This window comes from Natator depressus, chromosome 15 (genome assembly GCF_965152275.1).
Source record: "Natator depressus isolate rNatDep1 chromosome 15, rNatDep2.hap1, whole genome shotgun sequence".
NCBI classification, from domain to species: Eukaryota; Metazoa; Chordata; order Testudines; family Cheloniidae; genus Natator; species Natator depressus.
The window spans coordinates 13,066,917-13,308,789 of record NC_134248.1 but is presented as its reverse complement, the minus strand read 5'-3'; the positions used below and the strand labels follow the sequence as shown (position 1 = coordinate 13,308,789).

Genomic DNA, 241,873 nt, shown 5'->3' with positions numbered 1-241,873 from the left:
GTCGCTTGAAGGAGACAGTGTGTGGTCCCCATAAAATTCACCCATTACTATCTCTCACAGGGCTTCCTCGTCGCAGTCCTCTTAAATATCCTCCTGCTGACTGTCAGCTTCTCTGCTCCTTGACAATTTTGAAAAACTCAAAAAGAATGCAGACTTCTAGCAAAGAGTCTTCAACCCCCTTCCACACACATGCTCTGGATTTCTCTCTGTGAAAGCTTACTAATCTCTGGGACATTTTAGCTTCTTCGGGCAGCACACGTTCTTATTTTCCTCTCCTCATCCTGTAATTGCCAGTGCCACTCTTCACAGAGGAGTGACTCATTCCTTGGGGAATTTTCTGTTCTAACCTCCTGTGCCCCATCTATCCAGGATTTTGTGCTCTTAAAATATTGCTAGAAATAATGATGCCATTGGACACCCAAAGCAGTGCACTTTCTGTGCAGTTGCATGCCCAGAATACCAGCCATCAGGTGTCTTCTATCACGGGAAGTGCCAAATCTTTTGTGCAAGTCTTGGAAATGCACTGCCTGATATGCTGTTACTGCTATAAAATAGAAATTAAAAATAGAAACAAGCATTTACTGTAGCTTATTCACACGGATATAACAGTCTTTCAGCCAGACAGGTAACTCTGGCATTCACAGTAATGTCACTGCTTGTGCTTCCTAGACAGCTCAACGCAGGAGTTGTGTATTTTATGTGCCGATATTTTCTGAATGTGTTTAGACTATATCAGACATTTACCTCTCAGATTCATCAGCTGCCAGTGTGCCTCTTCAGAATATTGCAAAGTATATGTTCAAAATAAAAATGCAGCAGTCTTCTGTCTTTGGGTGTTTCATTATCTTTGCTTTTAGAGGATCTGGGTTTGAAACGCAGTCAACTTAAAGCAGAGCTTTGTTCCCTTCTCCTACATACACACTTTCCTTCCTTAAGAAGCTCCAGTTAGGGTTAGTGGGTTTTGTTTTGTTGTTAAATGCCCTAATCTTCTGGAAGTGTCCATTTTTACTGAGGTTTTTCCACTCAAAAGCTGTACATCATTAACTCCCCATCACAAAATTCAAACCATGGGCCAGTCTCAGATTTTGTAGCTGAACTTTTTTTATAATGATAGTGTTACCCATTATCACAATTACCACTTCAGCATAAAGAGTCGGGTATGATCATATATATTATAAATAGCCACATCAGTTGGACAGTAATGTGGGAGACGTAACCTCTAAAACAGGCTTCTTGGATTTTAGCAACCACACATGGAGCAGCTGTTAGTGAAAAGGAGAATATTTTCTTCACCCCATTTCTCCATGTGGAATATCTAAATAAGACAAGATATTGAAGTGAGAAGAAACAATGAACACATGGAAGGCAGAGAGCCCCAATCAGCTGTAGGCACATCAACCCCTCTCTCCATCTTCCAACAAAGAGTAGAAATAATTTCCCAGTCTTTAGGGAAGGAAAAGCAATATGAAAAAGGCTGCCAAAACAAGAGAAATTAAGTATCACAATAAGTTGCATTCACGCAGTCACATACATATTATTACAAGCACTCTGTTACCTGGTAGGGTGTGATAAATCAGTCGTGCCATGGTGATCATGCTGCCCATCAAGACTTACTGTTACATTTCAGTGTTCAGGTTATTAGTGTGTGTATGTGTTTTATGCCTTTCCATCCCCTCACCTCTATTGTCCTTCTCAGGGCATTCAGGGTGCGAAAAATAAACATTTGTTTCCAGCAGACAAATGAAAGCCAGGGTAAACTCCACTGGCATGTTTCCATTTGTGGCTTTGTTAAGGACACCCTTGATCAGGGAATTGCATGAAGCAGGTGAACTGCCTTCCTGATAAGCAATCCATATAGCCTGTTTGTATACCTTGCCTGCCAGTGTGCCAGGAAATGAAAAGAACTGAGGATTTCCTTTTGTCTTACTCCTTTCCCTGGGGGGCATGGATCAGCGTTCACGTCATGCTCCGGGTCAGTACCTAGCCCAGGCTGGGAAAACTAATGATCCAACCAGTGGACCAAATTCAGTGATGAATCCTGGTCATATGCCACTAGAGGCACATTGCACCTATGCTAAGGCAGACTCCAAAATTCCCCTAGCAGAATCAGATTTCTCTGCCACGTGGAAATAAATCTCACAAAAACCAGGGCACCAAATCCGTTGTACTACGTTTTATTGTACGATCTGGTAAACAGGACACTCAGCTTTGGAGGATCCAGGTGACTGAGGCCTGGGGAACTGCTTTTCCTGTCCTGTCTGGGCAGGGCCAGCCCTGCATACTAGGCAGCATCGCCGTGACAGCGGGCACATCCGTGGCTGTGGCAAGGTGTTCATAAAAGGCCAAAGCAAATCTTCGCCCCCACCCCCAGTCACCGGAAGAGGAGCGAGGGTGGGCCAGGCTGCCCCTGCTCCGCTCAGGGATGGTCCCCAGGGACCAAGGGGTCACGGCGGAGAGAGAGACAGGAGGGTGTCTCCAGACGCAGCCAATCGCGAGCCCCGGCGCTCGCTCCCACCCCCTGCTCTGCAGCCCGCGCCGGCCGCGCAGCGAGCGACCCAGCAGCCCGCGCTAGCCTCGGCCATGCCGTTCCTGGAGCTGGAGACCAGCCTCCCGGCCGCTCAGCTGCCCCAGGGCTTAGCCGGCAAGCTGTGCGCGGCCGCTGCGGCTATCCTGAGCAAGCCCGAGGAGGTGAGTCTCCTGCCTCCGCGTGCGCAACGCTGCGGCCTCTGGGCCGGCAGTGCTGGCTGCGTGCGCCCTTGCTGCCGGCTGCCCTGGAGGAGCAGCGGGGCCTGCGGCAGATGCGCGGAGCTTGTCCCTGGCCCCGCACCCCCTGTGGGGTGTGGGCTAGATGGGAGGGGGTCCTGATCTAAGAAAGACAGAACCACTGGTCTGGGGTCCCCCTGTGGGGGCCGTGAGCAGGTTGCAGGGGGGCCACCAAGTAGGGCCAGCCTTAGGCTCACTGGGGCCCAGGGCAGAAAGCCAAAGTCCCGCTGCATGGGGCTGAAGGCTGGGACCCTGCGCCCCGCCACCTGGGGCTGAAGTTGAAGCCTGAGCAATGTAGCTTTGCGGCGGGCCCTGCAGCATGGGGTCCCGGACAGCTGCCCTGCTTGCTACCCCCTAGTGCCGGCCCTGGCTTTTCTATGCAGAAAACTAGTTATTGTGGCACAGGTGGGCTGTGGAGTTTTTATAGCATGTTGTGGGGGAGGTGTCTCAGAAAGAAAAAGGTTGAGAACCCCTGGACTAGGGCAAGGCAGGGTTCCCCTGGGGTGCATGGGGTGAGTGGCCCAGGGCACCGGCGCCTCCTCATGACACACACTGCTCATATCTGTGAGGCTTGTGTCCTGTGTTTCCTTCCCTCCCATGGCTGTTTCCCTGGGTGTGCCCGGCATGGCAGAGGATAAACGTAACGGTGAAGAGCGACTTGTCCATGGTGGTTGGAGGCTCCCCAGCGCCCTGTGCTCAGCTGTTCGTCTCATCCATTGCAGTGGTGGGAACTGCGGAGCAGAACAGAGGGCACAGTGCCAAGTTCTTTGAGTTCCTTACCAAGGAGCTGGGGCTCGGTGCAGACAGGTGAGTGCAGTGCAGGGAGCAAAGAGAGCAGGGGGAAGGTGTATTCAACAGGTAGAGGGGAGTTTCATACAGCGTCCCAGTGAGACCCAGCCCAGTGCTGTGGAGCTTCACTAATCAAGGTTTGTGTTTAAGTACAAATAGGGGATGCTTACAAGAGGCCTTGGCAGGGAGAGTCTCTCTCCTCCAGTCCTCCTGATTTCCCCCCTGCCCTGTCAGTAATTTCCTGCAGTTGTTAGACTGGGCATCTTCCTTCTTGCTCCTCTCCTGGCTTTCTAAGCCTGAGCCTAATTGTGAGAATGAGGGGTAAAGTCCCAGGTGTAGTCAAAGCAGAGTTACCCCCAAATGCCCTGAGAGCCTGGTGGCTCATGAGCAAGGATTTCAGGGTAGAGGATTTACAAGCAGAGCTGCATTGGAGTGAAACCAGAGAAAGAAGGGAGATGGCAATTGAATGTCATCATTGTTAGGGCTGGATGAATTGGGTTCCCCTATTCTGGTACTTAGCAGCTCTGACTCCACATCCCCACCATGTCACAAAGCCTGCTATACTATTAGTCATCCTTGATCCAAATAACTCCTCAGTAGGGCTAATTACTGTCTTGGATGTCAGAATTTATTCAGTACAGGAAAAATAAAATTTATTTTTTTATTTAAAGGCCAGACATGTCCACCATCACCCATCAGTGCCAGGTGGTAGCAAAGGGGTTAGTTTGTCTTTCAGGTGGATTTGTCAATCTTTTTTCTCTGCCCCTTTCTCTCTTGTTCTCCTATTACTCCAACAGTAGCAGAGAGAGAAAAACTCGCTCCATGTGTATTTCATAGCTCTGGGGAGAGGTGAAGTCTTATCTTTCCCTTTATGTTTATATGGAGGAGAAATTGTCTGAATTGAATTATTTATGACTAGCAGAAATTTTTTTAAAAAGTCATACGACAGAATAAGAGAGAAATATTAACTAGGTTCTAGGCCAGTTGCCTAACTGGCTGCCCCTGGAATCCTGCTGCTAGTAGGTCTTGCCTCCTAGGCAGTAAGGCTGGTAAACAAAAGCTTGGTGGACATGGATGGTGGTTATACACTGGTTATTTTCAAACAGCTAAGGGGAATACAGAAAACATAAATAGGGCAGATGCCTGAAATGAAAAGGCAGTGAATTCCTATGGTTTCCATGTGACTAAGGTATTTTCTACTTCTAAGAATAGCTCTAAATTCAGCATTCTGTGTAGCTGCACCAGTGCTGACACTGCTTGAGCTGCAAGGATAGCCAAGGACATCCAGGACTTTGCACTGACTGAACTGGGTGGGGCTTACTCTATTCTGAACAGGAGTAACCCCATTTAACATAATCAGCGCAAGCCCCAGTGCAGCTTGCTCTTCTCTGTGTTGGGGGTCAGCAGGCACTCAGATACAGCAATGAGAATTTACATATAAGTACCTTGGATAAATAGATAGTTAACAGTTTAACTTTTTGCGGGTCTGGACAGGACTTTAGAACCCACTCACACACTGTCCCATATAAAAAAGCCTGCTCCTACTACAGTCAGAGCGTTTAAGTCCCGACCACTGAGAGCTATGTTTAATGGTGTGTTTCTGGGTTGTTGAGAGAACTTACTGGAGATAATGTTCCATTATAAAATAATAAGCTTTCCTTTCCTCCTCTGTTCTCTCCTCTTCCACACGCAAAGGATTGTTATCCGTTTTTATCCACTGGAACCTTGGCAGATTGGCAAGAAAGGAACTGTCATGACTTTCTTATGATCTCTTCAAGAAACCCATTAAAAAGAAACCCTTGTGGAGGGCACAACCCAAGGATGGCCAGCTCTACCTGTTTGTTTCTATGCAAGATCTGATATGTATCCTTCTGCACCTCCACTCATATAGTTCCTTTCTGTTTCTGCTTTCTGTGTGCACACATCTCCAAAGCGGGGCTTACCAGCCAAACTCTTTGACAGTAACAGTTGGAGGTTTTTGTCTCACACCTGTCTTGTGGCCCAGAGACAATGCAGTTACCTATGATCTCAAACAAAACTTGAATTGTGAGCTTTGTTTAGCTGGAAGTTTGTTTTGTCATCAGCAGCGTCATGATGGCCTTCCTTATTTGGATCCAGTTAATCCAAGTTCTGTAGTCTTTTCCTTTAGCAATGAACAGTTCTTTCTGTTGTGTGACTGGCATTATTGATAACTGACAGGGGAGGTTCTTCAGTTTTGTTCAGCCTGAGGGCCGCTTTGCAAGAGAAAGATCCTGTCATGTGCCAACCTTCCCTCTTTTTTCTTTTCTCCTCTCCCCCCCTCCCCCATTGGACCCAGGGCCTTGCTACATCTGCTGTAATGCCCATTCTCTTAGTAGGAGAGTTTTCCCCTTGGCGCCCTTCTAGTTGGTCACTTTATAACTGGATTATACACAATATTTTATTACAAAAAAACCCTCAACCCCCCTAGTTATCGTCTATGGGATTTCCTTACTTTTGCATTTCACTCAGCAGAGATAATGAAGATAGAGTTGTCAGTTTCATTTTCATTTATAGTCACTTTCTAAGGTCCAAATCCTGCAAACATTTAGGCATATCAATAGTTGCACTGAATTCATTGGGATTACTCATGTGAATAAGTGTTTTGAGGGTCACGATTAAATCTTTCATTTTCTGGTTCTGATGTACTACTACAGTGTTTAATTGTCAGGTATTTACAGCATTGCAAGGGAATAATTACATTTAAAAATGAACTAATTTCCTCTTTCATTGCTCACAGAATACTTTTTATTCCAGTTAGGTTTTGTAATTTTTTTTTAAACACAATAAAAAATGTGGGTGTCAAGTTGGAAGTGTCTTTCATTTATTCAAAAATAACAAACCAATTAGTTATTCAAAAATAATTAAAACCAAATGATTTATTAATATCTGAAGCTAGTTACTACACATGCAGCATAACTTTCTTCCATTGTTGCAATATCACTGTCCTCTAAATAAAATCTGCACTAAGTGCAGATTTATGTGTTAGTGTCATGAGTTGGGTGTTTATCTGGTCAATAAAAGTTGTATCAAAATACTTTTAGTGTGTGTCAATTCACTAGATTATCATAATACTTTCACTCTGTTTCCCTTTCTCCTTCTATCTCACTCACTCTAAGCACAGTTGTAGATAACACAACTATCCACGCTGCCTATGTTTATTTTTCTCATGAGATCTTTTCAATTAAATGCTTTTAAAACTAGGATAGTAAATGAAACAATTGTGTATCACTGACCATATGACCAGTGACCTTAGAAATCCGTTTGTCATGGAAAAAAAGCTGAACTTGCATTTTTACAAAGAATCTTTAGTTTTTACTTTTTGTGAAAAAATAAAATTTTACTGAAAGTACTTGTGTCACTTATTCAGTGTGTGCAACCTCCTCCTCTTGTGGTTAATTTTTGAACACGCTTTAAATTTACATAGCTAAACATATTCCAATAAACTGCTTCCAGCGTTTCGAGGTTATTCAATGGCGTGTGTGTGTGTGGGGGGGGGGTTCATTTTTTAATGTATCTCAGATTTCACTTCAGCCTCCAGATGTGAGTGATTAAAGTTATGAAAAGATGCCAAAAACTTTAAAAATCACCCTAAAGACTGTCTCTCCATTTGGCAAGGACAAATTTCATGTTGATGGTAATGTTCTGTCTGTACTGTACGCAGCAAGGCTGTAGAATACATTCGAAGGCAGACAATTGTAGAACACATGGAAAACGATAAACATAAACTGAATGAAAACGAGACTGAAACAGCAGGTCCATCGACAACAGTAAAGAAACAATGCACTGTGACTAGATCATACCAGCGTTTTTGTGCATTTAAAAAAAACTAATTTTCTGAAAATATACCATACAGACAGAACTATTTGGTATGTGTATGAAATACAAATTGCAATGCTATTAATTTTATTATATTGATTGATGGCACTGGTAGGCTTCAAACTCGCTTAAAAATTGTAAATATGTCAATAAAATATTGTGTTCAATTGTGGCTCAGAAAACTAAAGTTCAGCATTTCACTTTAATCATGGAAAATGTGGATTTTTATGTTTTTTATCAGAGAACTTGGGGAAGTTTACTAGGGAAAACTAGGAACCCTTCATAACTTAAAGCTTAGCTGATCCTATTACTACCCTCTCTCCAGGTAGGGGGACAGTACTGCCCATGTCCCTATGAGTGGCTCAAAAAAAGTGGAGGTGAACCCTTTGTGACAATCTGAGAAAACCCAGTAACCTCAATGTTAGCATTACAGAAATGTAGCTTTAATTTTGGTTTGTAAAGTACTTCCCTTCTCGGAGATGGCAAGTTTTGACTTCCCTTAGGACAATCCTGTTTTTTGCCCTATGTCCCAGCTCGCCTTCTGGCTTCCTACCACTAGTTGCTTTTAGAGGCTGTTTCTCCTTCGTTGCTTCTCCCGTTAGCTGCTTCCTGGCTTTGCGTGTCTCATTGCTATAAAAGAGCAGGCACAAGAAGAAGAGGCAGCCTCCACACACCCTCCAGCTCTCAGCAGCAGTTTCACTCCATTGCCCTGGGGTGTAGAGATACACAAAGGAGTGGAAAGGGGATAGATACTGTCTGGAGGAATTAAAAGTGGGGAAAGCTTGGGAAGGAGGTTGCCATGCGAAGATAGCACAAGAGAATGACTTCTGAGCTTGTTCCAACTGCTGGAGGGGATTGTGGGAGAGAGGGCTTCCTGCCCCTAGAAGACAACGGATAAAGGGGGAGCAGGGCATATTTAGAGGAGTGGTAGGTTTGTGGGAAGAAAGTCTTGGGTGTTGGCGGGAGTCTCAATAAGTTCAGACAAGCACCTGAACTACCATTACTTTGGTTTCTCCAGTCACAGACTTTCTGTGCAATGTTGACCATCTCTTTCACACTCCCAGTATGTCTGTGACATTATATTAGTGACAAAACATCTGTACTAATGCAAAATCATAAAGTAAGTTGGGGCAGGGAACTTTCTGAGGGCTTCGTTGCTCATGGACTTTGCATCTTTTGTAAGATAGCAGTTAAAATATTAAACCAAAGTGAGTGAAGGGCAGGGACAGATTGGTTTTTCTCAGCCAGGGCCCTCTTACCATTTATTTGGCTCTGGCAAATGCAGGGGGTGGAGTGGGATCAAAGCAACTGTTATGAGTTGGTACTATAAATCACTGTAGGCTCTCCTACTCCACAAACTGCTAGTGCTGAATGTTCTCTATGATCATGTTGGCTAGGGAAACAGCCATTTAGCTCCGTTTCAGAGTAGTAGCTGTGTTAGTCTGTATCCGCAAAAAGAAAAGGAGTACCTGTGGCACCTTAAGAGACTAACAAATTTATTTGAGCATAAGCTTTCGTGAGATACAGCTCAATGTTTTTGGGCTTGAGGAGGAAACTGGCATAGGGAGGTTATGCAGGCCCCTTAAATCCACAAACTGAAATAAGTATACAACCCTGCATAGTACAGTAAAGAGAAACCAAAGGAAGCTGTAAGCATTTGTTTACAATGTAACAGCCCAGTTGCTTAGATCTGTTACTCTAGGTCTAAGAAAAGCAAATGTATCAACTGCATAGTTCTCAATAGGAATTATTTAAACTTCTGTTCCTCCAAATTGTCCAGCTTTTCTTGTACACTGCCTGCCAGACATCTGATCCCCAACATCACCCAGCAAGAGATCTTTTTACAGTTTCTAAATATTTCAAGCCTTGAACGTCAAATAATTTGGCTGCTGTTTCTAAGGGTTAGTGATCTTTATTGGACGGCTCAAAATCTCTGTACTGACATGTTTGCATGTCCAAAATCTTAAACAGACTGATTTAAGGGCTCCAAGATAAATTCTGAGATTCTCAAGTCTTTGGGACAAGGACTGTGTATGTATTTAACCAGCACAAGGGGCCTGATCCTGTCGAAGACCTTTGGACAATATTAGGATATAAATATTAAATAATAACTTTTGAGTTAAAAGAACAACCATGTGGGGAGATTGCTTTAAGGTGTATGAATATCCCATCCCCAATTATCAGTTTATACAATAGCTGGTGGGGGGGGACAGTCTGCTTTCTTAAGCCTGGAGTCAAAGATTTTGAGATAAATATGTGTACATTCTACACAAGGGGAACTATTCTTCATATCACTTAGGGTTGGAGATTTCCTTGTAGTACAAGGTGGTATGGCTGCAGACTGATATGATTCCCTTAGATTTCAACAATATAAACTAGAAAACAATATAAGTCATCTACAAAAGCTTCCTCCATACAAGCTCTCTGAATGCAGCTGAAACTTGACTTAAAACACCCCGCTATTCCAGATCTGTCAGAGAAAAGGCAGTAGTTGAATGCATGAGCAGTAAAATCCCAGAGATGGGATATAAAAATGAAACAGGTCTCAAGTACAGGAAGCTGATGGGCACTGGCAGAAAACAGAAGGCAGCAGGAAGAAAAGCTAGGAAAGGAGACAGTGAAGGAGGGCCAGCCACATACCGCAAGCAGCACCAGGGCCCTGGTTCACGAAAGCACTCAACCGTGCCTGATGTAAAGCAGTGGCGATGTCCAACCCCTCGGGCAGTGCCCTCAAGCTGACGTGTGGATGCTCCAGGCCGGGGGGTGAGGACGGTGCAGGGGGACGTGGCGCGCTCTGGAGAGAGCCAGTGACACAGCACCTGGACCGATTCGGTGATTAGGCGCGCGGTGACAGGAGCTCCAGCCGCGCCGGCTCTGGTCAGTCACTGGTCGAGCCCCGAGGCCGGGCGGCGGCGGCGGCGGCGCTGGGCTGCGTGACGGCCCCGTGCACGCGCGGGACGGGCTGACAGGGACACGGTGAGAGAGGGAGGGACGCACCCCGACGTCACGAGAGAGCGGGCAGGACGAGTCACGGGACGTTGGCTCCCGAGGGCCAATGGAGGGAAAACACGGGGCAAGGGGTCGGCGCGCGCTAAGGCCGTGACGGCAACGACGTGCCGCGGTGACGGCATCATGGCAGTCTCCGACAACGGGGTCCCGTGACGGCACCCGGGGGTCCCGGAAGGGGCGGGGCGGATGTGGGAGGCACAGCCCCCGGAGTGGGGGCGTCACTGTGGGAAGCTGCTCCGCAGCCCCCCTCAGCCCCGCCCACTCCGAAGGCAGCCGGGCACGCTGTATCCAGCATCTCTATTGGCTGGCTAGGGAGCCGCAGTTCAGCCAATGAGCGGCCGTTGTATTGGCCTGCTGGGCTCCAGGGGCCTGGGAGGAGGTTGCCGTGGAGACTGCAGGTGAGGCTCCCCCCTTCCCTGTAGAACGGACTCCCCTCAGCGGCGCGTCAACCCCCTCTCCCCGTCTTAGGCGGGCCGCTCTGCCCGCCGCTTACCCAGCCGGCCCGGGCTGCACACCGGGCTGGGGCGTGGGGAGCTCTCTCGGGGAAGCGGCGGGGCCGGTGCCCGTGTGGGGGAGTGCGGGCTGGTACCTGGCGCCTCTGCTGAGGGAGCGGAGGGCCCAGTGCTGCCGGGCACCTGTATGGAGAGCGGGGGTGCAGTCCTGTCCCCGCCCGGATGGGGGATCGGCATTGTGCGGGGAGGAGGTGCCTTGGGGGAGCGATCTCCGTGGGACAAGCCTTGCTTACGTTAAAGTTCCCCGGATAATTGGGGAGCCCTCTAGTTCCAGAACCCACCGACGTCCCAGTTTCCACGGGGGGGCCCCGTTCCGCCCCTCTGTCTGCAGTTGCCTCTCACAGGCCTATGGCTGGATGGAGCCTCCTGTGGCGATTCTGCCGGGTTCTTGCACCGTTTACAACAGGGTTTCTCAAACACTTGGACGCTGAGCTCTTTTCAGGAACTGTAGCAGATCTTCCCCCTCCCCTTGATAAAGACCTACCCATCTTCATTTATGCATCTACCTCTTCCTCTCCAGTCATTCCCTCACACCCGTGCTCTGGGAAGCGGCACTGTGTACACGATAGACCGTGAAAACGATCCCTTTAGCATGTGGTCAAAAACTAGTTTTGGAAGAATGAACTTTTCTAAATCTAGTAGAAACACTTTTACAACTTTTTTTAAAAAGTCACTGAAAACTGCTGATTTTAAACAAATATTCCCTTATAGCATTTGACACCTAAACATAACTGCAATGAGAACCTACCGTGAAACTCACAAGAACAATGCAAAATGAAAATGGAGCATAAAAATAGTTAAGTAAATTAGAATTAGAAAATTATTTTGGTTTTAATAATCTAAGGAGCTGTGTGAAACAAGTAAATTTATTTTTGCAGTACCTGTATATGATTTTTAAGTTGGAAGGCTTAAAGTAGCACTATTCTATTGAGTGTCTCTGTCTAGACATAAAGTTTGCAGGTGCCTAAGACTTTGTCTTGCACATAAAATTTGCTTTAATTGTACTGGTATATTAGGTATACTGGTATAGCTAAAGTGGTACAAGCCACTTTCTATGGATACAGTTATACTAGCGTTAAAATGCTTATACTGGTATAGTTTATTCCCGTAGAGTATTATTCTGCTATAAAATAACTGTGTCCGTATTAGGAATTGTACCAGTAAAAAATCACACCCCTAACTGACATAGTTATGCCAGTACAAAAACTCTGCTTTCTATTTTACTGTATTTCTCTCCTTCTGTCACCATTTGACTGTACTAGAGCTAAAAGTAACTTGACTCTTCTTTAAAAGTTTCTATTTGAGCAAAATGTAGAATTAAAATTGTTGCCATCCACATATTTTTCTTTCGCTTTGGTTGGTCTAGTCCAGGGGTCACCAACGCGGTGCCCGTGGGTGCAATGGCGCCCGCCGGGGCAGTTGTGTGCGCCCGCAGGACACTCTACCACCGAAATGTCGCTGCTGAGCACAGCCGCCAGAGAACCGCCTGCCGAAATGCCACCGAGAAGCGTTGCCGTGTTTCGGCGGCGATGCTTCTTGCCACTGCCGCTTTTCCCACAGAAAGGTTGGGGACTCCTGGTCTAGTCTCTAGTGCAATATCAGCCAAGCTACTGAGTTCTAATCCTGTGTCTACCAATAGGGTGACCATATTTCCCAAAGGGAAACTAGGATACCACGTGAGGCTGGCCTGAGGGTCCCTGCCCCGCGCATGGGGCTGGCCCAAGCCCTGTTGTCGCTTGCCCACCAAACATTCCCTCGGGGGCATGCTCCACTTTTTTGTTAAAACTGGGCATTTGTCCTGTTTGTTTGCTCATGCCCTCTGATGAGCAGTTGACAAGAGCAGATGGGACAAATGCCTAGTTTTGCCAAAAAAGTCAGGACATCTGGGATAGGAGTTAAAAAGGGAACTGTCCCATCCAAAATGGGATGTGTGGTCAACCTATCTATCAATGACTTGCTGTGTGACCTTGAGCAAGTCACCATGACCCTGATTTAGCCAGATTCTTAAGTATGTATTTAAACTTAAGCTCAAGTAAACTTAAATACTTACCTAACTTTAAGTATCTCACTGAAATAGGGCCATGGAGCCCAATGTTTTTTAGAGCTGGTGATAATTTAATTTGGAGTCATGGATGTTCAGTATAGATCTAGGTAAAAATTGGACTTTTGGTTTCATTGGCAATTTAAAAAAATTTAAAAAAAAATTGTTTAGGGTCAGACCAAAAATGAACATTTAATTTATTTTTTAACAAATTTTTAAAAAACAACTTTTTTGGGTAAAACAAAATATTTTGTTTTGACATAATCAAAACATTTTGTTTTGAGCATTTTAAAATGTTTTTGAATTTTTAAAAGTAAAAATAAAGGAAATTTAGAGACAAAAAGTTTCAGACTGAAAATTTTGCCCAGCTCTAGTTCTGTAACTTCTGAAAATCAGGCCTCTGTTTCCTCCATTTATAAAATGGGGAAAATACGTGCATGTCTTGCAGGGATTTTGAAGCTTTGTTAACTAATGTTTATGAAATGCTTTGAAGACGTAAAATACTTTATATTATTGTGCAATTTTCTGTGTAATTTGGATGCAAGTGATAGAAGTTTTAATTGAGGAGGGAAAATCAGTGTGTGTGAACCAACAAAATGTGATCACTTCTGAATGAGTTAAATTAAAGTAAAAACATAGAATCATAGAATATCAGGGTTGGAAGGGACCCCAGAAGGTCATCTAGTCCAACCCCCTGCTCGAAGCAGGACCAATTCCCAGTTAAATCATCCCAGCCAGGGCTTTGTCAAGCCTGACCTTAAAAACCTCTAAGGAAGGAGGTTTCTTTACACGTGAAAGCGCTCATCAGTGATATTGAATTCATTCAGCTCATAGTTCAGCACTCCCACTGCTTCCTGCTGTGGTTAATTCTGGAGTTACCTTGCTATTAATATGGTCTACAATATAAAAGACTGTTTTTAGCCTGCTGTGCACATGTCATTTTTTTGTATGTCTGCTGATGTGAGGGATTTGTCTCATGGCAGTGAACATTTAAAATAAAACATGTACAAATTCCTTTCACGTTCTTTTGCCATTACTTGCATCATACTTCAAGAAATTAATAGAATGAAAATTATAGGTTTAATTTAAATGAAAAATAACTGGTTTTAAATGTGAATACCAGTTTTCAAATTTTCTATCAATGTTAAAATTGCTAGGGATATTAACCTCCCTCCTTTCAAAATGGAGAAGTTTTTATCATGGAAGTTTAGCTTCTTTTTGTTGCCAGATATTTACTTCATGGACCTCTATGGGTATGCAGCTCTAAAGTCCTGCCTTTGCAAGAGAGATGACAGAGACACTGTGTTGTCATTGACCCACCTACACTCTGTATAGGGAACGTTTTAAAAAAAAAAAAAGTGCTCCACTGATACTTGCACTAGTTCAGCTTCATAAAAGTTAGCAACAGTAGCTGGGAGCGCTAGTGTAGAGGGCTTGCCAGCTTGCTTTGAATAGTAGGTCAATTGGATGTGCTCTGAAACAAGCCATGATGGCTGCCTCCTCTGACACTCAGCACCAGGACAACTTTTTCCTTGATTTCTGTCTTGTTCCACAGACTCTCGTTGTGGGAAGGGCATTGGGTTCTAGCCCCAGAAATGCATCTGTGAACAGGGATTCTGGCCTTGTGCTGCTGATACAGGGGCAGGAAGTCAGCCCTGCTCTGAGAAGAGGGCTTTTTCCATAATTTTAAAAAATGATGCGATGGTGCAGGTAGACTATAGCAATGCACCGCAAGGAGGCAGAATTGAGGCTACACAGGCAACTTTATCTTCGTCATTGTCTGACATTTAAAGGAGGACTTGTGGCACCTTAGAGACTAACCAATTTATTTGAGCATAAGCTTTCGTGAGCTACAGCTCACTTCATCAGTATGCATCCGATGAAGTGAGCTGTAGCTCACGAAAGCTTATGCTCAAATAAATTGGTTAGTCGCTAAGGTGCCACAAGTACTCCTTTTCTTTTTGCGAATACAGACTAACACGGCTGCTACTCTGAAATCTGATGTTTAAGTGATTAATGTGGCAGCCTTAACATTCATTTAATGTAATGTTTTTGGATGTTCTCAAGAATATCATATCTAACGTAGGGATTATATTTAATACTACTGTTACAGTACACATAAATCTCCAGCTGACTAATGTACCATAGTTATAAGTGCATTGCAAATATTCATTTTTTTTCTAGTGTTTAAAGTCTTAAAAGCAAAAAGAAAATAAGGAACAATTGAATTTCCTTTCATCTTAATTATTTTAGAACTTTATTTACAATTGTGTTTAAGATTGTTATTGTCAATTCTTGTTTATATTGTAAGGTGCTATGATGCTTGTAAAAATTTCCAATTAAATTGTTAAATAATGATTATATGTTTTTAATAATAAATGTTTTCCATTTATAGTAAATATAATTGCAATCCCTGTTTGCTCTTCAGACCTATGTGACTGGCCCTCCACCTGACTCTAGTGGGAGAATCTTTCTGAAAATGGTAAGGTAGCAGTCCAGCACAAGCTGCTTATCAGACATCTTGGTGGTATGGTTCTCTGAGAGAGCAGCGAATTCTCGGTGCCACATGTTGCTTGAATCCTTTCATGTGTTTGATGTGAGAAACCAAAAATAATTTTCCATATTTCCTTATCCCAAGACTTAGCCGCTCTCTGTGGAGTGTTAATTGGCACAACTAGAACATTGCATTTTCAGTAATTATGCTTGTAGTGATTGGTAAATTAAGGAGCGTCACTGTAATCCATATGTCCATATGTCTACTGGCTCCATGATTCCTAGGGATGGTTTAAATGTCCTCCCCTGCCATTAAAGGAGCTTCCTTTGTCTTGCTTGTCATATTCTGCAGTTAGTGGTTGATAAAGTAACCATTATATACTGAAGTAGTAATAATTTCTTACATTTGCAGTGCTAACCTGGGTTTTATTGTGAGATTTTCAACTAGAGAGAGAAATGATAAAAATTCTGGTGGCAAGAGTGAGATGAGGAACTGAGCCAGATATGAATTTCATGTACGTAACTGTTTCTTGATTCTCATTCTTAGATCCGAATTGCAGCATTGAATGCCAGCTCCACAATTGAGGATGAGCACGAAGGTACCTTCAAAAGTCACAAAACACAGACAAAGGAGGCTCAAGTAAGTAAAACAATTTTAATAATGTGGAAAATTGGCATTGAATCTCTTCTGATATGTTCTAATCTCCCAACATTGGGTCTGTTCTCTCGTAATTTTTGGTTCTAGGGGGAAGAGCTACATTAATATTCTCATCTCCTAAACTCAGCCCTTAGCATACCATGACTCTACTGAAATGGGGTACAGTGCATCTGTGTGGCTTATTTGTGAGTAGGCTGCATTAGTTTAGGAGCTGAGTTTCCTGTCTGCTTACTGAAGAGATGAAGAAATATTAGCTGTTGAAAGAGATAAGTTGCCTGACTCTACTTTACGATACAAACTGAAGACATTTTGATAGGAATGATCTCAGTGTCTCAGCTTTGTGAATCATTCCAGTCATGTTAATTAGGTAAACTAAGCAAAGATAATCTACGGAGGCCAAGTTCAAGGTGCTGATTTATCTGGCTGATTATATCTCATTCAGAAATATAATTATAATTCATTTAATTATAGACAACTAGTCTGAGCACAGTTTGTTTCTGTATAATACTCTCCTGATTTACTAAGAATGTCTCATGGGTACAGATTATTGCAAGAGAAAACATAAAGAGTGTGTATTTTTAATTGATCTTGCAAGGCCATACACTCAACTTGGTGGCTTTTTTCTGTTTGGATGTAATGTGATAACTTTTCAATACTGCAGCTGATCAATTCCAATGTTTCAAGAATGATCTAGGCTTCAGTAGACAGAACCTTATTGACCTTGGTGAAAATCAAAAGGAGAAAACTGGGGACAGCGGGAACCACAGGCATCTTGGTTAGCAGAACTAGCAGCTTAAACCACTTCTCTAATTGTTTATAGACCAAAGATCTTGTTGATGGCAGCTGTCAATCTTCCTTCCTCTCCAGACATCTAGAAAGACTTATATGCAGTGTTGGAGAGGAGTCGAGGGTTGTGATACATGTAGGTACCAATGACATGGGGAAAGGTAGGAGAGAGATCCAGTCTAAATTTGGCCTCCAGGTAGGTTAGAGATTAAAATAGAGGACCTCCAGGGTGGCATGTCTCTGATATGCTATCAGAATTGAGAGCAATGGAACTGCTCATGTAGCTCTCTCAATATAAATGAGATGGTACTGCTGGCAGGGCATTCTCTTTGAGAGATCCTTGATTTTGGAACTCCCTTTCCTTGGTCTACCAGAGTCCAGGTTTGTTAACCACCTGAGCATGCTGCGCACCCCATCCTTTTCCGCTCCTCTTTGTTTTGCCTGTTGAGGAGGGTGTCAGCTGAGGGGGACATATTTATGGGCATTGTTTGCAGTGGTGGTGTAGCTATGAAGAAGAGCTCTGTGTAAGCTTCAAAGCTTCTCTCTTTCACCAACAGATGTTAGTCCAGTAAAAAAATATTACCTCACCCACCTTGTCTCTCTAATGTTTATGGGCAGCCCTTTTTTATGTTGTGATTTTTAATTATGAGATAGGCACCTAGAGCACTGGATGGACATCTCTAGTTGCATTTTAATAAACTGAAGAAATACATTTATTTTTCTGTAGCTGAGAGATGGCCTTTGCTTCCCCTTCTCCTCCAAAGTTACTTTAATGACTAACTCCTCATGGCGATTGGAGTGCCTGTCTCAGTTCTTAGGCTCCTGTCATATAATAAATACTGTGCAGATGCAGGAGGCTTCCCACATGGAACTCATTGTAGGATCAATGAATTATTTAGCTAACATTATTGATAAATCATCATATTTATCAGATAGAAATATTTAAAAGAAAAGAACATGTATTTATTGTTGAAACCTTAGATTTTACAGCTTCACTTAGGCCTTGTTCATACTGTTTATGAAACCATTCTAGCAGCTGCCATATTTAAGTAGAGTCGTTACTAGCAACAACTCAATTAACTTTCCTGACCAGTGTAGACTGGGTTTTTTCTATTGTAAAACTATGCTGAATACTAACCACTTTGACAGGTAGCTTTTAGTATGGTTTTATAACTAGATTCACAAAAAATATTTTACAAACTGCAAAGGTGATAGAATCCTAATAATAATAACTGCGCTTAGCCTGGTTACAACTATTGGACCCAATTCAGGAAAGCCTACCTATTCAGAGAGGGTGCTTTATTGTTCATATTAATGAAGAAATATACTTATTCCATTGAAGCCCAAAGGGACTTAAGTATGTGCTTAAAGTTAAGTATGTGCATGAGTGCTTTCCTGAATAGGGATTGACAGAAATGCTTTCCTGAATAATGGCCATGGTATGCACATTGTTTTAAGGCTGTATTAAACACCCTCCCCGGCAAATTGCTTTTGACTTCCACATATTTTCTTAAAATCTCTAATTTTATTGCAAGGATTCTCTTGGTTGTTCTAGTATTTTATTCTTTTATTTCTGAAGACTGTTAAATAAAAAGTTAACAGAAAAATCAGTAGAGAAAATCCATTATATAAATCTTCTCTTATTTAAGTGTTACTTCTGCATAAGAGTTGTGATGATTATGTTGTTAATTTTGTTACTTTGACCCACAGGAGGCAGAAGCTTTTGCTCTGTATCACAAAGCTTTGGACCTTCAGAAACATGACCGATTTGAAGAGTCTGCCAAAGCTTACCATGAGCTGCTTGAGATTCGTCTTCTGCGAGAGGTCAGTGAAATTTAGCCACATTTTTACTGCATTTTGTGCCATTCCATTGTGTCTTGGCCATGGATGACTCAAAAATGTAATGTTGGTTGTCAGTTGGCTGGTTATTTGCTGCTGTTTATCACTAGTCTAATTCCTGATGTCAAGGGTACATTTGTTTTGTTTACCATTTTCAGGCAGTTCTCTCTGGTGATGAGAAAGAAGGCTTAAAACATCCAGGCTTGATGTTAAAATATTCCACCTATAAAAATCTAGCGCAATTGGCAGCACAGCGAGATGACCTGGAGACAGCCATGGAGTTCTACTTAGAGGTACAGTACAGTCTGAGTACAATATGAGAGTCTCAATATTTACTAGTCTTGCTGAAGTAGATGTGAAAGACCCTCACCATATTTGGTATAAATGATTTGCATTAGGGCTGTCAAGCGATTAAAAAGATTAAGCGTGCGATTAAACAATAATAGAATATCATTTATTTAAATATTTTTGGATGTTTTCTACATTTTCAAATATATAGATTTCAGTTACAATACAAAATACAAAGTGTAGAGTGCTAAATTTATATTTATTTCTGATTACAAATATTTGCACTGTAAAAAACAAAAAAATAGTATTTTTCAATTCACCTAATACAAGTACTGTAGTGCAATCTCTTTGTCATGAAAGTTGAACTTACAAATATAGAATTAAGTACAAAAAAATAACTGCATTCAAAAATAAAGCAATGGAAAACTGCAGAGCCTACAAGTCCACTCAGTCCTATTTCTTGTTTGGCCAATTATCAGACAAACAAGTTTGTTTACATTTGCAGGAGATAATGCTGTCCGCTTCTTGTTCATAATGTCACCTGAAAGTGAGAACGGACGTTCTCATGGCACTGTTGTAGTCGGTGTCACAAGATATTTACATTGCAGATGTGCTAAAGATTCATATGTCCCTTCATGCTTCAACCACCATTCCAGAGGACATGTGTCCATGCTGATGACAGGTTCTGCTCGATAACAATCCAAAGCAGTGCAGACAGATGCATGTTCATTTTCATCTTCTGAGTCAGATGCCACCAGCAGAAGATTTATTTTCTTTTTTGGTGGTTTGGGTTCTGTAGTTTTCGCATCCGAGTGTTGCTCTTTTAAGACTTCTGAAAGCAGGCTCCATACCTCTTCCCTGTCAAATTTTGGAAGGCACTGTAGATTCTTAAACCTGGAGAAGAGTGCTGTAGCTATCTTTAGAAATTTCACATTGGTACCTTCTTTGAGTTTTGTCAAATCTGCAGTGAAAGTATTCTTAAAATGAACATGTGATGATGGGTTATCATCTAAGACTACTATAACATGAATATATAAGGCAGAACGCAGGTAAAACAGCAGGGGACATAAAATTCTCCCCCAGTGAGTTCAGTCACAAATTTAATTAACGCATTATTTTTTTTAATGAGCGTCGTCAGCATGGAAGCATGTCCTCTGGAATGGTGGTCGAAGCATGAAGGGGCATACGAATGTTCAGCATATCTGACACGTAAATACCTTGCAGTGCTGGCTACAAAAGTGCCATGCAAATGCCTGTTTTCATTTTCAGGTGACATTACAAATAAGAAGCGGGCAGCATTATCTCCCATAAATGCAAGCAAACTTGTTTGTCTTAGCGACTGACTGTACAAGAAGTAGAACTGAATGGACTTGTAGGCTCTAAAGTTTTGCATTGTTTTGTTCTTGAGTGCAGTTATGTAACAAAATATTTGACATTTTTAAGTTGCACTTTCACAGTAAAGAGAGTGCACTACAGTACTTGTATGAGGTGAATTGAAAAAGCCTGTTTCTTTTATCATTTTTACAGTGCAAATACTTGTAATAAGAATAATATAAATTGAGCAGTGTATACTTTTTATTCTGTGTTGTAATAGAAATCAATATATTTGAAAATGTAGAAAAACATCCAAAAATATTTAAGCAATTTCAATTGGTATTCTGTTGTTTAACAGCACAATTAAAACTTCGACTAATCACAAATAATTTTTGAGCTAAATGCATGAGTTAATTTTGATTAATCGACAGCCCAAATTTGCATGTATTGTGTGTATGTTTAGATAATAAATATGGTATTACTTGCTCACCATTTCAGTCCCAAAGAACAATAGTGTTCCATCATAAACCTCAACTCTAGCAAATACAAACTATATTAGGCAATGTGTACAGACACACACATGCATGTGTTGACATGTGTATATGGTGTGATATTTTTGTTTTCTAGGCTGTAATGTTAGACTCTACTGATGTCAACCTGTGGTATAAAATTGGTCGTGTTGCAATAAGGCTAATCCGTATGCCACTGGCACGACATGCTTTCGAAGAAGGACTCAGATGTAATCCTGATCACTGGCCTTGTTTAGATAACCTCATCACAGTCTTGTACACGCTCAGTGACTATACAAGTAGGTAGAGTTAGTTTTTGTATAATTTTTCTTAAAATGTGCAATTCAAGTAAAAATCAATATGATCAGAACAGTACAGTGATGCAGTCTTTCAAACAATATCTTAAACAAGCAATGTATTGAAATTATAAGACTGTAATGTGTAAGTTTTTCAAGGTAAAGTACAGTGATTTGTAACAGTTTTTAATTACAGGAAAAATCCATATCTGCTGTTTTTATTTATTGAAAACCATCATTGTGCTCATTATTTTTATTTAGTTCTTTTCTCTTTTAGAATTCCTATGACTTTTTTAAATAATGGAAATAAAATTAAGTTTATATCATTTTATGTTACAAGGGATCCCAAACAGAACACACAGATGAGGGGCAAGGAAACAAAAGTTCCAACCATGGATATTGAGTTGAAATGTGTTTTGCCCCTGGTCCCCCGAAGGATTTGCTTTTCTGTAGGAAATGTTTGAGGTGGACTATAAGCAAGATCCTTTGGGGGGAGGAATTTTTTGAATTCAGTATCCCTGGTTGGATTCATGAGTCTGGATTCAATTAAAAATTCACAAAAACAGCATTTAAATTGTTTGTTAAATAAAATAATCTTAAATATGTTGTATACATAAAAAAACATTTTTATCAAAAATGTTTTGCATTTAAAACCAGCTGATTTATTAAACAAAGGAAGTATTATCTGCAGTTAGTGACTTGAACTGATTATCTATGGTCTCTAGGTCCTTTAAGATTTTAGAAACAGGAGATCTCATTCTCTCACACCTAAGTTTTATTCATAGAGTGGAAGAGGAAAACAAGCCTTTACTGGTTTTTCAACTCCCAACTGGTTTCTTACCCTTGTATGAGCTAGTCATTGAGCTGAACTAGTTAAACTGAGGAGAAGAAAATATTTGCTCTGCAGCACAGTGTTTTCCCTCCTCTATAAATAGAACTACAGTACAACAGGATACTCTCTAAGCTGGTTCCATTGTAAATATTGATCAGTGTGTGGTAGTAATTTAACTATTAAGGACCAGGTAATGCACTCCATGGAAAAATACATGTAAGGAAGTTCGTGTTGTAGCTTGTGGAGTTTCTGAGATACCTTGTCAGTAGACAGGGTTTCTGTGGCCACAAAGGGAGCAGGGGATGAGGCCCAGCACCTGTGTAAATGTCTGAAGATCTGTGAGGAAATTCCACAGAGGACCAGGGATCCATACTACTTCCTGGGCCACTCCCTTTTTTCCCAGCAGCACAGCTTCCTTAGGAGCTGCACCTTACTGCTCTACCCACCTAATGGGAAGATAAGGTGGAATGGGTTTGTGCAAAAGTTCCAGCTGATAAAGTCACCATTAATTTCTTCTGGAATTTTAGCAAAGGATGATGCCGTGGAGAGCAGCTATCCTTAGACATGCTTCCCTCCAGAAGGTCACACAACTCCAAAAAACCTGTGGAGTACCAACTACATGCTGTTTCTGAGGAAATTTCTCTGTGGTCTCGAAAGTTGGAAGATGTAGCATTAATTCCCCTCTCTTCTGCAATTTTAGTCCATAAGGACAGGATATCCACGTCTTCTATCCCCTCTGCCTCATGCAGCAAGAGAGATATGGCCCTGCACCAGTCTGAAGTTATGAATGGCACTCTTAAACTCTGCTTGATCAGATAAAAGGGTGAAACAGCAAACATTTCAATTAAGTTCTTTTTTAATCCATACTTTTTTTTCTGATGGGAAGATATTTGTCTCTATGCGGAAGGACATTTAATTCTTTGGGTAATAATCTATTCTCCTCTGCCCCACAATACTTAAAAAATATCTGTAGGATTTAGAGTGGAAGTATCATCTGGAGCTGTGATCTATTATACATCAGAGTGCATGCAAGAAGCTTCCCTGTAGACCTCTCTCACTCTCATGCATGTTCTTTGTCTTTGTTGTCATTGCTAGCAAGTTACCTCCAGGATTTGAGTATAAAACTACAATATAGTTCATAGTCATGGTTAATTATGCAGCAGTTGATATAACTGGCTCTCAACTTTCAAATTCAGGTTTTATGTGGTAGATGAACCAATACAAGTTAAGGTTAATAGGTGACTCCAAGGTAAATTAGAGATGTAGGGTCTGATCCCGTAGTCCTTCCTCATGAGAATAGTCTTAATGGAGTTAATGGGATTACTCCGGTGAGTAAAGAATGCAGGATATGGCCTTTCCTGCTGTAATGCAATTTGTAATGCAGTGATCATGATAAATGCTGAGGAATGGTGTAAAAACACTGAAGGATTCCTGTTTTTCAGAGATACGGGGTTTGAAACCGAAACCTGATAAATGACTTTGTTAAGCTGTTTAGCAAAGTTGTAGATTTGTTTTTAGGGGCTAAAACTTGAGAATGTGGGGTTATGATTAGGATGCCCAGGTAAGTTATTTTATTTGTATATCTATGTGTTTAACCATTTGCAGAGAGAATTACAAATCAATAATTGTCGAAATGTTTCATGTCCAGTTGAAGATTTTAACAATCTTGTTAGTAGTTTATATTTATCCCAGAAGTGGGAACTTTTGAATGATCCAAAGTGTCAAATTGCCCATAATTCTTATTTCTGTTTCTTCTATTAGCATGTTTGTATTTTATCTGCAAAGCTCTGGAGAAAGACTGCCAATACAGCAAAGGACTGGTATTGAAGGAGAAGATTTTTGACGAGCAACCTTGCCTCAGGAAAGACTCATTAAGGATGTTCCTCAAATGGTGAATCTCATTCTTAGTCATCCTATAGTTCTTACATTAGAATTTTAGGATAGGAGTAGTTCAGAAAGCCTAGTGAGGTCCAACACTTTAAACTAATATAATTGTACCATGTAGTTTTTGTCTTCTGAATAAACCTTATTGCTGTGTTAGGCACTATTTTCCACGTTAATTACTTGTTGCAAGAAGAAAATTCTAACTTTTCTTTGTAGTGTTCCAAAATTATTTTAATTCCCAGACTTTTTAAAATTCCCATTATTGTGTTTTGCTTTTATATATAACTATAATTGAAACATGTACATCCACCTCCCCGTCTGTTCTTTTCAGGATTTACTTTCCTAATTGAAATCACTTCTTAATTACCACCTTTCCATGGCATTTGACTTGGGACCAGCTCTAGCTGTCCCTGAAGTCAATGTAAAGACTTGCATTGACTTCAGTGAGAATTGTATATGGTTATTAGTTTTGTAAGCTTCTGTCGTATCTGAGATGCAAGAATCCTGTAAGATTATGTGAGCATTTGGATTATTTATTTCTGAAAACTGTTATTGAAACATTATGGTTGAGATTTGTTATTTTTTATTTATTTATTGTTTATATTATGATAATGCCTAGAAGCCCCAACGAAGTTTGGGGTCACGTTGTGCTAGGCATTGTACAAACCTATAGTTGGAGACTTCCCCCTTCCTTGAAGATTTTATAATCTCAAAGGTGGGAGAAACAGTGACACAGAGAATTGAAGTGATTTACCCAAAATCACCAGCAGATCAGTAGCGGAGCCAGGTCTCCTGACTCCCCATCTAACACTCTGTCCATCAACAAAACTCAAGAAATTGAAAATTAGGATTTTAATTCAACTGTAACTCAGTCCCATTGTGCATCTGTAATATTTTATATTCCTGCGCATGTGGATAACATCATTGCCTTAATATGTGTGTGCTATGTAGATGAATTAAAGTGGAATGTGAGTCTTGGTGCACATCTATTGATTCTTTGGTCAGATATGCAAATAGAGTTTTTCACTTTATCAGCACTGTACTCTACATAGCCTGCAAATTTTGAAACATGAAGTGTGGGAGATCATCTGAAGGGACGCAGATGTGTATTACTGGCTTTCTATAGTATCCTGAGAGAGTCATTTTAAAATTTCATTTTTTAGAGCATAGCAAACTCTTGAGTGCTCAGCATCTGAACATGTGAAACTTGATTTGAAAGTTATTTTTTTGTGGACATACCGTTACAGACTCAAATAATCCTAGGTAGTTAAGGTGGAGTGTGTGTACTGGGAAAGAGCAGAAAGGCTGCCAGACCTATTTGGGCTCCTGATGCATCCTAAGGTAGAAGTTTAGTGTAGGGATGGCTTTATAGCTTGCAAGGAAGGAGCTAGCGAATCTTAGAGGAAGGATGATCTTGTTTTTGATTTGGGCTAGATATAGAAAATAAGGGCCTGTGACGTAGACTTCTGTTTGGTTAGTTACTTAGGCCATGATTTAGCAAAGCTTTAAGCACATAAATTCAGCAAAGCATTTAATGATCATTTTTCCCCCACAGTCTGATATCTCAAAAACAATGGAATAGATATTTTTCAAACTCTCAAAAAATTCACTTCTGGACTGAAAACATGCAAGAGAATTTTCAACCCTAGATGTTATTTTTGCTGAAACTTTGAGTTGCTCAAAATGGGACCCTGGAACAAAAGGAGCTTCTCAGCCATAACAATAGCATTGCTGTAATCTATCTCACTGCTTTCCTATTCATTTCCTACTTTTTAGAAAGTGAAAGAGGAGAATCTGCCTTGAACCATCTAATTTTAGAATGAACTGTGAACAAATGTATATGTGCTTTTATATGTGATTACTGTTTTTGTACCCTACATTAGAGGAGAATCTTAAATTAATCTCTTTGATATTAAAAAAATAAAACTACCTATGTTGTCTTCCTTTCTCACCACCTCTCAGTGACATGTCGATCCATGATGTGAATGTGAGTGCAGCTGAAACAAGAGCAATCATAGATGAAGCATTGGAGCTACGTAGAAGGAGGCAGGCTCTAATGGTGCGAGAGAGAGAACCAGATCTTAAGCTTGTCCAGCCAATTCCCTTTTTCACGTAAGTCATCACTGTTTCTGTTTCGGAAAGTCATGGCCATAGTTCATTGGAATCTCTTCAGCATGTATTTTTCGTCATTACATGTATTTATTTTTTTTAAGTTTCAGTAATCTGTAAGGAGTGTGGCTCTGTTCATGTTTCCAGATTAAAGTTGATACATACCAATTAAAACATGCTGAAACAAAATTGTGGTGTGAACTAGGAACAAATAGCTAAATTCAGGATATCTTCACAACAGAAAATTTTGAAATTTTCCTGCATTGATTGGTTTGCATCTGAAATTTAAAGCTTTTTTTAATTTATGTTTTTAATATTTTTACCATTTGGATAATGGGGATTTATAAACTAATTACTATTCTACAAAAATGTTCTATTGTGCATTTGGATAGTCTAGGAATTCTGTTAGAATATATTATGTGTTTTAAATACATGTGTTAGAGACTTCTGTGATCTTATTTAGGGCCTGTTTCTGCCACCCTTATTTGCACTGAATAGTTTTCTCTGCAAGTAGTCCAATTTCAGAGCAAGTTACTACTAATTGTATAAAAGGCTGACAAAATCTTGCCCTTACCCATTGAGTATAATGCTAGACCTGAAAATTCATATTAAACTGGGTTAATGTTTTTGTTTTTGAGGTGCAGCAATTTCCTCTGCAATGAGTGGTTTCTCTTGGGGTGAAGCATATCGTGAGCTCCATTTCCTGTCTATTATACTTAAAGCCATTGTTAGGAACAGGAGAATTAATGACTGTGATAATGTTAATCCTGCTCTTTGGTTCAACAGTATGTTCCAAATAGGAAGCAAGACCCATGAGACATTTGCTGCTGAACTGAAATCTTTAGGGGACAGGGTGCCAAAAATCATATTCTCCAGCTTTTCTAGCTGCATGACAGATTTTGACTCCATGAGGAATCTATTCCTCTTACACTGATAAAATCGCTTTTGGTACCCTCGGTAATTCTAACCTTCTGTAGAAGAACATCTTCATTGTAATTCCTACATCCTGCAGCAAGGGGTTTTTTAACTGTAATATAGAAGGTTATGTGGCAAAAGCTAATGAATAAATGGATAAAATAAGTGTTAATAAGGTTGTGTTGTGATTGTGTTTTTACATGCAGGTGGAAGTGTCTAGGAGAAAGTTTACTTGCTATGTATCATCACCTGACAACATGTGAGCCTCCTCGACCTAGCCTGGGGAAGAGAATTGACCTCTCAGAGTACCAAGACCCAGTCCAGCACTTGATTCTTTCTCCTACCTCTACTCCTGTCAGTGTTATCCAGCCCAATCCTGTCAGCACTAATCCAGTGGTTACAATGAGTGACCCAGTATTAACTTACACTCCAATGACACCCAATTTTTCCGGTCATAGTGAGAATTTACTGGAACCAGTAATGCCTATAGGTGAGCAAGGTACTTTAGTCTACAATTCCAGATGACACTGTTGTCTTTGCAGACATAAACGAGACTGGAAAATGTCTGTTGTCTTTAGAAATGAGTGTTTTCTAAACTGTCTTCTAGCTGATCCAATGCATTTTCAAAGTACGTATATTCCAAGTCAGAAAAAGAAAAGTTCAGTCATATAAAGCTGTGATAATCTGTAAAACAATAACTTTAAAAAAGAGAAAGCTGTCTAAATGATCTAGGAGGTACTGGATAATGATTAGCTCTGAGTTCTATCCATAACTGATTTTCTATAGCACTCATCACTGTAGTATTTAATCCCTTCTATTCTTGACTGTGCTGCTGTCTCATGCCTCAGTTTCCCCATCTGTAATATAAGGATAATAATGCCTGGGTGATATGTGGCTTAATCTCTTAATATTTGTAAAGCGTCTTGAGGCTGTCAGATGGAAGGAGCCATAAAGAAAAAAATATTATTACTATTAAATAAGATCAGCTGCTTGGCCTGTTTAATTCTCTGCCTTCATATGTACTTATTTGTTTGCAAGATGATATTCATATTCTCAGATGTTCTAAGGTATATACTGTGTAGGAAGGTGTGTGTGTGTATATCTATCTATCCTATCTATCTATCGCTATTGTTCACAAGGCTACCAGTCTTTGGTTGATGTGTATAGGAATTTACAGGTGTTAGAGCTCTAGCCAGAGTCCTATGTTTTCCTTAAAAACCACAAAATTGTGCTGAAACTTAGAAGATTAAAAGAAAGTATATTTAAAAAAAAAATCAAGTTTTCAAGCAGTCTGCTTCTTAGTTCTGACCCAGAATTTACATGCATACAAAATGTCATGAGTATCAAACTTAATTTACTTTGTATTCAAATTAAAAGAAGAAAAATTAGAATGTGAGCTATGCATTTCTTAATGAAGAGATGCAGTCATTTTTGCACATTGTAATAGAATGAGTAGATTTGTGTAAAAATAGTAAAATCATAATGCTTGTTGTTGTCAGGGCAGTCCCCAGATTCCCCATCATGTTTGGTCCTGTAGAAATACAGTGTAGGGTTCCCTATCTGCCTTGACTCAAGTTACTACTGTGACTCTTCGTATCTGATATTTGCTATTTTTTTATGGTAACTGTTCTGTGAAACAAAACATGACTTAGGCCTAACTGTAGTTTGATCAGTGATAAATATGGTTCTGTTTAAGGGGCTACAAGGCCAACATCAAATATAAGCTTTGAAACCTGGTCACTAACCAAACTGCTGTTTAAATGATTCTGTTCTCCTTTAAGTTAAAAGGAATTTTGCCATTGTCTTCAGTAGGAACAGAACTGGGTTCTTGATGTTGCCATAGAATAAAGTAAATTTAAAATATATTTCATAAATCACCGTGATACTAAGCAACATTATCCATTGTGTGTTATTTGGCAATTTGAGTTTTTTGAAAACGTTTGATTCTGTTTTCTAGGTGACACAACTGTTAGTGATAAATCCAAGAAAGGGGTGAAGCGGAGGAGAATCACAGAAGATAGTGGTGAAACTGCAAAAAGACGGTCTGCTCGAGTCCGAAACACCAAGTGTAAAAAGGAGGAGAAAGTTGACTTTCAAGAGCTGTTGGTAAAGTTTCTTCCTTCAAGGTACAGCAGACCTTCACTTGCAATGAGAGTTGTTGGCATTATGTGAGGACCACAGGCTTTTCTGTTGACCTGCTGGTTATCCACCCAGATCCTCAGAGGTACTGGACTCATGTTGCTTACTGACAGAAATGTGACTCAGTATCTTTTTATAAATTATATTAAAACTATTAAAAAATAAAACTGTAAAATCAATAAAACAACAAGTTAATCTCAATGGTGCATTGAATTAAATAATCAATTTAGTTAAATCATCAGATTAATACAAAATATAACCAATCCTTATACATTCTAAGGAGGTGGCTATACCATTTGGTTAGAAGTCACAACTAAAGAGTTTGACAAAAGTCCATCAGTTCTCTCATTTGAATGGTTAGGTATCTCAATATTGAAACTGAATTATTGTCTAACATCTGGGGTACAACCTCAGATCCAGTTATCAAACTTTTCCTCCTTAAAATTCAGTCTTGTGTGGTGGCTAACCTTTACCCCCTTCCCCTCCCACTCCCAAAAATGAGACACATTATAAAAATACAGACTGCTACAGAACAAGAGACATTGGACAAGTAGTCAACTTTGACCAGAAATGACGGATGACAATCTCAAATCCCTTAAGACTTCGAGACATAGAATATACTCTAATGGGTAATTTTCATGAGACAATATTTAGGACTGTCTATCTGAGGCACTTTTCTTTCAGATGCCTTCCTTGCTTCGGTGTTATGGGTGCTCTCACACACATGCATGCACACAGCTACACTTTTCATTTCCACATCCTAAAAATAAAAAATCTGAATTGTCTGGGTCATCTGCCAACTAATAAGAATAACAGATAAAAACAGAAAAAGGAAAAATAATGTATTAAGGTAACAGGGAATTTGCAAACTCCTTCAGCTCTCACAGTCTTCTGGACACTCTTAGTAGGAGCTGGAACTGCAGTCAAGGAATTAAACGATGATGTTCTGCTGGCAAAGTGCTTCTCACTAGCGGGCCTCCTTCCGGGTGGGAGTGGCCTGATTATTGATGTCATGAATTGTTCTCCCCAAGTTGTTTAGTCTTGAGGATTCTGGAATGTCAGTCTTTCCTCTGGTGTCTTGGAACCCAGAAGATGAGAATTCTTGGCCTTATCCTTGATTCTTACACTTTGTAAACTTTACTTACTCTGTCTTACAGTGCCTCCCTCAAGGTCTTTGAACAAGTCATGTGCGAGGCCTGCCTTGCAGCCATGCATCTTGGTCCAATCAGGTTCAAATGAGGTCATCCTTAGCCTCAGTTTTAGGAAAAGTCCTGTTTAGATCAGCAATTTTAAAAATATTCAGTGTTTTACATATTACACAGACTAAGTCTGTGACCCGGCCCCCCCCCAAAAAATATAAAAAAAAATCTGGATGAGACCACTTTTGAGGAAGTTGGTATGGTCTTATCCTGGTAAAAGGGCATTGAGATGACATTGTCATTAGTTTACAAAAATTTCAACACTAAATTCCTGTGAAAATAGCTGTTTGGAAGGGATGTTCTTCAACAACCAGTCACTCAACATTCATTCATGTGCAAAATTAAAAATAAGTTCAGATTTATGATCGGTTTCAGCATATCCATTTCTTATTCTTGAAGCAAGGCAATTAGAATATTTTGCAGTTTCAGAACTGGGCTTTTATAGGTCAAACAGCTAGTCTTCTGGAATCTATGCCTTGATAGAGAAAAGTAACTTGAAAGTAAAGAAATGCTTTTTTTTTAAGTTTGTCAGGTATTCTCATATAGGTTATTTCTCTCACTGTTTTTTCTAGAGAAGAAGCAGAAGCAAGTCATAAACTTTTTTGCATAGTTAAGAAGTGGGTATGATTTACACTGTATTGGGTCTGTAAGGACCCCAGTGTCATTGTCAACAAATCAGATCAGCGTTTCTCATTAAATCAGAAGGCATATTTTGTTTTTACATTGATTATTGATTTGAGTGGGATGATTTCAGAAACAAAGATCCTTCTGAAAGGAAAATGTTAAGTTGCATTGCTAAAAGGGTTCGGATCTGCTGATACTTAAAATAATAATGCTGATAACACTGTTTTTTTTTTTAAACAATTCCAAATGTTGTGGAGTAGTCTTGTCAGTTTCTGAAGCTTATTTGCTGGGATTTGCTCTTTTCTGTAGGCTGTTTCTTTCCATTTTTAGGTATAGCATGCTTGAGGCTTTTTACTCTGATGAAGTCTGGGAATAAATTTAAATTTCTGATGATGAACTCCAACTAGGATACTTCCATTGTGAAAATATACATAACACCTACACCCGGCAAGCTATTTGTTATTGAAAATAATATTCAGACTCTCTCAAGTACTGTTCTTTTACTTGTTTTCACCCAGGCTGAGGAAACTGGATCCAGAGGAAGAGGATGATCCTTTCAATAACTATGAGGTGCAATCAGAGATCAAACAAGAGAATTTCCAGCATATTGGACCACATAGAATGTCATTTGACTCTACAACATTCATGGAATCTGGTAGGGACTTCAGCATATCCATTTTTCTACTTGTTTTCTTTTTTCCCTTATGTCTGCTTTTTTACTCCCACTTCTTCTGTTTTCTTTCTTTTTGTGCACAAAAGAATGTTATTTTAAAGGGTTTATTTTAATACATCAGTTGACTGAGCTTCACTGTATTAATAAATTATTTTTGTTTTGTTGGGCTACTTATTTACTGTGTGTGATCTGTGTTATGTGCATGATCTCATTTAACCATTTTAGTGTAGTCACTTTATTCTGCATAAATTCAAGGCTACTCCTGCAAAAGGAGAACCACTGTGTCATAAAGGTGTTATGGGTGTTCTTTATGCGAGATGTATGCTAAATGTCACAAAGCATTAAAAGTAGTATTCTCAGAAGCGAGGCAAGGAATTAAATGTGGTTAGTTTCAACAAACAGGTCTCAGACTTTGTGCTCATCTGCTTTCCAGAGAAGCAGGATGTTCATGAATTCCTATTGGATAACCTGAACAATGGTGGCATCCTAGAACTGATGATGAGATATCTGAAAGTAATCAGCCAGAAGTTTCTGGTGAAGTGGCCACCTGGCTTGTCTGAGGTGGTCCTTAGTATCTACAATAGCTGGAGAAAGCATAGTAGTAATTTGCCCAACCCGTTACTGAGGGACTGTAGCAACCAGCACATCAAGGTAAGGAAACGCTCTATTTTTTGAGCTTCTTAATTTACCCCATCCACCGTATATTGCTCTGTGTGTCTTGAATGTGCTGCAGCCTCAACTCAACCCTTAAAAGCAGAACACAAAGCTGTGTGTGCACACCATTTGAGATGCAGGAGGCAGCTCCAGACACAGAGTGAAAGATCGAATTATGTGTAAGTACTGTAAGACGTAGCAATTTAGTGACAGAAACAACAGTGCCAACTGCAGTGCACTCAAGTTGTGGGGGGGTTTGTTTTTGTTTTTTGTTGTTTTTTTAGCCAATCAACAATGCTGCACAGACCATAAGATTTTTGGGTACAGAGATTTTTGAACCCATGTCAGGAGCTTTCACCCTCTTCAGATGGAGCTGCAGTTACAACCCTGGTTACTGTGGAAAAAATGTAAAAATAATTTTCTCTTTAATCCACACAACCACATCTGTAAGAGCTGTAACAGAACATCCATTGTTACTAGGAACAACTCATATCCAGTTTTGTTTTGTTTTTCCACCCATCTTTATGCAGAAAGCATTAATGAGCTGGCAAAACTAGCATATGTGTTCGTTCTCCTTGATTCCTACAATTTCTTGAGTATTCATCTCAGCCTTTTGATGGGTTTTTTCAGATGTTCTAACATAAAGTATTAATGATGAAGCAATTTAAAATGGTTATATTTTAGGTTGAGGATGTTGCTCTTTTTCAAGACTGGGCCAGCTGTTCCCTTCTTATCTTCTTCCCCACTAGATCGTCTTATCTTTTCATAAACAGACTTTTTTCATTCCTTTTTCCAGTTGTAAAAGGCCAGGGGAGTCTCTCTAATCCTACTGAGCATCATAGAAAGAGGGCAACCTCCTTTCCTTAGACAGAAGAAAGCCACGATGGGTGTAGGTTGGAAATGGAAATCACAAAAGAGGATTAATTAGAAAGCTTCCTTTCAAGTGAATTGTTAACTTCTTTTCACTTTCCAAACAAGGTTCTTTGTATTCTTCCCTGACCTCTTCATACCTTCACTGTAGGATATGATGCTGATGAGTCTGTCTTGCATGGAATTACAACTTGACCAATGGTTGCTGACGAAAGGGAAGAGCTCTACAGGTGAGAATTGGTTTTTCTCTGCTAGCCTGTTCTTATAGTGTAAATTAAACTTGTAAGAAATTTTGTGAATCATTTATTAGAATACTGAGCTGTTACTTCTCCAGATGTAGGTCTGATCAATGGATGTGTACAACAGTTCATCATCTTTTTTTTTATTAGTGTTTGTGTTAGAAGGGTGAACTGAGTGTTTGCAGCTGCTGCACATGGAACTGTTTGCATAGGGAGAATGTGATTTTATGCTAAACTGTAATAAATTAATTTACAGTTTCCCCTCGAAATTGCCCTTCTGCCACTGTGAACGGAAAGTTTGGCCCTGATTTCCCAGGATCCCATTTTCTGGGGGACTTGTTGCAGCTCTCATTTGCATCCTCCCAGCGAGATCTGTTTGAGGAAGGTTGGCTGGAGTTTGTGGCTCGAGTGTATTGGCTGAAGGCTCGCTTTCTAGCACTGCAGGTTTGTTTTCATTTTGAGTTCAACAAACAGAATTTTTCACACTTAGCACAGTTTTTAAACAAATGGACTTAAGAATTATTATAAGCAGTTGAAGTGGTGGGTCTATGTTAAGTCATCAACACATTGGAGTCAAGTAATTCAGGAATAGCTTGACCTCTTTGAAGACAAAGTAGAGGTTACATTTGTCTATTTTATTTAGTTTCATTAACTGTCCCTATGAACATTCAGTAATTAGATAGATGCAAAGGATCGGGCCAAAATCCTTACGCATTGTACCAGGATTCAGTCATTTTGGTACATACATGTGTTTAAAGTAGTTTGTCTTCTGTCCCCAGAAATAAATTTCAACTGGAATTATAATGAGCAGCTGCAAGACACAGATTCACTAACAGACTGAAGCCTGGATTCTAGCTCGTAGAATCTGTAATAGAAGCCCAAATAACATGTCCAAAATGCAACTGTGCATTGAGTCAACATTTATATATTGTGATTAATTCTTTTCTTCCAATGGAGCTTGATCCTTCTTTTGACAACAGTTATTCATTTCATGTACAGATTTTCAAGCAGTTTGTCCTAGACTGATTGCTCAAGTAAACAGTCCAAAGAAAAGTTATTTATTGGATCCCAGACTTCATCATTATTTTATTTCAAGCATCGGTTTCTTAAGGCAGCGAAGAAAATGTTTACAGATTGTCTGTACTTAAGTCTAAACTTTTGAGAAGAAAAAATGTGGGTTTGACTAATCAAACTTTAATCTTCAATTGATAAAGTACTCTCTCAGTTGATTTCATATACACCCACTGAGTAATTCATTTCCTTTTTATTTTCATATCTCAAAATCCTTGTTTAAGAAATCCATCTAATGAAAAACTGGATTGTTCCGTAGAAAAATTAGTGGGGACAGAACCTTCTTCTCATTTATAAACTATGTTTAATCATTTTATACAACTGAAGTAGAGACTCCTTGATAAGTCATTTTATTTTCACTCAAAAATAAAATTTCTTTAAGTTAAAAGGATCTTCTAATTCCTTTTTCAGGTGAAGACCATTCAAAATCAACTGTCACTGCACAGTCCCAGTAACGAAGAAACATATAGACTAGACTGAAAGATAAAAATTTTATGATTATGACACACATGTAACTCCTCTGTTTCACAATAGATCTAGATATTTCAATTAAAAAAAACAAAGATGGAAGTAGAAGGATAATCTGAAACATAAATATACATAAACAGAACCAACTCCGCTTAAACTGAATGCAGGTTGTCCAGTCAAAATGTATTGATCACCTTTATTAAACAAACTGTCTTTATGGCTAGTGCTGTATCTCTTCAGCTTTAATGAGTTATATTTTCTCCCTCTACAGCCTCTCTTCCTGTCCTGATCCCTCCCTTTTAGGAAAACTCAACTCTGTTTAAGATGAACAAAGTGGGTTGTTCACAGTTTTACTTTCTCTTAACTAGTTAGCTGTACATCTCAGTAATGTTACCCAAATTTATGGTTCTGGTCAGCATAAAAGGAAGACTTACTTCTGGATTTAATCTGCCTCCCTTCACTTTCAGAGAAAGGGAATGTTAGTCAATTTATACAAATAAATTTTCCTGTTATGTAACTTGAATACCTAGGTGTCCGGTTTCCTCCCCTTTTCCCCCCAGTGGTGTTGAAGGTAACAGGTAGAATAGACTGGTAAACTGTTGGTGATGACTCTTTTGGTTGATATTTTGATTAGTTAAGTACCCTCCCAAATAACTTGCCTATCTCTCACTGACAGTGTACTCACAGAGTTAGTGATTCAACATTGCCTAGCTGCTTTTGAAGAATCTCAGGTAGCATTGTGTGATTTCCTCAAACTGTTTCCACAGGGTGACATGGAGCAGGCAGTGGAGAATTATGACATCTGCACTGAAATGCTGCAGAGTTCCACTGCACTCCAAGCCAAAGCTGGCAATGAACACAGCATTGTGATCCGATTACCTAACCTCCATGTTGATTCTGTTGTTTCTCTAGAAGAGGTAGGGATCAGTTTGTTTGTTTGTTTGGGTTTTTCTGTTTCTAAGTTCATCCAAAATTGAGGATTCCAGTCTACTTAGTGTGGTTTAGAGACATTTCTAAGGAAGAGCTAAGTCTTGTGAGAAACTAGAGATTTTATATGTGTGCGCCATTTTCTTGTGCACATTCCGTTTTCCTTTGGGCTGTAATGTGATAATTCTGGAGGGAATCTGAGATAAAAATGCTAAGGGACACGTTCCCTTTGGGGATAAAAAACACGTTTTATGATTTAAAAACAAACAAAAAAAACTAGTGCGGCTTCTGTATCAACAGTGCTCAGAAACAATGCCGTAGCTGCAAGATTCATTTCAAAATTACTAGCACTTGCCCTGATGGAAAAGTAGCATGTATAACATCAGTAGCAGCTGTCTTAAAGTGAAGAATATTTTTACAAACCAGTTTAAAACCAATAATGATTGTGTTTTTATAGTTAATTGATTTGAAAACCATCCTTCCCTTTTTCAGTTAAATGCTTTCTTTATCTGTTACTGGTCCCTGCACAATTCAGTCTTGCTTAATAAATAGAATGAAAAATATTGCTTTCAGGGTGCTGCATATACAGCTGTTAGTCATTAGACTAGAGCTTTGTTTCAGAGGGTTTCTTATGCTTTAATTTCACTGTTCAAATGAACTCTTGCCTTCAGCAGTCAGAATTTTCCAGTAAAACATGCAAATGAATTTATAAATAAAAAATTAGACATCGTTGTTGTTTTTCTGTTACTGCTTGTAGGGGAGGGCTTCAAACGCAGGCAATGCCATCTGATGATTGCTCTTTCTCATAGTTCATCAGAAAAAATGTGAGGTTTTGAGATTTATGGCTTAAATACAAAAAACGATAGTACTAATTTTTAAAAAAATTAAATACAAGTTGGGGTAAGTGATAATGGTTGGAAGCTTGTCTACTTTCTTCCTTGTCGTTTCTCTTCCTTACAGTGCTGTAAATTTTACACATCCTACAGCTATAGTTTTGTTGTTCATAAGAAAAGTCAGTCATTTGCACATGAAGGTGAAATGTAGGTTGGATTGCACTATTTGTGACTTTTGCAGATTGACAAGAACCTCAAGTCTCTGGAGAGATGCCAATCTTTGGAGGAGATCCAGCGACTGTATGAGGCAGGGGATTACAAGGCAGTGGTGCATCTGCTTCGCCCAACCTTGTGCTTTAGTGGATATGGTAGGGCTAAACATCTGGAATTTGTTATATCTATACCAGAGAGACCAACACAGTTACTTCTGCTGCAGGTTTGTTATGTTTCTTTAAAAAAATGCTGTTTAGTGAGGTTTTGAAAGCCCTGCATCTGCTTTATTTCCAAGAGCAACATAAAAAAGATTTGGAGGGTTAGTGTTAATGATGAATTGCATTGACTTCATTTAAGAAGCAAAACATGGGGCAAGTGTGTGTGTGTGTGTGAATCCACTCTCTGTATATGTGTAGAGAGAGAGAGTGGATTCACCCAAACCTCTAAAACTGATCCAGGTTCAGTCTAGTTTGAAAACTTTATAAGACTATATAAACTTGAGTGAACTTGGATCAGTTTTAAAGGTTTATTATGGATGAACCCACTTTACCAATGGCCTGCTACTAGGACTTGGAGTTTTTGTTGCCCTTGACTATTTATATGGTGGCTCCCAAGCATCCTATGCACCTGAAAGTTGTTAGCCAACTGGGTGTGAGGCAAGGTGTGATAACTTCTCATTGGTCTGTCCTGCTTCACAGTCAGGCTGCTGCACCAGCTGTAACCTCCAGGGTGGCTTCACAGGATATTACAAGAGTCCAACCTGGAGGTGATAAAAGCTTAGATCACCATGGCAAGATCCTTATCTAACAGAAAAGGGTGCCAGATATTGCCCAGCCATAGATTTTTTTTTTTTTTTAAAAGTTATTGATCGCTGCTGCAATCAGGAAGTACAGGATAGGAGATTAGTCTAGCAAGATCAAAAGATTATGCACTACCATGACAATTAAGGGACAGATGTCCTCTGCTGAGGGAGCAGGATGCAGTCTGTCAGTTCCTTAGTCTTTCTCTATGCTGGCTATTTTTACTGCTAGTTTGACTAGAGTGAGCCTGGGCCAGTTGCTTTTCGTCCACGTTCCTATTTTGTTGTGATTGTGGGACATCAGATCTTGTTTTCCATACTCAACAAGAAAGAATCTTAGAGCTGGGGATCATAAAAATACGTTGGGCATTGTAGCCTTTATCATTGTATGAGCTTGTTTTCTAAACCAGCAATAAAATAGTAGCATGGCTCCACAGTGACTCAAACTCTGATTCTGTTGAACCTCCATACACAGCAGCATATGGCTAGAGAGCAAGAGGCTCATTGCTGCCTCTTCCCTGCAAAATAGGCTCATGTAGAGTCTCTTTGTATTCAGAGAATGGGACTCAGTGTTGCTTCCCTGATGACACTCAGTTGAGGAGCATGGGTTCTGGGGTCTCTTGTATTGTCCATTTTAATGCCACATTTAGAAACTTCATGCTGGATTCTCAGTAGAGTAAACATTAGCTGCAAACTGTGTACCTTCTTCCATTCCCCTTTCCCCTTTATTGTGTTTTTATGCTTTGAAATAAACATTAGATCCATATAAAATTTTTTTTCATGTTAACATTCACTAGGATTCCCTGCTGAAACAGAAGGATTACAGGCAATGTTTTGAATGCTCTGAAGTTGCCTTGAACGAAGCAATTCAGCAGATGATTAACCTGACAGTAGCATCTGCTAAAGAAGAGTGGGTTGCTACAGTAACACAGCTGCTCATGGGGATTGATCGCTCACTGTCGTCAGACAGTAGCATCCTGAAGGAATCTTCTGTAACGCTGAGCCTCATTCGACTAACAAACAACCTCATTCAGGTAACCTGTTCACCTACACTAGCAAGCAGCCACTGTGCACGACAGATCTTTTTTAGGCATGATACAGCTGCTGCCTGAATTGCCACCCACTTGCAGAGTCTCTCTTGGGTTACATTTCTGTGTGGGCTGTTTCCTTTCACACTCCTAGTTTTTGCTGCAAGATGTCAGATGCATTGAGAATCTCTTCTGAAATCAGTAATGGCTGCTAATTCTGAGCACTGTGTCTGCTGAAATGAGCAAGGAGTAGTAATAAGGTGGCTCAGGAAGAAGTACTGCTGGCTATGACTCTGTTTCTAGGCGCAGCACTGCAAGGTTTGGTCCAGCTGGCTGGGCGGGCCCAGTTTGTTTGTGGCACAGATCTTGCTGCATATTCGCTGCATGTGCCATTCGCACGAGGGATGGTAAGAAAGATCCTATGAACCTGAGGAACAGGGTACATACAGTCAGTTGGTATTGTTGGTATGTTACATCATTCAACTGAGATTCTAGTAGCTGTGGCCGCTGGTTAGTTCTTTAGATTCTTATACAGATATAGGACTTAAGTCAGAATTGGGAATCTGATGATTATGAAGGGTATTTTCATCCTCATTCCTCTTTTCCTTCCTCTTAAGGACAGAATTAAGTAAAATGATGGTTATTACTTCTTTCCAGTTTTAAAATTATGGGTAATATTTAGCCTTTTTGTAGAAGAAGTTCTGAGATTTTGAAAACTGTTTACTTTTCTCCTGAACTTCTCATTTAAGTGCCAGAATTGTAAACTACTTTCAATATTATTTCCTCTTTAAAGACCCAAGCTTGATAATTGCTATCTGCAACATTCTGAGTGCCCTCAATTGTCATTAACTTCAGTGGGACCTGAGGTCACTTGGCACCTTGCACAATCTGACCCTAAGGTTTTAGAACAATGTGCACAATGATGCCTGTATATATTTGTTCTTATCTGTGAAAATATTTATGGTATTACAAGAAATTCCTGCAAGAGGTGGCACTAAGGGTAAGGCTATTATAGGGAAATTGCAGGAATTTCTTGTAATACCATAAATATTTTCACAGATAAGAACAAATATATACAATTTAGATGTGTAAAATATATCTCTAAGTGTAATATAATAAAATAAAGAAGGAATTTCCAGAAGTTTTAGAAACACCTGTCATTGTTTCAGTAACTGGGGCTGTTACCTTGGAGTAAGGTTAGGGCTACTGTTTTAATGATGGGGCATTGTACTGCTCGCCAAGAGGCTCTCTCCCCTGAGGTAATTTGGGAGTGATAAATCAATTTCCCATTTTGGGTGGGGGGAAAGGAAAATCAGAGAATTTCAAATTAGCTAGAGGTAAGTTCCTTAGCAAAAAAATGGCTTTGGTTTATAGTAGAGGGTTTTCCAGAAAGTTTCTAATAGTCTCTGAATTTTCTCAATCTTACATAATTTCCAAAAATTGTCAAAATGCTAGCTTCCTATTTATTTTATGCCGAATTGATTACTTCTTTTTTTTTGTTGTTGTTTTTGTTTTTAATTGCTGCTTGATTGTCAGGGGGCTTATTTTTTTAGTTACTGATTCGACAGTTAAAATTGTGTAGGGACACACACTCATTTTGAAATAGATATAGCTGTTGGAATACCTTTCATGTTACAGTGGAGTTCTCCTTCCAAGAGACTTTAATATTAGAAGTCAAGAGTTGGGTTTTATTTCTTACATTAACAAAAAATAGAGATGATGATAATACTCTCTTATATAGATCTTTTCATCTGTAGCTCTATGTCCTTTACAAAGGATTGTAAATATCATTACTCCCACTTTTCAGTTGGTAAAACTGAGGCACAGAGAGTTGATGTGACTTGGGGTATGTCTACACTACAAAATTAGGTCGGATTTATAGAAGTCGGTTTTGTAGAAATCGGTTTTATACAGTTGATTGTGTGTGTCCCCACACAAGTGCTCTAAGTGCATGTAGTCAGCGGAGTGTGTCCACAGTACTGAGGCAACCGTTGACTTCCGGAGCGTTGCACTGTGGGTGGCTATCCCACAGTTCCCGCAGTCTCCACTGCCCATTTGAATTCTGGGTAGAAATCCCAGTGGCTGATGGGGCTAAAACATTGTCGCGGGTGGTTCTGGGTACATATCGTCAGGCACCCCCTTCCCTCCATCCCTCCATGAAAGCAAGGGCAGACAATCGTTTTGCGCCTTTTTTCTTGAGTTACCTGTGCAGACGCCATACCACGGCAAGCATGGAGCCCGCTCAGCTAACCATCAACGTATGTCTCCAGGGTGCTGGTAGACGTGGTACTGCATTGCTACACAGCAGCAAATTGCCTTTTGGCAGCAGACAGTGCAGTGGTAGCCGTCATCGACGTAGTCCTGGGTGCTCTTTTAATCGGGCGCCTGGGCAAACATGGGAGTAACTCAGCCAGGTCATTGCCCTTGTTTCGTCTCGTGGCGATTCAGTCCTACAGGCAGTGCACTGTCTTTTAACCTCCAGCCAGCAGAAGATGATGGCTAGTCGTCATACTGCACCGTCTTCTGCCGAGCACCCAGGAGATGATGATGGCTAGCGGTTGTACTGCACAGTCTGCTGCCAGCAAGATGTATAAAGATAGCTGAAGTGGCTCAAAACAAGAAATAGACCAGATTTGTTTTGTATTCATTTTCTCCTCCCTACCTCCTTCCCTCTGTGAAATCAACGGCCTGCTAAACCCAGTTTTGTGTTCTATCCTTGAGGTTTTGAGTTCTATCCTTGAGGGGGCCATTCAGTTTTTTGCAAAGCCACCCCCTTTGTTGATTTTAATTCCCTATAAGCGAACCCTGTAAGCCATGTCGTCAGTTGCCCCTCCCTCCGTCAGGGCAACGGCAGACAATCGTTCCGCGCCTTTTTTCTGTGCAGATGCCATACCACGGCAAACCTGGAGCCCGCTCAGATCACTTTGGCAGTTAGGAGCACATTAAACACCACGCGCATTATCCAGCAGAATATGCAGCACCAGAACCTGGCAAAACGACACCGGGCGAGTAGGCGACGTCAGCGTGGTGACGTGAGTGATGGGGACATGGACACAGACTTCTCTCAAAGCATGGGCCCCGGCAATGTGGGCATCAAGGTGCTAATGGGGCAGGTTCATGCATGGAACACCGATTCTGGGCTCGGGAAACAAGCACAGACTGGTTGGACCACATAGTGTTGCAGGTCTGGGACGATTCCCACTGGCTGTGAAACTTTCGCATGCGTAAGGGCACTTTCATGGAACTTTGTGACTTGCTTTCCCCTGCCCTGAGGCGCAAGAATACCAAGATGAGAGCAGCCCTCACAGTTGAGAAGCAAGTGGCAATAGCCCTGTGGAAGCTTGCAATGCCAGACAGCTACCGGTCAGTCGGGAATCAATTTGGAGTGGGCAAATCTACTGTGGGAGCTGCTGTGATGCAAGTAGCCAACACAATCAAAGGTCTGCTGATATCAAGGGCAGTGACCCTGGGAAATGTGCAGGTCATAGTGGATGGCTTTGCTGCAATGGGATTCCCTAACTGTGGTGGGGCCATAGACGGAACCCATATCCCTATCTTGGCATCGGAGCACCAAGCTGGCGAGTACATAAACCGCAAGGGGTACTTTTCAATAGTGCTGCAAGCACTGGTGGATCACAAGGGACGTTTCACCAACATCAATGTGGGATGGCCGGGAAAAGTACATGACGCTCGCATCTTCAGGAACTCTGGTCTGTTTCAAAAGCTGCAAGAAGGGACTTTATTCCCAGACCAGAAAATAACCGTTGGGGATGTTGAAATGCCTATATGTATCCTTGGGGACCCAGCCTACCCCTTCATGCCATGGCTCATGAAGCCATACACGGGCAGCCTGGACAGTAGTCAGGAGCTGTTCAACTACAGGCTGAGCAAGTGCAGAATGGTGGTAGAATGTGCATTTGGACATTTAAAAGCGCGCTGGCGCAGTTTACTGACTCGGTTAGGTCTCAGCGAACCCAATATTCCCACTGTTATTACTGCTTGCTGTGCGCTCCACAATATCTGTGAGAGTAAGGGGGAGACATTTATGGCGGGGTGGGAGGTTGAGGCAAATCGCCTGGCTGCTTGTTTTGCACAGCCAGACACCAGGGCGGTTAGAAGAGCACAGGAGGGCGTGGTGCGCATCACAGAAGCTTTGAAAACCAGTTTCATGACTGGCCAGCCTATGGTGTGAAAGTTCTGTTTGTTTCTCCTTGATGAAACCCACCGCCTCTTGGTTCACTCTACTTCCCTGTAAGCTAACCACCCTCCCCTCCTCCCTTCGATCACCGCTTGCAGAGGCAATAAAGTCATTGTTGCTTCCCATTCATGCATTCTTTATTAATTCATCACACAAATAGGTGGATAACTACCAAGGTAGCCCAGGAGGGGTGGTGGAGGAGAGAAGCACCAGGAGGGGTGGTGGAGGAAGGAAGGACAAGCTACACAGCACTTTAAAAGTTTTAAAACTTTAAAACTTATTGAATGCCAGCCTTCTGTTGCTTGGGCAATCCTCTGGGGTGGAGTGGCCGGGTGGCCGGAGGCATTCTTGGGCGTCTGGGTGAGGAGGCTATGGAACTTGGGGAGGAGGGCAGTTGGTTACACAGGGGCTGTAGCGGCGGTCTGTGCTCCTGCTGCTCAACCATACGCTGGAGCATATTGGTTTGATCCTCCAGCAGCCTCAGCATTGAATCCTGCCTCCTCTCATCAAGCTGCCGCCACCTTTCAGCTTCAGCCCTCTCTTCAGCCCGCCACCTCTTGTCCCTGTCATATTGTGCTTTCCTGCACTCTGACATCGTCTCCCTCCACGCATTTGTCTGTGCTCTGTCAGTGTGGGAGGACAGCATGAGCTCAGAGAACATTTCATCACGAGTGTGTTTTTTTCGCCTTCTGATCTTCACTAGCCTCTGGGAAGGAGAAGATCCTGTGATCATTGAAACACATGCAGCTGGTAGAGAAAAAAAAAAGAGGCAGTGGTATTTAAAAAAAACACATTTTTCTAGAACAATGGCTACACTCTTTCACGGTAAACCTTGCTGTTAACATTACATACACAGCACATGTGCTTTCGTTCCAAAGTCGCATTTTGCCTCCCCACACCACGTGGCTAGCCCCTCCCCCCCCCCCGGCTAACAGCGGGGAACAGTTCTGTTCAGCCACAGGCAAACAGCCCAGCAGGAATGGGCACCTCTGAATGTCCCCTTAGGCAGCCTTGGGTGGGTTCGGGGGGTACTGGCTCCAGGTCCAGGGTGAGAAACCGGTTTCTCCGCTTGCTTGCTGTGAGCTATCTACAACTTCATCATCATCATCTTCCTCATCCCCAAAACCTGCTTCTGTGTTGCCTCCATCTCCATTGAAGGAGTCAAATAACCCGGCTGGGGTAGTGGTGGCTGAACACCCTAAAATGACATGCAGCTCATCATTAGAAGCGGCATGGTTTGGGGCTCTGACCTGGAGCGGCCATTTGCCTCTCTGGTTTTCTGGTAGGCTTGCCTCAGCTCCTTAAGTTTCACGCGGCATTGCTTCGGGTCCCTGTTATGGCCTCTGTCCTTCATGCCCTGCGAGATTTTGACAAAAGTTTTTGCATTTCGAAAACTGGAACGGAGTTCTGATAGCACGGATTCCTCTCCCCATACAGCGATCAGATCCCGTACCTCCCGTTCGGTCCATGCTGGAGCTCTTTTGCGATTCTGGGACTCCATCATGGTCACCTCTGCTGATGAGCTCTGGCCAGCATGGTAAGCTGCAGGTGACCATGCAAACAGGAAATTGAAATTCAAAAGTTTGCGGGCCTTTTCCTGTCTATCTGGCCAGTGCATCTGAGTTGAGAGTGCTGTCCAGAGCGGTCACAATAGAGCACTCTGGGATAGCTCCTGGAGGCCAATTGCGTCCACAGTACCCCAAATTCGACCCAGCAAGGCCGATTTAAGCGCTAATCCACTTGTCAGAGGTGGATTAAGGAAATCAATTTTAAGAGCCCTTTAAGTCGGAAAAAAGGGCTTCATCGTTTGGACAGGTGCAGGTTTACATCGATTTAACGCTGCTAAATTCAACCTAAACTCCTAGTGTAGACTAGAGCTTGCACTACTAATTTCTATCAGAATCAAGAGCCTTCCTTTCCTAGGCCTTTGTCTCTCCATTCCTGCTGAGACGTTCAGTAGGACGTAAAAATCAGAATAAAATATAAATGTTCTGAGTTTACGGACATTTGTTCATTTTACTTTTGAGGCCAAAGGAAAAGCATAAGTTCCATAAAAACATACTATCTAAATGATATATGGAATGTGTTGCTAAAGCCTATGCTTCTCTGAATATCACAGTCCATTTCCTGAATAGCAAGTCCACCATGTGAACTAAAAAAGGGCACTATTTTTACTAACAGATTTGTAAAGTTGCTGTGTGGTCCTCAAGGTGTGCTTTTACTAGACACTATAGGGTAGTCAAATATGCTTCAGTAGATGCAGCTTTCAGTAGGGCTCTTCTAGCATATGTTCTGGAGAAGTAATCTCACCCTGTTGGTTAGAGGGAGAGCCATACAAATCCCTTTTCTTTGAGCTGTTGTCTTCTCTGTTTCAAGAATAGGCAATTTTTCATACGTAAATGATACTGGTATTTCTCTACCAGACTGTCACACACCCACCCATCCCTTATTTCTAGTCTGTTTGTTGTTATACATTATTCACTTGTTAACTACTATTTCTGAAATATATCTCTTCCGGAGAATCTCTGTTCATAATTCCTAGTTGGCTCTATCTGGCTACAAGATTTTCATTGTATTTAAATTTGTTGGAACTAACTTTTGTCCAGTTTCATTCTAAGCAAGTATGTCTCACCTTCCAGGGTGTAAATACATCTCTTTATAGTCAGCACTAACAGGAGCCTTGATGCAGCTTCTGCTAGTGCTCAAAAATTCTGCTATTCCCTTAGTCATTTGTGCTTGTTTTAGTGTGATATTAGGACAAACATACCCAGTTAGAAAACTACCTTACAGGTAAGAAAAATGGGCTTTTCCCATATTATCAAATTCTGGAAATTGAGAGTGTCTTCTCTTTTTAGTACTTTCAGGCCCAGCCAGCACAAGAAGCAAAGCTACTTAAATTTAGATTTTTGTTTGTGTATGAATAGGATGCAGTACCTGCTGAGTCATCTGGACTTGTGTAAATTCTTTTTCTAATGTGTATATCTGTGTGTGTATAATGGGTATCGTATATTTCTTTATTAGATTATAGATTGCAGCATGGCAATCCAGGAGGAAGCCAAAGAGCCATATGTCTCGTCAGTGCTTCCCTGGATTATTTTGCACCGGATTATCCAGCATGAAGAAGATGCCTTCCGATCCCTTTGCTGTCAGCAGCAGCAGCTCCAAAGCCAGGGCGAGGAAGGTAATAGTTTAATTTGTCAGTGTTATATGTTGTTAAACCATTGCTCCTTATCCTTTTCTTCTTTGGCATGTGTATGGGAAATGGCTAGTGTTCTTTTGTCCCCCTCACTTAGGGAGTCTCCAATCTTCATTTCCTCGCCACAGCGGACAGTCGTTCTGAGGAAAGGTTTCCTTACCAAAGCATGGAGTAATAAGTAGCTAGGTAGGTTAGCTCAGTTTTGTACTTAGGAGATATAATTACTGGCATCTTTCTTCCAGTGAGTCCTGACACACCTATGCTGCCTCCTTCCCTCATGTTACTGAACACCGCCCATGAGTACCTAGGAAGAAGATCTTGGTGTTGTAACTCAGATGGTGCCCTTCTCAAATTCTATGTGAGTATTGATGCCTAAATATTAAAAAAAAAAATTTTAAATCTGTTTTTTCTCCTGTTCCCTACCCCCATATACATGTATTGGAATGGCCATTTTATCCTAGGTAATGAAGTATTTAAGGATTGTTCTTCCCAGCTGTTGTCTATCATAACTTTTTCAGATTATCTGGCTTTCCTAAACAAACAAAACCATGTCATTTGCCTGGGATAACAGACTGTCTTATGATTACTCAGTCACTATACATTTCTTTGAAACTGTAAAGCACTGTATAAATGTTATTACTGATTTGCCTGAAAAAATTATGCTCTTGTATCAGCCTGTGTTCTTAGTGGTCAACACAAAGTTCAAATTATGCAACTTAAATTTTAATAAAGCAATGGTGGTTTCTGTAATTTATTTTTTTAAGAGAGAAAAAAAAATTAATTGAACTGAGGTTTTCTGAAGTTAGTAGAAACTATGTTAATGAATGGTATCGTCAGCATCCATCAACATTACTTGTAACCTGATGACTGATCATAATTTTTTTTTTTTAAATTGTGCTCTGGTCCAGATATCTGGTTCAAAGGGCACTTGTTGCTCTGCAGCGTGGGAGCAGAACCAGACCTGTCAGTCACTAGCTGCAAGGGAATACCGTGACCCTGAAATTTTTATCTGCCTTTGCAGCAGCTGGTGGTTCATCCAGATCTTCCTGCTGCAGAGCTTTACTGAAACTTTGTTTCAAGTTTCTGAATAATTTTTTGGCTTAGTAGTGTGTCTTATTTCGCTGCCATCTCCTTGGGCTTCTTCCCTCCTTTTGGGGGAAATTGTCCCCCAGCTCTACTTCTCCCTTTGAGGCATTTGTGGCAGCTGGCACCCCTACAGGCTTCAGGGGAGACAGCTAAACCAAGGAAAGGCAAAAGGCGAGGTCTGTATCCTTCCTCTGTTTATTGAGTGTCGCGTTAGGGAACTCAGCCAGCTCTGTGGACAAGATGCAGTTTCTCTAAGCTCAGTCTGAGCAGGTTTGCCTTTGCTGCCATTCCCTGGGCATGAGGGATAGATGAGGCCAGCTCTGCTGGGCAAGACACACGCATTGTCTCAGCAGCTTAGTCTAGGTGGGGTCACTTCGGTTCCCCTCCCCCAGGCAGGAAAGGAGGCAGCTAGGATTAGAAAAACCAGCTCCAAGGGGTAAGCAGCTCCCCCCTCTCTCAAGTCCATGAGGGGAGTAATGCCAGAATGGCATCATGACTTTGTCCCTAGAGCCCTCACCAGCAGCATGCTGCTGACTGCAGAATTCAGCCACTTCCTACTCCTCAGGCTCTCCTCAGTCCATGGATGGAGGACACTGGATACAATAACGATGCTGCTGACACCAGACAGCGTGATAAGGGACCTTCATGCCCAGCTCCCTTCCCCTGCTACTGACTCTACAACAGGCTTCCCAGGGGTTCTATACTGGGCTGGAGCCTCCTAGGGAAATACAGACCTGTCTGGCCCGTGTGGCTCACATGTAATAAACAGGAGTCCAGTCCATCCTGAACTCCAGGCCAGTACTGAAAGGGGGCTCATATGGGCGGGGGAGTGGAGACAATCAACAGGGGGAGTGCTAGTCACTAAATATTTTTGAAACTGTGTTTGAGCCCAAATTTGCATCTTCCTCTAAAGCAGGATCATAGGAAAAATACCCAAAGGGGAAATAAATAAATAAAATTAGTGCTGTTTTTCCTGCTCATGTTCCTGGGGTACAGCAACAGATAATCCTCAGCACCTAATTCCCTTGCTCATATTCACAGAGTTCAGCACAGCAGATCAATGCAGAAAAGACAGGACCACAGAGATGCACTGATTCCTGTGGGCATGCACACATACTCAAACACGCACACACACAAGGAATTCTCCTGTGGGGAGGAAGTCTAACTGTCCACATCAGAATTTGAGGCTCAAAATAAAGTGTATATTAAGACAAAAAAACCCAAAACACTTTCAGGTGGAGTTCTTTGAAACTATGCTAGGACTTCTGCAGCTGCCCTAGACAATTCTTTAATAATTCTAGGTTGATCTGAGGAAGAAATAGGTTTTGTTTACCTTGTCCATGCATCATTGCTTAGTGCCTACTGTCTTACAGGAAGACTTTTCTTCATTGTATTAATGTTACAGCTAGATAGTATTATAGAATCCAGGAGTGGATTTTAAGGCACTAGTACTGCAGTATTAGTAGATGAAGGGAGGGCTGTCAGATCACTGTTGACTTTTATGATGATATATAGTGGTTTAGTTAATGCTGGGGAGAACAAGTCTCCTATAGCCAGCAGTAGAATTTTTGTCAGCAGATGCTTCCTCTTATCTAACTAGAATTTAGAAGGTGCATCGCTTACATTTAGATTAGCACCCCACATGTGTTAGTGTGCTCTGAAACAAACCCTGAATTCCAATACTTGAGTCATCAAGTACTTTTAACAAAAGCCATATTTAATGTTTTGTAGCTTATTACAAGTAGTCAGTAGCAGCTTTCAGAGCCAAAAAGGAGTAGAAAGGCTGAAAATCAGGAAGATATTCCAGTGTGGAAGAAAACATTAGAAGAGAAAATGGGCTTCACAAGCATGCTAGACACAGGTGTGTGTTTTACACAGTATCCCATCATAGTAAATTACCACCATCTGTAGGTGAACCATCTGCTGGCACACATTGCACTGCTGGTGGCTGAAGGATATTGTGTAACAAAAAATGTTAATATGGCATTAATACATCTACTATAGCCACAGTTTGAAGCATTCATTACAAAATCATTCTGGATTGTTGCTAAGAAAGACTATTATTAAAAGCTGAGTAAGGGCACAGGTTGTACTTGTCACTGTTCAAATAATTCTGACAAATGGGTATTTTAGTGTTTATACACTTTGCATTGGGCAGGCATGTCATGCTTTTACTACAGTTTGTGGTAATAATTTACTCCTTCCTTTCATCCTGGTCACTATTTACCTCCATTGCACACTTTTAATTTTCAAAAATTGTTAATCACATTTCCTATGACACACTCTGCCATGATAAAGTGACTACTGTGACTCAAAGCTTCATTGAAATACATTCTAAAAATTCTCATTTCACCCTAATTAATATATGTATTCTCAGCTTCTAAAAAGCGCTGTATGGTTTGTAGCACAGTTCTGCTAATAGGAAAGCCAGGCTGTCAGGAATCGAGGCCTGCAACAGAGCCCGTCTCTGGGCAACCTAACAAGTGCAACTGGCCATAGTAGGCTGCCTGATTGGCTACAGGGCCTTACTTGTCGGAAATGTCAGAAGACCAGCTCTTAAACCCAGCAATAGCTGCAGTTCGGTGACAGCTCAAAGCATTCACCTATGATTGTGATAGTTCCTGTGACTGCTTGTTGCCAGCTTTTGTCCCTTAATTGTTCCAGCCCTGCTCCTGCCTTGGATCCAGCCCTGCTCCAGCCTTGTCTCGCTCCAGGTAACCTGGCTCTGATTCTCTGCTCCTATTTCTGACTGTGTCTCTGCCATCTGGCCTCTGACTCCAGCTCTGACCCTAGGCTCCTATTCTTGGCTACAGACATCTGCTTTAAGTGCTGGGCCTGAGTCCTGCTCTAACCACTAGGCATGGACATCCACATCCCAGCCTTACTGCCCTACTGCTGAGTCATCAGGTCACTCATATTTTCTCTTGTATAGCAAAAGGTTTCCGATATCCCTTTTGGCACCGTTGTTTTTCTACCTTCTTGTACCCAAATGACCATTTCCTCTACAATCCAGTTTCACAGCAAAGAATAATGAAAAGCCTAGAGACACAAACTAAGAAAATCTAGGCCACTACTCAATTCTTTATAAGCAGGTATGAAGTTTGCATTACAAGTACAATTTTGTTCTGTAGCCTTTCACCTCTGCTACTTGCTTTAGAGTCTCTAGGAACACAAAGACCAAGGGTAGTGACCACACATACATTCACACGTATGAGGTCTAGTCTATTTTACAAGTTTTATTAAAGTTACAATTAAAGTTATTACCTAAGTATATAGAAGTTCTATACAGACCTCTGCACAAGTTACAAATATAGTTACACACACATCATTAACAACAGTGTTAAGGTCTGATGGGTCTCTTATGGATTGATCATCAGTAGAGGGATGGTTCCTGCTGGAGTTTCCCATAGGGAGTTCAATTTTCCCACTCTGGGCACCCTCTTTTTATGTGTCTATACCTACATTCTGCACATGTCTGATGGTCCTGAAGAAACTACAGGGACCCCAATTTCTATCGATTGTGTAGGCTCTCTTTATTCTCATTAGCATTGACACACAATCTGTATCATGTGGTTAAGATACATGTTGGAGACAAGATTTGCCTTTACAGTATTTTTATGATTTAAAATTAATCTTCTGGCTAATTTTTTGCAATATTACCACTTGGTACCTCTTTTCCCATAATCTTAGGGCACGGGGTTATTCTTTGGTCACTTATTTATGTCAGCATTTCTTAGCTCCAAGGCCTAAAATAGCTAAGCTAAAATCTTGCAGGCCTCAGCCTATAGGCCTTGCGTTTCAGCCCTACTTGCTTAGATTCCTAATACATGATTATTCCCTCTACATACCAACCAATCTTGTACTTCTATAGTCCTACAACTTAACTCTATTTAGCATACAATTATATATATAACATAACATGTTAGGTTTCAGAGTAACAGCCGTGTTAGTCTGTATTCGTAAAAAGAAAAAAGAAAAGGAGTACTTGTGGCACCTTAGAGACTAACCAGTTTATTTGAGCATGAGCTTTCGTGAGCTACAGCTCACTTCATCGGATGCATATGCATATGTAGCTCACGAAAGCTCATGCTCAAATAAACTGGTTAGTCTCTAAGGTGCCACAAGTACTCCTTTTCTTTTTTCTTATAACATGTTAGTTAATTACGCAATAAATGAACAATAAACTAAAATCATTGGCTGTAGTTCCTGTTGGGGAAAAATAAAGGATCTCATCGCTTCTAGTGCTAATTCTATGGTTACCTTTCTTATTTATAGTATGATGGCATTTTGCCTTGTGTTATTATTACTAGTTTCTATTGCAGTAGTGCCTAGAGCCCCATCCTCATCCCCAGACTACTTGTTGTCACTGAAAGGTCTATTTGCATTTTTTGTGAGAACAGAGGTATTAAAGAAAAGTTACCAATCATTATAAAGGAGGACTACAAATGGTGTGAGACTTATACAAAGTAGAAGCAATTCATAATGGAGAACATAATTCTTCTGTGTCTGTAACCTCCCAAAATGATTTCACTAGCAGCTTTTATTTCTTCTTATCCCAAGTTAGTTTTTACTTAAGCTCATAGAGATGCTTATTTCCCTCATTTTTACTTCTGGTACTACAGTGCCTCTTACAGAGAAGAAATGGAGTAAAGTTTCCAACAAGCATTTGACATATTTTGAATGTAATTTCCATTATCAGTGTGTACTGAAATGTGATTTATAATACTTCAGTTCAGCGGCACCGACTTTCTAATGTGCTGGGGGTGCTCAACCCCCCCAGCTCTGCCCCAACCCTGCCTCTTCCTGCCCCACTCTGCCCCCAAGCGCACTATGCCCTCTCCCCTCCCCTCAGCGGTTTTTGCATGCTGCAGAACAGCTGATCCGTGGTGGGCAGGAGGCACTGGGAGGGAAGGGAAGGTGGTGATCCGCGGGGCTGCCAGCACGTTGGAGATGCTGAGGGAGTGAGGTTGGAGCTGGCGGTGCTCAGCACCTACCATTTTGTCCCTATTGGTGCTCCAGCCCTGGAGCACCCCTGGAGTCGGCACCTATTGCTTCAGTTGGTGGTTAAACCAGTCTTTCATACAGGGGCAGAATCAAAAACAGATTGCTCTTGGTGAAAATGCCTGTAAATGACACTGAAAAAATCAAGACCTTCACAAAAATGTTCCCTTTAGGGATCTTATCAAAGATCTCATAGAGCCACCTTTTTTACTCTTCAGCCTTCTATTGCAGATCTGTCCCCAAAACGTTGTAGAACTAGGTGTTATCCTTTTAAAAAAAGGGGGGGGGAGGGGGAAGGGCAGCTGATGGCTACCCTCTTCTTCTCCCCATACCTGTGGAGTGAGAGCTGATCAGTTGCAGCCAAGATAGGTACATTTGCAACATATATTCACACTGTGCATTTTGGGGATAATATTTGTGTAAATTTTATATGCAAAACTGACATTGCCTTTGGGCTCCTGGTAAACTATTAATACAGCCCTTGGTATCCTAATATGTGAGCATCCTTACCTGGTACATAGTTAAAGTTTTTCTTTAGAAAAGGCTTTCCTGTTTTCCATTATTTGGCCTGCAGAATTACAGAACTTCAGGCTGTAATTGGTATTACATTTTCAGTGAGAATCTATAAATGATTTTTTGTAGGTTCTAATGGAACTTCCAGACCTAAGGGGATTTGTAAATATGTAGCATAAACTTTGAGATCAAGCTTAGAAGCTCTTTGTCCAAATCTCAGACAGATGATATATCCTCTTATCAGTCAAGGTTAGGTTTTCCCATCTCTAAACGTTCACTGGCAAGATGGAGAATTTTCTCTATTAAAGAGAATTATTTCATATAACATGGCTCCTTCCCATCTGTAGTGGAGCTCACTCATCCAGAGCTGTCGATGCCTGTTGGGTTGAGATTTGGAAAGTTCTGTTAACTTATGTTTGTGAGATCTGTCAAACTTTCAGTAGCCATTACAGACTCCTCTGAGGTTCAATCTTCTCAGCAATAATCCAGCTGCCTTCTTTGACCCCTAGTGTATAAATAGGTCATGGTATCCTACATGTGTAGTTAAAATGTTGTGGTAGAAAAGAAGGGATTACTGTGCAAGACAACGCCCTCTTTTCTTGCATGAATTTCATTAATTATCGCAGGTATTCCTCCACGTCCTCTGAATTGGGGCCTCTTCTTTCTCATTTTTCTGTGTCTTTGGTGGTGATATTCTTCCTGAATGTCAGGGCTGGTAAAATGTAATGCATTTGTTAGAGTAAACCACCTAAATGTGCAGAGGGAAAGGTAATGAGAGAGCTTTTCAGTGACTTTTAGAAGTTTGGGAACATCAAGCTGAGACAGTCTTCAGTAAATGAAACTGGAAGAGAACATAAGTATCACAAATACAGAAGGTAAAAGAATGGTATTAGGTTACAGTGTAATGGAAATGGACATATTACAAGAGTGATGAGCATGCAGAGATGTGGAGAACATTTGGATGCGAGTAACAGAGAAACATTAAAGTTGTTTTGTGCATGTTCTGTTCCATATAGGCTTTTATTCTGTGTTCCTTGCCGTAGTATCTGAGTGCCAGGGTTAGGAAAATAAAAATAGGAAGCATTTAATTTAATGTGAAATTCAGTTATCAGACCTTGTTTGGCTTATGATGCTTGTGATGTTCTAGGTGTGGGTACTGCAAAAGGAGCTTGCAGTGTCTACCTCTGAAGATACTCATCCCTACAAAGAGGAACTGGAGACAGCCCTGGAGCAGTGTTTTTACTGTTTGTACAGCTTCCCAAGCAAAAAGAGCAAAGCAAGGTACCTGGAAGAGCATTCTGTGCAGCAGGTAAGATAAGCACAGTTTACCTTTAGTGTAACACCTTAGAATGCTGAAGAACATGGTTTTCTCCTGTGTCAATATGTTGAGCTGAATTAATGGGAAGGAGTCATAATTACTAGGGCCTTTTTTCCGGACCTGAAATTCATTTCCTTTATATATGGTGAAAACTCCCTGGATCCCTAAAATAAGTATGGAACAAGAGGGCTAGATGTTGGAAATAAAGCCAATTGTAGCTTTATCCATGCTATAAAAAACCCCCTAAAACACCAAACACCTGATCTTACAGTTGATGAATATGGAAGATGCAGGGTAAAGTGAAGCTGGTAAAATATTAAAATTTTTATCTTGCCAAAGCTCCGAGGGAAAATATTGGTTAGTACTGATTATTAAAACTTATAAAATTTAGTTTTGGAGAAGCAGAGCTGTGAGGAATCTCCAGAAGACATTTCACTCATTGTTAGACTGTATAGCTTTACAATTTACCAAAAAACAGATGGTCATGAAACTGTCTCCTGTGTCTGGATTTTACCCAAGAAAACACTTAATAGGTTAGTGCCTCTGAAACCATAACATAATGAGCCTGTTAAGAATTTTGTAGTGCAGTCTGCTGAGTGATAGTATTTTCTTGCTCATGGTCTGTCTGTGAATTATTCTTCTCAACCTCACCTCGTCCCATATGTATGATATGCTAGAGGGCCAAAAGAAGTGTCTCAGATAGACGATTTTGTAAGACTAATAAAAAGGAGGAGGAGATGAATGGGAAGGGCAAAGAAAGGAAAAAAATAAAAGGATTGTGGGAGAAGAGAATCCCTCCTGCTGGAAACGGCACTTCTTGTCTAAAGAAGGTGGGAGACTGTGGGTGAAATCCTGGCCCCACTGAGGTAAATAACAAAACTCCCATTGACTTCACTGGGGCTACGATTTCACCCTGTCTTCAGAAGAGCAGATTGGGGAAACATGACTCAATTAGCTTAAGATAGGAAAACTACAAACACCTGAACATTTTTTTAAAAATGAAGAAAAAAGGTGATTGGCTGTTTTACTGTTTGATTTGAAAATGCTTCCAACTCTGTAATTGCTGGGGACACACCTGGAATTTTCCTTCTCCATTACCGGGATTTAAGTTTCAAAATCTACAGCAAATGTAGTTCTTTCCTTCTATCTCCTCTCACATCCTCCATGTCAGTCTCCAAATCTCCTGTTTCCCAGGCAGGTCTAAGCAGACTCTCCAACTCTTCCAAGTAAAGCTATCCTTATTAAAAACATTTGTTAAGTTACAGTTGAGAGCCTTAGCCTGTAATCACTGTGATGAACATTGCATTTTAATAATGCCTTTGGATGTTCCATTCTGGGAAGGTTGCACTGGTTTTCAGCTGATGTAATGTTTTTTTTATCCTATTCTTAAAAAATGTCCCTAGCTTTTTACTTTGAGATAATTTCGCTCTCTTTCTCCCACCCCCTTCCCTTAAGGTGGATCTGATGTGGGAAGATGCGTTATTCATGTTTGAATATTTTAAGCCCAAAACCCTCCCTGAGTTTGATAGCTACAAAACCAGCACTGTATCTGCTGACCTGGCCAACCTTCTGAAGAAGATTGCTACAATTGTTCCTCGAACAGACAAGCCCATGTTAAGCCTAGATGATGTCTCTGGCTATATTGAAGGAACCTTCAGCAAGGTACAGTTAGTTGTGTTTAAAAAACTTCAAGGGAAGGAAATGGCTATATTGTTTCGTTTTCACAGTAAGGGATTGTTGGGTGGTGTCTGATTTGACATTTGATGCTCACAAAAATCACATTTTAATTGGGTTAGAATGGCCTTTCCAAAGCTTGTAGTTTTACAAGGAAGAGGTACAATGTAGATGAATATGGATAGATTTAGGGATGTGGGGAAGTAGTATATACAGAGCTATTTTAAAATATGTTCCTGAGTCATCTAAGGTTTTCTGTTTTCAGGTACCATCTCTCCCAGAGGGTGCAGACTACTCTCCTCCAGTGGTGACTGAGCTGTATTACCTCCTGGCAGACTACCACTTCAAGAATAAAGAGCAATCTAAGGCCATTAAATTCTACATGCATGACATCTGTATTTGTCCAAACAGGTCAGTGTTGTTCATTCCCTTCAGTTTATCAGTGCTGAAATGAGGGACAAATCAGGGGTTTGTTCTGTTTGGAGTGTAAGAAAACTTTCTGGTGTTTATTATTAGAAGTAAGTTGTATCTTAAGGAGCATTTTGGGGAAAAAACCATGTTGTTAATCAATTATTTGACATTTTCTTTTTGGTTTCTGAAATGACCAGAATTCAGAGAAAGTGGAAGAAATTGAATTATAATTAGGAAGAGCAAGAGGTATGATAACTGACTTGACTTTCTTTTCTCTTTTGCTCATTGGTTTCCCTGGGGCAGTGAGAAATGGAAACTATATGTCAGTGGTTAACTGCATAAGACAAACACATACCTCTCTCGATGGATTAGCTGCTTGGGCTGGGTTTTTTAAGTTTATTTAGATTTGCTGGCAGAGAGGTGCTCTAAAATGGGTCAAGATGGACAGAGCTGTATTGTTCTGATGACCACTAGTTAAACTCAAAAATATTTCTCTTGTCTGCCATTTCAGTCTTCGCCATCTCAAAGGGATACTTTCTAAGGTGAATAAGCTTCACAGTCCCTCATTTTAAAAATTGTATTTTCTATTTTAAAATTCCTCCAAAAAATGAGCTGTAATAATCTTAATACCGATCGATAAACCTAGGACATGCAAATTAGGCTTTTTCCTACCAGCTTCCTTCTAATGTGATGGCAAAGGGATTGAAGTTGACTAAAACTTATTCTGAAGAGCAAAAATATTGTTAAATTAAGTCATATAACAAAGCAACAGGGAGATTGTAGGCACAGAGCAAAGTTATGTGTAAATCTGCAGTCAAAACAAACCTAGCATCAATGGTTGGTCATGGTTGAGTCTTCCAGTTTAGGAACTGGGATTTTTCAAGTGTTGAAATCTTGATTTGATGGCTTATGATAAAACTGCAAGAACATTTAATACAAAATGATGATTTTTTTGGAGGGGGAGGAGTAAAGCCTGTCAGCATTTGAGAGTGTCACTTTAAAATTCTGCTCCACAGGCTGCATTAATTTGTTACAATTAATTATCCAGCAAGGAATATCTTATATAGGAACATAGTATTTTCACCCCAGTTACTTGGCACATTATCTTTTCAAAATATCTAGTTTTTAAAACCCCATGGAACATGGGTCTTCAGATCACCTTTTAATCTCGCATGGAGTGAAGTTTTAAGTCAATGTTGGTAAGCAAAAACTTAAAAGTATTATAAATATGATTAACCATCTGATGCTAGAATCACATTAAAAAGTGGAAGCTCTATACCATTGCTAAAATGGTTTAGCAATTTGGGTTCATCCAATGTGGAGAATACCCTTGAATTTACTGTCACTTATAAGTAAGGATATGATTTAGTCAAGGAGGTCATGGATTTCCTGACTTTAATGGACTTCTGTGACTTCTTCAGCTTCAGCCCCCTCCACAGGGGCTGCAGGCCGGGGCTGGAGCTGTCCTCCCCACAGCAGCCGGGGCTGTCAGTCCCACTCTTGGCAGTCGGGGCCGGAGCTTTTCCCCCCACAGCAGCGGGGGCAATCAGTCCCCTCCTGCTGGTGATTTTTAGTAAAAGTCATGGATGGGTTGCAGGCTTTCATTAATTTTTGTTTGTCTGTAACCTGTCAGTGACTTTTACTAAAATAACTGTGACAAAATCTTAACCTTACTTATAAGCATAGTGCTGAATCTTGAGGTAATTCATCGCAAGGTAGCTTTTATCATACCGTAGCATGGCATGCACTCACCGCCGCAGCGCCTCCTGCTGGTTACCTCGGGAATTAGCTCTTCCAGCTCCAGAGCGCCTCCTGCTGGCTGGTGTCTCCCTACTGGTACCTGCTTCCTTTCAATCTCCACCACTGTACTTCAGGCCCCGCATCCCCACCCCGGCCCTCGGTGCCCCTTCTCTGGGGTACTGCACCACAGCACTGCCCCCAGACCCAGGGCTCATCCCCTCCCTGGGGAATCTCAGTCCCCTAAGCCCACCTCACCTCAGTGACCTACTGCCAGTCTTCATCTACCCCTTCCCTCAAGGGCAAACTGCAGTCTGAAATGGCCGTTCATCATCGGCAAGGGGGTTGGACCTGCTGCTGCTTCCTTCCCTGGCTGCTTCCCCACAGCCCTAGTACCTCCTCCGGCCCTGAAAGCAAGGCCTCTGCCTGCGGGTTTGCCAGGCTGGCGCTTCCCTACCTCCTCCTGCCCTTCCCCAGAACAGCACTGTCCAAGGTACCCTTTTCTCTATCCAGGAGCCAGGTCCATCTCTCTCTCTCCAAGGCTGGAGAGAGACTGACTACCCTTTCTGATCTGCCTTCTTTTATACTGGCTTGGCAAGCCCTGATTGGCTGCCTCCCAGCCTTTTCTGATTGGCTCCCAGCCCCCTCCAAGGCCTGGGTTTTAACCCTTTCTGAGCTGAAGCGCGGTGACTGCCCCACTACACATACATCAACATTTTCCTGGAGGGAGATTTTTTGGTTCCTACTAAGTCATGTTTCCATCAAAAAAGTATAATGATAGTAAAGACCGAGTGCCATCCAGTCCTGCCATCCAAAATGTTGTTGTGAATACCGGGCTGTCTGTTAAACAAGATTTGATAATGTTTAGAGGCTAGGATGAAAGGTGATTTGTACAGTGTCTCTCAGAATGTTACCACCGTGGGAGGATGTGCAGCAGGATTATTGTTTTGGAGAAGCCTGTGATGTAAGAAGGAAACATCTGTAGAAATAGTAAAAGGAATAATCACACTCGTGATTCAAGATGCTTTGCAGCGAGTAGTTTATTTGCCGCGTTTGTTCTTTCGTGCATAGGTTTGATTCTTGGGCTGGCATGGCGCTGGCTAGAGCGAGTCGAATTCAGGACAAGTTGAACTCCAATGAACTGAAGAGCGATGGCCCCATTTGGAAACACTCTACTCCTGTCCTCAACTGCTTTAAACGAGCCCTGGAGATCGACAGCTCCAATCTCTCTCTCTGGATAGAATATGGCACCATTTCCTATGCCCTGCACTCTTTTGCATCCCGACAGCTGAAGCAGTGGAAGTTAGAACTTCCCCCTGAAGTTGTGCAGCAGGTGGGGGTCTAAGTTAGAGCTGTGTGAACTTTTTGAAATGCATATTTAAATCTTATAATCTTTCTGATTAAAGCATTCAGTACTATTGGTGTGGAATTGCTACACTGCATGGTGACTTAGCAGCATTGCTAGTCACAGCTTCCACCCAGCCCTAGTAAAAATAAACATGTAACTTGCCAGCGTGAGCACTTTTTGAAATTTTGTTAGTTTCTTCTCAAAATTAGTCTGTCTGAGATCTGAGCCTACTTAGACTCTTCCTCCAAAGATCACTCAAAAATGGCAGAACCAGCAGGAAAAAAGCCAAATACTTATGAATTTGTAATGAACTGCAAGTATCTACAATACATTTGCTTTCCCTGTTACTAAACTTCATACAAATTACTTCAGAATAAGATGAAACACCTCTTCAAATAAATAGGCAAAAGACCAGAAAATTGGGCAGCTCACATTTGTGTCCACACAACATCATTTCTCTTGTGTCATAATGAGGGTTCTCTTTTTGTTACATTTGGGTTATTTACTTAAGCTCATGATCAAAACTGTTCAATGACAAACATCTCAATAGCATTTTCAAGGAAGTAATTTACATGATAATTGACCCCTGACCAACAGCCATGCATAAATTATCTTGATTGTGAAATTTTCTGCTGATCCAAGGCGGAAAAGCAACTTTAATCTTTATAAACTTGGGTCACTAGATATAGACAGTGTTGTATCCCCCTCTTTCTGACTGATACATTTATCTTCCATCCTGACTCTCAAGTATCAGATTACAGTGAAGGAATGGAAATTTGAAGGAAAAAAAAAGAAGGTGAATTGTCTCTGGTCTGTGAGCTGTTAAATACTCAAGAAAATCTAAAGTTCCCCAGTATATGAATGGAAGAGAAGGTGAAATGAGAATACCTTCTCCTCCTGCCTTCTCGAAGGCTCTCGTCCATCCTGCAAAGGTTCTGTGAAAATGTGCTCTGAATCCTATTCCTCAGCATGAAGTTAAACCATATTTACTTTTCCAGCAAAGGTAATTAAAGAATATGCCAGAGAAAATATGGAAGAGGAGACTCAAAGAAACAGTACTGGTGTGAACCACTGTGTGGAATTAAAATGAACTTTCTTACATGAGCTGAGTGGAAAAAAGGTCTTAAAATATCCTGTTGCAGACAAGTAGATAAATCACAATCTCTGGAAACAGAGAGAGACTTTTTTTTAGATAACTTTAAGCATCAGGAATCATGTAGGGATATATGGCTTAGTTGATCTTTCTAACTGAAAGTTAGATGGCTTCTCAGTGAACAAGATGAGCACCTTGAAGTGATTCAGTATAAAGAGTATTTGTCTCGCTCAGGAGCATCGTATGTCGCTGGAGAGATTTGGAAATCATAGAATCACTTGCTGTGTTCAGACTGCAATAAGAGGCATGCAACGCGAGCCAATCAGAGTTTGTTTTGAATCTCTCCCCCATGCTTTTCCATGTAGTTTGTTCAGAGGCATATCTTCTCCTAAATCTTACTGGGGTTTTACTTGCGGAATGAGATATGAATTAATCAACTTAAGAAATGAGGCACTGTCTTAAAGACCATTGTTCCACCCAATATCCTTACAGATGAAGACCAAATGGCCATTACTTGAATTTCTGAAGAGATCCATTAAAGTAATACTGTGAAATGAAAGGTGTTTGTATCCTGAAAGCAGGAAAGAGTTAGGACTGCCTGATAACCTAACTGCACTGAAAGTTAATTGTTTATTTTCTAATCTTTTATATTGTCAGAATTTTAAAAATACCATTTTGTGATCACACAGTGCTAGATGTGTGAAAACCAAACTCTCAGTTAACTCAAGGTAGTGAATCATTTTCTTCAACACTTCTTGAGCTAGGCACAAAAGGAGCTGAAAATCCCATTTGGAAAACATGGGTCTTGGGAGGTTCCCATGTTCAGAGAAAACGTATCTCAAGAGGCATAGTCATTCTTCTTGTTCTTTATTCAAAAGTCTCTAAGAGGCTCTAATCCTGAGTTAGCTGAACTGCAAAGAAAAATAAAAACTTGAGCTGAATTTCTGTGTTGAATGCCCCCATTAAGGAAGTTCTGAGGGATGTTCAACACAGAGTGGTGTTCGGCCCTCTTGGTAGATCTTGGTTCATGGAAGCTATCCCAGATGTCTCAATACAATTCATGGTATTTGTGATGTCATAGAATGATGCATTTTGGCATGTCTTCAGTGAATCAAGAGGTTATAAAAGGGTTCCACTAAGGTGGGGAAAGAACATCTAAAAGGTTTATTATAACGTTGAATGCCTCCCACAACTTGGTTAGTGCGGAGCTTAACGAATAAATCTGGACTTAAATTTTTGCTTTGCAATTTGCCTTTGTATATAAAATGTTTTCTAGAGCAAATTTGCCCCAAGGGTTGGAATTCAGATTTTTGTCTTGCAGTAAAACAATCAGAAGTGTACAAGGGTGTTCCCATGAAGCGAAATGAACATTATATAAGCTGTTGATAATTTGGATTATAAACAAAGTGGTGGCTGTCAGCAGCCGTACTCCATAGCAACAGATGATCTACTGAAATAGCATCTCTAAACAAACATGTTTGTGGAAAATGCGCTGAGTTGATTTGAATTCATGAAGGCTAACTTCAGTGAATCTCTGTGCCTCCCAGAAAAGCAAAATAAACATACAGTCAAATTTACTCATCCAGGTTCTTGCTGCTCTTTAGTGGATGCTATGAAAAGTATCTTAGCGTGTTCAGGATCTCAACTTCTCAATTCCTATTTATTCATGAAATATTAAAACTAATGGTGAAAGGTCAGACACCTAACCAAGGAGATTACACCAAATCAATTTTTCGGATCCTGTTTTTAGATTTCTTGCCTCTTCTAACGATAATTTGGGAAGGTGGTCATTGTAGAAAGGGAAAGAAATCCTGGGCTCTTTCCTAGCAAAATTGTGCCTGATTGGCATGAGTTCTCGGATACAACAGTGCCAGAATTAGTTACTTATTTATTTGCGATTTTGTAGTTAAAAAGATTCATCTTTTTATTTGGCCACATACAAATTGTTTGATGTACTTATTGAGAGGTGAGAACCATAGGACATGGTGATGCTGATATTAGAGTAATTTTAAGAGTATAAACATTTGCTAGCACCTCTACTCCCACCTCTTCCAAAGCTCTCGAGGTGTTAGCATCCCAAATGTTAATGGGAGGAGATTAAATTACATTTTCACCTTTCTCAGTTTTGAGTGTTCCCAGGTTTGAATATTTACCACCTTCCCATTCTGTATTTATATATGTAGTACCACCATAGAAGTGTGCAGAGCTCTACACACATAAGAAAAGAAGGCTCTTGACTATGTTACTGCTCTTAGTTACATTGTAACCATACAAGGTTTACTGTGGACTGCCATGTAACAGTGTGTTATTACATCTCTAAAGATTACTTGGTAATTATACCTAAGAACTCCAGAATTAATTACCTTGAAGCCTCAAGTCATTACAGTCCATGCCATTCTTCACAATAAAGACATGCTCATTACTGTCTTGTAAACCTATCACAGTAAGGTACTTATTAAGGAATTGAATGGACAATACTTTAGTTACCATTTGTAACAGAGTTATAATGTGGGTACAGACCAGCCAACTTAAGTTTCCATGCACCAAACCAGAATTTTTTTTTAAATGGTTTCACTCTTCTTTTTAAAATGAATGTGTTATAAAGGTATAAACCTTTGAAAAGGCTAAGCTTTCGGTGTAACAAAAGGTGAGTTAGAACAGCATGATTCTCCCTTTTAGGGATATATCTGTTTAAAAACAAACACAAAACCACTGTTGTTGTATACCAAACCATAATCAAAGGGATTCTTCTTAAATGAATTATGTAAAAGGGGGCAGATGTGTTTCAAGAATATTTTCTGTTCAAGAATTTCATAATTAATATTTAACATTATATTTAAACTCTGTAAAATAAAGCAACACTTTTCCAGACAGTACTTAAGATGCTGTCATTACTTTATATTCTTAAATATTTTTTTAGTTCATCCTCGGGGAAGGCTAACCTTAATTTATGCTGTTTCGTTTTGTAAAAATCAATACTGCTGCCTTGCTTATGAGGCTCAAAATCAGATTCTCACCAACTACTATAAAATGTATTTTTTTGTGAATTCTAATGGCCTGTGTTCTAGTAGACTATTAGTTGCAGAGTTAGGTAAATATCCCTAATTCTTATTTTTAAATATATGTGTTGAGAGAATTGCTTACAATGATGGAAAAGAAACAGAATCACTGTCTGTTAATTTCTCCACAAGTGTTTTACATTTATACATTTTTTTTCTTACCACTTTGAGTCATTAATGTGAGAAGGCCTTTAACTGAATGAAACACAGATTCATATGCACCACATTTTATGAGTTTTCAGAAGCCATTTGGGTAGTTGGATACATTTTGTATGCTCTGCCATTAAATCCAAAGGATTTTTAAATAACCTATTGCTTTTGTGAACTTTCATATGCAGTAGAATAAATTTCAACATTGTTCATCCCAGCTGAGGGTGAACTCATGTTTTCAGCATCTTGTCCCATTGCAGATGGAAGAGCGTCGAGACAGCATGTTGGAGACAGCCAAACTCTGCTTCACTTCGGCATCTCGCTGTGAGGGAGATGGAGATGAAGAGGAGTGGCTTATTCACTACATGCTGGGAAAGATTGCAGAGAAGCAAAAGCAGTCTCCAGTTGTTTATCTGCTTCATTACAAACAGGCAGGTCACTACCTCCATGAAGAAGCTGCCAGGTATCCAAAGAAGATTCACTACCATAACCCACCAGAACTGGCCATGGAGGCATTAGAGGTAAAATGGAAAAACACACACAAAAGCTTGGTGCCAGGTCTACTAACTAAACTGAATCAGAATTTAACAGCTGTTACCATGTTTTCAGTGTGTTGAAAATGTTGCCACGCATGCATAGTTTAACCAGTAGACACCATTTTCTGTTTTTAAACCTCTGTGTTTTAAAATTTTGTTTTTTCTCCCGTTAGTTGAAATAACGATAATCATTATTATTAGAGTAGTGGCAATAGATGTGCATTGTACTTTAGAGATGGAAATATATTCAAGGCAAAAACCAGGAATCAAATGGAATTCCTAAATGCTTGCATTATAAAGCCAGTTTATAGGTATGGTACTGGTATCAGATAATGCTATTATTTATCACTTATTTAATAAGAGTCAAATTCGCTTTACCCACATAAAACTCATCAGTCAGACTTTGAGGTTGAAATGTAGGTGGTTGGGGTGAAATCCATCCCCTCGCCCAGAGGCAGGGCATGAGCCCATGGGCTGACGTAGTAGTCACAGACCCTCTGCATCCATGGTGCAGCTTAAGGACATTGGCTGTAGTATGTATCCAATGACCTCCTCCCATGTCTGTCCTCATTGCTTCATTCCATTGCCTGGAGGGAGCACATTTTTGTTCTGAGAACCTGTGCCGTTTACTTGACTGGGATGGACAGGAAATGTCCTGATGGGGTACATGTGACAGCAAATAACTTGCTCTGCAAATCTCAGAAATTTTTGCAGAGCAGGGCCTACTTCTTGGAACTAGTTTCAGAATTCTGAGCTCTCTTCTGATTTAATGGACTGTGTTTTGTTTTCCTAGGTTTACTTCCGGCTTCATGCCTCTATTCTGAAACTTGTGGGGAAGCCAGACTCTGGGGTGGATGCGGAGATATTACTTACTTTCATGAAGGAGGCTTCTGAGGGACCATTTGCCAGGGGTGAAGAGAAGAACACTCCAAAAGTTACAGAAAAGTGAGTGCTAACTTCCAGAAAATACTCTGAAAACATGCTTTTTCCACACCAAGTAGGCTTTTAATGTAAAGATTATTATTTGTGTAGACATCTACATAGATTCAAAACAGGTGTGCCACAAACTATTACAGTAACAATGAATGTGCTGTAAACCAACAGAAGCCCCAAAATGTTAAGACTTTAACTCACTCTTATGGCATCTAGTGTTCCACATCACAGAACTTACATTATTGATTTTTCTGAGATCTCTGCAATATATAGGCACAATGTAAGGAGGAAGGTTAACAAGAGATGGGGACAAGCTCATCTTTGGATACACTGGTGAAACCATTATTTTTGATTAATTAGCAGATGCTTTACTTAAAACTCCAGCTTAATTTATTGACATGAGCCCTCTAGCTTTGGTTTGTTAATGGCTATAAAATAAAGATGTCTTGACACAAACTAGTGATGGGGATCCAGTTTGCCCTTTTTCATTTCTTTCCTATGTCTTATGGTGAAAATCCATCTTGTTGATGTTGCTCATAGATTTGATTATATACAGAAGATAATGATGCAAGAGGAGCAGTCTGTTTCCATTTAATTTACATAGACACTGACTATGCTAATACGCTTCCTTTTCATTTTTGTCTTCTTCCCATCTACCCAGGGAAAAGACTTGCATGATTGATGAAGACTCTCACTCTTCTGCTGGAACAGTACCAGGCCCTGGGACTTCCCTCCCCTCATCCTCTGGTCCAGGTCTGACATCCCCACCTTACACAGCCACTCCAGTTGACCACGATTACGTCAAATGTAAAAAACCCCGTCAGCAGGCAACGCCGGATGGTACAGTCCCTGTTCTCAATACTGCCAGCACAGGGAGGTGCTTTAATCATGGGGGGCTTGACCTGGGAAGATCAATCTGCTCATTTCAAGGAGGGTGATGGGTCTGTGGTAACACGGGCAATATTGCTGCTCATTAACTTCATAAATTCACAGTGGTCAGAGCTTTAAATAAAACATTCAAGGTCGTCACCTCCCACCCAAACTAAATGGGAATGGGAGTGGGATGGAGTATGTGGCTATTAAGTGGTCCTTCAGTAATGTGGCATATCTCTAGAGCCAATCATGTACTACTTGAGCTTATGAGGAAAGACTTGGATTTAATTGATACCTGAGGTTGTACCATTTCAGTGCTTCCTTGACTTGGTGAGAATCTGAGCAATTCAGTTAACTTTTTGTGATATTCCATCCAAAAAAATCTCACCAGAGTTTATCCCATTTGGAATGAGGCAGGTGGCGACTGTCTGAATATAATGCTTATCAGCACAAGGTGATTTGCATGGTGGTCTAATAGACTTCATCTTTTAATTTTTTCTTTATTTACAACAACTGGCTAGCAGCACATTTCTGTGGATCATAAAATAACAGCTGATTGGTTTAGAAAGAAAAGTAGTAGGGCAGTATAGTGGTGTCGCTGCAATACAAATTAATAGAAATCTACTATTTAGGAAACCTGACACTATCTTTTGGCAGGCAATTTTGTTTCAACATCACCACACTGGTGACCAGCTTAGCTATCTGTCCCTCTAGATTTGTGGCTACCAACATTCATGAATAAAGTACATATTCTGCAGAGTGCTTCTGCAGCTGAATGTTGATGGATTACAGCATCCTCCTTGAGGAACTGCTGTTCCTGATCTGAACTTATTTCTTTTGGGTGGGCTGCTTCCATGCCTGTCAACATTTCAAAAATATTTAAACCATAAAAATGTGACCCAATTTTGAAACCAGTAGCTAAATGTCCAGTACCCGACAAGGTGTATTTGTTTGCTTTTCTTCCCTACTAATAAATAACTTCTCGATTAAAACCAGCAGAGGGTTTTTGCATTTCCTTCACTAACCTGAATATTTAAAAGTTTGTTTTATCCAAACCTTCATTTCAGTATGCAGTAATTCGTTCACGGTTTTAATAGAGAGACAGACAGTGTGTGTGTGTGTGTGTGTGTGTGTGTGTGTAATATGTATGTACACACACACGCACATTAGTGTGAATGAGTTGTATATAGGCAGGCACTTATACCGCTTTAGCTGCTCCGTGTCCTTTCTCTACCAGTCCGTGTGTGTATAAGTAAAATATAAATGAGAGAGAGAATAGGGATAAAGATTTAGGGCCTGATCCAAAGCCTATTAAAGTCAATGGGAGTCTTTGCATTGACTTCAGTGGGCTTTGGATCAGATCAGACTCATACAGCATGTGCCTGGAAAGCAAGAAGTTTCTTTATGTAGCTAGTATGCTTTGGAAGTCATTGGACAGTCACCTCTATTTGTTGGCAGGTACATTATTTACTTCTCTGTTGTCAGCCACATTCATTAGCAGATAGTTTTTGTCCTGTTAGTCAAAGATTCTTCTCGAATAATTCTGCTGTTACTTGGATGTGGGGCCAGTCATGACCTGCTTTTTTCCCCCCACTCGTTGTGGAGGCTGACATTGCAAACAAAAAATGTAAAAAAAATTAAAAAGTGTCCTAAAATAATATGCACTGTGCGATTCAATTCTCTATCAGACTACATATGCATAGGCCCTACAGCTTGCTGAAATGTTTTGTGGAGACAAATGAGTTGTTGCAGTTCATGTCATGAGTGCATTCACTCACAAGAAGGTATAATGGGTGATGGCATACTAATTTCCTGATGGGAGGAAGGTGGGCTACTTAGCAAAACCAAAAGGTGCAAGCTAAGGAGCTGCTACATCCATCAGGGCTGAAGCAGCAATTATAGGAGCTGCAAGCCTGGCATAGCATAGCTGCTGTCACAGCTATAGAGATTGTCAATTTGTAGAAGAAGCCAAGTTAGGGTGCCCTCTTGGAAGGTAGAGTGTGACTATTACAGGTAGAATTGCAAAGCACTGCACCAATCATAATGCCTTATAAATTGCTGGCAAAGCCAAACTACAGCAGCAGCACACTGAAGAGCCCCAGGAAATTAAAATATTTGCCTAGGGCTGCTGTTGCAGATGGAGGCGTGCTAACAGGTTGGGAAGCTCAGAAGTGACTCACCTTTGTGTGTGTGTGTGTGTGTTTGTGTGTGTTACTAATATTGCATTGCTTTGCATTAATTTGCATAATACTTTTGTTAAAATATGTACTTTTTAAAGTAAAGTGCTACTGACATCTTTAACGCAACCTAATTGCCGCAGAAGTGTGGTGTCTGCATTTCCATTATACTGTTCCTAAAAATAGTCAATTGCTTTCTTTTTTTTTTTTTTTTCTTTAACTTACTACTTTGGGGAAACTTTTTGCTATTCTGACACCAGTTGAAATGGCCCACACTGGCATTGTTCGTGAATGAAATAGTTTGGCCCAAATTCAGTTCAGTTATCTACCCTAATTGTCTTAGTATTTTTATGTACTTATTACCATGGCACCTGACAAAGGACAATAATATAAGTGACTACAATAGATCCCCCACACAAAAATCCCCTCTGCCTGAATTGCCAAAAGCAAACTTAGTAAATAACTCAGCAATGGTCCATAGTCAAACAAATGCTTTACCAAGATATCTTGTACTGTACCCTGAGGTCAGCAAACTGGCTGACTTCAAGAGAGAGTGAGTTCATCCACAGACAGGAGCCCTTCACTGAAAATCACTGGACTCCAATCCTCAAGTGTGCACCTCTACACAGCTAAAATGTAAAGGGCAAGCATTTATTTTCAGGTGATGTAGCTGTAATGTCCATATAGTACTATGTAGTGTAGTTGTATCCATTTTGGTCCCAATATATTGGAGAGATAAGGTGGGTGAAATCATATATTTTAGTGGACCAGCTTCTGTTGGTGAGAGAGACAAGCTTGCCCCTTATCTCTCTCATATTGTACTATAACTGTCCAGCATATTTCTATATCTGTGAAAAGATGGACACGAAATTCGGAAATGACTGCTATAGTGTAGACCGTTTTGAATCCCTGTAGTACTGGTTTAGAATATCATGCTTTAGACAAACTGGAAAATATAGAGCAATAAAAGCTTGTAGAGTAGTACAGTACTTTATTGTACAGTACAGTACACACATTTCTAGCCCTGTCTCCCTATGGCAGCTGCTGACCTGCATCTTTCCTTCAGGAGGCAAGAAATATAGCTGAGCTGCAGCTAGTGTTTGCTGGCAGTTGTGCTTGCACAAAACAGGTGGCTGCTTCTCTCAGTGCTCTTTCTTACTCATTCACCAGGCAACATCCCCTTTTCCCCTTTGTTGTGTTAGCCCAGTCTCTCCTTTTCCCTCCCCTTCACATCACTGGTTTTGTAACCCAACAGAGTAAAAATCTGAATTTAACAGTGGATGAACCAAATGTAGACCTCTGTTATTTACTATTTTAAAATAGCAGTCTGGGCTTAAATAGGACATTTGCCTCACCTAGGATATCACTATGATTAACTTACCCAGCTAGAGGGCCAACTTTCTACTGAATGCACAGTGATTAAGCCGTGGATATGTGCAGCTCTTCACAGAGAGACAGGGAGAAAATACAGACTTTCAACAGTTACAGTCTCAATGTATTCAGCTAATCCCTGTTTTAAATATTGAAGTTAATTCAGAAAGAGAAAAAATAAAAGGTGTATCTAAATAAAAACAGTTATCCAAATAAGAAATCTAGTTCCCAGAGAGAGAACTGAAAAGTTTGTCCTTTTGCTGTGGCATCTGTCTTTTGAATATGTTGATGTTCAGCTATGTATGTATCTATCAATGAAGTGTTGTGAGACAGTGCAGAAAATGCATGGAATGCCCATTGCTACTGTAATGCTGAAACATTATATTGTTGTTGTCTTTACCCTTGTCATTTACTGCCTTCTGTTCAATTATATGTGATTATCCTTTTTTTATGTTTATCTTTGCTTGAGTGCTTTTGCAACCAATATTGCCCGTGCTGCCCCTAACCTTTATACAGTTCTGTTCCCTAGACATTTTCTTCCTGCTTTTACCTGTCACGGCTTGCTTCAATAATTGGCAAAAACTGCATGTTAAGCTCACTGGGAAAGGCTACTTGCTTCGTGCTGTGGGAGGAGTCCCACTTCATAATCCGCTGGTCCTGTGATTCTGCAAATGATGTAGAGGTGTGCAGTTTCTGTGAGAGTGGGATTCTCAAGATGTTGATGAGTCAAAGGTGATCCATGAGGATATTGTGCATCAACTTGTCACTGGTGCCAAGAATTTAGTAAGATTCAAAGAGAGTGGACATTTAGATGGATAACAAGAATATCCAGAGTTATAACAGTTAATACAAACAGAGTTTTGGAAGGGATACAAAATCCTCATGCATCAGAGTTTAAACCAATCTCTCACTATTAGAGATTAGAATGAAACCTTCATGGCGGGAGATAATTGTACATTTGACTACTGTTGTGATTTTGCACCTGCCTCTGTGGCATCTGGAACTGGATGCTCTTGGAGACAGGACATTGGACTAATGGATCCAGGATGGCAATTACTATTATCCTGCTTTTTTATCCTTTCTGTATTTTAATCTATTTAGCTCCCCTATTTTAATGGGGTTGAATGAGAAAAAATCTGAAATTGATATTCAGTATAAAAATTTATAAGAAGAATCTGACCAGATAAATGGAATGTTGATGAGCCTCTGTGCTCTGAGATTGTTGATGGTTGAAGTATAGCAGTTGTTAGAGTTACTAGTTACTAACATGTATCTAATGATTTGATGAAACTAGACCCAATCCAGGATTACATCTTTGACTCATTTTGTAAGGGAAGTCCCTTCTGTACATGGAGAGAGACACTCTGCCTCAAGTGGTGAAGCTGCTCCAGTGCAAAACTCAACTTTTTATCTTTTTCTTTTAAAAAAAAAAATTAATTACATGAAAGTGCATTTTGATTCCAGATTTGTGTAGTGTCATCTATTATGGCTGGGGTCTATTTCAAGAATCACAGTGGTATGAGGCCAAGTAATCCCAAAGGTTTCGACTGCATACCATTGAAGATAAACGTGTGTGTAAGCTAGAGTTCTTTGAGTGATGGTCACTAAGTGTATTCCAGTCGAGGTGCATATGTGTTCCATGCACCTGAGATGGGCAGATTTTTTGCTTGAACTGCGGCTTTCTCCTCCTCCCACTCTGAACCAAGGGCATAAGGGGTGGTGCAGACCTAGCACTTCTCCAGTTCCTTTCTACTGCATGTGGTCTGAGACAGAACTTCTCTAGTGTCCGTAGCTTTAGCTAGTGTTCCTGTTCAAAAAATCAGATACTGTTAAGTTTTAGCAGTTTTAGATAGTGTAGTTAAAGTAGTTCAGAGGTCTGGGGGCACCCCCACCCAAACACCCCTCCCCCCATATGGGGGTGCCCAGTATGCCCAAGATCCCAGGGTGTGCAAGTCCTATCCCTGGGTCTTCCTGGTCACTGACTTCCACACTGCATGCCTCTATTGCCTTGGGGAAGCTCATAATCCTTCTAAGTGTAGTATCTGCCCTTGCTTTCCTTGCTGAACCCATCAGTCTCATGAATTCAGGCTTTCAAGATTCCTGATGGACAATTGTGTGAGACTTCAGTCTTATTCTGGCCCATCACACTCTTCTGCACATCAGACAGAAGCATTGAGAAGCACCCCTTTGATCACGGTGGTCTCCGCCTCCAGGGCTGCTCAGGGCAGAGTTAAAGACTCTTCCAAACAGAGACATGAGGAGGGTAAAAGCAAACACTCTCACAAGACACGTGCGAAATCTCCTGCCAAGTCCTCACCTAAAAAGAGGACCTCCTTGCTGACAACTTCTAGGTCAGTAAGACCCCACGCCTTGATACGGATGTGTCTGGAACTCCTAAGGAGCATGGTACTGGTTCCTTGACAGGGAGAATCAAGAGTCCCCCAAAACAGTTGATAGCCAAAGGAACAGGCCAATCTCTGGTAGTGACAATGGAAAGAGGAACATGGACACATCCTACACTGATGGTACCAGCATGAAGAGATAAGAAATCATTGTTACTGAAAACCACTGTCCTTCTGAAACCAGCACTGCTAAGGGACAGAAACTGGGTCCACTCTCCATCAACAGACTAGATACTCTATCCCGGAGGACCTTACCGTCTTTGCAGATCTGGAATCGCTGATACTGTCAGATCCAGTCCTAACCAGGGACCTCCTGACACCATCACTTCATCACTCTCCTGTACTATCAGCCAACCAATACATAATCAGACCTGGTACTGATGGCGCCGCCCATCAACATAGAGGCCTTATTTTCTTCTACTTAGTCTGGAATTAGCGGGAGAGCTTCACCAGCTTTAACGAGGCAGGAAGTCAGCCCTGACAGAGTCTCCAAAATATCATGGGTGCCTTCATATTCTCATAGGAAGGACTGCCCAACTCAGGACCAATGGTACCCTCCTCTCTGGAATCCACCCCATTACCTCTATTATCCCTCGCACTAGCCTTATTGGTGTCCCTGAGATCCATCTTTGTGACTCCCAAATTTTTGAGATCTCAATGAGAGGCAAGGCAGGATTGCCACCTGGGAAAGAACCTCAACTTAATCAGGAACACTCTGAAGAAGAGGAGAAACCCATATAGCTGGAACCATTCACCCCTGTGGGATGATTATCATTGTCCTCATCAGATGAGGTGATCACACAATCACCATCACCACCTGACTATAGGCAGTTCCAAGACCACCTTGGGAGAATTGCAGACACGCTGCAGATACCTCTGGATAAAATGCAGGACATCACTCATGAGCTGTTAGATATCTTCCAAAGAGCTGGTCCCAGGAAGGAGGCACTGCCTATTAATGAAGCCATTTTAGAATCAACCAGAATGGTCTGGAATACTCCAGCTACTTGTGCTGTCTCTCTGAAAAGAGCAGAGAAGAAATATTTTGTACCATTGAAAGAGATGGAATACTTTTCATACTCCGAACTCTGTAGTGTTGCAGGCTGTCACCAAAAGTGACAAGCAGCATCAAACCAGATTTACACCCACAGGCAAGGAGGCCAAATGTGTAGACCTCTTTTGAAGAAAGAACTTCACTTTGGTGAGTGTACAGTTCCATTTAGTGAAATAGAACCAAGCTTTAAAGTTGAAATATGGTTGTATTAATTAATTAGCCTCCTAGTCAATGGCAGCATCTATAATTATGAGAAGGGATTCATGGCTCCAATCCTCCATATTTACCAAAGAAGTCCAATCCACTGTGGAGGATCTGCCTCTTGAGAGAAATAACCCATTCAGCATGAAAAAAGATAAATTGTTACATACCCTTAAAGACCCATGAGCAATTCTTCACTCTCTGGGTATCTATACCCTGGGGCCACTGAGGAAGTATCCTAAACCTCAGTCTTACAGGCAGCATCCAGCCCCATAACCATTCTACCATCAAAGGATTTATGAGTTCCTAGCAAACACCAAAGATTACAACCCAGTAAGCAGAACTTTTCCTCTTCATTCTCCTTCCAGCCCTGGCCTCCCACCAGGAAATCCTTTTCATGGGGCTTTCAGAAGCCAAGAATCAGGCCTCTGACACATACACAGGACTCCTGCACCCTATTTGGAGGTCATCTAGTTCACTTTTTCTCAGCATGGCACCGAATAACGTCAAACAGATGGGTTCTAGAGGTTATCACTACTGGTGATATGACAGAGTTCCTGTCTGTTCTCCCTTCAGAACCCCCTTCCATGTCCCTCTTCAGTGACCCCTCTCAGAAGAAGATGCTCAGAAAGGAAGTAGAGTCCTGCTCCATCTGTAAGCCATAGAATTGGTACTGCTTCAGCACAAGGGAAAATATTCTACTCAAGATATTTCCTCTTCTCCAAGATGAATATACCAAGATTAAAAACTAGGAACAATATAATCCACAAACTAGCTTGGACCAGTTGGGGAACAGATGCTCACACCTTGTAGACAGCCACCTTGATCTCCATCTTAAGAACATAAGAACGACATACTGGGTCAGACCTATGGTCCATCTAGCCCAGTGTCCTGTCTTCCAGCAGTGGCCGGTGCCGGATGCTTCAGAGGGAATGAACAGAACAGGGCAGTTACCAAGTGATCCATTCCCTGTCATCCAGTCCCAGCTTCTGGTTGTCAGAGGCTTAGGGAAACCCACAGCATGGGGTTGCATCCCTAATCATCTTAGCTAATAGCCACTGATGGACCTATCCTCATGAACTTATCTAATTCTCTTTTGAACAGTTATTCTTTTGACTTTCATAGCATTCCCTGGCAATGAGTTCTCCATGGGTTGAATGTAGATTCAATGAAGAAGTACTTCATTATGTTTATTTTAAACCTGCTGCCTATTAATTTCATTGGGTCAACCCGGTTCTTTTTTACATGAAGAGTTAAATAACACTTCCTTATTCAATTTGTTCATACTATTAATGATTTTATAGACCTCTAATATATTCCCCCTTAGTCGTTGTCTCTCTTCTAAGATGAACAGTTCCAGTGTTTTTAATCTCTCCTCATATGGAAGCTGTTCCATACTCCTGATCATTTTTGTTGCCCTTCTCTGTACTTTTTCCAATTCTAATCTATTTTTTTGAGATGGGGCAGCAAACAGACCTGCAAGCAGTATTCAAGGTGTGGGCATACACTGTGGATTTATATAAGGGAATTATGAACTTTTCCTCGTATTACCTAACTCTTTCCTATGGGATCCTAACATTCTGTTCATTTTGGTGTTGTTTTGTTTTGTTTGTTTGTTTGACTGCTTCTGCACATACAGCAAATGTTTTAGGAGAACTATCCACGATGACCCCAAGATCTCTTTCTTGAGTGGTAATAGCTAATTTAGACCCCATCATTCTGTATGTATAATTGGGATTATGTTTTTCAGTGAGCATTACTTTGCATTTAGCAACATTGAATTTCATCTGCCATTTTGTTGCCCAATCACCCCGTTGTGTGAAATCGCTTAGTTAAATAGAAAGCTGATTGCAAAGAGTTACAATCTTGAGTAATTTTGCTTTCTCGGTAGTTGAATATCTGGCTTCCTGTCTTCACCCATATTTTACTATTACTACTGAAGAGAAGCAGCAGTAATACAAGGGTACAACCATTCAATAACAAGCTCATCTATGGTGATCTCAAAACTCCTCCAAAATGCTGCCTTTGATCCAGGAATCTCTTCTGGTTAGTTGCCAAGCTCTCAAAACCTTGGGACTATCAGCAAAAACCAAGTGGCGCAGAGGCTGTGGGGAAAGTAGTGGAGGTAAAGAAGCAAGGCCCGATCACAGGTCCTATAGACCAGCCATCTAGCTTCACCATGGCACAAAAGCTTTGGATCACAGCAGACCACATCAGAATTTCAAACAGATGTTTGTAATTACCACTACTCAAATGGAAAATGAAGTATAGCCTGATATGTGAATGCGGAGAAGACAGCCAAACCAGGGAACAACTAGTGAACCACTGCCCTCTAAGATCTTTCTCTGAAGGGAAAGCCTTGATTTATTCCAGGTCACCTGAAGCCACAGAGCAGATGACAGACTTGGATGTTGACCTTTTAATGTTGCTTTTCAGGTTGACATACAAAAGAAGAAGAATCCTCAAGAAGAAAGTAGGCTGGAGGCCCATACTAGATTTCAGACAGCTGAATGCCTTCATCTGCCTCCTGTGGTTCAGATGATCACCCTGGCCTCTATAGTTCCCTCTCTAAACAGACGCGACTGGTTCACAGCTCCTGATTTAAAGAATGCTTATTTTCACACAGACATCCACCTAGCACACAGGAAGTTCCTTCAGTGCACCATCTGTTTGGACCATTACCAGTACGGAGTGATCCCCTTCTATCTTTTGATGGTGCTATGAGTGTTCACAAAGGTGACACTGGTAGTGGCAGCACTTTTGAATGATCAGGGCACGCCGCTATTATTCCCGTACCTTGAAGTGCTGGCGACTCCTGGGGAAGCTGTACCGAGACGTTCAGAGGGCAGTCCTATCTTTAGTCCAAGTCCTATGTTCATTAGGACTCCAAGTAAATAAAGAAAAGTCCATTTTAGCTCCTGTGCAGATTATACATTTTATTAGAACAACCCTGGATTCGATCAGAGCCAAAGTATACCTGCCTCTGGACAGATTCCAAGCTATGAAGGAGCTCATCACTCAGCTTCAACCGTGCCCTCAGACAACAGTATGATGCTGTCTTCCTCCTACATCACATGTCCTCTTATATGTATGTGACACTTTTTGAGACTTCATCTCTGATATCTACATGTGTGGTTGTGGACAAAGCAGTCTCATGTCCCCACAGAGTTCTGACTTAGCTTATCTGGTAGGAAAACAGATTAACTGTGTGTGTGTGGTAGTGGGGTCTCTTCGTCCCTTCCCAACCCATGAAAAGATGGGTCACAGACACCTCCGTACTAGGCTGGGGAGGCCATCTGAATGAACATATAGCACAGGGTAGTGGTACCCAACAAGAATCACAGTTACACATCAACCTCCTGGTTCTGTAGTCTGCATGAAGCCTTCAAACGATTTCTACCACTTATTCAGACCCTGCATGTTCAGATCATGTTAGACAACAGGGCAGCAGTTTATTATATCAATAAATAGGCAGGAGCAAGATCCAGCCTTCTTTGCATAGGATCTGTCAGTGCCCTCCTTCCCCTCTGCTGAAAATACTTCCAAAGGTTATTTGTGGTACACAAGGAACTGGACGGGTAGTCAGTTTTCACCGCCCCTTATGCTCTCAGTTTGGAGCATGAGGAGAAGGATGCAGGCCTGGATCAAGGGACATTGCTAGCAAAAATTTTTGGTCTTCAGGCTCATGGAGCGTGCACATACCTCAAATGGAGTACACATAAGGGCCACATATCTCAAAGAACTCCAGTTACTGCCAAGGTAAGTAAAAATACTATATTCCACATGCAGTAAATCTGTGAAACCACAGCCTTTGAACAACTATCCTTATGGAGTGGGAAAGTCTGAGTCTGACACTTTTGATAAATGTCATCAGTTACCACTCCATAAATACGGTTGTTCAAAGGTTTTTCTTTACTTTAAAATGAAATGGAATACATATGTCACATACCAGAAAAGCTTTGTGTACAGCTCACCTGTGTTTAAGGCTCTTTGTTTTAGCACCTTTTTCTACCGCTATCTGAACTTCTACCCCAGTTGAAAGACCTTATAACTACTAGAACCCATGCCCTTCCTCCCGATGTCCAGGATAGTATTCTAAAGAGGAAGTTGTATGTTTTACCCTTTCTTCTCTTTGAACCTGGTATCTTCCCACAGATATAGCTACACCTAGGACCTTCTCCCCATTCTCTCTCATCTCAAAAAAGAGTTTCATGGGGTGGAGTGTGGGGAATCTGTCAATCAAGTTGAATAGCAACTTCATTGATAAAAACTAAATACCTCATTAATACAGCTTTACTTTCTTACTTTTCTCAGTTACTTACTACTTCCTTTGCAAGGACCTTCACAGTTTCATAATGCAAAACAGATTCTGCCAGTCAACATGCTATTCTAAGAGGTTTACTACATTATACTTATGCCTTTGCATGTAGCCTCTTGTCCAGTGCTATTGTATACTTGCTATTTCAGGCCAGTCTCACATTTTTACACACCATTGCCCTCTTCTTTTTTCATTCCTGCCATGCTAGTGAACATCCACAGTTCAGATGACAAGGTATATTCCATATGTATACTGGTATATGTAAAGAGTTCACATCAATGGAATAGAGTGTTGACATAGAATAATGATCTCCTCGTCCTAAAGAAGTGCTGAGACAAAGAGAAACACTGATCCTTTTTCAAAGTTATATTAAAACACCTTTTTCTCCAAATAACTGATAGGCACACACAAGTGTTTGTATTTGGATATTAGTGAAATAGAGTGGCAATGACTTCCTGTGCTATTATAGAATAGCACTATTCTACTTTGGTTTATGGATCAGCCTTGTGAACTTCAGTCAATCAGAAACTAGATTAGCCTTAGCATACTTTTAAGAAGAGAACTGAGATCTGATAGAAATTCTAGTTCTTTAAAAAGTCATAAGTAAATACTTTCTCTTCCGCCACCTGAATGACTAAAAAGGGTCTTCCCAGATACAATGGAATGGAAATTACTGCAGTGTTTGATGAAACCTCCCTTCCCTTCCTTGCAGTCTATGAACAGTGTTAATTTCTAAGTTTGAAACTTGTCTGTAAAGGGTCCATCTGCATTAATTTTTCAAATCCTGAAATTATCTTTCTAGCAAGACCTATATTCAAACATGTTTCTGTAACAATACGTAAACAGGATGAAAGGCACTTTTCCTTTCTGCTTGTCCCTCCTGCACACTGGGGCTCAATGTCCGAAGATATGAGGAGAGAATTCTTTGCTGGAGCAAAGCAGAATTTTCAAATATTTTTTATATGTAAATATACGTCTGACGTCAACTGTAAAAGTTTAACACAACTTTGAGGTCTGCTGAATTCCTCTACTAAACAGCTGTGTTCACTAAGCAATATACGGTGTCCTCTGAGAAAACATAAATTAATTTTAACTGGTGTTGTGTGGAAATAATACACTTGTAAATTTTCACTCAATACTTTTTTTCATTTTGTGACCCAGGTAGTTTTGGAGTTTTTGCAAAAATGTCTAAGAAATGGCCATTTTCATATTGAAAACAGATGAAATTTTAAAAATTGCATATCTTTGATAAAGTTTGAGGTTCCTCTCATTTTAAAATGGTCATATTTTCAAGTAAAAAACAAAGTTTACAACTTTCCTATTTGAGGTTTTTTTACATTTGGGAAAAGGAAAGGGCTTGTTAGTTTTTGTGTTTTGAAACAAAAATTACTTTCTTACTGAGGTAAAATTTTATTTTAACTTCTTTACATCCTTCTAGTCTTAACCAACCAATTATTTTTCTTTTGTTTCTGGAGGATAATAGTAAACAGAAATCTTAACCCTTCTGGTATGTGTGATATCCCAAAATTAGGCACTTTAAGATGTCTCTAGTGTTGCGAGATTAGAGGATTTTCATGGAAGAATAATTGTCCTGGATTCTTCATTTGCAACACGGCGGACATCTCTCTGTTTCCTCTCCGTAGCCTCCTCCTTTGGACTCTGATTCAACAAAGCATCTAATTATGTGATTGGGATTTAGGCAAGTTTAGTGGGACTGTTCACAAGCTTGAAGTTAAATACATGTATGTTTGCAGGATTGGGGCCTGGGTCTTTACCAAACACTGCTTGCTCTCTGATGTTTCTCTGTATAACTGAAATCTTCTCTCTGTCCATCACTTGCTCTTGATTCACATTTTTAATGTTTCCTGCCCAACTGTACGAATTAGACATTTAAAAGAGTTCTTATAATAAAGTTTAGATTTGTGAGCACAATTCTGCAGTACTTACCAGAGCTGCAGAATATATGGCGCATTGGCAATTGTTCTCTTCCTCTGCTGGATTCCAACCACAAGGCTCCCCTCTTTTAACAGAATGTATTAAATTACCACAAGCAGTAGATAACAAAAATTTATCTCAGCTTTTATTATAGAAACATAATATCAATAAAAAGACACAGCCGTTTCAAACTTCAGTCTTCAAGACCTGGGCGTGTGTTTGTCACATATCTTGCCTCAAATAGGCAGAAATTCTGTTCCTTCCAACGTTTCTTCTCATTCACCTCGTCACTCCTGAAATGTCTCAGTGTAGAATTACCCTTTTCCCAGTACGCTTTTCTAATAGGTGGCCTTTTAAATTTGGTGAAGACAAGCAGCTGCAGCCCTGACTTGACCATTTGGCAGTCGGGTGATGCTTGCTGCATATCTCTCCCTTTCAGCTGGTAAGTATTCTGATTATTCTTTCCTTTTCTCATACCACTGAAGAGAGGACACAGCTCACACTCCCCTTTGCTCTCTTCTCTTAACACATCAATTTAAATTCTTAATTCTAATCCTTAAATAACTTATTTTGCCCCTTTCTACATTTCTGCTCTCCTCCTCTGGCACACACTCTCCAAATGTCTTCAAACGCTTTTTTCTAAGGTTGGTACCTTCATTTTGCTACCCCCATGCCAGGAATTGGCTCCCTCTTCTTGTTTACCTAGACTCCCTTTCCTCCTTCAAATCCCTCTCTAAAGTGCAGTTCTACTCCAAAAGGTGAATATGTAAAAAGACACCTTCGTACTCAGCAGATCTGCTCCCTTTGTGTAAGCAGTCATGTCTACTGAGTTTAGTGACAATGGGTAAGATTTTCTAAAGTACCTAAGTGACTTAGGCACCTGAGACCCAGTGATTCCCCCCCGCCCCCGCATTGACTTTTAAAATTTTACCCTATAAATTTTTATGGTCTTGTACTACTGTTAGCACTGCAGAGACACTACAGTTGTTAGGATGTGAGTTGGATTCCATCCCTTCACATGCTCATCAACAAATTGATTCTTTCCTGTCAGTTACACCTGTGCAAACATATTGAAGGCATTTGGTGTGATTCTTTGCTAAGTCTCTTCGAGGCACAGCACAGAACTCACAACCTTGGAAGTGGGAGGGCAAAGGTGACTTTACCCCACCTTTTCATCCTCCAATTCTGGGCTGCTGAGAGGACTGTAATGGTCCCGTAGGATAACAGTGGGATCCCCAGGGGCTGCTTTAAATAAAATCCCCATAATGACCCCATCCTCGGCATACTCCCTTCACCAGGCCTTGCAGCGGGGCCTACACAATTGTGTGTACATTGACTGTAGCAAAGGAGAGAATCTCTCACATTGAGTTTGTGCAGGTGTTGCTGAAAGCATAATTTGGAGTTCTATAGGTGTCAAGAGTGCTTAATTTGGGACCTTCACCGCTGGTGCTGGTGGATGAAATAGAAAGAACACAGCTTGATTCGCAGACTCTAGGCTGAGTTTGCGGAACTGGCAGTCAGACAGCATCTCTTTGCTTGTAAACTGAGCACATTTGATATAGAAGTTATTGGAACAATAAAGAAGTAGCTTTACAATGCCACATATGCTATACATAGTCACTTCTAAAGTTGTTTGAGAAATAGAAAAAATATTCATGAAAAATGTATCCCTTCCTATCAGAAAAATCCTGAAACTTTTCAGTCAGCTCTAGTCATTTCTCAGAATAAAACTGCATTTTAAAGCTCATGTATTGTTATTACAGTTGTGCCAAAAATGTATTAGGTACTGTACAAACATACAGGAATGTACAACTCCTGCTCTGAAGATCTTCTAGTGTAAGCTTTCAGGGGTCTTTCCAACCCTTAATAGTAATCCCCTTTCCTAAACTACTAGGCCATATGTTACCTTTTTTCTTTCTTAGCTCTTAAGACTTTTTTGGCAGGGAATGTTTGTAAATTTCTAGATAAACGTAAAACACTGTATATGTTTTAATTATTTCTTAATAATCAAAGCTAATATAGTCTTGACACCAGTCTCTCTCTCTGGGCTCCTGCTCACACTCACAAACTGAACCATGCAGATGGCTAGTCTGGCAGTCTGACATCACAGTAAACTACCATGGAAGGATCACAGTCCAGAACCTGAAATTGTTGCTGGCATGGGAGAACTGAGAAAGTGATTCGCTCATCTTTTCTGGGGGAGAGAGTTCCTGGTGTTGCTCTCTAGCAGTCATCTCTGCTTGATTAGAGGAGTGACACTGATAGGCTCCAAAGAGAGCCATGTACAGCCCTTCTTGACAGTGGGACAGTTACAGCAATAGGAGGCATTTGAGGGTAGGTAAAGAAGTAAAAGGAAGTGGGGGGAAATGGGGATTCCTGGAAGACTCCCCCTTCCCAAAATGATCCATACAGTCAGTGCTGAGTTGTCTAGTTTCATGGTTTCTCCTATCAGTAATGCATGCCTGTTTCCATAGCACTGTCCTACAGATTTCTAATTACTGCTAAGGTAGTTGACTTACATCCTGATTCACAACACACTGTCCAGAAGAACTCTAAGTCTGGAGTCCTTTTATTCGTAACTAATGTAGTGTCTTTGGAGAGGCCTAATTTTGGAACCCCTTGCTCTTGTTCCCATTGTTATTTGCAGTGCAGGTTCAAAGTGCGTCCAGTTTAGGAACTTCTTCAGATGGAGTCTGAATCTTGATGCACTAACGTATATGTTTTAAAGTATTTTGAGCAGAGAATATCTGTAATGTGTGGATATTAGCACTTCCCAGCCTCTGAATTACTATTAGTTGAATCCTGGCAACAACCTAATAATCTCAAGACTCTCATTTTACAACTTTTATGCTGAATTTCAATAGCAGCTGGGGGTGGAGTGCATTGAATATGTAAGTTTTTTCATTTCTATTCAGACCACCCCTTATCTTATCCTGGCACCTTGGTGTGTACTCCGAAGTAATGCACACCACCATGTAATATATCAATGGTCAAAGCAAGTGAAGGAAAATAGTCATGCTCACATGCCCTCTACACAGCAACCCTCTCTTCTGTGGTTGCTTTGGAGCCCATGAAAAAGAAATGATGACATCACATTTACCCATATCTTCTACTTAGCAGTCTTGATTTATTTAAATATTAAAAAAATCAAGTGCCAATCTTTCTAAACATTTTTGGGAAATGTACACTGAAAATGAGGAAGTTGACTCAGAAGAAATCATTAAAAATGTCTTAGATGCAACAGTAAAAACATCCTCTTTCTCCCCCTCCCCCCCCCCAAAAAAAAGAAGATTGGTCTACACTTGCTTTACTTTTGAAAAAATTTCTAGTGTTGCAGCCCACCAACTCAGCTCCACCAGCAGAAGCAATGTTGGGAGTCATTGGATGGATGTTTGTGTTTTTACCATTATGTTGTGTGCTCAGAGCAGGGTTAGATGATGATGTAGTTGAAATATTGGGTATCTGTCTAGCTAGTGTAGGAATAGCCCAAAGAGAGAGTGGCACATACACTCATGCATACCTACATATGTACACTTCTTTTTAGTAGAAACTTCAAGCTGGGATTGCTAGTTAGGATTTGAAAAGGAAGACTTCACGTTTGCTCCCTTGGGATGAAAAACCTCATTGATATGCGGGTATTTGAAATATAACATGCTGGCTCAGAGCCTCTGAGCATCATTTTTTATGCTGAGAGAGGTTAGTATAATTTCCTAGTAACTGATGTAGCCCTCACAAACTCACTGTATACCAGCCATTCTTGATTCCCATTCCAACATTTCGACTTTTTATCTGTCACAGGCTGAACATCAAAACTAACTTCAGTGCTTATGGGATAATGAAACATTTATAGTCTCGCAACTGCTGTATTTTTGCATCTGCAGTCTTCTAACTCAACCTCTAACCTGCTTCTGAAGCAGATGCCTGAGTTTCTACCATTTAAAAAAAAAATCTGTCAGATGAATTGCTGTAAATGTGGAGTGTGTTGGTTGTCTATATCAGGGTTTTTGTTGTTGGTGTTGTCATTCAACCAGTCTTTCTGGATGTTACAAAACTGCTAGGAATCACTGTGGACAAGAGAAAATATCTTTTATTTTATCCCCCAAAACTTTGCAATCAATTTCCAAACCTTGGAAGTTTAAAACATAACTTTTTCCCCCCTGATACCGACCAGGCGTTCAGCTATATCCACATATATCAAAGAACATTTTTAAAGCTCTACAAATGAGTCATGAAAGTTTGACTGACCTCCATTCAGAATCTTTCCTCTCCCATTCTTTTGTAATGATATCATTTCTATATAAAGTCTGTCATCACTAACAAACTGTAAAACTTTCTATTAGGAAGCCAGGAACCCCCTCCCCCAGTTCCTTTTTCCAGGTGCAGTTTCATAAGACCTATTCACTGGATAGACAGGTTTTCTTCATGTGCCAAATGAAAAACCCGTAGGTTGAATCAAATTGCATTATAATCTTTTTGGAATCAAAACAAGTAATGCCTGTACTATAAGTTGAGGTCTGGGGAGAGGGTTTATCTGGTTAAGACAAATCCATAAGAAGCATCTCAGCGCTCTACTTGTACTGTGTAATTTGTACAGAAAGGGAGGGAGTTATTTATACTATCAGCTCCTCTCTGTTGAAGCTCTCTGTTGCTGAGCATTTTTTCATTTTATTCTTGATCATATCATGAATAAGAATACAGAGGGACTGCATTGGTGTTCAGTATCAGATACGTGTCAGCCTTTTTGCGTGCCATTAGTTGTATACAACTTTTTTATCGGTTGAACCAATCCTGTCCCTGGTAAAGGGACTAAATTCATCCATGGGCTTTAGATATAGAGAGAGATCTGTCTGCTAGGATTTTACATCAGATATTGGATTTTGCTGGTGGAAAATTGTAGAAAAATGTGTTTTTTCCCATCTGAGAAAGAAAATGTGTATCTTTTTCTGTAGTTGTGTTGTAGTTTTAGAGCCTGCACGTGGATGGGCTGTTCCAGTTCCAATCATGAAGATATGCTAGGTTGTCTCTGCCAAACCCTGACATAGTGACTCAGAATATATTAGACTGGTCTCAGAGGTATCTGAGAAGTTTTCACTTGTTCCTTTATTCTAGGGTATGGTTTTTATCCCACTATAATCACCACCTTGTACAACTGTTTCATGTGCTGAAACAACTATGGCTGAAAGGGCTAACAACCCCCTCCAAACTGTAATGCAGTCAACGGGTGCGATACATTACTCTAATCAGCTGTACCCACCAAGACTGAATCACTTCCCTCACCCTTCTATCTGCTAGCCATTGCTTAATTTGTGCAAGGGCTTGCCAGGGCTGAGCCCTGGCACCTCTAGTCTTGGCAGTTCATAGCCCTGGCACCCTTGGGTTTGCCACATCAGTTATGAAAGTAAAAAAATTGCTTGAGCCCCTGCACCTCTTTCATTACTAATTAAGATTTGCTGCTAGCCTGAAGTCCAGGAATCTTGATGTCTATCTCAAACCGAAATCTTAGCAAGATGCTAAGCAGATGACCGTTCCGTGGACTGTATCAAACTCTTGTCAAGTGGATGATGTCAATGATCATTCTGTTTAGGTCTTTTGCATCTCTAATTACATTGATCTTCTGTCCTTTGCAAGAACTGCTTCCAAAAATTCTTAGAAATCTTGATGTTCGAGGTCTTTCCCTAGCAAATGAGTTCTAGTGGACTCAGATTTTTACCTAGTGTACCAAAGTTATCCCACCTGCCTTTTGAGATGCCACAAGTGACACAGTAAAACTGCTGAATGTTATGAGTGTAAAGCGTTGGCTACATTCTGTCCTAAAGGTGACTGCTTATCAGGGTTATGCATCAACGTCCTTGTACAAGGTTTCTAACGTGCTGAGGTATCCCAGGAAATCATTCGAAAAATGAAATCTACATGAATACTTAACAACTGCTTATGAAAGAAAACAATTACATATTCAGTTCTTGGAAAAAACAGGTGAGGAGATGAACATAGCAATAAATTGTAGAAGACAGATTACAAGAAAATAAATTTATCTTTTAGACAATAAGCACATTGGTTGGCATAGGTCCATGTGTAACAATAGAGAAAGTTTACAAAATGGTTGCAGTCATTATGCTACTTAGATTGAGGAGAAAGCACTAACTCGTGGTTTAAGATGGAGGTCTGTTTGGTCCTAATGTCTCCTGTGGTGTGGATGAAGTAGTACATTCATTCTTTACCTCATTCTCCTTTTTTTGCAGAAAGGAGTCAGGACAGCACAGCAGTGGTGCTCTCTGATTCTAGCTCCACACAGGACATCTTTAATGAACCTGCCAGTTCTCAAGACAGTTCGAGGAAGCCTTACTCAGAGAAGAGGATTTCCACTTCCTGTTCAGATGTGATGGCATCCTGCAAAGAAACTCTAGGATCTGAAGAAGAAAGAGGTAATCATTTTATTATGTAACTCACAGCAGCTTGTGTGATGACTATGACTAGGGTTGTCAAGTGATTAAAAAAATTAATCACAATTAAAAATATTTATCGCGATTAATCGCACTGTTAATAATAGAATACCATTTATTTAAATATTTTTGGATGTTTTCTACATTTTCAAATATATTGATTTCAATTACAACACAGAATGCCAAGTGTACAGTGCACACTTTATATTTATTTTTGATTACAAGTATTTGCACTTAAAAATACAAAATAGTATTTTTCAGTTCACCTAATACAGTACTGTAGTGCAATCTCTTTATCATGAAAGTTGAATGTACAAATGCAGCATTATGTACAAAAAACCTACATTCAAAAATAAACAATGTAAAATTTTAGAGCCTGCAAGTCCTCTGTCCTACTTCTTGTTCAGCCAATTGCTCAGACAAACAAGCTTGTTTACATTTGCTGGAGGTAATGCTGCCCGCTTCTTGTTTACAATGTCACCTGAAAGTGAGAACAGGTGTTCTCATGACACTGTTGTAGCTGGCGTCGCATGATATTTATGTGACAGATGCGGTAAAGATTCATATGTCCCTTCATGCTTCAACCACCGTTCCAGGGGACATGCGTCCATGATGATGGGTTCTGCTCAATATCAATCCCAAGCAATGCGGACTGACGCATGTTCATTTTCATTATCTGAGTCAGATGCCACCAGCAGAAGGTTGATTTTCTTTTTTTGTGGTTCAGGTTCTGTAGTTTCCGCATCGGAGTATTGCTCTTTTAAGACTTCTGAAAGCAGGCTCCACACCTCATCCCTCTCAGATTTTGGAAGGCTCTTCAGATTTTTAAACCTTGGGTTGAGTGCTGTAGCTATCTTTAGAAATATCACATTGGTACCTTCTTTGCGTTTTGTCAAATGTGCAGTGAAAGTTTTTCTTAAAATGAACATGTGCTAGGTCATCATCCGAGGCTGCAATAAAATGAAATATAAGGGAGAATATGGGGACATACAATTCTCCCCCAATGAGTTCAGTCACAAATTTAATTAACGCGTTATTTGTTTAAAGAGCGTCATCAGCATGGAAGCATTTCCTCTGAAATTACTCCTGTGGGAATTCTGCACCACTGCGCATGCACAGAATTGATGTCCCATGCAAATTTCTAGGCTTCCCCGCAGAAAAATGACTTTCTGTCAGGGAAGCAAAGGGAAGCTGCAAGAGCAGTCACACACCACTCCCTAGCAGCTCAGGTACATTGTTTCAGGCACCCGGAGCAGCCAATGGAGAGGTAAATCACCACAGGGCTGGAGACACCCTAACCAGTGTCTCCTACCTGAGCTGGGATCAGCTGCTAGTCCTGGCTGGGCTGGAGGCAGGAGGGGATGGGACTTACTCTTCCTTTGCAAGGAGTGGCTGGGGCTGTGTCAGACCCACACCCAGAAACCTCCCCCAACTGCAGGAAGTTCAGCATCCTCCCCTGCTTCCTGCCCCCATCACTCCTCAGCTGTGGAGGGAGAGGTCACTGTATGGGGAGATTCTCCCCCCATCCTCTCAATCCCCATGCAGCCAGACCTTCCATACCCAGACTCTCCTGCCAACCCTCACCCCATACACCCAGAACACCCCTAGCACTCCATACCTGAACTCTGCCCACTGAACCTCAACCCATGCATCTGGAGCCACCCTGCCTCCCAACCCCCACCCCTGCACCCCAGACCGCCGCCACTCTGCTCCCGGCACTCAAACCCCCACCCTGATTAGCCTCACCCCCCCCCCATCCTGAGCCCCCACATCCAGACATCCATGTCACTGATCCTCAACTAACTGCACCCAGACCCCCACCCCACCACACCACACTCCCCTTGCATCTAGACTCCCCTGCTGAGTTCCAACCACCTTCACCTGGAAGCTGCTGTAGAGTCCCATTACCCCTCAATTTGGAACCCCCTAACAAGCCTCTGTGCATCCAGATCCCTCCACAATCTGCCTGCATCCAGACTGTCCCACACAGAACTCTCTCACCCCACACTTGTATCCTCCCACACTGAGCCCCTTCACACTTGGATCCTGCCTGGTTGAGCCTGCCTGCCCCACACCTGGTGCGCCTGGCACAGAGGGGCAAGGCAGGGCCCCAGGATGTTTCTGGGGCAGGCCCAGGTCTTGTGCTGGGGCAAAGTCGGGTGCAGCCTCACCACTTAGTCCGTGTCCCAGGGATGGGGGTGGGGGTGGGGAGGCTGCAGGGTGGTCTCCCACCTTCGTGCAGCCAGTGGCCTGTGCTCCCCACTGCCATGCTGGAGCCCCTGTATTTATTTATTGACAAATAAAACTTGCAGAATTTTAAAATATTGTGCGCAGAATTTTAAATTTTTTGGTGTAGAATGCCCTTAGGAGTATGGAATGGTGGCCGAAGCATGAAGGGACATACGAATGTTTAGCAAATCTGGCACATAAATACTTTGCAATGCCAGCTACAAAAGTGCCATGCAAATGCCTGTTCTTACTTTCTGGTGACATTGTAAATAAGAAGAGGGCAGCATTATCTCCCGTAAATGTAAACAAACTTGTTTGTCTTAGCAATTGGCTGAACAAGAAGTAGGACTGTGTGGACTTGTAGTCTCTGAATTTTACATTGTTTTGATTTTGATTGCAGTTATGTAACAAACAAACAAAAATCTACATTTGTAAATTGCACTTTCACAATAAAGAGATTGCACTACAGTACTTGTATGAGGTGAATTGAAAAATACTATTTCTTATGTTGATCATTTTTACAGTGCAGATATTTGTAATCAAAAATAATATACACTTTGATTTCAATTACAACACAGAATACTATATATATGAAAATGTAAAAAAAATCCAAAATATTTAATACATTTCAATTGGTATTCTATTGTGCGATTAAAACTGGGATTAATCACGATTAATTTTTTTGAGTTAATTGCGAGTTAACTGCAATTAATCGATAGCTCTAGTGATGACATTAAAATGTTTTGTCCAGCATGCAGAAGTATTGGAAAGATGTCGAACTATGCTTTTTAACTTTTGTTGGATGCCAGTGAGGTGTATATGTATAGTTTGTGTTTTTTAAAAATGTGTATATATAAACTTTATATCACCCATGTGGTCATGATGCCACTGACATAAGTGATAGAACCCTCTCATAACCTGCAGAATAATGTGGTAAATCAATTTTTATCATGGTCTTTTGACTGCCTCACCTGTACTCTGGCTTCTAATATTTCAAAGTCCTGAGCAGTTGAAGGAGCTGTTATTGTAAAACAATCTCAAACAAAAATTTTTCTCTCTTTTGCCCATACTTAATCCTGGGCTAGTGGTAGCTTATTATTCAATGTCTTGCAAATCATAAATACTGGAAATGAAAGCTTAATCACAATGGAGAACTTGAAATCACCCTCTGCCATCCTTTTCCCGTGGAATACAGCAGTTATTTGTAGCTCCAATAGATCATTTGATATCAGATGTTATATATGGAAAAGTGATTTTAAATAATTTTAGACCTTCCAAAATCTGTTAGTTAGAATTTCTCTCTCCATCTGAAGCCTGTATAGTTGAATTCGGTGCTGCGGGAGCTGGGCTTTACAAATAGAGGGATATGAAAAACAAAACCAATACATTAGTTTAAAACTCTCTAAAAGTTAACATTTTTTTCTGTAAAATGCGACGGTGTAGCATAAATATTTTTGGCATGTAATTTGTTCACCTTTGTGAGTAATGCTGCCATCCAAACTTAGGCCCATAAAACTTTCCTATCACATCACAGCATTGTTTAGTCCCTCCTTCCATAATATTATATTTTATGGATCCACAAAATTTGATGCTTAGCTGGTCCTGATCCATTCCCTTATTCTCATTGGAGAGAAATGTACAGTAAACGTTTATTTCAACATTGTATGTATCATTGATATTTTGATAACTTGTTTTCTTCTTTTGAATTATGCTTTTTCTTAAGGTTTGTCTAAACTAGGGAAACTTGCGCTAGAGTGACTATACCAGCCGTGGGCAAACTATGGCCTACCCGGCCCATAAGCTCCCGGCCAGGGAGGCTAGCCCCTGGCCCCTCCCCTCCTGTCCCCCTGTCCGTCGCCGCTGTAAATTAATATAAGATTTGATAACATTATTTTGTAATATGTAATATGACCCAGTATTAGAGGCGGGGTGTATGTTTTGTACTTCCACTTCTAACTACACCAATTGCTTACAACACAACACAAACCCACAATTCAAAAATAATTCAAAAATATTTGAATTAGCTTTCCTACAATTAATTTAAAAAAGCCTATTTTGAGGGAAGGGACATAAACATTTGTTTTGGATACTTTAAAAATAATTAAAACAAATTTTAAGTCACCCAGATGCTATGGGGATAAATGCAAAATAACATCAGCTAAGCATGTAAAAGAGGTTTGCTCGTGTTAATTTTGACAGCTTTTTTCCTCTGCTCCTGGGATGATTAAGGCATTGGAATGACTGAAACTTTTTGAATTGAGAATTAAAACATTCTGGTATTACTGAAACATTGTATGAATATGCTCTAGCTTGAAAAATGTATAACACTTTTTAAGTTAAAAATTTTAAAAGGTCTTCCTCAAACTTGGGATGGCTCAGACGTATCAAGTGTGCTAACAATTCTAGGTCAGAAGGCGGTGATTGTAAAATATTTAATGGTTTAAAAAATTAAATAGAAATATTTTCCCCAGCCTTCAGAAGCTTCTGAAAAACATAGTACATCCTGCTGGAATACTGTGTCCATTTCTAGTGTCAACACATTCAAAAGGCTGTTGAAAAATTGGAGAGGGTTCAGACAAGAGCTTCAGGAATGATTCAAAGTGAGGAAAACACACCTGAAAGAGAGACTTAAACTCAGTTTATTTAGCTAATCAAAGAGATGGTTAAGAGGCGATTTGATCATGGACTATAAATAGCTACATCGAGTGATAGTAACTGATATGAGAGGGTTCATTATTCTAGTAGAGGAATGTAACAAGATTCAGTGGTTGAAAGCTGAAGCTGAAAAAATGTTAATTGGCAATAGGTTGCAAATTTTTAACAGTGAAGGTAATTAACTTTTGCAACAGGTGACAAGGGATATTGTAGAGTCAGCATTATCTGATAAATGAAGATTTATCTTGTAAAAATGATGGGCTGGTTGAACCACAAATTATTGGACTCAATGGAGAAATTACTGGGTGGAATTCCCTGGCCTGTGTTATTCAGGAAGTCATATTAGGTGATCATAATAGATCCTTCTGCCCCTAGAGCCTGTGACTCTAAAGTTGCCTTCCTCTTGATAGATAGTTATATATATGTTTCTCTAGGAGCTTGAAGGTGTCTTGTTCATTGAATATGTAGAATAGAACAGTCACACATATATTGGGAAGTTCTGGAATTATTCTGAATGTAGTTTAATGGAGAAAAGGTTTTAAGTTTTTCAGTATACATCGGTTCTAAAACACAAATGCTGAACCTTTGTTCATTTGTAGGAAAGTCAGAAGAACCCTTGGAGAACTCTGAATCTTATCATGCAGCTGAGCATAGTGTCCAGAAAGTTCTTTTAGATGCCCAAGCATCATCTGGCATCCCTATCAAAGCTACAGTTCCCCCACCTTCACAGTGGGACTGTAAGAAGAAAGCTGAATATTGTGGAGACGCATCTGAGTTTCCCCAGTGTCTTCCAGCAGATCTTGAAGAGCAACGCAAATTCCTGACAGAACAATGCATCACCTCCTTCCGTTTGTGTCTGAGCCGTTTCCCCCAGCACTATAAGAGCCTCTACAGATTGGCCTTTCTGTATGCGTACAGCAAAACACACAAGGTAAGACATAGCACTGGCACAATGACTGGCCAGCTGTGTTCAAAACGATTTATTTCTTATAAATATAAAAAGAATTATATCTTACCTGTAACTAAATAAGTGGACTGAGCAAATGGTTAGGAACTCCTCAGCGTTGACATGGACCTGCTGTGTGACCTTGATCAGTTCACTTAGCCTTTGTGGCACCTCAGATTCCTCATCTGTAAAATGAGGATAATAATGCTTACCCACATCCAGGGCATAGGGAAGATCAGTAAATTGGACCTAAATTTTAAAAAGTACATGTGCAGAATTGGACAACTACATTTGTATGCATATGTATGGTATGCACAAACCAGTTGATGCACATACACATGCTGAGAGATCTGAATGCAAAAAGGTATACTTTGCGTGCACACTTTTTAAATTTTAGGACTTTGTGTTTATGCAGCTTTTTGAAAAATAAAAGCAGTAGATTTATTAATAGATACTTACTGATACTAGAGGATTACACATCCTTAATATATTAAAACAAGAGGAGCTGTGTTCCAGAAGGTCCCTTCAGTATGGTGAGAATTAGTTCTCTTCCCAACTCCCTCAGTTTCTGGCTTGTGGCATCTCAGGGGCCAGATGTAAGATCACTATCAGATAGAAGACCAGGTTTGGTCTCTGACTCTTGTGCTGCCTTGTCTTGGGAGTACTGCAGAGGTTGTGTTCTCCTTTGGGGATAGGGAAATCTTGTGTTTCCTCAACAGTGATATTTTCTAATCAGTCAAGAATAGTTTTAACAGAGCTCTGAGAGGAGCACAGTTCCTCCTTACTGAAGCATTGTTATGGAACAATTTGGAAAGGGGAAGGTTATATAAGCTAAATATGAAGACAGAAACATTACCTCTGCCTCCCTTCACACAGCTGAAAAAGTTCAAGATTTTGTAACCGAACACATTCTTCCTATCTTATAGGAATGGATGCTTTCTCTAATGGCATTCACTAGACGGGTAGGGTAGTCAGACAATGGCTATATGGATGTAGGATCCTAGCTATCACTAAGTGAAGGTCAAAATAAGAATTAAGGCTTGACGGAAATTTCTTTTCCCCACTTGATACTAAACCCAAATTGCTGTGCTAGGGTATTGCGTTTCTAAGTTTCCTGCTCCTGTAATCTGTCATTACTTCCCCCTGAGTAGACCAGTTACTGGCTGTTAGAAATCACTGAGTGAAAGTCACTCAAGGATCCTATTGCAATTCCAAAGCAGACTGTGGCACACAGGCCTGTGGTCTTGGTTTAAACGGGGCAGAAAATGTCTTGATCACTATGTTGGAATTAGTGCACATTTGGCCTGAGAGAATCAGAACTTTCCTCCTCCAGCATGACCTAAATATGTTCTTCATGGTAGAATTACTGTGAAAGGACTTTAACTGTCATGAGTTATCTCTTTCTCTGTTTTGAACTGTAAACTTCCTTTATTTTAGATTTAGCATGTTTATTTTGCACCCAAAACAAGTAACCATGTTTCTGCAGAGGACTGTCTCCCACATAATCAAGCAGCATACAAAATATATTGAGCATTGATCTTTGCAACTATGGATGTTTTGGGTAACTCTTGCATGTTGTAGCCTCTTTTTTTAAGAATTTGATGCTCATGAAAATTATAGATGGATAATTCTAGCCTAGACTGAGGCAAAATGCATTACAGTCAGGTTCTGCGAAAGTTTCTTTGTCACAGGTCTGTAGTCCACCTGAGTTTTGGCCTGCAACACCACTGCTATTCTAGCCCTGGGCCTTTCTTGAGCAGCAACCGCCTATCATGCCAGCTTGTAAAGTAAGTTGTAAAGTATCCATGAGTAATAAGTTGAAACTACCAAACTTACTTCTCTGTTGGTAAAAATCAGCATTTGAACCCAAGTCTCTTGATTTGAAAGGCTAGTGCAATGACACACTGTACTACCTTACCCCCCTAGTATTCCTTCCCCACCTACACCGTACCTTCTATTAATTGAATTTCCACTATGCATTCTAATAGCAGAGAGGGTAGGTAATGGAAAAGATAATGGCAAAGAAATGGAAAAGAAAATTATACTGCTTATCATAATTATCGACCTAACTGCACCTCCAATAACTCCTGGCTTCTTGAGCATGCCCCCTCTACCCCTCAAGCTGTCACCTTTTTCTTGTGATGGAAACACACATTTCTCCCAATCTCAGACCAGGTGCAGGGTGGCAATCCCCTGTGTCTCAACTGTGATCACCTTACCAGGTCTGACTTGGGCTCAAACCTGCAGTTTTGTTCCCAGTGACAATGGGGATTAGTGACCAAACAGCATCCTTAAAGCGAAATCTTTATTTAGAACAAAAGCATTTCAGAGGAAACACATCTTAACAACAATAAAGCATACTGTCTGCATAGCTAGTTCTTCTCTAAGGCTTGCCATTCCCTAGATCTGGGAGACCCAGTTCCTTCATACTGCTCCACTTGGAAGCCAACAGCTGGCTCCCTTGTCTTTTTTGTGTGTACCTATGTATTCTCATCTGGGAAGCCACTGTATTGCCTTTATGTATAGTTCCCATTGAATTCAAGTATTATAGGCATATAATAAATGTTCAGCTAATCCCAAGACAAGTTAGATCAATGCATTCACACAGGAAAGTCTTATAACCCAATATAGAATAAGTTTCCCTCATTGCCCCGGTCATATACAGTGTTCATGTCATTATTACATATATGTATTCATAGATTAATATATAGCAATTTCTACTGTGTTCATAATCTTATTACATGTGAGCTCAATTTCTGTCATACTGTAGTATAAAAATATTAACAGCACAAGAGACGCCAAATTGATCTGTAACATGTATTACGAATCAAGTGGAATGTGTCCAGCATTCAGACTGGCTATAAAGTAGTCATTTTCTAGCAAAACATGACCAGTTTTTAAACACAGGCGGTTTTGAAAATATTTTCACACTGTTTGTATATGACAGCCATTAATTTCTTCATAAAAATCCAATCATTAAGAGCAGCAATGGATTTTCACAATCTGTCATTACTGTTGCTGACAAACTGTGGTTGTATCATCTTCCAGTAAGAAAGCCTATCTTCAACGCAGTTGGTCAGAGGGTAGCATATCCTTGCCTGAGGAACTCCTCACAAAACATTTTCTTAATGTTTTTCCCTTCTTTTTCTCTTTCTTTCTTTCTCCCTCTCACAAACTAACTATTTATACGCACTTAGTTATTCATTATGTTTGGCTATTGGCTGGGCAGTAGATAGCATAGAAGAGGATGGGTACAGTGGTCTAAATATTGTGTCAAATACGTGTCTTTCCTGAAAGCCATAGGGTTAAATCTTGTCTTTGCCCGTTCCTCCCTTCCTCATTTCTAGTAGATAGGTTAATTTCTGTGCAGTCTATAGAGGGTTATATATATTTTTTTACATTTGGTGCATAATAAACTGCCACTCAACTTCCCAAAAAACTTCTATTACTTTCTGCTATTATGACAGGTTTCAGAGTAGCAGCCGTGTTAGTCTGTATTCGCAAAAAGAAAAGGAGTACTAGTGGCACCTTAGAGACTAACCAATTTATTTGAGCATAAGCTTTCGTGAGCTACAGATCACTTCATCGGATGCATCCAATGAAGTGATCTGTAGCTCACGAAAGCTTATGCTCAAATAAATTGGTTAGTCTCTAAGGTGCCACTAGTACTCCTTTTCTTTCTGCTATTATGATTGCTTATACCACAGAATTTCCAGAGGACCGAATTTTCTGTCTTGGACCATTGATTCATATTCTTTTAAACAGTTGCTGCCTCTGGTTAGGTAGTGCCAAAGAGCTAGGATATCTGTCTGTCTGTTATGCCCTTTGTGGGAGTTTTACCCATAAATTCAGAAAGTAAAATATATCTGAGCATATGTAGTAACAACTGGATTGAGAAGGATACTTAGATACTTAGAATAAGGAAAAGTTATTTACTTGTTCCCATAATATAAGACCTAGGAGCCACCAAATGAAATTAATGGGCAGCAGGTTTAAAACAAATAAAAGGAAGTTCTTCTTCACTCAGTGCACTGTCAACCTGTGGAACTCCTTGCCTGAGGAGGTTGTGAAGGCTAGGACTATAACAGGGTTTAAAAGAGAACTGGATAAATTCATGGAGATTAAGTCCATTAATGGCTGTTAGCCAGGATGGGTAAGGACTGGTCTCCCTAGCCTCTGTTTGTCAGAGGATGGAGATGGATGGTGGGGGAGAGATCACTTGATCATTACCTGTTAGGTTCACTCCCTCTGGGGCACCCGGCATTGGCTACTGTCAGTAGACAGGCAACTGGGCTGAATGGACCTTGGTCTGACCCAGCATGGCCATTCTTATGTTCTTATACCATGGTGACAAGCGTGGTATGAGAACCTTGATAAATAGATTAGGTAGAGGTGGGTTGCTGTGTGGCTTGAATAGATTTCTGGTGAGGTTTCAGAGAGCTAAGCGTAATTTTAAATTGCACAAAATCTTGTTGTGAAGTTCAGCACTTGTGTCCATTGCCAAAAATTTGCATGAAGAACCAAGGAGGGCCAAAATTCATGGCTGGCCAGAAGAGACGATTGTCTAGCCTCCACAGTTCATAGAAAAGTAAGTTTCTCATGCACTGGTTCTTTTCACCCTTTTCTGTCATGTCTCTGTACTATTGATTTTGCTGAATCAGGATGTTGGTAAAGGGACAAGCTTTTTTACCAAGTCCTTTTCAGGATCTGTTCTACATTTTATTTGGCCAGACACTCCACTTTCCACCTTTCCACCTCAAAATGTTGGTGGTTATTTTCATCTCATGTTGTCATCGAAGCTAATCTGTGTTTAGCTGCTAAATTTTGTTAGATGGGACTTTCATACTGGTGGTGGGGGGAATATAAAAGTGAATTTTCAAAAGCTATTTTTTCTCTACAAACTTGACTGCCAGTTTTATTCCCCCACTAAACCTGCTTCTCTGCCTTGCAGTGAAGTCCTAATCCTTCCTTTGTGACTTCCATCTTTTACCACAAAAATGAAGGCAATGCCACAATTTGATCTTTATAACTTAAATCCAGGGTGAAACAGGAAGGACAAGATAGGCAGAGAAAAAGTTAAGACTTTGTTCACAAATACAGATAGACAGTACTACCTAAAGTAAAGTGAAAGTGAATAGTTCTCTTATGTTGTGGGGGTCAGTCCAGGCAGGGGTATAATATCCTCCTACCCATAGGCAGTCAGGAAGTGTTAAAAAAAAAAAAAAAAAAAAAAAAAAAAAAAAAAGTTGTGTATATATAAAATGTTCCTCCTAATGCAAGTTTTAGGCATAACTTTCTTATAATATCTTTCCCAGGAGATGCTTTTTTTCCTGTCCTTAGGTTTTTTTAATTTATTAATGCTCATACATTATCTATCCTTAACAGAACCCTTAACAATTTTTAACACCTGTTTGCCATTAGGAGAATGTAATATGAGCCATAGTTACATCAGGCCGCCACCGGACATGGTATAAAATGCATGAGTAGTAGTTTAAAGCCAGAATCTTTGATAAAATGATCCACTACTGAGTTGTTCATCATCACCGACTTTGTATTTAACAGTCAAATTAGTTTGTGGAAGTAGGAAGTTTTGACAGTTTTCAGGAACTTTGTAGTACAAATCCAGTAATACACCAATATTACAGCTGCTCTGGGTCTAGCTTTCAATCAGCTTCAGGGACTACTCTTTGCTACATTCCTGCTGCAAGATGACATCACAACTGTGGAATCAAAAAGGCACTTTGAGCTAGTTGCCTTGGAATTCTGTCAAATACTGTCTATAAAGGACATACATCAAACATTAGGAACAAATTCTGACAATGTAAACTTGCATAGTTCAAGGCTGCAGTTGATTCACATTCCACTTTGAAATCTAATAACCTTGGAACACTTTGGAACAGATGTTGCATGGACTGGTCTACATTAGTATCCCAATTGTGATGGCAAAAGTGTGTTTATATGTCATTGTAGCCAATAAGTTGCTAACAGTTTCTCTGATCAGTGCTGTTATTTAAAACTCTTTCCAACACAAACAGTACGGCTCAGAGAAATTGTTAGTACCCCATTAGTAATAATCATGTATATTTGCTGCTTCGTCATATGTTAGGTCAGTGGTACTAATTTGTTTAAAATGTCTCCCTCCAGGATCTTTCACTTCTACTCTAGCCCCCTGCATCTTTTACATATATGCAGCAGCTTTAGTCCTTGATAAGAGAGAAGCTGCTAAATAAAATGGAGCTATACAGAGGTTATTCATAAAGATGACAAACTGGACTGCCACCTGTTTGCAAACAGCAAATTATTCTCTTACCGGTTCAGAGCTTGTATCACCGTTAGCAATGGAAGCTAATTTTAAAATATCTATTGTATGGCGTATGGGTTTAGATCAAACAACGTAACATCACTTTTCCTAATATAATGGCACTTGCCAAGCCTGGCATATTGGCCGATCTCAGCCCATGTCAACAGTACTAGGGATCCAATAAAATCCATCAGATAGGTTATATTGGTGCTTCCCATGGTTTTCTCCCAATTTCTCTTTCCAAAAAAACCCCCAAACAAGCCCACACAACACATCAACCTACTGCATGAAATACATAGTGGAAACCTTCACAAACAAATAATCAATAAGGAGGAAATGTTTATAGACCAAAAAAAGGTAGATTATGTTTTTAAAATAGCAAGGTGCATTGGAGATGAGGTCTTGTAAAATACATAGCTTTGATGCAAAGTAAAATGTTGTTGTTCACTTGGGGAACTAGAATTTTCCTATTAAATATGCCTTCTATTCTGAGTACATTCAAAAGTTCTAAAGAACCTTCAGACTACTCAGCAGTCTGTTACCTGCCACCACATATATACACATTATACCCTTCCATATCAAATAATATCTTGAAGAGCGAAACATAGTTTGTTTTAGGGCTGTCAAGCGATTAAAAAAATTGATCTCGATTAGTCGCACTGGTAAACAATAACAGAATACTGTTTATTTAAATATTTTTGGATGTTTTCTACATTTTCAAATATATTGATTTCAGTTACAACACAGAATACAATATATATGAAAGTGTAGAAAAACATCCAAAATATTTAATAAATTTTAATTGGTATTCTGTTGTTTAACAGTGTGATTAAAACTGCGATTAATCACAATTAATTTTTTTAATCGCGATTAATTTTTTTGAGTTAATAGCGTGAGTTAACTGCGATTAATCAACAGCCCTGGTTTGTTTATATGCCGCTTAAGTTAAAAATATGTAAAAAGGAATAGAATATAATCCTTAGTCTTAATTTGTTGCATTATTTGGATATTAATTTATGGCAAATTTCAAATGTGAAAATTAGCTGTCTGGCGCTCCTAAAAGCCTGGTATTAAAATAAAAAAATATAACTACAGTAAGAATGTTTTCAAATCTGTACGTCATTTGAGGATCAGAACAGTGTATGGCTCTGGGAAACATTGGAATGCACCTGCACAAACACTGCCACTGCTTTAAAATCAACATGGCTGCATGTTCTCCCATAATGGAGGAGGCTCAACTCCAGGCTTCCTTAACAAAATCAAACTTGAAAAAATGTTTTCTACAATGAGGAGCAACATTTGAAAGTGTTGTTAGAGCATCTACATTGATGCTAACCCTGCAGTGTCCTCAATGAGAGCTTTCTAGGTCTTCTCTTGGCTATATGCTGAAGGAGGAGCTGGGGGCTTGGCTTTGAGGAGTATTAGTTCTTGTAACTAGTAAAAGTGATATTTTGGGGTGAGTATCATAATTTTTAACTAATTACAAGCATTGGCAGTGAAACAGATATTTAAAAATCTGGGAGGGGTAGGAAGTAGCAGATCATTTTATGCAACTCACAGCCACACTTCCTGTGGTTCCTTCCCTTGTGGAAAGGTGGCTTTTGACACCTTGGAGTTAAGAGGTATCCACTTCTGAGGTGACTCAGATTTCTAGCAAGATGATCTTTATGGTAGTCTCCTTTTCCATCTTAGTAATATAGGAAAACAGTTCTGCAAGGGACTGTAACCTGTCAGTTAGCCTGCCTTTGAATCTTGGAGTGGCGAGGGAGTGGGAGGTGGTTGTTGAACTGGAAACAGCTCTTTATAATTGGTCTGAGTCACAGTTAAATCCAGTGCTTCAGACTGGTAAGAATAAATCCCTTTTGCTTTGTCCTGAATCCCTTCTTCCGCTCCTAATGACTCCAGTTTAAAAGGTAAGCAGAGCAGAGTCTTTGAAACCAATGAGTTCAGATCCACTCAAGTGTATTTACTGGGAATTACTGATTATCCTGATTTAAGGATAAGGACAGTGTAACATCTCTAGCTTCACCCTTTACTCTCATTACATACAGTTGTGTGAAGATTACAGAAAAATGGCATTATTTGTCTGGATGAACTTTTTTGCTTTTGGCTAGATCATCGTCATCACTTTGCAAAATATGTGGATTTCCCTAGGAATAATATATTCAGTGTACATATATCATACACTACTTGAGCAGCACGAGAGCATGCCACTACAGTTACAGCTCTGTCAAACTATCTGGTGTAAATCCTGGTTTCAGGAATATATCTATAAGACACCTCCTAAGAGTCATTCAGGCCTGGGATTTTATATATAAGGTTACAGCCGTGTGATGGTGGCTTTTCTGTTTTTGTTTGTTAAACATATTAGATTGAGGGGTTGTTTTTACTGTAAGTAAAAATCCACACGGCCGTGTGTGTTGAGATGCCCTGAGATTGCATGTCACTTTCATACACCTCAGATCATCACAGATTGGATTGAAACGGATGCATGCAAGCAAAGCAGAAAGTACAGTATTTAAACACTTGGCTTTTTTTGGCCTTATTTAGCCTTGAACTCTGTGTCTTTCCAGGAGCAATGTGAAGCACTAACCACTGAAACATGGGTTGCCCCATTGTTCTGTTGTTTGATAGACTGGCAATTCTGGTTCACTGCTTTTACAGACTCAGCCATTTGTGAGCGAGTCTTTTTGCTGCCAGAATATTTTTGAAGTGTAAAATAATACAGCAGTCTTCTTACATTCTCTGCTAGGTAGCCAAATGCTGATATCTTGTTCTTTAGAGGAAGCCAGTCTTTTGATGTGCATGTAACCCAGTGTAGTTTCAATGCATAAATCAATAGAGAGCTGACATTGCAAAGTGACAGTTTGGGCTTGGAGGATGTAGACTGGTCTATTAGGGAAAATAAAATCTATGATGGGCATTGCCAGCATTTAGAGTAAGTAGAAGTGGAGTTTAAGATCAGACTTGAAAGCACCTACTTTACTATGGTGGCTGGTGCTGTTAAATACCAGAGATAGAAAAACAGGCTGATATATCTGAAAGGGAGAGCCCAGAGTTGAAATGGACAGGAAACACTAGGTTTGTTGTTTTCCTGCTCCATTCACCGCTTTTTGCATTTGATGTGTGTGAACAGTGTAAGAAGTATTCATGTGCCTGCTTCTTGAGAGATGTGAAGTGCTGATTGTAATAATTGTCACTTGTGCTGTATGCTGACTTCATTCAGAACAGAATGGTCAGACACCACACAAACTAAACCTTGGGTGTAGTTATTGTTCACGTGGCTTATCCTCTGTTTCACTACCAAAAGCAGTAAATGAACTGTTCTTTTTGGAATTTCCATATTGTGAGATAGATCTCAATCTTGTGCGGCTAAGGAGAGGAATAATGCAAGGGGGCCCTCTGTGAGGCCCTCAGCCCCTGATTTTGGGGGCATCTGGGTGCTGGGAAGTCCCTGGCGTAGATCAGAGCCACCTGAGACTACTGCCAGTAGCCCCAGAGGCCGTTGTCACCTGGGGATTGCCCAGGCATAAAGCAACCTTATCCCCAGCTCCTTTTTTCTAGCCATGATTCCTTTATCAGGAAATGTGGGAGAGACATAGAAGGTGACCTAGGAGCCAGTACAGTGGCTCAGTGTCAGCCCAGATCCCCTAAATTGTGGGAATTCTCAAGTGACCAGTTATTTTGACTTTAGTATTGTTTTGCACCACCATAGCAGTGCAAAGCAATCTTAATGCAGGGCAGAATCTGGCCATAAATGTTGTCTTTCACAGTTCATTGGAAAGCCAGGAGTTGTTCTGTAAAGCATATATTGTGAGATATGTTGCCATCAATTATTTTAGGTTCTACAAGAGTAAATTTTAAGACAAGATTCACACGATCGCAACACCTTAAAAATTACTGTGTCCTGAAACATCAGACACCGTGATCAGATAATAGCATTGCTGCATGACTGATATGTTATAGAAACCTTCTGATGAAATTTGCAAGAGAGAGGCTTTAAAAGAAAAGGTACCTCCTCTCTGATCATATTCTAAATGTAATTACGGTATATCCACCTCAATATGACAATCAGCCTAGTCCATAATGATAAATTGCTGCACTTTTATAAATTTTCTGTTAGCAATGCAACTTTAGGACTAATCCTTCACCATGCTGAAATCAATGAGTGTTTTGCCTTTTTTTCAATAAAAGCAGGAGCAGGCCCTTTTTTGCATAGCTTTTTTTATATCTTTGGTTTTCTACTGTCTGTCACTTAAAAGGCTTTACAGATTTAGATCATAAAAGTCAGTGAGTGGTTATGGTATAAATTGCAGAAAACAGTGCTATGGAGAGAGAGCATGGTGAGTCAAAGCATTTTATTTTCCAGTCATAACACCAGTGAACCTTTTATTATTCATATGTCTCTGTGGTAATAAATGTGTGTATTGGTCCTCATAAAAGCCAGAAAATGCCTAATGGTATTTGTAAAGTAACATGCATTTGTCTCATACTCAAGCTAAGCTCATCAAATTCTGTCCAGTGTCAGATGTTGTAATTACAGAGGCCCAATATCTGTTTCTCCCTAGTTTCTAACAATCTTTCTAGTTTATCTGGAAGTGTTTTGACCCCTAGCAGCAGCTGATTGGCATTTCCAACATTATGCTTTGTTACACTTGATTCTAGAAACAGTAAGTAACCTGTCCAGAGGTGAGACTCCAATTCTGAAAAGACACGGAGGGTTTCTGCATGACTACTATAACTGAAGGACTGAAAAAGTTTGCAACTACATAGGGTTTATATATGAGTTATGCATATTTCAACAAACACTCACAGGATGGAAAGTAAAATCAGCAGAGAAATAAGGTAAACATCAGTCTAGAAAAAATCAATAATGTCCACAGAAGGTAAAGCAAGAGGAGAAAGGTTAAGGTGTATCATAACCAGAATACAGTTTCAGGACGTACATGGGTTAATCAGATTTATGGTTTATAGATGCAGCTCCCAGGTCCATAGAAAGAACACCACAGGCAGGTTATAGCATTGTCACTTGCCTCTCAAGAGATATCAGTGCATTCTCTTCCTTGTTCTCTGCCTTTTGTTTGCTCTACAGCTTTAGTGCTCTGGGGAAAAAACAACCCAGTGCTCAATGCTAAAGAGATCATGGAATGATTGAAGGAAAAAGTAGAAGTAAACCAAAGATTTAGCCTGTCAGTGAAACTTTACAATTAATAATTGTCCCTTCTGTTAGTACTCCTGGGTGGCAGGTTTGCTCAGGGCCAACAGCTGCTGTTCTTCTGACCAAAATAAAGCCTTGATAAAAGCTTTCATATTCATATATTCATGTCAGGCATTGAGTTCTCTTGAACCATATTTTTTTCTTCCTTAGGAGACTGATCCTGCAAGATCTTACTCTCAGGAATATTTCTTATTCTCACATGTTAAATGTTTCTGTGTAAATCAGATGTGACTGGTGCTTGCCAGACCAGGCCCTAATTTCTTAATTTATAAAGCCAATTTATGGCTTATCTACACATAAAAGGTGTATTCCTTTAACTGTACTGGTATAGCTAAGGTGTTACAACATACCTAGTGTGGGCACATTCATTTAAGGCACCTTTATACTGATATGAATGTGCCCACACTAGTGGTTGTACTGGTATAATTATTTCAGTTAAAAAAAAAAAAACACAACTAACCGAAATAGTAACAACAGTTAAAAAAAAAAATCTATCCATAGACCAGGCTTTAGTTGACAGAGCAATGGTGAGCTTTCTTGCCATCTGAAAGATGAACATTTCATTCTCTCACTTGGTCTCTCATTTTTAGGGCTGACAGGGTTTGCAAGTGTAGTCACTGAAGTATGGTGATTAGGCACACAAACACACATCCTAGGCAACCAAAAAAAGGGCTGACGGGTAAACTGCTATATATTCAAGGGATCTGGCTAGCTGTTTAGTATTTGTGGACAAGAAATTGGTATTAGAAATCAGTGACTTTTTGTTCTGAGTTTGGTTGCTATCTAATCCTTTTATATTGTTAATGAAATTATGACAATTATTCCATAAAAAAATACATATAGTCATTTTTTTAAAAAACAGGTAGAAAATGTGTGTGCAACTCAGGCTGCTCTAAGTGACAGGAAATGGAAACAGATTTCAGTGGCATTGAGAAAGCACAAAAATGAGTCTAAGTCAGCGTAAAATATGAGGGTTTGAGACTGAATTTGAAGCTTTAGGGGGATTGAGTAATCCTCTGCCTAGTGCCAGGGCCAGTCAGTCTTAGGGCTTGTGCTGTTAAACCACCATGTTTTCTGTGTAAGGGTTTTTTGGGAGAGATGGGATAATCTCACCTCTGAATTTCATTATTGCCCAAAATGCACAAATATTAGCTGACCTGAGTCTGGCTGCCATTAGACAGATTTCTCTGGAGAAATTATAGCTGGTAATGTATAAATAAAAGCAAGAGGATGTTTTGTACTTTTACCTGCATTAACAAACCGTTCCTCTGTCTCCTACTCATTTTCTTTCTTGCTTGCTTCTGTAGAACCTCCAGTGGGCCCGAGATGTGTTGCTAGGCAGCAGTATCCCATGGCAGCAACTGAAGCACATGCCAGCACAGGGTCTCTTCTGTGAGAGGAACAAGACTAATTTCTTCAATGTAAGTTAATACTGTTGACAAACATACCACTACTTGGACATTTTAACACCTGCTTCCCATATGGAAGGTTTGTTGAGAGAGAATGTTGGGGGAATTCAACAAGAGAGGGTTGAAGGGGCGACACAGAGGGCAAAGAAGTTGGATTTGTACTACAGCAAAATTTACCAGTTTTGTCCCATCTAAGAGGATGCATGCGTAGTCCTTATAAGCTTGAGAAGCTATCATCTTACAGTATTAACATGAATGGGGGCGGGAGAATCAATGGCTTACCATCATGTGATGGTCACTAAGTGCTGCTGGGATGAAAACTGTTTAAAATTCTAATTCTGTTCATCTCTGCGTGTGCTCTCTTTCTCGGGTGAGTCCTTTTGCACTTTTTGGAACAACCAAAAATAGTACCATTTGTTCAAAGAATTTTTGAGGTTGGGGGAGAGTACTGAAGTACTGTATCTAAATGTGAGCTACTTTATCAGCAAGAACAGGAGTTCTAGGTAATCTCATGAAGCCCAGTCTCTAGCAGAGTCTCACTGTATGGCAAACTAGCTGTCTATACATATGTAGCCAAGGAGTCTTTCAGGCCATTACAATGCTCAATGTTTGCTATCACTGTTTAATATTATTATTTCCTGTACGAAACAGTTTTCTCATAAGAATTGATTTCTGGTTTGCATCTGTTTAAAACAAACAAAAAGCCCTCTTCTGAAGACCATTTGGTGTTTTGTGCATTCTGTTCTGAGTAGTCCTCCTGCACAAATTTCTTTTGATGTATAGTATACGCTCTTCTCCCACTGTAATCTACTGGAAGAACATTAAATGAAATTTCAGGTGTTTCAAAACTGTATCATGGACCAATCTTAAATTCTATCTCCCTCTCTGCTCCCGAAGAGAGGTTTTTGTTATAAAGACTGCCATGTCTGGGAGGGTGTAGACTTAGTAGTTGTGCTGTAGTTGGTGAGCATGTGCCTGTGTGCCATGCTAGTCTCCTGAGTGCCTGCCTGCTTTTCCTACAAAAATCTTGCTCTGTAAATGCTTAATCCTATAAACTATTGAACACTCTGGCTCTGATCTAGCAAATAGAATCATAGAAATGTAGGGCTGGAAGGGACCTCAAGAGGTCATTTAGTCCATCTGCCTGCACTGAGGCAGGACCAAGTATACCTAGACTATCCCTGACAGGTGTTTGTCTACCTGTTTTTAAAAACCTCCAAAGACTGGGATTCCACAACTTCCCTTGGAAGCCTATTCCAGTGGTTAACTAGCCTTCTGATTAATACCTGATCTAAATCTCCCTTTCTTCAGATGAAGCTGATCATTTCGTGTTCTACCTCCAGTGGACATGGAAAACAGTCCTCTTTATAACAGCCTTAAACCCATTTAAAGACTTTTATCAGGTCCCCCCCTCAGGCTTCCTTTCTCAAGATTAAACATACCCAGTGTTTTAACCTATCCTTATAGGTCAGGTTTTCTAAGCCTTTTATCGTTTTTGTAGTTCTCATCTGGATTCTCTCCAGTTTGTTGGTATCTTTCTTAAAGTGTGGTGCCCAGAACTGGACACAGTACTCCCGCTGAGGCCTTACCAGTGTCGAGTAGAGCAGGACAATTACCTCCCGTGTTTTACATACAACACTCCATTATCTAAGTCATTAATTAAAATATTGAATAGTACCAAACCCAAGATAGACTCCTATGGGACCCCACTAGATACATACTCCCAGTTCGGGAGCGAAACATAGATAACTGGTTGAAAAACTGTACTTAAAAGAATAGGTATGCACCCATCTTACAGTAATTTAAATTAGACCACATTTCCCTACTTTGCTTATCAAAATGTTATTGGGACTATGTCAAAAGCCTTACTAAAATCAAGATATATCATATTTATAGCTTTCCCCCATCCACTAGGCCACTAACCCTGTCAAAGGAAATTAGGTTGGTTTGGCATGATTTGTTCTTGACAAATCCATAGTGGCTATTACTTATTACCTTACTATCCTCTAGGTCCTTAGAAACTGATTGCTTAATAATTTGTTTCAGTATCTTTCCAGTTATCGAAGTTAGGCTAACTTGTCTGTAATTCCCCAGGTCCTCTTTGTTCCCCTTTTTAAAGATATGTACTATGTTTGCCCTTCTCCAGACTTCAGGGACCTTACTCGTGCTCCTTTTGCTCTCAGAGATAATCGCTCACGGTTCTACATTTGCTTCAGCTAGTTCCTTAAATACCCTAAGATTAATTTCATCAGCCTTTCCTGACTTAAATGCATCAAATTTTATTAAATATTTTTTAATTTGTTCTTTCCCTGTTCTGGCTTGTGTTCCTTCCTCCTTTTGTTAATGTTACTTGTGCTAAGTATCTGGTCATAATTAAGCTCTTTAGTGAAGACTGAAGCAAAAGAGGCATTAAATATTTCATTTTTCTTGCTTCATGCTTAGCTTTAATCACATGAGTGTTCCTAAAGAAGTCAATTGGACTGTTCATATGCTTAAAGTTAACCATGTTCACTGGTGGATCAGAAGGAGAGCATTCAGCACCTTGCAGATCAAATCCCAATGGCTGCACTAAACAGACTGGGAGAGCCAGTCAGGAGGGAACTGTGCAATTTGTGTGAGAATTGATTTCTACTCAAAAACAGTGATTTACTGTATAAAGAGGTGAGTGGTCCACCTAATTTAGTATCTAGTTTTTGAATGCCAGTGTGAGATACTTCAAAGGAAGGTATAAACCCCGATAATGTCCCTAATTGTATGGTGCTGTGCCACGTGAGGGAAATTTCTTCCTCACCCCCTGATGAGGATCTGTTTATGCCCTGAAGAATGAGAAATGATAGCCTTATTAATTTTATCCTAGATATTATACATTTACATATTTAGTAAATTTTTAAAATTACAAAAATAAATTCCCACAGTTTAGGATGTTCATACATTATTAACAACTTAAACGTTATAAGAAGAAAAATAAGAATATAGTCTCCAAAAGGAAGCTATGCTCCAACTCAACACAACCCTCAAAAAGTAGCGTTAGAAAAGTGATGATCCTTGTCCAAAGGACAACAGACTCCACTAAGGCTTTGCTTCTGCTGTTGGTGTGCCTATGCCAGTTAAGAGCCCTCATTTAGGATCCTGTCTTCAACCATGAGAGATTTAAATCTAGGGACTCTTAACTCAAGTGCCCCAGCGTCTCTCAAATGCCATGATGGCACGCTAGGGTGGGGTGTGTCTTGGAGAGCTATAATGTAAGCCATTTAGGGGTTTATAGATCAGCGCTAACACCCTAACACCTACATGCAAATAAAAAGTTAATACTATTATTAATATAGGCATAATATAGGTATAATATTAATCTTGGTGCTAACTCCGCATAACAGGCTGACAGTGGCGTTCTGCACCATCTGTATCTTTCTAGTCCTCTTCAGGGGGATTACCATATAGAGCAAATTGCAGTAATCCAGCACAGAAGACACACAATCATGGAACACAGTGGCAAGATCCAGATCCAAGAGAAATGGTTATAGTTACTTTGATACAGATGAAAAAAGACACCAGTGCCACCTGAGATTCCAAGAGTGAATAATGTTCAAAGAACCTCCAAATTGTGAATCATTTGAAAAACTCCCTCCATAATTGAAATAAGAATCACCCTTCCCACCATACCCTAAAAATCAAACCCTCTTCTCACTAGCATGACAACCATCTTGTCTGGGTTAAGCTTCCGCCCTCAGCCAACTTTCTGTCTTGGCCAAGCACTAGGAAAGCAAATGTGCTGCATTCTCTGGGTCTGGCAAAAAGGAGATACAGAGCTGCATGCCATCTACCATGTACTGTTATCTTTACAGCCCACTATCCTCCTTAATAGCAGCACATATATGTTGAATAGGACAAGGTGGTAACAAAATAGAATTTTGCAGAACCCCATAAAAATAGGCAATTTTCCAAAGCTTCTCTCACACTAATCTTATTCATATGTCAAATATTTTTAATCTTACTGAACTCAGTAATATCCTGCAGCAGTGATTTCCACAGGTTAATAGTGTTGCTTACCGTATTTACTTGTATCCACTTAAAGTGTATGCCCTTGACATAGAGTGCTCTTTTGTTCTCATCATAGGAAAGGTTAAAATGAATGCCTGAGTGGATTTCTCCACATGATTCACTGTTTAGATACCATTTCCTTCCAACGTGAATAGTCCTACTGTTTTTAATCTGTTCTCATATGGAAGAGTCAGAGCTGCTGAAATTGTAGCTGATCTAATTTTACATATACAAACAACCATCGTGTGAGAATGAGAGCTAGCAGCTCAGAGATTTTAGTAGGGACCTTGCCAACCTGCTCTTCCAGACATTTTATAAATCATGCATATTCCTGGTGGAATTATTTATGAAATGAGTGAGAGCAGTATATGAAAAGGAATAAACAGGGTAGTGCTGTCTCCTATTCAATTTTACTGCAGGACTACAAGTCTGAATCTCAGGATGTCCTGTTCTGTTACCTAATTCGTTAGCCCTTGAGCAGCTGTGAGTGAGATCTCTTTGTATTATGCTCTGCTGCCTTGAGGAACAGCAAGTAAGCTTTGTTTGCTTAGCCTTGATGTCACCTCACTGACATTAAACTGAGCTTCAAGGTACTTAAAAATCAGTATTCTAAATTTGAAGGAAATATGCTTCTTTGAGTTGATACAGATGTGTATTCCACTTAAGTGTGAGCACACCCCGTGCACTGGCACTGGAAAAATTTGCCTAGCAGTACCTGTAGAGGGGCAGCTCTCATGCTGTAGCGCCTCCCCTGACTATATTCAGCACCGCTGCCACAAACCTCCGTCAGTTCCTTCTTACCATTTGTGGCTGGAATCAGAGCTCTGTGTGCTTTAATCCCACATCTCTCTCAATTAGTGTTTCCTGTTTTATAGTTGTTGTACATAGTTAGTAGTGCCTTTGTGTACTGTTAGCTAAGTTTTCCCAGTGATGCCTGCACCAGGGTTTAAACATTGTCCTTCATGTGGGGAAGCAATCCCCAACAGCGATTCCCCACGTGGTGCTTACTGTGTCTTGGTGAGGCCCATGTTAGAGGGTGCTGTGCAATCTGCAGGTCATTTAAAAAAACAGACTCAAGTGGCTGGAGACCTTCCTTTAAAGCAGCACCTATTTGAGCAGCCCATGTGGCTTACTTTGGTACTGAGGCCCTCATCTGGTCGGAGGTCACCCTCGGGTTCTGAGAGTGCTCTGGCTTCACGTTCTGGAGCACAAGTCTCTCCCATGAAGTGGAGTCATTCCCCATTGAGTACGCCAAGGAAGAGGTTGCATAAGACTAATTGGGAAGGTCCCAGGTCTTGTGGGGACACTCCCACCTCCCCCAGAAGGAGCATGGATCAGCACCGGGTCAATGCCGACATGCAGGATGGCACAGGTACCTGTAACACTGCCCCGCTACTGATTGGGGAGGTTACAAACCCTGTCCCATTGACTCTGGGTGTGCATTGAGTCTGGTACGCATGAAGGACTGTTCCCTCATTGGTGGCAAGTCAGGTGGCTACAGACCGCAGCCTTTCAGTCCCGACCTCTCCTTTGGTCCTGGACTTTGCCAGGACTACATCATTTGTAGACTAGTTGGCTGATTGGGTTGCTGAACCACCGAGTCTGTCAGCACCAGATCGTAATGTTCCCCTCCGGCAAGTCATGGAATTGGGGCTTGTATTGGGATCGGTATGGGACACCTTTGTACCACCACAGTTGGTAATGCAAATGTTGCTATCGCAGTTCTCACTGCCATCGGACATGTCGATACTGTTCCTGACTTCGGGGTTGACTTCATTCCCACCGGTGTGCTCAGCACTGACGGTACCACTTCTACTTTGTTTAGTTAATTTTGTATATTATATTATATTATATATTTTTTTACTTATAGTGTCTACAGTAAGGTTTCTATAGTAACTAAGTCAGAGATTAATCCACAGGGAGGAGAGGAGGAGCATTTTCTTTATATAGCAGGCAGCTTTTTCAATTCAGATTCTATGCCACTATTAATAATAAAAAAAAAATTCAGCTCAGTGCACAGAAGATAGTGTTCACCAATATGTGGGTGGCTGGTAACTACATTTCTTAAGACTGAATGGAAAGGAGCACTATGAGGGGTTGAGCTCCGTGTATCAGCAGCTGCCCATACCACACAGTCTGATGTCCAGGATTTGTGGTTTCATTGTATATCCCTCACAGCATTAGTAAGTTTAGGGACTGAAAAGGCTTGCAAATGTTCAAGGTAAATGCTCATAACATTTTACAAAAATGATTTCATGCTGTTTTTCACAAGTCTGAATTTCACAATAAAATTCATTAGCCTAAAATATCTTTACATATTGGCTTACAAATGTCTAGTTTGAAATATTGTAGGGGGGTTTTATATTCAAAATTTAAGAACCCTGATAGCCATCTTTGACAATTTTTACTTGGGAGGAAAAGACAGGAATAAAGCACTGTATACACACATACAATGTACTATGCATAGGGAGACAGGTATACCAAGTCATGTGGGGATGGAAGCTGCCAAGGACTTCAGCACTCTTTCTACCTCCAAAAGTGACACAAAAATGTTACTGGGTTTTGTGTCCCCAAGGTTTCCCATTCTTCCTTCCATACTCTGGCAAAGCAGAGCCAAGCATAGGCATCAGCCTTCATAGGGCAGCAGCTGTCTGATTATTCCGGCATTCTGAGAGGGAGCAGGTGATGGGTCAGATTAGAGTGATTTTTTTTTTCATTGCTTTGGGACTGTTCACGCTAAGTATGATTGGGCATTGGCACACTGTGAATTGGCCCTGCAGGACTGAGAGTTCTGGCTGCTATGCAGTCAAAGAATGAGGTCCTCTATGTGTTGGTGCTCTATGTGTACAGGATGCTCGTGGGGGCAGAATTAGTCAACATAGGCCCTCCGCTGTTGCTCTGCCAGTCGTGGGGTTTCTCTGGCCCTGCTACTGGTCCTGCCTGCTCTTACAGTTCTGTAAGGAAGCAGTTGGTTCTGAAGAGGGGATCTAGTTAGGAACCATGTGACTTTGTACTGGAATTTTGAGTAACCAGAGCTGGACACATGAATTTGAGGCTGATGGCATTATGATTGTTGTTTTATATGGTTGGGCAGCAGGGAAGCCAGCCCTGTTCCCACCAGGATTCCACAAAGTACCCAAAGCATTATTGACTCACATGGTTCTAGAGACAGGGTGTTGAACATACAGCTGCAGGCTGGCTCCATCCCTCATGATATATTTATTAAAGTCAGATTCTCCAGAATCTAAACTTCCATTAAAAAAAAAAAAGTTAATTTCTAGACCGTATGGCTGCAGAGATAACCTTTTAAATGTGAACTGAGTGAGTGATGTAGATATTTGCCTGAGTCTGCAGACAGCTGAAATGATGACTGTGATGTGAACTCTCCTGTCACCTATTAATCTGAAAGGAATATCAACTTCCAATGACACTTGGGTCAATATTAGCTATTTAGTCACCAGTATAATGGGGAAGAGGCTGATAATGAAGCTTGCAATATATAGTTTATAAAAAGACTTGCTGCAGGAAGCGCACAGTGTGGAAGGGGATGCTGAATGCTCCGAGATCAGACCCAGGAAGGTCGAAGCTGTGTAAGCTTCTTGCCCTGGTGACAGTGAAGGCATGTTACCTCAAAGTCCTGACTGGCTCCATATGGAGTAGTTCCAGAGCATCGCCCAGTGACTCCATGACAATGACACCTGAATCTGGGACAGTTCCTCAGATATATCACCTAAAAAGAATGGCTCAGGTTTGGGAATCTCCCTCACATCCTCAGCCGTGAATACCGATGCAAAGAAGTCATTTAGTTTCTCCGCAATGGCCTTATCGTCCTTGCGTGCTCCTTTAGCATCTCGATCATCCAGTGGCCCCAGTGTTTGTTTAGCAGGCTTCCTGCTTCTGATGTACAGTACTTAAAAAAAAAAATTTTGCTATTACTTTTTAGTCGGTAGTTCTTCAAATTTTTTTTTGACTTCCTAATTTTTTTTACATTTCATTTGCCAGAGTTTTTGCTCCTTTCTATTTTCCTCACTAGGATTTAACTTCCGCTTTTTAAAGGATTCCTTTTTGCCTCTCACTGCTTCTTTTACTGCTTCTTTTACTTTGTTGTTTAGCCACGGTGGCACTTTTTGGTTCTCTTGCTATGTTTTTTAATTTGGGATATAAATTTAAGTTGAGCCTCTATTATGGTGTCTTTAAAAAGTTTCCATGCAGCTTACAGGGATTTCACTTTTGGCATTGTACCTTTTTAATTTCTGTTCAACTAACTTCCTCATTTTTGTGTAGTTCCCCCTTCTGAAATTAAATGCTACAGTGTTGGGCCGCTGTGGTGTTTTCCCCGCCACTGGGATGTTATAATTAAATTATATTATGGTCACTATTACCAAGCGGTCCAGCTATATTCACTTCTTGGACCAGATCCTGTGCTTCACTTAGGACTAAATCAAGAATTGCCTCTTCTCTTGTAGGTTCCAGGACTAGCTGCTCCAAGAAGCAGTCGTTTAAGGTGTCAAGAAACTTTATCTTTGCACTTTATCCGTCCTGCTGTGACATGTACCCAGTCAGTATAGGGATAGTTGAAGTCCCCCATTATTATTGAATTTTTTATTTGTATAGCCTCTCTAATCTCCCTGAGCATTTCACAGTCACTATCACCATCCTGGTTATGTGGTCCTAATATATCCCTACTGCTATATTCTTCTATTAGAGCATGGAATTACTATCCATAGAGATTCAATGGTACAGTTTGGTTCATGTAAGATTTTTACTTCATTTGATTCTATGCTTTCTTTCACATATAATGCCACTCCCCCACCAGCACGACCTGTTCTGTCCATCCAATATCTTTGGTTCTCAGGTATTACAGTGTCCCATTGATTATCCTCATTCCACCAAGTTTCTGTGATATCTATTAGATCAATATCTTCATTTAATACGAGGCACTCTAGTTCACCCATCTTATTATTTAGACTTTTAGCATTTGTATATAAGCATTTTAAAAACATGTCACTTTTTAGCTGTCTGCCATTATCTGATGTAATTGAATGGGACTCTTTTTCATTTGACTGGTTTCAGAGTAACAGCCGTGTTAGTCTGTATTCGCAAAAAGAAAAGGAGTACTTGTGGCACCTTAGAGACTAACCAATTTATTTGAGCATAAGCTGTCGTGAGCTACAGCTCACTTCATCGGATGCATACTGTGGAAAGTGTAGAAGATCTTTTTATACACACAAAGCATGAAAAAATACCTCCTCTCACCCCACTCTCCTGCTGGTAATAGCTTATCTAAAGTGATCACTCTCCTTATAATGTGTATGATGATCAAGTTGGGCCATTTCCAGCACAAATCCAGGTTTTCTCATCCCCCCCCCATTGTAAGGATCGTGTGGTGTGATCAGGGTGAAAGCTGGAGGCATGTAGGTAGGAATAGCGGTCAGTAGGTTTCCGGTATAGGGTGGTGTTTATGTGACCATCGTTTATTAGCACTGTAGTGTCCAGGAAGTGGATCTCTTGTGTGGACTGGACCAGGCTGAGGTTGATGGTGGGATGGAAATTGTTGAAATCATGGTGGAATTCCTCAAGGGCTTCTTTTCCATGGGTCCAGATGATGAAGATGTCATCAATATAGCGCATGATTTCAACAATTTCCATCCCACCATCAACCTCAGCCTGGTCCAGTCCACACAAGAGATCCACTTCCTGGACACTACAGTGCTAATAAACGATGGTCACATAAACACCACGCTATACCGGAAACCTACTGACCGCTATTCCTACCTACATGCCTCCAGCTTTCACCCTGACCACACCACACGATCCATCGTCTACAGCCAAGCTCTGCGATACAACCGCATTTGCTCCAACCCCTCAGACAGAGACAAACACCTACAAGGTCTCTATTAAACATTCTTACAACTTCAGTACCCACCTGCGGAAGTGAAGAAACAGATTGATAGAGCCAGAAGAGTTCCCAGAAGTCACCTACTACAGGACAGGCCTAACAAAGAAAATAACAGAACGCCACTAGCCGTCACCTTCAGCCCCCAACTAAAACCCCTCCAACGCATTATTAAGGATCTACAACCTATCCTGAAGGATGACCCAACACTCTCACAAATCTTGGGAGACAGGCCAGTCCTTGCCTACAGACAGCCCCCCAACCTGAAGCAAATACTCACCAGCAACCACATACCACACAACAGAACCACTAACCCAGGAACCTATCCTTGCAACAAAGCCCGTTGCCAACTGTGCCCACGTATCTATTCGGGGGACACCATCACAGGGCCTAATAACATCAGCCACACTATCAGAGGCTCGTTCACCTGCACATCCACCAATGTGATATATGCCATCATGTGCCAGCAATGCCCCTCTGCCATGTACATTGGTCAAACTGGACAGTCTCTACGTAAAAGAATAAATGGACACAAATCAGATGTCAAGAATTATAACATTCATAAACCAGTCAGAGAACACTTCAATCTCTCTGGTCACTCGATCTCAGACCTAAAGGTCGCAATATTAAAACAAAAAAACTTCAAATCCAGACTCCAGCGAGAAACTGTTGAATTGGAATTCATTTGCAAATTGGATACAATTAACTTAGGCTTGAATAGAGACTGGGAGTGGCTAAGTCATTATGCAAGGTAACCTATTTCCCCTTGTTTTTTCCTACGTGCCCCCCCCCCCCAGACGTTCGTGTTAAACACTGGATTTGTGCTGGAAATGGCCCACCTTGATTATCATACACATTGTAAGGAGAGTGATCACTTTAGATAAGCTATTACCAGCAGGAGAGTGGGGTGGGAGGAGGTATTTTTTCATGCTTTGCGTGTATATAAAAAGATCTTCTACACTTTCCACAGTATGCATCCGATGAAGTGAGCTGTAGCTCACGAAAGCTTATGCTCAGATAAATTGGTTAGTCTCTAAGGTGCCACAAGTACTCCTCTTCTTATTTCAGAGAATGCTACCATGGAGGTCCTGGACTTTAATCTCTTACCTCACGGCCTAAATTTGGCTTCCAGGATCTCTCTCCTATCCTTCCCGATGTCATTGGTACCTACATGTACCACGACCACTGGCTCCTCCCCAGCACTACGCATACATCTATCTAAATGTCTTGAGAGATCCGCAACCTTTTCACCAGACAGGCAAGTCACCATGTGGTTCTCCCAGTCATTGCAAACCCAGCTATCTATGTTTCTAATGATCGAATCCCCCATTACTAATACCTGTAATGATATGTCATTTTCCAAATGTAGAGTGAATAAATTCCATAGTTTGTCTTTGCCAGCTGTGAACAGAGGATATCAGTAGAAGGAAAAGAAATTAAATGGTGTGGCGTCTGTGTCACTTTAAGGAGAAACTGTTGAGCAGTTTACGTTTAAACTACTTCAAATTCCCTCCTTTAAAAATTTAACCTAATGGGACACCTTCAAATTCTGAAAAATGATAGTTTCACTGTGACTAGAATTTTGAAGATAATAATGTGTGATAGGTCTTGGTCTTTTTAAAATATATGTACTTTTATTTTAATATTAGATTTGTATGCCCACTCTCTACCTGACAAACAAGTTCTCTACTCTTCCTACTAAGTGAGCTACTTATTCTGGTTTACAGCAGAAGTGAACTATGGCAATGATTTTCTCAGAACCTTGTTGGCATCAGTGGAACTAGTGCATAAGCAAAGAAAACAAGAAAAAGAGCTACATTAATCTTTCCATATCTTTTCAATTAACATTTGCCAGAAATAGTGTATTTTTAAGCTTTTATTAGAGTGTTTTTAAAAAGAGAATTAAGAAAAAACAAGCAAGTTTTAACTTTTTTTTTTTTTAAGTAGCTGGCATCAGCATTCTTCTTTCCCCTATAAACTCTTCTAGCCTTTGTCTGAAACCCCTAACATAAGAGTTACTCATTTGTTAAATTCCACAGCATCAGATGTGAGTGCAGGCAGGCATGTGGCTGTGTATGAATGGAGAGGAAGTGAGTAACTTTGCAAGGTGAAACTTCATTGACTTTAAATATGCTTGGCTTTTTTTATTCTTTTTTTATGAGGGTGATGGCAGTATTCCCTGTGGAAAGGGAATTTAATGGATGCACAGTCAGATTCTAACAACATAAGAATGGTCATACTGGGCCAGACCAATGGTTCATCTAGCCTAATATCCGTTTTCTGAGAGTGGGCAGTACCAGATGCTTCAGAAGGAATGAACAGCACAGGACGATTTTGATTGATTCATCCCCGGTCATCTAGTGCCAGCTTTTGGAAGTCAAAGGCTTAGGGAACATGGGGTGGCATCCCTGCCACCTTTGCCTTTGTACATTGATGCCCTTTACTTCCATGAACTTATCTGAGGACTGTTCACTGCAAAGCAATTTTCTTCCGTCCATTTCTAAACAGAAGTACTTTTTTCACTTTGTGAATTTAGGTTGAGATGTTTTCACTAGCTATATGTTGGTTTTAAGAGGATTCTAAGAGAGTAATCAATGTAATTCAATGTCATTTCCACTACGCATTCTGTGTATATTATAACTGTGAGAATGCTTTTGAGGAAGACTTGAGCTTCTGTCTGAGCTTGCATTGAAGGGAACTGCAAAGCCACAGCCAGTTTAGTATTCTTTTATTTTGTGCTCAGAATTTATCGGCAAGATTTTTCAACCTTGCACCTTGTCCCTGTAAGAACTGATTCTATTTTGGGGGCTAAAGGAGCTGATCCTTAGCAAGTAGATGCAAAAAACATCCACAGTTGGGCAGATTGTATTACCTTTGTGAAATCCTGACATGACCTGGGGCTGCAACTGGGACTATATCCCAATTTACTGGGCAAATAGGTCATTTATTGGAATTTTCAGCCTTTGACAGAGAAGAGGACCTGTATTGAAAAAGTATTTTCTTTGATTAAAGCAGCATATGCCATCAGAAATATTCCTGGCACTGCCAGATCTTGGCTGAAGGTTTTAAGCACCTGCCACAAATAAATATTGTCTAGTGCGAGGGAGCCTGGGAGACTATGTGGGCAGAAGAAAGCAGAATGATCCAAGACAGGATTGTTCTGCTCACAGTACTTTGGGAGTATGTATGTATCATAATGTGAAGGGCCTAGAGACGAGTGAATTTTTATTTAATGGCTTTAAGATGATGTGACTGGTCATATGGTGAAAATTAAGATGGAGGAAAGAGGAGATGTGACAGAGCAGAATATATTTTGTTATTGTGAAGTAGTCAGGGAGCCTTTTTGTGGGTGGATGCGTTACACATGTAAACATTGAAGCAGAAATGCTCCTCATGAGTGGTAGTGCACTGGCTTTGGCAGCATTGCTGAAATTAAGAGAATAAAAAGTTTGACAATTGTGTTATGTGTGATTGTTCCAAACTCTTTGGCTCCTGAGGAGAAGGTGGGAATTCCTGCCATAATATGCATACATTTTGCAGCTTGCATGATAACTAGTAGTTGGCGCTCCAAAGGGTTAACAAATCAATCAGATAACTTTGTGAGCCTCTTGGAAAGGGGACTGGGGAAGGACTAGGAAGAGAGGAACAGAGAAAGAGTCCACTTATGGTCAGCATTATACATTTACTCATATGAGTCACTAAATTTGTTACATTCTCTCATTCAGCGAGGAAGTTCCAAGTACAGCTTGAGTGAGAAATGGCTCATTTCCAATATTTTCATGGCCATACTAATTTGCAGTACTTCTGTCAGTGCTACCACTCAGCAGGTGTGTGCACACACCTCCTTTCAACAGACAGTTTCACAAACTTGGCTTTTGTGGATTTGCTTTATTTTTCTGTAGTTCAAAGGAAGCAAGCTGAGAAAAACAAACTCCTTCTACGTTAAACCTTTCCTAACAGGTTATTCAGAATGAATTGGGATAGTTGGCTATTTTGCTTTTATTTGCTGTTGAGATTTGCTGACACAGAATAGAAATTAGAGATGGAAGGTCCTCTTGGGGCATATTGTTAAGATCTTTGCCAGTGAAGGCGAAGTATCTCTTAAGAATTTTGTCCAGTCTAATTTTAAATAAACTGATGGGAATTCCTCTAATTCCCTTGGGAGACTATTTCAGTCTGATTGAGCTCACTGAAACAATTTTTCCTGATAGTCAACCTAAATTTTCCATGGCTTTCAGTTACACTTGTTTGGACAAGCGAGTATGGACAGAGACATCTAAATCTACACACAAAACTGTCACTCTGTCATCTCTTTGGTTCATTGGTCTACTGAAGCATTTGCTCTGACAGTCCACAAGGAGATAGTGTAAACCATCTGCTGTGTGAGAGCCTGGATTGTATTCAGATTGTTTGGATTGATATGTGACTTCTGAGTTGCTTCATCGTTTGCATTAGTGACTTGCTGCTTTGCATTGCGAAATCTGTTTCAGATTTACTAATCTAAGTACTGCAGAAATATGGTTTAGGGGAATGCTTATTCACAATTCTCTATTTTTCTTATGTGTTCATTGTTTGAGATCAGAAGGAGCCTGGATAGTGGCTAAAATGGATTCTGCTTACACATACATAGTGCATTCCTTCTGACAGAATGTACCAAAAAATGTGCAGTGAAATCATAGAATCGTAGGACTGGAAGGGACCTTGAGAGGTCTTCTAGTCCAGTTCCCTGCACTCATGGCAGGAGTAAATATTATCTAGACCATCCCAAACAGGTGTTTCTCTAACCTGCTCTTAAAATCTCCAGCGATGGAGCTGCCACAACCTCCCTAGGCAATTTATTCCTGTGCTTAATCACCCTGACATGAAGTTTTTCCTAATGTCCACCCTAAACTGGCCTTGCTGCAATTGAAGCCCGTTGCTTCTTTTCCTATCCTCAGAGGTTAAGGAGAACCATTTTTCTCCCTCCTCCTTGTAACAACCTTTTATGTACTCAAAAACTGTTATCATGTCCCCTCTCAATCTTCTCTTTTCCAGACTAAACAAGACCAGTTTTTTAAATCTTTCCTTATAGGTCCTGTTTTCTAGACCTTTAATCATTTTTGTTGCTCTTGTCTGGACTTTCTCCAATTTGGCCTCATCTTTCCTGAAATGTACACATACAAAATGTGCTGAACACAATACTCCAGTTGAGTCCTAATCAGCGTGGAGTAGAGCAGAAGAATTACTTCTCATGTCTTGCTTACAGTACTCCTGCTAAAACATCCCAGAATGATGTTTGCTTTTTTTGAAACAGTGTTACACTGTTCATTCATATTAGCTTGTGATCCACTATGACTTCTCAGACACAGGCACTGTCTTCCTCCGGGCCTTGGGATTGCTCAACCACCTGCTCTGCCACAGGCCCTGCCCCCATCCAACTCCATCCCCCAAGCTCCCACCCCGTCCCGTCTCTTCACGCCTTTACTCCGCCCCTGCCCCACCTCTTCACGCCCAGTTACAACCCCTCCCCCGAATGTGCCCCATCTCCGCTCCTCCCGTTTCCCCCAGTGCCTCCTGCATGCCGTGGAACAGCTGATTGCGGGAGGCACTGGGAGGGAGGGAAGGGGAGGAGTTGATCGGCAGGGCCTCTGGCAGATGGGAGGTACTGTGGGGGGAGGGAGGGAGCTGGCTGCCGGTGGGTGCTAAGCACCTACTAATTTTTTTCCATGGGTGCTCCAGGGCTCAAGCACCCACGGAGTTGGCGCCTATGCCCCCAGATCCCTTTCTACAGTGCTCCGTTTTAGGCGGTCATTTCCCATTTTGTATGTGTACAGCTGATTGTTCCTTCCTAAGTGGAGTACTTTGCATTTGTCCTTACTGAATTTCATCCTATTTATTTCAGACCATTTCTCCAGTTTGTCCAGATCATTTTGAATTTTAAGCCTATCTTCCAAAGCACTTGGAACCCTCCCAGCTTGGTATCATCCGCAAACTTCATAACTGTACTGTACTCTCTATGCCAGGGGTCTCCCAACTTTATGAGACAAGGGCCATATTAGATTTTTGAAGGGGCTTCGCAGGCCAAAGCGACTGGGAAAGAAGTTAAATATATGCAAAATTGTTAAAAAAAAAAAAACACTACTCTACTGTGTCAGTGTTGCATTAAATTCGAAATCAGGCTCCCCTTTTTGGGTCTGCTCTGCCCCGTGCCTGCTCCCTTCTCCCTGTGCCTGCTCAGCTGAAGAAAATGACAAAGGATTGAAAGTTTGGCTGTACTTTGGTAAGAGAAGCTCCAGGTTCCCATTGTTGGTTGGGACTGTTTGGTTCTGTTACTGCTGTAGTTAAAATTTAACCATTGTGAAATCGTTAATTTCCATCTTCTTTACTCCATTTATTGGAGATGTAATCAAGCATCTGGCTTGTATTTTTACTCTAAGGAAGGGGACCGTGCCTGCTCGGCTGCAGCAACTACTCTCCCCTAAGTTGGCTCCCATTTTGGGGGGGACACTGGCTCCCAGAGGCACTCACCCCTCTGCACAGCTCAGCTGTGCTGCCGTCCCGTGTGAGCTGCTGCCGGCGGCCCCTCCCCCTGCCTGCTCGGCGCGCCTACTCAGCTGTTCGCTTCTCTGCTGTTGGTTGGTTGGAGGGCCGGACAAATGGAAGCCCTGGGCTGGATGCGGCCCGCAGGCCGTAGTTTGGAGACCCCTGCTAAATCATGGATGAAGATATTGAACAGAACGAGACCCAGAACTGATCCCTGCAGGACCCCACTTGATATGCCTTTCCAGCTTGTCTGTGAACCAATGATAACTACTCTCTGGGAATGGTTTTCCAACTAGTTATGCACGCACCTTATAGTACCTCCATCTAGGTTGTATTTCCTCTAATTTCTACTTTTCCCTAGAAGTGTTAAGTTTTGTTTGTGTGTGTGTTGCTGTACTGTACTTGGCACTGGTGAGGCATCAGCTGGAGTACCTGTCCAGTTTTGGGCACCACACTTTTAAGAAAATTATGAACAAATCAGATAGAATCCAGAGGAGAGCAACAAAAATAAGAGGCTTAGAAAACATGACCTGTAAGAAAAGGTTGAAAGAGTTGGGCATGTTTAGTCCAGAGACAAGAAAACTGAGGGGGGACATTAGTCTTTACATACGTAAAAGGTTTTCATAAAGAGTATGGTGATCATCTGGTCTCCATGTACCCTGAGGGTAGGAGTAGTAGTAATTGGCTTAGTTTGCAGCAAGGGATATTTAGGTCACATGTTAGGAAAAACTAACTATCCTTATAGTTAAGCACTAGAACAGGTTACCTAGATAGGTCAGGAAACGCCATCATTGGAGGTTTTTAAGAACAGGTTAGACAAACACCTGTCAGGGATGGTCTAGTTAGATCTAATCCTGCCCCAGCACAGGTGGATAGGCTAAAATGATCCATTGAGGTATTTTCCAGCCCTTCATTTCTGTGATGTCAATGTGTAGGGTAGATGGACACACTATATACAATATATGGTCATGAAAGCCAATGTATTTTATACATTGTTTCAAATCCATGGTATAATATTCAGCTGCAACTGAATTCAATGGGAGCTGTGCTTTGAACATATAAAATGTTATATTATGTTAAATATTCCAAAAAATCAGGTCCTAGGTGTCTCTAACTGGACACCCAAAACTATTGCATATTTTTAACCTTAATCTTGCTGTGCCTTAGTTTGCCATCTGTAAAATAGGTATAATATGTACCCCCTTCTAGGGAGGTAAATAGCATTTAAAAAAGTAACTGTTTATTAAAATTGTATGGGTTAACTGTTTAACTGTTAACGAGTTCACAATGACTTTACCCCACATATATATTATCTTTGTCAAGTGCCTTTACTAACAACAAAAACAGACAGTCTTATGGGTAAAACCCATTTTTTTGTTTAACCTTTTACATTATATCCCTGAGGCGCCAAAAACACAAAAGGTCCGATTAGAATTTCAACTCTACTGCTGATTTTTGTTAAGAAAAATTAACATGTTTACATACTCTGATGTCAGTCTTGTATGCAGCCGATTAACAGGAAGGCCAGCATTGGAAAACACACTTTCTGCAGGAACAGATGATCCTGGAATGCACAGGTAACTCTTTGCCAGTTTTCCAAGCCTTGGAAAACGCTGTGCATTGATCTTCCACCACTCCCAATGGACTGCATTTCAGTGAAGGTCAAGGCTCCTTGAAGTAATTTTCCAGTTCATTTTCTACTGCATTTTCCTTATTCTCCTTTTTGGTATAATCTTCATCTGAATGCATCATTATAGCACTCTTCTCAGTTTCACACATTTTTTGGTGCTGGCTGTATCGGCTCATCCAGTTCAGCACTTCTTGGTTCAGCCCTAGCACTTGGATGTTCTTCTATTTCTAACATCGATGCAAGTTGCAGAAGCTTTGATTTAGCAGCAATCTGGACACAGCCTGCCAGACCCCATTTTTCCACTGTAGCGTTTAATTTTTCAGCAAGGATTTCCACTGTATGTAGTTCTGCCATACTTTTGGTTTATAGAACTGCGGATCAAAGCTCCCAATTTTCAATATAATGGCAAGTGAGTCATGTACTTTCTGTAGTTAATGCTGTCCAGCAGTCAGCGGTGAAAGCTACTTTAATGGCGTTCTCCAGTTTTTCCCAGACAGACCTCACACAGTCTTCATAGCACTTCTCTAGTTGTGAGGTTATAGTCTGTCTCACAGGCACACAGTATTCAGGTTCTACAAAACTCATCAATGCACAAAAACCTGTACCTTCAACAACACTTACAGATAGCATATCTGTAGTGATCATGGTGCACAACAACTCTGTTAGTTTTTCATCACATTGTGTGTGCCATTTTCATGAACTGCCAGAAACAAACGTTATCAGTGTTTGATTTTTTTGCCTTCTTTTTCACACGAAACAGAGGGATGCTTCAGCTTCAAATGGTTCAGCATTGCTCCGCTGCTGTTTACATACCTCAGCTGTGTATTACACGGTTTACATTTGACAGTGTCGTCTGTTGTTTTTGTGAAATGATTTCAGGCATTACTTCTTTTTGATCGCTCCATCTTCACTATGGAACATTAGTTACAAAAAATCACGATAACCTACATGATATTGTTTGAAGGTTTAATGCTACCAAAGTGTGACATCAGTTCCATATGGTCAGCAATGGTCCTAACAATGTGGAACCTAGTTCCGCGCACTCTATGAAATGGCATTGCTGCAGCATTTTTAATGTGCACATTAAACGTTAACTGAATACATTACCGGTAAGACCGATGCTTATCGGTGAACCGGTTAACATTTTACATCCCTGCCCCCTTCTCTCACAGGAATGCCATGAAAATAAATTCATTAATGTTTGTGAAGCACTCCGATACTATAGTGATGAGCACACCATAGAAAAGCATATGAGGAAATTAATAATTCTGGCTTCAGAGTAGATTTTGGATAGTGTGTAGTAAATGAGGCATGGAGCCACACTCTGAACAAGAAGAAATCAAAATATTGGTAGTTGTTTGTTTGTTTGTTTGTTTGTTTGTTTGAGCTCTGTCCATCCTGTGCACTGAATCGGGTAGGGGTCCTGTAGAAAAAATAGCATGTGATCATGTAAATAAAGACTGTCATCATAGTGCATACACACAAGGGAGCTGAATAAAGTTGCACTTAAAAATTCAGAAATGCCACTACTGAAGTGCTTGACTTTGGAACCTTAATGTTCTTTTAATGTAGAGTTTTTTGTGTGTAGTTATACATGACATGCACAAAAACATATACCCTTACCATTTATCTCCTTCAATGTTCAAAGGTTTTAATGTGAGTGCTATGTAAGAGCTTTGAGATAAAGTATCCTTCTATTTACCAGACTGTAAAATCCAGTGGTTCCCAACAGAACCCCCCTAGAAGAACTTGTCTGAGAAAACACTTTCTCTTCAGTACAAGATAAAAAAACTAGTAATTGGAACTGTTTCATAGACACAAACATTAAAGCAAGAATGCTCTGAATACCTCATTAACTGAAGTACTGGCAAGGGAATAAAATTTAAAATGACAATTTCTCTCTAGCAAGACTAAAAGCTGAGGTTTCCCCACCTATAATGCAGTTGCTGTTCCAACAGGCTTAAGAGAGGATCGTTTGGTTGCTTTTTGGTTGTCGGGGTGTTTTTTTGGGGTGGGTGGGTTTTTTTGCCTTAACCTGACAGCCCCATGCTAGTGGATGGCTGTGTTAAAATTTCCTTAGCTAACTGAAGATTTTAATTCTGACCATTTTTCTTTTGATTTCACACTCCTCCCCACAGAAACCAACAATGAAAAATGTTTTATAAGATGATAAAACTAACAATACATGGGTTTCAAGACTGAAACATTTTTTACTTTAAAAAACATTAAGAACATACTTTTGCAATCTCAGGATCTCAAAATGTATTACAAATAGTAAGTAATCAAAGAAATCCTGTCAGATCCAATTAGGCCCCAAATTTAGATTTTGTAAAAATAAGGTTTCACGGAATTAAATGTCAAATAAATATTTTCTGGTTTGTTTTTTAATTCCATTGGCAACAGCTTTCTGTGAATAAATAATTGCTATCCTACATTGTTTGCAACCCAAACACTGCAGCATAAAATGAGTAGAAACTGATTATAAACAAAAGTGACCTGGCTAAGCTTTTTTCATTATCCAAGCTGAAAAACATGGGAAAAAAATAAACAATAAAAAAATTTAGAATCTTTCAGTTATAATATTCTGATGTGTTACCTGTCATAGAGGTAAGAACCTTTTGCTTTTGAATTTTTTTTAACTTGGAAATGCCCCTTTAAGCCCCATAACAATTCTGTAAAGTGTAAGGCACATTCATAGCAGCATAGCCATTTTATAGCAAGGTATGCAGAGGCACAGAGATTAAGGTCAGTATTTTCAAAGCTGACTAGTGATTTTGGGTTCCTTGGTGTTTGGATATCTAACCTGAGATACCCAAAAGGGTCGGTACTCAGCACTTCCTGAAAATCAGGAAAACTTTAAGGTTTCTCAGGAATTAGACACTGAAATTCACTATTCACTTTTGAAAATATTGACCTTAGTGTCTAAAGCTCTGGCAGCAAGTGACTTTTAGAACTAGGAATCAGTGTGTTCAAACCATTAGTTCCAGATTCACAGTCCCTCCCTTTTCAAGGAAGAAAATGTATCTCCTCCACCATTTTTAGAGTGGTGTATGTTTGCTGCTTTGGGTTTTAGCTTTTATATTCACTTTTACAACATGAAATTCACCAGCCAATGCAAGTACATGATGGGTTACATTTTAAACTTTGTCTGCTTCCTGCAGGTGCTTTTGCAATTGTTATGTGAAGCTGTTTCCATCTTACTCTTGCAATAGCCACCTCTAATAACAATAGCACAGAGGGATCCTAGAAGTGTTTCACGGTCCTGTAACAGCTCTGCGGCCCTTGAGCACAATGGTTCCATATCCCAGGGAGAAAACATCACTTTCTCCAATTAAAAAATGATAGAAAAATATATCCTTATTGCATTGGCATCCACATGAGACAGGTTTTTCCAGGCTGTGAGTTCTTCTCCTGCAGAGATGAAAGGAGGAGCTATGCAGGAGACTAGCTCAGATTTACTCCCACCTTCAAGGAAAATATGAAAGTATGTGTCCATCAGTAGAGAGCATGGAAGAGTCCTCTAATTAAAGTTTGGGGAAGGGAGTGGAGAAGACATCTCTTCTAAGTTAAAGATGTCAGAAAAAGTTTGAATTTTAATGGGAAAGGAAATATGTAACCCCTAGCTGGTAGTTAGCTAGAAAAATCCCGAAGAAGAACTGTACAGAGTTAAAAGAAAAGGAGTACTTGTGGCACCTTAGAGTCTAACAAATTTATTTGAGCACAAGCTTTCATGAGCTACAGCTCACTTCATCGGATGCATCAGAGTTAAGAGGTTCAAACCCCAATAGGATTATTACAAATGATTCTTTTTATAAACTATATATTGCATGTGAATTTCTCTAGAAGTGGGTGTCATAGCTGATCCTAATTCTTGTATATGTGCCCTTTCATGTGACTGGCTGGTCTTCCGTAACTAAGTCTCAGCAGAAGACAATAACAGGATGATGTGATCCTGCCCCTTCTTGAAATCGTAGTGTGCCTTTAACAGTTCCTTTGATATTATTACTGTGGTGTGCACTATAAAGCAACCTAAGACAAATGTTCTTTTCTAACCACTGATGGTGAAGGAACTCTCCATAGGAAGTTCAGAAAAACTTGGGTCCTGTGTTAGGACTAAATGAACTTCTTCAGAAGGAAGTTAGAAGATAGCTTTACAAAAGCTAAAAATAATAGGTCATGCTTCATTCCTTTGGCTCCATTGTTCAATCCTCAGCTGTTTCCCAACACAAAGGAGAAAGAAGAAAGCCACTTACCCAGAAAAGAATCTATACTTTAGCTTTGGCTTCAAGGGGCACCCAGTATTCCCAGAGTCAGGTCACCAGACCTCACTACAAGCAGAGGAAGAAGGGTCCAGATGTTCCAACTGGAGAAAAGTTAACAGCCTTTGCTTGCCTCAGACACATGGATTATCAATGTTGTAAAACTGGACTATGGAGTTTGATGTAAAAAAAAAATCCTTCAAACTGACTCTTTCATGAATGCTCTTGAGACCTTCAACATTAGGATGAGAAACTTTAGGGAATACAGTCCAAACCTGCAACTCAGAAATCTCAGAAATACTGTGTGGCAAAAACATGTGAATGAATCCATGCCACCCAGCAAAGGAAGGAAGGGGTTTTATTCTGGGTAATTCCAAGTGCCCAAAAATGTAGGAGGCCCGAGGCCCAGTCTGAATCTCAGAAAACTCAATTACTGTCTGATAGAAGAAATACTGCAAATGATATCTCTTGAAACAAACTGATCTCATCTAGATGATGATAATGGGATGTGCACTCTGGCCCCTAAGGATATTTTTATGGATGGTGAGGGTACATCTAAACTGCCAGCTCTATATCAAATTTCTCAGAGTACACTATCAGTGCAGAGCATAGCCTTTTGAGCTGGTATCAGCATGGCATGTGTTTACAAAACGTTTTTGTAGCTGTAGCATTTCTAGAAAGAAATGGAGTTCATTGCACCATATCTGGATGATTGGCTGGAGCAAAACAGTACTTCAGAAGGGAATGTGACAATGCTGCAGAGTCACTAAGTTTATCTTAAACTACCCCAAAATCTCATTTTGTTCTCTAAAGACAATTGGAATATGTAGAAACCCTATTGGACACAATTTGCCTCAAAGTCTTCCCTCTTCTGGAAATAATCCATGAGTCTTAGTGCAGTGCTTGAAAATTACTTGACACCTAGTAGCCAAAGGACTACATCTAATATCCAGAGGTAGATATGACATATTTGTTGGTAGAGGACCCCGACCCTTAAAGTCCAGGGTTAACATACTGGTAAACAGTCCCCTTACCTCTCCCAGCTGCTTAGAAGGGAGAAAATGTTAAGATTTGTTTCAGGGAGCTTTACCTAGACGTCGCTTGTGGATTCCATTTTTATCAGTTTCTGGATATTAAAAGATTTGATAAATTTTACGCTCTGCCCTCTCCGGCTACATGCGTCTGAGGAGAGGTTCCCACTACTCTGCGTCTTCCTCAGTCTCCATTTTTGGGGTCTTCCATCTTCCTGAATAACTCCAATGCTTGCTTCTCAGAGCTTTTTGAAACATCAACAGCGTGAAGTGGATATGATTTCTGACAGTTTTGCTGCTGCCCATAGGGTTCAGAAAAAGAGCAAAGAAACTGACCACCAGAGTCTTGTTAATTTCACTCTGGTGCTTGGCAAATCTATTATATGAAAAGTTCCTTCGGTTACTGCTGCCTCTGGCAAATTATACAGCCCTTGGAACATCCATCAGCTTTTCATTTCTTTGACCCTGGATCAATAGGTCATTCTGTATTAAACTGTAACTAAAAGGTAGTCTGGCTGCATCTGTTTCCTAAGCAGACCTCCAATGTCAGGGTCAAGTTAGGTCACATTCAGTCTGTGGAATGTCAAGTACCATAGTGTGACACTTCAAGGGTTGCTTCATTGTTGCTCATTTTAAACTTCCTTTGTTCTATTTCCTCACTCAGAATAAACAGAAAATAATAAAACTGTAACCTTTCTCTAAAACTGTTCCCAGCCTTTTCACTTGAGAATCACTTAAAACTATTTTATCAATGCTTGAAGCATAAACCTCAGTTAAATAGAAAGCTCTGTGTAAATTCTGTTCGATTACACCAATGTGGCACTTTGGGGGTTCACACAGTACAGTCGGGGGTTGTCACTGCCTTCCCTGTAACCCTGGATGCTTCTTGCTATGCATCTGTGACTCAGAGCCCTGACAGCAGTAGCCTGCTCAGAGTACAGTGACCTCACCCTGGCTTCCACCAGCCTGATTACTCCTTGCAGAATAACACCAGCAGCCCCTCCAGTCCCACATCTACTCAGAACCATCTCCTTTGCAGTGCTCAACCTCTCTTGCTGTGGCACTCACAAAACCTTTTCAAGATCACTGCTTTTTTAAAAGAGGTAGTACACAGCACCAGCCTGTTAGTTTGGCGAAGGATTTTACTCTTCAGTTTGAAACACTGCTCTGAGATGGTATTGTAATAAAACAAGATTAAGTTTATTGACAAAGAGCAGGTATTTAAGTGATAACAAATAGAAGGAATTGAGATGGAAATAGTTACAAAAAACAAAAATAAAAATATGTTTCTAAGACTAAAATCTAACTTAACAAACTAGAGCCTTTTGTTCAAAGTAGTTTATTCACCACAGTTGTTCTTCCAGCATCACTGGCCAGTTCTTCACCAAGATCCAACACAGAGCTCAGAGCACTTGGTTTCTTTGTTTCTTCAGGTGAAGGATGCCAAAGTGGCTTTCTCCCTCTGCTTACATCCTCAAAGTTTATCCTTGTTTTCAAAGTCAAGGAGTCTGTCTTTCTGTGTTCACTAGGGAGCTGACACCATGTTAATTTTTGCAGTCTCCTTCCCCTCCCCGCCCCCCCATCGAATTAGTTAAGTTGGTATTTCCCCTACTGTGTAGTTTGATTTGGTTTACCTTTTATGTAAAGATACTTCCATCATCTGTTTTTGCTCAGTTTACATTGGAGACAAATTCAAGCAGGCTGGACCACATTTTTCTGTTTAGGACGGTATACCTTTAGCCCTACCTGCCAAACACATTTTAGGAACATATTTCCAGCACATGTTTATGATTTTTTATATATCACCTGTACACACACCACACAATAATATTAATGCCCAGAGTATTACCAGTTTGCATATGTTACCTTACATGACACCTTTTAGATAGTTTATGAGTTGGGGTACACTGAGCTGGTCAGGCCAGCTGAGACTCACTGAGAGATAACAGGGAACTTCTTGCCCTCTGGCACTGGGGTGCTCTAAGGGAAGTGGTCCCCAAACTTTTCAGGATCAGCCCCCTCCACCCCCCCGGGAGCCTGGGCTGGGAGCGGGGCGTGACGCAGACAGAGGTAAGGGGGCCAAGGCTGGGGCTGCAGCTGGGGGTGGGTCTCAGGCTGGGGTCGGGAATGGAGCCAGGGCCCGAGGTTGGAGCTGGAGCCATTGCCGGGGCTGGAGCAGATCTGGAGGTGGAGATGGGCTGGGTGGTGCTCCCTTCCTGCCCCCAGTGGGGGCTGGCCCGGGCCTACCACACACCCCAAATGTTCCTCCATGACCCTCTAGGGGGACAGCGTGTCCCACAGTTTGAGGACCACTGTCTTAGGGTCATACATAGCCAGCTTCAGGTTAGTTCCCAGCCAGACTTGCAGAGTAGCCACATGGAATTTTCCAAGGCATCATTAAGTAGACTCTCTGTACTGTGTTGTATTTCCAGGATTGACTTTCAGTTACAGAATCTGTTCCAATTATTTTATTGGTTTAGTGATTTGTCTGTGCTTTTTTACATTATTGTGTTTCTGTTTTGGAGAAGCTTATCAATCAAGTGATATGTTGTATATTTTTCTTTTCGGGAGCCTGATGTTCCATCATCCTACAGTTGCAGTATTCTGTATTCATTTCTTGTTTTAAAAAACTGGAGATATTCCATGAGATATTTATTCTCTGACAGTGAGGATCTGCTATGAGACCCCTTTTCAAGGGGAAAAAATTAATTTTAACTCTGGTTTGCTGATGGTTGTATAGTCACAGCAGATCCACAGTCAGAGACTAACCTCTTCACATAGTTGGAGAATATATTGTCCTAATGTACCTGAATTTAAAACTTTTGCTATTAGAAAGAACTAATCCATTAGAGGCACTGTGGGTCCCCAGGATTCCAGACAGGGGCAGGCATGGGCTGTCCTGCTGATGGTTAAAATTTGGCTATGGGATTCCCACTATTCCCATACAAAGGGTGCAGATCCAGGTGTTTGCCAACCAGGAGACAAAATCCCCCCACCCCCAACTCTCTGACATGCATGTGGAATGTGCATGTAATGCCGTCTTTCAGAATGGTGTAGCCTGCATTCCCCCACGTACCCATTCATCTCTGTGGGCCCATTGGAGGGGTAGGGACAGGGCTAATCCCTACTTACCCTCTTTGGGACAATTCACCCATGGCTGTTCCTAGCCATTGCCTGGAGTGCACAGTATGGAAGGAAGACTTCTTGCACGCTGCATTGCCCTCTGTTGTTGAATGGAGCTGTCTCATGGCAACTGGAGGGTGGCAGCTGTGCTCCAGAATCTGTTTCCAGCTAAAAGAAATTAATCCTCTAGCTATGTGGTTCTGAAGATCTTCAAAATGTGAATTGAGTATAAACTGTGAAGTCTGCAGGCAACCTGCTGTAATAGTTCTGAGAAACATGAATTGCTCCATTCATCCTAGTGTGATGTCAACTTGGAAGCCTAGTGATCAATACTGAAATAGTTAACAATGTTGGCATTTTAATGATGATTAAAGTGCAGGAAGTATAGAAAAAACAGGACATTCTGAATATGTGACCAGTCAAGTATTATTATAATTTATTACTATTGCAGTGACATTAAAGACCCCAGTTGGAGATCAGGACCCCATTATACTACAGACTGTACAGAAAAATAACACACAGTTCCCAGAGAGCTCACAATCTAGGATTTAGACAATACCCAACTGGCAAATCAACTAATAAAGGATGGGGGAAAAGAGGGAGGAGAAAGTAACAGTACAGACATATTTGATAAATTAGTAACTACAGTGGTCTCAGTAGTGCCCCCCTTTCAATAATCCTTGCTAATGCTCACAGGCAGCATATTCTGGGCACAGCATTGCTGTGGCAGTGTAAGTAGAAACACCATTTACATGTAGTCCTATTTTGGGGGGGTTGTTTTGGTACTATCCTTTCAATGTGTCACTCTTCTCCTTTCTAACTCTGGCAGGTTGCTGCATGGTTTTTTGTAAATAATAGAGTTGGAATAAAATTTCCTGACTCTGTGTGTTCTAAAATTGATAAGCTAAAGCAGTGGAGAAGGAAAATGTTTTTTTTCCTGAAAAACTTCCATCTGAAACCTGCCTCCAATGGCTGTCTGAAGCTGACAGAATGAAAGACCCACCAGGAGACTAGTCTGAATCTGAAGTTCTTTAAATATGCAGGCAGCAAGGTGAAGATGGCACAGTGATATGCTACAGATTTCTGTTCTGATTCTACTTTTATCATCTCTACCTTTTGACCATATTCCTCTGCTTATTTTCCCATTTGCCATTGGGTCCTGTTTCTTGTTCCCTTTGTCCTTTAATGAGCACGTTTTAAATGTAGTATATAGACAAATAATTAGGCACCTGAATATTGGAGGTTTTATCAGTAAAAGAGACAGCACACTGAGCATGTGCAATTACCAAAATAAAGACTTCATCCTTAGAAATAGCTGCTTTTTAACAAGATTCTGTGATAGTTTCATGGCATTTATCAAATAATGTTGTAAAACAATGTTGAACTGGCTGAAATAATAATCACTTTGATGCAGAAGTTGTGGTTTCCAAATACTAAACACCAGTTGCCATAAGAAATTAAATTATCACCAGTACTGAATGGGCATACCAATAATAGGGCCAGTTATTAAAAGGTTACCTCTCCACTACAGGCCCAAATCTGGCTTTTGCTGGCTCTGCTAGTACATCTTCATCCGTGAGACCCAAAGGGGACATAATGGAAACAGAGAACTTCTGGATCTGCATATCTTGGTGACTCATTTAACTGGCAAAGAATAAAAACTTGTAGATGAACTTAAGGTATTAGAGTGCAGACTGAATAAAAAGGACAGCCATTTCTTCAAAGCTCAAAATCAGTGCAGACTTCACTAAGAACTGCATTTATTGTTTTCTGAGCTGTTTCTGTTTCCACTTCCACCACCTTTTAAACTATATCCTCTGTTCTTTGCTGTCACCACACAGGCTACCTGTGACTTTTAGCTCAAAGGCAGGTGTCCTTTTTTTAAGGAGCCATAATGCTCCATTTTAGATCACAGCAACCCTTTTTCTCTGCTAGCCAAGCACATTACTTTCTTGGGTCATTTCTACAGCTGTCCCCAAGCTGCTCACCTTATTTTAGTAGGACTCAAACCCTCCTATACTTCTAGGATCCAATCCTGCAAGGTGTGCTGCTCAGCAGGACTGAACTTGTAGTGTGTCTCAATACTGATAAAGGGAGAAATTGGGCTGGAAGTTACTTCTATCAGAATATAAAATTTGCCATGCTGGATCAGAGCATTGGCCTCTGGCAGTAACCACCACCTGATGCTTCAGAAGGAAGGTGAAAAAGCCCCTTATTAACCAAGCCAGCTGTGCTGTGGGGATAGGAGCGGGGATTTTTTTGAACTCCTACTGGTGATCAGTTATTCCCCTGAATCTTGAGATTTGATTAGCTTTATCTCCAAAAGAAAACAAGAACCTCTTACTACTTTAAAACAAAAGATCACATCATGTCTTTTTAATGGAAGAAGAGTTCATGTTGTACCTGTAGTGAATGTCTGCTGACCTGGAGAAATTCCATTGAAAGTAGGAAAGTTTATCATATCCGTGACTTTCATAAGCTATTCCATAACCAACAGACATGTTCTGCTTATGTGTATAAAGTCTGTCTCCTTATCGCCTTAGTGCAGAGAGGTGTGGAGATCTCATCTTTCTGAACTTTCATATTTTAACCCAGCAAATTTCATCAGGAAATCCCAATGCAGAAGGGTTAAAAGTGCTAAGAATCTAAAATAGGTTTGCTCTGGCTCCTGCTATTGTGGACCTGGAGATTGAGGGCTAGAGTTCAAATCTCAGCAGGCGATTCTGGCTCACTAAAACATTCCATATTCTTTCTTATATGGCTATTGATCTAAAGGATACAGAATGCTAAACCCAAAAAAGAAAGCTATTTGAATAAGAGATGATTTTAAAGAAAGCAGTATCCAAAAAACCATGAGTGGGACTTGAGAGAAGAATGGCGTTTGAGGGATTACAAGTTTCCTGTGTCGTATGCAGGTATTAACAGTTGCACTATTCTTTCAGTTCAGAGAAGTGTTTGTTGAACTGAGGGTGTTTACTTTAAATTTTTGGTTTTAAGCCAGCTGTTGTTAGAGCCCTATTGCTGACCCTGGGAGTATTTAAAGTTCTTTGTAATTATCTTGTTTCCCCCCCCCCATCATTTCCCCCACACTTTTGTCTTTCTATATTGCAGTTGACAAGCCTCAAAAGCAGCAGCTCTGTCTATCTAAGCAGCCTCTCATCTCTGTAGTATCTGAGCACCTCCCAAGTAATTAAAAATTAAAAAATAACAAAAGGGATCTCTCTTTCCTTCCCAGCCTGCTAGAAGAGTAAGGAAAGGGGTCCCAAATGCAGTATTAAGTGAGAATCAGTGTAAAGGCCTCAAATACTATGCTTATGCTTATGCTTCAGGTCCCAGTGGTAGAAAGGTTCGTTTAGAAGTACAGTGGCACAAGCCATCCACAGCCTGTTTCAGCAGGGAGCATGGAGCCAGTTGGAGAGGGATCAAAGTCAGTCAGGAGATGTGATGAGTCAGTGCATCCCCGGTAACAATACCAATGCCTGTCCCCACAGGCATAGCGGCTGCCATTTGCACATCACTGAAGCTTCTGTATTTTATATCATATATCTTGGTCAGTGACACCAGATATTCGGACTGGCTACAAAGGCAGTAATAGAGGACTAATTTAGTTTGCATGACCCGGTCTCAGCCAGTTGGATTTTGTTTGGAATTCCAGTGGTGCAACACACATGCACGTAACTCAAGTATGACCCTAGGACCTCTTCATGCCAAGTGGTAGAGGGCACAGAGTTACATAACGGTTACAGTGATTCCACAGGTCTGATACCTACATACTAGTCTCCCAAAGAATATCATGTAAGGTCTCTAATGAAAGCCTGTGGCGCAACAGTCATCATAATCACTATGAGATGTATGTTCAGAAAATATGTGGGGAGGTGTGTGTGTGTGTGTGTGTGTGTGTGTGTGTGTATACACACACACACACACACACACACACACTAAAAATTATGTTCATAAAGAGAGAGTTCAAGCAGGTCCTCAAAAGGTGATCCCTATACTCTTGTCAGGCAGGAGGGAAGAGATGCGTCTTTCTCTCTCTCGCTCTCTCTCTCTCTCTGGGTGGTCATATGCAAATCGAGTATTGTATGGTTCCCAGTGGAGGCCCATTTACAGTCTGAACAGAATGCTAATCAAGAGATTGCAAGGTCTGCGGGAAAAAATAAAACCAGCTGGGGATATCCAGTTTAGGACTGAGACAATGAACTTTTGGAACTATATCTGGCGTGCATATGAGCCCTCAGATATATCCTTCAGTCTGTGAGGTGAGGTCGCTGGGGGATTGATCTTGTGAAAGGGGGATCTCAGCCAAACTGGTTGAAAACACTGGGAAAAGGGTAAGCTATCTGGTAGGAGATAGATGAAAGCCTTGTGAGTTAAGTTTAGGCTTTAGAAAACGTTATGATTCTGTTTTATATGTAACAATTTGTTTCCAGTATTCTTACTTTCTGTCACTTGAATCTCTGTTCTTTGATGATAAACTTATTCTTGTTTTCATACATAGACAACCTGTGCCTCCTGACAGTGGGGAGGGGGAGCACAACCCCAGAAATAACAGCTCGAGGCGCGCACGTCTGTCCCTGGCAGCCCCTCCCAGAAAGCAGCAGCCCCTCAGTGCAGCTCCCAGATTTTCCTCTGCTTCTCCCAGCAGAGTTAAAGCAGCAGACATTCCTGCAGCTCTGCCTTTCCAGGCTGGGTCCGCAGGGAGGGGGCATTGTGACTCCGCATGTCCCCCCCTCCCCACGTGTCACACCTCTCTGTGTGTGTGTGTGTATATATACATTTTTAAGTGTCGTGTGTTAAGTAGAGTGATGATCCTCAGTTAAAACAAGTAAGAGGCTGTGTACTATTCCTTTGGGAGTGGAATCTGAGTTCTGTGACTGCTCAGTGGAACATGAGCTGGGCATTCCAGAGGGACACTCAGAGAGTTTGGGGATTAGTGTGTACCTATCGCTTGCCTGCAGAGGGACAGCAGAACCCGCAAGGGCTGAGAGGGCTAATTGTGCTGCCTGTGGCCGAGGTTTTCGGGCAACTGACCCTTGGCAGGTACAGACAGGGCATGCTCACTCTAAGTGCAGGTGGTAGGTAGCAAGGTGCCACACAACCCTAGAAAGCATCACAACAAGCAAGGAAGGGAAATTTCATTACAAATAAGCAAAATGCTAATTGAGAAAAAAACTGGGAGGCTTTTGGTACTAGATCAATGGGAGGATCATTTGTGAGGAGCACGCCATTGTGTTAAACTTTAGGCAGATAGTGTTTGCCTTGTATAATTTGAGTGAGTGAATGACCTTTGCCAAAAATACTTCTCCTGTTTTAAAAAAAAAAATCATCAGTGTATAGTAAGTATCCCAGTGAATAAGATAGGAAATCAAACTCTTAGAGTATATGTAAAAAACAAATGTATGATGTAAGTTTTTCCATCTGTAAAGTGGGGATAATGATATTTGCTCTGTTGTAAAGCTCTGTGAGACCTACAGAAGAAAAGTGCTATGTAAGAGTGAGGGTATTATTATATTAGTCTTAGTAGTGATAATCATTCATATTTACTTATTACCAACATTTAAAGTCACATATGTTGTTTTTATGGCACCATAACTGTTCACCACAATAGGTAAAATGTATTAATTAGAAAAGAAAATCTTTGCACCTCCAAGCTTACAATATAAAGGCAAAAGGCCTCTGCAGCATTTCTATATGACATAATTTCCAGTTTCTTGAGCACCCAATCCCTAGGCTATTAATTTTTAAATGTTTTAAGGTGTGTTTAACTCCAGGTACAGCAACCATTTAATTTGAATAAATAAATGACAACTCAGTAGAAACAAACTCCAGTGCAACAGAGAGAACAGAGGCTCTACGAATAAACCAGTAGATTGCCATTTTTAATCAGAAAGAAGCTCAAGTACATTAAATACATAGAAAGTAAATACATATTTTGGATCTGTATGTAAAACATATGTCTATGCTAAGCAGTCTAAAGATTAAAGGTTAACAGATTTTTGGGGTGGACTGCCAGAGTTGCTCTGTCATAAGTGCAGAATGGGCAATTGTCTCCAGTATAGCAAGATATTGGAGGCAACAAAATGTGTGTTGTTTATTTATGGCAGAGTGCTATGAACTTTCTAAAGAAAAAAGGAAAGAACGGTTCCTGCCCCAAGAAGTGCACAATCTAAAGAGAGACAGACCGACAGGACAATTTGGTATGGGTACAACATGTAAAGAAGCTAACTTTTAAAAAAGATAAATAAAGTATATAAACCAGTCCCAGCTATTCTTCAAATGTGCCATTATCAGCTGGTTAGTTTCATGTAGGTATCATGTCAGGAATAGATTCCAAGTGTGGAGAGGGTAATGACCTTGGAGATCACATCAGGAAGGGTATTCAGTACAGTGCATAGGGATTAAGAAGGCACAGATATATATCTTAAAAGCTGTCTTAAATGGGCAGACAAGGCTGGCATCCTTGGCAGAACTGAAGGGGCAACACAAACGAAGATAAGGATGAAGAAAAGGAGTACTTGTGGCACCTTAGAGACTAACCAATTTATTTGAGCATAAGCTTTCGTGAGCTACAGCTCACTTCATCGGATGCATCCGATGAAGTGAGCTGTAGCTCACGAAAGCTTATGCTCAAATAAATTGGTTAGTCTCTAAGGTGCCACAAGTACTCCTTTTCTTTTTGCGAATACAGACTAACATGGCTGCTACTCTGAAACCTGAAGATAAGGATGGATAAGTAAGGAGGGGCAGACATATGCAGGGTTTTTAATATGACAAAAACTTAGACTTGGGAAATGGGAAGCTAGTGGAGGGATTCAAAGATGCTGGAAACTGGAATGTGGTTAAAATGACTGGAAGGAGGATGATTTTATCTGTTGAATTTTGTAGGGACAGGAGGGGGCGATATGGGCATCAAGCAGTAAGTAAACATGTTTCAGTAAGCAAGATACATTTTGAGTGCCTGAACCAAGAGGTTTAACTATAGAGAGAAAGAAAAGGAAAGTTCTAGACTGTCTACACTACCACTTACGTCAGCAAAACGTATGTTGCTCAGGGGTGTGAAAATACACCCCCCCCCGCAGCAACATTAATTATATCGACAGAAGAGCTAGTGTTGACAGCATCTCCCGCCGACATAGCTACCGCTGCTCGTTAAGAGTGGTTTAATTATGTCGACAGAAGAGCTCTCTCCCTTTGGCATAGAGTGGCTGCTGGAGAGATCTTACACCCTACAGTGGTGCAGCTGCATCAGTACAGCTGTGCTGCTGTAAGCTCTCTAGTTTAAACGTAGTGATGTTGAGGAGGAGGGAGAACTTCAGCACAGCTTGAATATCTGGAGCAAGGCATCAGGAGAAGCTAAAGCAAAAAGCATGTTACAGGCTTGGGTGAAGGGAAGATGGTGATGTTGGTGGCAGTGACAGACTGATGGGAGTAGAGAGGCACTGGAGAGAAAATGAAGAGTTTGGTTTGGGCTGTGTTAAAAATGAGCTGTGAGTGAGACACCCAGGTAGGGATGAGGGAGTCAGAGATGCAGGATTGGATTGATGGAGAAAAAGTCATGAGCGGACAAGTAAATTTGTGAGTTGTCAGCATAAATATGGTAATTTATGCAGTCACTCACAGTAAGATGTAAAGATGAGGGGGAACCCTTCATTTCCTGCACAGACAGTGGGAGAGAAGAAAAGGAGGACTCACCAAACAAGATGCTAAAGGAATGGACAGAGAGGTAGAAGACCAGGCTATTACAGTATTGCAGAAGCCCTGGATTGATAAAGGAGAGGGTGACTGACATTGTCAAAACCAGAAGGATGGGGAGGGAGTATAAACCCTGCAATTGGGTGATTCTCATCTCCTTGGTGAGAGTAGTTACCGTGGAGTGAAGGGAGAGGAAGCCCGCTTGGAGGGCATCAAGGATGCAGTTGGAAGAAATCTGGCAATGGTTTTAATTGACTCTTTCCATACATTTAGAGGTGAAGAGAAGTGGACCACTCTTAGAGGGTTAGGCTGGGTCAAGGGATATTTTGGGAGGGATGGGGGACAGATAACTATTAAGTATCAGTATGGGCATACCTGTGGGGGTGAATGCATACTCATTTGCTACAGGGCAGCAGACCCCTTGGAGCTGGCCCTGAGTAATATTCTGGTCTAATATCCTCTGCTTTAATATTAGGAAGAATGTTTATGTTTGGCAAGCAGGTCTCTACAGCTCGTGCCATTTGCACATTCTTTCTCTGGCCACCTTAAAACAAGTGTTGCAAAAAACCATGCAGCAGGAAATCTAAGGTATGTGGTTTCCAGAGGCTGATCTACTCCCATGTAGAGAGGAAGTATGTGAAAAGTAGGGGAGGGGGAGTACAGGAAAGAGACGGGCGGTTAACACCAGGGTACGAGGCTGTGTTTGTCAGTGCAGTTTCTTTTCTTTGTTGTTGTTGTGTTGTCTTGGACCACTCTGAGTTCCAGTTGTACGCTCTGCTTGTGCAGTCAGGTGGGTTGGATTTGTTTAGTGCATTTTATGTGGGTGGATGAGTGGGTGGATTTAAAGTCCCACCTGATTGGCCGCCTTCAACCTCAGGGCGGCCTTAAAAAAAAAAAAAAACCCACCGAGAGAGAAACACGGTGGCTCTCACACACACTAACGAAAGCTGGAGGAGTCCGGGGTCGGCGGGGGGGAGAGAGCGAGCACAGGGGTGCGTGGGTGTGCGATGGAGGGCTCGGAAAGAGAGAGCCGAGTGTCTGTCAGAGGCTTGCTGTCTCTCCTAGCCGCTTCTCGCTCCCTGCAAACACCGGGCTTGGCAAGCCCCTTCTGCGGGCCTGGGGGATTTTAATCAACTTTTTAATTGCAGTATGGCTGACTGTACACGCGGGTGAAGTAAAACCCAGCTCTGGAGGTGCCCTTTCCCTTTGTAATGGTGAGTTACCTGCCCAGACGCAGGGCTTTGGCTGGGCTGTCCTGCTGGAGTGTCTTTATTTTGAAGGCTATAAATAGCACTTATTAAGGGGGAGGGGAAATGGAGTGAATCCTTTGTATGGCAGCAATTCATTAGCGCAGGAGAGCCGCCGCTGGGGCTTTTCCTTTCCCCGATTGTTATGTTCCTTCGCCTGAACTTGTTGTGAAGGTGACAACGAAGAGGCTGCAGCGAAACTTACCCACGGGGGGGGAGAGAGGCTGAGAGCCAGGCAGAGTCATTGTATCGAAATGGTGTTTATGTGCCGCTGCAAGTATGTTTAAGGCAGAAGGGGAAAATGTGTCCTGTTCCTCAGCGAGAGAATATGTTTGTGCTTCTGGTTTTAGCCTGAATGTTTTGCTATTTACGTACGCCTGTGTTAGAGACAGAAGGAGACGTGGGGAACTGCTGTTCAGAACAGGGAGAGATGTTTGGTTAGAAAATGAGAGCAGAAGAGAAATGTAGTATCTGATCTCCCCTCTCACGGGGGCCTATAACCTGCAGTAGGAGAGGAAGAGACTTTATGCTTTGCTAACGTCTCTTCCATCTCTTTATGACCCTCTAATGTAAATAACTACTAGCTTATTTACATTTCAGGTTTCTTACCCCATCTTTGTTCTAGTTGCCTCTGGTTATTAATACCCTCCCTCTTCTAGCTATTCATTACCTGTGGATATGGCAGGGAATCCCTTCTCTTAAAAAGCTGGGAGAAGGGATGGGGGAAGGGAGATCTATGTGCCCTGAAGATTTCTCCACAGTACTATGTGCAGGCAGCCAGCGGCATAAAGAGGCAGGGAGTGCTCTGATGACATTTGTTGTGATGGCTGGGAAGCACTTGTTTCAGTAGTTCCGTTTATGTTCTATTAAAGGCTTTAGCAGAGCCTTGCTTGCTACACAGAGATCTTTTCTACAAAGGGATGGGAGAGTGGGAAATCAAGAATTAAGTTTGGGTGGGGAGTGGTTTGTTTTTTGTTTTTTAGCACCATCATTTTCAATTCAGACCTGGAGCTTAGAATGGGAGGCTTTCACGTCTGGAAGAAGAGGAGACGCAGTATGCCCTGTAAAACAATGTCTGGCACAGAGCAACCCAGCTGTGATCTCTAGTGTGCACTCTGCTGTTTTGACTGTGACTGTCATGCTCAGACTGGAGATTCCCCCTTTTCAACAGTGACCTAACACTGTCATCCAGCATCTGTTTTGCACAAAGTACTGACCTGTAGCAGTCACAGTTTCAGTCATCTGAAAGGAATGAGGATAAGAGGATTCCAGTTTAATTAGCAATTAGCTAAAATCAGCCAGCTTTGTCTGGTCATGTGTTTACAATTTTTGATCTTTCTTTTGTAGGTCTTAATTGCAATAAATTCTAATGTTGTAAAAGAAGCAAGTGCTACCGGCTATTTTGGCTTCAGCATCTTTATGTTGCTAATTTTTTGATACGGTGTTTGGTGTGTTTGCTTACTGGTACTGCAAGATGTGTATCTGCTGTGGATATTTAACTTAAAGCAGATCCCTACATTAGAGCATCTGTTTCCGAACATCTTTATCACCCTGGAGTCTGGAAGATGTGCCTTTTTTATTGGGGGCATATTGAAGCTGACATCCTGAACTGTTTTAGTTAGGGTTCAGAGTAGCCTCAACAGTATGTTCCAATTAGGAATAATCAGTTGAGGGTTTGTTTTTACCTTTTCCAAGGGATGTAAAATACTGTGAGAGTTGAGCACTCCCCCACTCATACACACATTTAAGTACTCTGTCAGTTGACATGCATACAGTTCCGATCTGACAGTATCCCAGAAATCAAACAGCAGCAGACAGTATGCTCTCTCCTGCTTAGCCAACTGAGTCACTGTCATGCCCTGTGCCAGATGAAGCCATTGTAAAATCACTGCTGGCTAAATTTTGAAAATCCCTTGTGTATACTGTGCATTGCATTATTGTAATTAGGATAATTCAAGCATAACTACTTTGCAGTACCTTTCTCTCCAGTATTGCCAAACAGTAGTTAACTTTAGCTAGATTGCTAGGCAGTCCTCATTGTTTACATGAGTTGTGCATTTTCACCAAATCCCCTAATTGGATAAAAAGCCTTTTGTTAACTCCAAGTTATGGACAAAGCCCTGGAAAAGCAAATAAATGGGAACAATGTCAGGGCATGATTTTTCTTTTATTTTAGTAGGTCTGATAAAGTAGCTGAAAAATGGAGGGACGAGCACAATAAATAACTCTCTTGTAGAGAACTCTTTGTTTTCAGCTGTAGTAATTGCAGTAGAGTCAAAGAAATATATATTGTGAGGTTAGTGATGGGATGTATAGCCATTAGTAGAAGCAACATTGTTTGCTTTGTGTAGGAGTCAAGATTTCTGTTTAGAGCAGGGGCGGGCAAACTTTTTGGCCCAAGGGCCACATCGCGGTTGCGAAACTGTATGGAGGGCCGGGTAGGGAAGGCTGTGCCTCCCCAAACAGCCTGGACCCCACCCTCTATCCGCCCCCTCCCACTTCCTGCCCCCCTCAGAACCCACGACCCATTTCCCCCCCCCAGCTCCTTGTCCCCTGACTGCCCCCTCCCGGGACGCCACCCCCTATCCAACCCCCCGCTACCCGTCCCCTGACCGCCCCCATCCAACCGCTCCCTGTCCCCTGACTGTCCCCCGGGACGCCCTGCCCCTTTCCGTGCCGCTCAGAGCAGCAGGAACTTGCAGCTACGCTGCTGCGCTGAGGCTGCGGGGGAGGGGGAAGAGTGGGAGAGGGGCCGGGGGCTAGCCTCCCCAGCCTGGAGCTCAGGAGCCAGGCAGGACAGTCCCGCAGGCCAGTTTGCCAACCTCTGGTTTAGAGCCTTGACTTGCTTGACAGGAAAGGGAAATGTTCTATAGACATTTCAGTAGCAAGTGGAGAAGGAGGTAAAAGAAATGATTTAATAGCCTCCTATCCCTTCTGAAAAGTACATTTGGTGAGCTTGGAATGTACAAACTTCTGTAGAGATTTTTAGCTCTTGGAGGGGATTATGCCTCTGTGTAGACTTAACTCCTCTCTAACAGTGGTTACCCCGTGTGTGTCTGTCTTATTCCTAATCGCTAATGTGTAGGTATTTGTTTCTCATTATCTATCTTGTATAAGCCTCTTCCTCCTCCTCCTTCTGTCTGTTCCTGCTAACAGTTTATAATCCAGGATGCACATCACCAATCTTCTAACAGATTTTGAAACCTCAGACAGAACTCTGACCTTCAAATATGGATAAACTTATCTGTGAACAAATGTGCATGTTTAATAATTTGGCAATAAAGAAGAGGAATAGAAAGCCCTAGTCACAGACTCCTGACAAAGATTCTGACTCAAGATTAAAAGGCTTTTCCACTAACCTCTGCCCTCATTTTCCCTTCTGTTGAAACACAAGAATAGGAAGTAAATTATAAATAAATTTCCATCAATTCAACTGTCCAATAATTCTACACTGATGAAAGTGATTGATTCATATTCCCCCCCCATCCCCACCCCACATGCCTATGAATACCCTGCACACTGGCCATGGGACAGGTCCTCCTCATTCCCTTCCAGAAACCCTATGTCAAAAATCAGTGGCTCTAATGTTGGATAGCCAAGTTTTGATTTGTTACATATTGCTTGTTATTAATAACACTTTTTTTATAGTTTGTGGTCCTGCTGAATAATACAATGCATTCATTTTTATTTTAAAAAAAGAAATAAAAATAACCCTGATGCCAGTTCCCGCCCCCCCAAAAAGAATCCTCTATGTTTGTAAATATATCACAATTTCTTTGGTGAAATCTATTTGGCATGCTCCAAGGCCCCAACCTGCTACCAAACTTAGCAGTGAACTGCAAAAATAACTCTGTCTTATGGTTTTGGAGGCTGGGGTGTTCACATGCTATTGTATGGGTGACTTCCTTAGTAAGTACTCTGATGGTAACCTGCTGAAATGATTAGTTTTGTTTGGGGCCTGTCAGTGCTGTAGCTATTTACCAAGGTCAGAGCTGGTTGCAACATGGCCATCTCCTGACCCAGTTACCTAGGGTGACCAGATGTCCTGACTTTATAGGGACAGTCCCAATTTTGGGGTCTTTTTCTTATATTGGCTCCTATTATCTTCCACCCCCTGTCCTGATTTTTCACTCTTGCTGTCTGGTCACCCTACTGTTACCATAATGTTAAAAGTTGTAGCGTAGACAGGATCTAACAGTGTCCACACAGTACCAGCTCCAAGCTTTGTCAAGAGACAGGGAAGAACTATTTTTTTCATGCCTGCCCTCTCGGTCAAAAGAAACTCCATGTCTACAGGGATTGGACTGAGTGAGGAGGAAAGAACCCCAAAGAGATGCTCCCCGTCCAATTTTCGAAAATTAAAGGGCAACAGCTCTACAAGAGCACTGCAAACCCTTGGAAATAAGAGCAGCCCATAGATGGTATTATGGTATATCTCAGCCAAAGGGTTAAACTTAAATTACAGGGAGAGATGTTCTGGCTTAATTCCCACTTGACTAACATTTTGCCTGCATAAGAACACCAGCACCTGTGCAGTTTGTAACTGTTTCTAAGGGTACATCTACAGTATGAAATTATTTCAAAATTATTCTATTCGAATTTTTAGAAGCGATTTTATACATTCGGTCTTGTGTGTCCCCACTAAGCACGTGAATTTGGCGGAGTGCTTCCACAGTACCAAGGCTAGCATCGAATGTTGGAGTGGTGCACTGTGGGTAGCTATCCCACAGCTCCCGCAATCCCCACTGCCCATTGGAATTCTGGGATAAGCTCCTAGTGCATGACGGGGCAAAAACATTCTCGCGGGTGTTTCTGGGTGTGTCATCAGTTGCTCCTCCCTCCGTGAAAGCTACGGCAGACAATCATTTTGCACCTTTTTGGCATGCAGACGCCATACCGCTTTCAGCAGACGGTGCAGTACGGTGCACCGCTGCTCTCCTGCTACTGTGAATCCAACTCGCATTTCCTCTTGTCCTCCTATGTAATCTCTATAATATCTACTCTTTCTCTTCCTCACTGACCGCTTCCGCTGCCAACTCTGCTTGGCCATCGTGAACTGAGCAGCACAGCTTCCACTGCAGACCCTGCTCTCATGCTCTTGCCGTGCTACCAAGCCTCTCCATGTTGTCTGCCCTGGGCTCCCGCTTCCTTGAAAGCTACAGAAGACAACCATTTCCCACCTTTTTTCGGCTATCATGAACCAAACAGCACTCTTCCGCTGCCACTCTGCTCTCCTACGTTTCACGCCATTTTTCCAGGATTACCCGTGCCGGCGCCATAGCACAGCAAACATGGAACCCACTCAGATCTCCGCTACAGTTTTCACCATTGTAAATACCTTGCTCGTTATCCAGCAGTACCTGCAAAACCAGGCGAGGAAGCGACAACAGCACGATTACGATACTGATGGGGACATGGACACAGGCATTCCTAGAAGCACGGCATGTGGTGATTGGGAGATCATGGTGGCGTTGGGCCAGGTTCATTCTGTGGAATGCCAATTCTGGGCCCGGAAAACAAGCACAGACTGGTGGGACTGCATAGTGTTGCAGGTATGGGATGATTCCCAGTGGCTGCGAAACTTTCATATGCGTAGGGCCACTTTCATGGAACTTTGTGACTTGCTGTCCCCTGCCCTGAAGCGCAAAGACACCAAAATGAGAGCAGCCCTCATGGTTGAGAAGCGAGTGGCCATAGCCCTGTGGAAGCTTGCAACTCCCGACAGCTACTGGTCAGTCAGGAATCAGTTTGGAGTGGGCAAATCTACTGTGGGGGCTGTTGTGCTGCAAGTAGCTAACGCAATCATTGACCAGTGACTATGGGAAATGTGCAGACCACTGTGGATGGCTTTAATGTGCTGGGGTTCCCTAACTGTGGCGGGGCAATTAAACAGAACGCATATCCCTATCTTGGCCCCGGCACACCGGGGCGGCCAGTGTGTAAACCACAAGGGGTACTTTTCCATGGTGCTGCAAGCATTGGTGGAGCACAAGAGACGTTTCACCGACATCAACGTGGGATGGCCAGGAAAGGTGCATGACACTCGCATCTTCAGGAACTCTGGTCTGTTTGAACAGCTGCAGGAAGGGACTTACTTCCCAGACCAGAAAATTACTGTTGGGGATGTTGAAATGCCTTAGTTCTCCTTGGGGACCCAGCCTACCCCTTAATGCCATGGCTCATGAAGCTGTACACAGGCACCCTGGACAGTAGTAAGGAGCAGTTCAACTATAGGCTGAGCAAGTGCAGAATGGTCGTAGAATGCACTTTTGGACGTTTGAAAGCGCGCTGGTGCAGTTTATTGACTCGGTTAGATCTCAGTACAACCAATATTCCAATTGTAATTGCTACTTGTTGTGTGCTCCACAATATCTGTGAGAGTAAGGGGGAGACGTTTATGGCAGGGGGGGAGGTTGAGGCAACTTGCCTTGCGGACAGTTTTGCACAGCCCAACAACAGGGCGATTAGAAGAGTGCAGCAGGGTGTGCTGCGCATCAGAGAAGCTTTAAAAGCCCGTTTCATGACTGGCCAGGGTACGGTGTGACAGTTGTGTTTGTTTCTCTTGAAGTTAGCTGCCCCTATATATAATGTCACAATTGTTTAAAAACCATTCTTTATTATTTATTGCACAACACATTGAGAAAAATGAGAAGGTAGACCGGCGGGGGGAGGATTCGGTTATGGAGGTGGAGGAGGAAGGAAGGACAAGTCCAGAAACCAAATCAAAATTTATCATATGCCAGCCTTCTGGTGCTTGTGCAATCCTCTGGGGTTGTGTGTTTGGGTCCCCATAGCCTCCCCCCGTGTTCTTGGGCGTCTGGCTGAGGACGCTGTGGAACTTGGGGAGGAGTGAAGGCGGTTATACAGGGGTTGCAGCAGCAGTCTGTGGTCTTGCTGTCACATTAGATCCACCATACAGCAGAGCCTGTCAGTTTGCTCCCCCATGAGCTTGAGCATAGCATCCTGCCTGCTCTCATCGCGTGAGTCCTTCCTCTCTTCATGTTCATTGAACCCTTTACGGGACTCTGCAATTGTTTGCCTCCACACATTCAGCTGGGCCCTGTCATTGCTGGAGGACTGCATGAGCTCAGCAAACATGTCGTCCTGAGTTCGTTTTTTTCCGCCTTCTAATCTGGACCAGCCTCTGGGACGGAATAGATAGGGGTGTTGAAACATTTGCTCCTATGGGAGGAGGAAAAGGGAGGGTAGTATTTTAAAAGATACATTTTAGAGAACAAAGGGGACACGCTTTCTCAGTGAAACAAGCAATTCATAGTACACAGCACATGTTCTTTCTGTACAAGGTCGCATTTTGCCTCTTATACTGAAGTGCCTGCCACTTTGGTGTGAGTAAGCCATCACACGCGGCCGGGCAACAGAATTCAGCTTGCAGGCAGCCATGGTAAGCCCTAGGGGCACGCAGGGTTCTGCTTCTTCCACATTCATTTAAATGCTTTCAAACTGCCGGGCCCCCTTTCCCATAGCAAGCAATGCCTGGTGGGTTTGCCATATAAAAGGAGGGCCTGCGGGGTCTCTGCGATGACCGTTTCACACAACCCCCGCACCCACCGCATGGCTCTGATGAGGCTCTGAGCAGGGATGAGCCCTTTAAACTAAACGCGAACAGCCCAGTGCGGCTGGGTTTCCCCCAACCCTCGCCACATGGCTCCAATCAGGCTCTCCCTCACCAGAAGTGTCTTCTCCAGGGTCATGGTCCAGGAGCCTGCCTTGGGAGTGGGGGGAGGCTATTGGCTCCAGTGTTAAGAATAGTTCCTGGCACTTGCCGCCTGTGCACTGTCGTCATCCTCCTCCTCCTCCTCCTCCTCCAATAAATCTTCCTCCTTGCTCCATACAACTCTCGCCTTGCAGGTGTCCACGGACAGTGGTGGGGTAGTGGTGTCGTCACCCCCCATAATTGCATGCAGCTCACGGTAGAAGCGGTATGTATGGGGCTATGACCCAGAGTGCCCGTTGACCTCCCTGGCTTTTTGGTACGCTTGCCTGAGCTCCTTGATTTTTGTACAACGCTGCTCCGTGTCCCTGGAGTAGCCTCTTTCCGTCATGGCCCTGGAGTCTTTAGCGTACGTATTTGAGTTTCTTTCTTTGGAACTTTAGTTCTGCCATAACAGATTCATCTCCCCAACATGCAATGAGATCCAGTACCTCCCGTTTGGACCATGCTGGAGCTCATCTGCGAATCCAGGACTGCGTGGTTTCTTGTGATGGTGGACTCTGCATGGTCACCTGTGATGGTGGACTGTGCTGATGGTCACCTGTACTCATGAACTCACCACGGTGACCAAACAGGAAATGAAATTCCAAAGTTCCCGGGGCTTTTACTGCCTACCTGGCTAGTGCATCGGAGTTGACGGTGTTGTCCAGAGCGGACAAGGGAGCATTCTGGGATAGCTCCCGGAGGCCAGTAACGTCGAATTGCGTCCACAGTACCCTATAACCCAGAACTGCAATCTCTATTTTAGTGGTACTCCACTTGCCGAGCTGGAGTACAGAAACCGGATTAAAGAGCCCTTTGAATCGAAAAAAACGGTTTGGTCATGTGAACAGAATCAGTTTTATTTCAAATTAACTCAGCTAATTCTGAAATAACCTCGTACTGTAGACCAGGCCTCAGTGCTGATAATTTGATTGAGTTTAGTTATCAGATGCTCTGTGACATTGTTGTGGAGGATGCAGTATAAATGTTTTTCTTTCATGAAAACTGCCATAGAAGCTAACCACACGTGGTCAGGACCTCTGTTTTGTGTTTTATCCAAGGGGTGAGACCTCCTCCAACGCAATCTCATAATGTGTTGCTGTGGCATTCCTTTAGTACTGATTCAAGAATCAGCGACTGAATGATTATCGCTTTCTACAGCACATGAATTTTCCTTTGAGGTCTCCCATACAAGTACTGACTTGACCCAACCCTATTTGGCTTCCGAAATCTGATGGGATCGGAGCCCAACTTGGTGATACGTTTATATAAGCATACAGAAGAGATGAAAACTGTAACATCACCTGAAATGCTTTCTTTGTTTTCTCAGACCTTCATAATCTTGCGCTTCTTTAACTTTCAGAGTAGCAGCCGTGTTAGTCTGTATCTGCAAAAAAATGTATTCTATGCATCTGATGAAGTGGGCTGTAGCCCACGAAAGCTTATGCTCAAATAAATTTGTTAGTCTCTAAGGTGCCACAAGTACTCCTGTTCTCTTTAACTTTGTGTCTTAGAGTGCTCACTGTTATGCAGAGGATGTTCTATAAATTGAGGGGTTCAAAGCAGGCCTGGCCATACAGGCTCCAATATAGGGATTCAGGATATTGGCAGATGGGGGGGAAGAGCATTTACCTTAGAAAGAACATTTTGTTTGATCAGAGGGGAGGGGTGTGAAAATGGCACACCAAAAACCCTACCTGGAAAGCTTCTGTAAAAGATGACTCTTCTAGGCATTCTGGCAACCAGTACACAGGAATTTCTTAGTCATTTCACTGGTAAAATTTTCTTTGTCTGTTACAGCCTGTATATTATATTAAGTAGCTCAAATAGCATGTCAAACTCAGATATTCAAGGTAATAAAATATGCATTTGACAGTTTCTTCAAATCACATGTGCTGGAACACTTTCTGATCCGCTAGATTGACTATTATAACAGGAAGAGGTACCCCCTAATAGTGCAATACTTACATTGCAGTGTTTGAGGATGGGGGGTTTTGCATCATTCAAAGGTTCAAATTAAAAATTCACTTTAGCTCTCAATGAATAATACTGTTCTTCATGCTGATAAGTACTTCTTTTACCTGTAGTATAATAGCACTGAGACTGGATGGTTTCAGTGAAATATGTCTAGATATGATGGTGACATGCACCTTTATATAAAGCTAAATTTATAATAAATCAATATGTTTGTTTGTTTGTTAATATATTATAAATGATCATTGCTGCTATTAATTATAATTAATACATTAATGCATAAATTAATCAAGCATTTTCTATTAATTGATCTGATCAAATCCACCTGAACATGAGCTGGTTTTTTTGCAAAAAAACCAATTCTTCCCTCTTTTGCCTAAAATGGATGCCTATCTTGGCCCAGTTGGACATTCCATAGATTGTATCATTCTCCACATCCTTTTGAACACGTCTTATATTTTTCTTTATTTTCCGTTTGTGCAATGTTCTGCTGCTATTCCAGTAGGGATGGAAATACTGTCTTTTGGGGAGTGAGACTAGATCGGGGCAAACATTTTGGCCTGAGGGCCACATCGGGTTTCCAAAATTGTGTGGAGGGCCGGTTAGGGGAGGCTGTGTCTCCCCAAACAGCCAGGCATGGCCTGGCCCCACCCTGCTTCTCACCCCCTGATGGTTCCCCTGGGACTCCTGCCCCATCCAACCCCCTGTTCCCCACCCTTTGACCACCCCGACCCCTATCCACACTCCTGCCCCCGACCACCTCCCCCAACTCCCCTGCCCTCTATCCAACCCCCTCTGCTCCCTGCCCCCTTACCGTGCTGCCTGGAGCACCAGTGGCTGGCGGTGCTACAGCCATGCCGCCCAGAGCACCGGGTCAGGCTGCAGCTCTGTAACTGCACTGCCTGGCCCCTAAGAGCATTGCGCCGGCGGCGCGGTGTGCTGAGGCTGTGGGGAAGGGGGAACAGCAGGGGAGGGGCTAGGGACTAGCCTCCTGGGCCAGGAGCTCAGGGGCCGGGCAGGAGGGTCCTGCGGGCCGGATGTGGCCCACGGGCCATAGTTTGCCCACCTCTGGACTAGATGTACCATTTTGAGATCTATTGCCAGCCTTTAGCTCTTCTATCCTTGGACTAAACTATAAAACTTTTTTGTTTCTAGCTTGTTGTTGTCCTCTTATTTTTCAAACATTGGATCCCTTCTGTTGTCATTTCCTTGTATTTCTTTACAGGTAATTGTGTCTTCCAAATGATACTGGAAGCAAATTGACCCCAACATTCCAAATTTGGAATGTTCATGCTATTATCTTAAGGCATCTGTCCTCAATAAGCAGAGCAAATAATGCAGTATTGTGTGGTGGTTTTGAGATCTAGATTAAAGTTCTTTAGGAACTAGGCTGAGGCAAAAAATATATTTCACTTGGGACTTAATTTACATTTCAGCCTGTGTCCCAGGCAAAAGTCCAGTTCATTAATCCACTAATTGTTGGTTAGATTGCAACCTGTAGGGAGGAGGGGATATCCGACTAGGTGATGAAAAGAGAAGGAGTGGGCAAAGATGCATGACCCTGAATGGCACTGTCTCCCTCCACTGCATGTTTCTGTGGAACCACCAGTTTCCTTCCATGCCCCTGTGGTGGCTTTTAATGTAGATAGCTATGGGACTAGATTGCATATATGGTTTCAGTGTAGTCTGGCAGCACAAGCTTCCCTTCATGGCTCCCTTGGTGGCCAGTCCAGCCACAAGAATGTGACCCTCCCCAAGTCACCAGTGGAGTCCCCACTTCCACTGTCAAGAGCACTGTAGTCTTCTGTAGACATGGAGGAATGGGGTGGGAGAGCCACCAAATCTGTTTTTTGTTTATTTTTTAATTCCTGCTTGCTTTATGTTCACTCCTTCCTAACTTCCTCCAGTGTTGTGACAGCAAATTAATCCAGCACCTACAACTTGATGTCTTGGTCTAGAGTTAATGATACCTGCTAAATTGCATGGATTCACCGTTTGCTACACTAGCTCCAGAATCACTCTGCAAAACATCTTTTTCTCCTGATTTTCTCAGCTTATGGTTCATACTGCCCTGTCTTCTTTCAACTGCCTTCGCTACTTCTCAGGTGAAAGATCAGAGGCAGATACAGGAGTACAATTGAAAACTCTTTGTTGGCACATTCTTTGTGGTTGCTATATTTTGTTGGGGTGGTCTTAGTTTTAGTTTTTTCCCCTGATATAACATTTAAAAAAAACCCTCTTTCTTACTGTCCTTAAGTCTGCTGGCTATAGATTTCTCCTTATGTCCTTTTGCTTTCCTTGTCCATTTTCTCCCATTCTCTAGGTACTGGATTATAGTTATTACTACCAGTTTCCTCTTTCTTCCATATGTTATGTATGTGGGATGGTGGAGGGGAGTGTTATTTTTTTTATAGCCACCTTTACTTCCCCCCCCCAAGCCCAGCTGTGTTTTTAACCAGTGTGGCTCCCTTTCACAACTGTGGGATTGTGTGCTTTTTGGGCATGTAGTAAAATGTTCTTAAACAATTCCCAATTATCATTCACATTTTCTGTTTAAATTATTCTCTCAATGGATTTGACTCCTGATTGTTTTCAGCTTGGTGGAATTGGCCTTATAAAGCAACAAGTGTATATGTTACTGGTTTGGACTTTATTCTGTTTACACATAACAAATGTGATCAAGTCCATGATCACTTGTACCTAAGTGACCCACCATTATTCCTCAGGCAAAAGATTCACGTGGTGGGCTAAACTTCAACAGATTTGGACTGTGAGACCAACGGGATAACTGAATTTCAGTGCATATGGCCATGAATTAAAAACACCCTGCTCCTTGAGTGATTGTCTACATGAATTCCATTTTTGGTGTAAAAGTGTCCCCTGGGTCCCCAAGGACATAAAGGGCAGATGGGGCTCAAACTAGACTCCTTGTGGCTTTTTGTTTTATAAAAGGGTCATGAGAATATTGCCTTACAGTTAAATATTATCAGAATGAGTTTCCAACTATATAAGAACATGTTAGATCCAGCTAGCTGCATTAGAGCTCATTCTGGCTATCTTTGCTGCCTGTTTGAAAAATGTCCTTGTGATGAATTCGGAGCTACTCTAAGAAATTAATAACAGTCTACATTGACCTGGTTATTGAGATGTTTATATTTTGAATATAATAGGTTATCTTAATAAGGGGGTGGAGGAAGCAGGAAAGCAAAAATGGCTCAAGATAAGCCAGGATAAGAAAAGGACCAGGATTTCAAAAGAAGGATAGCAGGAATTAGACTCTCTCATTCAAGGGTGGGGGGTAGTTTTGGGGGGAACCAGGCTCAGAGACAGAACCATCTGGGGTGTCTGAAGAAGTTAGGCCTCCCCATGGTTATCAAGGGATAGTAAGTCTGCAGCGTTTTAAGTCTTGTGTTTTAAAATCCTTTTTTTCTACAGGGCTTTTCCCCATGGTTTAAAATAAACAATATTTTTATGTTAAGAAAGATGTTTTGTCATGGTATACCAGTCAGACTGCTAAAGAGAGGAACAGCAAGTGTCTGAACTCATTTGGACTTTTAGGGTGAGAGTACTGGGTAACGTAGCCCAGGGCCCTGTCTAAGAATGTGAGAATTGTGGAAATCCATCCTGGGATAGGTAAAGGCACAAGGCCTGACACCTGAGAGGTTGCATTCAAAATGACCAGAAAGTGGACAGAAGTGCAGCCAGCCCTGTTACTGTGACAGTCCCTATATTTGAAATTTGTGGGGCAGCTGCATGAAGCTCAATCACATTTACAAGAAACTATTTGGCAGAGGCTACCAGATCAGATTCTGTTTTGGTAGCGACTGTCCTGCAGTCATTGGTTAAGAAGAACTTCTAGTACACATCTCTATGCAAACAGACAACTGCTTATTAGTCACCAAGAGTGGAATCTAGGTGGACAGTCACTTGAAGAAAAATGTTATTTACCATAAAGTACTCATTCTTTGAAATGGATTGTGGAATCCATGTGGACAACCCATCTTCCTCTTCTGGAATTCTGTATTGGCCAAGGGATAGTTGGGCCCACTCCGCCCTTTATGCCCTTGGGTGGGGGTGCATGAGAAAGCTTGGGGTACATGTGCAGCCCTAATGGACCCTGCTGGTCAACAAATCTATAAGAAGCCTGACACGTGGAGCTGGCACGTGGCCTACCACTGCACAACAATAAGGTAAGTTTCAGAGTAACAGCCGTGTTAGTCTGTATTCGCAAAAAGAAAAGGAGGACTTGTGGCACCTTAGAGACTAACCAATTTATTTGAGCATAAGCTTTCGTGAGCTACAGCATCCGATGAAGTGAGCTGTAGCTCACGAAAGCTTATGCTCAAATAAATTGGTTAGTCTCTAAGGTGCCACAAGTCCTCCTTTTAACAATAAGGTAAGTAACCATTCTTTTTGAGATGTTCAAATCTAGGGACAATGAGTGAGTGCATGTCAGCTGATCTTGGCTGTCTCAGCCTCCCTTTGCGAAAGGGTTGGTCTGTTGTAGCTAGAACCCAGACAATATAATAATTGCTGTGAATACCTTTTAATTGCACTCAGAAGTGAATAAGAAGTCTTTGGAGCACCAGTATAATACGCTCCCTGTGGCTAACACTGCAAAGCAAGCAGGCTTTTACATTTTCTGTCACCTCCAAGGTAAGCAGTTTTCAACGGCAGACTAGTATAGAGCATACTACAGCAATCCAATTTGATGATGACAGGTGTGGAAAATGTCCATATTAAATATAGAGTGATGTTAGAGAGACAAAGTGTGTGAGGTAATATCTTTTATTGGATCAAATTCTGTTGGTGAAAGAGACCAAGCTTTCAGGCTTACACAGAGCTGCTCTTTAGGTTTGGGAAAGGTACTCTGTTTACCTTTCCCAGACTTGAAGAAGAACTCTGTATAAGCTTGAAAATTGCATATGTTAGAATTGTTTTGTAGGGAGTAAAGACTAGCTGCATAGCAAATATAACTGTTGCTATGTTGTGATTGAAATCAGTTTTGCATAACTGAATTTGTGTCATATCAACTGATTTCATCCTTCCTTCTCATGAGGTCTCAGTGTGCATGTTGTGTTGCTTGTATGACATGCACAGGACTGCTGTATTACTAGATTCATGCAGAATGAAGAGGACATGCTTTTCCCCCATTATATGACTTCCGATTCGTCTTAAGGCCTAACCTATAGTAGAATAGATTTGCTGGTATAGTTGTACCACTAAAAGAAAAGGAGGACTTGTGGCACCTTAGACTAACCAATTTATTTGAGCATGAGCTTTTGTGAGCATCCAGTGAAGTGAGCTGTAGCTCATGAAAGCTTATGCTCAAATAAATTGGTTAGTCTCTAAGGTGCCACAAGAACTCCTTTTCTTTTTGCGAATACAGACTAACACGGCTGCTACTCTGAAACTTGTACCACTAAAACACTCTTAGAGGAGATGTTGCTTGTGTAACTGCCCCTATGCTAGGGCTTTTACTGGTATAAAAATTTAATTTAAAAAATCATATGTTGGCAAAAGTCTTTGATATTGTCCTGCCCTAAAAGGTAGAAGGAAACAGCTCAGAGATAACTTTGTATCAAGGAGTCACAGCCTGTAGAAAAGAATCAAATTGCACAAGAATATGTTGTTTAGCAGTCTTAATCCATAATTCATCCTTTGTTTGAGGAGGTGTTTACCAGTTGCCAAAAAGAAAACATTGCATATACAAGAGAAAGTTGTACAGTCTTGTCCCACTATTTCATATGTATACATCTTCTCATTTCCCACTCCCCCATCCCAAATGGAAGTGAGGGGGAATGGTGCAAGGAACCAAGGATTAGACACAGTAGTGGTCCCTATATTCCTCTAAGCACAGGGACTACTTCTTAAGGCTCTCAAGAGGTTAGCCACCTCACACACACATTGGCCTGTGGCACTGACCTGATGAACTAGTGGGGAGCAGTCTGCACCATCCAAAGCATGGTGTAGTGTGAATACTGCTCCTGTGTTCCCTGAAGTTCTAGGAGGGATTATGCCTGCCTGAGGCACAATCCCTCCCAGAGATCCTCCTGAGGCAGTGCATCTCTACCACCTCCTGCACTGGCCAGTGTCTTCCAGGCACGTTCTCACTCCAGGTGAACAGTTTGACAGGACTAGATATTTTTGTTCTGTGGGTGCTACATTTAGTTGCACATGCGCCCCTGCACCTTTGATTGGAGAGTCCAGGACCTGATGAAACAGGTTGCTAACACTCTGCAAATTCCCCTGGAAGAAGTCCAGGATTCCCATCACAAGCTGCTGCACACTTCTTCCTCAGCACAAGTGGCACTGCCATTAATGAAGTCTGGCATACTCCATCATGTGCCTCCCTACATTCTGAAGGGCTGATGTTTTAAAAGAAAAAAAATACAACAAAAACTATTTCTTGGTCAGGGATTCTGAGTCTTTATTTTCTCATCCAGCACCAAACTCTCTGGTCGTAAATACAGTCAATGAAAGGGGCAGGTTGCATACTCAAAAAGCCACCCCTTATAATAAGGACCAGATGTATCTGGACCTGTTTGATCACACGAGCTATTCATCAGCAGCACTTCAGTTCAGAATAGCTGCCCACCAGGTGCTGATGTCAAAATATGACTACCTGAACTATGAGAAGTTTAATGCTTTTATTGACCATTTGCCACAGGAACATTGAGAATAGTTCAGTGCCATAATAAAGAAGGGTCAGCTTTTGGCTAAAACTTCACGGCAGACTTCACTTAGTGCAGTAGACACTGCAGCTATGTCTACTTCCTCAACAGTAGTGATGAGGTGAGCTTCCTGGTTTTAGTTCAGATTTCCACAGGTGGTGCAATCAACTGTGGAAGATTTACCTTTCAGTGGCCAGAAGCTGTTTGCAGATTCCATGGACAACTCTCTTCATACCATAAAGAACTGAAGGGCAATAATTAGGTCATTAGGGATAGAGATGTTTCCAAACAAATGGAAATATAGCAGGTCTCAATTGGCACAAAGATCCCCACCTGGCTCAATTTTCTACCTTCCGTAGGCTACTGGAACCACTGGCTAAGAGGTCAAGGTTTGCAAAGAAAAAGCCTGCAACTACCTCAGCTGCTTTATCCCAGCCTGCAACATTGTCTAAATGCCAGTTTTGATGGTTTGATTGAGAATCCAGACTACCCAATGACCAGGTTTTATCAGCTGCACAAGACAGCCCCCATTCCTCAATTTGGACACTGCCTCTTTCTCTTTCATCAAGCTGGGAGCCCATAAGATCAAACAAATGGGTAGTGGAGGTTGTTACTTCAGGTTATACAATCCAATTTCCTTCCACCCTGCCCTTTCAACTTCCTTCCCTGTCACTCTTCAGGGACCATTTTTACGGGCAGTTGCTAACACAGGAGATCTCATCACTCCTAAGTCTAGGACCCCCTAGAGCCAGTCCCACTTCAACACAGGGGGAAAGGATTCTATTCAAGATATGCTCTCATACCCAAGGAAGATGAGGGTTGGAGGCCAATATTAGGCATGTCAGATATCTAAAATTCAGAATAGAGTCCCTAGCGGCTACAGTTCCCTCCCTGGAATTAATGGACTGGTTTGCGACCCTTGACCTCAAAGATGACTACTCCCACATAGCGATTCATCCTTCTCACAAAAGATTTCTTCATTTCACTTTCAATCACAATCATTACTAGGACCAGATCCTACCCTTTGGCCTGTCATCCACCCCAAGGTTGTTCTCAAAAATCATGGTGGTCATAGCTGCCTACCTCTGTTGTCTAGGAATAAGTCTTTTCTCTACCTTGACAATTGGCTCCCCAAGGGTCAGTTGTATCAGGAGGTATGGTTGGCAGTTCAAACAGCTTTACTATTCTGAAGTCTAGGCATGCAGATAAATCTTGAGAAATTAATCTTGACCACTGTGACGCTGGCAGATCAGGTGCCAGCTCTTATCAAGGCCCCGAGACCTCAGCTGAACACTGACTAATACAGAGCCAGAAGAGTACCCAGAAGTCAACTACTACAGGACAGGCCCAACAAAGAAAATAACACAATGCCACTAGCGGTCACCTTCAGCCCCCAACTAAAACCTCTGCAGCGCATCATCAAAGATCTACAACCTATCCTGAAAAATTATCCCTCACTCTCACAGATCTTGGGAGACAGACCAGTCCTCGCTTACAGACAGCCCCCCAACCTGAAGCAACCTCACAACAAAAACACTAACCCAGGAACCTGTCCTTGCAACAAAGCCCGATGCCAACTCTGTCCACATATTTATTCGAGTGGCACCATCATAGGACCTAATCACATTAGCCATGCCATCAGGGGCTCGTTCACCTGCACATCTACCAATGTGAGATATGCCATGATTTGCCAGCAATGCCCCTCTGCCATGTACATTGGCCAAACCGGACAGTCTCTACCCAAAAGAATAAATGGACACAAATCTGACATCAGGAATCATAACATTCAAAAACCAGTAGGAGAACACTTCAACCTCTCTGGCCACTCAGTAACAGATTTAAAGGTGGCAATTTTGCAACGGAAAAGCTTCAAAAACAGACTCCAATGAGAAACTGCTGAGCTTGAATTAATATGCAAACTAGATACCGTTAACTTGGGTTTGAATAGATACTGGGAGTGGCTGGGTCATTACACATATTGAATCTATTTGCCCATGTTAAGTATCCTCACACCCTCTTGTCAACTGTCTAAATGGGCCATCTTGATTATCATTACAAAAGTTTTTTTTCTCCTGCCGATACTGGCTCATCTTAATTAATTAGCCTCTTACGTCACCTTTTCATGTTCTCTGTGTGTGTATGTGTGTGTGTATATATATATATATGTGTATGTGTGTGTGTGTGTGTGTATGTATATATATATATATATATATATACATACACACACACACACACATCTATCTTCTTACTGTATGCTCCATTCTATGCAATCTGATGAAGTGGGCTGTAGCCCACGAAAGCTTATGCTCAAATAAATTTGTTAGTCTGTAAGGTGCCACAAGTACTCCTGTTCTTTTTGCGGATACAGACTAAGACGGCTGTTACTCTGAAACCTAATACATAGCTGGAAACCAATGTGTCTCACCTGTGTATTAGTATTGTTAAAATAGATATTAAGTTTATAAGAATGTGTTTAGTCTTTATGAAACGCTTGTAGGATGCTGAATGTATCAATCTCACTTATAATATCTGTACCACATGTTATAAGGTGACATTAAGTGTTTGCATTGTAATCCTTTGTGATTGTGTAAGTAATCAAACAGGAAAGAAGCACTAATTAATGTAAAATGCAGGCTTCCTACAGAAGGTGTTAGGTCCTGCCCATCAAGAAGACCCATTGAAACCAAATGAGCCATTGTGGAACATCACATAACAAAGACTTTGTTAACTGGATTTCTTTCTCTCTCTCCCCACATCGGTCACCTGGAATGAAGAGGAGACATGCATGTAAACTCATCACGTCAGCTTGAACTTTGTGGGAAGGGAGATAAAAATCTCTAACAAGAAGGAACTGTCTTTATTCTGCTTGGAATCTGAGGGGCAAGGGTTACTAAGTGTAAGCAAAAGATCCCCAGTGCTTGGCATGAGCTACCTCGAAGGACATATAGAGCTTGCTTATTATAGAAACTTCTATTACCTTTTGAAAACTAAGACTGTAACTCATTTGTGTGTGTGTGTGTGTGTGTTTACCTGCTTTAACCTTGTAAATAACTCTCATTTATTTTTCTTAGTTAATAAATCTTTAGTTACTTTATTATGGGATTGGCTACAAGTTTTGTCTTTAGTGTAAGATATAGGGTGCAATTGACCTGGGGTAAATGACTGGTCTTGTGAAACTGGGAGTAACCTGAATATTGCTGTGATTTTTGTTATAAGGGACCATCTATCACAAAGGTAAGCGTGCCTAGGTGGCGAGATAGTCCCTTTGGATACTCCAGTCTGCCTGAAACTCTGTGATTAGGCTGTTAAAGTGCCAGAGGAGTTTTCACTTAATACTTCGTTGGAGAAATCTAAGTATAGAATTGACAACCAATTTGGGGGGTGTGCCCTGCTTCTTAACAGTCTACCCTATGGTTGATACTCATGCTCTTGAGCCACTTGACAACCCCAATACAACAATTATTCTTTATAAGAGTTCATCTGGATTCGATAATGGGTGGAGCTTATCTCCCTCGGACAGATTTCTTGCTCTAAAGAATCTTATACAGAGTGCAGTTCAGCCCTCAAGTTCCAGCAAGGACGTGTCTGCAACTTCTGGGACACATGGCAGCTTGTGTTTTTATGACACAAAATGCCAGATTTCATCTTTGATGTCTCCAGGAATAGCTCAGATTGTTTATGTACCCAACAAGCATGTACCTGTACCCAAACAGGTCCTACAGTCACTCACCTAGTGGATTAATCCATCCAAAGTTCGTTCAGGAATCCTGTTCAGCCAGAATCCCCATACAATCATATTAACGTCAGACGTTGGATGGAGAGCAAGTTTGATCCCTCACACTGTCTAAGGCAAATGGTCACAACAGGAACAGCACTTGCACATCAATCTGTTGGAATTAAGGGCAGTCAGAAATGCTTGCCTCCACTTTCTTCCCCTAGTCAAAAACAAGTCCATCAGGATCATGACCGACAACATAGCATGCATGTATTAATCATCAAAGTGGAGCGCATTCCCCTTCAATCTGCACCAAAGTGATAAAGGTTTGGAACTGCTGCATAGCCAATCGGATAGTGGTCTCGGCTTCTTACCTCTTGAGTGTACAAAACACCATGCCAGGTGACCTGAGCAGATATTTCTCCCTAAATTACAAATGGGAGTTGGACTCAAGTCTTCAACAAAGTATTCCTATCTTGGGGATTTCCAGACATCGACCTTCTTGCCATAGGAGCCAACACAAAGTGCAGGAAATTCTGTTCCAGATGGGGGCTCGATCCCCGATCTGAAGATGTTTTCCTAATTACATGGATTAAGGGTATTTTTATGCATATTCTCCAATTCCATTGCTCTTAAAGTTCCTTATCAAGATTAGACAGAACCAGGCCAAAGTCTTGGCCAAGTTGGTGCAATCAAAATGACAAGTTTGGTTTCCTTACCCCATCTATCTCACCTCTTGCCATCCATAGCAGCTCCTGATCAAACCTTGATTGTTGTCTCAGGATGCAGATTGGAGGCTCCATTTGAATGTCCTGTAACTAGAAGCCTGATTCTGCAATGGTTCTTGGGACTAGAGACCACATGTTCATCAGAAGTACAAAAGATACTGATAAATAGCAGAAAGGAATTTACTAGGAATACTTGCCTTCAAAAATGGCGAAAATATAACACATTTCATATAACCAGCACCATTTTTCTCCTATCCAGTTGTCTCTTTCCTTAATCTTGGTTTACCTGTTGGAATTAAAAAATTCCGGCCTTTCTATGAGTTCCATCAAGGTTCATTTAGCGGAAATAACAGCTTTCCAAGCGTTGTTAGAAGGCTGCTCGGTATTCACTCATCCAACCACACTGAGAATTCTTCAGAGGATTTATCAATCTTTTTCGTCAGATTGGAGCCCCTGCTCCACATTGGGATTTCAACCTGGTTCTTAACCTCTCATGAAACAGCCCTTTGAGCCATTGATTACATGCTTGCTGCTACATCCGTCTATGAAGATTGCCTTTTTGGTGGCCATCATTTCTGCAGAAAGGGTTAGGGAGATGGAGGCTTTAATGGCAGATGCTCCCTTTCCTTCCATCCCCAAGGAGAAAATATCTTTGCGACCTCATCCAAAGTTCTTATCTAAGCTGTCCTCTGAATTTCCTATCAACCAAACTGTTCATCTTCCTTTTTTTCTTCTTAGTGTCATCAGTCTATACAGGAGTTGGCTCTTCATACTCTAGATGGGGGTTCTCAACCTTTTTCTGTGGCCCACCTGTGCTACAGCAACTGTTTTTCTGCATAACCAGTAGATTAAAAGCCAGGGCTGGTGTTAGGGGGTAGCAAGCAGGGCAATTACCCAGGGTCCCAAGCCATGGGGGGCCACGTGAAGCTAAATTGCTCAGGTTTTGGCTTCAGCCCCACATGGCGGAGCTTGGGCTTTGGCTTTCTGCCTTTGGGCCCCAGTGAGTCTAACACCAGCCTTGCTCTCTGGTTTATTTTGGAGGACTCCCTGAAACCTGCTCGTAGCCCCACAGGGGGCCCTGGACCCCTGATTGAGAATCTCTGCTCTAGATGTTAAGAGCCTGTTAGCCTTTTACTTGGGCAGAATGAGGCCTCTCAGGAAGACCCCCCCCCCCCAAACGCTTTGTTTCCACTGAAGATAGGTCTACAGGATTGCCTGTCTCCACTCAAAGGCTTTCTAAAGGGATCTCTGGATGCATTATTGCCTGTTATGGGTTCCTTGAGGTTCGACCTCCCCAAGAGTGACTGCACACTCTACTAGATCACATTCTAATCTGTAGCCCTACTCAAAGATGTTCCAGTTGCTGAAAACTACAGGACTGCAATATGGTCCTCAGTGCCCACAATTTCCATGTGCTGTGGCTTAATTCATGCAGCAAGATTAGAAGCTGCAATAGGCAACGCAGTTCTTTCTTCAGCGATGGACTCTGTTCTGAAGCTGCCACCCCTTTAAAGGGGTACTGCTAGGGAGTCACCTAAAGTGGCGCACCCACAGGGACATTGCTTGAAGGAGAGATTACTCCCTTTGTGCAGTAACTGGAGTTCTTCAAGATGTGTCCCTCAGTGGGTGTTCCGCTCCCCGCCCTCCTCCACTCTGCTTTGGAGCCGCCTCTGTGGGCTTTGTGGTAGAGAAGGAACGAAGGGTGGTCCGCCTATGCAGCCCTACGTAGCCTCGGTATGGGGCATGAGGATCTGTAGGACTTGTGCACAGGCAAAACATACATTGCTACCAAAAATTTCTGATCAAAAGCACATGGGTGTATATGGACCTAAAGTGGAGCGGCCATAGGGACAGCACTTGAAGTTACAGCACAAGTTGAATTATTTTTCCTTTCCTCCTCCCCCTGGTCTTTGTTCTACAGCAGCCACTGAGCAGAATGGCTGCATTGTCCCCGTCCCTTACTGATCGAGTGCATTTCCATGAAAAGAGCATATTTTAGTATTTCCGCTGAGATCCTTGTGAAATTTCACAAGGATGTTGGAACATTTTGAGTAAAAACTCCAGCCTCCTGCTTCTGTGAGCAAAATACACCTAGATCTCAACTGTGGCAAATGACCAAAGCCAACATTCACAAAGGCTACCTGCAGACTTCAGTTTGTGTTTCACTAATTTTGCCTGAACCCTTAACTCATCATCTTAACAAGGCATTTCTAGTTTTAGATAATTGCTTATTCAGGAGGAAATGACTGTTCATCTTTTCTTACCCTTTTCCCCCCACTGTCTGATCTCTCTTTCTCTCTCTCACTCTTTGAATAGATAGTTTGGGTGTGCTTTTCATGTGGTAAAAACCAATCTAACTCCATGTAAACAGTAACAGTGTGTTCAGCTTTGTAAAATTATGTTAGTTCTAGGAAGTGAAAATATTAAATTTAAAACTCATGTTAAAAAATTGCTGTTGTTTGGAACAGAGAAGCTCAAAGTGTAGGTTCTCTGCCCTCTTCCCTTACTATTTCCTTCCCACAGACGCTTTAATGTGGGGGCAGGCTGAGCATTTTTTTCACACCACCGTTTTGGTCCGGCAGCTCTTCTGCAGAATTAATGCTACTGGGCTATGCATAATCCTGACCTTCTACATGTAAGTCTTCCAAATGCTGTGAGTAAAAGTACAAGAGTAGCAGTATTTACACATGTAGATATGGATGTACTGCTTGTGATCTGAGGTAGGATATGGAATGGTAGTCCAGTTCTCCTGAGAGTTCTTAAAAAGGAAATGCAAGGAAGAGGGGCAATTAGCTGTGTCCTCTCTTCCCCTGCCACAGGCTGATCAAATGCCATGTTTTGTTTCATGGCACTTTTGATGTTCTCTCACTCTTCCATATCAGGAAGATAATTGGAAGAATTTTTCTAAAACATTCTAGAGGGGTTGGCAAGCCTTCTCTGAGTCATTAACGAGAGAAAACAAGAGAGTCCTTACAAAAACAAAACAAAACACAAACACCAGGGGGGTGGGGTGTAAAACTTCATATAATATGTTTTTAATATACACACTAGAATTGTTTCAGCTTTTTCTCTGCCTTTGCTGCACCCACCTGTATTTCCATATTACAAAAAGTGGATCTGGTTTGCAAAATAGATGAAGAGGAATAGGAGCAAATGGAAGAGAATCAAAAGAGAGAGAAGCAGTAGATGAATTATGAAAGAGCTTGTCATAAATATAAAGGGAAGGGTAAACACCTTTAAATCCCTCCTGGCCAGAGGAAAAACCCTTTCACCTGTAAAGGGTTAAGAAGCTAGGATAAACTTGCTGGCACCTGACCAAAATGACCAATGAGGAAACAAGATACTTTCAAAGCTGGGGGTGGGGGGGAGAAACAAAGGTTCTCTCTCTGTGTGTGGTGATTTTGCCAGGAACAGAAAAGGAATGGAGTCTTGGAACTTAGTAAATAATCTTGTTAGATATGCGTTAGTTTCTGTTTTGTTTAAATGGCTGATAAAATAAGTTGTGCTGAATGGAATGTATATTCCTGTTTTTGTGTCCTTTTTGTAACTTAAGGGTTTGCCTAGAGGGATTCTCTATGTTTTGAATCTGATTACCCTGTAAAGTATTTACCATCCTGATTTTACAGAGGTGATTCTTTTACTTTTTCTTTTCTTTTTAAGAACCTGATTGCTTTTTCATTGTTCTTAAGATCCAAGGGTTTGGGTCTGTGTTCACCTATGCAAATTGGTGAGGATTTTTATCAAGCCTTCCCCAGGAAAGGGGGTATAGAGTTTGGGGAGGATTTTGGGGGGAAAGTCGTTTCCAAGCAGGCTCTTTCCCTGTTATATATTTGTTAGATGCTTGGTGGTGGCAGCAATAAAGTCCAAGGGCAAAAGGTAAAATAGTTTGTACCTTGGGGAAGCTTTAACCTAAGCTGGTAAAAATAAGCTTAGGGGGTTTTCATGCAGGTCCCCACATCTGTACTCTAGGGTTCAGAGTGGGGAAAGAACCTTGACAGAGTTAAAAGGAAAGATGACTATAAGAAAAGCTTGCTGCAGGAGACTATGCAACTGGAAGAAAGGATTAGAGAGAAATATTACTTTATCAAGAAAGATTAGGTGTTACCAGAGATTCTGAACTTGAGGACTCCGCTCTCCAAGCCAGCAGGAATTTATCACTCTTGGAGCAAGCTCACTGATGTCTTCAAGACCAACACTATATGGAGCAATGCCATTAACAAGGATTAAGGATACTTCTATTTATTACCCTATATTGCACTTTGTTGGCTGCAGGAAGTGGGTTGAGCTAGAGAAGGAAAAACACAGCCAGTCATTTAATCCACAAAGCTCAAACCTGACTCCTTTACTCTCCAGCCCCTGAATCCAAGGTCTTATCTTGATCTAGATAAGGGGTGGGCAAACTACGGTCCGTGGGCCACATCCGGCCCACCAGCACATTTAATCTGGCCCTTGAGCTCCCACTGGGGAACGGCGTCAGGGGCCACTCCACGCATGTGTTGCGGCTCCCGGAAGCAGTGGCATGTCCCCCCCTCCAGCTCCTACATTTAGAGGCAGTCAGGGGGCACCGCCCCCACAGCTCCCATTGGCTGGGAGCTGCAGGGGCGGCAACTGCAGACAGAACAGCACGCAGAGCCGCCTGGCCACACTTCCGCATAGGAGCTGGAGGAGGGACATGCTGCTGCTTCTGGGAGCTGCTTGAACTAGGTGCCATCCAGAGCCTACACCCCTCCCACACCCCAACCCCCTGCCCCAGCTCAGAGCCCCCTCCCACACCCTGAACTCCTCTTTTCTGGCCCCACCCTGGAGCCCACACCCCCAGCCGGAACCCTCACCCCCTCCTGAACCCCAACCCCAATTTCATGAGCATTCATGGCCCACCATACAATTTCCATACCCAGAAATGGCCCTCGGGCCAAAATGTTTGCCCATCCCTAGTCTGGATCATGTTGAAAGTCTTACTGTAAAAAGATGCCATGGGGAGGGCAAGAGAGGGGTTGTGAAAACTTCATGCCAGAAGTAGATTTTAAAAAGTAGCTTTAGGATATGAATATCCACAGAGATGACCCACACTTTTCATAATTGGACAGGGGCATCTTTAATGCAACCAGAGGCCACTCCTTTTGGTTAAGAGAGTTCAGTTCCTGACTTTAAGCTGCTATGTAATAAAGAACAGTGTAGATCTGGATTGTTGCAATATTAGTCAATGGCTTCCCTCCACCTAGAGTTTGCTGTATTGTTATGGACTTTTGATTAGTCCAAGGACAGCGTGCTTTCATTGGCAAGGCTATTATGCAGGTTGACTAATATTTGTCTGTTCTTTTGCCCCCAATGTTGTGTCTGTATGTTCTTATAATTGTGGGTGGGGTGGGGGGATTGCCACTCTTTTGTGCACTCTCTGGGTCTTCACAAGATTTCCACTTGCCTGGAGATTAATCCCAGGCATCATCAAGAGTCCCAGATGGGGAACAGAGCCTTCTAGTTGAGGATAAGAGAAGTGCTTAGTGAAACAGGTGGCTGTAAACAAATAGTGTAAAACAGAAATGAGAAAGGGAAATGAATACCAGAAAATATGTAGACCTGAAAAAGAACTTTGTGCAAGTTTGAGAGCTTGTCTCTCTCACCAACAGAATTTGGTTTGATACAAGGTATTACCTCATCCACCTTGTCTAAGGAAATATGTATGCATTTCCCTCTGGATGCTGCTGTAGGTTTTATTAGCTGACATGGCTTTGAGTTTAATCTTTCTATTTCATCCACATCACTCTCTTAAAAGCTTTGAATGTGATTTCTTTTTCTTCTTTCCTGCTCCTTCTCAACTGAGCACTTTCTGAATATACTAGAAGTAACTTCTGGATAGAGGATGTTAGTTAAGACGGTATGAGAGATGGAAATGTGAAGAACAAGTTTCCTTGCTCACCCATACAAAATCTGCAGGGCCAGGGGTTGATATTCAGAAGGAATATTGTCCCTTGCTAGAAAAGGACAGATGTGTGAAGAAAGAGCATCCTTTCTACTTTTCCTATACTCTGTAATCTCATGCTGAAACAGAACAGATTTTCAATTTCTGATGTCAGCACCAAACAGCTTGTCATTATCTGTTTTAGCTTCTTCCATTTTAGGTGAGTTTGGGCTCTCGGTTTGCGTTGTTTAGTTAATAGTTTTATTGTGTCTTAGTCTGTATCATAAATACCTTAAGAAAAATATCTCCCAGAACTGTGGTCAGAGAGCCTGTTTGACTCAGGAGTCCAGTATGTTTCCCTCCTACCTGATATGTATGATCTCCTCTGTGGGCCAGTGCTGGGAAAGGGCCATGACCCTATCTCTGCCCCCTTTTGGAGTGATTTGCACTCTTGAGAGGTTCAGGGAGGAAGCAGGAGAGACGACCCTAATGAAATTTGAAGCGCCCTGACTTTGTTATAGTTATAGTGTAATTGTTCCGGGGATTGCTTTTCACAACTGGATAGGAACATCTTGAGTGTGACCAGGGCCACTCCTTTCATTTAAGAGCTATTGCCAAGAACAGAAATCCTATAGCTAATCCAGTAACTTGCATACTGAGAAGGTCGCCTTGTGCCCAGAATACTCAAATACTTAATCTGTTGGAGTGCTTTTGTATAGTGTCAGTAGAAAGCCACAGAAGCCTCATTTTGTTGAGGACTGTCAGCTTTTTCTCCCCAAAGAGATATTCCTAAACCCTGGGGAATCCCTTCCCTTCAAAAAATGCTAAGATAAGCAGCATGGAGCAGTTAGCACTCCCTGCCTATCTGTTTTCAGAATGGCTGAGATGGGCACAATGGATACTTTCCAAATCCTGTCTACAAGCCTTCGTGTACCCTGCATTAAGCTGGAACTGAAGACTGCAGCAAGGTCCTCCCTCTTGCTTCCGTGCTGAATTCTGCAGCAAATAGAAATTCTGCAGCAGCTTGAAATAAATGTGAAAATGAACAATGCAATCAATACAGTATTCTTTGTTGTATTTATTTTGATGTAAATTTCAGTTTATTTTATGTTGTCCTCAGATTTTCACTGAGCTGCAGATTTTTATTAACAATGCAAAACAGAATTGTAAAATTTGTTAGGAGGGTGCAGAGTGTTAGTTTATGGAGGTTTGGAGTTTTGGGACCCTGGAGGCATTTGAAGCTTTTTAAAGCTTCTCGCTCCTTCTCTTGGTTTCATATAAGCAGCTTGGTTGGCTGTAGCAGAAGGGAGGAGAGCCTTAAGGCTGAAAGAATGGTGGCCAGCACACACAAGCTGTGCAACAGAGTGGTGTTTTGAACATAAATTCCATTCAGTGACTGATTGGATGGGAGAACCTCTGCCAGGTGGCCTGGATAGTGATTATAAGTAATAGAAACCCTGAAGAGGACTGCAAATGTTGTCAGTCTGCGCTGTTAAGTATGAGTACATTAAAGGGGATATTTGGTTAAAAAATTTACTTTTCAAATGATGTGAAAACATAATGATACGTCAGTCAGACTGAGTAAACTTTTCCTGTCTGTTCCCCAGTTGGTTTCATGGCAGCTCCAGCAAGTGTATCTATATGGTGTGTTTTGTTCTAGTTAAGAGTTCCAGATTCTTTGACTGCTGAGAAATAGGCTTTTAAAATTAGCAGATTTTTTTTATTGCAGTTCTTGTGTTCTGAATTGAGAAATATGTTTTCCCTGGAGATAGATGACAGCCAGTGAAGGCTTGGCTAGATCCTTCTTTATGTATATGTGTGGGATTCTTCTGGGAGTACTCTGGATGAGGATGTATCTTTAACTCAACTCAGATTGGGAGATTGAGGAGGATTCAGTTTCAGCTGGAGGCCCTGGTAGGATTCTGGTTGACTATTTAAACATCTGATGTTTTTTCATGTCACAATGCAAAAGAACAGTTGAGGGAAAGCAAGCAAGGTAGTTGGTTCTTAACGGCAAATTCCTTTATGCTTTACGATTGGGTCTGAAGACAAGATGAGTAGATAGCATAGGGGAGTAGTCATGGTTAATTAAGTGCACTTGTATAAAGCTGTATAGTTCATTGCAAGACGATGAAAAGCCAGTGCAAGAGTTGATGAGGAAGCTCCCCTTTAAATCTCTTTCTTCATCCTGTAATTGTAGAACATTGAAAGGAGATGAGTTTACAGGTAAGTGGCACCTGGATTATTTTCTTCAGCACAGTAGCATCTGTATGTATGTAGGTAAGACTACGCAAAGTACATGAATAATTTATTTTTTTCTTGTTTAGTACCAAAATATGGTAATACCATAACTGTAGAAATGTAACACTGTAAACTGTGCTCAGTTGAACTTGAGCATTCTGGAGGCTTGAAGTGTGTGGAGGTGAGCCTTTCTCCGCAAGCGGCTAATGCTGCCTGAAAGTTATTTCCCCAACAGTGATTTTGGTTAGATGATTTGATATCATAACCTGTTGCAAGATAGTTTACTGAGTGGTAATCCTGCCGCACACTTTAGTTTTCAAACAAAGAGTGCTTGGAGACCTGTAAAACGATCATCCTCTAACTTTCCGGATGATACTCAGTGTGTGTGGGAAAGTAGTTAAAATGTTTACTGGGCAGATGGGAAGAAGCTGGGGGAAAGCATTGTCAGCTGATTTCTGGTGTCATGTCCTAAAGTTTGCTCTGAGCGAGCTACATAATGCAAGTGAAAGATGAGGTAGAGAGTTGTGGACTCTGTCAGAACAAACCAGGAGATTACATAGTTAGCTGTTTTCCATTCGTACGGTTCATTTATAAATGAACAATAAATTGACTTGTAGGGCTGCATCAGCTGGGAAGACTGTTTTTATCTACTTGTGTGTTGCCATCGTTGAGGTCAACTAATCTTTTGAGGATTTGGTGGGAACCAGTTTGATGACCTTGCTTCTTTGTGTATCCTCTTTAGAATTGGTGCATCCAGGTGCAGCCAAGAAGCATAGTCACAGGACTTCGATATTTTTAAAATATTTATAACCAAGAGACCTTTCCCTCTACCGTCTTATTTTGTGCATTCAGAAAGCTTTCAATGCAATTTTGCACTTTTAATCTACAAGGTCAATAAGTGTTAGATAGTGAGCTGCTTGATAAAGCTGTGCTATCAAACCTAGAGGATGCTTGTGAGAAGTAACAGTTGAGGGTGGAGGGAAGTGACAGTAGTGCCACAAAGGTCAGTCTCAGAACAATTATAGGTACTATTCTGTGTATATGGAATAAATAAACTGTAATAAAGAGATTAAGTTTGCTGATAAAGTTGGAAGAAGCAGAAGGAAGAATGGGGAAGTGTTGATATAAAAAAGGATGGCTGGAAAAAAGAGTACTGTGGAAAGCAAGAGAAGGAAAAGTCTGCAGAACAACCTCTGTGCGTTATGCATAGCTCAGGTCAGTGTTTCTCTTTTGTAAACATGGAAAGTTGGCCCCCAAGTAGGGGGAAAATATAAGAGGTTTACAAATGTCTAAATAAATTATATGGGGTGGAACTGCAAATTCACCAAAAAGGAGTAGGAGGCAGACCTACCGTGGACAGGCTTTTTACATAGCTGGTTTTGATGTTCAGCTCTTCATGTGTTCTTCACTTCTGCCTTGTAATAAATTCTAAAGAACTTCGCTCACATTTAGAGTACAGCTGAAATTAGCAAAACAAGACCTTTAAACAAGAATGAAAGATTCAATATTTGTACATCTTGCTCTCTGGACAAGTTTGGAAAGCAGGGTTCACTCTTTAGCAGGTATTCTCAAATCAATGAGATTCTTCCTACAACCTTATTAAATGGCATGGTCAAGATGAGGATTCCATTCTGCAGATGTACCCCTGGAGAATTTCTGTCATTGAACAAGGGAAATAGTGGGAGAGTTTCAGAGTAACAGCCGTGTTAGTCTGTATTCGCAAAAAGAAAAGGAAGTACTCCTTTTCTTAGTGGGAGAGTTGGTATTGGTATAGCAACAGTAGTATTTGTTATTCAGATGGCCCCAGTCCAGACAGTCGGTGATCTCTGCCACCACTACTGATGTATGGATATTGTTTGAACATAATTTTTAAAATCTGGTTAACATCCATCTTAAACATATTTTATTAATATTGGGGGGAAAGTCCCCTCAGATTTGTTAAGCATTGCAAAATCCATGCTGACTAGTCATAATTTAATTATAACTGTCCATTTGTTGCCAGTGTCTTTCCCAAAGATTTCTTTGGCTCCCAAGATTTAGTTAGCGTTCAGGATGTGAGCACAAGTGTGTTTAAAATTTGCCAGTGGGGAAATTGAAGTGTAAGGAATCCCATTATTTGTACCAGACCAAAGGTTGGTTGCTCCATGGCTAATGCTTGGCAACCTCCAAACAGGTGACGCCTTTATGCTAACAATCTATTTGAAGATACACTCCTACAGTAGCTGGCTGACAGTTGCGAGTCTCTGAATTAGATCAGGAAAATTTTATTCATGCATTCAAGGATAGGCTAACTTGTCTTGTTTGATGATAATGGGATTTGGTTTCTGTAACACCAAAACACTAAAACCTTTGAACTTAGTGAGGTTCAGAAAAACCCCTCATAATAATTAACCTTCTCTTGCCTTTTTCAGGAATTCATTGGCAAATATATCTAAGGTGCGTACTGTGGCTTCTGTAAGACTCTGTTCCTTATCCAAATTTCCTTATTTAAAGAACCATTGCATTAGTTCATTCATTGTACCCCGTCTCATGCTGAAACAGTATCCAGAGAACACAGAGGAACCTGGTCCATATTTTTAGTTTTCTATTCTGTCTTTTACCATGGATCCATCTTTAGAGGCTTCTTCTCTTCATTTCTTTGCAGGGAATCTGGCGAATCCCCGTGGATGAAATCGACCGCCCGGGCAGCTTTGCATCTCATATGAACCGCTCCATTGTCTTGCTGCTGAATGTGCTGTCTCAGCTCAAGGATTACAACACCCTGCTGAAAGTCTCCTCCATGCTGCAGAGGACACCTGATCAGGGAAAGTGAGGCCATAAGTATAGTCTTCATTTAACAAACCTTTTCTTTCCATTTTGAATATTCCCCCCTCCCCCCATCCCCCCATTTTTCTGTCTCTTTGGGAAAATACTTAACTGCTTTAAAAAATAAAAACAAAACCCTGATCTATATCACCATAAATTATATTTCTGTTGAAGGAAGAACATATTTGAAGAGAGTGAATTAATATGGTTCTGAGGAATTTTGACTATGCTTAAAAATGGTACTGAGACCTATGACTCTGGGGGTCAGATTCTTATCCCTACTAGACCTGCTTTACACTCCGCCAGCACAAAGCAGCCAGTGAGCTGGCTTACCTGACCTGAGGATTCCTCTTATATGAGGAGAATCATAGGTGTCATAGAGGCACCATAGTAGCATATACCGCCCCTTTCCTCACCTCTGACACAGGAGGCATGTTCAGGAGTTGAGGCTCAGGCACTCCTGTGTCCCTGCAATTCCTGAGTGACTGACTAGCCTCTAACTGGCTGATGGCAATTGCCACGATATAGGAGTTGATCTAATTACAGGAGTGATCTAATTTTAATTACATTAATTTTATTTGAACGAGTGTCATTTTAATGTCAGCTGCATATATAGGTAGAAAGGCCAGAATCTAAATATTGCAGGGTAAATTAAAAACACAGTAAAATTCCAGTTGGTTACTGAGAAGGAAATATGTACAGGATGAAGTTTTTAAGAAATTAAGGTGGATGGCAACAGGCTGTAGTGGCTGGAAGCATTACACAGCTCACTGTGTGTGAGCCTGTGAGTTTGCATATGGTGCAGTACGTTCATGTATATGTGATCACATGTTCAGCAAAGTTGCAGCCAAAAATATGTTAATTTTTAACATATCAAAAGTACTGGAGGACAGAAAGCTTTAAATTTATACCAGGCCAGTCCATGCTGTTTTCAGAATACAGCATAATCATTTACAGCTCTAAACTGAAGTTTAGAGTATTCTCAACTTATCTAAAATATGGTCCGCTTGTGCCAACCAGAGCAAGCTATAGCCTTGTGAGGCGTCTGTAACTGAAAATAGTGGGGTTTATATAGCATGTACCAATTACATTTGATACTTTTTGTTTTACTAAAGAGGGTTTTTCTTTATGACTTTAACTTAATTCAAATAAACTGTCAGTTGTAATAAATCAGAAAATTGTCATCTATTCAGTAATCATTCATTTGAAAAACAAAACAGAAAAAGGTTTGATTAGGTAAATACTATAAAAATACACATTACAGTTGGTGCATTTCTGACTAAATAAATGTAGTTTGTTTCTGCATTTGTAGCCAGTTCTGGTTAGAAATAGTCAACTTTGAGGCTGAAATGCTGTTTTTCATCACCGTGGATGGGTGAAGCTGGTTGCTGAGAACACTTTCTCTAAAAACTGTTTCTTTTAAAGTGAAATACACAATTATGAATTGCAACTCAGTGAGGCTTCTGTGGCACTTAATGTAAATTAGGATTTAATGTAAATAATCAATAGGAATTATATGCGTTAATTCACTAGCTTTTTAACTCTAGAAATCTGGATTCAAAGGCAACTTGGAACACAAGTCAAAATAATCTGCTGATCCTCCCTTAGCCTCAAATGGACATTTATCCATGTTACAAAAACCACCTCACAATTCAGCCTAATTCTGCATAATTGACATCCTCTGCTCGGGGGAAGTCCAGATTTTGACTAACAGAGATGTTGTAGGCCAGAATTTGAGGGATATTGAAAGAGTTGTATGGGAAAATTTGTACACCATTTCCCCACATTTTTCACACCTATAGATAATAGTATCAGCATCTTACCAATACAAATACCCCTCTCCACAAAGTGCCTCTCAAACTTGGGAGGGGTATGGGGGAAGTTTGAAGCAATTTGGTGTAGAAGTGTAAATTTTTGCTGGCTTTTTTTCCTGCAACATCTGTTCTAAACGGGTTTTATCTTTTTTAGAAAGTTTACATTTATTCTTGTTTTTAAAACCCTAGAACTTTTTGATGCTTAATTTCCTTTCTCATCTTCTCATTGTGGCATAGGAAGTACTTACGGGATGCAGATCGCCAAGTTCTTGCACAAAGAGCCTTTGTTCTCACAGTGAAAGTATTGGAGGACACACTCAACGAGCTGACAGAGGTAAGAAAGCATCTGTGCAACTGCCCAGAAAATTTCAGTGGTGCAGTGCAGTTGTGGCCTATTGCTCAGTCCTGAAAACCAGAGACATTCCTGAAGAGTGGGTTTGATTCTGCTTTTCCTTAAACTTGTGGAAGTCGGAAATAACTGCTCTTACCCCCACGTAATTCCATTAGTGTAAAAACAATGCTAGTGAGCAGAATCTGGCCCAGGATCTTTAGTTAACACGACCTGAGGCTCTGCTAGCAGAATAAACCTAGACTCTGTAGGTCTGGATTTGTTTCTTTAATACTTTTTCTTCAGAGCCACATGCATGTTATGTTGGTATAATTCAGATTCCAGTCATGTTGTGAAACGAATAAAAGAATAGCCATATGTCTCATGTCTCTCTGAAAAAGAGCTAAACGGCTGAATCAGTGAGCATCCAACATTCCATATTGTTTGCAAGTTAAGTCAGTATCAGGGCTTGTCTGCATGGGAAGTTCTATGTGGCAAGCCAGGGTGCCAATCTACAGCACATCAGCTTTTCAGTGGTAATATCCCATGTGGACACTGACACAGTGCAATGAAAATCCTAGAGTAGAGCACGCCAAGCTGCATTCCGGTTGCAATGTAGCAGTGTCCACAGTGATGTTACTGTGCAGCAAGCTAGTGTGCTGTAGATTCACATCCTGGCTTGCCATGCAGTAATTTGCTGTGTAGATAAGTCCTGGAACTTCGAAGCATATTAGGCAAACAAATCAAGGGAAGAGCTCTGGCCTAAGGATTTCTTTGGTTAAGAAGAGTACAAGCTCATAAACTTACTGAAAACAAGTTTGAAGGAGTTGGCCCTTTGCATGTACTGCAGTTCTTCCATCTGGGTGTAGTAAGAATGGCAGCAATAGCAGGTTAGACCAGCTGTGGCCTGAAAGAGGGGAAGGTGTCCTCTGGTGACATTCCAAAGGCAGATTTCACTACAGCAAAGCTACGACATTCAAATGTTAGATCAGAGTCCATGATACCTTTCAAGCCTCTAACCACAAGAGAAGGTTATGTCTTAGAAACCAAAATGAAGATTATGAAATTGATGTTCGTGTTTAGGTGCCAAAAGAAATGTTGTGGTTGCAGTACGATGGGGGAAATTTCTAGCTATTCTAGACCCTGATTTTACCTAATCAAATATACGGCATAGACTGAAGCCACAAAAGGAAATTTAAGGTTAAAATAAACCCGCCATAGCAATTTTGATCCAGTTTGTGCTATTGGTTCAACTGTGATCTTTTCCTCAGAATATTATAACCAGTCTTAAAGCTAGTGACTTGAGTTAATTTTAACACATTTTTTTAAAGGACTAAGCAAGAATGAATACTAAATAAACTCATTCTCTTTAGCACCAAAGACAGTAACACAACAATGGTCCTTATCGTCAGCCTTCATGTTACCTGTAGTTAGCTTTTCAAACACTAAGCTTCTTCTGATTCAGTGTTAATTAAAAAGGATGCTCTTTTTTTAAGGTATCAGAAGATCAAGGTTCCAAATCTTGTAGCCTTGCAGTAGGAAAGATGACAACAGACGTCTCCAACAAAGCTAGTGCTGAAGAAGGGAAGGAGGTTCTTCCCAAAAAGCCAGGCTTCTCTGATGGAGCAGTATGTGGTACTGAGAATGGAGTAAAAGAAGTGACCCAGGGACAAACCCTCAATGCTATGGACACATTGGAACAAGAGGATAAGAATGACAAGGAGATGAAAGAGGGCCACAGGCCTGGCTCAGTTGAGCCCATGGATTTTGATGGATATTCCAAAGACCCTGAAAAAATTGATTCTTCCTTTAAACATACTGAGCCAGATCGTGTTCAGTCTGGCAGGAACTCAAAGGACAAAACCCCTGAAAGCAGGACTGCAGAACTCTCCCTGGAGGAGTTAAGTATCAGCTCAAAACAGCAACAACAGCAGGCAGCTAAAGGAACTGTTCAGGCAGCACCTGTGGAGGAAGCTGTCCAGAGAGCAAACAGAAAGAGGAAGTTAATAGATGATGCAGAGTCTGGGAAAACTCTGTTACTGGATGCCTACCGGGTGTGGCAACAAGGTCAGAAGGTCATGGCCTATGACCTGGGCAGGATTGAGAAGATCATGTCAGAAACATACATGCTGATTAAACAGGCAAGTGATTTTACTATCAGTTCTACTTTCTTTGTAGATTTTGGGCAAACAGCTTCCTGTGTTACCTGAAGAAGAGCTCTGTGTCTCTCTCAAAAGCTTGTCTCTCTCATCAATAGAAATTGGTCCAATAAAAGATATTACCTCACCCACCTTGTCTTTCTTTTACCATTGTCATTTTATGAATCAGGTGGCAGGGAGTGAATATTAATCAAAATATGTCACCTATGTTAGGAACATAAATCCCTAATGCATCCTTACTTCGGAGCTCTTAATTTTTTGGAGTTGCATCATTCCTATCTATAAGGTAAAGTACATTAAAACAACTGCTTTTTAACAAACATTTCTGGTTTATGATCCTGCCAGAGAGGGTGCAAGGGGGACTTTTGCTTCCTTGGTCAGTAGGGTTCACTGATAGTGGATGCAGTTGGGTAATAGGGAGAGTAGGCCTTCAGCACCTCCCTGCTTAAAATTTTGCAATGGCTTTGTTAGCATAGAGTCTGAATCTGCCTATTGCACTGGTGACAGATTAATCAGTCAGCTTAAACCAGAGAGCAACAGTGAACACCATATCCAACAAAATATAAAAGGCACCACATATTTCAGATGGCCTCATACCATCCCACCAAACTGCCTCTGGGCAAGGGGGCACTTTGCTACAGAGCCTCTTGCCAGAACAAGGGCATTGTTTGCAAGAAGCAAAGTCATACCCACACTGTGTTGGAACTCAAAGGCCTGCTTCTGCTCCACTGAAATCAGTGGTAGATTTCCTGCCAGTTACTAAATCATACTGGCTTCATCAAGTGTCCTCCTTTATTCAGGTGGATGAGGAAGTGGCCCTGGAACAGGCAGTCAAGTTCTGTCAGGTACATATGGGAGCCTCAACACAGAAACAGGTAAGCACTAAACCATTCTTTCTTCCCTTTACCCTCATCAACACTGTTATTTTATGGTCTGATAGTTAGCAGACAAGTGTCTGTAAGCCACATAAGAAACATCTACTTCCTCTTAGCATTGTTTTTGAGGAACAAGTATCATTGGAGATCAGGGGAGGAGGCTTCACATTTTGAATGTTTAATCAAGTGTTTGTTGCTAAGGATAATTCAATTCTTATTTGTTTAACCCTTTGTCACATTTTCTCTTTCGTTGTCCATTGGCTGAAATGTATTTATCTAACCCTTTATACTCTTTCCCTTCATCAGTTTTTATATCAGTCATTACAAAGGCTGTTGCAGGATTATGATGACCTGTAATCTATTGCACAATTGAGTTGAGCTGATCTAAGGTGAGAGATGTAGGTAGCTAACAGTGGAAATCAGAGTGATTTCCATACCTTTACAATGACTCCTCTGTCTAAATCTTCGCAACCTTTGGACCAGCAGCAACAGATCTGAACGTATTGCTACATGTAAAGGTCTCGTTTTTCATGGTCACCCGGCAACTCTGTGGTTTCTGGGTTTCTACTCCAAGCAACAGCTGTGGAACCTGAAGGGAGATGGTTATTTACTTGCCCTTGGAGAGAGACCTAAAGCCAAGAAGAAATAGCAAACGGGTCAGTAGGTGTGTCCTACGGTGATTCACATTGCTGGCAAACCATAGAGTTGACAAAACCACAGGATTTTATGGTTCCTCGCATCAGCACACATGGATTAAGAGCAGAAACAGTGACTCAAAGTCCAACTAGAGAAAGTAAAATACATCTTGGAAAAATCCCAGTGCGTCTACTCAATAGCCATTACTCAGCTGCCTTATACGTTCTTTCAAAATATAAAAATCTAGCTATATTGTAGATTGACAGCCCTCAAAAATGTATTTACAATAAAACCAAATATGTTTGAAATATTTAGAGTCCAAGTTAGAAACTTTTTATTGCTTTAGTATGATATCAAGTGGTAGAGGTATTTTAAAATTGTAAAACTAGATACAAAAAGTGCCGCTGGCTGAGATTTTCTGCACCAAAAATGTAGAACTGTGCATACATACTGAGCAAAATTCAGCCATGACTTAAATATAATATATTCATCATTCATAAGAACTCTAAAAAATGGATGAAAGTGGTAAAGTTGTGTATCTTGTATTAGTTTGGTACTTAATCGGGGGGGCAAGATGAGTATAACTTTACGCACCAAGGAGTCTGGAGCAGGAAAAGAACTAAGAAGAGGATGAAAGGTAAGCTGGAGGGCTGCTTTCTCCTACACCTTTCCATTTAGTTGCTTTTCTTGCTACAATCCACACACATCTCCTAGATCGGTAAGCTGCACTCATTTTCACATCTACTGAATACCTAATCAGTACAAGTTACATCACCTGTTTTGCAGCTACTTAGACCACCTGTTAAAGTTGCTGATTTTGGCCCAGAGACTTCCTTTGTGGGTTCATCTACTTAGTCTCCTTACCTTTATGGCCAATTTTATGTGCATGCTTGTATGTCACAAGCTATAAAGACAAATTCCCCTGTTCTAAATAACTTTGAGACCCCTAGTTGTTAATTTCTTTCATCTATTCCACCAGTTTTGCTTATGATGCTGCCAAGGTATGTGAAGTGTCAGACCTCTTGTATGTCAATCCCAGAATGGTCCCTTAGCATATATGCTAACTATTTTTGCTAAACTATCCGTTTGATCTTGTATTTAGCTGTGGCACTCTAAGTACCTTTCCCAGACCTGAGAAAGAGCTCTGTGTATCTCAAAAGCTTGCTCTCTCACCAACAGAAGTTGGTCCAGTAAAAGGTGTTACCTCCCCTACTATGTCTCTCTAATCCCAGAAAGTGTTATTGAGGTTGATTCTCAAGGTTTTAGTTTTCTTAGTGTTGATTTTCAGCCCGAGTAACATATGTCTGGAGATGGTTTGTTTTAGCTTGCATATCTTTGTGGGTATGGAACAGCAAGCTGATGTTATCTGCAAAGTCAGGGTCTTCTATTTTCTGTGTGAAAGTCCGTTGCAAACCCCTGGGCTGTTTGTGGTTTTTCTCATGACCCAGTCGGTTACTAGTAGGAAAGTCATCTGTGACATAAGATGTACTTGTCTGATGCTGGTAGTTACCTTGAATGGCTTAGTCAGTTTGCTGCTATGTAATTCTTTGCATGTTCTATTTTCATAGAAGCTTTTGAAGAATAATCACAGATTTCTGGGAGATTTCCATAGTGACGCAGCAATTTCCAGTAGACAGTTCTATCCACTGTGTCAAAGGCTTTTTAGAAATCTATGAAATTCATGTAGAGCAATGACTACAATTCGATCAACAGTTCTATGATGATACGTGGGGTTACTGTTTGATCTTTGCATTACAGCCAGAATAACATCAAACTGCACTCTCTCTCAAGAAGGCCACAAATCTGTCACAATAGGAATGGGGATAAAGGTCTTTTTGATGAATGAATGGCTAACATGAAGGCAGGAGGGCTTCTGTGTCATTCATTTAGGGCTCTCACTAATTCTGATTCCTCAAAATAAATGTTTTGCTGTCCTTGAGATGGGACTTTTCTTATAACTTAGCCCTAGGCAAGATAACCAGAAATTCGCTTCTAGAATTAGTGTTAATCTATAAAAAAGAGAGGTCAGACACTAGAAGACAACTGAGCATATTGCACTTCTTCAGTCACACCACTTGAGGATCTTTAAACCTTGGCTTCTATTCAATTTTTTTTAATTAATCATTCCTTAGATGTAAACTGCCATAACCTAAATTAGAAAAATGAAGACCTGAAGCATTAGGATTACAGCAGCACTCATTAACTAAAATCCCTTTTCTTGTCTTGATAGAAGTTTGCCCTCTTCTGCTTGATAGTTGTATTAGAAACACACCTTTTATTGTTCAGGTGCACTTGTAAAGTTAGCATGTCAAACAGTGCCTCAGAGTACAATTGGTTTAAAGGCTTAGACCATTTGTCTTCACCTAGACCAACTTAATTTTTTTTTTCAATTTGGGAGTTTTGGTGAAGATATTGGTTTAATCTTTTATGCTGTAAGAATTCTTCCCATTCTGCTAATACACAATACTCCCTAAAAGTGTAGAATCTTAGAAGTGATAGTAGTGGATTTTCATTATTGGCATTATTAGCATTTATTAAAACAATTTTATTATATTCACAAGTGAACTCTTTCCTTCTCCTAGAAATAGAAGCAGACAAGAGAAGTAGGAGCAAATAGTCCAGTGGGCTAAATGTTACACTTCTCATATAGTTACAGGGATGCTACATTTTATATTCTATATCCAAGTGGTTTATGGTGTATTTTGCAATGCAGCTTCATATAAGAACCAATTTGACAAGTTCTTGAGAACTAATTGTTTGATTTCTTGAAGGAAGGAGGTAGAAAGAGGTGCAAGAGTCTCTCTTGATTTGATTTTTAGTGGAAGATCTTGTTCTCCATATTGACCCCATCAGGTAGCCAGTTACATTTTCCTGTTAAAACTACACAAATGACTACAAATAGAGCAAGTGGCAATACAGTGGGGACTTTTTCTCTTCCCATATAATCTACTCTTTAACTTGTTTCTTTATAAAGAAATCTGGGATCAGAAGGCAAATCATGTCTTTATTTTTCCTTTAAAACAAATAATTTTATAGTCATCACACTGATTTGTGACCTGGATTGTAAAACTAATATGCTGAGTAGTGAATTTCTTAAAACAAACCATGCTTTTGTTCAGAATGCATTGATTTAAATCATGATTTAAATCACCAAGTGGAAAGCCTTGATTTAAATCATAAATTTTAATCAACTTTTCCATTTGTACTTCAGTTATTTTCTAAAGAAAGGTGCACACTCGTTGGTTGTTATAACCATTAAAATATGTTGATTTACAACTAAACAGGGCATTTACACTAGATGTGGTACATCTTTTTGGTGTCTACAAACCACAACTCTCTCTATATATAGAATATAAGAAATTATATAGGTCAGTATTTTCAGATTCTTATTAACTGTACATTTTTAGTGTGTTAGAAAATGGTGAATGATATATTGCTTATTTACAAGCTTCTTGCTTGTGATTTGTGTGAAGCCTCATTGGGATGGTAACTGGAATTTAATTAATCACATAAAATGGCATATCAAATTTATTTTTATTAAACAAAACAACCTTAAATGTTTTCAAAACATAAACTTCTCTTATCAAAACATGTTTCACATTTACAGCTAAATGATTTATTAAACTGAGGGACTAACTGTAGTCAGTGAATTTAACTGATTATTTCAGGTCAGCCTGGGAAAATATTCAAATATACCTAAGTGAAAGTGACTGGAGTTTATGTTGCTAGTTTTGCCTAGCTCTTGAAATGAGACAATCTCTTAAATTAGACTGTCCTGTTATGCTATATTTATTAAGCTTGACCTCAAAAGTTAGATGTTTTTTCCTTAATTCTTTCTTTATATAGAAAAGCAGCCTTTAACTCAAAGTTTTATAGAGGCTCACAGATTCAGCATATTTATTTTTATTTAAATATTTTAAAAGATTATAATATGTTTTGTAAAACAGGTTTAATTTTAAAAAGAGAAACTTATAATTTAAATGACAATATTTAAAAAATCTGATGTAAATAAAACACTTTTTTTATTTTTCTTTCAAAAACAGTTGATTTTTATCCATCCTGCTATTGTTCCATACTGGAAATAACTTGCCGCTAAGTAGAGTTTTGAGAAGATTAGCATGACTAATTGAGTTATATTAGTTTTAGGATGCTAAGATTCTGGAAATGTGATTACTTTGCCACCAGATCCTCTAGCAAGGTCATTCATTATTCAGTCATGTAGCTAAAGTTTGAGATGGGAGAACAACAAATTTAGTCTTGAAAGCAACTATTAGAGCAGATTTGATATCCGAGTACACTGGAACAAAACTGGTTCTCCTAATAAGTCATTTCTAATAAAACTTACTTTCTAATTTAACATATGCCTTTCTTCAAAGCCTTCTAGGAACTCCCTTTTGGGAAGGTGGAAATCTGAATTTTAGAGATTACTCAACCCTGTAGTCTGTTTGACTCTCTTCTGCTGGGGATATGATCTTGAGTAGCATGGAGATGACATATTATTGCTAGTACAAAGCCATGAATTAATATGCAGGCACTAGAATATTTACTCTAAGGGACATCTGTCTGGTTCCAATAGAGTGAATCCTGCTTTATCTCAAACCAGCAAATATTTACCTCCTGTAAACAAATGGTGCTAATGTGTAAAACAGCAGGAGCCCAAGGAGAGAGGGCTATGTTACTGGAGGGTTTGGATGGGAAAATAGACTTACAAGGTTTGTGATTTTTCTGTTTTTATCAGTTTTTAACAAGCCAATATCTTGGGTTTTTTCTTTCATGACCACAGGTAGCACAGATTTTATAACTGTAACAGCCAGTCAGCATGCATATTTGTTCTGAAGGCTTTCACTGGCTGCTAGAACTAGTGACTGAATGGGATGTCCAACCAATACCTCTTTTTAATTTTTTCCAGCCTCATCAGGGAAGTTTTTCACCTGGATATTTGGCAGCATTGTTTTCAGGGTCATTGGTATTTGTCATGTCTCTTTAAAGATGAGCAGAAAATAAGTCAATACAAGTGTTCTAGTTATGCCAACCTAATCCCTGGTGAAGACACAGGTAGGCTGATGGAAGAATGCTTTTGTCAGCCTAGCTACCACCAGTCAGGGTGATGGAGTTCCTTCAGTAACTGAAAAACCCCTTCAGTCACTGTAGGATGCATCTACATTATGAGGTTACAGCAGCATAGCTCAGCAAAGCAGCTATGCCATTGAGCCCCTCTAGTGTAGACAACCCCTAAAGGTTTGTTTAACTGCTACTTCTCTTATGCGATCTTATTGGGTGATATGGCAGAGAGAAACATTCTAGTCACCTGAGAAAGTTAAGAGAAGCAGAGAGGATTTGAATCAGTTTATTTTTATTTAAATTTGGCCAGTCACTACAAATGCACTCGCCACCCTAGCTTGAAAAATATAGTACCATTTATTTGTTTATATAAGTATTTATTTGTATTTCCAAAGGACCAGGACCCCATTTTGCTAGGCGCTCTACAAACAGACCAAAAAGATAGTCCCTGCCCCTCAGTCTAAGTTTAAGACAAAAAACAACAGGTAGAGACAGACAGATGCGGGGCAGGAATTACTGATTAAAATGTATAGCTAATTGATTGACTACACTTGCAGTTCAATAGTAAAAATGTTCAAAAGACCAAATAGCCAAGCTTAGGCAATGTATTGCCAAAAGACAAAATAGTACAATATGAAAAGGAGATATACATACCCCTCCGTTTGGGAAGCAGTTCTTATCTTGCAGCATGTTCCCTTTACACAGTAGTGGTATTTCGAAGATGCACCCTCAAAATTACCTCAATTTATAACAGGGTTGTGTACAAGCCAAAAGGACTTCAAATGTCACCTAAGATCCAACCCACCAGTTTGTACAAGTGCCTTAGTTTGTTGTTCTGTACCTTTCCTCATCTCTTGTTTACCACATACAGGTACCAAGAGACATAAAGGCACCTCCCAAACTTGTACCAGGGCAAAACATTCATGTATCTTGCCTTTGCCAGTTTTGTATTCACTAATGCTAAAAGCTTCATTTAGCGTTGCAGAGTATATATCTTGACATAAATGAACAAAAGTTTTAACATTGCCCACATGCTAAATATAATATATTAATGTGGCGTGTCCTACACTTAACATATTGACTAAACAGAGTACAAGGAAACAATGAGACAATAGCAACCTTCCTACCAAATATCTTGGATCTAGAAGGAAAGCTTGCCTCCAATCTTTAGACAGCCTCTCTGGGAGTATACCTTTTTTAGTGCTAGGTCCTAGGCCTCTACTTATTTGGCCCTCAGCTCCACTACTCCAAGACTGGTCCCTGACTTCAGCACCACTGTTTCTCACTGTGACTCCATTGAGTCCAAAAAATGTATCTCTTGTTGGATACTTTGCCCTTTTGGGAGCTATGCAAACAGCATATGTTTTCAGTGACACAGGAAAGCCTTTTCAAAACAAGTCAGCATTATTAATCAACTGGAATACAGTATTTTAGGGTCTTTTGCTTAGAATGGAAAAGCAAAGCTTACACATGTCCATGCTGTCAGCACAACATGCTTCTTTGGTTCAAACACATCCAGAACTCCATCTCTCCCATAGTCCTGGGCAGGAGAGTTCTTATTGCAGCTTCCTAACATCTTCCTTCTTTGTTTCAAGCTCTCGTCATGCTGCTTTCTTGTGTTTTGCATCCCTTGGCTGCCAGTTAGTTTCTGGTAGTTGGTCTTCTATTATCTCTCCAAGGTAACTCCATCCATATGTTGACTGTTCTTGAAAGTTCATTCATACCAACCCAGGCATGCTTACTTAACCAACATCCATCTCCTATTCCCTTGTCCCATAGGAGAAATTAACTTCTTCAGTCCTACTAGGTCACAATACAAAGTGAGTGGGAAAAACTATTCAAGTTCAAGAGCATGCATGTGGTGGCACCAGAGAAGTGGGAATTGCAGTAGTCAAACAGGAAATAATAAGACATGAATAATAATTTCAGCAAAAGTAGGGTCAAATAAGGACAAATTAAGGTAACGTTCAAGAGACAGACCTGTAAGATATGCAAAGATAAAGAAAGTTCATAGTAAAGGGAGATCTCTAGTATTTCTTGTTTTGGAAGTAGAGGTAAGGTATAACTTAGTGGAAGTGAGTAGAATAAGAGTCAAGGGAGACATTTTCCTCAGAGAACTTCAATTTTAAAACATTCAATAATAATAAATTATGGTGTTGTAAACCAAAGGGACTTAAAAGGTTAAGACAGACATATAGATGGGAACTGAAAGATTAGAGAGAGAGTCAAAGAAGATGTAGACTGGATTGTTTTCTGCACAGAAGCAACGTCAAAAATTTATTGTAGGGCAATAAGAAATTTATTTTTGTTTTGTCTGAATAATTTTTAATCCTAATATTGAATGCTAGCTAAAATGATCAAGGTCCATTTTTGAAAATTGATTTATTTCAGTTACTTTCTTACAGGAATTCTGCTGTGCTTCCTTACATTAAGATTTTTTTTAAAAGCTCTTTTTTTTTTCTTATCATTAACAACATACATGAACTGTCAATACACATATTAAAAAATCTTTTTCAGAACCTGTATTGGTTACCTTTCAAAAGACTGATTTGTTTAATCACTTCTTATGATTATCTGTGTATTTATTATCTTCAGATTTTAAAAATGATAGCCATGCCATAAAATCTGCTTGAGCCTGTTGTAAGGCTGCCTGTCTCTCCTCTCTCCCCCAACCTCCCCCTCCCCCCCCAACTGAAAGTATTTCCCATACTTTATTTCTCTGTGCCACTAATTTTAGGGAAATCTATACTTTTCCAAAAAGGAGCTATCATACAACTGGCTGCTAGCAGTAATTGTATTAAGATACCATTGTATCGATGCAAGGTATTAAAGTAAAAACAAACGAATATGTTCATATTTTGATGACGATCTTGAACTGGACAAAACGTGCAGTAGGTGCCTCAGTGTAGACATAAATACAATCCTAGAACACTAGATTTCCAGTTTCACAAAATGTAAAGAGGATTCACTTTAGTTAAATAACACAGATGCTCCATGTTTCTAAAACGTAATTATATCTACTTTTATACTTTTGTAAATTGTTTGGAAGAGGTTTTCTACAGCAAGTCCAGATTTACTCCATTAAGGCCCCAGGAACTGGCAAGTGTATATGAGTTTAAAGAAGTAAATATGTGGTGGTGACATAAAATGTAAACTAAAACAAAAGATTGTTATGGAGCATTTAATTTCTTCACAACATTTCTTGGTCACTCATTTGCTGAGAGAGAGTCTGCTGGTCATTAACACATAGGGAAAGCCTCATCTTTTTTAGCTAAGCAGTTGCTTGTCCTCTTGCTGGAACAATTTGGGTTTTTCCTCCCCATCCAGTGAATTGGTTTGGTTGATGAGAGAATATGGGCAGTACTTATTGGGATGGATGGGGTGGGGTATATGCCACACACGCTTTCTACATACATATCGAGAAACCATGACAGTGAATCATAGGAACTTAAGCATTAGAGATGGAAAAGGCACTTTAGATCATCTAGTTCATCTTCCCTGCAGATACAGAATTGTTCCTTTCAATATATTTTCTAATACATTGTCCAGCCCACTGCTCTAGAGAGACTATTCTGTAGTATGATAGGTCTTACCATCTGAAATTTTTTTCTGATATCCCACCTAAATTTTCTCCTTAATTTCATCCCACTGCTTAGTTATACCCCTTTGTACCACTCTAAATAGTTCTTCTCCCTTCATGGTGTTTATACCCCTCAGAAGGTACTCTTAGTTGTTTAACAAAGCCATATATTTTTAGATCTAATATTTTCTTATAGTCTCTGAAGTCAATTGGATTTTAAGCACGTGCTTAAAGTTAAACATATGGTTAACTACTTTGCTGACTTACGGCCAAAGAAAGGAAATACCTTCTCCCTGCTCTAAGACTTGTTGCTTCTATGTGAGAGAGGCAGTGTGAGCTACTGAGTAAGGTACTGGACTAGCACTTGGGAGAGAGGGGTTCTAGTCACAGCTCTGCCCCAGACCTGCAGTGTCACCTTGGACAAGATACTTCACTTTCTGTATCTTTCTCCTCCTACCCTTTGGCTGTCTTGTCTGTTTAGATTGTAAGAAGGCAGGGACTCTCTTGATATGTTTTTGTACAGTTTCTAGAACACCGCAGACTAAGTCGTTGCTGGCGTCTCTCAGCCCTGCTGTAATACAAATAATATATAGAATCCATCATCACATTGGCCTTTTTTGCCACTATATTATATTGCAAACGCCTACTTAATTTCTTGTCCATATCTTGTCTAGTATGCCATTCTCTTCCAGTTGTATTGCTTTCTAGCTTTCTCCCTCTCCTTAAATATCTGTTTCGTATTTTTTTCACCACAGGTATACTTTTTGCATTTTTCCAAGTTTTGTTTTATTTCCTGTCCACATATCTAATGTCCGAAGGAGACTCTCTCAATTATTTTTGTCCTCAATACTTCCCAAGTTACCAACATCTGTGAATTTCATAAATATATTGTTTACTTCCACTTCTGTATGTTTCATGAAAAAGTTAAATAAAACCAAACTTAACACTGATCTCCTGTGGCACGCTTCCTAATCTCTACATTATTGTTTAACATTACTCGCTTTAGGGTTTTTCAGGCAGATTTCATTCTATAACAAAATTCATATCCAAACGATTTTGAATTCATCTCGTAAGTAGGATTTTCCAAGACATTGTATATATTAAATGTTTCTGAAGTCCAAATATATTGGACATTATGCATTCTCTTCATACACTGATTTTTTTTTTTGACCGAACTACACGATCAGGTTTGTCTGGCATTGTTTGTTTTGTATAAACCATTGTTAATTGTTGTTAACAGTTCCATTATCTTCTAGTTATGTAATGATTCTCAGTATTTATTTCATTGTTTCCCTGCTGTGGTCATTTTTATGAAACCAGCATTACTAAAGAATACAGACTGTAGAATGTGAATGTTGTATTTTAAGATAATGAGAATTAAATACGTAATTTCATAGCCCTTATGATTGTGGAGAATCCTAAAGGCTCGAAAAACAAATCCTAAAAGACATTTTGATGGGGGGGAAAAAATTGACGAGCTCTAAACAAAACCCCAAACCTCTTTTCTCCAATTCATCCTTCTTCCTCACAATATGGTGAGGCCATAAGTAAGGGGGCAAAAGATGGCCTTTTGATTAAAACACACAACTTGAGAATAAGGAGACCAGAGTTGTATTCCAACCTCGTTCATAGACTTTGAGAGACCTTTGTTGAGTCACTTAACACCTTACTTCATCATGATAGAATGTTGACTCTTTCTTGGAAGGAGGTGGGCTGTAAGAAAAATACATTAATAAAGGTTTTAATTTAAGGTGGTGATAAAGGTACTAGCTATATTTATATATAAGGAGAGTTTTTGTGTAATGGCGTTTGGTTTTCTTCTGAGACTAAGAGACTCTCTTTAAAAACTGAATTATATGAAGTATAATTGTTTCCACTGCTTGACCCAGATAATTTTTGAAGGTAAAAAAGCCAAGAAAAACTGGAGCAGGATGGAAAAAAATCCCTCTGTATCTGATCTGAAAATACTTCACATTTTCCAGTCTTTTCTGAGTGTGATGTAGCTGAAAGGGCTAATGTGATCCTTGGATGTATAAACAGAGGAATCTCAAGAAGCAGTAAAGAGATTATTTTACCTCTGTATTTGGCACTGGTGCTTCCACTGTCCAGTTCTGATGTCTACAATTCAAGAAGGATGTTGATAAATTGGAGAGGGTTCAGAGAAGAGCCACGAGAATGATTAAAGGATTGAAAAACATGTCTTTAGGGATAGACACAAGGAGCTCAATCTGTTCAGTTTAACCAGAGAAGGTTAAAGGTGACTTGATCAGTCTATAAGTACCTCTGTGGAGAACAAATATTTGATAATGGGCTCTTTAATCTAGCAAGGAAAGGGATAACAAGATCCAGTGGCTGGAAGTTGAAGGTAGGCAATTTCAGATTGCAAATAATAGTGTAAATTTTAACATCACTGACAATTTTGAAATAAAGGTTTGCTTTTATTTATTTATATTTTTAACAATTTGCTCTACTGCAAAAAAAATTCTTTGGCCTGTGTCATGCAGGAGGTCAGACAAAATGACCACAGTGGTCCCTTTAAGCCTTGGAATTTATGACACTTTCCTTCTAGCTGCAAAAAAAAAAAAAAAAAAAAAAGTAAACTTTGACTATTGTTTGAAAGAACAAAAGGAATAAGATACTGCCCTTGTCTCAGAAAAGGAAATAAGCAATTTTTAAATAAAAATGGTAGCTTGAAAGAAGTAGCAACTGGTGAAGTAGGGAGAGGGAATTTCTTACAGGCTTTTCCACTGACTATTTGAGATCGAAGTTCTGAAGTTAATGTGACCAATATAAACAAAGTGTTGCACTCTTAAGAATGTTAGAACATCTGTCTCCTTTCTTCACTTCTCCTAGGCAGGTACTTACAGATAGCACTTTTATTAACATAGGAACAGAAACTTGTGACACTTATATTTTAGGTTTTTAAGGCCCGACTTGACAAAGCCTTGGCTGGGATGATTTAGTTGGTGTTGGTCCTGCTTAGAGCAGGGGATTGGACTAGATGACCTCCTGAGGTCTCTTCCAACCCTAATATTCTATGATTCTATATTGTATGGTCACAGTTACAACTCTATATTTTCTAAATTTTCAATTTACCTCTTTAATCATAATTGAAATTGTGGCATGGCGAGTAGCATGTAGAGGATAAATAGAGCTTCCTTAGCGATGTGCAGATGTTGGGTATATTGTATATTACCTAGGCTTTCAGAGCTGTTGAGATAAATTGTTTAAGTTACATAAATGAGTTAAAAATTTATAAAATATTGCAGGCATCTATTTCAGACCTAACTGAAAAATATAAAACAGGTGTGTCCAAAATATAAATCTCCAAAGTGTAGATGTGTGTCTCTTACGTTTCAGAGTAGCAGCCCTGTTAGTCTGTATTCGCAAAAAGAAAAGGAGTACTTGTGGCACCTCAGAGACTAACAAATTTATTTGAGCATAAGCTTTCGTGAGTTACAGCTCACTTCGTCAGATGCATTCAGTGGAAAATACAGTGGGGAGATTTATATACATAGAGTACATGAAACAATGGTGTTACCATACACGCTGTAACGAGAGTGATCGCTTAAGTTGAGCTATTACCGGGGGGGGGGGGGAGGGGGGGGAACCTTTTGTAGTGATAATCAAGTTGGGCCATTTCCAGCAGTTGACAAGAACATGTGAGGAACAGTGTGGGGGGGGGGGGATAAACAAGGAGAAATAGTTTTACTTTGTGTAATGACCCATCCACTCCCAGTCTCTATTCAAGCATAAGTTAATTGTATCCAGTTTGCAAATTAATTCCAATTCAGCAGTCTCTCGTTGGAGTCTGTTTTTGAAGTTTTTTTGCTGAAGAATTGCAGCCTAAAAGTTGCATCCAGTGAAGTGAGCTGTAGCTCACGAAAGCTTATGCTCAAATAAATTTGTTAGACTCTAAGGTGCCACAAGTACTCCTTTTCTTTTTGCGAATACAGAGTAACACGGCTGCTACTCTGAAACCTGTCACCTTAAGTGATCACTCTCGTTACAGTGTGTATGGTAACACCCATTGTTTCATGTTCTCTGTGTATATAAATCTCCCCACTGTATTTTCCACTGAATGCATCCGATCAAGTGAGCTGTAGCTCACGAAAGCTTATGCTCAAATAAATTTAGTCTCTAAGGTGCCACAAGTCCTCCTCCTCTTACATTGTAACTCTTGAAAGCATGGAACCATGCATGTGCACAGCACTAGTAACATGATGTCATTATAGCAGCCTTTCCCATTGGCTACTGCAGGGGTAGGCAACCTATGGCACGTGTGCCAAAGGCAGCACACGAGCTGATTTTCAGTGGCACTCACGCTGCCCAGGTCCTGGCCACCAGTCCGGGGGGCTCTGCATTTTAATTTAATTTTAAATTAAGCTTCTTAAACATTTTAAAAACCTTGTTTACTTTACATACAACAACAGTTTAGTTATATATTATAGACTTTATAGAAAGAGACCTAAAAATATTAAAATGTATTACTGGCACGCAAAACCTTAAATTAGAGTGAATAAATGAAGACTCGGCACACCACTTCTGAAAGGTTGCTGACCCCTGGGCTGCTGCATAAGAACCTAACATAAAAACAGTCATTCTGAGTCAGACCAATGGACCATCTAGCCCAGTATCCTGTTTTCTGACAAAAAGAACAGGAGGACTTGTGGCACCTTAGAGACTAACAAATTTATTTGAGCATAAGCTTTCGTGAAAATACAGTGGGGAGATTTTATATACACAGAGAACATGAAACATACAGACTAACACGGCTGCTACTCTGAAACCTGTTTTCTGACAGTGGCCAATGCCAGGTGCTTGAGAGGGAATGTACTGAACAGGCAATCATCAAGTTATCCATCCCCTGTCATCCACTCCCGGCTTCTGGCAGTCAGCAGTAGGGATACCCAGAGCATGGAATTTTATCCCTGACTATCTTGGCTAATAGCCGTTGATGGATCTGTCCTCCATGAACTTATCTAATTCTTTTTTGCACCCAGTTACAGTTTTGACCTTCACAATATCCCCTGGCAACGAGTTCCACAGTTTGTCTGTGAGTTGTGTGAAGAAGTACTTCCTTTGGTTTGTTTTAAACTTGATGCCTGTTAATTTCATTGGGTAATCCCTGGCTCTTGGGTTATGTGATGGAGTAAATAACACTCCCTTATTCACTTTTTCCACACCATTAATGATTTTATAGACCTCTATCGTATTCTTCCTTAGTCATCTCTTTTCCAAGCTGAAAAGTCACAGTCTTATTAATCTAGCCTCCTATGGAAGCTGTTCCATTCCCTTAATTATTTTCATTGCCTTTCTCTATACTTTTTCCAGTTCTAATATATCTTTTTTTGAGATGGGTGTGATCAAACAGGCATGCAGTATGCAAGGTGTGGCCATAACATGGATTTATATAGTGGCATTATAATATTTTCTGTCTTATTATCTATCCCTTTCCTAATGGTTCCTAACATTCTGTTAGCTTTTTAGACTGCTGCTGCACACTGAGTGGATGTTTTCAGGGAACTAGCCACAATGACGCCAAGGTTTTTCTTGAGTGGATATAGTACATCTGCAGCTGTAGTACTGTACATCATCTAAATGTCACAAGAAGACAATGAAGGAGGCCATTTCAACATTACAAAGTTATTTCTGTGGTGTTAACCACTGCCTGGCCAAAAAGAGTCCCTGCTCTGGGATCTCCATCCCTGAAGAGTGAGAGAGAAATTCCCAACTACCCCTTCCCACTCCAATTGCCAAAATCCCCACTCTCCTCATGCCACCCCAACTGAAAAACTTTCCCTTTACTCCCCAGCTTTGTGTACCCCCTGTCAAAATAACACATCTATGACATTATTTCCCTGCTTGTAGCTGTCAAAGCCTGAATGCTTTTCTCCTTCTCCTTTAGAACTGGCAGTCAAACCTTCTCAGCAACTTTCAGTATCAACTTTTTTTAAAAATGTGCTTTATGATGAACCTGCCAATGAAATTAAAACAAGTAAATTTTAATAAAAACTCAAAGGCACAGTAGATTATGCAAAGTAGGCATCAGCTAATTGTCTTTGGGTTTGTATTGGTTTAAATTTGGGGCTCTTCTATAATTTAAAGGAATATCTGCTGAAGAAAAATACTAGCTGCAAAGACACGTTTCTACATTCCAGGCTCTCATAATGGAAAAATAAGAGAGGCCTTTTTGTTTTCTTTCACCAATCCAAAACGTTAATTTCCCAAATCCTGGAAATCGAAGTTCTTTCACTATAACATATTCCAATCTTTATGGTCTATGATGACCAGTTAAAATAATGTTTTTGGATGGATTCCATGTGGTGGTGGCAAAAATCATGCCTCTGCAATATATAACCTATTATCTGTTAACAAGAGCTTTGCAAGTCTTCTCCTTGAGCCAGTCTCAAAATCAAATCAGTCTCTCAAATTGTACTATCAATGGATTTACAATTGGTAAATCGTCATGTTAGAGTTTATATTCAAAGTGGCTTTTTAAGTTTTGCTTGGAACAGAAGAAATTGTCGTGCAGGGGCAAGGCAGAATGTGAACTGAAATGGTAGGTTTGTAAACATTTTTTTCTTCAGGGAGAAAACTGATGAGAGGATATTGTTTGATCTGGTTTGGATGTCCAGATTTTCTTTTCATATTCCCACATTTTTACCTTGTTGATCTGTAAAAGAAACTGTTAAAAGCCCTTTCCCGGGGATGGGGGGAAATAAGTGAAACATTAAATAATTAGAAAATAAGCATCTCTTGTTCTGCCTCATGTGGTTCTCCCCCCCCCCCCTTTTGTTCTGCCCACTTGCTGCTAATTTTCATCTCCTCATTTTCTTTTCTTTCTGCACATCAAGACGTCAGAGAGTGCTTATGGAGCTGAAAGTGTTTTTCCTGAGTTGTCTGTAGGTTTTATTTAATGCAGCAGAGAGACAACAAAAAAAAGGGAAAGAAGAAGGTGGGAAAAGGGGGACAAAAAGACAAGTTTTTTAGATCTCACTCCTACCAAAGAGTGACCATTTTGTTCACTGTTGCATTCACCAGTTACCATGGCATCCCCCTCTCACTTTATACTGGAGGTGTTCTCTCAGTGTAATTAACAGCTCTCCTCTCTCAGCCTGCAGCTGAAAACAGTTGTTAAATGAACAAGAAGGAAAGAAAAAAAACACTTTTCCTTTTTAATTTATTAATATTTTTCACCTTACCATTTTATCTCTCTTGATCTGATAATTCTGTTTGCATATCAGAGCGTCGTTGGAATATGTAGTAGGCCGCCTACTCAGAATGGGAGACCACGTCTTTGAATGCATGCATTACATGAAGGAGTTGGTTAGGCTGGAATACAATTCAGATGACTGTGTGTATGTTATAATTTGTCCTTTACAAAATGTTAGTTATAGAGTTTCAGGCCACAAAGGACAACTAGATCATATAGTCTGAGCTCCTGTATATCCCAGGCCACCAGCACCCACACACTAAACCCAAGTTGGGAGGCCATGTTGAAGTTGATATATGGTTCTTCAAGATATGGAGTACAGTACCATATTATGGGCATCACTGCTAGTTCTAAAGGTACGTTGGAAAAAGCTTAGACAGAAGTCTTGTGTCAAATATCACTTGTCACTTGTTGTCTCCACACTGAAGTGCCTTACAGAAAAACTGCAAGGAATTTTTTACTGAGCTTATACTCCAGGAGAAGGTTATTCCTCTATCTCTACTGCTTTCTTCCCTTTAAGGCTAGGTCAGTAACTGCTTTTCTGCCTCTTCTGTGCCTTTATATTTTCTTCCTGTATAAGAAGGGTTTCTCCATAGATCCTGCAGTTTCCATGAGGCCTAAGGATTTTTTTCTGAAGAGGAGGGGGTTAATGCCTCTAGAGTCCAAAGAAAGGATAGAAAAGAGTAATCTGTTGATGGCTATAGAAGCATAGAAAGAGACTTAGACGCCTAGCTACATATAGCCCAAAAAGAGATCTCACCATCTGCACAGCCATATAGCTTTATTTATTCAGTTAGGTTTCAGCCTGATCCCATACCAAAGGGCACCTTTGCTTTAAAGCTCTTTTGATATATATATAAAAACACAAAGAACATAGGATATGACCAAAGCAGATATACTTCTTCCTATTATACATCATTTGATCACAAGTCATGTGACCAATACAGCATAAAAGCCTCAGGCTTTGCTGGTTCTCTCTATATGCTGTGGTAGAGATGAGGCGAAAGCAGAGTTCCTGCATACTCTTCTCTTTAACAGGTCAGGACCTACAGGAAATCCTAGCCCCTAGTGGGGAAACTAGAGGTTTTCCACCAAAATGATCGGAGGGGGAATGAGAGGAGAGATAATTTTCCTCCTTCTGTACCAGTTCCTCGTAGACATCAGTTCCCTCTGAAACTTGCTACCTTTATCATGGAAAAAAGCATGAAGCCTCTTCACGTTGTAAAACACATTTACATTAATTTTAAAGGCAGTGAGAATGGGAAAGTTTACATCCTTCCGTGGATTGGGAGAGAATAGTCAGAGCTTTGACTCTATGTACCACAACAAAGTACAGTAGAACATTCTCCTCATAGAAGCCACATCAAACATTGTTATGCAGACAAAACTACACAGGGTCGTTTCAGGGGACAAGATAAGATGTCACGTTTATTATAATAACACAATTTGATTTATGACCAATAACTAATATGTAATACCTATGTACGTGTATACACACACACACTCACTCACTATATATATATATATATGTATGTATGTATATGTTCTGCAGCTGCTGTATAGTCACAAGTCCTGAATGTAGCTTGAGTTCATGGCTTGGGTTCGTAGCTTGTGGCGGCTAACTGGCCAGGAAAGCCGGGCACAAGGAAGGGCTGGGTCTCTGTTGGGCATGCACGAATGCTCTTCCATGTTGGCAGCAGAATGTTACCCTCCAAAGTCTTCCATCTCATCCATACTTTTTTGTAGGCTTTAGTTTGAATCCAGAGTTTATAGGTCTTGCTGTGTCACGCTGTCTCTGGGTTCGGTGTGATTGATCACCCGTCAGTTGCAGACATGACTTTCAGCCTAGGACCTGGCTTTGATGTTTCTTCAGTTGTATTTTTGTTTTTTTCTTTTTAGGGTGGACTCTTCTTGCTTTGTCAAGGCTGTTGTCTGCATCTTCAGCCATTGGTGTTTACACTTTATTTCATCAGGACAGGCTGGGGCTGGAGGTTGATTCCATCATCCATACATACCTCATTCACACATCTAAACTAAACTAATAAGGTCACAGCAGGGTTTGCAAAAATGAAGGTTGCAGCAAGCTTTTACAAAATGTAGTGAGCTTTTTAAAATGGAGTTTGGGACAAGTTAAAATGGAGTTTGAGTTACAATATAGACAAGTATATGAATGACAAACAGTGAGCAGAAGTTACAATGTTGAAACAATGTAAGTTTCAGCAATTTAAGCAGCAATTGGATTGAAAGTGAAACTCAGTTAGCCAGTTATTGGGGTAACCGGTTTTGTGAATGAATGTTGTTTCATTCATAAAACTTTGCTTATGAAGTTATATTAATAAAGTGAACAATTAAAAACAATTTCATTGATCAGTTCTACAACATGGGTAGAAGCTTGACACTAATTCTCAGTTTTCTACTGAAGATGAATGGGGAGGGGAGGAAATAATCAAGCCCCAGAAAGACATGGAATGCATTCATCCACGCAGAACATCATACCCCCTCCTGATTTAAAAAAAAATGTGCTGTAGAAAACTGGTCCTCCTCCTGGTGCCCTTCTCAGTGTCTTGTCTTCACCGTGCCTGGTTATGATCAGCAGTATGATCATAGATAGAATAGATAGGTATGCATTAGTTCTGATGCACTTAAGTCAGTTTCTCTACTATGTTTCTTCCAGGTCTGTTTCTCACGCAAAGTGTAATAGTCCTGTGGTTTTGCTGCTAGGCAATCACCTGCATGACATTAAAATACATGTGGCCCCATAGACCTTGACAAGTATTACTGCTAGTGGGATCATGCACACCTGCTTTGCGTGTAAGTTGGCATCAGTGGCTGATATAGAAGTGTCACAACTCTTGTCTTCACACTAAAAACTAAATATTTTCAAAACAGGTAATCCTTCACACCTATTATAATTCTTCCTCAGTTATTTTTGATACTATTCCAGCTTCCTTGACTTCAATAAAATGTCATATAAATTTCAGCCTCTCTCAAGAGGGCAACAGTGGAATTGCAGTGGGGGAAGGATATAGTGATAAGGCCAGGATTCTTTTTTGTATACTGTGGGAGATTTTTTGTTTTAAGACAGTCTCCTTAACCCCACTTTCACCATCAAAGAAAGTTATCAAGATTATGTTCACCTGCTAACATCTCTGTTTGTTTCATTGGAGAACGGGATCTGATTTTCTCTATCTCGAGAATCACTAAGACAGCCCTTCACCAGTTTACATTTGGAAAGTTTTCTTATCAGCCATTAAGATGAGAAACTTCTTTCAAGTAAAACCTTAAATCACATTGAAACTAATGGAGCTATCAGATTAGTACCAGTACAGGATAATGCCATGTGCTGATGCATTATTACCCCTACTTTGCACACATGCACATTAATGAGCAGTGGGTGAACCTCGGGGAGGGTAGCACCTAGCCCGGCCTGCCCTTTCTGCCTGAGGCCCCTCCTCACCCGCTGAAGCCCAGAGTGGGCCCCCAGCCCCAGACCTCCCGAGTGCCAGGCAGGTGGCGTGCCCCCTCCCAGAGCACCAGGTGGGCAGCTCTGCCCCCACCCAGCCCCAGAGCTCCAGACAGCGCCCTCCCCACCCCAACCCTGGAGCTCAGGACAGCTTCCAGTACCCCAGAGCGCCAGGTGGAGTCCTTAGCCCCAGGATGGCCCCCATTAGCCCCAGCCTGGGGCCCTGGACACGAGGGAAGAGCCCCCTGCAGCACAGTGCCGGGAAGCAGGAGTGGGCCTGGGGGCGGAGCCATGCAGGGCTGTTTGAGGAGGCTCTGCCCCCCCCCCCCAGCCTTTAATACTCACTGCCCATGTGCACATATCTACTAAAGTTCAGATTTATTACAAAAAACTATTGCCCTGTAAAGTAACCAACCGTTGGATGGAATACCTAAATCCTTTCCAACTCGCACACCCATAGTTTTCCATTATACACTAACAATTGGAATCTTGGTTTTGTTCATGCCCAAGCACTCTGTCAGCTTCAGTCAGGACAGTGGCTGCAATATTTAAGTGAAACGTATGTTGTACAGTGCTGGCCACGTACACATGAAATATGTTTTTGCTTATGCCACCATTGGGTGCCAACATCCTCCTTAGAATGCAACCCTGGCAGTCTTAGGCTGCCAAGAAAAAGTATTAGACAGACCTTGAAATTTTACATGAATGAACAACTTGAAAAACAATGGGCCAAATATATTCCTGGTTGACTTCAGATTTAGTAGGTATGAATTTGGCCTTTTATACATGCATGGATTATGTCAGTCAAATCTCTGTCCCTGCCCTACACACCCATTCATCTGCAATTAAAAACCTTACTATATTCAGCTTTCACAGTGGTTTCCTTCAAGCTCCAATTAAGTGTTATATGGGAATCTGTCAGTGACTCCCCTTTCATGTACCTTTCTCTTTCTGTTTCTTCTTGCCTCACCATCTGTTTTCTCCTTTACCTCTTGTATGTCCCCAAATCTTGCCTTTTCCTTCTCTCTGACCTTTCTATTCATGCACTCCTTTTCCCACCAGTCATATAAGCTGCGTGTCTCCTACAGTCCATTTACTAATTTAGTCCCTACCTGTCCTCTTTTTTTGTCACTCCTCCATTCTCATTCCTCTCTCTGTGCTCACTACCTATATAAATGTAAGGGTTTTTTTATTACTAATAGTGTGCCTGGATTTTTTAATATTTGGATAACTTTGACTGTCAATAGCATCTTCAGTTGTCTATACTAGTTTCAGAATTTAGGACATTATGTATGCAGGAAATTTGTCTTCTGTGTACAGAATCTCATAAATTAGGTGCGTTATGAGTTTTTACATCCTCTAAACAATCAGAAACTGGACATTGCTAGAGGCACAATAGATCTTATCTGATCCAGTGTGGCAATTATGATGTAAAAACAGCTTTTTTAAAATTAATTGGCAGTGAGATTTTAACCATATCCATTAAATACTGCGACTTATTAAATATACGCACTAATAACACAGAAGTGACTTTAGAAGTTATACTACACAAAGTATAAATAGGTCCAAGAGTGCTCTCCAGTACTGAATTTTAACTGTATTAAATATTACAGATATTCTGGTACAAATTCACTCCAGATTTTGTCAGTGGAGTTCAACCCCTGCTTCTCACACCATTGTAGCAAATCTGTAGACACCTAGGACACCATGGTCCCTTAGAACATTGGCAGCAAAGATAGAACTTTGATCTTCTTGCTCCAAAAGCACAGGCCCTACTGCATGAACTGGGCATAAATCTCCTTTTACTTTAGTGGTTTAGGGCCTATGAGCCCGACAGTTGAGCAGCTTGAAGTCTGTCTAGCCAGTTCATTACCACTTAATCTGAAATTAATGAAGATTATTAAGAACACAAAGGTAGTCTGTAGCGTTAAAGACCAGAATATCTATTGGTATGGAATGTGGGAGGGGTTTTATTTTATTTGAGCTGTCTTTCCCTTCCTTGGTGAATTTAAATCACTCTTCCACCTCTTGGTTACGTAACTAGTAGCAATGCTTCAGATTCTTAGTTGTGCCCTTGGATGAGAGCCCAGCTGTTAGTATTGATATTTTATCCTCCGTATTAAGGTCCAAAGGCAAGAGTGCTTCCAGATCAGTCATTTCAAGCTGGACTTCAGCATTATTCGCTCGCTGCCACAATTGATAATCACTTAGAATAAGCACATTTTTATTATTTTACAAATAGAAATACTCTCTTATCTCCTCATTTCTTTTGCTCTCTTTCATAGCCTTACACACAGTATTTTCTTTTAATAATTTGGGGATTTGAAGCTCAATTCTTCCCAAAGCACTAACTATCTGCTAGATTAAACCCAGAGTTTGCCAGCAATTCTTTTTAATTGAAAGAGCTTCTTTCTATTCATAGGAGTTTGGAACATTCCTGAATTTCATCCTGTTTAATAGTAAAGTTCCGCTGAGTATATTATGCTTAAGGAGCTTTCTATACAAAGCAGCTCAATTAGAGCACTATAACTGTGAATATGAATAAGTACTCCAGGTGGTGCTTTGATAAATGAACTGTAAAGTATGGAAGATAAATACTCACCTGGGGGAAGATTTTATTGTTATGGTTAATATATATGTGCACAAGAGAGATGCTATTTTTTTGCATTATGCAGGTGACCACAATACTTGCAGTTTCCATTCAATAAGGTTACACATATGAGCTCAGTAGGCCATATTTTCTCACCATCTTTCCTTTTTTTAATGTAGTCCATAGGGGAAACGCCAACAACCCCAAAGCATATAAAGGACAATAAAGAGAGCTTCTTTCCAGCAACTCCAGCAACACTGCCTCCTACACCAGTAAATCCAGACACTGTGACTTCTGAAAACCTCCTAAAACTGAACGACCTTCATTCCAAACCCAAGCCAGCATCCTCTTCCTCCTCTTCCTCTTCCTCCGCATCTTCTTCAGTGCCCCCACCGCACACATCACACAAGGACATCGAGCCACACCAACGCCAGAGTGCAGAGACTGCTCCCAGCATGTCTTACATTGCGCATGGTAAGTCTGCGCCTAATAAAATGTCTTAACAGTCTCTAGTTGACCTGCCGAAGGGCACATAGTAAGTCAGTGGCAGAATTCTGCCACAAGTCACATTTTTTAATCACTAGACCATATGCAAAAGAACACAAGAGGCCACACAAACTGAAATTTGTCTCTGGTTCTGAAAGGGACGTATATATTACTAGAACTGATCGAAGAGTTGTCCTCAGTGTGTATGTAAAATATAAAAGTGCTATAGCTTATTGAAAAGGAGGGTTTCTAACTCTGCTGTGGTATAAAATAGACATTTACTTTTTCAATAGTTGACTTAAAGAAATAGTGATGGTTTAAAATTGCTTCAAAGTTTGAAAAGTTAGACATAATACCAGTGGAGATGGATTAGTTGGCAATGTGTATGTGAAGTAGTCAAAGGGGCATGATTAATGTAACTTATTATATGGGTATCACTGCCACGTGTTTGTGTGTGTGTGTGTGTGTGTGTGTGTAGAAATCCCAAACTTGTACAGTGCTGTACTAATAACTTTTTTGTAGGGTAGCATCATCTTTGTGCCACAGAGAAGCTATTTTATAAGATATTTATTCATCAGATATGCTATTGGTATAAATATTTCTGCTCTGGAAAATGGAGGGTTGACTTAGTTACAATGAGCCATGGTAACTATAGAATGATAGTTGTATGAGGCAGAATAAACAGTGGCTGAGAGGACTGGAATGTTAGAATTACAATATTTGTAGCCCTAATGTAGTTAGATGAGGACACAGGGTGCAGATAAGAAGGTTAAAGATGCAAAATACATACAGTTTAGAGTCCCTGGTTGGCATGAGAACATGACTTATTTGGGGCCATTTTATATAGTTGGTCCTAGACAGACAACCAAGATGAGAGAATTTAATGAGTCTTATCACCCTTGCATTTTTGGCCAGAGGCCAGCTACAGCATGGCCAGTAGGCAAAGGGAATGTGATGGGCTCGCACCCTCAGTATTACTAACCTCCACAGAGGGCATGAAGTAAGGCTGGACCAGCCAGAGCCTGCTCTGTACTGGCCAGCAGAGCCTAGTTGTGCTCATGTGTGGAAGCGTAATGATGCACCCACTTAAAAGATGGCAGAATTCTTGCTGAAGTGTACGCTACGGAGCTCCAGGAGGAATTCTGTCTGAACCAACCACAATTCTTCCTGTGGCTTCTGTTAACAGCCTAGCCCCTTCCAGCTATACAGATACTCCCAATGTGGGACTGTGCCTTAAAGGCATAATCTGGCCCTGAAGGTTTGTGACTTTTATATGAAATATATACAGTGCAACCTCAATGATCCAAAATTATCATCTGAAACAAGATCATGTCATTTGATGTCTGTTAATTATATTGAAAATTCCCACAATTATCCGAAATTCTTTAGTCCTCTCTTGCACTCAGATAATCAAAATTGTAGTTAATCAAAAAACTGTAGAGCAGGGTTGAACAAACTTTTTGGCCGGAGGGCCACATCGGGGAATAGAAATTGTACGGCGGGCCATGAATGCTCACAAAATTGGGGTTGGGGTGTGGGGGGCGGAGGGTTCTGATTGGGGGTGTGTGCTCTGGGGTGGGGCTGGGGAATGAGACGTTTGGGGTGTAGGAGGATGCTGTGGGATAGGATGTAGGGGTTTGGAGAGCAGGAGGGGAATCAGGCCTGGGGCAGGGGGTTGGAGCGTGGGCAGAGGCTCAGGGGTGCAGGCTCCAAGTGACGCTTACCTCAAGCGGCTCCCGGAAGCAGTGGCGTGTCCCTTCTCCAGCTCCTACGCGTGGAGCGGCCCCCGACCCTGCTAGAGCGCCGGAGTGGGGCCATGCAGCTGCTTCCAGGAGCTCATGATGGGGCCCCCAACCCTGCACCCCGGAGTGGGGCCATGCCCCAGTGCCCCAGCTGAAGTGCCAGAGTTGGGGCCATGCCGCATGGTGCGGCCCCTGACTCGGTGCCCGGCTGGAGCGCTGGAACCCGCTCCCCAGCGGGAACTCACGAGCTGGCTTAAAAGGTTCGCCGGCCAAGTTTGCCCACCCCATTGTAGAGTATGGATGTTTCACAAATGAATATTTACATTATGGGCATAATGGTCAAAAGTGCCTAAATTCTTTTTTTAGAAGTGACTTTGCCCCTGTATGTCTAAAGAAAATAATCAAACTATTTTCAGATAATATTAAAAGCCAGAGAGAAATCTACACAAGCCTGGTATGTTTACTGTTAAGAATGAAACCTCATATATCCATCCAGGCACTGTAGAATGGAGCAAATCAGAATAGTGTTAAGGTAGTGCCAAGCTGTTGGAGGCATCATCATCAATACTTTGTGAGCTAGTCTCAAACTGGTTTGTTTGAAACAAATTTTGCTTTGTGACTGAGTATCTTTGTATAGTTTATGCGCACACACCTACTGTACGTGGTTTTTTTTTCCTTATGTAATCAGCCTTGGCAGCTAAATGCAGATAATCTTCTGAATACATCAGCAACAAAGAGCAAACCAGGGAGAAATCAATTTTCCCAACGAGCTAATCTCTCAGAGAGTACCGGATTAAATTGAAATTTAACATCCGCCACTAATAGTCAATTTATAATCACCTCACATTCCTTCTCCACAAATCCTGTGGTGGGGAGGGAGAAAATGTTGCAGTCAGATTTGTCCAGAAATGGAATTATATGGTATTATCATGGGATGTCTTTCCAGGCTTGTTCAGCAGGGAATAATTCAGGTCCATCCCTGGAGGAGGAAAAGAATGAAGCCTCTGCCTTTTAAAGTTGTTGTGATCTCACTGAGCAGAGAGGTAGGAATGACAATGCAGGTTAGCGCTCCCATGTGCCATTGCTTTACACATAAAACTCATAAGCATTTCTGATCTACTTTCCTCTCTCTAATTTTCCAAGCCATCCTGCAGTGGCAGGAACATTTATTTTAATCTTTTGACTCTCTAGGCCTTTTAGGGATTTGTGAGGCTTCTGATGGCTTCTTTCATGGTTTCTGTACATCTTCCAGTGGTGGGAGGAGGGTGGGTTAGCTACCAAAATTATTGCCCTGAAGTCTCCTGTCTGAAGATCAAGAGGCTTTCTCTGTACATCTCTCATTTCAGTGCTGAGTGCATGTATCATTTCTGGCTGTCTGGATCTCAGACTCACCTGACAAGTCGTTTCTCTAGCTGAGAGAGACACCAATTACTGTCCTTTGCTTCTTTTTTCTTTCTACTCCTCCCTCTAGCCACACCCCCACTTTTTAAAGAATGATTGCTAAATTCATAAGTTTTACCCTTTCTTTTTTCCTCTTTTCCTCCGTTATTTCTCCTTTTCTATGTAAAGTCTCTCCTCTGCCTCATTTTCCAAGTAATCTTTTTATTCTTCATCCTTTTTCCTTCCTGCCTTTCCTTTTAATTGCCACCTTCATACCCCCACCATGTCTGTTTGTCCATCTCGGAGGATTCCCTGTCCCCAAGTATTAACTACTGTAATTCTTCATGACTTCATAAAGGAATTACACAACCATTTTCCAAGCAGTGTTGGTGTTCTGCCAGTCATTCCCCATGTCAACATTTTAATGAGATCTTGCGACTGGTATACAGCAACTAGTACAGAAACTACAGGACGATGAAGTCCAATGACCAGGTGCTAATGACAGCATGGAAACTTCCAACATTTAGGTATAAATTCACATGGGGCTGCCAGCCTTTTTAGCTTGGCATAGAATTGACTCCGGGGAGAGCTGTAAAATAGGTCAAGTAGGATAAACTCTCTCCAGCTCTGTCACACAATTCTAGTAGCTGTACTATTCTATCGCTCTGAAAATCTTACTAGTATGGTTGGTTTTTTCCCCAGATGGTCTCCCTTTTTTTTCCCATTTCTTAATCCAGTGATGATTATTAGGAGGTGTGGTCAGGAAAACACTAACATGGATCCAGGCAAGGAGGTGCAAGTGAGGATTTCCATATCTGGATTTATTCAGAAGTGAGGATGACTTTGCTTGAAGCCAGTATTGCACTTGATCTGCATGTAAAATGAACGGAGGGGGAAATGGGATCCTGTCCCGCTAAATAAATGCTGAGATTTTTAAAGGGTATTAAAATGTAAGGTTAAGATTTTAACTGGTGAAAATCTGCTGTTTTATTATGATTCTTTTGACATGCCTTCCGCCCTCCCTGTCTGTCCCCTCATCCCACCCTGCCCCCAACACACATCCACACCCCTTCCCAGGAGCAGGAGATCACTGACAATTGTATTCTGGTCTCCATTCCTTCACAAAGGAGTCACAGTGCAGTATATGGAGGAGAGCTGGGTCCCCCTGGTGAGACTAGAGCAGAATGCACTAAGGACTTTAAGATTTAATTACGTGCCTTCAGTTGCCTTATTTTTACCTCTACCTTAGATACTGCCTGTTATGGTGATAGTACTCAGTGGTACAGATCATTATCGCTTTTGACTTCCAAATACATGAAATTGTTTTAATTTCCCATGATGCATTCTTCCTGAAACTTGTAAATGACCCCTTTACTCACATGCAAAACAGATTTTTATGAAATATTGAAGCTGTGCCATAACCCTTCCAAAACTAGGAAATTCAGAGTTAAGACAAATACTCCACCCTTAGTTCTTTCTGTAGTGTCTAAGTATTGCAACATACATACTGTATAAATATCCTTCTTTGATCCCAGATATTTGGGCCCAGTTTGATCCCAGATATGTAGTGGTCATTCTGAAAGTACCTAAGCTTTATATCTGTTGAAATATAGTAAATGAGATGCAGCGATGGTTGAAGAAGGCTGCGTAGGGCCCGGGAGGTTGAGTGACAATATGATGATAACTATAGAGAAGGAACTGGCACTAGATTTGATTCAGCATGAGAAATAATTGGCAATGTCATGGGGTCACCCACCACTCTGGCACCATCTGCTGGGCGTTTCAGGAATTAGCTCAGTCCCAGCAGGTGCACCCTCATGTGGTGGTTGCTCTTCCCTCCCTGCTTCCACCTGCAGACCCATTACGGCTCCTTTCTCTTGGCATCTGCTTCATGGCACAGCCAGGCGGTGTCACCATCCGGTTCCCCTTCTGGGGTGGGGGGAAGGGGCACGGGCCTGCCCACTACTCTGGGCCCCAGCCCAGGGACCCTGCAAACAGAAACTTCCTGCTGCCTCTTCCTTCCAGCTCACTGTCTCTATTCCCTGGGCCACTTTCCCGTAGCCTCAGTTCCTTCTGCTCCTGCCTCTGGCTCCAGCTCCTTTGCTCTCTTCCCAGGGCCTCGAGCCTGTAAATCCTGGCAGCCTGCCAGGAAGCCAGTCTTCTCCTTGCAGCAGACTCTCTCACTCTGGTCTGCTGATCCAGCCTTATGGGCTGGCTGGGCCCTGATCAGCTGATCCAGCCTTCACCCTAATTGTCTGCAGCCTCTGCCCTAATTGGCTATTTCCCCTGCAACCACACCTTTGGTTGCCTGCCACTCAGCCTCGCTAGGCTGATTTTAATCCTCACGGAGCCAGTGCGGGTCGGGCGCCCCGTCACAGGCAGGAATAGTAATCTCAAGAGCAGAAGCTCAAAATAAAGATGGTTGTAGGATGGGAGGTCTTTGACACATGTTAATACAGCATTTAATATGGCAGGGTGTGGAATTTTGCTGCCCCACTTCAGAGACATAGCAGGATCATGCTAAGATGGTTTCACTTATATCTCTGAGACAATACCCAGGGAGTCACAATGGGCACTTGCTCTTCCATCTCCAGAGTTCTCAGAGGGATCCCACCTCCATTTTTCATGTCTTTTTTTCAATCCAAATCTATATAAAGCAACAAGGAGAGATTGTGAAACAGCATGGACTAAAATGCCAGATGTTTACAGAAGACACCCAGCTCTATGTCTCCTTCACATCAGATACAAATAGCACAGTCTCCCAGCTGTCCTCAACCTGGTTGAGTTCAGCAATTGGATGCACAGCAGCTAATTGAATCTGAAGCCTGAAAAGACTGAGGTGATGCAAATAGAGTGGGAAGTACTTCAGAGAACTCACCAACTCTCTTAACCTTACCTTCCATTGAGGGCATCTGCCTTCATATTAATACAGTACACAGTGTAAGTGTTCACTTTGACTCCTCACTGTTTCTGAATACCTGAATAGCTACAGCCACCCAAAATCCCCTTTTTCCATCTATGGCTGATTAGATGGCACCCCCTTCTGTTTTGTTTGGACTTAGCCACAGTGATCCACAGCGACTTCTGGGTTTGCTTATTGTAATTTTCTGTAACCAGGGACAAAATGCCAACCTTTGTAAAAGCTACTTTTAGTTCAGAGCATAGCAGTCCATCTGCTCTCCAACACAGAATGCCAAGATCACATGACCCCATTTCTCATTCTCTTCTCTGAATGCTGAATTAAAGTCAAGGTTTCAGTCCTTGTTTCAAAGCCATCCTTGGGACAGGACCAGTTAACTTGGGGACTTCCTAACCCTGTGTGATCAATGATCTGCATCGACAGCTATGTTCCACTGGAAAATGGAACTGTCAGACCTAAGAATGGTACCTGGTTGCAAAGAAGATGGGGCTTTCTTAGTGACTGGCCAAAAAACTGAAACTTGCTCCTTGTCTTCCCTCTGAGTGAAATGCAAAACCTAAGCCTTCCCACAGCATCATGTTTTTAAAAAAATCATTTTTCTTGCATGCCTTCTGGTTTTTAGGGACTTTTTTTCCTTTATTTCTTTTTTTAAAATGTGATGTTATTTTGGGTAAGCTCTACAAAAGAGATGGGTTTGGCATTTCATTCTGAAGCTGCTGAGGTTCATGGTTAACAAGATCTCTTCCAGGAGTGAGTTTCAGCTTTGTAGGCAATCCCATCTTAAATCTTTCTATTTTTATAACTCCTTATGTCTTTTTCTTTGTTGTCTTGTCCCCCTCACTCACTTCCATTTTCCATCTCTCCCTCCCTTATTTCCCTTTTTTCTCTTGACCGTTTCCTGTTTTTTCTGAGCTTTCGTCTCCATTTTTCACAAGGTTTTCTGAAATAGGGCAAGCACTGTGGTATCTGTTAGTTGTTGTATACTCCAGGGTGAGATTTTACAGTAGATGGATTTGCTAGCAGGAATAAATCAGGCAGCTTCTGAGCCAGTCACAAGTAGTCTGTGTTTACTCTTTCTAATCTCTTGCTGTAGCCACCTCCTAAGCTTGGCCTTGGTATACTCACTTCCCCTTGTCTCTTCCATTAAGATCCATGCCTTTCATGTAGGTTTTTTTCTTCTCTTCACCACAGGTGCACTCTGAGAAGAACCTCACTTTTGAATGTCAGTGGGGTTTTTCCTGTTTGTGAAGGATCTCTTAATTCCCTCTTGCCTGACATTCAGACAGCACAAACTGATCACCTGATTCGCAAAAAGAAAAGGAGTACTTGTGGCACCTTAGAGACTAACCAATTTATTTGAGCATAAGCTTTTGTGAGCTACAGCTCACTTCATCGGATGCATTCAGTGGAAAATACAGTGAGGAGATTTATATACACACAGAACATGAAAAAATGGGTGTTTATCATGCACACTGTAAGGAGAGTGAGCTTAAGATGAGCTATTACCAGCAGGAGAGTGGTGGGTGGGGGAGAAAACCTTTTTATGGCTGACTTAGAACAACGCTTCCTCAGCTCTCGTCCCCTAATGCCCCTACTCTACCTCCGCTATATTGATGACCTCTTCATCATCTGGAACCATGGAAAAGAAGCCCTGGACGAATTCCACTATGATTTCAACAATTTCCATCCCACCATCAATCTCAGCCTGGACCAATCCACACAAGAGATCCACGTCCTGGACACTACGGTGCTAATAAGCGATGGTTACATAAACACCACCCTATACCGGAAACCTACTGACCGCTATTCCTACCTACATGCCTCCAGCTTTCACCCAGACCAGACCACACGATCCATTGTCTACAGCTAAGCTCTATGATACAACCGCATTTGCTCCAACCCCTCAGACAGAGACAAACACCTACAAGATCTCTATCAAGCATTCTTACAACTACAGTACCCACCTGCTGAAGTGAAGAAACAGATTGACAGAGCCAGAAGAGTACCCAGAAGTCACCTACTACAGGACAGGCCCAACAAAGAAAATAACGCCACTAGCCGTCACCTTCAGCCCCCAACTAAAACCTCTCCAACGCATCATCACAGATCTACAACCTATCCTGAAGGACGATCCATCACTCTCACAAATCTTGTGAGACAGGCCAGTCCTTGCCTACAGACAGCCCCCCAACCTGAAGCAAATACTCACCAGCAACCACACACCACACAACAGAACCACTAACCCAGGAACCTATCCTTGCAACAAAGCCCATTGCCAACTGTGTCCACATACCTATTCAGGGGACACCATCATAGGGCCTAATCACATCAGCCACACTATCAGAGCCTCGTTCACCTGCACATCTACCAATGTGATATATGCCATCCTGTGCCAGCAATGCCCCATGTGCATTGATCAAACTGGACAGTCTCTACGTAAAAGAATAAATGGACACAAATCAGATGTCAAGAATTTTAACATTCATAAACCAGTCGGAGAACACTTCAATCTCTCTGGTCACTCGATTTCTGACCTAAAAGTGGCTATTCTTCAACAAAAAAACTTCAAAAACAGACTCCAACGAGAGACTGCTGAATTGGAATTAATTTGCAAATTGGATACAATTAACTTAGGCTTGAATAGAGACTGGGAGTGGTTGAGTCATTACACAAAGTAAAACTATTTCCCCTTGTTTATTCTCCCCCCCCCCCTCTCGTTCCTCAGATGTTCTTGTTAACTGCTGGAAATGGCCCTGATTATCACTACAAAAGGTTTCCCCCCCTCCCCCACTCTCCTGCTGGTAATAGCTCATCTTAAGTGATCACTCTCCTTACAATGTGCATGATAAACACCCATTTTTTCATGTTCTGTGTGTATATAAATCTCCTCACTGTATTTTCCACTGAATACATCCGATGAAGTGAGCTGTAGCTCACGAAAGCTTATGCTCAAATAAATTGGTTAGTCTCTAAGGTGCCACAAGTACTCCTTTTCTTTTTGCGAATACAGACTAACACGGCTGCTACTCTGAAACCTGATCACTTGATTGGATATGTTCTCTCCCTCCTCCTCCTCCTCACGATATACCTATTTGGAGTACAGCAAGTTTGAGTTAGCCAGCTAGCATGATACATTAATGCCAAAAACATTTCAGTCCATGTAGTGGCTTTACTGCCTTTCTTTTTCTGATAGCTACCATTTGAATTCCACTTGTATTTAAAGCAACAAAGATAGACGTACAGTATACTAAATTGTGATGATAGATATTGGGATGTGTCTTGCTGAGACAGGGTGATGATCTAAGAGGAGTGGGTAGTGAGACATTTCATATGGACTTTTGACTGTACATACATTTCAGATTTATACTATGGGCTAAATTTTCAGTTATTGGCCACCTCTTTTTTGTGTGCAAAATTGCAAACATGCAAGTACACTAATCTTTGCATGCACCCTTTAAATGGTGTAACACCCTTGTTAATTGAAATGTTAGTAATTGCACCCACAAAATCCATTGAGGTAAATGGTATTTTTGAGTGCAAATGCTAACTCTTACATGCACATTGCTGTTATACTGTTGCAAACGAAATAACAACTGTGCACATGCAAGTGATAGAAATTTTAGTAGGCATGATCACCTGCAAGTGCGCCTCTTAACCCTAGTGAAGGCTGAATAGAGGCCTAGCTGAAAATCTACTCCACAGCTATTGCATAACTTATTTATACAATGCTTTTTTTAACCACTCACCGATCTAATGGTAGCTTTCACTAACCTCTACTGTGTTTAATTGGCTCGGGGGACAAGAAAGGATTAAATATTGTCAGAGAAGGGAGAGACTTGTGGCTTTTTCCAGGCAGCTATTACATTCAAAGAACATAACGGCCATTCTGGGTCAGACCAAGTGGCCAATGCCAGGTGCCCCAGAGGGAATGAACAGAACAGATATTCATCAAGTGATCCATCCCCTATCGCCCAATTCCAGCTTCTGGCAAATAGAGACTAAGGACACCATCCCTGCCCATCCTGGCTAATAGCCATTGAGGGACCTATCCAACAGATTAACATACATCAAATTCATCAGCAATGGACTACAAATTAAAAACTGCTGCTGTACTCTAGTAGAGCTGAGTACAATGTTGTTCTCTCCAAGTTATTAACTACTGCCGAGTCAAGTCAAGTTTTAGTTAAGACACTAAAATCAATTAGCTTACTGTTTTTTAAATGGCATTGTAAAGAAATCATGGAACTGGACACCAAACTTTAGTCTTCAACAAATATTTAAACACAGATTTAAAAGTTTAATAAAAGAAAAGGGATTTGGGGAACAAAACATTCTTTTTTAGGATTTCCCCTTCCCCCATGTGCATCTGAGTTTCTAAGTATTCAGAGACCTAGATATAGATACTCTCACCTTCCATTAGCGTGCAATATTCTCTTCATGATGGTATCTGAGCATCTTCATTCAGTCAGATCACAGAACTTTGTTCCAAAACTTTTTACCTTGTTCCAGGTTTCTCCAAAAGGAATTTTTATCACTGTGGCTTTGTGCTTCATTGTTGGATCTAGTTTCTTGCACGCTGCACTTCCGTTCAGATACTCATTACTTGTCATTCTGGCCACCGTCTGTGCACTGATCTCCGTCACAGTGGTTTTAAGCCCTCTTTTTGCTTCCACACACAACATTTTTTTTCTCTTCATCTGTTCCAATATAACTTTCTCCACTCTGTGTATTTAAGTGGGTCTTCGTGCTAAAGACCTAGACTCCTAGAGATACAAAAGCCCTATTAAGTCATCTAATCCATTTCCCTGCAGGTACAATATTGTTCCCTTTAGAGAAGCAGCATAGACTAAACTAAGCACAATACCGTCAGCCAGAAATACCAAAATGCTAATCCTACCTCTGTGACTTATTTGCTGTCTGGTCTTGGACATGTTCCTTTACTCTCTGTGGAGCACTTAACTCTTTTCCCTTTTATAGGCATGGAGCTCTCCTCTCCTCTCTTCAGGCTGAGGGTAGGCAGGATGCAGAAAGATTTTCTATAGTGTCCACATCCTTAAACACTAGCACAGCTCTTTGAAGGCTCACTGAGCACTTCCAAAAAAAAAAAAAAAAAAAAAAAGGTGGTGGGGGGGAAGAGGTGGAAATGGGGGCATGGAGTTCAGAGCAGAGGCTTTGTCCCCATGTCTATGCCCCATCTGAAAAATAGGGATAGCAATACTTACCTACCTTGCATGGTGAATTAAGGTTCGATTCTGTAACCCTTTGCTCGAGCTGAGAGTAGTACTTGCATGCAATTAAACCCATTGAGGTCACTGAGACTAATTATGTGAGTGCTATTCAGTACAAGCAAAGATTGCAGAATTGGGTCTTCACTGTGTCTAAGGTGTTTTTGTGATATAAAAGTACTATAGGACTACTTAATAGTATTATAGTTTCTAGTGTTTCCTTTCATAACACAATACTTGAAGGGTTTTTTGTATTGTCTACTTAAGCATTTGATACTCTTGGCCATGGGGTTTCTCCCAGTCATGCCTTTTGGAAACCCAGGTACGAATCTGTTTTGGAGTTCAAGTTCAGAGCTCAGCTCTTTCATCTTTCCTATGATGAGATGATATTTTGCTCTTTCTCTCCCTCTCTTTTAGTCCTTAATATGCCTTTATGTGTGTATATATTAAAAGTTGCCTCCTTGAACAGCTGGAAAGCATTTGCTTAAGGTGTTAGTCTCATTATCCAGTTTGTTTTGTCAGTTTTTGTGAATAAATAAAGGCAGGTGTTTGATTCTGATTAACATTATAATGTTGGTCTCTTGTAATACCTGACGGTACGAGGAAATTAAATGACACTGTACAGAGCACAAGGAGAGCAGAGCAGCAGTTTATCACTTACAGCCCCTCTGCTTGTAAACTTTCTGTGCATCTGTAAAATGCAGGGAGAATATTTGCCATTTTTTCATTGTATACATGTTAGATTAGCAAAATAATGTGTTGTATTTGTATATATGATGCTCACTGGAAGTGTATAATATATATATCTACAGTTGTGTATATATGTATGTTATGAGTTCTCTGTATAAAGAGAGGCAGTGAGAGAGAATATTAACTATAATGAAGTCATGAACCCAGGCGCCCGCTATAGGCATCTGCAAACACTGGTTACCCTAGCAACAAGTGGAAAGAGGTTGGAGAGGAAAGCTGGAGTAGGTTGTTGCACTGAATTGTTTTCAGCTTGTTTCCTCCTCACTAAAGCAGGGAGATGTTGAAAGGTATGATGTGCCTCTTTCTATTTTATATTGTGTATAATAGAGCTCTGTTGGGAAGGGGTACGCTAAAATTTTATCTTATTCAGCTCCATTTTGCTCAGACAGACATGAACTTTTCTATTTAAATATTAACATAAATGTTCTGTGTTGCAAATCTGTGTTTTCCCATTGTGCTTACAGTTCGCAAGTTGCACTACAGTATTTGAGTGCCAAATAAATCTCTGTACTGTATCTGTCCCATCTTCTGCCCAGGGACGGGTGGCTATTGCATCTCCTCTTAATGTCTTCAAAAACTCATTTTATTTTGAAGCTGGGTTTATAGAACTAACGTTTGAAAATCTACCAGGCTTGTACCAGTACTGTGTGATATAGAAAGATCTAGTTGAACAGGACTAAAAATGAGCTTCTGAACACCTCTAGACTGTGCTGTATCGATTTCCTTATGCTGTTGTGCTGATGCAGAATATTGTAGCTCATGACTTAGTGGAGTCCTTGCCTCCCTGGGGAAAGTTTTTATAAGAAGAACTAGGACATTATGTTCATCGGGGCTGTAACAGTGTCTTCCGCAAAGGCAAGTACCGGGATATTTTCTTCAGAATCTGTTTTGGGTGGATAGGAGAAAATTGAATTGCGTGTGTGTCTTTTTTTGTTTATCCTACAGTCTCTTGCTTTTTCTGTCTGTTCAAGGAGAAGAAATGTAGTGAATAACTCCACATTATATTGAAGTATCATTGGTACAAATTATGACAGGGACATTTGTATATGTATGTGTATACACCTGTGTGCAGTGAGACCACAGGTTAAGTGAATTGTTTTTAGTATTTTGTTTGTAAATTCAGTTTTTAAACTTAGAAAAAAAAGATGTCTCTCTCAAGTAACCATGGCACAAAACATCATAGTCACAAGAGAATAAAGAATCTCAGCCAATATAGGGGCATAATTCAGTCACTGGGCATTTAACACCTCTGAGAGTCAAGTTATTGATTGATTAACTTGACATTGGCTCCTTGTTCTGGTTGTCTGGAGCATTCATTACAATCTTATATCAGAAATCGCTGTTTCCAGAAAGGTCTCAATAAAAATTCATATTTAGAGTTATCAGATTTATGTCCTTTCATTTGTATTCTCTTAAGAGTGAAAGGGAGCTGACAAATTAAATCTAATTTTATTCAAGTGAAATCTGATCTTATTCTGTAAAACTAGATATACAAGACAAATTCAAAAGAAATTAATAAAGCAGATTATTGAATATAGGACAGGTACATTGATAGACTATGTATATTTCAAGCTAGCACCACTAGGCTAAAATTTGATTGCTCAGAAGACCCAATCAATCAGGTCACGTGACACAATCTAGTTAGACTCAAAACATAGCAAATCAGTCCAAACAATGAAATACCTTATAATCAAACAAAGCAAATAATCAGCATTAAAGGATAAGTATTCAGTCATTAAGCAATAACACAAATCACAGCTCTTAATGTGAATGCGTGGTAAACTTAAATTAGTTGCTGACTTATTAAGCCCCTAATATGGCTTAGCAGTCAGTTACATGCGATTTCTTCTTAGGATACAGTTTAGTTACAGGATTTACAGCACACTCATATTTAGTATTTTAGCTAATGAAAGGAACAGTAGATGGCAAACCTAGGTGAATAAAGACCACTTTATGCTTATCCCAAATTTTTAAAATCTGTCATCTGAGATGTTGCAGCAGCAAGGTGGGATTTGATAGCCTGTCTGTTGTACAGTATAATCCCCCAAAATTGTCATTGTTCTCCTGCTTCTCTTTTGGGGAGGCTGGGCTGTTCCCTCCTCTCTACCTCAGAGTCAGAAGAATTTTTTTTGCAATCATTTGATTCTGGAAGTCTACAGTGTCTAGTCCACAGCTTATCCTCAGAGGCCAGCAGCATAGAGGGCATTCGTCCTGTCTTCAGTCCACTTCAGGGCTGTTGTTCTTTTGGTACACAGCCTCTGGTACTCTTGCTTATTGTTAAACCACACTTACATCTGGTGTAGAGAGAATCCAAGTTAGGAAGTTTGGGAAATAGTAACACAGATGTCTCTCTAACATAGACTCTGTTTCTTAAACTAAAAAAGCTGAATTGTGTTTCTTCAGGATCCCTGTAGCTTAAACACTCCATTTTGGTATTGTTTCAGGTTCTTCTTATCTGTTCACACAAAGCATATTTATATTTGACTGTTATCAAATATATTTTTGTTATCTTTGTTATAGGATATATGTTACCTTTGTTATAATGTTATATGCGCTGCCATACAGGATAAGGTACAGAAGAAGAGCTCTGTGTAGCTCAAATGCTTGTCCGTCTCACACCAACGGCAGTTGGTCCAATAAAAGATATTACCTCACCCACCTTATCTCTCTAATATCCTGGGACCAACAACACTGCACAGAGTACGATGCAGGAAGGAATATGGAGTAGAGTGCTGAAATGAGTGAACATATTCCTCTTTTTCAGACCTTTCTGCTTTATGGTTGACGATGAGTGGAGCATCACAGAATACATTCTGACTGTGTTTCACCTGATATCTGAACATTCATATGATGGAATTGTTATAGAATTTTCTGCCTGCAAACTCGTTGATTCTCAGGCTTATACAGACTAGCAGGCATAAGTTTAGGTGACATTTCTTTTTTTCACCAATTAGCATTTGCAAGTGCAATAATTTCATCACCACCCAGCTTGATAAACTTATTCTCACAAACTGTGTTCAAGAAATTTAGGAAATGTAACTCCTTAAAGAATTCTACCTAGATACGGAATCCCAGGTTAGCTAGGTATTCCTTTTAATACAGTTGGCAGGTTGTTCTTCAGCCATAAAACCTTCCTTTCAAACTCCTGCTGCAAAGGCAAGAATCAAGCAGCAGAACCTCAGTGTAACAGATTGTGAGATCTTAGCTACATTGAATGGAGATGGAAAAGTGACTTTCTCATTGCAAAAATACTGTTTTCTCCATAAATATGGCAAGTTGAAATATATGTTCCTTGGATAGTAACCATTATCAGTTAGTGAATCTAAGAAAGCTCACAGCTAGCTATTTCAGCCTGTCCTTTCCAGAAAGGACTATGATCAGGGTCTCATGATAGTCAGTGAAAATTATACTACTCATGTCAAACATGCAGTCCTGGCCTTGGAATCTATATTTACATTCAGTAAAATATTTTTCTAATATAAATTAGCGTGGGTATGTGTGGGGGTTGGGTAGAGAGAAAGAGAGTGTGCAAACCAGTACACACACTATAAGGATTTGAGCTGTACGTGTATATACTTTTGAATGCCAGACTCTGGGAATTTCACAATGCATTGATCTAAAAAAACGCATTAATAAAACTACAGTAGATATGTCATAGATTCGTAGATTCATAGATATTAAGGTCAGAAGGGACCATTATGATCATGTAGTCTGACCTCCTGCACAACACAGGCCACAGAATCTCTCTCACCCACCCACTCCTGCAAAAAACCTCTCACCTATGTCTGAGCTATTGAAGTCCTCAAATCATGGTTTAAAGACTTCAGGGAGCAGAGAATCCTCCAGCAAGTGCCCCGTGCCCCATGCTACAGAGGAAGGCGAAAAACCTTCAGGGCCTCTTCCAATCTGCCCTGGAGGAAAATTCCTTCCCGACCCCAAATATGGCGATCCACTAAACCCTGAGCATATGGGCAAGATTGACCATGTCGCTAAAGGTTGAGCATTTAACTATAATTCCTCGTCTCCATATAGGATAAGCCAAGCTGCTGCTTCCACTGTGTCTAGATACTCATAATAAATAACCTTATAACTTGCTTTAAGAAGGTTTTTAATATAGTATGTATCTTTTGTCACCAATAATCAGATACAAATCTCTTGGATCAATGCTGGCATGGCACTCCAGCCAACTATTATACCTCTGAATTGTCTGTGTAACGGTGCTTATGACAGGAGTTCCAATCCCCAGGTCTCAGAGGTTGGTGATCACATATACACGTTTAGGGAATTCTCTTGGCACATGGATGTGCCTTTGCGTATGCGAGAATTATTTATCACACAGTGTTCCATCCAACTTTTAAAAATGCTATGTTTTTAAAGGCTTCATGAAAATCTGTGCTTTAATTGATGGTACCAAGTGTCAGAATTGTAATATTGCCACTTTAAATTCCCAGTATTTAATTTTCAATCATGGTGTTGTTGAATAGTGGCAGAGTAATGAAATGCCCACCAGTTATAAGATACACACAAAATAATTAGAATTAAGAAAGGGATCAGAAAAATCTCTTAATCTGTGAATTATCTTTTGTTAATGAAGAGGAGGAGGAGCTGGAAGGACCTTTGGAAGGGCTTGGATTTCAGCAGCAAGAGTCCCGACTTTGCCAACAGATGAAAATGGCTACTGTTGCTCCGTCAGCTGAGGCTGCACGCTGGCAAGTGGAATCAGTGACCAGCACAAGCTCAGGACATATCTGTACCCAAGGTAAGAATGTTCCGTGCTCCATAGAAGCCGAATGGTCTTTCTTTTGGTTTCATTTCTGAAAGTTTGTTTTAATGAGCAATAAATCCATCTGTAGCAATCTTGTACCCACCAGGGGCTATGCTTTCCCCAGCCTTCTCTCCATGCCTTCAGTCTTCCAGATTTTATGGACATTCATGGCAATGGCCCAGCTTCCTGGAGAAGTACCTTATAATTCTTCAGTGGTAATTCTCTTTGGCATATGACTTGCATGCTGAATACCCGTGGCAACATAGCCAAACACAAAGCACCATTGTACCTGGCCCTTACTCTGTAGTCTGTACTGCTTTTAAAATAATAGTTTAAAAAATAAAAAGCTTACTGAGGTCACCTAAGATCTGAAGTATACCAAATCCAGAGGAGCTAACATGTCCAATCCTTTTGTCACTGCATCAGTTAGGCACTTTCCTAACAGGATTCCTCCACTGTCCCAGATAAATCGGATACAGTTTGAAAGCAAAATCGGAAATTCACATTTATTACCTTTATTTTTTCCATGACTCTTCTCTTCTAATTAAACAGCTGGAGTACCTGCCTCGTGGAAAAAGATTTTCGGCAAAATTCAAAGAGAGATTGGACATTTATGTGGATAACAAGAATATTCATAGTTATAACAGTTAATGCTTTTTTAAAAAAAAGGTTTTGGAAGGAATATAAAGCCTCATGCTTCAGGGTTTAAGCCTGTCTCTCTAACTGTTAGGGATTGGGGTAAGGACTGACTTCTTGTTCTGTGTTTGTACAGCACTGAGCACTTTGGCGTCCTGGTCCATGATTAGAGCTCCTAGGTGCTATAGTAATACAAATATAAATAATAAGATGATACCTACATGGGAAGCAGATTATCCTGTGTTTGCCTATTGTAGTGTTTCTTGCACCTTCCTCTGAAGCATCTGGCACTGTCCACACTTGGAGACAAGATACTATGCTATAGAAGGACCTCAGGTCTGATTGAGAGTGGCAGATCTGATGATCCTCTGCAGTATTAAGGAGACACCAAATTCAGTTTTACATCATTTTATAGGTGATGATGTGTCTGCTTTCCTGGCAGGCATTCGTAAGTGGAGTTCCATTTGGCTCTGATTAAATAGCCCTGCCTAATCCCAATAAAACTGCCCAGGCTTTACAGGTTTCTAGAGCTGAAAGTGTTTAGTTTGAAGAGCAGGAGGTTGGAGTACCTCTTGTTATTGTACCCCTTACAGAGGCTCACATCGTGGGATCAGACTTGCATAATTTGATTTTATTGGTTGGTTGTTTTTCGTGGAGTGTTTTTTGTCATCGTTCCATATAGAACGAGTAGCAGTATGGCTGAGAAATCTCTATTGGTCTCTCTCCTCTCTATGGACTAAATAGGTCAGCTAAGAGACAATGTCTTGTACTGATCATTATTACAGAAATATTATCTTTAATTTGTATTACTGTAGCTCCTAGGAGTTCTAATCATAGATCAGGGCCCCACAGTGCCTAAGTGCTGTGCAAGGACACAACAAAAAGATAGTTTGTACTCCAAAGAGCTTACAGTCTAAGTGTAAGAGAAGACAACAGCTGGATACAGACAAGACAGATGGGGAGAGTACAAAGAAACAATGAGACAGGAAGATAATGTAGCTGTGCAGATGTTTACAGGGAGCTTCTCCTAAGCGGAAGAGGCAAAATGGAATAAGGTGCTTGTTTGAACAAGCAGACAATGGATGCTGGCACCACTGGCTGATTTGAGGTGGGAGTCAACACCTCAACAGTGAATGAGAGATGATAGGTTGCACAGGGTAGACTATGGGAGTGGTCTTGACAGGCAGCTTAAGTTTGATGTAATAGAGAAGAAGGAGCCTGTGGAGGGCTTCAAAGAGAGGAATGACGTGATCAAAGTGATGGTCTAGGACAGGGGTGGGCAAACTTTTTGGCCCGAGGGCCACATTGGCTTTGCGAAACTGTATGGAGGGCCGGGTAGGGAAGGCTGTGCCTCCCCAAAGAGCCTGGCCCCTGCCCCCTATCTGCCCCCTCCCACTTCCCGCCCCCCTCAGAACCCCTGACCTATCCAAGACTCCTTGTCCCCTGACTACCCACTCCCAGGACCCCGGCCCCTAACCACCCTCCAGGATCCCAGCCCCTATCCAACCCCCCCTTCTCCCTGTCCCCTGACTGCCCCGATCCCTATCCACATCCACATCCACACCCCCACCCCCAGACAGGCAGCCCTGGAACTCCCACACCTATCCAACCCCTCCTGCTCCCTGTCCTCTGACTGCCGCAACCCCTATCCACACCCCCGCCCCTAACTGCCCCCCAGGACCCCACCCCCTATCCAACCTCCCTGTCCACTGACTACCCCGACCCCTATTCACACCCCTGCCCCCAGACAGGCCCCCCCGGGACTCCTACACCTATCCAACCCTCCCTGCTCTCTGTCCCCTGACTGCCGCCCCCCCGAATCTCCGCTCCCTGTCCCCTGACTGCCCCCTGGGACCCCTTGCCCCTTATCCAACCCCCTCCTTACCATGCTGCTCAGAGCAGCAAAGCCCCGCCGCCTGGCCAGAGCCAGCCATGCGGCCAGAGCACTGGTGGTGCATCGCGCTGAGGCTGCAGGGGAGGGGGGAACAGCAGGGGAGGGGCCAGGGGTGAGCCTCCCTGGATGGGAGTTCAGGGGCTGGACAGGATGGCCCGCGGGCCATCGTTTGCCCACCTCTCGTCTAGGAAAACTAATTTTGCAGTGGCATTTTGAATGGATGTGAGTAGGGCAAGATTACGTTTGCCAAGTATTGTACTTGTCAAGGAAAGCTTGAGATATTGTGTGTCTCAAGAAATGTCACTGCCTTTTTGCTGTTACCTAGAGCATGAACTGCAGAATCCTGAATCGGTTTCTAGCACTTTGCATCTCCTCCTGCTCTTCCATTTCCTTTTCCATTTCTGAGTCTTCATACAAAAATCTTTGCAGTGAAATATATGACTGGCTCAGATGATTTTTTTTTTTAACTAAGATATTGTTTTCTATCCTGTGACATATGTAAGCATGGAAAACCCCTGAAATTCTCTTCCTGATTCTTTTCTCCTCAGCCTCTGGTTCCAAGCCAGAAGTCAGTTCCAATTCACAGTCCTTGGGAAGCCAGCAGAACAAGGCAGACAGCACCAGAGTAAAAACCCGCATTCTGCCCACTATGCCAAAGCTTTTTATCCCTTCATCTATCACCAAATTCCCACCTGAGATCACTGTCACCCCACCAACACCAACCTTACTTTCTCCAAAGGGCAGCATTTCAGAAGAGACAAAGCAAAAATTAAAGGTAATTCAAGAAAAAGGTCATGTTTGGGTTTTACCTTAATTCTCCCTTTAAAATGAGATTTTTCATGTCATTGGAACAACTTCTCCTGTCCCCAGCTCATCACAGGAGATGAGGTATGATGGTATGAGGCCCTAGCTGCTCCCAAGTGGAGTTACTTTAAGGATTAGTGAAGTGTAGGCTGTAGGTGAGCTCATAGATATCATGGTCCCAGTGCTTGCAGGAGATCATAGCGACTGCAGTCCTAGCAGTAGTCATGAAAAAGGACGAAATAGAAATGCAGTCTGATTGGGATATCCCAGCTGTTCCAGTCTGTGTCTTATTATAGAGAGAACTTCAGGAGTACTGGCTGTGAGGAAGCTTACTGATGATTCAGTATTATGGAGCCTCAAGCTGGGACACACAAAGTTTTACAAATAAGGAGACTCATAAATGTTGAGGAATAGCAGACATTTGTCTTTGAGCCCTGTGATCGTGGGTTTATTCTAACTATTCAGCAATATATTTCTCTTTTTTCTTTTTTCTTTGGGTCAGTCTGCTATTTTGTCTGCCCAGTCTGCAGCAAATGTAAAGAAGGAGAGTCTTTGTCAGCCAGCATTGGAGATCTTAGAAACCTCAAGCCAAGAGTCCTCACTGGAGAGTGATACTGATGAAGATGACGACTACATGGACATATAAATAGATTGCAGTGGTCATCACCAACAACACCAACCATATAACCATTCTTCTGTTGCCAGCATCTCTGCCAGACAGTACATCTTGCTCTTCGTTGGCATTGTCCTCCAATTAATCTTCATCAGCATTTTGTCATTCACCTCCATTATCTTCACCACCATCACTGCCTCTGTATTGCCTTCAAAAACTTCTCCATTCTACCTATCATGGTGCTTGATGGAAAGAATGATTGGTCACCAGCCAGTTAATTCATCTGGACCAAAACACCACCCTTAAACTCCAGTAAAGCCAGTCTTGTGAGCTGCAGGCATTTCTTTCTACTTGCTCTTGCTTCTCCAAACCAGATCCTTGGGAGCCATTCCAGTGGCTTTTTCTTTAAACCTTCCCTTTAGCTGTCTTTTAGCATTTCTCCCTAGTTGACTTTTCCTCCAGATAATTTAGCAGCCCGGGCTCCTGCTCTGTGTTTCCAGCAACTCCAGCAAAGATGAGTGGAGGGAAGAAGTTGGCAAACCAGCAAAGGTTTCTCCTGCCATCACTGATTTCCTATGCCTTCTGGAGAGAATTGGTGAGTGTTTGGCTTCTTGGCACAGCCACAGGACATGTCAGAAGTTGGCTGGATGACAGATAACCAGGAAGTTGGGTTTCCAATGTGGGCAGAAGTTTTGTCCTTCCCAAATTGTGCTCATTTCACCCTTAAGTGTTAAGTCTAATAAAATATTATTTACCTGAATGTTGGCTCAAAGAACTGGACTGAAGACACACCTTCCAGCATTGTCTTATGGTCCCTTCTCTTCTAATTGCCTTCGACAAGCATTTTGGGCCAGGGGCTAGATGATATTTTTATGGTGGTATTGGGGAATGTTATAGATTTCAATACCATTTCAGTCTGTTTTTTACAGAATGACACGAAAAGGTGTTTTTTATCTATCTGAAGAGGGATTGCTCACAGTTATTTATATGGGAAAATAATGGTAACAAACAGCATCTTTTTCTACTGAATGTTAACTTTGTAAAATAATGAATGCAAACCATGCAAAAAATATATACATGCCACATATATAATATGCATACAGCTTGCCATGTTAGATTGCTCTTTGTGTTTGGGGGGAGGTGTGTTTTTGTGCAGTGCGGAGCTTTGTATAAACATTTTTTCTAATAAAGTTAAAATGTACTCACGGTTGCCTCTCTTAACTGCTAGTTGGAAAGAGCAGGACATCTGTTCATCCTCCCATGATTCTGGAAACAGGTGCCCTTTGTGGTAAGAGGAGGGATGCGGGGGGGGGGATCCATTATTTTGTATATACTGGCCACAAATCCATCTTAAATACACCTGGTCTCACATCTCCATCTCCTCAAGAACTGACCAAGGCCAGTTCAGACAATGTTGCCAAACATGCAGCCACAGGAAGCCCTGCTACAAAATCCATTCTAAATTTTTTTCATGACATATCTGGGGTATTATTATTTGTATTATTGTAACACCGAAGAGCCCTCTTCATGGGCCAGGACCCCATTGCGCTGGACGTTGTACAAACACAGAACAAAAAGACAGTCCCTTCCTCAGAGAGCATACAGTCCACTCTTTGAACACTGATGGATAACATAAGGGAAGAGAAGATAGCCCAGTGATGACAATGGCCATATTGAAAGAGTATTTGACTGTACAAACCTGAAATTCATACACTATCATAGCAATCACTTTTTCTCGTTAGGAGGAAGAACTTGTTTTTAACATGAATCCTGAACAGATATGAGCCCTGGTCAAAACAGAAATTCAAATATTTACAAACTTTGGAAGTGTTCAGATCCAGTTTGCATCTCAGATCCATCATTCAAAACTTTAACTACCACCACAGAGTTTAGTTTGAATAGAGTATGACTGGGAAACCGTGACAGACAAGTCCACTAATCAGGACATCAACAAATTCTAATGAAACTAGGTCTAGTTAACAGAAATTACAAAATTATCTACATGAATCTAAGAGAGAGAGAGAGAATATTTGTCAGGATCAGTGAATAAGCAATGCAGATATATACATTTTCAGTGAGGAAAGTATCCAGTGCTGTCTTGTTCATTAATTTGGCCTGCTTTTTTATAAACCGAATGCATAGCGCACTATATTTTGTAGACATTAACTGACTGGGTTGTTGTCTGTGGTTTTTTTCTTTTAACATCTTGTGGTCTCTGTCTGTTTCTATGTAACATGAGGTCACCCAACAGGAGTGGTACAGTCTATCGCAAGAAATAGAAGACAGTGAACAGTATGGACCTCAGGGCCAAACTTCGAAGGATCATGTAATTCTATGTAATGTTCATTCACGCAAATGGACTTGACCATGTAGGTCTTTGGTCAAATATATACTCTCAGATGTATGGTTAAGTTTAGGATAATCTGAATTCTTGGCTCCATGTATATAGCATGGGTTTGGTGATACTATACCAAGACTGAGGATTTGATTGGATCTTTGATAGCCTATTTTCACTGTATTCCTTATACAATATATATATTGCAATTTTTCAGTAAAATTAATCTTGGTATTTTGTTTTAAAAACATTTAATTCCTAATCTATGACGATTTTGTCTGCATAAATCAAAAACTTACCTTTTATTCAAAGAATTAAGTTTGTAAGTGCAAAGTGTTATATTTACCTTTATTTCTCCTGAGGATTCCAAGGTGCTAGAAATTCTTCAGATATATTTTCCATATTTTTCCAACATTTTCTAAACTGTCTGGGTCTTTCTTTCACTCCAACCCCACCTCCTTTCTTATGAGATGTGTTCTTTTTTGTGCTCATGAAAGGGTGTAACAAGGCTAGAGATTGCCATTTTCTGTTAGCAAAGCAAGTTGAACGTTGCAGGTCTGTTTTAAACAGTCTACAGTACTGTGTAATCTGTGCTTTGGCCTGGATTGAAAGCTCTCAGTTGCTTCTCTCCTTTCCTTTTATCTGTTATGCTTAATTCCCATTACCCTCAAGTGACTTGAGGACTTTCTTCTTTATACACATGAAGGTGGTTCATACTGATTTGGTACATGTACTGCCTCCTCCAAGCACGAGGCTTCAGCTACTGACTACATACTGTTCTGGCAAGATTCCATGCCATCTTTTATAATTGTATTTCTGCTGACTTCAGCCAAAGGAACCACATACCTTCCTTATACCCCAAACTGTTCCTCTGTAAGTGATGATTATTCAGTCACTGTTCAACTCAGTGAAACTTGTTCTGAGGCAAAAGATGCCAGTAAGGATGCATTTTGTGTGACATGCTTGTCTTAAGACCACGTGCAAAAGGGACCACGTAGTGAACCCTGACTCTTTTAAAAACCAAGAAAGAGTAACTTCCCCTCATTATCGCCTTTTGGGAGGCCAGTCAATAAAGTCCAGTAAAGTGGGATTTGTTCCAGTTATAGCCACTGGAGTAGCTGCACCAATGTAAAACCCTAAACTAGACAGGTAAAACTGATATTAGTCATACCTTGCACTGGTGTAGTTTACCTCAGTTTCAAGTAGAGGTAAGCTGTGGTGATGCAAATCATATTTTATAGTAACTTGAAATCCCCAGTGTAGATAAGACATAATTATCAAGCTAACATCACTTCCAGCTTCAGACTTGCATATCAAATGTAGGCAAGTAGCCCAACTTCACTTATCTACCTCCTGTGATGATACATTTTTTAGGGGAACTGCTGGACCACCATCACCTCTGACATCTGTGGAAAGGTTCCCTGGTTTCTTCATAAGATTGTGCCAGATAAATAACAACTAACAAAAAAAGAAAAAGGAAAAAAAAAAAAGCTGGTGAGAGCCCCCTTTATTGTAAAGGAACATAGGGAGGAAGCTCTGATGCCAAATATGAGTTTAAAGGAAAAATTTTCTTTATACTCAGCACATGGAGTAAGAAGCTCTTCTTGCCATTTGAAAACACTACTGTATTAGAAAATGGACTGTTACATCGTCCTCCCTGCTTTAACAATGGGAAGAACTTTAACATTTAAACATGAAACTTTGTTTACCTGGTAAAACATATTGTTGGTGTTCAATGTCGTTTTTCAGCAGAATGGCTGGTGCTAGCACAAGATTCCAAATCTTCAGACAAAAGGCATTATTTCTGTGTAGCAGGAGATGATTCTCCATATATAACACTGAACGAACAAAGTGGTAACAGCTTTCTTTGCAGCTGCTCCCCATGTCTCCTTGGATCTTCTGTGCTAGCCTTTGTTACATTCATAGCAGTTGTACGCTAAGTGACCAGCCAAAGGAGGTCAGACCAGTGTTTTCAATTTCAGCACACAAGCATCTTCCAAAACCAGCAGGATCCCTAATGAAAGAGTTTTTTGTCCTGGTTATTCTCTCAGTAATTTCTTAAAAGAGCAAATCCACAATTGTTTCACTTCCACTCAGATTTTGATATATCAAAATACCCTTAAATTTGACACTAAAAACAGAACAAAAAAGAACAAACCCAGACTTCTTGTATAATCACAAAAGTTTAGCATCTCGGAGCAAGGGGAAAATATTACTATTTTGAGTCTGAGGTTTAGAAGAATTTCTGAGGATTCCTGCACCCTCATAGTGTATGTTTCTTTGTACCTGCAAAGATAACTGACCTATTATTATTAAAATTTCATATTAATATGGTAGTGCTTAGAGATACCAATCCACATTTGGCATCCTGTTGGGCGGAGTGCAGGCTCGGTGCCTGGCCCAAAGAGTTTATAATCCAAGACCAGCAAAAATTGTGATCTCCCAGGTTGGATCTGTGCCATAGTGAGACTTACATGCTAATCACTGATTTCCTTACTGGTGTTCTTCCTCTGTGTCAAAAATATAATTTTAAAAAAAGTGAATAACTTTATTCCACAATTAAAATGTGGAATCAGGTAATACTGCAAAAGTCTTCATTAGTCACATCAAGTATTAGTATGTTCAGATGTTTTCAATTCAGAGTGAGAGTCTGTCCTATGGATAATGACATAAATGTGTCTCTTGCAGCCAAAGGAAACAAGACTTGATAAGGGACTTGTCAAGGGAAGGGACCAGGAAAGGATGAGGAAGGTCTGTCAGCAGAAGTGGAGGCTAAAGTAAGGAATCTGAATTTGGTCAGGTTGGACTCAGTGGAAGCAAAGAGGTGCCAGGTGAGGATAGAACATAGGATTCACTTTGTTTGATCAGATCAGTCAGCTGTCAAGTCCAGTGTGCTGCCTTTGGCAGTGGTGATGACAATTCTAGGGAAGGTTAAAAGTCTATAATGCACCTGGGCAATTTGTGCAAGGCTATACACAGGGCAGAGCTATGCACCTACTTAGTCCTATAGGTGATCATCATATGTCTTAAGGCCCAGTCCACACCTAATTCTTAAATTGATCGAGCTATGTTGCTCAGGGGTGTGTGAAAAATTCACACTCTTAAGAAGCATAGTTCAGCTGACCTAAGCCCCAGTGTAGACACCGCTAGGTCGATGGAAGAATTCTTCCATCGACCTAGCTACCGCCTCTTGAGGGGGTGGATTTATTATAGCAGGGAGAAAAACCCTTCGGTTGCTGTAACAAGTGTCTACACTACTGCATCATAGCTGCATCACTACAGCTGTAGTGCTTGTAGTGCAAACATCCCCTAAGGCCAGGGCTAAAATAAAAAGTTAAGTCAACCTGGCTACGTTCCTCAGGGGTGTGAAAAATCCACACCTCTGAGCATTGTAGTTCAGACAACCTAACCCCTGACGTAGACAACGCTAGGTTGATGGAAGAACTCTGTAGGCCTACCTACAGCCCTCTGTAGCACTTCAGTGTAGACACTCACTACAGTGACAGGAGGGGTTCTCCCATGAATGTAGTTAATCCACCTCCCCGAAGGGCAGTAATAGGTAGATAGAAAAATTCTGGAGGTTAGGTCGACTTCACTATGTCGCTCAGGTATGGATTTTTCACAACTCCTTAGTGACCTAGCAGGGTCAACCTAACATTTTAATGTAGGCCTAGCCTTAGAGAAGATAAGGGCTTTCGGCAAGAAGAGAGAGGATCTGCAGCAGGGATTTCCCTACAACCCTCCCTCCCCCCAAATTTCCCCAACCACCCCCCTAGTAGTCAACTAGTTACATCAAGGAGTGTTGCCAGTTTAGTCAGTTGGAAATTTGAATTGAAATTGAAACATAAATACACACTTTAAAAGCATATATGGTATGTGATAAAATACTTGTACCTGGTGGAAAAGCATAATAGGTTTGAAAAGTATGAACAAAGACTAGCTTCCTCACACAGCTGTTGTTTTTTCTTACAGTGTGGATGCATTCATTTTGATTGGTAAATAAGGTCTGAATGAGCTCTTCCCTGACAACTAGTGATGAGCCAGGTGTTCAGGACCAGACTATATTTACATGAAAACACCTACTTTGCCTAGGTATCCAGCAGACAGAGTTGTGTTACCGAAGTGATCAATTTTAGCTGGTGTTGGGTGACAAATCACTTTAGTATTGAATGCGGAGGTAATGAAATGTTATCCTTATTGTGTGAGTAAAGGGCAGCAGAATGGTACATAGCCTGTCCTGATTGAGGAGGTCACCCGCTTGCCACATCAGATATGAAAGTAAAAAACGTGCTTGAGCCCCAGCTTAATTAATTTCATTCCAAATTAAGCGCTGGTCACCCTCAACTGAACTGCACTCGCTAAGCAAGGGTTTTTGATGGCAGATCCCAGTGGGGGGAGAGAGAGGGTGGGGATAGGTGTTTTGCTTGGTGAGTGGTGTGGGCTCTGCCTAAGTCACAGACACTATTTGACCTGTCCTCTCCTGTTTAAAGACAGAGCTGATAAGGCTCAACTGAGAGGGTTATTTTTGGTTACGTGACCCCTAGAGCTGAAATCACTGATAATCAGGCCTAAGTGTTTAGACCTGCTGCAGGACCGTGTTTCTGTGAAAGAGACAGTCCAGCCTCCACTAGCAGCAAAGTTCCCCCATGGAGAGCTGAAATAACTGAGAGCTGGTGGAACCTCAAGAGACTCAAGAGGTCACAGTGGCAGGCGGCAGCAGAAGGTGATGGCGCAAGGCCATTGGTGACGGAGAGATGAAGTGAACAATGGCATGACGAACAGTGGTCAGAGCAAGTGGCCGTGGCAAGTGGCTGGAGAAACAAGTAAGGTGCCTTCTCCTCCTCTGTCCCCTAGAGTGGGAGGTGAACTCAAGCGAAAGCGTCTCTGAACTCTGGGTCTCCATTGACCAAGGACAACTACTATGAGTTGACAGCGGTGGAGGGAGAAGGGAGGGGTACGTTAAAGGAACATTTGTTTGTTGGACTATGTTTTAGTGACTTTGCTCCAGAATGCTAGATTTGTGACTGGGAAATGTATCTAAATATACATTTCCTAGTAGGCCAAGATTTTTAAAATGCATTATTTGCCAAGGTCGTTATCTCACAAGGTTGTTATCTTAGGGAGTTTCTGTACTAAACATTTGTTATCTTTTATTTGTTATCTTATCATTTGTTTATTGTTTATTTGTTATCTTATCATTTGTTATCTTATCATTTGTTATTTGTTATCTTAGGGAGTTTCTGTACTAAACATTTTTATTATATTATAATTACTTTTTACATAAGAACATAAGAATGGCCATACTGGGTCAAACCAATGGTCCATCTAGCCCAGAATCCTGTCTTCTGACAGTGGACAGTGCCAGGTGCTTCAAAGGGAATGAACAGAAAAGAGCAATTATCGAGTGATCCATCCCCTGTTGTCCACTCCCAGCTTCTAGCGAACAGAGGCAAGGAACACTCAGAGTGTGGTGTTGCATCTCCGCCCATCCTGCTTATAGCCATTGATGGACCTATTGTCCATGAACTTATCTAGTTCTTTTTTTTAACTCTGTTATAGTTTTGGCCTTCACAACATCCCCTGGCAAAAATTTCCACAGGTTGACTGTGTGTTGTATGAAGAAGTACTTGTTTTTGTTTGTTTTAAACCTGATGTCTATTAATTTCACTGTGTGACCCCTAGTTCTTGTGTTATGAGAAGGAGTAAATAACACTTCCTTATTCACTTTCTCCACATCAGTCAAGATTTTATAGCCCTCTATCATATCCCCTCTTAGTCGTTGAAAAGTCCCAGTTTTATTAATCTCTCCTCATATGAAAGCCGTTCCATACCCCTAATCATTTTAGTTGCCGTTTTCTATACTTTATCCAACTCCAATACATCTTTTTTTAGTTGGGATGACTAGAACTGCATGCAGTATTCAAGATATGGGTGTACCATGGATTTATATAGTAAAAGTGGAGAAGCTTGGTTTGCCAGACTGATCAGCAAACCAATGCTGACAACCTATATGAAAAGGCTGCAAAACACCAAGCCTTTGGACTGCATTGGCATGCAGAAATCCTTATAAGCCAGTCACTGTTAAAGCCAATTTTAGAAGTACTTAATGAGGCTGTTAAGAATGCTGGAGACACAACACAGTTTATGAGAACAAATATGGCTGTCGCATCATACTTTCTATTTAAGCAAGAGGTACCACACGCTACAAACTGGAGGCCAATGTTAAGTGCATGGTCACTTGTTAATCCTGAAGTTGACCAAGACCGACAAATGCTCACTATCTTTCTGCAAGAAGCTCAGTTGACTGGTTAGAAGCATGCAGTGCAACAGTGAAAGACTCAGCAGTTGAAAAAGTGAAGAATTCTCTCACCGCATTCAGCCAAAGTGCATACATAGCTGATGAATGCATCGATGCAAATGGGTGTCAAGTATTAAGTCATTGAGTATGTTATCTTGATGTCAGTAGTAGGCCAGTAGATGCATTTCTACATATTCAGATTACAGAAGACACATTGGCTGCATCTGTGACAACCCACATCTTAGAAGAATTAAATGCTTGTAAATTTAACCCAAAAGAGAAGGCTGCCTGTGCATTTGATGGAGTCGCAAACTTCTTTGGAAGACATAGTGGAGTATAAACTTTGCTCAGAGAAAAGTGTAACCCTAATCTCTCCTGTGCCTACTACAGAGGCCAGTTACTTCAGCTAGCCCTAGTGTGTGGTGCAGAATCTTCAAAAGACATTTAAAAAGCCATAAATTTAATGTCTTCATTATATTCTATTTTTCAGCAAGAGTCCAAAAGGACTGAACGTCTTGGAAAAAATAGAAGATACCCTGGCACTGAAGTTCAAATGAGTCCAACCTGGGAAGACCCGCTGGCTTTCTCATAAGCAGCCCTTGGCTATTGTCTTCAAATTACTGCAACCATTATTATTGGCTTTGGAAAGTATCCACCGAGATGGGCCAGATCTAAGTAGGGAGGCTGGTGGACTACTTTTGGTACTAAATTCAGAGAAGCCTATTGCCATTCTCTCTCTTGTAAGTCTACTGTTGAAACCACTTTGGTCATTAAACAATGGTATCTAGGCATCTGCTACAACAGTAGCAGACCTTTGTCCAGCAATAGAAGCTACACTTAGATCAGCGAGATATACATTGCAAACATACTGGAAGAAGCAAAGACTTCAGTTCAGAAGTTGACTAATTAAGGCACGTATATTGACTCCTTAAGTGAAGAGAACAAGACGTGTTCATTAAGCCAGCTGAAAAAGTACACAGACTTGATTCTTACAAATATACAATAGCAATTTCTGGATTCTACTCAATCTCCACGTAGCTTTTACAGATGCCTGTCCTATAAAACACCGACAGTTGAGTGGAGTGAGGCGCTACCAGCAATGGGGCTGCCATGTGCTCAGGACAGAACAGAGAATTTGAACAGAGTGGAATATCATAAGATGAACAAATGAAGATTTGACTTCAACTTCTTCTTTATCATCACTAGTGGTTCGACCCAATCTTTGTGCTATATTTCCTGGGATGAAAGAAGTAGGAATCCATCTCTTGCTTCTCCCAGTCATAACAGCTACAGTTGAGCATTCTTTTTCCTCATTGAACAGAATTTTGTGTTCTGAAAGGAGTCACCCTCTACCCAGATCATGAGCATATCATGAAGGACTGGCAGTACCGGACACACAAGAAGCCACCAAAGATTAATACGCTGCATTCAGAAAGTTCATGAATAGAGTTGTGCAAAATTACAACAAGAAACCAAGAAGGCTGTAGATGTTGTGCTTCATAGTAGGCTTGATTAGCCAACTTTCATTTGTGTGATGATTTTAAAACATGAGTTAAATCTAATGATTATGAAATAATTTTTAGTTTTTACTATCGTGCCATAGAGCCCACCTTCGCCCTAACCGGTCTCACCCCTTGTCAGCCATCACCCTCCCTGTATATTTGGACATCTTCCCCCCTAATTTCAATTCCTGGGGAAAACACTGGTCTGTAGTTACTGCCAGACTTCCTCTTCCTTTTGATTAATGATTAGTTCCAAACTATGGAGAGTGAAATGTTGGTCCTGTTTAGTGCACAAGCATTTTGGGGGAAGTCTGGAGCAGTTTCCACAGGAAATATTGAGTTTTTTCTTTCACTCTCCACCTCCCTTTTTGTTCCTTTTCACCATTGTTGTCCATTTACTACCCACCCTGCTGCTGTCTGCTCATATCCATAACTACCCTGGCAGACTTCTTCTCAATAGCAGAGATTGCCTTTCTGCGTCCAGCTGTCTGCCACATATATATCCAGAATGCTGAGTGATGATGTCACAGCCCAAGTGGCACTTTGATGAAGGGAATAAGTTTAGAAAGTTTAACTAGCAGACTCCAAAGGTATCCTAATTGACTAAATTTCTCTTTATACTAAGTTATATGAAATGTAGGAAGGACGTTTAGTCCTATTAGGATATTTTTTTTAAAGTAAAATTGTTGGCCTGCTGACCTTGATAGTCATCTTAAAGTAAGGTTTCAGAGTAGCAGCCATGTTAGTCTGTATCCACAAAAAGAAAAGGAGTACTTGTGGTACCTTAGAGACTAACAAATTTATTTGAGCATAAGCTTTCGTGAGCTAAAGCTCACTTCATCGCATGTTATCTTAAAGGAACACTCTCTTTTTTTTCTTTAACACTAGAGGGTGCCATATTGCAGAATAAAAGCTAAAATCAAAATAGATGACTACAGGTTTTAAATCAAAGCGATTTAAATCCCCAATTTTAATCATGATATAAATCAAAAATAGGAAACCTTGATGTAAATAATTGATTTTAATTGTGTTTGGCATTTGTACTTTAGCTGTTTTCCTAAAGAGAGGTTAATTTTCATTAAAACGTGGATTTGCAACTAAACATAGTCTTTATACTAAATTAGATGATTCTTTTTGCTAACCCAGAGGGGATATAGTAGAATCTCAGAGTTACGAACACCTCGAGAATGGAGGTTGTTCATAACTCTGAAATGTTCGTAACCCTCAGCAAAATGTTATGGTTGTTCTTTCAAAAGTTTACAACTGAACATTGACTTAATACTCCTTCAAAACTTTACTATGCAGAAGAAAGATGATGCTTTCCCTTTATTTTTTTTTAGTAGTTTACATTTAACACAGTCCTGACTTTGCGTGGGTTTTTTTGTTTTTATTTTTTATTTTTTTGTCTCTGCTGCTGACTGATTGTGTTCTTCTGGTTCCCAATGAAGTGTGTGGTTGACTTGTCAGTTCGTAACTCTGGAGTTCTAAACTCTGAGGTTCTACTGTACTATGTTGACATTTATTCAAGCAATTATAAAACTTAATTTACATTTATTTAGATTCTTATTTTTTTACATTTTTATTATGTTAACAGTGAATGATGCATTTCTTATTTATTAGATTAATTTTGTCTTGTGGTTTTTGTCTAGCTCTGTTTAGATGGAAATTCAAATTCAATTAAAAATGCACAAAACCAGCATTTTTTATTGAAAAAAAACTACCTTAAGTAGGATGGTTACATAAGAAAAAAAGTTTATCAACGCATGTTTTGCATTTAAAACTAACTGATTTACTAAACAAAGGAAGTATTATTTGTAGTTAGTGATTGAGCTGATTGGTTTTGGTCACAAAGTCCTTTAAGAGTTTAGAACTAACAGACCTCATTCTCAGACACAGTTTTGATTCATAGATTGGAAAAGGAAAACGCTTTCCTGTTTTTTCAATTCTCAGTTGGTTTCTTAACTTTTGAATGAGCTAGTCTTTCAGCTGAACTAGTTGAGTAAACTGAAGTGAAGAAATTATTCTCTGCACCTGCAGAAGAGGCTACTGATGTCAAAAACTGGGTTAGCACTTCAACAAGCTCTGGTTCCAGGAGCTTAGCCAGTTACATCCACCAGTCACTGATTTGACTTTCTTTAAAATATGGCAGCAAACATGTACTGCTTCATTTAAATGATTTTAATATATTATAATAAGTTTAGGCCTTAATAGAAGTTGTCAACTTCAAATTTAATTTTAATGGATTTGTTTCTTTAAAAAAAAAAAAAGTGTTTAAATTTAAAAAAATTAAATTTAAAAAAATCTTTGTCCCTGGACCAAAGTCTTCATTTGAGCCCTTCAAAGATCAAACAATCTTAAGCTAAGGTATCCATGTTTCCCCCTGCCGAATCTGTTTCTGCAGAACCTTAAAAAATCTTGTTAGAAGTATCCTTTGCACAGAATTATAGTTAAATCTAACAGTTGACAGGACAAATTCATTCTCAGCAAATCCCCCAGGATTAAGGTGGAGTCAATCCGATGAAGTGAGCTGTAGCTCACGAAAGCTTATGCTCAAATAAATTGGTTAGTCTCTAAGGTGCCACAAGTACTCCTTTTCTTTTTGCAAATACAGACTAACGCGGCTGTTACTCTGAAACCTGTCAATTTAAATTGTATTCCTATTGCTTAAAGTTCTTGGAAACAAACAAAAATTATGCATTATTGCTACTAATGTTGTTTGCAGTTTCCGTTTTGCCTGAAAACAGAATTATTCTGTGCATGTTTGCCAGATTAAAGTTGTTTTGATCTTTGGCCCCTTGGGTGTATTTTGTTTGATTAAAGTTAAGCACTTTTTTTCTTTAAAAGAACTTCTGATAAGTGCTTATACAGCTTATTTTGGAAAGGGGTGAAAGTCCTGGTGTGTTAACTAATATCCCTGCATTAAATGGGTTAAATTGTGCTTTCAGTTACATCAGTTTAAATCCTGAGTGACTTCATTTAGTTAATTGCAGTTACTCAGGACTTCCAGTAGTGTAACTGAGAGCAGAATTTGGCCCCTGGTATTTATCCTCATTGCTTTGTAAAGTGCTTTGAGATACTTTGTTAAAGACACTGCATAAAACCAAATTCTAATTAGGGACAAAAACATGAGTCTGAGAGTAACGTAAGAATGAAATTTGCAGAGAGGTTTGGAGCTGGAAAAGGTTGTACAGCTGTGTCCAATGTATAAGAAGGAATAACTGAACAGGCAGCTAGGAGCTAAAATCAGGTACTATACTCATCTTACAGTAATGCACATGAATTAGGATAGTGAGAAATAGCTCTGGCATGGCATGGTCTGCAGTAATCAGAAAAATAAAAGGCTCATAAGTTCCTGCCTCTTCCTTAAATGGGAAGAATAAAATTCATTTTTGCCTACCTTTAGGATTTATTTGTGCAATTAGATGATTGGATACATGGCTTAGTATGAAAGCCCTCAATTATACAGTCCCGTTGGGGGGAACACTTCACAACGTGTCTCTAAGTAAACTGTAAGGGACACTGCCTATTTGAAATCTTGTCAATATATTTGAAAAACAAAGTAGAAAGTAGTTTCTGGTACAAAATTAGCCACTGCCAATTTTTATTTCACGATCCATTTTTTTAAAAACATTTTTCTCCCACCTGTTGTTTGACGTCCCACACAGTCAACAGGGGAACCAGTGAAACTGACGATGCACAAAGTGCTGTCAAATGCACAAAGTAACCAAACTGAAATAACACAGAAATATTTTTTTCTAATCTCTCTGCTTGTCTATATGGCTAGTTAGTGCATGGCAAGCCTGGGTGTGAATGTACAGAGTGCTAGCATGCGACCCATTAACTACTAGTGTGGACCCTGTTACCATACTCTAACCTGGTCCCTTAGTATGCTTTGATGTACTTAGTGCATTAAGGAACTTTTAGTGTGCTGTAGCAGGGTCCTTACGGCCAGTTAGTGCACAGTAGGCTAATGTGCTCTACATTCACACCTCTGCTTGCCATGCACTAACTAGCCATCTAGACAAGTCCTCAGATACAGTAATTTTAGGCTTGCCACAACAGTAGGTAAAAAACTCAGACTGTTCAATTTTTAAGTAAATTGTATGTTTTAAACATACTAAGTACTATGTAAATGTATAAGTACATGTTTGTTGCAATAAAACCAGGTACCAAATATGCATGTATAGTAAGAACCTGCCAAACTCAGGTGAAACAGTTTTGAAAATCAAGATCAGATTTTCCGATACTGATCACCTCTAGCTGCTGCTGTTGTGTACGTACAGTGCTTTGCACAAAATAACCTAATATCCCATTTGGGACTCTAAGAGTTACTATAATAGAAATGTTTCAGAGTAGCAGCCATGTTAGTCTGTATCCACAAAAAGAAAAGGAGGACTTGTGGCACCTTAGAGACTAACAAATTTATTTGAGCATAAGCTACAGCTCACTTCATCGGATGCATTCAGTGGAAAATACAGTGGGGAGATTTATATACACAGAGAACATGAAACAATGGGTGTTACCATGCATACTGTACAAGAGTGATCAGGTAAGGTGAGCTATTACCGCTTACAGTGTGTATGGTAACACCCATTGTTTCATGTTCTCTGTGTATATAAATCTCCCCACTGTATTTTCCACTGAATGCAGCCAATGAAGTGAGCTGTAGTTCACGAAAGCTTATGCTCAAATAAATTTGTTAGTCTCTAAGGTGCCACAAGTCCTCCTTTTCTTTTTATAATAGAAATAATAATGGACTTCACTGAGATTTACTGCTGCTCAAGACCCTTTGAGAATCAGGACAATAAGGGTCTGATTCCATTATCTTTGACAGGCAGAAGTCCCCTCTAAACCAACAGGAATTTTGCCTGCCTCAGAAATAAAAGCTCATACCCTTAATCTCTTAACTATGCACCAATCCTGCAATCTGATCTGCATAAGCAGATCCCTGAACCCACTTTCAACCCCTTTGAGTCAAGTGAGACTGGACCTGGCATAGGGATCTGCTCAGATGGAACGGTTACAAAACTGGGGCAAGGCTTATTATTTTCAAATACTCTGTGTATATGCTGCCACATCATACTTGCTTTAGTATTATATTACATATAAACCATAAGTACCTAATGTTTTATGAACAAAAAAGTGCTGCTTATATTTAAAACCACCCTCTGGTTCCCTGTAATGTCTCACAGATGCATACCCCACATTTTATACTCCTTATTAGTTATGTAGGCACTTGTTATTTTTCTTGCTAAATGCATGTGTACATATAAAGAATAACTTCTGAAATAAGATTACATTAACGTTTTTCCTCATGAAGGAGAGGGCTCAGGGTGCTTTCTCAAACTTAGTTAAACTTTCTCAAACTTAGTAGTTGGCTCAGTTAAGAATATAAACAAACATTCTTGTACTGCGGGTTTTTTAACTTTTTTTTTTTTTCCAGAAGTCTAGCAATCATCAGTCTGGGTTGTCTTCTAGATAGTAGACTGGAGATTTCCATTAACTTAGACTTGCTAGAGTTTAAAATATGTGAAGATCTAGAAATTCATAGTGAAAGTTACACAGTTTACCATGTAAACATGCAGTGTTAAGCTTTAAATGCTTTCAACTCTTCAGTTCAAGTTCAGTGAAACAACAATACTGCTTTGAGTTCCCCAATAAATGGCAGTGCTGGAAACTCCTTCCATGTCCCAATAAGTAAATTAGCTCTGCTGAGAGCATAATAAAGGCTCTGATTTGTTGTCTTGCAGCAAAGCAGAACTGGTGAAAGGAGAGTTTTCAGTCAGGCTTTCATGAACAAAATGACAACTTCAGAATTGAGGTCATCTATTTTATTGCACCTGAGAGAGAGAAGGTTTCAAGCTTACACAGAGTTCTTCTTCAGGTCTTATGTCTCTCTTCTTGTCTCTTTAATATCCTGGGACCGATATGGCTACAACAACACTGCAAACTTCAGGATTTGTTATTTCAAAAGATCAATGCCAGCAGGGCCGGCTCTAGGTTTTTTGCCGCCCCAAGCAAAAAAAATTTTGGCCGCCCCCCCCCCTTTTTTTTTTTTGGCTTTTACACATTTGCACTTTGCAATGGTTTTGTTTTGGTTTGGGCTTTTTTTTGACTGTTCAAAATTTTTAAAAAAATGAAAACAGGGAATTTGTAGTTAGTGAAATAAAACAATTTCCTATTAGTGTACTCATTTAATTTTAACAAAATTACAATTAAAAACAATTTGGGTTCAACTATACACAGTAATGAAAAACGTTAATGTCTTCCGGTGCGCCCAGTTTCTCATAAATTAAAAGAATGTATATGAACTGAATTTTTCTGGTTTTTATACTTGTGTAGTCTTTCAATAATTCAGTGAAATCTAAATTTTTTGCAATGGTACTTTCAATTGAAATTAACGCAAGTCCTGACAAATGATTTTGAGACATGGTGGACCTCAAATAATTTTTTAGTAATGTCAGTTTTGAGAAACTGCACTCACCAGAAGCCACTGATACTGGTAATGATAAAAGAATGCGTAATGCTATAGCAGTGTTTGGAGTGAGGAGTTCGGAGCTGTACATCCCGCCCGTGGGCCTCCAGTCCGATCTCAGACCCGGCCCCACCCCCACAGAGGGGACAGTAACCGACAGAGCGGCTGGGGGGTAGGTCCGCCACGGGGAGGGGGGCGGACCAGGGGCGCCCGCCCAGCGCCGAGCCGCCCGGGGCAGTGGGTCCCTTACTGGGCGTGGGTCCTGCCCTGATCCCGGGCTGTGGTCCGCTCCGGCTCCTCCGCCGTTTGTGATGGGGCGGGCAGGGAGAGAGGAGCCGCATCGCCCCGCTTCCCCGGCGGTGGGGGGCCAGGCAGGGACCGCCCCCGGGCCGGGACCTCTGCACTGAGCCTGCCGCCCCACCCCACACAGCAGCTCATTGGTTGACTGCGCGGGGCCGGGAAGGGGGAAGGATGGCCGGAACGCCGCCCCTGGAAATGTGCCGCCCCAAGCACATGCTCGCTTTGCTGGTGCCTAGAGCTGGTCCTGAATTCCAGAAGAACTGTACGTGCTCCGTGTTGCACTGCTGAGCCCAAAGTACCATTAATATCCTTGTTTTGCAAATGTAGGAAGCTGAACACCGGAAGTTCCACCTCTTTGGTTAGAAGCACAGGCACTTAGCCAGTGCCGTCAAGCACTGGCTATTTTAAATGTAAGACGAGAAATTATTTGGAATTTCTGATAGAAGCCAAACTGGCAGAGAGCATTTGCTCAGCAGGTGTCTTTTTCCATATTGATGCTCCATGCTTCTGCGCAGTCTGAGGGTCTTTAAGCTCCATATGAGCTGAGCTACAGTTCTCCCAACCATGGGATGCTCCTGCCTGACCTTTGCCATCAGTTTTCTCTGAGTGTTAGTAATACACTGTTTTTGAAGGCCTGTAAAAAGTAAGAAAGCAATGAAGTTTTACCAAAGAGGAAGACTGCAGCCTCAGAGCCAATTTAATCCTTTGATCTCTTCCCTTGCCTCCCTGTTGGCTGCAAATATGTCCCTATTCAACTTGGATAACAGGTGCTTAGCCCTGTCTGAGCACTGCAGCTCTCCCTCTGCAGGACAGTGAATGACTTCTAAGGCTGAGCTCCTTGGACATGTGTATTGGCAGCTGTTAAGAAGCAGACATAAGGTCCTTTAACAACTGCACATCATTAAAATGGCTGTTTGGGCAATGGCAATTCAGAGACATTAATGTCTAGATTACTGGACTTATTTTTAGGCAGTTGATAGCTGAAGTAAAAGAGAAGGGTCAATAGTATGTGTTTATACTTTTTCTCCACTGTACTTGGACTATTTAATGGGATGAGAAATCCAGAACTGAGATGCCTGTTGCAATCTCGGTGAAACTCGTAGAGAAATCTATTTGGATGAAAATGGAGAGTTGTGAATATGTCAGCATAGTAACGATTGCAGTTCACATTCAAGACAGCACAGTGCACCAGCCCTCATACGATCTGGTAATTATAGCTAAATTTGAAACAAAAAAGTGGGTGCAAAAGGTGCCAGAGAAATTGCAGAAAGAAAAAATAGCATTTTTTGAAATATGACACACATCCAGCAAGGTACATAACCATGTGACTAGTCCCATTGACTTCAATGAAGCAACTCATGTCATTAATTTCCGTACAGAAGCAGGACCTGTGCTGTATATGGTACCAGGAACCCTCTTAATAGAAATCTAGAGTAGCTTAATACAGTGTTCAAATGCAGAAGTTAAGGATACACTAGTTAAAGAACTCTATTTCTGCCTCATTACGCTTAATGTTCATATTAAGGGATATTGCCAACTTACATTTGGTCACAAATTTAAATTTTATAAAATCAAGCTATTTATAAACCTTTAAGAAATGTTTCCCCAATTAAAAAAAAATCTAGCAAAAACAGATATTTTAGAACAAATATACATTACCTTTCTATGTTTGCAACCCTGGCCACTAAAGCCATGTCTACATTATGTGGACTATAGCAGCATAGCTGCGGCACCATAGCTATGCTGCCATAACCCCCTAGGACAGATGCAGACTACAGTGATAGAAGGGCTGTTTCCGTCCCTGTAGAAACTTCACCTCTCCAAGCAACAGGTAGGTCCATGGAAGCATTCTACACAACTAGGTTGGTATAGCTACAGAGCTGAGGGGGTTGGATATTTCACATCCCGGAGCACCATAGCTATGTCAACCAATGTTTTTAAGTGTAGACAATCCCTAAGAACCTGAAAGTGAAAATGACCATGAACAAAAATTAAATTAATTTCACTGATATAGATTCAGTCCAAGTGAAAGATTTGAGACAAAGTTACAAGTGACTAAAAGGAAAGTCCACATGAATGATACAACTGATATAGTATATAAGCAAAATAGGCAGCATACTGGGAGTCTTTGCTTCAGAGTCAACCAGAGTAAACTGGGGGGAAAAAGACATCTTCTGTAGGAGGTTTTAGATTCCTTTAGAAAATCTCACCATTTTTATATGATGCAGTGTTGTTGTAGCCATGTTGGTAACAGGGTGTCAGACAAGGTGAGTGCGGTAATATCTTTGATTGGACTAACTTCCGTTGGTGAGAGAGACAAGCTCTGTGTAGCTCAAAAGCTTGTCTCACTCACCAACAGAAGTTGGTCCAATAAAAGATATTACCTCGTCCACTTTGTGTCTCTAACAACCATTTTTATACCATTCATAGTGCAGACTATCGGAAACAGCTTTGCAGAGAGTCATTCTCAGCTGAGGAGAAAAGGAAGTCTTCAAGGTGAGATTTAGGCTATGTCTACACTAGGCACCTTTTAGCGACACAGCTGTGCCACTACAACCGTGCCGTTAAAAGGCGCACAGTGTAGCTGCTCTTTGTTAGCAGGAGAGAGCTCTCCCACCGACAAAAAAAGTTACACACCCAATGAGCGGTGGTAGCTTTGTCGGCGGGAGAGCTCTCACATTGTCAAAGCACTGTTCACACCAGCACTTTTCGTCGTTAAAACTTGTCATTCGGGCGGGTGTTTTTTTCACACCCCTGAACGACAAAAGTTTTACCTACGAAAGTCCAGTGTAGACGCAGCCCTCGAGAAAGAGAATGGTTGTGACTCATAGGAAGAAGAGAAATCCAGGTAGGGTAACAGCACAAGGTAATGAGCATCACCCACTCCCCCAACACAACATGAGAGAGTCAATAGAGAGGTCAAAGAGGAAAGTAAAATTAGAGAAGATGAGTGAGTGATTCTGTGGAGAGTTGCAGGGGGACATGAACTCCTAGAGCAGGGGTGGCCAACCTGAGCCTGAGAAGGAGCCAGAATTTACCAATGTACATTGCCAAAGAACCACAGTAATACGCCAGCAGCCCCCATCAGCTCCTCCCAGCGCCTCCCACCCACTGGCAGCCCCGCCAATCAGCGCCTCCCTCTTCCTCCCCACACCTCCCTGATCAGCTGTTCCATGGCGTGCAGGAGGCTCTGGGGCAGAGGGGGAGGAGCGAGGGCATGGCAGGCTCAAGGGAGGGGGTGCGAAGGGGTTGAGTTGGGGGCAGGGCCTGTGGCAGAGCCAGGGGTTGAGCAGTGAGCACCGCCTGGCACATTGGAAAGTTGGCGCCTGGAGCTCCAGCCCCAGAGTCGATGCCTATACAAGGAGCCACATATTAACTTCTGAAGACCCACAGATTGGCCACCCCTGTCCTAGAGGATCAGAAGGGGCATGTCCATGGAGCATTAAGAGGAAAGTAGTTCTAAATTGGATGCAGACGCCTTGGATAAAATTTGAAAAAGCACCTAACCCCATTTGCAAAAAGGAAATAGACACCTAGGAGCCTAAGACCAGGTCTACACTAGAAACTTTTGCTGATATAACAATGTCAGTTAGGGGATTGATTTTTTGGTGACATAGTTTGAGGTCAAGGATGGCTTCGAGACTTCTGACAATGAGAGCAAAGTTAAGGTGAGTGATAATCTGATGAATTTTTCATTAACAGGAGCACTTCAGTCTTTGAAGTACTCGTTAGTAGGAAGTTATAGTGTGATCAGAGGCTGGCAGTGGAAGCTACTGAGGTTATGTGAGTTAGTAAGAGCTAGCTAAATTTTAAGGATTATGCGGAGGAGGGGTACTGGTGCTGACTTAGGTACGTGAGGGATTTTCCAACATGGATAAATTGTTCTGCTTATGCTTCCGACACTCAAGACTCCTTTCTCAGCCCCACCCAACATCTTCATGGTGGGAAACCTTCACTTCTTTCCCTAATGGCCAGCTGCTGGTTTCCACTTCTCCGGTCTTGGTCCACTATTCAATTTTGTTGATGCACTTTTAATAATGACCTACGTTTCTACTACTACACTCTTAGGTTGCTAGAGGCTTGATGAACTTTAATTCTGACCTGCATGCTGCTCCTTTTCCTATACTGAGCCTCTTCAAGCAGAAAGTGACAATCATACCAAATGCATCGACTGATTTTTCAGGTATGGGTAAATGTCTAGGACTCATTTGGTGCTATCAATTTACATCTTTATTTGTGATTGGACGCTAAAAGCTAGAACAGTAACTCTGCATTATCTGACCCCCTTTCCTTAAGTTACTGTCATCCGCTTTGTTGGGTCAAATTTCTTTTGATACATTTTTACTCACCACCTCCTTTATTTATCTGTAAAGCCACACAAAGGTGTGCATGGGGAAAGTTTCTGGCTTTTTGCGTTAGACATGTGGGATGGTATGCAAACA

The 241,873-nt window shown here is 41.0% G+C and overlaps 2 protein-coding genes and 1 pseudogene across 6 annotated transcripts; 2 read left to right on the top strand and 1 right to left on the bottom strand.

Moving 5' to 3' along the window:
• Positions 1-2,323: 2,323 nt before the first annotated feature.
• LOC141999391 (D-dopachrome decarboxylase-like) lies at positions 2,324-6,889 on the top strand. The gene is made up of 3 exons (XM_074972756.1): positions 2,324-2,688; positions 3,395-3,570; positions 5,248-6,889. Exons 1-3 carry the CDS (start codon positions 2,581-2,583, stop codon positions 5,318-5,320), a joined length of 357 nt encoding a protein of 118 aa, XP_074828857.1. The 5' UTR covers positions 2,324-2,580; the 3' UTR covers positions 5,321-6,889.
• A 3,673-nt stretch (positions 6,890-10,562) lies between these two features.
• On the top strand, positions 10,563-221,679 carry CABIN1 (calcineurin binding protein 1). Of its 5 annotated transcripts, none has more exons than XM_074972749.1 (38): positions 10,563-10,796; positions 11,622-11,706; positions 15,380-15,433; positions 15,992-16,084; positions 18,599-18,712; positions 18,886-19,020; positions 20,957-21,137; positions 23,728-23,857; positions 25,813-25,962; positions 27,081-27,364; positions 28,832-29,000; positions 31,355-31,491; positions 31,943-32,160; positions 33,185-33,263; positions 33,529-33,716; positions 35,579-35,728; positions 36,813-37,007; positions 38,381-38,617; positions 45,831-45,990; positions 46,248-46,363; positions 53,753-53,914; positions 55,379-55,585; positions 55,863-56,008; positions 58,817-59,078; positions 63,656-63,916; positions 64,725-64,876; positions 65,526-65,704; positions 85,435-85,617; positions 91,119-91,450; positions 104,292-104,405; positions 171,424-171,587; positions 173,636-173,732; positions 175,223-175,867; positions 176,686-176,760; positions 199,486-199,780; positions 216,404-216,568; positions 219,653-219,879; positions 220,411-221,679. In XM_074972749.1, the coding sequence occupies exons 3-38, from the start codon at positions 15,431-15,433 to the stop codon at positions 220,552-220,554; spliced, it is 6,549 nt and encodes a 2,182-aa protein (XP_074828850.1). In that variant the 5' UTR covers positions 10,563-10,796; positions 11,622-11,706; positions 15,380-15,430; the 3' UTR covers positions 220,555-221,679. The 5 variants fall into 5 exon arrangements, with proteins under 5 accessions (XP_074828850.1, XP_074828849.1, XP_074828852.1 ...); XM_074972748.1 differs by having other exon boundaries at positions 63,638-63,916; XM_074972751.1 differs by having other exon boundaries at positions 10,564-10,796; positions 65,526-65,617.
• LOC141999522 (uncharacterized) lies at positions 122,292-123,384 on the bottom strand (annotated as a pseudogene).
• Positions 221,680-241,873: the final 20,194 nt, after the last annotated feature.

Excerpts from the sequence above, each read along its gene's own strand:
- LOC141999391 (XM_074972756.1), top strand. The coding sequence starts at position 2,581 with ATGCCGTTCCTGGAGCTGGAGACCAGCCTCCCGGCCGCTCAGCTGCCC. Across the intron at positions 2,689-3,394 it reads TCCTGAGCAAGCCCGAGGAG|AGGATAAACGTAACGGTGAA; the intron begins GTGAGTCTCCTG and ends CCGGCATGGCAG. Across the intron at positions 3,571-5,247 it reads CTGGGGCTCGGTGCAGACAG|GATTGTTATCCGTTTTTATC; the intron begins GTGAGTGCAGTG and ends CCACACGCAAAG.
- CABIN1 (XM_074972748.1), top strand. Across the intron at positions 171,588-173,635 it reads AGGACACCTGATCAGGGAAA|GAAGTACTTACGGGATGCAG; the intron begins GTGAGGCCATAA and ends ATTGTGGCATAG. Across the intron at positions 175,868-176,685 it reads CATACATGCTGATTAAACAG|GTGGATGAGGAAGTGGCCCT; the intron begins GCAAGTGATTTT and ends TCCTTTATTCAG.